The following is a 256325-nucleotide window of genomic DNA, read 5'->3' as shown; positions in this document are numbered from 1 at the left end:
GACAATTCAAAACTCGCATCTCGCTCCAGCAGGTATTAGTCACCAGACAATGGTGAACCACAACTGAATTCAAGTGGTACAGCTATTATTGTTGATTGAAAACTACTGGATATACAATGAACTTTGCAGTGCGAGCCCCCCCCCCCTTCAGCCTCCCAGGGAAACACCCGATGCCCGGTCCGGCTAGTCCGGCCTTACTACCACCCTCCAATGGAGCCCCTCATCTTTACATAGACCGTCTCTCATGTGTATTTAATTTCTCTTAAAGTACTACTCATCCCAAGTATGTAGGCCAGGGTGTCGGAATGCATTACATCACATACACATCATCTAGAGACAATAACCCATATAAACATGAAAGTCAATGCATAGGAAATGTTACTTAAGATAATGGGTGATACAAGATGTAATTATTCTTTTATCCATCATTCAGTCTTTCACTATTCATCCTGTCCTCCCATCTGTGTGTCCATATATATTCAATTATTCAACTATTTGAAAACCTATTCACCATGTATCCTTCCATCCATCATTTCACTCATCCATCCCTCCATCCACCCTTTCACTCATCCATCCATTAATTACTCATCCATCCACCCCTTCTCTCCATCCATCCGTACACTCATCCATCCACTCTTACACCCATCTAGCTATTCACTCATCCATCCAGCAATTTACCCTTTCACCCATAAAAAATCCTTTCACTTACTCATCCATCCACTCAGTCACATATCCTTCCACCCATTCACCCTTTGTCATTCATCCTCCATTTCTCTCTACATCGCCCTTTCACTTATCCATCCATCCTTCCACCCACCTACCCATTTACTCATCCATTCCTGAATCCATCCATTGACCCTATTACTCATCCATCCATCCGTTCTCTCATCCATGCACCCTTTCACTTCTTCACTTATCTATCCTTTTGTCCATCTCCCCCCTTTCACTCACTCATCAATCCTTACATCCACCCTTTCACTCACTCATCCATTCACCCTTTCACTTCAATTCATCAATCCATCATTTTACTCATCCATCCACCAATTCACGCGCCCATCATCTACCCTTTCACTCATCCATCCTTTCACTCACGCATCCACCCTTTTACCTTTCTCTTCCCTTCCACCCATACATCCATCGATTTTCCTTTTCTCTCATCCATCCTTCCACTCACTCACCCATCCTTTCATTAGCTATCCATTTACCTGTTCATTCACCCATTCAGTCTTTCACTAATCCATCCAGCCATTCACACATTCCTTCACTTATTTACTCATCCACCTTTTCACAGAATGAGCTGAGCCTTTGTCTGCAGAGTTGCAGACAGAAGAGGCCCATCAAGAACTTCACCTCCCTTTAGTTCCTAAAGCAAGGGGTGGGGGAGGGTTCACTAAGACCCTGCACATAGGCAATATGAAAACGTAGAATTCATGAGTCATGCATGATACACAGTGCCAGGGCGTGAGGCAACTGTGACATGGTGTTGTTTCCAGGGACTTAAGTGGGGTAAAAAAACAGAGGGGGTTCTTCAAAGGGGGTTGTTCGATGTAATTTGGGGCATGACTTAAAACACCTAGGCTAAAAATCTGTACTTAGAATAATGTTAATTCCGACTGGTATTATGTTGTTTCTGTCATTGCATCCAGATATATAATACAGAAAGTATCATTACACCAACAACAAGCCAGGACTATTGGCTTTGTCAATGGTTGTAAGTTGTTTAAAATAAAAACGCATCAATCATGGCTTTGTTGAATATAATATTGAAAATGCATCAGTTCTAAAATGATGACAGCGAAAGAACTATAACACGTTCTTTTTTAATTGTTTCACAGGCATCTTTATCTAAACTGTATTCTCATGTTTCAGCATGGGCGCTGTACTTTTTATCCATCTGACAGAATGCCCTGCTGTACATTGAGGCAGGAGGAGGCCACCACATGCTTTGCGGCCCAGATTGCCCCATTGTCATTCTGTATGTGGCAATCAGCAGCAGACAGAATGACAATGTGCAGGGTGGGGCTGCCATGGGCTCAGAGGAGTGAGTGGTGACCTCCTCAGGGGGCTGAGGCTTCTCTCAGAGGAGCAGCGCCGCTCCCTGCAGTGGCCATAATTACGGACAAAAGGCATCCGTAAAAAGGATCCTCATGGACAACGGACTTGAGGTCCAAATTATAGACCGTCCGTGAACTTTACCGTCCGTGAAATTTACGGACGGTTGGTCACCCAAAAAAGGGAGCTCTTTCACCTGCCACGGTGAACAATAAGATATCTTAACATTGGTCACACGGGAGAGCCTCGTAGTTTGAAAATATATATTTTTATATATTTGAATAAATATCAAAGGGAGTACAAGCAAATAAAAATCAATCAGCATATAGTCATGGAAGGAAGTAAAATCAAATTAACCTAGCAATACATGACTGAACAATTATTCCAATAAAATCATAAGCAACAAATCTCATAATGAGAATACGTATTGCTCCAGAGTAACAACATTTCTTTAGGAATAGAGGATAAGGTCGACGTTTCGGTCTTTTCGGCTGTAGTCCATCAGACCATCTTCAGGACGGAAAATTGTAGCTGACAAAAAAGACTCCTATACAAACATAATACAATATGTTACCTTAGAATTGTAAACAAATTGCATTGCAAAGAAAAACATCAAAAAACCACGAAAACCATGTGAAATGCAAAAAAGTGATTAAGTCACAAAATGCAAATATCCAATTTGTGCACAACCCGAATTAAAACAAAGTCAAATGATGTCACCAGCATCACCTATTTGTGCTGACATAGGAGGATAAACAGCTTACTTATAAAAAAGTAGCAAAAACAGCCTGGTACCATGTGCTCAATCTATGGTCACTTCTGTGATTGGAATACTGTCAAAAAGAGAGCACATGATGAGCATAAATGCGTTGTTAATATATTTTTATGCTAGTTCTCATTATGACGTATAAATATGCTCAAAGGAGGCATACCTGTAATATAAGAAAATTAATTTCTTGTACTTGATTTTATAGAAGAAAAAGCTTTTATGAATACAGGAAAATGTCTTCCAGATGCTGTATACACATGCACAATCTGTAAAGATAGGCCATGAATACTTTGAATTATAACAGGGTATAATGGAGAAGATAGAGCATTCCTCGTCATACCCTAAGGTGAATTTGTGTTGATGTGACATGCATGAGCATCTGGATTAGCGTACTGTAGAGCACAGTAATGAGGCAATTGCTAGTAATGCATGGCCTCTAAGTATCGATTGCTGTAAAATCTGCATAACATGCTAATAAGAAAGAACAAGCATCGGAAATGCAATAAATCTCGCATTAGAAAAGTTGGAGCTATTGGGTCTTGTAAATGACAAATATTTTATTTATTTGTTGGTTTTCAAAATAGCTAAATTGATAGCTTTGTCATTTACAATGCCTATAGTTATAACTTTCGCGAATGTGACACCTATAGCATTTGGAATGCAACATGTTTTGTATTTACGTGACTTAGATGGCAGCTCTGGTCATTAGGCCACATCTCTAGAGAGCAGGAGAGTGCAGCAGGGGAGAGAAGCACAGCAATGCAATAGGTCTCGCATTAGGAAAGTTTTAGCTATTGGTATTGTAAAGGACACATTTTTTATTTATGTGCTTGTTTTGAAAATAGCGAAATTAATAGCTTTGTTATTTACAATGCCAATAGTTATAACTTTCGCGAATGTGACACCTATAGCATTTGGAATGCAACATGTTTTGTATTTACGCGACTTAGATGGCAGCTCTGGTCGTTAGGCCACATCTATAGAGAGCAGGAGAGTGCAGCAGGGGAGAGAAGCACAGCAATGCAATAGGTCTCGCATTAGGAAAGTTTTAGCTATTGGTATTGTAAAGGACACATTTTTTATTCATGTGCTTGTTTTTAAAATAGCGAAATTAATAGCTTTGTTATTTACAATGCCAATAGTTTTATCTTTCGTAAATGTGACACCTATTGTAACACAATATGTGTTGTAGCACTGAGTGTGGTGAGGGGGGTGAGGGGTGTGGGGGTGAGGGGTGTGGGGGTGAGGTGTGTGGGGGGGTGAGGGTGAGTGGGTGTGTGAGTGTGAGTGAGAGGGGGTGAGGGTGAGGGTGTGAGGCTGAGGGTGGGTGAGGGTTTGTGAGGGTGAGAGGATGTGAGGGTGTGTGATGGTGAGGAAGTGTGAGTGTGAGGGTGACTGAGGGTGTGTGAGGGTGAGGGGGTAAGGGTGTGTGAGGGTGAGTGGGTGTGTGAGGGGGTGTGAAGGTGTGTGAGGGTGGGTGAGGGGTGTGAGGGTGAGTGAAGGGTGTGAGGGTGAGTGAGGGGTGAGGGAGGGTGAGGGTGTGAGGGTGACAGGGTGTGTCAGGGTGAGGGGGTGAGGGTAAGGGTGTGTGAGGGTGAGGGGGTGAGGGTAAGGGTGTGTGAGGGTGAGGGGGTGAGGGAGTGTGAGGGTGAGTGAGGGTGTGTGAGGATGAGTGGGTGAGGGGGTGAAATGGCCTTGGTACTGTGTGAAGCAACATCTAGGTCCCTTTGGCTGTATGCCTGTATGAAAAAAAATAACACCTCAAATGGCTGGGATCCGCGGTTGCAATGGACTATGCTTACGACACAATTCAACAAGCACTGGCAAAGGCAGAAGCTAAACGGCTGAGAGAGGGGCCACATCCTGCACAACAGGAAGTAAACTTTTTTTTTTTTTAATTCTTTTTATTGAAGTTGTGTTCAGGTTTTATGCAGCATAGATCAAGGAATACTGACAATCGCAACAAAATAAATATTTACATTTGATTCCAACTTAACAAAACGTCACACCAATTTACTCAAAATAACATCCCCAGATTGGATCGAATTTTCTAATGCCCCCAACTCTTTGAGCATATAACAGTTCGCTTTTCCTAACCCTTTTCATTTTTTCCAGCCATTCCTGTAGCGTCGGGATATAGGTTGAGAGCCAATTCTGCAATAATAAAGATCTAGCCACAGCCATTATAATATATATCAATTTTGCCAGGTGACTTGAAAATGTACAATCAGGATGATAACCAAATAATAACATTGTTGCATTGCATGGGACTGATAACATACAACAAGATTTTAAAAAACCAATAATTTCTTCCCAGAAATGCTTAATTTTGGGACAAAATACTATAATATGTGACCAATTGGCTTGTTAGCAATTACATTGTCTGAAACAGGATGCAGATGCATTATCATACATTTTAGCAATTATTACTGGTGTACGATATAGTAGCCACTTGCTAAAATATAGCATCCGGCGCCAATTGGCACCACGTAGTACACAGAAATTAAACTGATTAATAGTTTTCCATATTTCCGGTGACAGAATAAAATTTTCCTGAGTGTACCATTTACGGATTGCCTTAGCAGTCAACTCTACCTCCCGACTTTGAATTAGACACTGTTTCCATGCTCCGGGTTTCTTCTCCGAGTTATTAACAAACAGATCTAAAACAAGAGTAGAAGTATCAGGAAGAAAACTAACAGAAACAAGTCAGGCGGCACAACAGGGGCTGAAAAAAAGGGGAGGCTGAAAAAATAAAGGGAGACACGGCCTTGCGGCCGTGAAATTGCAGGGAGAGAGAGGTGAGGTGCTGGCGGCTGGGGAGGGGGAGGAGAAATGCGAGCAAGGCTGTGTGCGGGGAGAGAGAGGGGAGGTGCTGGCAGCACCAAGCTGGCTGGGGAGGGGGAGGAGGCAGAGGTTTCCCCAAACATTTTCCTTTTACATTGTTTCAGAGACTGGAAGAATTCGTAACTGTGGTTTCAATTCGATGTTCCTGTTGCAGGCAGTCCTCAAGACGACAGAAATGACTTGATTTGGTCTAGGGTATACAACGTTTCTGACTGATGCTAAATCACTGGAGGGAAGGCATTCTGAAAGAAAATACGGATTCAAAGGAAACCTCTGCGACTGTATGTAATTATTAAGCTTGTAAAGCGCCAGGCTACATTGAAGTAGACACAACTCATGCCAAATAGTCAGAACTAACCCAAACGAGGAAGGCTTCTCTCTCAAGAATTTTAACAAAGCAAATGTCTCTGAGGGCAGCGCAATCATCAAAAGGGTGGGGGCTCTCTAAATTGGGATGGGCAAACCTCTTTTCAAAACGGTAAAGGTTTCTTGAACAAATGCTAATTACATAGGGGTGGGACTTTTGCGTGTAAGGGGTTGACTATCCAATGGAGATGGGATTCACTTCAAAGAAGGGCACTCCCCTAGAGGGCTCGATGTTCCCAGCCCTAGAATGGGCATTAGTGTCCTACGGGGATCCCGCTTGTCTATGTCCTCGTTCTGCCCTCATAGGGTACATTTTTCAACCATCCAAGCAGCCGCCTGCCTTACTGAGCTGGTTTTCATCAGGGAGGGGGAAGATTTAAAAGCAGGGTTCGCAAGAACACTGACCCGAAGCATTACACAAGACAAACCATTGCGGCCAGGGACTTGAAGTGGGCCCAGGATTGGGGTTGGGGGGAGGGAGAGAGAGGACATGCAAGTGCACGTTATTAGGATGGAGGGTGAGTAGGTAGTGTGAGACGCACGGGAGAACGAAGTACGCATGAGGATGAGATACATGGGAGTGGATGGAGGTAGACTAAGAATACAATCAATATGGAGGAATGGTGTGAGGTGAGGTTAGTTCACAGATCCGGGCTATGAAATGGAGGAAAGGGGACAAGTAATGGAACAACGGATAGAGGCAGAAAAGAAAATGTTAAATTGCACACGAACATTTTAAACAGAGAAAGGAATGTAGCGGAGTACATGGTTAAGGAGTAGATGGGAGAAAAGATGTGTAAGAGTGAACAAATCAGATGAAGTACCATTATTTTTTTCTGCAGGGAGAGAGAGGGGAGGTGCTGGCGGCTGGGGAGCGCGGGGTCTGTGGCAGTTCAAAACAAAAAAACACAGTGAACAGCCAGAGAGACAAGAATATTGAGAAAATAAAACGAGACACGGCCTGCCGGCCGTGAAAGTGAAAGTACGGCCGGCCGTGAATAATTAGGGGAGGAGCAGCCAGGAGAGAGCAGGAGCGGAGGCGCCAAGCTGGGGAACAGATGGCTGGCGATGTGATGCTGTGCACGTGCATTTTAGCTCGATGCGCTTGCGCATTGACCTAAAAGCGCACGGGCACAGCACCAAATCGCCAGTCTAGGTAAAGTCTGCTTAAGCCCCTATAGTCTTGCAAGCTCAATCCGCATGCGCATTGATAGGCGAGACCTAAAAACGTCAGGGGAAAAGCAGCTCTACTTGGAGCGGCATAATAACTAGCTTCACATTAGAATAATGGACCACAGTGCTAGTGTTGTCGGTGTAGTATAAACGTGACATTCTAAAACGGTCAACTATGATCTGGAGTGTCACGTAAATGAACTAAAAACTGGCTGTTGAAATATAAATAGATTTTAACAAAACTAGTGCAACACAGATGAGGTAATATGATGACTCGTGTGATGAAAACAACAAATCTAAAAGCATTGATATAGGCAAAAAACTCATTGATGCAATTGCTCGTGCGATGGAAACAAAAGTCTGAAAAAGTTATTTCGGCAAAAGCTCGTCGGCACCAAGCCGCGAGTCTTCAAAGAGTTAACCCAAATTAAAAAGACTTGAGTGGTTACCGTATAAACACTGCTTAAATTACAAAATTACAGTGCAGTGCCATCTTTGAAGAACTAATGGTGGCTTCAGAGGAAAAGGGTACCAGCTTAAAGTCTAAACCTGCCATTGAAAAAAACGAACAGTCTAACAGACATACCTGGTTCGGACAAAGGGCGTAACCTGGAAACCGGCGTTTCAACAGGAAAAAAACAGCACGTGAAAAGCTACAGATTGAAGTGGCTTTTTAAAGCGCTGGACCCGGAAGTAATTGATCGGGAAACTTGCATTGGTGTTGGCAATGGAAATAGAGAAAGGGGCCAAGTCGATCTTATATAACGGCCATCTTGGAGTGCCTAAATATTGACAAAAGCTGAAAAATCAACCTACAGCTGAGGCTAGAAAATAAATTTAGATTTAAAAGAATGATTTGTGGTGGCAATAGTTGTTTTCATATGAAATGCGCACAAACTGGAATATTAAGCAACAGATTACAATGAATAATAAACATTAACATCACAGTGGTATTATGCTGATATCAAATGTTACAAACGGGACTACTTGTTAATAACAGAGTTCGTATAGCTGCGTTATATGATGGATGTACTTAGGGCTCAACAAATTGCATTGTGAAAATTCACTTAACAATTGACGAACAATTTACATACATATATTTTGATTGTACATCTGTACATCTGTACAATCTTATTGTTTGATGTTATATAATAGCATTTGTTCTGTAAGGACTAACTCCTTGATTAATTTTTGATTAACAAAAGATCGTCGCAATCAAATCCCTTGTAGGCTTTTTTTACCTTTCATTATACTGCCCAAGTGTAGAAAAGATACCAGGAAGCAAGAAGGCGTTTCCTTGAAGGTTTATTGTATTTTCATGTCCTCTTCAATTCCCGGTCATCATCATAATGCCAGCATACCATTCTAATCAACATTACATTACACAACACCACGAGACAGACACAAGACCATAACTTACTGTCTCGTGTCATCTCGTGTCCGTGTAATAACATGCCCCTAATGTAACACATCTTTCCCCTTAGTAAAAAAAACCAAAAAAACAATGTATATATAAATGTAATGAATAAAATGAAAATTGGAAAATACAATCTATATAAAAAATACATTTTGTTATAATTCAAATCATGAAAAAACCTTTGTTCCTTACAGGATGGTTATATTGTTATTGTAATTCAATTCATGACAAAATCTTTGTACCTTACAGGAAGGCGATGGACTCTGGCACTTTTTTTAAAAAAAACAGGAGGAACAGTAGGTGCAAGATTTTTTCCATTGTCTAATTTAACATCTAAAAACACATTGCTATCACCATCAGATCCAAAAACGTCTTTTCCTCTAAATATAGAGACTCTATTCAAGTTCCATACGCTTCCCCCTTCAATCCTAACAGCATGTTTAAAAACTTCTATAACTTTCTTAGGATGTGACCAAATTGGAGCTCCTTTCAAACCCCCTTTTTTTTATGCGAACAAGATCACCAATGGAAATTACTTGCTTACTTACAGACCCTTGCTTGTTCTCCATTTTTCTTTTCATCTCTCCCTTATATGCACTTACTCGACTACGAACCAAATCATAATCCTACTTGGAGAAATTACAACTATCATTGAGATTTTCTTTTAACCACCATGGGGTAAGTCTAGTACTGGGCTTCCGACCTCTTTAAAGTTCAAATGGACTGACTAAAGTGACAGAATTTGGTGAAGTTCTATAAGATAACAACATAGACTGCAGTGCATTACACCAATTCAAATTACCCTTGTCAGAAAGTTGAAAAGCTTCCTTAATCACTTTGTTAAATCGTTCAACTTGCCCATTGGCCTCTGAGTGGAAAACAGCAATTTTCTTATGTATAATGCCACACTTCGTAATAAAACACTCAAATTCCTTACTAATAAATTGTGGCCCATTATCAATTACTACTTCTTCTGGAATTCCTTCTCTGCAAAATACCTCATCCAAAAATTCTAGTACATGTTTGGACGTGATGTCCCTTAACATTTTAACTTCAGGCCATTTAAAAAATAGTCTATTAAGACAATCTCGAATCTTTCTTGCTCAGGTAAAACACCAAATGGTCCAATGATATCAAGACCTAGTTTCCGCCATGGACCAGAAGGATATTCAACAGGACAAGGTTCAGATCGCAAAGCTACAGCAGATTAATCGCTGTTAGCACAATTTGAGCAACTCTGAACAAAATGTTCCACACATCTATCGACTTTAGGCCACCAAAAAAAATCCCTTATCCGAATTCTGGTAAAAGAAATCCCTAAATGCCCTTCATGAGCAATGCTGATGGTGTTTCTCAATGAATGGGGAGGAATAAACTTGTCACCCCTCATAAGCAAACCGTTCTCAACAGCTAATTCATCTTGCACCTTGGCATAGCTCATCATATCATCTGAGGATTTCCTTTGTTCAGGCCAACCTTGCAAAATATAATTCTTAACATTTGACAATTCCACATCTTTTTGCATTACTTTTGACCAAGACTCTTCGCTTAAATCAAATTTTCCCCCATAAATTAACATCACATCTTGAGAGGTAAACGCAACTTCACATTCATAATCATCTATGGAATCTCCAAGAGAAGAATGCAACCTAGACATACAATCTGCATGAATATTAACTTTCCCTTTTACATACACCATCTGATACTGAAAAGATTGTAGACTGGATGCCAGCCTAGCGAGACGAGCAGACATTGTTCGTCCCCCACCCGGTGCATCATATAGATAAGGGGTTTATGATCAGTTTTTATTGTGAACTTAGTGCCCCCATAAGAATGTTTTGAGATGTTCCGCCCCCCAAACAGATGCTAATAGTTCCCTTCCGATAACTGAATAATGCTTCTCAGTATCTCTTAATGCCCTTGAAGCATATGCAATTATCCATTCCTTTCCACAGTCACTTTGCATGAGAACAGCACCTAAACCTGTGTTGCTTGCATCAACCATAACAGTACATTTTTTTCCAACGACAAAGGGTTTCAAACATGGTGCATTCACAATAAACGTTTTGAGATTTTGAAATGCTTTCACACGATCATAGAAACTTTGCATTTTTTTAAAAAAGACAACTAAAAGGATCTATCTTTGATGAAAAATTAGGTTACATTTTGCATAGAATTCTATCAATCCTAAGAATGCAACCAATTGTTCCTTGGAGGTTGGTACGGGTGCTTTCAACATGATTCTGCTTGGGTTTAATTGCAGCACAACTGATGGTATGCCCTAAGTATTCCACTTCCTTTGCTCAAATTTTACATTTGTCAAGACGTAAAGTGAGTCCCTTCACAGATAATGCTGCAATTACTTTTTTAAAATTTTCATCATGCTCTTCAACATGTTTTCCATACACAAGTATATCATCCTGAAAGGTGATTGCACCCGTTAGACCCTAAAGCGTCTCCTTCATCAGCCTTTGAAAAACTGAAGCGGCACTTGCCAACCCAAAAGGCAAACGTTTGTATCTAAAAAGACCTTCATGCGTAATAAAAGCGGTAAAAATCTTAGATTCATCATCCAAAACCACTTGATGATACACATTAGCCAAATCAATACACGAGAATACCTCTGCACCACCCAACGTTGATACCATCTCCTGAAGATTTGGCAAAGGATGTGCATCAACCCAAATGGAATTGTTGAGACTGTGAAGATCTACACATAGCCTCAGTTCCCCATTGGATTTAACCAAAATTACAATCGGAGAAACCCAAGGTGACGACTCTATGGGCTCAATAATGTCTTTGTCACATAAATCATTGAGTAAAATTTTGAGTTTTTCTCTATATGTGAGGGGAACATTTCTTACCCTGTGCCGAACGGGAACAACACCATCATTTAGCTTAATTGCATGTTTGAAACCTTGATATTTACCAAGTTTCCCGCTAAAAATATCAGGAAAATTTAACTTTAATTGATTTAACATGCAATCTTGATCAGAAAGATTAATGTACTCGATAGCATACACAGGGGGGGTCGGCTCTTGGGTCAAGCTTAATACCCAGTTGTTCATGGTGAGGCCATCCCAGGAGGGACTGACCTGATTTTGCCACATAGATTTTCCCTAAAGTCGACTGGTTTGCAAATGTTACATCCCCCCAGAAGAAACCCACCAAGTCAATTTTATGTCCTGTGTAACCCCCTGGAGAAATGTCAGGTTTGAGTAAAACCTTACTTGGACAATTTTTCTTTACTACATCAAACCCGATTATGGTGTACCATGCGCATGAATCAACCAAAACATTTACTATCATGTTGTCAATAATTACATCACAAGATGGAAACTTACTCACACCCTCACTGCCACAAATGTTAATTACAGTGTTGACATCATTTTCATATGGAAAATCATAATCATCAGAATCTTGAACAATATTTACTTGCTTAGCAGTGGATTTGCAAAATTTGCTGAAATGCCCTTTTTAGGTCTCGCACTGCGAACCGGATCGCGAAAGCGATCCGTCGCTGCGAGACTTATTGTGATCATTTCAATTTTCAAGGACTCAAGGGGAACAGACAAGAGACAAGAGATGTGAACGCGCAGATCTTGGACTTGGATTAGGTCGCGCGCATCAACTGTGAAGAGCATGTCAGTTTCAGTTTACACGAGCAGTTCTACATTTGTTACTTTGTTGCAGTTTTAAAGGCTGGTTTGTGAAGAACATGTCAGTTTCAGTTTTCCCTTGCCAACTGTGTGCAAACAGCTTCTGCATACATTTTTTTTAATGGTTTTTTTTAATATAATGTGCGTGTTTTAATACAAGTGTTGAAAAGTGGGTGTTTTCGATAATTAGTCCGTAAAAAAGTGTTTGTGTTTAACTACAATAATAATGTGTGTGTTTTCAATACAATGAGCATGTTAGGAAGTGTTTGTGCTGTGCAGTGGAGTGCTGCGTTGTAGAGTGCAGCGCTGTATAGTGGGGTGGTGTGTTGTAGAGTGGACTAGTGTGCTTTGTGGAGTAGTGCATTGTAGAGTGGAGCGCTGCGCTGTAGAGTGGAGCGCTGCGCTGTAGAGTGGAGCGCTGCGCTGTAGAGTGGAGCGCTGCGCTGTAGAGTGAATCCGGCGCTGTAGAGTAGAGTGGAGCGCTGCGATGTAGAGTAGAGTGGAGCGCTGCGCTGTAGAGCAGAATGCTGCGTTGTGTAGTGTTGCGCTGTAGAGTGGAGCGCTGCGCTGTAGAGGGGAGTGTTGCGCTGTAGAGGGGAGTGTTGTGCTGTAGAGTGGCGCGCTGCGCTGTAGAGGGGAGTGTTGCGCTGTAGAGTGGCGCGCTGCGCTGTAGAGTGGCGCGCTGCGCTGCAGACTGGACCGCTGCGCTGTAGAGTGAGTGCTGCTTTGTAGAGTGGAATGCTGCGCTGTACAGTGGTGTGCTAAATTGGGAAGGTCTGCGCTGTAAAGTGGAGTGTTGTGTTGTGCTGCGCTGTAGAGTGGAGCGCTGCGCTGTAGAGTGGAGCGCTGCGCTGTAGAGTGGAGCGCTGCGCTGTAGAGTGGAGCGCTGCGCTGTAGAGTGGAGCGCTGCCCTGTAGAGCGGAGCGCTGCGCTGTAGAGCGGAGCGCTGCGCTGTAGAGCGGAGCGCTGCGCTGTAGAGCGGAGCGCTGCGCTGTAAATCAGAATGCTGCGTTGTGTAGTGTTGCGCTGTAGAGTGGAGCGCTGCGCTGTAGAGTGGAGCGCTGCGCTGTAGAGTGGAGCGCTGCGCTGTAGAGTGGAGCGCTGCGCTGTAGAGTGGAGCGCTGCGCTGTAGAGTGGAGCGCTGCGCTGTAGAGTGGAGCGCTGTAGAGTGGAGCGCTGTAGAGTGGAGCGCTGCAGAGTGGAGCGCTGCAGAGTGGAGCGCTGCAGAGTGGAGCGCTGCAGAGTGGAGCGCTGCAGAGTGGAGCGCTGCGCTGTACAGCGGAATGCTGCGTTGTCTAGTGTTGCGCTGTAGAGTGGAGCACTGCGCTGTACAGCAGAATGCTGCGCTGTAGAGTGGAGCGCTGCACTGTAGAGGGGAGCGCTGCGCTGTAGAGTGGAGCGCTGCGCTGTAGAGTGGAGCGCTGTAGAGTGGAGCGCTGTAGAGTGGAGCGCTGTAGAGTGGAGCGCTGAGCTGCGCTGTACAGCAGAATGCTGCGTTGTCTAGTGTTGCGCTGTAGAGTGGAGCACTGCGCTGTACAGCAGAATGCTGCGTTGTAGAGTGGAGCGCTGCGCTGTAGAGTGGAGCGCTGCACTGTAGAGTGGAGCGCTGCGCTGTAGAGTGGAGCGCTGCGCTGTAGAGTGGAGCGCTGCGCTGTAGAGTGGAGCGCTATACTGGGAAGTTCTGTGCTGTGGAGTGCTGCGTTGTGTAGTGCTGCACTGTAGAGTGGAGCGCTGCGCTGTAGAGTGGAGCGCTGTAGAGTGGAGCGCTGTAGAGTGGAGCGCTGCGCTGCGCTGTACAGCAGAATGCTGCGTTGTCTAGTGTTGCGCTGTAGAGTGGAGCACTGCGCTGTACAGCAGAATGCTGCGTTGTAGAGTGGAGCGCTGCGCTGTAGAGTGGAGCGCTGCGCTGTAGAGTGGAGCGCTGCGCTGTAGAGTGGAGCGCTGCGCTGTAGAGTGGAGCGCTGCGCTGTAGAGTGGAGCGCTGCGCTGTAGAGTGGAGTGCTGCGCTGTAGAGTGGAGTGCTATACTGGGAAGTTCTGTGCTGTAGAGTGGAGTGTTGCGTTGTAGAGTGGAGTGTTGCGTTGTAGAGTGGAGTGTTGCGCTGTAGAGTGGAGTGTTGCGCTGTAGAGTGGAGCGCTATACTGGGAAGTTCTGTGCTGTGGAGTGCTGCATTGTGTAGTGCTGCACTGTAGAGTGGAGCGCTGCGCTGTAGAGTGGAGCGCTGTAGAGTGGAGCGCTGCGCTGTACAGCAGAATGCTGCGTTGTCTAGTGTTGCGCTGTAGAGTGGAGCACTGCGCTGTACAGCAGAATGCTGCGTTGTAGAGTGGAGCGCTGCGCTGTAGAGTGGAGCGCTGCGCTGTAGAGTGGAGCGCTGCGCTGTAGAGTGGAGCGCTGCGCTGTAGAGTGGAGCGCTGCGCTGTAGAGTGGAGCGCTGCGCTGTAGAGTGGAGCGCTGCGCTGTAGAGTGGAGCGCTATACTGGGAAGTTCTGTGCTGTAGAGTGGAGTGTTGCGCTGTAGAGTGGAGTGTTGCGCTGTAGAGTGGAGTGTTGCGCTGTAGAGTGGAATGTTGCGCTGTAGAGTGGAGTGTTGCGCTGTAGAGTGGAGTGTTGCGCTGTAGAGTGGAGTGTTGCGCTGTAGAGTGGAGTGTTGTGTTGTGTAGTGCTGCGCTGTAGAGGGGAGTGTTGCGCTGTAGAGGGGAGTGTTGCGCTGTAGAGTGGCGGGCTGCGCTGTAGAGGGGAGTGTTGCGCTGTAGAGTGGCGCGCTGCGCTGTAGAGTGGCGCGCTGCGCTGCAGACTGGACCGCTGCGCTGTAGAGTGAGTGCTGCTTTGTAGAGTGGAATGCTGCGCTGTACAGTGGTGTGCTAAATTGGGAAGGTCTGCGCTGTAAAGTGGAGTGTTGTGTTGTGCTGCGCTGTAGAGTGGAGCGCTGCGCTGTAGAGTGGAGCGCTGCGCTGTAGAGTGGAGCGCTGCGCTGTAGAGTGGAGCGCTGCGCTGTAGAGCGGAGCGCTGCGCTGTAGAGTACATGTCGTTTTACAGCGCACGCTCCTCTTCAACGCATGCTTCTTTACAGCGCATGCCCCTTGACAGCGCACGCCTAATTACAGCACATGCCCGTTTACAAAACATGCCCTTCTACAGCACACATTGTTTTGCAGTGCATACTACTATACAGTACATACAATTCAATAGCACATACTGCTCTACAGTATGCAACACTACAGTGCAAAACATTCTACAGTGTGCAACATTTTACGCACATATCAATCTACAAAGCACTACTCTACAACGTACACCGCTCCACAGCACATTCTACTGTACAGCATACATCACTCTATAATACACATCACTCTATAACATACAGTACTTTACAGTACATATTACTGTACAATGCACCACAGCTCATGGTACAATAGTGTACAGCACATATTATTTTACTTTGCACACCAATTTACAGCATGCAACATTTTTAAGCACATAACAGTGTACAACGAACATTATTATACAGCATCTACCAATCTACAACGCCCACCACTTACCAATGTACACCACTATACAACCCACACCACTCTATAACACTCTACAGCACAGACTACTCTACAGCACCCTCTACTCTATAGCGTATAGCATTTTACAACACATACTATCACTCTACAGCACAAACCACTGTACAATGCACATTACTCTGGGACGCAAAACATTATACAACGCATACCACTGCTCTGCAATGCACACCACTTTACAGCACATACCACTCTGTGGCGGGCACCAGTGTACAGCGCATACTAATTTACAGTGCACACTAGTCTACAGCGCACATTAGTCTAGAGCAGTGTTTCCCACCCAAACTGTGGTCCGCGGACCCCCAGGGGTCCGTGACACTTTCTCAGGGGGTCCGCAGGCAACCGTTTTAAAAGCACAGAAAAATTTCTTGTATAGTTAGCAGCTTTCCAGCAGCAATAAAAGTGTCAAGATAAAGCCAGTGATCAATGTACCTGCTGGAGCATGAGGAGAGTTTTGTTTAGTGGCAGCTTTGACTTAACTAATGTAGTACAGAGGGTTAATGTGCCTACTGCAAAGAACGTGTAACATGCATTTTAAAAAGCATCATTTTATGTGCATAGGTTTGTGGTTACTGCTTTTGTCACAGATTCTTTTGTTACTGTGCACTTCATAAGTGACAATCCTAATGTAGCAGAGGGACCTATAAACTGTCATCAAAGAGCTGCTTGCAAACTGCATGGTACCAGTTAGTAACTTTTGTTTTTTCCCAGTTATTCATTATCCTGATGCTGCTAAAAAGATTTATTTGGGTGGAAATACATTTTTAATGTTAAAGTCAGTGCTAGCCAGCTGAGTTTGTGCTTTTCCAGACCAAGCACTCTTTAAACATTTTATATACACACTGATTTACATGTACGATTCAATGTTTCTATGTGTGTGATGTAAAGTGCTCTGACATCCTACAATGGTATGAGAGATGCTATATAACAAATGAAATACATGTGACAGAGGGGCTATTACTTCAATATAAAATATTAAGGGCCAGATGTACGATCCGTTTTTATATGCGTGAACGGGTTCGTGAACCCCCTTTCACATGCAAAAATGTATTGGGCCATGTACATTGCCTATTTCGCGTGTCGCAATTTGTGTGCGACTCGCTAAATAGGTTTTGCAACTTGCTATTTGGAAGGGGCATTCCCTTCCAAATAGCGAGTCTTAAAACCATGTACAAATGTTTTGCGGTCCCAAAACACTCGCAATTACCACTTACTTCAAGTAGATGGTAATGCATTTGCAAACGGGAAGGGGTCCACAAGGGACCCCTCCCCCTTTGCAAATGCATGCAAATTAATTTTTTAAGGGCAGGCAGTGGTCCCAGGGACCTCTGCCTGCCCTTAGAAAATGAAACGAAAACCTTTCATTTTTTTTTTTTTTTAAATGCATGGTAAATGGGCTGCATTTTTTTTAAACTGCTTTATTTAAAAGCAGTCCCAGACATGGTGGCCTGCAGAGCCCAGCAGGCACCATACCTAGGAGGGCTGGCATTCCCAATGGGCTCGCAAATTGCGAGAGGCTCATTAATATTAATAAACCTGGCAATTTGCGACCCCATTGGGAATCCGAAACAGTGTTAAACACACTGTTGTACATTTCATTTAGCGACTCGCAACTTGCCACTCGATATGTGTCGCCAATTGCAAGGCGCTAAATGAAATGGTCGTACAGCTGGCCCCAAAATCCTTAGGGGCAGATTTACAAGCCCCTTGCGCCTCTTTTATGCCACCGTTGCATCACTTTCGTGATGCAGTGGCGACGCAAAAGATGCGCCATGCTGCAGGGTGTTTACAACATGACGCATCTGGGAGATGCGCCACGTTGTAAAGCCCTGCGCCAGAAGGAGGCGTTCCAGCGCAGGAACGCCTCCTAAAAGTGGCTAAGTGAAATCTACAAGATTTCACTCAGCGTCACTTTGGGGCCCATGGAGTATTTCTCGTCGTGATTTAATACAATGTCTAGTATAAAAATATTTTAGTTAATATTTCAGTATTAGCCCTTAATTAGTGTTAAAAGCATGCACAGCCTATAATGCATACATGTTAACATTTCAGAAGAGCAAACTAAAAGATTGCAAAAAAGAATAAGGAGAATGGGGCTTTGAATACAGTTACTTTATTGGCTTTGAAAGTGTGTTGCTATAGGATTGGACATTTAAAACGCAAATGCACATATTTCTCTTACCTTTTAAAAGCATTAAGCATAATAGCAGGCAGCGAGGCTAATGCAACTGTTAGGCACTGGCCTAGCAAGTTTGAAGCAATACACATACTCTGTCCCCCTGTATGACAGCCCTTGCTAAAACATCGTTGCAACTCTCTTACCTTTTAAAAGCATGGAGGGTAATAGCATGCAGAAAAGCTAATGCAACTGTTAGGCACTGGCCTAGCAAGTTTTAAGCAGTGAGCATACCCAGTGCTTAATTTGTTTAAAAAAAAAAGGTGCCGGTGCTCAAACCTCAGTTCAGATTCCAGAGGCTGGTGCAATTAAATGTCGGCACGCCAAACTCCAAGGCTGGTGGTCTTTAATACACCTCATGTCTTTTTAATTCACTATCAGCCACTCCCTGCCCCTTTATCTCATTCTTAAAGGCCCCTGCTTTCTCTGTTTGTGAATGTTTTCCTGTCTTTCTCTTCCTCCGTCATCTTTCTCTTCCTTAGTCTTTCAAAGCTGTGTTTTTTCCCCTCTTGTGGTCGGTAAATAACCTGATAGGAAAAAAATAAGAGCAGCTACCCACTAATAAAGGGCTGGTAATCCCCACACGGAGCCACTGGCTCAAATTAAATACTGCCCTTGCACCATCGGCCGTGGTAACGCACATGATTTACAGTTTTTATACCTCAGTGAAGTAAGTGACGATAACTATCGTTGGCTAGTGTTTTATCCCTTAGATTGAGCACAGTAAGGCCACCAGTGGACAGAGTATCTTAAAAGTGTCCAAAAGGTCCCAGTTACAAGTGACTGCTAAGCGTTGCATCTGCCTTTGTGTACTCTATGCAGTAGCCTAACAAGAACGCTTTCCTGCCCCTGCCACAGCTCCCTGTTAAGTAGTAAAAAGCAGCTATTTAATTGTGATCATAGGTGCCTCATACTCCTGGGTCCTGGTGCCAATACACCTGCTGCATCATTGGAAGTTACCACCCTTACTCTACTACATGTTGAGCTCATTCTTGTTGCCTACCGCTCCAGCTGCACCAGCGCGCAGACCTCAAAACTAATTACTCTTCACTTACTGTGAGGCGCTAGTAAATAGGAATGTGATTGCACTCTCTCGTGGCGGCTGATGAGATGCACTAACCAAGGGTTGCAGATATTACATGTCCAAAACCTGGAAACGCAATTGGGAAACATCTCCATACCAAACTTAACAATGGCAACACGTTTTTTTACACTTTACAGCATTAATGCTGTAAAGTGTTAGCTGCTACCTATTTTCACATACCTAATGCAGATGACCCGTCTCCCATGAGACAGTCAATTCAGTCAATGTCGACGTGCTGTCTGGGGCTGCAGCCTGGCTCCAATCAACAAAGACGCACCTCAGTTCCAAAGGAGTGGGCATTTGGCAGCACTAGCAGTAGTGTAATCTATCCTGTAACTTGAGGCAACAGTATTGATAGAGCAATGCACACCATGCCGATATTCAAACAAAATAATCTGGACTGCCCCTCCTCCAGCCCGTTACTTCTCTCACGTGCAAGGCGCCAACTGCCAGCCTAATACACTGTGGGCCCCTCCTCCAGCCCCTGCTCTTTGAAGCATCCCAGGCCAGCATGGGGTGGGGGAGGGATTAACATGTTTACTGCAAACCAACCCTGCCTCTCGTCTCCTCCGGACTGAGGCCGAGGCTACTAAAGATTGTTTCCCTTCTGTGTTTTTTTTTTACAGAAGGCATACTCTTAAAACAGGAAGGCGAGATGGTGAGAAAAGGAAACCTTACCTATCTGGGCCCACACAACGCCATATTCAGGGTCGGATTGGGATCACAATTCGGCCCAGGCACTGATGAAAAAAGTGGCCCACATTCAAGAGGCGTGGCCCATATATAAGGGGCGTGGCCCACATTCTAGGGGCGTGCCCTTTCATGAAACACCATTTGCACAGACAAGGAATGAAAGTGGGAGGATACTGTTCTTGCACAGGACACAGGGCCAAGGTGCCAATGGCCTACATGCTGAGCAACTAAAAAAAATAGCAAGGCCCCTTTTTGTCACAAAATTATTCCAGCCCTCCAGCACAGGAGCACCTGAAAAGCAGCAAGCCCCTGCTATTACTAACCTACTTAGCCCTCCCCAGACCTTCAGCTCAGGAGCAGGTGAACAGAGGTAAGGCCCCTGCAATTAGTAAATTAATCAACCCTCCAGGCCTTGGGGAAATGTCCTGGCAGGGGAGCACAAAACACAGCTTTCTGGGTCATCCAAGGTAGCCAGGTAGCCCGGGGGGGGGAGGCTGAGGTGAAGCTGGTGCATGGGAAGTGCCTTCCCAGTGTGTTCTGGCAGTTTGAATATTCACCATTTACTGTAGTAGTACCCTTGTACCTGTGTATGGTACCCTTTTGTAACTTGCACACGTCACTTTTCTCTTGAAACACACTGTATGCTACCTCTCATTTTTGTTTGCTTTAGATACTTGCACAAGTGCCACCATTGCCTACGTAACGTTTGTTCTTGTGCTGGAGTGTCTGCCATTAATTGCAGTATTATACCTCTACTTGTATTTTGTACGCTTTTGTAACCTGAACACATATCACTTTTTCCTCCTGTAATGTATCGTTTGCTCCTCTTGTATTTTGGTTGCTCACTATTGTCACTTTTGATTCATGTAACTTAACGTTTGCTTTTGTAATTTGTCCACTTATAATTTTCTCCTCATGTATTATTGCTGTTCCTAGTGTGAAGCGCTCTGACACCTTCGGGTAAAGTCCGCGCTATATAAAATCGCATAAATAAATAAATAAAACAAAAAAATTCCAAACATCACCAGGCCCCCACAGCAAGACCCATTCTTCCTCGCCCACTATGCCCTGAATGTGAAGGGCTGTGGGCGAGGTGTTAAAACTAACACCGTTTCTGGGCTGCATGGGCGCCAGGGGGCCGAGGTGCAAATGGCTCAAAGGCCTGAGAAACACCTGGCCCCCAGGGAGGCCGATTATTGCAAACAATCACCCCTGCCCAGCCTCAGCTTGATTGCTTGGCAGGGCAGGGGTGACGGAGAGGCCACAGCTGACAATCGCTGTCTGGCCGCACTGCGAGGCTGCTTTCATTTTTTATTACACTTAGTACATATTTTTTCAATAGCGGGACACAATTTAGAATTAGCCAAATGATTGGGACTCCCACATCTGAAACAAGTCCATTGAATATTCTTCTTTTCATTTTTAACATATTTAGACTTCTAATCATTTTTATTAGAATTTTTGTTCTTTTGTATAGCAATTTTCTTAAGCTTATCTCCGTCCTTTGAAATGCTAAAAACATCTCCTTTATCGTTTCCTCTTATTTCTTTTACAAACTTTTATGAATGTTCAATAGCTCTCGCAATCTCAAAGCATTTAAAGACATCTGATGTTGTCCATAGTCTTTCCTGTACTTTATTTGTTCTCATTAGGATTTGATCCCTTAACACTTTTTTTTGGGAGTTCAACACTGCTTTATTGTGCAAGATGAATCGTAATACACAGCTTTTCGCGCCTACAACCCGGAGGCCGGCAGCATAATAAGGTAACCATAACACAGCCCCGTGGCCGGCATCCCGGAGGCACAGCATATATGTGAGGGAGGATATTAACCCAGCCGGTGTTGTGGGGCAGTGAAGGATGAGCAGCAGCAGAACATTGTTTTTGAATTTTTTGTTCATGTTCATAACAGCTAACGAAACACCCCAACGGCAGAGTAACTAAGATGCAATTCATGTTCGCACAGAAGGTTAATAGGTAGTGAGCCGGTGTGGCAGCCTAGGCAGGCAGAGGTGGGCACAGTACTATAGCCGCAGCACAACTGTTCCAACATTCAAACCATCAGTACCACAAAAATTGATGTGTGTGGTGTCCCGGAGTGTTGCCTAACAGGGGGTGCACTAGCATGTGTCGAATATGGCGTAGGGAGTCCCTGTATGATAGAGGGGGAACGATAGGCTACATAAGGAGGGAGGTCCATGATGTCAGGTACTGCGAGGGGCCCGAAGAGTAGGTAAGATCACTACAGCCAGAGGGCAAGAAACCCCAGTGAGGACAGTCCAAAAAGGAAGTGTGGATACGTGGGCGGGGTCCATGGTCAGGTCTAGAGTTCAAGCCAGGACGCTAAACTGTAACAGGGTGGTCTCCCGGCGGATCTGCGTCTTTGGAGAGTGCGAGGAGATAGCTCACCAGAGGATGCCAGATGTCACTGGGACGGCTCGAGATGGGCAATAACTCAGCGAATGTGGTATGTTGTTCTTGACAGTAGGTCAAGTCCGCCAGCCAGTCCTTAAATTTGGGTGCCCTGCCTCGGTCCCATCGACATGCCACACGCCTTTTGGCCAAGAGTAATGCGGTATCAACGAATTTCCAGCAAGCCCTAGGGAGCTGCAAAGTATACCCAAGGAGTGCCACCAATGGATCCATAGGCACCGCCTCCCCCGTCATCTCCGCGAGAGCACCTGTCACCTGCTGCCAGTAGCACGTCACCTGGGGGCACTCCCATGCCAGATGCAAAAAATCGGAATGTTCGGCGCGACAGCGCTCGCAACGATCATCATCCGCCTGGCCGAATCTGTGTTTCCTCGCCGGCGTGTAGTACACCCATTGTAGGAATTTATAATGGATGATTTTCAATCTGCTACTAGCCGAGATGCGGGAGGTGAGCGCACAGCAATGGTGCCATTGCTCGTCGGTAATATCAGTGGCAAGCTCGGTAGACCAGCGCGTCTGAGCACTAGATTCCGGCATCGGAGCATCGCCCCTGAGCTGGCGGTAAAGGCCAGAGACCAAGTGGGCCCAGTCTTGCGAGCACAACAGGAAATGAAGCGGAGGCAAAACCTCAGGCTCATCGGGAAAGTCGGGCAGGATGTCTCTCATCCCTGCTCGCAGTCGTATATAATAAAAAAGCTCAAGGGGGGTGTGGCTATGTGTCGCAAAAAAGAGTTCCGCCGATTTAAAACGACCGTCGGAGAACAGGTCACCCCAATAAGTAATGTGAATCCTAGCACAGAGGTTGTGGAAACCTTGTTCCCACAAGAGGGTGAGATTAGGATGATAAGTAAGCGGCAATCTGGGTGAGTAGAGTAGTTGACAGGACAAGCTCTTGACTATATGGCGCCATACGTCCAGTGTGCATGAGACCGAAGTATTCGACGTGGTTATGGATGATTCAGGGCAGTGAAGCAACCCATTGAGTGGAAGAGGATGCACTAACCAGTCCTCCACCGCTATGTGCGGCATGAAAGGGGTGGGAGCCATCCAGTGGTAGGCGAAGTGTGTCTGCGCGCACTGGTAGTGTGCCTCAAAATCTGGGACATCAAAACCTCCCTTATCGTAGGGGAGGGTCAGCGTGGACCATTTGAGCCGGGGGCTCCTGCCTCCCCAGAAGAGTCCGCGCAGCTCCATCTTCAGGGTTTTGAAGAAGAAAGCACCGGGGAAATAAGGAATGTTAAGGAAGAGATAGAGAAAGCCGGGAAGGATTACAATTTTTATGAGGGATGCCCTTCCAGCCATGGAGAGCGGCAGGGTGATCCAGCGATCCACAGAAGCGGTCAGCTTGGTTATTGCCACTCCGTAATGTCTCATCCCGGTCCCGGGAGATGCGAATCCCCAGGTACCGGAGGTCAGACTGACACAAGTCCAGTGGATAGTCAAGAGGAAAATCAGTCATTGCTTCCGTTAAGGGGAAGAACTGCGACTTGGACCAGTTGATGTGCACACCTGACATACTGCCGAACGTAACAAATTCCCTGAGTAAGGGATTGAGGTGTGTCTCAGGGTGCTTAACATATAGCGTGATGTCATCTGCATATAGAGACACATCTATTTGACGCTGTAAGCATTGCACCGCCCCGCCCCGGTGTAGGTGACGCAAGCGACAGGCAAGAGGCTCAACTGCTATGGCAAATAACAGGGGGAGAGTGGGCAACCCTGACGTGTGCCTCTGGTGATTGCAATAGGCTGCAATAGGCGACCATTAATCAATACTCTCTCTGTGGGGCCAGTGTAGAGTAGGCGGGCCCAAGATATAAACAATTTTGGGAACCCCATGCTGGCTAGAACCGAGAATAGGTAAGGCCACTCGACTGAGTCGAAAGCCTTGGATGCATCAAGGAAGACGGCTGCAACAGGTATATCAGGATGAACTGTGCGGAGCAAAGAGAACAAAGTACGGAGGTTGTGGGAAGTGGACCGGCCCGCCACAAAACCAGACTGATCAGGCAGCACAAGTCTAGTCATCAGCAGCGACAGTCGGGTGGCCAGTACATTAGCGAATATTTTAACATCACAGTTTAAGAGGGAGAGTGGGCGGTAAGAATTGCAAGATTTAGGATCTTTATCTGGCTTTAGGAGAGAGGTGATCACCACTTTGCGCATAGAGCAGGGAAAAGCACCGTCACTGAGCGACCCCGAATAGACCTCACGAAGAACAGGGGCCATGATATCGATGTATGCTTTATAAAACTCGGCAGGTATGCCGTCGAGTCCCGGGGCCTTGCCGTTCTTGAGGGACATAATAGCCTCGCGGACCTCATTCAATTCGAAAGGCGCCGCCAGGAACGCCCTGTACCCATCGCTGAGCCAGCACAGCGCTACATCATTGAGGTATTCAGCATAGGACGTGCCAGAACCCGTGGTGGAAGTGTAGAGCGAGTGGTAGTGCGTCGTGAATGTATTGAGTATCTCATCCGAGTCCTTAACGGTAGCACCGGTAGTGTCTGTGAGTTCAAGTATAATATTATGTGCTCGTGGAGATTGTGTGAGAGTGGCGAGTACTTTTCCAGGCCTATCTCCCTCGCAATATTTACGGGCTTGCCAATGTTTGCCACGGAACTTAGCTTCCCTGGCAGCCTCCTCCTCGTACCTCGACAGTGCCTCTCTGAAGGCAGCATGTGGTTCGGGTCCAGCCTCAGACACCATGCGGAGTTCCAGAGCTCGCAACTCCTTCTCCAACGTGCTGATCGAATGAAGGATATCGCGCAGAACACCATGGCTCTTGGAGATGCAATATCCCCTAATAGTCACCTTAAATGCCTCCCATATGTGTTCGACCGAGTCCACTGATCCCTTATTTCTGGGAAAGAAGGCTGCTATCTCCTCCCCCAGTTCAGTACGAAACAGGTTAGCTAACAGTATGTCAGGGCGGAGTCTCCAGTGTGGCCGCGGGCTGTCTCATCCAGGTGTACGGAAGTGTAGCAAGACGGGACTGTGATCAGAGTATGTTCTTGGCAGGTGCACTACTCCCACCAATTCCGCAGCTATGCCTCTGGTGACCAAGAAATAATCTAAGCGTGCCCAAGTCCCTGTGTGTGAGGTGAAATGTGTTCCCTCCCTCCCATGTGGATGTGAGTGTCTCCAGGCGTCCAGCAGTCCACCCTCCGTGATCACTCCCTCCAGCACCTCTCGTGCTCTAGGCTTATAGGAGCAGACTCCGTTTGCCCTATCCAGCTTGGTTACCAGCGCCAAGTTGAAATCTCCACCCCAAACAACGTGCCGTGACCCAGCAGTCATGATCTTGCCCCACAGACTAGTGAAGAATGCAGGTGTATCGACATTTGGTGCATACGTGACAACAAATGTGTATGTGTCGCGACCCAGTCTGCCCCACAACAATGCAAAGCGTCCCTCCCTATCAACCAGTTCTCCAAATTTCTGAAACGGTACAATGCGGGCGACAAGAATGGCGACCCCCCTCGCATAGGTGGAATATGAGGAGAAAGTGCGGTCCCCGGCCCATCTGCTCGCAAAGGTGGTTCTACCCTGTGGCGACAAATGAGTCTCCTGCAACATGGCAACCTGGACATGATGTCTATCAAGATAGGCAATGACATTACAACACTTTTTGGCATCATTCAAACCTCGGACATTCCAGGACAAGCAGGTCAATTGTGTGTTTGCATTCAGAGCAGCCATAGAAAGATCAACAATAAGCACAATAGCGCCAACCAAGGCAACAAAATAGGGCCCACCCCACCCCGCCAGCACAGGTGCGCACACCAGAATAGAGTCTGCGCACATAGTCCAGTCGATGAATGCCTCTTCATAGAACATCCCACCCCCCCTCCCACCCCAGCATCCCAATCATGCCAGCAGCCATGAAGCCCCCCCGCACCCCTTCCCCCACCCCTTCCCCCCCAACCTTAGCAACAGCAACAAAAACATCAGCAGTCCAAAGGGGATCACCCAGTAGGGGTATAACAGTACGCACAGCCACTCCCAGGTCCATAGCTCCAGTACTGTACCACCCTCGGTGGAGACTAGGGCCAGGAGAGTGGTCCTTGGTTTACATTACCACAGGAGTGTTGATTCTGTGCAGGTCAATCATTCGTAGGTATCCCAGTGCCTGCGCTCTGGGGAATAAGAAGAGTTCAAACCAGTGCAGATGATGCGCCAGTGCAGCAGGTGTCAGCAGTCAATCATCGTGCAGCGCCGGAGACAGGTCTGCGTCCTCTCGCTCCTCTGCGGCTTCGCGTCCCTCCCTGCGTGCCTTCCGGAGTGATTTCAGAAAGTCCTCTACTTTCTGCGGGTTGGTGAAAAAACGTTGCTTTCCCTGGTGTGTGACCCGCAGCTTTGCCAGGTATAGGAGTGCATAGTCCACTTGGACTTCTCACAACTTCTTCTTTACTGGGAGAAATTTGCGTCGTTCTTCCTGCACCATTGGTGTGAAATCCGGGTATATGGAGAAAATGATGCCATTGTACTGTAGCGACCTTTGAGACCGGGCCGCCCTCAGTGCAGTGTCGCGGTCCCGATAGTTTAATAGTTTAGCAATAATGGGCCGCGGTGGAAGTCCAGGCTTGGGCATTGGCGCCAAGGATCGGTGAGCTCTTTCCACGATGAATTGAGGAGAGAAGGCATCCTCCCCAATCGAGCCTATAAGCAGTTTTTCGACATACAATTCCATCCTACCCGTGTCTGTGGATTCTGGTACATTAGTGACTCGTATGTTGTTCCGGCGGCTGCAGGCTTCCAAGTCCTCATTTTTAGCCGCTATGACCCTGAGCAGATTGTCCATCCTAGTCAGTTGCGCCGTGTGAGTCGAGGTGGCATCCGAGTTGTCAGAAATGCGTTGTTCCGCAGACGTTATCCTCTCCTCGTGGCGATCAACCTTATGCACCAAGGCGACCAGCCGAGCAGTAACTCCATTGACTTTTTCGACGACGGTGGTGAACCCCTGTCTCATCTCCTGAAACAGGTTGTGCAGGTCAATGTCTTTAGCGGGAGATGTGGTAGCCGTCGGGGCTGGCGCGCTGGGCCCAAAATCCACCGGTGCCGATTTCGCGCCCCTTTTGGCGCCGTCGAAACTGAGCTTTGCTTGGCGGTTATCAGGCCGCACCATACTGGCAACAGGTCGCAACACCTGAGTGTCGTGCAGTGTATCAGCACTTTGGGCCCAGGGGTCAAGCAGGTGAGCACACAGGAAGTCTGTTTGCGCAGTCCACACAGGTAGGTTGCGACGCAACAGTCGCCGGACAAGGTAACGTTCTTGAGGATCAGTGGGCGCCCAGCAGGAGGGCACGGGCACCTGGCAACCCCCCGCACTCCTCGGGTGCTCCGGTGACGAGGGGCGACAATGCCCAGATGAAAGTGGCACCACAGCTCCCCCCAGCGGAGTTGGCAGGCCGCAGATGCAGTCACGCTATGCAGCGGCGATTTTAAAGACCTAGATCACTAGGCCCAGGAGAAGGCAGAGTTCTGGTTGAAGAAGGTGCCATTAGAAATCTCGCCGCGCTTAGGTACTGTCCAGGGTCCCTCCACGCATCACAGTATCAGGGGAAGGGCCAGATCAGCAGCTCGGGGGACACGGCCCCGCATTTAATGATCCCCAGGTGTGTAGAAGCAGGCAGGGGTGCCCTTGGCACCAAACGTAAGGGCGAATTACGTCAGAGGCACAGCCAGATGCAGCGGTCCCCTCTGCTGCGGGGCCCATGTGCGACCCCCACTCTCCAATCCGGGCACCTCTCAGTTCCGCGCCACCCCGCCGAGTGCACTTGCTGGATGGGGGCCTCTCTGGGCGCTCGGGGGTCGTCCCGCCCCACGGTGCGCCTCCAGGTGCAGGAATCAGCTCGCCTGCGGCCCCGGCGGCAAGGATCAACAGCAGCAGGGGGGGGGTCCACGCAGGGGAGGAGGCGACAACCACTCACCCCCGCTTCGAGCCTCCACGCAGCGCCTGCTCTGACTCCGGGCGGCCGCCCAGGCTTGCAGCCTACCTCCACGTGGCCGTCCCCGACGTTTCATAGGTGGCCGCAGCCGGCCCTCTCAGCTCGCCGGTCCCAGAGCAATCGCCGGTGGATTTTCAAAAGGCGATAACTCCAGCCCCGAACCTCGCAGCGACACCAGACTTGGGTCGAGTGTGAATAATAGCGTCCTGCAGCAGACTAGGGGAAAATCCGACAATTTAGCACCCTGTGGCGAAGGATATACAAAGGATAATTGACCAAGGAGCGGGAGCTACGCGCCTAGGCAGCTATTCCGCTTGTGCGCCCTCTAGCGCCCCCCTGATCCCTTAACACTTGTTCATAAGTGATATGCTCAAAATCACAAGTAACAGCAAGTGATCGGAGAGCTGATACAAAATCCTCAATAGACTCATCAGCATGCTGTTTACGAGAATAGAAAATAAACCTTTCCATTACTGTATTCTTTTTTCCAAATCTTATTTTCATTTGTTCAGAAGCATTGTAAAAAAAAAAAAAAAAAATTCACAGGGATTAATTAAAGCAGGTAAGGTAAAAAAACTCCTTTAATTAAATTCCTCCAAGACAATGTTTTAAAAGTGAAAGTTTCCTTTCTGGTTCACACTCTGCTCCTTCTAAAACCTCCACATAGGCTAAAAAAACAGGTTCCCAAACCTCCCAATCCATAGGTGGTTCACCCTTACTTGCCAAGAATTAAGGAGGAGGAGCAATTCCACTCATTTTTTTTTATATAGTTGATAACGTGGCAATAATTCTGTACATATAATAAAATGTGGTCAAAAAATAAATAACTTTGAAAATGCTTTTTTTTTTTTTTAAGTAGGAACAAAATGTTATTTGATGTGTGGTTAAATAAATGAAACAACCTTCCAAAATAGTATAGTAACTGGTACCTTATTTCATTTGTCCAGTATGAAGAGCTGCCAGAATAGAACAAACGATAAATTTCTACGTGGATTAAATATCTCAGTTGCAAGTGACTGCGAAGTAAATACCAATAATTTACTTCGTAGAGTAACTGAAAACTCAAAATGGCCGCTGCTACGTGGTTTTTACGTCTTTCGAGGAAATAGATCTTGGACGTCTGACATTATTGTTTTTACAGGAGATCGAGCTGGAAACTGTTACTAGCTCAAAATCACAATATACGTCAGAACAAACTTGCGCTGATAAACGTTCACGACGGTCTCGTGCAGAAAATATCCTTCGTCCAGAAAGTGCTCAATCTCTCGGTAAGAAAATATATATAAATTACGATACCTTCAGAGATCTTCAGCATAGACAACACAATGAAAAATTAGATAAACCGCCGCCGTTTAGTACAAGAGTAGCCCACGAAGAATACATTAAATTCAAAATATCATAACCAACTTCCAATAATTGGTTAAAATAGTTACGTTGTTCGTTTCCTAATCGTCGCCAGTGTAGAAAAGATACCAGGAAGCATGAAGGCATTTCCTTGAAGGTTTATTGTATTTTAATGTCCTCTTCAATTCCCGGTCATCATCATAATGCCGGCATACCATTTTAATCAACACAACATCAATATTCAAAAGATGCACACTCTGGAACAATGCATAACATTACATCACATGACACCACGAGACAGACACGAGACCATAACTTACTGTCTCGTGTCATCTCGTGTCCGTGTAATAACATGCCCCTAATGTAACACCTCCAAGGCTACATTGGGTTTCCCAAACTATTGATTGCGGTGAAATTGGGGCAGAATATCCTGAAATCTACCATAGCAAGACAAAGTTTAAATAAATCCCAAACAAATGCAAAGGCAACATGGAAATAAACAACCCAGACAACAGTCTCTGTGGAATTCTCTCATCAAATGTATGTGAAGCGATGGCAAAATAATTTCCACAGCACTCATACTCGTCTACCCAGAAACCAGAGGCGCTCCTTGGCTCGGGGGGTGGTCCCGGAGGTGAGCCTTTGCTCAGGTGGGTGTCCCTGGCTCACCTCAAGTTTTAGCCCTGCAAGAAGGTTGCAGGAGAGCCAAGAGATACAGTTAGGCTGGATGAGAAAACATGTTTTGTGGTAGTAAACAACAAAAGGCAATACAAAAAGAAAATGCTACCTGAAGACATCACCAATAAAAAAGAATCCGCAACATAACGATAAACAACTATACAGTACATCAACAAGGCATACAACTCAATGCAACAAATCAATAACACAATAGCCACACATCATAACAAAATAGCAAAAAAAGAAACACAGCAACCGAACTCAATACCACAAAATTCCTATACCCAGGACCACTGGAAACATACTGCTGGGTTGACTAAATTGTGCAGCATGAAAAAGCAAATTATGCTGCCAATGAATCAGACCTGCAATAAGGACACTTTATTCAGTAGTCGGCAGGGAACAAGCCCTAAAAAAATAAGTGAGGGGGGACTAAATAAGTTAGGCAGTAAGCAAGTGATATCATGGTGCATGACATCACAGCGCATGATAATGCATGTGACATCACAGGAAGTGGCATCACAACCCTTCACAGGATTGGCAAGCAAAACAAAAAGATGGATTTAATCCAGTTCTGTGACTGGAGGTGAATGTTTGATTTGTTCAGTAATCCATCCATCATCTGCTCTTTTAGGTTTCACCTGCACAGCGGTTGCGCTTTGCTTGTGAAATCTATTGTATTTAATGTAAATCTTAAAAGGGGCTCCTTGTATTCCTTGCTTTTGAGTGGTCCCTGAGCCTGCCACTTACTTTTCCTCCATTTCTATTGGCTGTAGCATTTACCAATGCTTGTTCCTGTGTGCTTCTCTTATCAGTCTCATATTGCAGAAGTACTAATCCCATCCGCTTTTGACGCACTTAAAAAAAATATACATTTTGCCTACACAGCGTTTGTACTGTGCTTGTTTACCTAATCTCCTCTGCACAGCATGTGTACATAATCATTCTCACCCTGGCTGCACACATTTCAAGTGTGCATGCTTGCTCAGATTTTTTTTCTCCATTTATTATTATATGAGTCTTGGAACGCATCATGCCCTAAGCCTTGCTTTCAGCTGAGCCCTGCCCTCTGCAAAGCCTCAAATTAATTTGCTATCCCTGCTTGTTTACCTTCCTGTTTCTTTGCGGTGATTTACTGATCTTTCGGCACCCTATCATTGCCCCGTTTGAGATCTGCCCCTGATTTTCCCTGGGGACCAGGCTTTGTTCGCATGATGCTGACAGAGCTTTGGTGTCCTGTTGCCGGAGCTGCTGTCCCAGGAGACGAGCCTGTGAAAGTCGCTTTTTGGGGGTTTCAGGCCATGATGCTGCAGAAAGTCCAGGTCCCGGAGAAGGCAGTGGAGGCGGAACTCAAAGGGTGAGTGAAGCCAGGCCCAGACAATCTTCTGTTGCATTTTTCCCTGTCTCCCCCCATTCTGCCAGTCTTTCTTGCAATTCTCTTTTTAGGTCTCGCTGAGTCAGTGCACATGCGCTGCTTGGAGAGACATTTAGAAGCGGCTTTGGGAAGTGCTCCAAAAGCGGCTAAAACGCGCTGCTGCACGCGCGTCCCTTGCGTTGTATCCCTGCCATTCTCATTATGTGGGCTCGACTTGTTATCTAAACCTGCCACTCACTTTTGGATAACTATGCTGCCCTTTACAAACTTTGTAACACTGCTGTGCGCACGTCAGTGCCTTTGAACGTTAGCCGAGTCGCTAAGCGCACTTATGTTTAAATATGCGAGTTAAGATTGACTCAACTTGAAGGAAAGGCTAGTTCCTAGCATGTACTTGTTGCAAACACAGCGGCAGCCGGAAGAAGCACCGAAGCTGCCGTTTGGAGGCACGGGCAGTCTCAATTCATTAACATTGCCCAGCTCGCTCCTGGAAGATTAGGTTGAGATATCTGGGATTCAAAGGAATTGAACCGAATTCAGAGAGAACACGAACAACGTATATCTGTTAGGGCAAAAAAGTCAAAAACGAAATCCAATAAACAGAGTATGCAAGGATGCCTCTCAATAAGTCTTGTGTCTGTTTATTTGTTTTTATCTTTCTGCATCAGCACCACTCAAAACTCTTGAATCAAGAGAGCTCCAGACATCAGTGTCTGATTTAAATACGAATGCAAAAACCACAGTTGATGGACAGAATGCAGAACCATGTCATACATTCACCCAAGTACAGAGATCTGGGCCTAAATCCATCGTTTTTGTGCACTCCACACCACCCCAGTTCAGATATGGCTACATGCAAATCAGTCTGACCCTGTGCCTCATGGGAACAGTCCAGCCCGATCTCCCAAGCCATGCCTTCCCTGGACCGGAAACAAGCTTCCGAGGACCGGTTTCTGGCATTCCAGCCATCTTCAGCCCGGCTTGCTTGAATCCAGTGGTGTGGAGAGCATGGGACTCACGTCTGAGCATACCCATCCCACTCGGGGTGACAAATGCAAAAACCACAGTTGATGGACAGAATGCAGAACAATGTCCTACATTCACCCCAGTACAGAGATCCGGGCCATCATATCTCTTGAACGTGTGTTTACCGCCAGCGAGAGCTGGACAGCTCTGGGCCATACCACCTCAGCAGGCAACTTTGGTTTCGTTCAGTGCGCGAGGTATGACAATTCTTGGGGCTTTGGACAGAACGCAGTGGCAGCCCTCTGTTTCCACATTCTTGAAGTGACCCTGAGAAAGGACAGTGCCGACTGAGGGCCCAATTGGTCCCCACTCAGGAGGCGAGCCGCTCCTCCCGCCCCCACCATCCTGAGATTTATCGCTCCGTCTGTCATGGGGCAGCAGGTCTGCCATGGAGTGCTGCACTGGTTTATATAGCGCAAACTCGGGCCAAGGGCTTTGAAGCACTTTATATGAGCAGCAGTTACATTACAAAAGGTCCATTTTTTATTATGCGTGTTTTTCCCAATCTTGAGAGGCACTGCGAGTCATCAGCCAGCAGACTCAGTATTGTATTCCCAGGTGAGTGAACCCTGAGGCACGTGTAATCTGGCTGAGTATGTGCATTACTCGCCCCTTCCACACACACACACACATTTTGCGACTGCCCTTGCTATGTTGGGTGGTATCCCTGGGCTGCGCTGCTGATGTTCCTGCTCTGAATCAGAGGTTTTAGGGGCAGTAAGAGGGTGTCCGGTATAGTGTGTGTGGCCTGCAAGTAATTGTGTGGGTGTGAGTAGGATGAGCTTTTCATCTTCCTAGGCAGCATTTAGTAAAAGGAGGCTGGTTCATGCATAACAAATACTTAAACGGAAACGAAATAATGTACTTCTTTAAAATCAGCAACTTGCTGTTTCTAGGCCACTACTCTTGATTTTCAAATCTGTTTAGCAGATCTAAAGCACGGTTTAAGAGTTCTTAGAGACAGTTACTCTAATAAGCAAAAACTGCATGTTAGTACTGACAAGATGGAATCTAAAACATGGGTAATCAACCTGCTCTTTTCTTGACTGAGACACAGGCACCTCATGGAGAGAGGATGTTGTCAATCGGCTAGACTGCTGACTTTGGTGCTGGAAACCAGGGTTCGATCCTCGGGGTCACGTTTACATCATGTGATTCTGGGCAAATCACATAATCTCCCCAATCTCCTCATCTCAGTGAAGCCATTAGCGAAAACTTTAATTCACTTACCTGCTTTCACTGCAGCTGCAAGTTTAATTTGGGCCTCAATCACCACATACATGGCAGCTTTCCAATTTATTCACGGGCTATTCAAATTGACCGTACCGAAGAATTCCATGGAGACTTTGTGAAAATCCGACTTGGGACTGGCAATCAATAAGATTTGTTGGGCAACCCACAACTGACATAGATAGGTAAGAAGTTTATTTTATGAAGCTGATGAAATTCCAATAATTAGCTAGAACATCTCTAAGCAACATCAATACAATAACATAATACAACTAACTACCACATATAACACTTTTAGGTACAAATTTTTAACAAAAAACACATCAACCACAATACTCTACAACATAGCACAGACTTCTAAATAAAATACTTATGGTCCCAAAAGCGAGACCGATTGGCTATGCCGAACTCCACTGGACCGACCACCGCTGCATTCATTTGACCTTCAAGAAACCAACTACGCACCACTGCACCCAACAGCTGCCTCGCCGCTGTTGGAGCAAAATCACCGAAGACCAGCTGATCACCACCCTCGCCCAGAACCCAGCCACCGACCCACACCAGCCCAGATGCCGCAGCCCCCAACCTCAGACAGTGGATCGACGACTGCGCCAACACCCTCACCCCGCTCAAGAAACCCTCCAACAGCCAGGCCAGCAAGAGAGCCACCTGGTTCACTGACGAGCTCCAGACCTTCAAACGCGCATGCCAGAAACTGGAGAAAATATGGCTCCACAAACGCACACCGGACAACCACACAGCCCACAAGGACGCCACCCGCAGACATCACCACCTCATCAGATTAGCCAAGAGATCCTCCTTCAAAGACCGCCTGGACAACAATGCACACGACAGCAAAGAGCTCTTCAGCATCGTAAAGGAACTCTCCAACCCCAGCGTCAATGCCAACGACATACCGACCTCACAAGAACTGTGCGACTCTCTAGCCATCTTCTTCCACCGCAAGATGGCTGACATCCACGACAGCTTAAACACCACAACCAACCCAACTACGTCAGACTCCACCTCCCATGTGAACACCACCAGCGCCATCCGCCTGACCACCTGGTACAACGTCAACGACGACGAGACACACAAAGTCATGCACTCCATCTACTCAGGATCTCCGCCAGACCCGTGCCCACACCACATATTCAACAAAGCAGACGCAGCCATCGCTCCCCAACTACAGAAGGTCATCAACATCTCCTTCGAAACAGCGACATTCCCGGAAAGCTGGAAGCAAGCCGAAATCAACGCCCTCCTCAAGAAGCCCAAGGCTGGCCCCAAGGACCTCAAGAACTTCCGGCCCATCTCCCTGCTCCCGTTCCCGGCAAAGGTCAGCGAGAAAATCATCAACAAGCAATTGGCCCGCCACCTGGAAGAAAACAACATCTTGAACCCGTCCCCGTCCGGATTCAGACGAAACCACAGCACCGAGACAGCCCTCATCACCGCCCCAGATGACATCAGGCGCCAACTAGACAACGGCAAAACATCAGCCCTCATCCTCCTGGACCGGTTTGCCACCTTCGACACGGTCTGCCATCGCACTCTAAAGACACGCCTCCTAGAAGCCGGAATCAAAGAGAACGATTCAGAAAAGGGGGTGGTGATGAACAGAGTGTCTGAATTAAGCAGACCACTCTTACCCAGTCCAAAGATCAGGGCTTGATCCATCACCGTTATTTAGCTCACTGCACCATCCCAGCTCAGAACCTGGCTATATGCAAATCAGTCTGTCCCTGGCCCAGTGCATCATGGGAACAGGGCAGACTAAACTACCAAGCCAATTCTTCACCAGAAAGGAGACAAACTTCCGGGGACCGGTTTCTGGCATTTCAGCCGTCGTCGGCCCGGCTTGCTTGAATCCTGATGGTGCAGTGAGCAAGGGACTCATGTCCGAGTATACCCTGCCACACCTATAGTGGCCAAAAACGATTCAGAAAAGGGGGTGGTGATGAACAGAGTGTCTGAATTAAGCAGACCACTCTTACCCAGTCCAAAGATCAGAGCTTGATCCAAGAGATGGCCTTTGACTGGACCACATCCTTCCTCTCCGGCAGAACCCAGAGCGTTCGCCTCCCACCCTTCCGATTCGAAGCCACCGACATAATCTGCGGCGTCCCCCATGGCTCATCACTCAGCCCGACGCTGTTCAACATCTACACGGGCCCCCTCGAACAAGTGACCCGCCATCACTACCTCAACATTATCTCCTATGCCAACAACACCCAGTTCATCCTCTCCCTCACCAAGGAGCCACACACTGCAGAACCAACCTCCACAAGGGAATGAAGACAGTCGCCGACCGGATGAGGAGCAACCGTCTAAAGCTGAACTCTGACAAGACAAAGGTACTCATCCTCAGACCCCACCCCCTCAGCCTGGGACAACTCCTCGTAGCCGACCACACTGGGCACTGCCCCAACACCCACCGACCATTCACGCAACCTACGATTCATCCTAGACTCCTCCCTCTCCATGGCTAAGAAGGTCAGCGCTGTCTCCTCCTCCTGCTACAACACCCTCCATATGCTCCACAGGATCTACAAGTGGATCCCGACCGAAACAAGAAGAAGTGACATAGGCCTTCGTCAGCAGCAGACTGGACTACGGCAACGCACTCTACGCAGGAATCCCAGCGAAACACCTACGATGACTACAACGTATCCAAAACGCCTCCACCCTACTGATCGTCAACGTCCCCCGCCGCAGCCACATCAACCCCACCTGAGAGACCTACACTAGCTCCCCGTCAACAAGAGGATCACCTTCAAGCTCCTCACCCACAAAGGACTCCACAACGCCAGGCCAGCCTACCTTAACAGCAGACTCAGCGTCTACACCCCCACCCGCCAGCTCCGCTCCGTCAGCCTCTCCCTCGCCGCTGTCCCCTGCATCCAACGAACGACCTCCGGCGGCAGATCCTTCTCCTACCTCGCCGCCAAGACCTGGAACACCCTCCCCACCCACATACGGCAGACCCAAGACCTACTCACCTTCAGAAGACTCCCCAAGACCTGGCTCTTCGAGCAGTAGCAGCCTCCCCCCTCCCCCAACAGGGGGCAAAATTCAAATTTCCTTTGTCACTTTCCAGGGAAATAGCCTTTTCCAACAATCTCGGAAATTGCAATCTAGCGTTTCTCACAGTTAGTGCTTTGCTTTCTGAGCAGAGAAAACACGAGCATGAAGGGCAGACGGAGAGAAGCAAAAGAGGACCACAGATGGAAAACACATGGACTCTTACGGAGTGCTTCAGCTGAAACAAATAAGTAGTTCACTAAACACCCACAGGGAAAGGTATAAAAGCCACACATCCAGTGCAATGAAATCTCCAGGGCCGGTGTGTTAATCATCCTAGCTTGTCACAAGACTAACAGACTGCATCACAGAAGGCCATCGACTAAGAAGCAAGCAGATGAGCGTCCATAACGCCAATATTAAGCAACCGGCACGCTATTAACCCTGGTGAACTCGGTAATCCCACAATATGTCTTTTCCAACCAAGCAGCTACACTGTCTGGCAGCTTCGAGTACAAAAATAAAACATGAAATCATAACAGAGGCTACACGAAACTAAAAAAAGTAGAGCCGCTACTATTCCAAAACGAATTTGCACTGGAAATACTATGCTGTAAAAACCAAAGCACTTACTTTCGGAGATTTCGTCAGCCAGATTAGACATTTGGAATGTCTCTCTTGAAAGGGGAAACCATGCATTTGCCATATACCGTACGTCAGCCAAGCTGAGGAGCAGCAAAGAATAACGCTGCGAAGACGGTGGAAAACAGCGAAGGCACAAGCATACACTTATGCAATCTACACCATGGGGAAAATGCGGCCAGGGCCTTATCTGTGGACATTGTGCTATCCTTGGAATAAAGGTAAGAGTGATGAAACGTGAAACGTAGCAACAATACGACTTTATGACATAGAAATGACAAAGGTATACTTTTAGAAAAATCTGGCTGTTGGATTCGACTCAAACCACACATTTCCTTTTGGCAGAACCTAATAGTATTTCCTGTTAGGCATCATTAAGGAGGTAACCACATTACGGCCAGTCTGCAGTGAAGGACCCACTCACGGACGAGTTGACTTACTCTGGTAAAGAACGCATCGGCAGGTACCAATTCTCCCTCGGCTGCACACAGGCAGTGCACTCCATGAAAGGTTAGCCTAATGACAACGAATCAAGATATTACTTTGAACAGGCTTTATGTCAACCCTAATTAGCCGTCAAGGCCAGTTCTGTCCCAGCATGAAGCAGACTCCGTTAATTAAAGGGGTTGCAAGTTCGCACGTACCGACAGCATCTGAAGTTGGCCTCTTGCTTTAAACATTGTAAAATACACTCAGCCTTTTGCATGACAAGTTGTATCACTTAACCTTTAGAGTCCATTTCTTGTTGAGCCAGATTGTGTTTGTGTGGGTCTCTATTGGGTACCAGAGGGTGGGGGCTAAGAAAAAATTGCGGGGGGGGGGGGGTGGAGGCTGAAACTTTAAGCAATAGGCAGAGTGGAGCTGCAGGGGCTCTAAGAAGGGGTGAAACAACAAAGCTTCATTAACATGCAAATGGCCTTTTAAAGACCTGTGAAGTGCTCGGGTGCGGCTGTGTGTGCCCGGGAAGCTGTCTCATCCCGGACTACCACACACGACGTGGGGGTGGGGGGGGGGGATATGGGGTTGGCACTGAAGCCCTTTGAGTCCAATGGGTGTTGCGCGCTTGTTGGGTATACCCATCCAGGACTAAAACAAGCATTCTGTAGTAAATAGTCGGGTGCAAATGCTTTCAGTCGGGTAATGTGACAGGTCTGTTCGATTTCACCTGGGATTTTACATACCCACCCTGACAAAAATACACACACACTCTCTCCTATGTTTTGAAGGCCTTGAAAAATGTTGATTAGTTTGAACGCTAACAATCTGCCTCTTAAGCCCCATTGTGTCCCGTTTCTCATACAAACATGTCATAGTGTAATTGTTAGTAAATCTGAATCTCACCCCCCACCATACTGAGCAAGCCACACCCTTGACACCCATTAATGACGGAGTAGCAGTGCAAGGCATGCACTGCATACAAGCATTCATTATATAGACTGAAAATTCCCCTACTGCAATAGGAAAGATTTGCAGGATGATACTAGCCGTGGGGAACGATTCAAGAATCCACACAGGAGTGATGGGGTAGCCACTTTGTTACAGTATGTCACTATAGAGCATACTCAGAAAGGACAGAAGGGCGCCCGGATAACAGTCATGTTAAGGACCTATAATCCGTTAAAGGGTGTAACTATAACGATCTTTTAGAGTCTACCCAGGTCCAAGAGAGTAAAAATCCACTGGCAAACAAGAACTCAAGACAATACAACGGAATTAACAAATGTTATTGTATTTATTGAATGGCCATTAGATCTACTGATTTGTGGCCTAGCAAATATGCTTCACCACAAATTAGTAGATCTAATGGTCATACAATAACATTCACCACTATTTCATGTGGAATTTGAAGTTTCAAAGAGATTTAAGACATTGCTTGGTAAAGTTAATCTACAGTGGGAGTGGAATTGACATGGACTGCAACTGCTACTAAAGATTAGTAACAGGACAGCCCAACCAAATGCCTTGGTAGGAGGCAGCTAGAAAAAAATCATTTTTAGTGTCCAGGTAAAATCTATAGGCACAATCCATTTTGTCCACTGGTTACAAGTAGACTGGCAAAGTGGTCTACAGAGACAGTCCAGGAGCAAGCAATGTGGGAGATGAGCTACACCTGTTTGGAGGGAAGAGTCGACATACATTACCGCCTCTGAGCCCCTACACACAAGGGCGTAGCTTGCACAGTATGTTTGTGGGGAGTGAGCTTCAAATTTCCCAACAATCACACTGGGACATCTTGATAAAACATATTATATAAAAAGCAGGACATAAGGAGGGTTAAGGGGCAGATTGTTTGGGGTACTTAAAAAATAATATTTTTCGAACAAATCAACATTTTTAAGGTCTTCATAACATGAGAGAGAGAGAGTCTGTATTTTTCTCTGGGTGGGTATGTAAAAATCCCAGGTAAAATCCAACAGACACTTCACATTATCCAACTGAAAGCACTTGTACCAAACTATTACTACATAATGCATGTTTTAGGGGATGGAACACCCCAAACACACCCCCCTGGAGCTACGCCCCTGCCCACACAGCAGATGCCCCACACTCTTTACATCCAAGGCTCTTCTCTAACATGACAAGTACATTGTAGAACATCCAGGAACAGAAGCGTGAGATTAGCCCACCACATCCATTGGGTAGAGGTAACTGAAATAAATATATTGCAGAATTAATCAGGGAACACCCTTTGACAGGAGAGGGCTCTGTTGAGTGAGTGTCTTTATCGCTACAATTTAACTTGGATAAATAATGTGCTCTTACCAGGTATGCACTGTGGATGATGCAGTGTGTATTGAAGTTAGAACATCTTGCTGCCACGTACTAATGGAAGACCCGGAACACTGACTTGATCAGTTGCCATGTACGAAGGTTGGGATTGAGAAGTTGAGTTTCTGCAGCATTTTGGATCCTTGGCAGCTTGCCATGGCTAGCGTCAAAGTGGTCTGGTTGAGGATATGCCTTGGTGACTGCAGACTCGTCAGTTTTCACATTGTGTAAAAATGCGCTCCTTGGGACTTGGTTTGAGGGATCAGGTAAAGGTTCGAGTTCATAATCACACTGTGGTTTCTTAACTTATTTTGATTTCTATGGGAAGGAATGTAGAGGCATATCAAGGAAACGCACTAAATATCTAATTTCCCACTTTGTGCGATTCTGTTTAACGCCACTTATAGCCGGATTTAATTGCCGAGATATCGCATTATTATCACGGCATATCTCCACGGCGATTAAACCCTTCGATAGCGGCTTGAAACAGAATCTCGCTAAGCTCGAAATGCAAAATTTAGCGCGTTTCCTTGGTATGTCCCGTTGCCTCAGCCGTACAATCCATCTGCCATTAAAAGTATGGCTAATTTAGTTTCTGATCAAGCGTTACAAACCCACGATAACCACGGTTAGCATGGTTTATTTCTTCACATCGCAGGTTTGCTTGAGGCTTGATGATATTGCGCTGCCGTGTCAGTGTGGATTTCAAGGGAGAAATGTAAGGGAACGCCTACTTTGCATGTCATTAGCGATATTCATCGCTGACATGCAAAATAGAGTTTAAAGGCCTGCTCACTCAAGGAAACACGTGTTAGAGTGCCCTTGTTGATACTGCGATCGAATTATCACTGCTTTTCGGCCGAAAACGGCCGCTAAAGCGGCGAGAATTCTCTTGATAATATGCCCCCGAGTTCCTTGCGACTTGCAAAAATTCGGTCACACTAGCAGATCTTTCACCTTCGTAAGAGCAGTGGTCGAAGTGGGGAAAAAAAAGTAGGGGAACTGTGGGTGGAGAATCAGGGGGCGGGAACAACCGTAGATTGAATCAGTGGGCGGAGTCAGGGGTGTGGCTAGAAATAGCAAAACATACCAATTTTTAGTACGTTTAGCATTTCACTGACCAGTTACAGCTTATAACGTTATTTAATTAAAAGAATGGATATGTTTATTTGAGGTTTAATTCAGGAAAAAGCAAACACTCATAGGGAATACAGGTTTATGTAAAGCATGTGAAATATAAGCAGGAACAACATGTTACCTTAATGCTTTTACTCTCATTGTTCAGAAATCCATGATTATTTTTTGTCTCAAACATTGAGGTCATGAATGCAGGGCTCCTCCTATACACATGTGTTAAGCAGGGCTTAGAAGAGAAAGGGACTCTTCAGGAGAATCTAGACTCACGGAAACCCACAAAGGCTCCTTCATATTCATGTCAGCCAGCTAGCTACTCAATCATAATATAGTAAAAAGAACAACTGGTGGACAGAATGCAGAGCAATATCATACATTCACCCCAGTGCAGAGAGATGGGCCTAAATCCATTGTTTATTTGCTCACATGTGATTCCAGTTTGGACCCAGCCATATGCAAATCAGTCTTGATCCTGTGCCCAATGAGAACAGTGTAGCCCGAACTGCCAGGCCAGGTCCTCCCTGGACTGGAAACAAGCATCCTAGGACTGGTTTCGGGATTTCAGCCCTCATCAGCCAGGATAGCTTGATTCCATTGGCATGGAGAGCACAGGACTCATGTCTGAGCATACCTGTCCCACTCGGGGTGACAAATGCAAAAACAACAATTGATGGACAGAATGCAGAACAAGGTCATACATTCACCCCAGTTTAGAGATCGGGGCTTAAATCCATCGTTTTTTGCTCACCATGCCATTCCAGTTTGGACCCAGCCATATGCAAATCAGTCTTGATCCTGCGCCCAATGTGAACAGTCCAGCCCGAACTGCCAGGCCATATGTATTCAAGTGTCCTTTCATTGGGGAAGTGAACACAAATCAGTACCCACTGAACTATACACATAACATATTGCTCTTTGATATGCATGGTACATGTTCTTTGCAGCAGGCATATTACCCCTCTGCACTACCTTAGATGAGTACAATAGCCACTAGACAAAACATGCTCCCATCTCCCTCCAGCAGGTACATTGATCACCAAAGTTATCTTGGCACTTGTATTGTTGACCGAAACCTTCTGAATATACAAATAACTTTGCAGTGTTTTTAAAACTCCAGCACTTGTACAAAACCGGTCCCCCCCAAACTAAACTGGCCCCCTACCCTTCCAGTCACCCTGGGAAACGCCTACTCCTGCCCTTTCACTGCTCCTGTCCAGTCAGTACTCCTGCTCATGCTCGATCAACACTCCTGCTTCGTCAATTCCCCCAACCCCTCCCTTCTCCTGGCCCGTCACTTCTCCTGCCCTGTTCACCGCTCCTGCCCCGTTCACCGCTCCTGCCCCGTTCACCGCTCCTGCCCCGTTCACCGCTCCTGCCCCGCTCACGGCTCCTGCCCCGCTCACGGCTCCTGCCCCGCTCACCGCTCCTGCCCCGCTCACCGCTCCTGCCCCGCTCACCGCTCCTGCCCCGCTCACCGCTCCTGCCCCGTTCACCGCTCCTGTCCCGTTCACTGCTCCTGTCCCGTTCACTGCTCCTGCCCCGTCACCTCTCCTGCCCCGTCACCTCTCCTGCCCCGTCACCTCACCTGCCCCGTCACGTCACCTGCCTGTCATGTCACCTGCCTGTCACTTCTTGTGCCCGGTCACCTCTCCTGCCCAGTCTCCTCTCCTGCCCTGTCGCCTCTCCTGCCCCATCACTGCTCCTGCCCCGTTCACTGCTCCTGCCCCGTTCACTGCTCCTGCCCCGTTCACTGCTCCTGCCCCGTTCACTGCTCCTGCCCCGTTCACTGCTCCTGCCCCGTTCACCGCTCCTGCCCCGTTCACCGCTCCTGCCCCGCTCACCGCTCCTGCCCCGTTCACCGCTCCTGTCCACCGCTCCTGTCCCGTTCACCGCTCCTGTCACGTCACCTCTCCTGCCCCGTCACGTCATCTGCCTGTCACCTCTCCTGCCCCGTCACCTCTCCTCCCCGTCACCTCTCCTGCCCCGTCACCTCTCCTGCCCCGTCACGTCACCTGCCTGTCATGTCACCTGCCTGTCACCTCTCCTGCCCCGTTGCCTCTCCTTCCACGTCTCCTCTCCTGCCCTGTCGCCTCTCCTGCCCCATCACTGCTCCTGCCCCGTTCGCACCTCCAGCCCCGTTCACTGCTCCTGCCCCGTTCGCTGCTCCTGCCCCGTTCGCTGCTCCTGCCCCGTTCGCTGCTCCTGCCCCGTTCGCACCTCCTGCCCCGTCACTGCTCCTGTCCTTTCACTGCTCCTGTCCTTTCACTGCTCCTGTCCTTTTCACCGCTCACACCCGGTTACTGCTCTAGCTCATGCCCCGTCACCTCTCCTGCCCCGCCACCTCTCCTGCCCAGTCACCTCACCTGCCCATTCCATCACCTGCCTGTCATGTCACCTGCCCGTCACTTCTTGTGCCCGGTCACATCTCCTGCCCTGTTGCCTCTCCTGCCCTGTTGCCTCTCCTGCCCTGTCGCCTCTCCTGCCCTGTCGCTTCTCCTGCCCTGTCGCTTCTCCTGCCCTGTCGCTTCTCCTCCCCGTTCACTGCTCCTGCCCATTCACTGCTCCTGCCCCGTTCACTGCTCCTGCCCCGTTCACTGCTCCTGCCCCGTTCACTGCTCCTGCCCCGTTCACTGCTCCTGCCCCGTTCCTTTCTGCTGCCCCGTTCCTTTCTGCTGCCCCGTTCACTGCTCCAGCCCCGTTCACTGCTCCTGCCCCGTTCACTGCTCCTGCCCCGTTCACTGCTCCTGCCCCGTTCCTTTCTGCTGCCCCGTTCCTTTCTGCTGCCCCGTTCACTGCTCCAGCCCCGTTCACTGCTCCAGCCCCGTTCACTGCTCCTGCCCCGTTCACTGCTCCTGTCCTTTCACCGCTGCTGTCCTTTCACCGCTGCTGTCCTTTCACCGCTCACACTCGGTTACTGCTCTAGCTCATGCCCAGTCACCTCTCCTGCCCTGTTCACCGCTCCTGCCCGCTCACTGCTCCTGCCCCGTTCACTGCTCCTGCCCCGTTCACTGCTCCTGTCCCGTTCACTGCTCCTGCCCAGTCACCTCTCCTGCCCAGTGACCTCTCCTGCCCCGTCACCTCTCCTGCCCCGTCACCTCTCCTGCCCCGTCACCTCTCCTGCCCCGTCACCTCTCCTGCCCAGTCACCTCTCCTGCCCCGTCACCTCTCCTGCCCCGTCACCTCTCCTGTCCCGTCACCTCTCCTGCTCAGTCACCTCACCTGCCCATCACCTCACCTGCCCATTCCATCACCTGCCTGTCATGTCACCTGCCCGTCACTTCTTGTGCCCGGTCACCTCTCCTGCCCTGTTGCCTCTCCTTCCACGTCTCCTCTCCTGCCCTGTCACTTCTCCTGCCCTGTCACTTCTCCTGCCCTGTCACTTCTCCTGCCCTGTCGCTTCTCCTGCCCCGTTCACTGCTCCTGCCCCGTTCACTGCTCCTGCCCCGTTCACTGCTCCTGCCCCGTTCACTGCTCCTGCTCCGTTTACTGCTGCTGCCCCATTCATTTCTGCTGCCCCGTTCATTTATTTATTTATTTATTTATTTTTAACACTTATAAAGCGCTACTTATACCCTTGGGCGTCAAGGCGCTAAAACCATTATTGAAGAAAGTGAGGAATGAGAGAATAAACAGGTTTGACGGTTGAGAATGGGTTACTGAGAGAAAAGCCAGGTTTTCAGGAGTTTGCGGAACTGGAACAGCGTAGCACTTCGTCTGATGTTAAGAGGCAAGGTGTTCCAGAGTCTGGGGGCCGCCACCAAAAAGCAACGGTCACCCCAGGACACTGTTTTGGTGCGTGGGACAAGCAGTTGGTTAAGGGTGGCTGAACGTAAAGCTCTTGTAGGTTTGTAGAGTTGAAGTTTGTCTCTTAAAAAATGTGGTCCTTGATTATTGACTGATTTGAAGACTATACAGAGGGCTTTGAAGTGGATTCTTTTTTGTACAGTCAGCCAATGGAGGTCTTTTATGTTTTTGGCAATGGGTTCGAACTTTGTTTTGCCGGTAATGAGACGGGCTGCTGCATTTTGTATAGTTTGAAGTTTTGTAGTAACTCGGGTTTGCGCATTGAGAAATAAACCATTACAATAATCCAAGGATGAGAGGACAAGAGCAGAAACCAGTGTCTTAATCGCAGATTCGGGAAGAAAAGGACGTATTTTGCAAATCATTTTTAGTTTTAGGTGCGCTGTGGATGCTGTCTTGTTGGCGTGATCCATGAAGTTCAGTCCATCATCGAAGATAACCCCCAAATTCCTGACCTTCGAGGTCGGTGTGGGAGGAGTACCGAAGGTCTCTGGCCACCAACTGGTGGACCAGGCTGGGGATAATGGACCGAAAATGAGTACCTCAGTTTTTTCTGAGTTTAGCTTTAAGCAGTTTGTCGCCATCCAATCTCCTATATCTAGGAGCCCTTTCTTGAATTTTTCAGCTACTTGCTCTCCGTCACCTTTGATCGCCAACACTAGTTGGGTGTCGTCGGCGTACGAGGTAAGGCTCATCCCATGTGCTTTGATGGTCTTAGCTAGGTCCGACACATAGATGTTAAAGAGTGTCGGACTAAGGGATGAGCCTTGAGGAACACCACAGGGGGCGGAGAGTTGTGCTGATTGAAAGGGTCCTAGGATGACCGCCTGCGTTCTATTGGCGAGGAAAGAGGCTATTAGGTTTTTGGCCGTATGACAGATGCCAAATCCTTGGACACGGTCGACCAAGATGTTGTGGTCGACCGTGTCGAAAGCCGCTGATAGGTCTAGCAGAACCAGTATGGCAGTGCCACCTTGGTCCCTAATAACACTGATATCATCAGCGGCTTTGATCAGGGCTGTCTCGGTCCCGTGATATTTTCGGAACCCAAACTGCGTGTTGTCAAGGAGCTGGTGTACTTCAATAAACTCAGAGATCTGGGTGTTCATGATCTTTTCGATTGTCTTTGCAATGAAAGGTAGACTGGCAATTGGTCGGTAGTTTTTTAGCTCATTTTTGTCGAGCGAGGGTTTTTTTAACAGAGGCTTTAGCAGAGTGTTTTTGAGCGGATTAGGGTAGTGGCCTGACCGCAATATCAAATTGCAGACCTGTGTGAGTGCCGGTATGATAACGTCTAAGACTGGTCTGAGGACAGATAGAGGGCAGGGGTCTAGGGGTGAGCCTGATTTGATGGTCAGAAGTGTGTTTTTTATTTGCTCCTGGGTGACTGGTTGAAAGCATGGGAAGGCATTAGCTGAGGAGGAAGTGACGGATGATATGGAGGCCGGAAGTGATTTGGAGGAAAATGCTTGATAAATGTCATCTACTTTAGTGTAGAAAAGATGCAAGAGAGTCACACAGAGATTGTGACGGGGGGTCGTGAGATCCGGGGAGTTACCTGATAAAGCTTTGGTAATGGAGAATAGTTGTTTACTGGAGTTCCTGGCCTGCTCGATTTGGTCAGTGTAGTATTCTCTTTTAGCTTGTGCTATCATATTTTTATATAGGGCTACGGCTTCCCTATAGGCAGACTTACTACCGGCATCATAGTCTTTTCTCCAGGTTCTCTCCTTGCTGCGGTTTATCTGTTTTTGTGTCCTAAGTTTATCGTTATACCAAGGAGCGGTGGGTTTAGCTCTGTTACTGGAGTGTTCCTTGGAAGGGGCTGATTGGTGAGATGCCTGGCCAATCCAGTCACATAATTGCTGGAGAGCTAAATTGGGGTCTGCAGCGAACTCTGGGCAGGTTTGTATGAGTGTGAGCTGCCCCGTTCACTGCTCCTGCCCCGTTCACTGCTCCTGCCCCGTTCACTGCTCCTGTCCTTTCACCGCTGCTGTCCTTTCACCGCTCACACCCGGTTACTGCTCTAGCTCATGCCCAGTCACCTCTCCTGCCCTGTTCACCGCTCCTGCCCCGTTCACCGCTCCTGCCCCGCTCACCGCTCCTGCCCCGCTCACCGCTCCTGCCCCTCTCACCGCTCCTGCCCCGCTCACCGCTCCTGCCCCGCTCACCGCTCCTGCCCCGTTCACCGCTCCTGCCCCGTTCACTGCTCCTGCCCCGTTCACTGCTCCTGTCCCGTCACTTCTCCTGCCCCGTCACCTCTCCTGCCCCGTCACCTCTCCTGCCCCGTCACCTCACCTGCCCCGTCACCTCACCTGCCCGTCGTCACATGCCCATCACTTCTTGTGCACGGTCACCTCTCCTGCCCTGTTGCCTCTCCTTCCACGTCTCCTCTCCTGCCCGGTCGCTTCTCCTGCCCTGTCGCTGCTCCTGCCCTATCATCACTGCTCCTGCCCTATCACTGCTCCTGCCCTATCACTGCTCCTGCCCCGTTTACTGCTCTTGCCCCGTTCACTGCTCCTGCCCGTTCATTTCTGCTGCCCCGTTCACTGCTCCATCCCCGTTCACTGCTCCTGCCACATTCACTGCTCCTGCCCAGTTCAGTGCTCCTGCCCCGTTCAGTGCTCCTGTCCTTTCACAGCTGCTGTCCTTTCACAGCTCACACCCGGTTACTGCTCTAGCTCAAGCCCAGTCACCTCTCCTGCCCAGTCACCTCTCCTGCCCCGTCACCTCTCCTGCCCCGTCACCTCACCTGCCCGTCACATCACCTGCCCGTCACATCACCTGCCCGTCACTTCTTGTGCCCGGTCACCTCTCCTGCCCTATTGCCTCTCCTTTCACATCTCCTCTCCTGCCCTGTCGCCTCTCCTGCCCCATCACTGCTCCTGCCCTTAATCATCCCCATAAGGTCACCAATCAGACTTCAGAACATTGGAATATTTTCTTAAATCACTAACAGACTCCTAAATACTGGGGTCAAACGCCGGGGCGGTCATTGCTTGAGTTGGAAAAGATTTGTCTGCACAGATGGCGTCATTATCAATGGGGCTTTGCAGGGGGGCGAATCTGTTAGTACATGCAATTATTAAATCTGCCAAATCATGTGCACATGGGTCAGGAGGTGGTGTAAATACTGCTTCCAAATATGAGCTTACTCGTTTGGTTATGGGTGCAAAACCACTCTTGCCCTTGGGTCTCTCAAACATCTTTGGAATGGTGTGTGTTACACCGGGGCCTGTATGTCAACAGAACTAGTGGCGTGAGAACGGCCCCGGTGCACCTCCGGGCCGAGATTGCCGGGAAACAGTCTGGTAGGCATTGATGAACGTTGCTTCTGCAGGTAAACACTGTGAATATTACTGCCACAAAACCCAACTAATAGCAGCTTTAAATTGGCATGTAAATTTGCTGGCAGCGTCCTCACAAATGAGGTGTGATCACGGGCTCACAGCAGCCGCAGGGCCATCAGAGTAGCCGTTTTCGCACTATGCTACACTGATGGCCCTTTCAGTCTCACTTTGCAGGCCCATTAGACCCAGCGGGAAGGGGAGGAGGCCGGGCGCAGTGCAGAGGCCTTCTGAATATTCACGTTGCACCACTCATGCGTGAAAAAAAGGTGTACTTTTAAAGTATGGCAATTTTACAGTCCCCGGTACGCTCTTTCAAAACTAAGAAGTAGGGGAACGGACTAACATAATTTTAAGAAGTAGGGGCACGCCGTGCCCTTCCGTCCCCGCCCACTTCTAACGCTGCGTAAGAGCACCTGACAAGTCTATAATTTCATCAATACTACTTCTTTGAAACAGAAAGTTCGATTTATGTTCACAGAATGCTCTTTCCGCACACATATGCATAGTATGAGTGTGCAAAGCACAGTGAATCGATCTTGAATACTAGGAGTACAAAGGAAATGGCATCTGCGAGTTCACTACCTATGATTACTAACTGAAGAAGCACATCGCCAGAAAGGGGACAGCTGGAGACTGTCAACATTTGTACAGCTCCTTCCATCCCTGGGTGATGTACAGAAGCTCTGGGTATTGGACTTAGAAAAACGTAAAAGGAATTTAGAAGAGCTGGTCCAAGTTAAAAATACAGACATTGCAAAAAATAATGAGTCCCGTTTTTTTTTTTTAATGAGTTTCATCATGTAGACAGGTGAATTTTAATGGATACTCCTACCTGAAGGTTCTCAAACTCTTGAACCTCCTCCAGGCACCAGACTGGATCTGGAGAGGTCACACTAGCTCTCTTGTGCAGATAGGAGGCACTCGAACCTGCAGCAGTACCAGGTATCACAATTGTGATGGGGCTCTGGGCTTGTTGGCTACCTCGTTCAACTTGCTACATAGACTTTTTGTGCTTGCACGTACGATTGGTTGATATATGCATGCACAAAACTGTACTTCCTCATGTTTTATCTGTTGGTTTGTGTGAAAAAACAATAAAAGATATATTTACAACAAAAAAAAATACACAGCAGGTATCAACCTATACATGACATTATTGGAGCCATGTAAGCACCACTCCAGTGCACCAATGCCAGTTTCTTTTTTTACTGTACCCTTCGACGAGGATCCGAAGGGCTCCTCTTGAAATGTTTCACTCTCTAAATTCTTAAAGTGTCAGCAGAATGTTACTCCTGCATACCATCCTCCCTGTTAATACCTGGCCACCAGAGTGTGTCTGTGGCGCTGGCCCATGATGACTTACTGGGGCTTAGTGTTCTAAATCCAGGCCCTATTCTGGATCTAACTGCTCTCCTTCCATCACAAGTCCTACAACACCTTGAGGGTCAAGGCCAAGAAAAACCACAAGACAAGGTGCAGGTTTGAGTTGAGACAGTGCTCCGATTCCTGCTCCAGCAGTTGGACTTTAGGTTACATGCATGTTTCTCCAGCAGCTACATCTTCAGAGCCCAGTGCAGACTCCAGCTTTTGTTGATCCTCCCACTTACTCAAAGTTTCCAGTCCTTGGAGCCGACCTCGAGCAATTTGCAGCAAAGTTGGTTTCTTCCATCGGGCTTCATTGGTGTGCCCTCAAAATCCATGGAGTCGTCTGGTTCCCAACTAGGCGCGCTCGGTAGGGCGTTCCCTCAGCATCATCAACCTCTCGCAGCCACTCTAGCCCCATTTTGCCACTGGCTGATGCTATTCCTTCACCAAGGGCTTTGGAATTCGCTAGCTATTGCATGGCGTAGTGATGTTTCCCAATACTACGACTATCAAAATGCATTCTAGGCACTAGGCACAGAGACGTCTCAATATAGACAATAGACAAATATTTTGACATAATGCATGCTTTAGTGTGATCAGTCTCAAATGCCATACAGTATCATGGCGTTGTTCAACATGATAGTGAGTACAGCTGTGAAGCAGATAACCTCTTTGAACATAGACGCTGGAGTTATCTTGCTCTACAATATGCCAACTGGCTGGATACTTCTCCTGAGGTTGACTTTGTGTACCCTTGTGGACCACAATTGGAGGAAGTGGCGTCATTCATAGTCATTTTGAAGTAGTAAGTTGCAGTTTTAGAGCTGTCCTTGCCCATTGAGGAAAACAAGGGAAATGTTCTGAGATATTGGAGACACCATCTTCGGCTAAGTGCCCTTGCTTTGTTTACTGAGGGCCTTAGGGATCCCATCTTAGTTGCCAGGCGCAAGCCATCTTCTGGCCCAGTGGTGAACCATCAGATCGCCTGTCACAATTGTACTGCACCTGGAAACCCAAAATGTATGACTGCCCATCATTGCTCAGAGTTTCTGATAGGGCAGGCATCTTCCTGCCCAAATCAGACCCCTGGGTCAATCCCCTACTGCTCCTCCAGATTGAGAGAATAAAAAGATTGAGGCTATCGGAAGGAATGTTTTTTCCTCAGGGATCCTCTTCTTTTGTTCTACAATTGAGACCTGCCCTCCGTTGTTGCCACACCCTGATCTAGATGCGTGTGACATATCTTCGATACCAATTGCGAGACCACTTTGTAGAGATCATATGCAATGGGCAGGATACGGTTAAGCAAATCCTCAGGTCAGGATCAGACTCTGGCACACTCAATGGAGTCTTATGTTGCCATTTTGCATCACACCTGGTTGAATTCCATTGGCTTTTCACAGATGTTGAGGCTAACCTAGACATCTCATGTCTGCATGGCAAGAAGGCTGATTCAGCCTTTGAGAGGTTCAAGCAGGACAAGCTCAAGCAGCCAGTAGAGCAGCCAAACCAATTCCTGTGTCAGTATAGAGGGTTTGATGGATCAAGGAGTTGCCACAGCCAGTAGCAACCTCCTTCCTCTCCCGGTTCACCAACATAACTGCTATAGCTCACTCCCAGGAGAGAATATACAGCCTGTGAATTGGAGGGTGTTTAACCATCTGTTGCACCGGTGGGCCATCACAACGGATTGCTAGGTCTTGTATATAGAACATGGCTATGCTGTTCCTTTGCAGGAATTTTCCCCATCAAACCCTCTTGTTCCCTCTGCCACTTTAGTGGATCATGCCCATATTTTGCAGTAGCTAGTCTAAATTATGTTAAGCAAAGGAGCGGTGGAACTGGTTCCAGTGCACATGATCAGGTACAAATGCTACTTCCGTTACTTTCTGCTCCCCAAGCAGAATGCCGGTATTCAGATCTTTAAAGCCTTCCTCCAGAAGGAAAAGTTCTAGATGCAGTGCCTTGAACAGATTATGTTGGTTCTGGAGCTGGGAGAGTGTATGGTGTCCAACAACTTGCAGCAGCATATTTTCATCTACCATTCCTGAAGTTGCACACAAGGCACCAATATGTTGTGATAGGCTGCAACCCCTACCAATTCGTAGTCCTATTTGTGTTAATATTGACACATCCATGTTTTTACAAGGGTGACAGCAGTGATTACAGCACTTTTTCGAAGGGTGGGGAGGATATACATATTTCTGTATTTCAGTGACTTGCTGCAGAAAGCAGACATGCCGCTCCTAGTGTCAGACCACCCTAATTTAATGGTATCACTGCTATTTGACTTGGGGTTTTCCATTACTGACCAAGTTATACCTGGAGCCCTTCACCTCCTCTTCACTGGGGCAGTGATAGACATCATCTCTCGGGCCTTTCCACCTCCCCAAAGGATAAGTGAAATGCAGTATATAATTCCGATGTTTCAGTGGTGAGGTTGGAGCTCTTCTTCCAGCCATAACAGTCTTTCGCCTGTTCAGTCATCTTACTTCTTGCATCCTTGATGTTGGCACACGGGTGCCCTTCAGTTGTGCCTCTGCTTTCATTGGGTCCAGCACTAAGGCAGGATGTCGAACAACAATTTCTCTAGAGGCAACATGAAAAGCTCTAGTGGTGGTCAGAGATGGGGAACTATAGTGATGTGAGAACTTCTGCCCTCCATCAGGGCAAGAAAAGGTGGTGACTGATGACGCCACCCTTGGGTGGAGCCCCTGTCTGGAGGCCTTAGCAAGCAGAAAACTTTGGTTTCGAGCAAAGGAGAGCTGGCGATAACACGCACTACCTCTGTTGCATGTCCTCCAATTTCTGTTGCAGGGCGCTCCAGTCGACATGTTTCAGCTGATGTGTGACTTTCCACTCCACTGCATATTTCTTCCTGCTCTCCTTCTGGTTGAGCAAACAGCGTAAGGACATGGTGTACACTATCTTTGTCACACTGAGTTTGCTGTAGAGGGTATGGTCCAGAGATCCAATTGTTTTTCCCCCCCCAAGTCCTTGTCTTCCACTCAGAGAGGACCTCTTCTCGTAGTAAGAGGGGCAGGTATTGCACTGCAACCTCCTGGTCCTACATCGTCATGTCTGGAAATTTAGTCGGGCAACCACAGTTCTTTTGATTTACCATTAGAGATGGAAGTGTCATCACATCAGTATGTCACCCTTCAACCACATCAGTTTATTTTAGACGTTGAACTTGGTTTGTGTTCTAGTACGCTATGTAGGAGACTGAATCTGTAAGCACTTAGTGTTTTCTTTAGCCCAGCAAAGCCTTGTAGTTAAAGGTCATCTTTTGACCCAGTCAGTCTTTCTTTGCTTACCAACCATCACTGTTTAAGTCCTCAATTGTCATGGGGTTTCTTAAAGGAAACGTAAGTGTTCATAACGCCCCCGGGGTGGGCGTTAACTTAGTGATCACTTTCTTGATCGGCTCGCCATTCGAGTCAACATATAGATGCCTGTTTCGGCAGCTGAATATTAGGACTTTATTTCTTATTGCTATCACCTAGACTTGGCGAGGCAGTACACTGCATGCTTTGCATGTTCATACTCCCTTTACTTCTTTCTCTCTGGATAAGCTGGCTCTCAGAAAAAAGGATTTGTTTCTGCCCAAGGATGTCTACCAGTTTCATGTGGGGCAGTTGATCAGCATGCCAACTTTCTGTGTACCTCCTCAACACATCAAGGAGAAGAGCTTGCTCAAAGGGCTCTCATCATTTATGTGGAACAGAGCTAGGACTCAAACCACATCTTCAGTGCTGTACAGTCTTGGACATCTGTCAGGCTGTGATGTGGTATTCGGTCCGCATCTTCACCACAATATTGGTTTGGATTGAGGACTTTTTGATTCGACTATCTCCTCAGACCCACCAACATGGAGATACTGCTTTGGTACCGACGCAAGAGGTGAGCAATCTGCAGGTAAAAATATGCATCAGACCAAGTTACTTATCTTCTGTAACCAACATTTTGGTAGCTATTCTACCGGCAGTTACCTGATCAATCCCACTCACCACCTGTAAAAAACAGGATTATTAATTGGAGTGTATAATTACCCACCTGAAGGAAGAAACCTAATTAATCAGGGTGAACCCTTAAAGTTACTAAATTAACCTGAGCTCAACCACTTGATAGCTAAGCCACAGATTAGACAAGCTTAACTCATAGCAATATGTAAAGAGTGTATGCAATACCAAAACAGTACTAAAGTAAAAACCTCAATCAATAAATACCTCAAACAATTTGAAAAATAGAGTACATTTTAATTAATTCAATGACATCAACATGATAAAAAATATGATAAGGGAAACCAGAGATATGAATTTTAAAGTGTAAAGTAAACATGGCATAAAAAAAGCTATAAGCCCCAATGCAGGATATCTGGTCACAGTAGGCCAATACCTAGGTGTGATTTCAGGCTGACAGTGGTAGGACGCAGGTCTGAAACATCAACTAGATTTGGGGTTTTATTGTGGGACTTCAGTTCAAAAATTGAAGTCAAAACCCATCAGCTGGGCAAGGCAGCAGTCGGTGTCTGAGAAGGGCACTACAACACCAGCAAGACATTGGATGAGGTCCAGGTGAAGTCACTGGTCCATTTGAATTTTGTACCTGGGATGTTATCATGTTGGTTGGATACTTTTGGCACCTTAGTCCAGTCAAAATGTCTTCTTTTAGAGTGAACCTCTTTTTCAAAGTTCAGAATCATCTGGTGGGGCACGCCAAGGGCTCTATCCAATAAGGGCTCTATCCAATGAGGGTTCCTCAGGCCACATCCCTTCGCGCTAAGTTCCAGCTGAATTGGATTTGCTGTGGCGAAGCTCATAGGGGGAGAAACCTGTTGCTTCGACCCGGCAGCAAAACCCCTTCAGTAGATCCGCTTGCTAGGTTGGTCCCAGTCCTCTGGAGGTCTGTAACTCCAAAAAGCTCATCAGTGCCAGATTTTCAGTGATGATAAAAGTACTGCAATACATAGCCAAAGGTTCCAAGACCTTAGAAATAGTACTTGAGGGCCATGACTGCTGGTCGACTGGGAGTTTCAGGAGACGGCCTCACCTGCCTTTTATTTCTCCTGAAGTAGCCTAACAGGAGGCCAGCCAACTGAGCTTTGGAGTAGACTTTTGTACTGGGTAAAAGAGGGAGCATCTCTAGTCCTTCAGAACTCCTCTCAGTTCTTAGACAGCAAGTCCAGTACTCTTGTGTTCTTCCTCAGGCCCAGCAGTATTCTGAGGAGGGTGCAGGAGGGCACCATATATATGCCTGGCATTAACTTGTGGTTGAGTGTGGACTTCTCACCCCCCCAAACAATGTGAGAAAAGATCTAAGGGATAGCCAAGCCCAGTTTTGCAGGAGTTCCTATCCACCCTACTGCATCCCACAGTGCCCCTCATTCCTAAAATTCATAAGGTTGAAAAGACAGAGGTGCGGCCGGGTTAATGAGCAGCGCCTCCTCTGTGGTCACTCCAACCAAATTCGGGGAACAGCTCACCCCACTGTGCTTTAAGCCTGCACAACTGGGAGGACAAAAGAAGGGGCCTGTCCAGGTGTCATCTTACATTTGCTTATGACGAGAGGTCCCTGTGAAGTAAATTAAGTTCCTGAGCCCAGCCCAAAAGTTCTTCCAGACAACCCAGGCCTTTCGTCTCTGCACTGGGAGCAGTTTTCACACCCAATCACCATATGGGTGACAGTTGGAAGACTTGTGTAATTTAGCCTGCACAAGTTTCAGGCACAAAAAAGGTAATTTCTAAAAGTTACTTTTCCTTAACAATTATTAAAAATAGAACTTAACCCTTAAGTTGGGCTTTTAAAAAATAGTTGCTTAATCATTTCCCTAGCTGGTTGCTGGCCTGAGGTAACAGACCTAATATTTAATGTTGCTTCCAATGTCTCTCTACGGCCGAGTCATACTTCCTTCAGTGAAAATAGCTTTTGGGTGCTAGTCACTGCAAGGACATGCTAACTTTAAAATGGGACACATTCTACTTTTAAATACTATACACCATACCTTGGAGGCTACAAGAGCTACTACACATGTGTGACTTAGTATTTAAAAGGAAGGTTTTAAGCTATGAAAAAGGGTTTATACTGACAGGTCACAGTGCTTGCGTTTTACTGTTACAGTCAGGCTATAGTGGTAACCCTGATGGCATGTTTGCATTGTCGCTATAGTGGACGGCACAATAAGTGCTGTATACCACTAGTGGCATTTAATTTCCAGGCCATGGGTTGCTTTTGTACCATATACTAGGGACTTATAGGAAAGCTGAAAATACCAATTAGGAGTATGCCAATCAGACCTTGTTTAAAGGGGGAACATAGGTACCTTAATACTGCTTCGCAGGAGTAAAGGGCACAGAGTTCTAAAGGAAGTAAAACAGATGGTGGAAAAATCTGAGGGGGACATCATGCAAAATATGGTCATTTCCTACACCTCCCTGTTCTCTGAAATGGTCACTATCACTTTAATAGGGTTCCCCTTTAGTCATGCTACACTGCAAAGAACTGTCAATTTTGTCAAACTGGACTTCACTTCTAAACACATGGGGGGATGGGGGGGGGGGGTGTGGGGGGGGGGGGGGTATGACCAGATCAGGATCTAATGTCAGTGTACATGGATGGCTCTTATATGGCTCAGATTATGTAGTCCAAGGTAATTCTTGGTGTTGATGTGGAGTCGATCACCTTCTAATGGCGCATTAGCGCTATGATGACTTTTCTATATCCAGTCAGGCACCTGATGGAGATTTAAGAAGTGGGGAAACTGCAACCAGATAAGAGACTCCTCCAGAGAGATTATTAATGAAGGTAAGTAACTTGTCCTTTAGATAATAAAACCAGATACCATTGATGAGCTTGTTCCTCGAAATTTTCAACGAAATATCGAGTTTCTAAAACTAGTAATGACATGGCAAACATGCTATTCAAGGTAAAAATGTAAAAAGTAAATTTTGATTTTGCAACCTTGTCATTATTGGAAATGACGTGAATGACTAAGTCCTATAATATTGAACTTTGAACGGCTGCAACACATTCCATGTTTGTGCTCAGGAAAATAGGACAGAATAACTTCATGGTATTAAAAATACATTAGTGGACATGAAACCAACATAAACTAAACCACACAAATGGTAGCAGTCCTCAAATGGCATATTGTTTCCTTCAGACAACAGATGGGACTTGCCACAAAACCAAGTACAGATATATTTCTTATTAAACATTAAAAGATATAGCTTGTGCAAGCATTTTCTTCAGTATTCATAAACATTTTAAGTAATACATCATAGTAAATTTAAAAATCACCTGGACAACAAACCACCAACGTTATGGCAAATGTAAACTTTAACACCTTTAAGTGAGTTGCTATATACAGCTAATGAATTAGTTTCCCCTCCACCTGAAAGCTTTTATATTGGTTTAATAAAAAAAAAACAATCGTTAACATTTTGTGTACTTCAACTCGGAAAGGTCTTTGTTGGATGGTATGAACAAGTAAGGTGTTCCTACACAACCAGCAAGCTATTACAAAGATCAACATTACAAGTATGCTTTAAACCTCTTAAACGTCACACTCTGATCCCATCACCCTCATATTTATCCATAAGAGAAATGTCAAATACAGACGGCCAGAATCCATTACATCTTCAAGAACACACAATTAACAGGATTCGGTACCACAGAAGGGAGGGGGTGGTGCAAAACGCTCTCATGACAAACTTGGCACCGCGACTGCAACTGGAAGATATGGCAACAATGTAACTTCTTAGTAACATACGTTTCTTGGGTCACTGCCATCAAGATGCCCAATGGATAAACCCATTTTACAATACAAAATCAACAATTTGTAAAATATCCAGCAGGGAGTTTCCAGAAATTCACTGCAAACGCCATTTTGTTTATGTGCTTCTTCAATCACTCATAGTCAACCACCTTTGGAAAACATCTCTTCTGTGGCATGCAGCAAAGAGGTGACTAGTTTTGGCATTAATCACAGTGATCCAACCAAAAGTAGGGTTTGTACAAAGCTTAATTCGCCATCAAATGTGCTCTCTGTAATATTGTGCATATCCCATCTAGAGTTCAGCGGTCTGCTGTGAAATAAGGAAAAGAACAGTATTAGCACATCAGAACACCATAGACTTATGAAGGGAAAAATATGGCAATTTCTAATTAAATCAGAATATTTCAAGTTCTTTAAATTTTTGAACTGTAAGTTTATTATATAACCAGCTTCATTTATTGTTTCCTGATTTATGCATATTTATTGATAATTATTTATTCTCTAAGAATTCAAACACAAAAAACACATTTTCAATGACGGAAAAGAAAGCCTCAAGAAGAGTAATGCTGAAGGAAGGTGCCTTGACGAATGGTACTAATATTTGAAATATACCAAGGTATTAAAATGGATGGTTCTGAGTTTTGCCATCAAACTCTAAAGCAATTCCAACACGCAAATACCAAAGGTAAATGGCTAAAAATAAATACAAAACCTGTAAAACCCAGAAAGCAACGTAAAAAGTATTAGTTACCAAAAGAGGTTTTGCAGTTTGTCACTCAACTTGAACAAGCACCCACAAAGCTAATAGTTCTTGCCTATGAGAGATCTATGGACTTTGTCACTGTTTTAGTGATGTTGTATAGTATGTCATAGGCTACCATTGTACGGTACGGAACAGTATAGTATGTCATTGCAAAGTACTGTATGATTGTAGCCTGTCATTGTATGGTATGATCTGTCACTTACAATAAGGTAATGCCAGTCAATGTGTAGTAGGGTATGATCTGTCATTTGATAGTACAGTGATAACCATATGTGACACCGAAGTGGTGTATACTCGCTGTATCGCACTAGTGTGATTGTCAGTGTAGTAATGGGTGTTTGACACTGAAGTGAGTTTGTTGTGGGGTACCTTTGTGACATGTGACCGATTCAACTACGCTTGGAAAGTGTCATAAAATGTATAGTCTGCCTAATTTCCCGTGTGTATACCGTGTGTAGTCTCAAAATATTGAGACATTGAGATGTCTCAATATTTTGAATCGTTTAGCTTTAGCATTCTTCCTTGGTTATCAACAGACTCATCACACAGCGTTGTTCACTCCTAACTACAGGCAATTCTCCGTCTCCAGATGATTCAGAGGGTTGGGGACCTACTCCATAAATGTATGTCACCCGCAAGTCAAAGAACCCCATCCATCTACACAAGGTTCAGGTTTATGAAGTCAGTTAAATGTGTAACATTGGCTTTTGCAGTGACATCTACAGATAAAGCACTGATAAGTGTTAGTTTATGGTGTGCGCATGCGCAAAAGCAATAATGGTACAGTTATTCATCGTAACTACAATTCTACCCGTTTCCCACACCAGAACCAGTGATATCAATTAAAAGTATTTAAAAATGTAGTTACTGTCCTGTAAAAACGGATAATCTAGTGCACAGGTGTTGTACTTCGTACATGTAATACAATAATTATATTCCAGTACTCAAGCACTCCTTTGCAGGGTGTGTGGCATTCTGGCTGGAAGAAAAGTACACTTAAGGTAACAAGCTTGAAATAAAATAGTTTTACATGTTTCCAAGTCAATTCGTTCCCTCGACCTCGAATGGATAAAGAACCGTGCAGGCCCTGCTTCGAGCTGTCAATCGAACAAACATCTAAGCGACGAGCCCTTCAGACGAGTCACCAGAATATGACATAGCAAAGGGAATGTTTGTTATCCAAGAAGAACTTTAAAAAATATTTTCAACTATACATATATATTATCAGGATGTTAATATAACACTTCCGGTCCTTGTACTGTTTGTTAAACATACAACTATGTGTTTCACTGTGCTTATTACTTCCCCTCAGCCCACCTGGACAATTCCTCCTCCGCCCGCCCCGCTTCCCCCCAAAATCGTTTTACATTGTTTTCTGCTGCACGTTCATAAACAAATATGTCTGTATACAATTAGAGGATGGTAGGATGCAACATTTATTATAATGACACTTTCAAAAATGATTTAGTGTAGTTAAACTTTTTAAAATCTAACTGGCAACTGGTTTATTTTTATATCTCCTTGTAGACTGCGAAGCAATTCGGGAAATGCCAAAAAACAAAAATGCATTCTAAGTGACCCTCAATGGCATCATAAGCAGTAGGTACAACGTAAAGAAAGCCCACTCCTATATTTTAACATATTAAGTTTAAGTGAGGCATTACAAAGTACGCTGTGGAGCACCTCGTAAAAAGATTGATTTTCTCGATTAATAAACTGGTTACTTACAAACAAACCTCATTACTCCGAATACCATTTCTCACACTAACCCTTACTGTAAGATCTGTGTCCCATCTCCCTTACAGATGACACATGGAAGCTTTAACCGCACACCCTTATGTCTATTCATCAGTCCAACATCGGTATGAGTTGATTCAAAAACACAGATCTAATGTACCTATTAGTACACATACTTCGGAAAAGGTCAATTCACTCAATGTTCCTAATATCCAATAGAGTCCAATCCAAGTCAAACCAGTTCGTAGATTCTTGTCTTTATTGACTTTAAAAGAATTCCCAGCACGCGATCTAGCCGACCCGTGTTACGTCTGTACTCAGAATTTTTCAAAGGCTCGATATCTATTAGCCACTGTTAGAGTACAGATCGCGTTTAAGTCATGGATATCCAGATAGGCCCATAAAATACTGCACCAGTAGAAATCTATTAATATTGGTAAGCATTTGATTAGAGCATAATAAGCGGTCCGGCAAAAGTCAAATGAGTTCACGTGAGTGTCAGCAATATCGGTACAGATCCATGATAAGAATGTACCTGAACTCTGGCAATTATCCAAAGTGGCTATTCGCACGGCTGGCCGTCGGCAAAGTAGAGACTGTTAAAGCTTATATGGGTTTTGAATATATGCACGTTATTGATTTATTGTGCTAATGACATCTTTGGGCTGTAGATGTTGATAGCTGTTCTAGCACCGAGACTCTACTGGTAGAATATTACGTTGCACGCTAATAACTTTTAGATATATACATATTGTGATAATCTGATGTGCGCTTTTCCTTCTTAAGGAACACTACTACCGGTCTTATGTTTTGAGGTCACACATGGCCTGAGGCAACCAAAACTAACAGCAAACCCTACACCCCTCCGTCTTCCCTTCATTGCTGCTCATATTAACCAATCAATAAACCCTAAAGCTAAAAATGGAATCAAGGCTGTGAACGGATTAGGCAGGAATGGTCGTAAGTAGTGGTACGAGAAAGGGTGTGTGGAGTAATAATGATTACCTTTCAGTAATTGATTCATTGTCCCGGTTTGGGTACGGGGATTGGGATTGGGCGCCGCCATAGTAATGCATATTAAGTGGATGAAATTATCCAGATCTGTGAGCCCCCCCTCATGACGTAGTGCCTGTCTGTATTGTAGGTTGTTGAAAAGGTAAACAAATCGAGATATTGAAAAATATTTTTAAAAGTAATTGATGCATGACCTCCACTACCCGTTTTTTATAACACTGCTTCTATATGAGGATATACCCGAGCAATAGGTAAGAACTCAATTCAAAGAACGCCCAAATTGATATACAATCTATTTCAATGAAAACCTTTGCACAAACAGTACAGAGTAATTTATCGTTTAGGACAGAGGGGGAGATTGATTTCTTTTTTCTTATTTCTTTGAAAGAGGACAACACTGAAGAACAGAATCCAGGTCTCAATTTAAGGTCCAACTTGTTTGAAAAGATCCTAAAATAAGGAAGTCCAACAGAAAGAGTACCCGATCTTATGGCAACCATAAAAAAAACCTTCAGATAAATGTTTCAGGTCCTCGTCAGAAAGAGGTTCAAATGGATGCGACTAAAGAGCATTAAGTACTAAGGGGAGATTCCCGTGAAGAAGCTATTGTATTAATTAAGTGTCTACGTATTAAAAACACTTTAGAAGTCTAATGCCTAAACAATCCATTCAGGAACAACTCGATAGGCTCAAACAGCTTTTATAGCTGCACACTGCACCTTCAGAGAAGCAGCAGCTAAACTCTTGTCAAACAAATGTTAAAGAAATCTAAGCACCCATGTTAATTTATATCTCTAAGGGTTCAATGCCTTTTCAGTACCCCATTTTGAAAATGTAGATCATTGGTTCTCATAAAACTTTTTTGTGGACAAACGCCTAGACATCTCTACTTATAATTGTACAGATGAAAGATTTAACATTGTAAAACCCCTCTCAACAGTCATGCGATCAACCTCGATCTTAAGCACGCTCCTAGAGAAAGACTGGGAGACTGAAATGGATCCTGTTTTAAATGGAAAACCCACTCTGGCACCCTAGACTTCCTCCTTATTGACAGAAAGCAAACTATTCTAGGCCCCCCCCAAAAAAGCGGGATTCCAGTATCAAATCGACCTCCTCCCTCCGAAGGCATTCTAACAGCCTGGTGATGAACAGAAAAGAGGCCAAGGACACGTTAGTGCATCTACTGCCCCAAAACCCTTCTCTAGACACCTGCAAAAGGAAATTGGACAGTAGGATATGCTCTGCAAAGATGTCCAATTGTGGAATACCAAATTCTGAACAGATTTCTTTGAAAATGTGAACAGTCAGACAAAAATTGTGAGAACGATATAAAACTTATTCTATCTGCCAAACTGTTTCCCTGGAGTGTGATGAAAGGGGGGCAGAGTGTTTCATGGACTAAGAAGGCCGCTCTGCAGGTGTGCGCTGCAATTGGGACCCCGCACAAAACTTCGCAACTGCAAGTCCGGCAGTCATTGAGCTGGACTTTCCAGGGGGCCAACGCTGTGAGACCCCCCCTAGTGCAAAGCATATGCCTAGGATAGCTGAATTTCAAGGTGCAGTCTCAGTCTCCAAGCTCGGGCCGAATGAAGAACCATCTAGACAGCATCAGCCGTGTCTATAATGGACATCTGTAGTAGCTGATAAGTAGATCCTCGCTGCGACACCGGATTCTGGTGGTGCAGATGGCCACAGAAATGCTGAGAAGTTGTTTAAGCCTGAACCCCCATGAGATACGTTCCCCATGAGGAGGCAGAGCATGAGCTGGGCCCTGCAGCCTGCACACATCGAAGTGGCCCTGCTGGAGAGGAGAAACCATTGCCAGGGGCAGTCCTTGCCCCAGGTAATATGTGGCCGAGCAGAGAACATGGAATTTAAAGACACTAATGAAAGGTTGACTGAACCTGGGGCGGCTGTCATATTAAGGCAGGATCCCTGGGAAAAGCAATTAGTAAGAGACTCTCCACCCCTCTCCCCCACTTGGAGAGTGCATGGCATTACTAACCAATCACTCTGAAATCTTGATTGGGGAAAACTGGGCAGCTAGGCAACAAGACTCAGACATTGAGTTAGAGGTTAGAGCAGCCCCTACCCACAGCTTGAAAACCCCAGGCCCCCCACTTCCCCTTGCAGGACCCAATAGGTGCTAGCAAAACAGAGTGGCTTTCTCAATGTCGGTGGCTGACTGAGTTAGCACCATCTCGAAGTGGGGACATTTAACTCCTCCAAACACTGTGATCGTTACTGGCTGCATTCCCCCAATGTACCTGGCCATCCATCACCAGGTGCATAGCCCTGTCACTGTCAAGGTTCGCAGCATCGGTGGCGTGGGGCCATCGGCAAACACGGGCATTCCGTACTTCAGACTACATTTCCCGGCATGCTGTGCATACGTCACGTAACGACGTGGGATGCGCGCGCATACCGGGAAATAAAGGGATGCTGAGAGCGGCGGGGAAACGCCGATAATTTCGTTTTGGTCTGAAGGAAGCCGCGGTAGGATTTATGACTTGTTTTCCCAAGTCCTACAAACTTGTGAGTACAGTGTTTGTTTTGGGTGTGCGAGGCGTTGGTACTATCGATCCCAACAGCGCACCCCACTTGCTGGTCTGTCTTGGTGTTTTTTCTCGGCTGAGAGGGACACATTCACCAGACATCTTGTTGAGTTTACCAGAGGGTTGTTGGGCCATTTTCGGCCACAAGGATAGAGACCCTTGTGATTGCGGCCACCCCCGGTGATAACTACTTTTACCCTAAAGAACTATTCATTTATTTCCTGTGTGAAACAGAGGAGAAGAGTGGTGCGATAGGACTCACATGTGGGATAGTAACACTGAGCCTCGCAGTCCATCAAAAACTCAGCACATGTGCATATAGAACTATTGTGTGTTCATGTGTTATATAGGAAAGTAAACCTTTGTGTGAAGCTATAACACGAAGGAAATTACACGCCAGTATTCTCCTTGTGGCCTCGTATTTTATGCAGGGTTCATTATTCTTTCCTTATTTCATTTCTTCAGGAGACATGAGGGGTATTGCAGTATTGGAACAGAAAAGTACCCATATTAAAGAGAATTGTTGCATAGTAAATGGTATGTGTCATATGCTTTCATTTAAGTATCTGGACTTGTGGTTACTTAGCAGAGAACCTTGAATGTGTTTTGTTTTATGTTCACAGTTGGGTATAAGTTCCTGATACCTCCTCAAACAACTGTCTCCATTGGATTTGGCCTGTTGTATTTCTTTACAGGTATAGCCTAAGCACCTTGGGGGGTTATCTTATAGAGAACATAAGGAAGGTGACATTTGTAGATAGAGGGAGGTAGGGTGTTCTAATTCCTTGTTCTTTGTCATTTCAGATCTCCCTCCCCGCTGTCCTTCCTTTCCTGCGATGTCTGCATTGTCTCAGTTGTCTGTATTCGGACTCTGGGGCGGTTCATAGGGGGCGGGAATTGGACTCTCAGCACTGCCCCGAGGAAGACGGAAAGCGGAGCCTGATAGTCTATGCCTTCCAAAAAAACTCATCTAGAAAAATGTCACAGGATTCTTTGAAAACACAAAAGCGAACATGAGAGAGAGAAGAAGCAAAATATAAACAATGAGGAAACACATTGCAGGGGGAGCATCACTGACTTCACAGAAACCAAGCACACTATGCCAATTGCTTAGCCACCCCACAGCAAGCCAACTCCGGATGCGAAGAACTGTTATGTTCCCCCTCCATAATACCAGTGCACATTAAATCCACTGAGACAGGGGAGGGGATCCTGTCCAAAAGTAGAGGACCCACTTTGTACAGTGAGAATTCTTTACTTTCTGTTTGTTTATTAGATGTTGTGTTTTGATGTTTAGATTTTTAGGGAGGGAATGGAAGACCACAAGATTTCCTAACAGATAACCAATCAAGACAGGACGAACACTACTTTCTTATATTTTAGAAACTGCTACACCTACTGCGGAATGGTGGGATGGGTCGCTCACGGGCATGCATACCTCATCCACCCACCATTGTCAAAATCAAAACCCTAATTGCTAAGAAGCTTAATGCTGCTAACAAGCAACATAAAATCTGGCAATATATGAAACTCGGGGGACCGAGACGTCATTGCCATACAATAGACACGCCTGAAATTCTCAGAAAAAACGAAATTACAACCTAAGCTATATCCGTTTGCCTATTACTTTTGAGGAAATAGCAAACATAACTGAGTGGCCCCCTTCTTTCACCAATCTTCTACTTTCACAGCTCCCAGAGTAAAATAAATAAATAAAAATAAAAAAATAAAAGAAGGTAGGTAGCTCTACGTTAGGGGAAGAAGCAGAGGGGCACCCATTACTACTGCAGTGGTTTGTGCTTCTAATACGGGTCAAGACTTATGTGCATCACTTGACTGCCTAGCAGAGTTTGCAAAGGGAACGTTATATTCCTGAGTAATTTCAGCTCAGTTAACCCCTTCGGTGCTCATGACGAGCTCAGCTCGTCATGAGGCACAGTGCTCGTGTGCTCATGACGAGCTGAGCTCGTCATGACCACACCCATTTCTATTAAGGCCCAGCACAGGAGAGGAATATCTCAAGCAGCCAAGGTGTTAAGAAACCCCAAGGTAGACACAGACTCCGACAACCCAAATTCCGGGGGTTTCTCACAGAAACTTAATATAAATATGGGAGTCCGCTTCTGTGATGTTTGGCGAAAACAGCATGATTAAGAGAGGGATTACACCTTCTTCTCACATGTCCAAACGCCGTACTTGAGAATAGACTATATACTTCTGAATTCTCCACTCCTCTCCCAAGCCTTACAATATAAATGTTTCAGGCCATGTCCCTATCAGTGTAGAAATAGAATGGAGGTGTCTCTCCAAGAAAAGATCTAGAGGGACATTCTATTCTTCCTTAAAGCGAGGCTCAATCCTCAGGGACGAATCTAAAACATACATCTAAGACTACTTTCAAAATAATGACACCCAAGACTTTTCTGAGGCACATGTATGGGATGCATTCAAGGTAGTCCGTAAAGGGGTATGCATCAGAAAAGTTGCATACCTTAAAAAGCTTAGACACCAATACAGGAATAAGCTGGAATTAGAACTAAAACTCTAATAAATGTAATATAGGTAGGGCATGGCCCACATACCAAAGTCTTAAAATTCTTACTTCACCAAGAGGACAATTAAGAGCAATAGACACCAACAAGGCACAACCAACGCTCCTTAAGTTTAAGTACACTCACTACGCCCAATTTAACAAGTGTGGTCCCCACTTAGCTCGGTTATTTCACATAAAACAAGACTGCCAATATGTCAGAGACTAGTCTAGATGATGGTACGAAGCTCACGGATGAGTAAGAAAAGAATGGCTTTCAACATCTACTATTCGCAGCTACATGCTGCAAAACAACCCATTGAATCCCTGCAGAGCATCTATCTGAACTCTTGTCAACGTCCCAAAATTAACCCAGAGCAACACACTGTAATATAAGCTCCCACACTGGAAGAGGAGGGTAAATCAGCCATTAAATCTCTTAAAGTCAATAAAGCACCAGGCCCGATGACTATACGGGTAACTTCTATAAAAATGTTTGGGTCATTATTTACCCCCTTCTTGACAAAGCAACACAACTCATTCTCAGTAACTAAAAGGGTATCATCATGAATGAATGAATCTACCGTTACTTTGATTCACAAACAAGTGAAGAAACCTGTAAAATGCACATCATATTGTCCCATCGCACTGCTAAATATAGAAGTAAAGATTTTCATAAAAACCTTATCGACTCACCAAGAAATCATTTTACCAGGACCTATTCACTGTGGCCAGCCAGGATTTTTAAAAAACCGTCAAACACATGATTACCCCAGAAGATTAGTCCCCTGGTCAAGAAAATCAAGAAAAAGTTATTACCAGCAATCTTGGTTACAGTAGATACAGAAAATGTTTTTGTCGGCAAGGACTGGAGGTTCTTGAGTAACACTAGAAAGGGCCAGATTCTGCCCCACTTTTTCAGCGAAAGCAGGATATAAATCCTCCTTCTTAAGAATCCTACTGAATGGCGAAATCTCACCATCACTCCAGCTAGGACGAATAACTTTGGTATTTGCTTTACATATCAAACCCATTGCGGCAGACCGGAGGGAAGGACAAGGAATTGACAGATTAGTGTCTTGGAAAAGAGGAAGATAAGGTCATGCTATTTGCAGACAATGTCCTACTAACTGGCAAAATCAGAAAAAGCTCTCCCAAAGCTACATGCGCTTTTCAACAGCTGTCAGTTTTAAAATGAATAAAATAAATTGGAAATATTAAACCAGACACTCCCAGAAGTGAGTACATACCCTCCAGCAGCATAACTCTTTGAGATAGGCAACAAGCCACATTATGTATTTGGGGATAAAATCTCAGCACACATACCAGATCTTTATAAGAACAACATCCTGAACTTATTAGCTGCAATCCAACAGGATCTTTACAAAAGTAGAGACCTCCTGGTGTCTTGGATGGGTCCGATCCGTGAACTCAAAATGTATATTATGACAAGACTTTTCTATATGTTTCAGGCTTCACCCATAATGATACCGACATTCTACCTCCACTCGCTTAAAAGTCGGTTTCTAAAATACATTGGGGGTGAGGGGGGTCAGGTGGGCACAAGTGGGCTACAAGGTTTTATGTAGAACGAAGGGAGATCTAGCCCACCCAGACATCTTCACTTATTATGCAGACTCCCAACTATGTATCCTGACAGGCTGGAGCTCATGGGAATCTTAAAAAGTCTGTCCATATGGATAGAGCTGTTGCATGCCCGTCGCTATAGGACCTAGTGTGAAAACCCAAGGGTAATAGACCCACCCCCCCCATGTACACTCCAGGATCCCATACAAATACCACCCTGACAGAGTGGGTCACAGAAACTGAGCCTGACTTCATATCCCTACCCTTACACAACTATTCACTTCAACCACTCTTTCCCACTCACAATTGGACCATTTGATGAATGGCAAAGGGAGGGGATATTTGATGGTCAGAGACATGTACATTGGGAACAAAGGAGGTAAGATAGTGTATTTGATCACATTTTTGGCTTCAACCACAACCCCAGATGTCTCAATATTTTGTTTGTTACCAGTACCAACACTTCCGGGTTCTGCTAAGCCAATGGACCCAGATGAAGACAAGTCCAAAGTATCACGAAAACACACAATGCTTATCATAGGAAACACAAGAAAAGAGCACAAAGGAACTTGCCGAATCTCTAAAATATGCTCCTGCTCTCTAATGTTCCCCAATAAACAGCACTTATGCGGCATTGGATTTATAGCTATTTCCTTGACGGAAAATGCTTTCTATTTTCTCAGGTTGTACAGCAAACTTCTTCTGGAATCGGTTCAGCTTTCTTGGACTGATCAAACTGAAATTTGCAGGCGCTTTCTGTACCAGAAAGATGCTTGAAGAGAAGCCTCATCCTTCACTGGAGCTTGGGATAGACAGAGCACTTTTTATTTTATCAAAAGATTAAACATTTCTTTAATGAAGGCTAAATGCTGTAAGGAATCCTGCACATAAACTAGATGTACTGGTCCTGAATCTGAAGGGATCTCTTCGAACTCCAGGGCGTGAACCTGCTCTATTATCAGTGGAACCCGAGCATCTGAATTCTTTTTGGCATGCTTGGTGAAATAACGAAATGTGACCTATCAGAGCCCTGGCATAATAAGGAACATTCCTTAGGTTTTGGTGAGGGCAGGGGAAAAACATCAGGCATTCTGCCCTTTAAATGGAAGGATTGGTTAAACATACTCATTCCAGCTTAAAATTAAAAGCCTCATTGGTGCCCCTTTTAAATCAGTCCATGAGGATGATCTGGTTTGCTTTGAGTCTTGATCTGCTGACCATGCTTTTGATTCTTAAAGTTCCTATGAGAAATCCTCAAGTTGATCGTCAAACAACTTACTCCCTGAAAAAGGTATATGAAGATGACCAGCTTTCTGGTAACCCTTTGCTTTCCAATCTCCGAGATAAATGCAACATTGAGCAGATATGTTTGATACCGCAGAAAAAGCTGTAAACTTTGAACTGTCATAAGAAATATCGGATTGGAATGTTGCATGCATATTCATAGTTGAAAAAAAATATGGGCAGTTCAGCTCTTTTGTATGACTGCTGTTATGGCCTGAAAGTCCTTAGCAAGAGACTGGGACACGTACACTGTATAAATAGCGGCCTTCACTGCACGATTCAATCCAAAAAAGCCTTTTTACAATAAAGCTTCCACTTTGGTCTGTTAATGGCACATCTTCTAAATGAACATATGAATGCTCAGCGAGACTGTCTAACATTGCATCAATCTTTAGGCAGATGGTAGTTCCATATCCACTTCATTAAGGAGATAAAGACACAATTTAAAAAATGGAAGATCTGCCTTTTCTCGATTCCCCATTACCTCTGGAGCAGATCTTAAATCGCTTTTATAATCAGTAGGCAGGCAAGGGATGAAACATCCGTTGATGGAACAATCCCAAATTTGTACTTGGCAAGTCATCTTCCATACGTATCTGCAGAATTGGTCCCAAATAACTGAAAAGAGTAACAAGTTCTGATTTCTCAAAAAATTTTCCTTTCAGAGAAGATTCATGAACTTATAACTCTTCCTCGTCGTATTCTGGATAAGGCCATGAAGGAGAAAATTAAAGATGTACAGAAGGAGAATAACAGTATCCGTTGATTTTGACTTCAGATAAGGTAGAGATCAAACACTGCATCTGCTTTTCAGAAAACCTAAACTCAGAAGGAGGAACAGCCTTTCCCTCCGACGCTTATTTTTTCACCCTCATGACCAGTACAATGGTGTTTCTCAGCAGTGTTTCCTGTGAACCATGTTGGTAAGCAATGCCATTCCAAATAATGGGCCCTTATATACCTGCAAGAAGAACCCCAGTTCTCTAAAACCTGCTTTTTTACAAAACATTTTTTAAGTTACAGGTATGAGCTCCCAACATGCGCGCGTCTCTCACTCTCTCGTTCTAGTTAGAAACTAGTTTCCATTAGAAGAGCATATTTTGTTTTGCCAATAACTGTCCCACTTTGACAAGTCTTCATGAAAGTTTTAAAACGTATACTTCAGTTGTTTCAACTCCTGTGTTGAGAGTTTCGGGGCGATCCGTCAAGCAGGGGCCCCAAAACAAAAGGGAGATCCCAAAATGCATTTTCCCCATAAGGATTTTGAAGAGGACTACAGCTTAAACAGCTGAACGGAATTGCGCCAGATTTGGCAGAAATCTAGATGTTGGTTTAGAAAGTGTGCGTTTTGCGATTTTATGTAAATATATTCAGTAGCCTGAGAGACATTCAAGGCTAAAAAGATAGATATCCAAGGACGTGGATCCTTGCAGTGCACTCATGGTTCCCAGTCCCCGTGCGGAAATTTGATTGGCTGCAAGACTTCAATTAGAAAGTGTTGGTTGCCATCTTAGGAATCGTAGGAATACCCTGACCCCCCAGATATAGTGAGGGGGGCAGATATGGTGAAAGGGGGCAGATATAGTGGGGGGCCACAGTGACGCCGTCTGGCAGTAAAAAGTGATTTTTATGTGCGCAATTTTACCGTGAATGAACGGTGGATCATTGAAATAAAAAAAAAAAGAATTTCTCAATTTTTCCAAGCAGAGAATCTGGTGCACAAATGCCCACTCCAGGAAGGAGAGATGCACACTGGCGAACAAATCAAATAGCTGGGAAGAAGCTCACAACATACAACAGTAAAAGAGAAGAGTTAAAAAAAAGCCATAGAGCTCTCCTCACTCTCCAAGACCGCATGTAGACTTAACACTTATCGGACTGCAAAATCAAAACCGAAAACCCTAATGTCAAATAACTAAGAAAATAACTTGTTTTCGTGGGTAAAAGAGCACAACCCGCAAAGCAAAAAAGATTACAAAATGGCACATCACACCATCAGAAGGGCCAACAATTGAGTACCGTTCACAATGAAAGCAAACAACTCTCCATAAAAAATAAATAGCACTGTCAGAAGTAGCAATGGAGCACCATGCTACAAATGGGCCAAATAACAGCGCTCTCTAAATGGGTCAATACCAAATGGAACATAGCCCCTCCAATATGACCCAAAGACAGGAGTGTTGCAATTCTTAAACCCCAACAGTTTGCTCAGCACACTGGTGTTAGTGAAAAATGCCTGGAACCTACCCCACAGGGAGTCAGTCACTCAAAAGCTTACCATTAGGTTGCACAGGATCTTCAACAGCCTGAAACACAGGCTTTCCATTATTTATTATTTACTTAAGAATAAGTGTGTTTAACACAGCAACAAAATGTTTGTTCAGTACTGAAAGCAAAAATACATAACCTAAAATATTCTCTATGAAGACAAAAGTATTTACCATGGGTGCACGTTCTCAAGAGAGCCTTTGGCAACCTCATTGTATAATGCAAACACACCAGCAGCTCTATCAGAAATCAAAGCCCTACAAGCACTGAGAAATAAAACAAAAAACAAAAGTGTACATACCTAACATTATATACTAACCGTACAACATGGTGGATGCGCATTAGGCAAGCTCAGTCAGCCACATACATTTTCCTTCACAATCGTTTCCTCCAGTGGCCTTCCTACGGCCTGGGGGATCCATTGTGCACACATCTATGCGAGTAGGAAGAGAGGGGGGGAGCGGAGCCGCATTCACCGTGGAGTCCTGGCGGGAGTCAGTGGCTAGATCGGGCCATGCGTAGAATTGCTGAGTCAGCTGCCAGGCAGGCACCTAGAGATCTGGGCCGGAGCTATTTTCCCAGTTGCGGGTGGTGGCCTGGTGCCCGCAGAGCGGCCGGGCAAGTCTATAGTCTGGGCTGGAGTCTGATAGCCTGAGAGGGTTTCACAGCCCAGGGGCCTGGCAGCCGTAGCCTTTGCCACAGCCCTTGGCGGAGCAGCATCAGCCTGTGTGGCCAGCTGGGGTCAGTGGACAACAAGAGCCCAGCTGTGAAAGTGAGCAATGGAGCAGAAGCCCTGAGAAGTCCCAGTGCCCAAAGAGCGCTGCTAATGAGCGGACCTCGAAGACCTCAACCGCAGGGACAACAGCGGTCACCACTGAAAGCATCAATAGCGGCTCCGGTGCTCGCTGGGTATACCTACCACCAGGTGAGGTGGAGGCCACTAGGGGTGGCATAACCCCCCCCCCTCCCACGCAAAGGCAGTCAGGCCAGGTGCTGGTGCGGCTTGCAGGCGAAGTGGCCCCCTGGTCCACACCTCACTTGACGGCCTGAGCAAGAGGGGCTTTATTCTCTCTCCCCTCATTTCATCCCCGAGACTAGCGGGGGCCACGCCTGGCGGCCTTTGCGGAGCTGGGGACCAGCTGTAATTTCCGGTCGCAGAAATATATTGAGTGCATTCCTGTTGATTTGCAACCTGTGTAATAACAAAATATAAATTATCTGTGTCGTACAGTACAGAATACAATGGACCACTTCATTGGTACTGGTGTGTTTGCTCCAGATAAAGGAGGCTCCCCAGGAAGGAAAATGGGACCATTTTGGCAGCCATAAATCAGGCCAGGGACATGCTGGACACCAAGATTGGGGCAGTGGGGTCAGACATTGCGCTGCTGCATCAGGACCTGCGCAACACGGTAGAGCGCATTACAGAAGCAGAGACCCAGGTCTCTGGTATTAAGGATGTGGTTGCTACCTTGCAAAAGAAAGTCAACTCCCTTGAGAACCTCACCAAGGGGCTGGCGACACAAGTGAAGGACTCGGAGGTACATGCTCGAAGAAATAACCTATGCTTTGTGGGCTTTCTGGAAGGTGGTGAGAGAGACAACATGGGCACGTTTCTTGCTACCTGGCTCAGTACGTGGATACCCCCCCCCCCCCCCCCCCCCCATGTCCTCTCTGCCTGTTTTGTCATCGAACGGGCTCACAGGGCCTTGATGGAAAATCCCCCCCCGGTGCCTAACCTGTCAGTGCAAGTATCCAAATTTTCACTACCAAGATACCATCCTCAACCTGGCAAGAGTACAAGAAAAACTCTTATTGGAATCTCATCATACCATGATGCGCCTAGATTCCGACTCATCCTTCAGTGACCGCCACCAAATGCAGCCAAAGCTTAAAGAGAAATGTCGCCATCGGTCCAGCTCTTCGTGACGTTCTCGGGCCCGAGATGTGAAACAGACAGATGTTTCCAACCACTAGAAACAGATCATCGGATATATCGTGATGTGTCCCCCCACGGGTTGGTGGGAGGACTGCTTAACAAATATAGCCTGTACGTCAATGATGGCAAAGTTCTATGGCTGCATCACTGGATAGTTGCACCTCGAACCGTCAAGAAAGACTGCGTGTTGAAGTCACGGCGGGGATCCATTGGACTGGCCTGGTTCACAGCCTCCGTTGAGGTTTGTGTCTGAGCTCCTTCCGCGATAGATACTTCTACTGTTTTGAGGTATTCGGGTGGAGGGAGGGGAGTGGGGAGAAGTTATACAGTTGAGATTTGTTTCCTATATTTCATGCGAGATTCTGGTGCTCCCCGTGCAACAGTCCTGCCCATGGTCTGACATTAGAGAATATGGAGCCCAGACTGAACACAGACACACAGGCTCAGCCCGAGACCCTACACATAAGTTGGAATGTTGTGGAGTTCTAGACAAGGTAAAATGAGGCACAGTGCACAGACAGGCTGAACAACTACAGGAGGTTATTGTTCTCCTGCAGAAGACGCATCTTCTGGGGTCTAAGGCCCCCAGCCTGGCCCCCTTTGGCTTTGTGAAAACCTTCCATTCAGGTTTGGTTAGAGGCTCTTAAGGAGTGGCGGTTCTTATTCACCAGAGAATTCCCTTTCAGCCATTGCCGACATGGGTAGACACACAAGGGAGGTATGTATTTGTGACAGTGACCATTCATTGGGAATCCATAGTGTTAGGTTGCGAGTTTGCCTCTCCCCTCTGAGTCAGTCCTTCACCCACTGAATGGTGATTACATGGGAATCATTGCCAGATGGGGTGGCAGTTATCGGGGTGACTGGAACGTCGCCATGAGGTTAGACTGCGACAGGTAGAGCACATTTGGGGCTGCCGGGGACTCATGAGAATCCCGCCTTGGAACTTTGGCAGAAGTAGTAGGATGAATCACTATGGAGGACGCACCACCCGACTGAGTCAGGCTATACATTTTAAACTGCAGTATACAGGTCAGTCTTCTGTTTAGGTTATATATTTGTGCTGTCTGACCACGTTCACAGGGTCCGGAAAGTTGATATCCTACCAGGGGGCTATCAGATCGCTCCCCGGTTGCATTGACACTTCGGATGCCCCCCCGTCCTGCGTTCCAATGGCACCACTATCAATGGTACTTGAAAAACCCAGCATACAGAGTGCAACTGCACTGTTCGGTTTAATGGGGCGATGGCGCCCTCTGCTGGAATTCTGTGGGAGGCAATGAAACCCACGGTACGAAGCGTCGACATAAGTTTCTGTGCGTCATAACATTGAAATGTGCGTCATAACATTGGAAACAGCTAGCTGAGCTATCGCAAATTGAGGCCCAACTTGTAACTCTGGAGAGGTTTGGTAGGGAGGGAGTTGAGCTTTGTCCTTCAACAGTACCAGTGGTTGCTACTAGAGGAGGCCAGGAGTGCATGGATGGCCTCTCAGAGTAGGATATACCAATAGGGGGACGAATCTGGGAAAATGTTACACAGACCGCCAGTGTGCCCTGACACCGGCTCACATCTGTGCAGTCCGCGATGAACATGGAACCTTACTTACTGATCCAAGCGAAATTGCAAACCGCTCTGCCAAATACTACTAGGTTCTTTATGCTAACAATGACACTGACAGCAGCACAAATTGAGAAATTCTTAGACAACCTCGCACTGCTGACCAAGGCCAGGACATCACTGGAAGCACTGCTTACGGTTGTGGAACTGGCTTCTGCCCTATCAGGACGACGGCCAGGCTGCGCTCCACGCCTGAACGGATTCCCAAATGATTTTTTTAGACCATATATGCCGTTGCTGGGCAAATACTACCTAGACATGGTTCAAGACGCGCGTAATGAAGCACATTTACCCCCAGATTGGAGACAGGCTGAAATAGTGGTGTTCCCTAAGCCGGGGCAGCCCTCTGAACACCATTTGTCTTATCGCCCAATATGTCTCTTGAATACAGAGGCTAAGCTGTTGGTGAAAGCCCTGGCCAACAGGCTGATGGCAGACGTGGTCCACCCAAACCTGGCCTGATTCATGCCCCATTGGGCTACATGCCACAATATTTGTAAGGCCCACAACGCAACAGTAGATTGATTGGAACGACCGGCTGTCTTACTCTTAGCAGAATATATATATATATATATATATATATATATATATATATATATATATATATATATATATATATATATATATATATAAATAAAACGCCATTCACATCCAAAGTCGAGTAAAATGACGAGAGTGAGCCCAGATTCAGTACTGAATTTTTCGGTGATTTATTTAAGTATTCCACCAGCCATCCGCCATAACGCGTTTCACCTCCAAGAGAGGCTTGATCACATGATCAATATATATATATATATATATATATATAGCTTTTGATTTAGTCAGCTGGATTTTCTATTCACACTTATGCGGCTTCTGATCTTCGGACCCTGGTTCCTCTTCTAAATACAGCTGTTGTACACCGACCTAATGGCCTCCGTACAGTTTGCAGGATCGGTATCCTAACCCTTCCAGCATCAAGCGCAGCATTAGGCAGGATTGCTCCCATGTCCCCTTCATTTGCCCTGGCCATTAGGCAATCAATTAATGCCTTAGTTTGGGGCTTTGAATGGTCTATGGAAGTCTCACACAGTATCACTTTGTACGCTGACGACATCTTTTCCTTCCTCACTGACCCACAAACCTCCGGCCCACGGATCCTGCAGATAATGCAAGTGTTTGAGGAGACGTCAGGACTTTTTATGAATGTTGGAAAATCGGGGCTCTGGCCGCTACAGAGATCACTAGGGGGCTGCCGGACTGACCTTGGCGATGGATGGCTTATATTACCTGGGCGTTTTCTTATCGGCCAGCTAACCGAGCCCTTGGGATCGTAATGGGGGCCCATTTTTGAACCGCGTCAAAGCAGAGGTTAGGGTGTGGTCTTCTTTGCCTCTGTCCCTTTATGGACTATCCACTATCTTTAAGAAGGTGTCCCTGACTCGCCTCTATCGACTACAAAATCGCCTGTGCCCAATTCCACCTGCTTGGATTAAAGCAATACTGAGCCAGTTCTTATGGGGTGGGAGTGGGCCCTTCGGGTGGCCCCACGAACTTGTTTTCAATCTAGGTACTGCAGAGTATAGCGGCCACCGATATCCAATCCTATCATGCAGTCTCCCATCTACTGGTGCTTAACTTTACTTTATACGTTTTATATAGCGCGGACATGACCACCGAGGGTATCTGAGCGCTTTACAGATCATGCAATAAATGGGTAACGAAAAAACAGATTATGCATCATAGTGTATGAACATACAAAACAGAATAACCAAAGTGAGAAAACAACAGTCTAAGATTGTCCACCCTCTCATGAGTGCAAGGAGAGGACATCAGACAAATCACAGACTAGAAATGTCCGACCTAATCTTGAACCAGTTGTATGAGCCTGAGTCAACAGGTACGGGCCTAGAAACCGATGCAGGTGCCAGGCTAAGGCAGAAATTTCTTCATCAGGAGCCCTTTGACCTCTTTCTTGAAGACCGTAGAAGGATTCACCCTGACTTCGGGGGAAAGGGAGTTCCAGATCCTCTGAGCCATTCCCGAAGGTTCGGTTATAGGTCTTTTTTTTTTAATTTCTGAGGTTTAAGCAAAAGGGTACTGGTGCCTCTGGAAGCTCTAGACCCACAAGAGAGTTCCAGTTTCTGTGCTAGATACAACGGGGTCTTGAAGTGGATAGCTCTGTGAGCCATGCATGCAATTTTTAACTGAATCAGAGCTTCATATGGAAGCCAATTCAGTTCCCGCAAGTTCGGAGAGATGTGGTGGTATCTGTTTGTACCTGTTAAAGCCTAGCAGCAGAATTAAGGGTAGCCCTAAGAGGAGCCGTCCTCACTCTAGGCAGACCACAAAGTGTTGCACTACCATAGTCCAGCTTTGCAATCACTAATGCTTGTACTGCAACCTTGAGGTCATGAGCAGGGTGGAAGGGTTTAAGTTTAAGTAAGCCGAGTTGGAAGTTCGCTCCTTTAGTGAGGGAGCTGATGTGCTTCTGCATGTTCAGGCTTTTGTCTAGAATGATACCCAGAGATGATGCTGAATCTACGAGGTGTGGCTTGCAGTTAAGAGCGGTCAACTGATTCAGCCATTGTTCCATGACGGGGGATTGGTTGTGGGGTGAGATCAGTAGGAATTCTGTTTTAAGAGCATTAAGCTTCAGGTGATTGCGTGTCAGACAAGTTTGTGTTTCTAGCAGGACTGAGTTGAGTGACTGGATATCTTCAGGGGAGGTGCCAGGTCATATGAGAGTAGGAGAGGGTGAATATCACTGTCCTACAAAGAGGCTCCACATCTTGAGGATCGGGAGGGGTCATTACGCAGAAGAGTGGAAGGTCAACTATGGCGTGTGGAGTTGGAAGAGGATCGCCTAGGCTGGGGGAAGAGAGGGCGCCGGGAACAGCCACAGACTGTGAGCGAGTGAAGATGGACATTGGTCATAATGGAGCAGCTTAGCATGGAGTTAACTGATAGATCCTCAGTGATGTGCGAGAGGCTACGCACATCTGCCTTAACTTGTTATAGGTAGAGAGCAATCTCATTAAGGCGGGGTTCCACTTAACTGTAGGACTTGGCCCTTTTTGGCTGAAGTCCCTAAACCTTTTGCTTTCCCCCTAGACCTTTTTTCTGACATGGTATTGCCAACTTAGATGCTTTGGACACTTTGCCACTGCTAAACAGTATGAAAGTGCAAGTGCTCCCTGTATAAAGTGTAATGGTAATTGGTTGTCCATGATTGGAATGTTTGCCTTACTAGTAAAGTCCCTAGTAAAGTGCACTATGTGTGTCAGGGCTGGTAATGCAAATGCTACTAGTAGGCCTGCAGCACTAATTTTGCCACCCACACAAGTAGCCGTAAAAAGGGAACTCAGGCCTCACATTGCAGTGCATTGTTCTGACAAATGCACCCACTTGCCAGACCTTACCCTTCACTTTCTATGCACATCAGACACTCCTATGGTAGGTCCGGGGTATCCCCTGGGCAGGGTGCAGTGCATGTGAAAAAAGTAGGACATGTACTAAGGTGTGTACCATGTCCTGACAGTGAAATAATTTCCATTTAATTTTTCACAGTTGAAAGGCCATCTTGGCCGTAGGATAGAATGGGAAGGCTGTGTAATATGTTTTCCAGCCAATCATCACAAAGGCTTAAGATGGAGAGGTGAAGTTTAGTATGCCTGAACTCACAATGTAACACATCTTTCTATGAAGGTGGTTTTAGCATTGTGTATTTAGAAGCCTCTCTTTTAGAAGTGGCTGGGTTTTTGTGCTCTAACATTTCTGTGTGTCTCTGCCTGGTTGTGGATTGACTTTCTGGATTTGAAAGCAATTGGATCTGGGGAATGTTTGGACCCAGGGGAGCAGGTGAGACAGCAACAGGCTGACCTGCATCTGGAATGTAGGGGAGAGAAGTAGCCCCTAGAGGCAAAGAGGCCTGGGTTGCTGCTATAAAACAATAGTCCATCACCTGCTGAGTGATTGAGAATCCAGAACCCCACTAATCAAAGGAAGGTGTCGTCTCTGACAGGGAGGCACCCAGAACTGGTTTGAACAGGGGGCAGTGCCCCCTGCACACAAAGTCTTCAAAGCCATGGAGGGGTATAACTATGAGAGCTGAAGCCTCTGAACTTGAGAATGGCTTGAACAAGACTGGAGCTACTTTGTGGTCAAGAGGAACCTTTGCCAAGGAAGAAACAACTGGAGAGACTGAAGGAAAGGACCGATCCTTGCTGTGTGTTCTGGGGCTGGCCTGCAGTTGGCTGTTTTAACCATGAAAGGTTAAAGGGACTTTGCTGTGTGCTGTGTCCCCCTGCTTGAAAGGACTTTGCTGTGCTGTGTCCTGAAGTAACTTATCCCCAAGGTCTCGAAGTGAGCTGGCTCCCTGTTGCGGAAACTGAGGAGCGCAAAAGTTTCCAGGAGAGACTCCGCAGCGCTGTGTGCGTGCGTGCTTGTTGCAGCCGGAGTCCTTCGTATGGTGTGCCCTGTGATCGTGGGCACCTGGAGTCCAAGCAAGGATCAGTGATGCGGTGTGCGAGTGCTTTTTGCAGCCTGAACCCCTTTGTGAGGGCTGTCCAGTTATTGTGTGCACCGGAATCAAAGTGAGTCTCTTCGGCGCTGTGTGCGTGTGCTTTGTGCAGCGTCAGACCTTCGTGAGGATTTGCCTAGTTATATGTACCGGAATCCAAGTGAGTCTCATTTGCGCTGTGTGCATGTGGTGTGTGCACCGTGAGACCTTTGTGAGGATTTGCCTTGTTATCATTCCATGAACTTCAAGCGGACTTCTCTATGCCCCTGCACCAATTCTATAAGTACCTCCAGCGTGCACCCAGAGTTAAAGTGAGTCTCAGCGACGCTGTGCACGTGATCTTCATGCAGCCTGAGACCTTTGTGTTTAGTGCCCAGTGATCGTGCACCCGAAGCGCAAGGAAGTCCCAGCGACGCTGTGTGCATGTGCCCTGTGGCAGCCTGAGATCTTAGTAACAGTAGTGGCCCAGACCGGCAGCTCCAGAGGAGCTGAGCCGCCGGCCCTCGCCGTTGCCCATTCACAAAGATTGCATTGGAGGCCCAGCCGTTGGATGAGGAGAGGAGAGTGAGTTTGCCCTCCCCCCCCCCCCCCAGGTAACTAGTGTCGACTCCTTGGGTGGGGTGTGGGCTCGGAGGGAGACGCTCTCGGCCTTGCTCTCATTTCGGCAACGCGAGCCTCTGCTTCAGCTCATATCGCCGCCCGTATTGCCAAGGGGCCGGAGTGCAGAGCTGCACTTTTTGATTACACCATACCCATGTTGGGGGCAACTGTTGGGAGGCTGACTGCAAGTCAGAAGGAGTGGCAGAGAGACCGCCTAAGGCACCGTGATCAGTGCCTGAGTATTGCGCATTATTCAATTTCTGCACAACAGAGTACCTGACTGTCGTATTACACATTGCATCATTTCTGCATAACGGAGTACCTGACTGTCGTGTTACACATTGCATTATTCCTGCATAGTAAACTACTGGATTGTCGTATGACGCATTGCATTTTTTCTGCATAACAAACAACCTGATTAGCGTATTACGCATTGCCTTATTTCTGCATAACGACGTACCTGGTGGTTGTATTACGCATTGCATTGTTCTTACCTTGCAAAAGTGTCTGATTCTAGCATTACGAACTGTGTAACAGGATATTAGGGTTACAGGAGAATGTTTAGAAGTGCTCATTAGTATAGCCAGAACTTAAAAGGGCTGGCTGGCCTAACAACCGGCCAGGAGAAATAGTACACAAACTCATATGTTGGTTTTATATCATGTGGTCTTATCGTATATCTTTTTATATAAAATGTATACTTGCTTTTATAAAACTCTTGTGAAGTCTATTTGTGGTGCCATCATTTGGTTGCTAAGAGTGTGGTTGCAAATACTTTACACATTTGCATTGAGGATAAGCTTGGCTGCTTGTGCCAAGCTACCAAGGGGGTGAGCAGGGCTATCTCAGAAGGTGACCTTCCTTTCCCGGATATGGAACCGCGGGTCCCTATTTGGCCTAAGGTACATACCTCAGCCAACCAGCGATCCAGGGTCTAACATTAACGAATTGTGGTATAGCCCCAGTCATGACCCAGCATACGCGGTTGAGCGCTGGGTGATGGGGGATGGCTCTGTCCAAGAATATCTATATAGCCAGAGGGTCGTGTCTTCCCTGCTTAAAGGGTAGTGGTTATGGCATGGAGGCAGTCCCTATGTAAGATGGGATGGTGGGCTCTCCTTACGGTAGAGACCCCATTGTGGCAAAATAGGTTGCTTTCCCGGGAGGCAGGTCTGTGGGGGTTGGGATAGCATTGGCATCTCTACCCTTGGGGACGTAATGCAAGGGGTGGTTCTCAAATCATTCCATGAACTTCAAGCAGATTTCTCTATGGCCTGGCACCAATTCTATAAGTACCTCCAGCGCCGGCATGCCTTATCCCCATACATTAGGGTTCGGTCAGACCTCCCGGACTTCAATCCACTCGAGTGTGAGCTCCTTATGGGGGACCTAGGTAGCCACAAAATAGCCAAAATCCACTGAACCCTAATCACAAATAGCGCTAATATATGAGGCACCCTTAGAGAGGCATGGCAGAGACCTTGAGGATATTGGTAATGACGAATGGATGGAGGCGCTAGAGTCCCCATGAGGGGCAGCAATATCCTCCCGCTTGAGGTGGAGTCAAATTAAATATATCCACCAAGCAACCTATACTAGGCACAAGCTGTGGCAAATGGGTCTTATTGATTCTCCCACTTGCCTCCGGTGTGGCACAGAGAAGTGCACATTTTTACATACAGTGTGTGATTGTGGAGCCCTTGCTCAATTCTGGAGAGGGGTAGCGACATGCCTGATTGAGGTCCTAGCATGGGACCTCCCTAGGTCTCTGAAATTACTACTGTGCAGCATAGCTGACATAGGAGGCAATCGGTATGAACACCATCAACTATTCCTTGGCCTCACTCTTGCTAAACGCAATATTGCCCGACAATAGAAGGCTGCCACTCCACCCTTATTAGGGGTATGAAAAAAAGGTATGGATTTCTGCATGGGTTTGGAAATACCAGTGTTTCAAGCACGGGGCTGTCTCCATAACCTCCTTATTCTCTTCATTTTCAGCCTACATCCTTCATTTTCGGCCTTTTCTCCTCTTGGGGCAGTGCTTTTCTCGGGCGCCATTTTTGTGAGCACTCTAAGTGAGCAACTGACCTGGGTCTCTTCCCTATTTATGGCCAACACTTCGCGTTCGCGCCAAAGGCAAGCCCATCTGCGCCCGTCCGCATCCGGAATGCGGTTAGCGCCAGCCATGCTGCTCTTAACAGCCCGGTGTAATAACTACTTAAAACTATCAAGCAGCTAAGGGATCTGAATGTGATGCACTGTACCAATCCCATTTGCCCTGACTACCGTTTGCCAAACGGGGATCAGGTCTACCAATGTATGTCCTGCTCCTATGTGTTTGGAGGACTGGAGATATTGCAGGGGGCAGAAGTATCTGGTGCCAATTCACCTGTTCTTGGTATGGGTGATGAGAAGCCTCCTATTAAACGATGCCTGGTAAATTGCAGATCACTCCCAAAACATTGAGGACATTTGGCTCTCCCTTGAGTCCAATCACTGGGACCTTATGTCTTTAACAGAAACCTGGCTAACAGAGTCCTCTTCCCCGGACATTTTGCTTGCGATACCCGCAGGCTTTAAGATCTCCATGGTCAACCGTGCGGATAATAGGCGGGAGGAGGATTAGCGATTATCTTGAAAGACGGTGGAAAATCTCATGTAAAAAAACGTGGGGTCAATTGAGGCCATGTCTTTTTACATTCAAATCTTACCAGAGTACACTCTTGCGGGCACTTTGGTCCATCGACCTCCGGACTCTGCAGTTGCCCACCTCTCAAAATTGGGTGGCATTATAGCCGATCTCTCGCTAACACATGTTAACCTTCTGGTTCTGGGCGATTTTAATGTCCATATGGATGTTGTGAACTGTGCTCTAGCAATCCCAGGTGACTGAGATGCTGGGGGGACTAAATTTGACTCAGCTGGTCATGGCCTCCACACATCGGGCGGGTCACCTGTTGGACCTTATTTTCTCAAACGATCCCACAATCAGAATGGAGGCTTTTCTGCCAATAAAGTGGTTAGACCATTGGCTGGTTCCGTTCAGCCTGTTAAGAAGTGGTGGGAAACAAAGCTTGAGACCAGAGTTTGTGAAGGAGAAATTAGAAGAGGGTTTCCCCCCCCGAGTCCTTAGGTCCCATCTTGCATAATACCCCACTTCTGCTGACAGGTGATCCCAGCATGGATGCAACCACCTTCAATGAGTGGGTTGCATCCTTCCTAGATGTCATTGCTCCCATGAAAATGGTAAAACTGGCTTGGAAAAAGCCTTCCAACCCCTGGTTTTCCTCAGAGTTTCGCTTAGAGAAAAGCCCCTGTAAAAAGTTGGAGCGCAACTGGTGAAAAACGTATAATCTGGAGGTGAAGAGCATATATAAAAGTGCACTAAAAAAATTCCATGCCCACAAACGTCTGGCTATTAGGAATTTCCTAGCTAAGCAAATTAAAGAGTCAGGCAATTAATCTAAGGAAGTATTTAAGATAGAGCAAGATTTCATGAAACCTCAAGCCACCATGAGCAGGATTACGCCATCAGCTGATTTATGTAGAGATCTGGCTAACTTCTTCCAGGAGAAGGTTTAATCTATATATTCTTCCTTCCCAGTGTCAGAGGATTGTTCAACCACCTTTCTGGCTCTGGTTTTCCCGTGTCACTGGTCTGAATTCTGACCTTTTTGTCTGACCTTGTCCCTGCTAGACCTAGTTAAAACTAAGTCAGGCTCGCCTCTTGAACCTTGTAATGCCAGATTTTTTAACCTGCTGGCCCCCTTTTTTAATCTCTATCTAAATGCTATCTGGAATGCATCTCTGATGTCAGGTAGATACCCCTCTAGAAAAAAGCATCTGTTTTGCCTATTCTTAAAAAGGAAGACGCAGATCCTGGCATAATCAAGAACCTTAGGCCCATTTCCCTTCTGCCTGCTCCTGCAAAAATACTGGAGAAGGAAGTTCAGAGACAGCTGTCCAATTATCTGGAATCTAATAACCTCCTTCATGATTCCCAGTCGAGCTTTAGGACGGGCTATAGTACTGAGACTGCTCTGCTGGAGTTAGTGGAAACCATCCGAGAATCCCTAGACCAGGGTAGCTGTGCCATGCTTGTGCTGTTGGACTTGTCCGCAGCCTTTGATACGGTCTTGCATTAGATTCTTATAGACCGACTGGCACAGCTGGGTATCTCGAGAACCATCAAACTGGTTCCGCTCATTTCTGGATGAGCGGTCTCAGCAGGTTTTTCTGCACCCTCATTTCTCCTCCTCCTGTTCCATGGTATGCGGAGTACCTCAGGGCTCGGCACTTAGCCCCACCCTGTTTAATGTCTATCTTGCTCCTTTGGAATCGGTTGTGGAACACTGTGGAGAGAGAATAATATCATACGCCGATGATACGCAGCTTATGTTTTTCTTTAAAGACACTGCAAAGGCTGCGTTTGACAGCTTCAGGCATTGTCTAACTAAGATCGCCTCCTGGATTACGAACAATTGCCTGAAATTAAATGCTGACAAAACAGAAGATGATGTCTTTTAATCAACCTTCACCCCCACCGGCTGATCTCTGGTGGCAATGCAGCAGAATCCCCCTCCTACCCCTGTCACCTCAGTCAGAAATTTAGGTTTCAAATTAGACTCCAAATTATCGGCCAAGGCCCAGATTGGCCTAGTTTCCAGAGCATGTTTCTGGAAACTCAAAACCTTGAAGATTTCTCCATCTGTTGGCAATGGACTGTCGGGCCACCATAGTCCATGCCCTTATTACATCTCAGCTGGACTTCGCTAACAGCTTCGCTAACAGCTAACAGCTTATTTTACCTATAGGCTGCAGACAGTCCAGAACGCCACAGCAAGGTTCATCAGAAATGTGCCCCTCTGACACCACATTTCCCCTCATCTGCGTAGACTTCACTGGTTCCCAGTGAAAAGGAGAAATGAATTTAAGGCACGGACTCTTGCTTTTAGAGCCACAAGAGATAGAGGTCTAGGATACCTGAAACCGAGACTTCAGAAATACCATCAGTCCAGGACCCTGAATTCTAACTCTCAGATGCTTCTCCACATCCCACGCTTTTCTAAAGCCAGGATCGCTGGGCGAGCCTCTGCAGTAAGAACAGCCGCTCTCTGGAATGCAATGCCTAACCACCTGCGCAAAGCAGAAACAGAACCCACTTTTAGGAAGGCATTGAAAACCTGGCTCTTTGACTTGTCCTAGCGCTGTGATGGTATGGTAAGGTAATATAGTTCGGGCATACATGAATCTTCCTAAGTTAATTGTGCAATGCAGGACGGTCTGGGGGTGCGGGGGCACTGGCGAGTTTATGCACAAATTGTTCATATGTTACAGGGTTTAATCCTTCTCTTCAAAGAGCTATTATATATATGGGGCTATAGACAAGGGGACGTATTACGCATTATCAGTTTGTACTGGGTACAAACAATGACAATGCGCCATATTATGATATGTGCGATGCTCCCAGGGTAGCCCTGAACTCGCGCCGCCCCAGGGCAGCACATTCATGTGAAATCACTGAGCAGCTGCTTACAGCCGCCCCATGTTTTCACAGTGCAGGCAGAAAACCGCCTGCGCTTTTAACCCCTTGGGCGCAGCTGCGATTCTGCGCCTGTGCAGCAGTTTTGAAGAGTGGGCGGGTTCATGACGGCCCCCAGCCGTCATCAGCACACGAGCACCGTGATGCATGACGGCTGGGGGCCGTCATCAGCATGGAAGGGGTTAAAGGTGATTAGAGATCCCCTTGCAGACAAGTGCAGTTAGTGACTGCACCTTCCTGCAAGGGGATATCTGGGGGGTTCATAAGACCCCCTATCTCCCCTCAAGAGGGCTGCTCTCAGGGGGCGCACTCACAGTGAGTGCACCCGCTGAGAGCTTTTATGCGCCTGCGTCTGTAATATGGTACAGAGGCCAAGGAATTCACTAATTTGCATAGGGCACGCCCATATGCAAATGAAGACACACCTTCTTGAGATTGCGCTGACGCTACATGTGCGCCAGCGCTATCTGCATTACGGAAGGGGCCTCACGAGCGGCTGCACCCCCTTCTGTAATACAGAAGATGCCTGTGGCGAACAAAGAGGGCGCAAAAGCCTGTTGCACCCCAAGGGCACTTATTGCATTACATCCCCAGGTGTCTTGTTATTGAACACTAGATTGCATTGTGTTTATTTGTGGTCTAATCGGGCCTGGTCTTGGTAAAAATCTAATAACATTTGTAGAGGGGGAAAAAAAGTGCTACTGGAATTTTGTGCGTCATTTGCAAGTAGGAAAACATAGATCTGCTACATTGCTAATCGCAGAAACATTTCCACTTGCAAGCATTCCAGCGAATCTGTGATAGAGGGAGGTTTCCAAAGTTCCTCTGGAATTCTTCCTGAATTGTTGCAAAGACCGAAAATTCCACTAATCCTAGGAGTAAGACTAGGAATTAAAATGCTGCCATTCCAGGCAGGACGCCTCTAAAGGGTGCTGCAAAGCACAGAATCCTGTTAATGGAGGCATGCAACCAAGTATACTTCGACACTTAAAGGCTGAGAAAGTCACGGATACGTTGCTGTTTTAATCGACATGAAAGAATGAAAACCGCACAGGGACATCGAGCTCATTTTCAGTCGGTTTGTTTCCGATCTAGTAGCACACAGACCCCCTGTCAACTTCAATACGTAAAATAAGCCTTGCCATACTTCAACCAATATGTACACCGCTGATCATTATTGTTAGCGAGGTAAAGTCAATCCACAAAATATGAAAAAAGAGAGCTAAACAAAAATAAAAGAAACAATCACCTTTGTAGTAGGCCTGGGTTTCAGTCCTAGGAACGAAAACACGGTGTTGCTCTCCTTGGACTCGAAAAAAGATTCATAATCCTAAAAAAAAAAACAAGAAAAAAACATAACATGAGTCAGTTTACCACCATCACAGAGCTTAGTTTTTTTTTAATTTCCAAGGCCTTGTCAAGGAGAAAATAAATACAGAATCTGCTCATCATTTCTTTGACATTTCCGCAAGAGCAGATTTGATCTGAAACTAATCTAAAAAGGAACAAAGCTCAATTATTGGCACCATGCTTGGCTTCTGTATTACATTACAAGATCTAATTTCTGGTATGTATATGCTGGAAATTGGACAAGTACACTAATGAAAACCATCTGATGACAATATTACTGACAGCACCGGAAAGCCTGGTTTAATCATAAGAAATGCTTTAAACCCCTTACACGAAGTCAAAGCTAAAACACCTAAGAAGGGGCTGGAAGGGTTACTGTACATACACTGCAATCCATGCTTAGTACAGGGAGAGCAACGGCGCAGGCAAGGCAGGTCGCAAACTGTTATTTGGATGTTCACTTAGCCTAGGCAATTATTGCCTGAATCACAGGTCTCTTAATCCGCAACATGGCACCAGTCTCCGGCTGCACAGCAGGAGCAAGAGGTTCATGTGCTCCTGGAACCGGATGGGTTTATGGATTTACTTCTGCATGGGTTGACCTATAAGAGGGGATGGTCCAAGCCGAACCCTCATTGAATTTTAGATTATTCATGCTACGAGTCAAGCGCAAGATTACTCATCTGTGTTTATGGATAAACGTGGGTTCCAGTGTGCTGAGCAAGGGGGCATACAATCGCTCTGCGCAATGTTCGGCGTAGAGCATGGTTGAACCCAGTCTAGAATGCCCTCAGTGCTGCTGAAAGAAAACTATGGGAAAGAATGGTCCCCATGGTAACAATACAAAAGAAGAGGAGGTTTTCCTTGATTTAAATATTCCTTTGTATTAATTTTGTATTGATGTTTGATGATTTATGATGTGATTAAGAGAAAAAAAATCGATGAGGTACAATAACTGCACCCCAACTTCAGTGTTACAATTATAAGTAGTATCATCACTTGTAGACACTGCCCATGCACTTCATTTAAATTACCATGGGTCTTGTGCCATTTGTCAATTGACTTGTATTATATTTATGAAATGGATGTCTGTCAGACAAGGTTTATTTGACAATACCGTACTGAGATGTGTATTGCATGCCTGCACGGATAGGAGTAGTACGGATTGTAAAGGGAACTTTCAGCCGGCCATAAGATTGTACATTTTGAGTTGTGTGTGTGTGACTGGATGAAAACTCGTATGCAAATATACATTATTTTAAATGTGTAGTTTAACACACAGCCTCCAACACTGATTACTTCTTTCTTTGAGCAAAGATTACTTTCCTCTCATACCGTCAGCATGCTCATTAATAATCTTCATTGGATCCCTAAAGATAACGCACTGAGTTGTGATGAAAAAAGCCTTAAACAACGACCGTCCTGGATTTCTTTGAACCTTCTAGGTCATACAATCTCACATAACCAATCAGAGATTAGGGGGGGGGGGGGGGGGGGAGTAGGGCAAAACTATAATCACCATCGTCCAAGTTTTGATTCCAGACAATCTTTCCTCTTTAGGTTCGGACTCTGGTTGGCTGTTTAAAGTCAAAACGTGTTAAAGACTACCAATCAAATGGCAACCAACCTCCACCCTTGTTTGACTGTCTGAATCTGCCAATAATTCTGACCATTTTTTAGAGATCCTTAACCCTATGCCTAGTAATTACCAACCACAAGCCACTGACCAATGTATAGCCTTCTTAGGATGTACCTCTCATACCCAGTCCACTTCTACAATAATAGATGACAGTGCAAATGATGGACGCACCCTCAATGCCCAGAATTAACAGCCACGGAGGCATCCAACTCGATTTTATCTAAAGCCTTGATTAATCAGTTTTGATAAAAGACAAACAATTTTACTCAAGGACATTTCGGGAGGACTAAAAGTAATTTCAGAAAATTGAACCAAAGCGACCCCAATCATCAACTATTTATAACTTTCACATTCAATATCACTGACCTGCTTAAACTACTTTCTTCTAAAATTGTATATCACTCTGGAGTCACAAAAAAGCTTGTAATATACCACAACCCGATCACCATCCGCATTCAAACCCTTTCCAGTCCTATCCTTTGAACAGGCAGACAGTAACCGATTAACGCAAACAGCTACTTCACAATCACTAAATTCCAATTAAGTACAAAGAGAATAACTTCCAACAAGCCGAGCCACTTATCAGTCCTATTCTAATATGAGCTCTTCCTCCATTTACACTAGGGAAGGTTTCTTCAAATTCATACCACAGGGATACTAAATTGGTTCCGCTACCTGATAAAACAGAGGATGGGTTTCAACATCATTAGTAAAAGGAGCCAAAAATAATAAAGAAATTAAACAAAAAACTCAACTTGTGGAAAAAGGTAGGGCTAGGACCTTTCTCAAGATTTGCCCGGCGCTAACCGCCTTTGTACCATTCAAGTTTACCAAGCAATGAGGCAGGCGCCGGAGACCAGAAGGCAGGAAACAGAAGTTTTATTCCGACGGAGCAGAACACATCAGATCAGACAACAAGGTATCGTCTCGAGGTGCTCTAACAGCCTCTCGGAGGCCTGGCCTCTTATACACTGGTTTATGGCATGTGACCTTTCTTTATTACAATCAGAACTTTGTAAAGCAAGGAAAAGACATCCCCGTAATCCTTGTGTCAATCCCACCCCCATATACCTTCACAATAGAGGTCCTCAACCTGCTGATAAGAGGAGGGGGTCATCACGCAGCTGAGTGTTCTGTCGAGTCTTGGGATGTGTGCGCCTGATCATATCACAGGGGGTGGGGAGGCCTGGATCAATAGAGGGTCCTTTGAGGGAGAGCGACCGCATACAATAAGGGGCAGTAAATGATATCTCCCGGCTTAGGCGATGGCCTCGGACCTGTGTGGACAGTCGGACACGGGGTGAGGGGCCATCAATGGAGTGGTATTCATGCTGCGTGGACAATCCAGTGCAGAGGGAAGGTTTATCAACAGAGGGGCATTCATGGGAGGAGAGGAGGTGTTGGTCAGGCGCTGGCGTGACTCCCAAGGACAGGGTCATGCAGAAGGGTCATGCTCATGAGGGGGAGGGAGGGGGAGCCAGGGTGCGCGGAGGATGCTTGCTGGGTCAGAGGGGCACGCTGGTGATCGATCGTGGACAGGGAGACCATGATATCTAAAATGGCTGCCGTACACGTAGTACATAGGTGACCTAAAATGGCTGCCGTGCACGTAGTACATAGGTGACAAGCTGGCGCAGACGATGTTCAGATCGCAAACTAAAATTCCACAGTCCTCCCTTTTAACATGTCTCGCCAACTTGTCAGTTTGGATTTATCCCCATAAGACCACGTATTTCTACTTCATAGAGGGGGCTCATGTGCTCCTTTCGGAAGTCCAAAGTCTTTGGGCACATACAGTTAGAAACAAGGCCGCACAAAGGTGGCAGACATTGGATACCTAAGCAACACCCACATAATATCACAACAGGTATCAGCACGAAGGAAAACAATTTCCAACCCCAATTCTTCAAAGTGTCCCAAAACCAGCTCCCGAGCGACCATCCTTCTTGTTCTTGGTGAACCTCCGAGGAAAGTCTGTGGAGGTGCTCAATGGCTTTGTAGACTGAAGGCGAGTTATCTGGCACGTAGGTGCAGCAGCTAGATCCGATGATGCGGCATGCTCCTCCTCGGTCGGCTAGGACCACATCCAGGGCAAGACGATTTTGAAGGGTCACAAGGCGGACCGCCTGAAGTTCCGCAGTGTTGTTGGCGAGGATGCCAGCCGTGATGTTGATCGTTGTTTCTACTGCCTGGGTCAGGTGTCGGATAGCGCGGCTGTTTGCCATTGGGCCCCACAGGGGAACAAGTCCCTTTGCTGCATCAAGGAACTGTGCTCCGGTGGAGTCGGCTTGTCCAATGTCATCTGCACGCCTCTGCCGGTGGTGGTTGGCAGGGGCTACATATGTGGGTGGAAGAACGAAGGCAATGTAACAGGCGCCTTTCCAACCTCTCGGGAGCCAGGTGTAAGCTTTGGTGCCGCACACAAAGTACATATTCGGAGAAGCAACAAAGGAAGGGGGGTCAGCTGAGTCCAATGTTCTGGTGATTCGGCAGGCACTGTGACCCACCAGCTGCGTTCCATGGCCTTCGAGACACACGAGACCTGTGACATTGACAACAGACAGGGCCACAGTCAGAGTAGCGGTAGTTTGTTTTTGCAGATGAGAGAAGGTGGTCCTGGCTGGATTGTGGAGCACCTGTACTTCGACTCGTTCTTTGGCAGGAATGTCTTTAAGGAAGGTGGCGCCTGCGAGCGCAGGACACAGGGCAGCAGGGGTCTTTCCGGTTCTGTTCAGCCAGAACCCAGAGTAGAAGTGCGACACTGTCCGGCTGGAGGTGGCGTTGTCCTTGTGGCTCTCTTGCATGAGGATCAACCAGGCGAGGCAGGAGCCGTGAACTGAGAAAGGAGAAGGGATGAAGGGGATGGAGTGTCCTGTGGCATGCGGGAGCAACCCGCAGATCCAGCAGTTCGTAGCATTTGCAGCAAGGTTGTGTTGGTGCAACAGTTGCACGAAGGAATTGTTCCAGAATTCCCTGCGCCTTTCTCGGAGCTGAGGCGACAGAGAGATTAGGTGATGCTCTTTCAGGGGTGTTGGTTGTGCAGTAGGTAGCAATGCCTCATGAGCCGGTGTGCTTTCCTCCAGAATCCAGAAGGAGGTCATGAGGAGGAGGCAGATCTGGAAGACAATGAAGAGTGCGATTGTCTTTGATTTGTGCAAGTTGTCAGTCTTTGGATTTCTATACTGGGTATTTCCTGTTGCTTCCATCATCTTCTTATCTGGCGCTTCCATCACCTTCTTATCTGGCGCTTCCATCACCTTCAAGGGGCTCGGTAGTGGGCAGAACCACAGACTTCGTTTAGCTTCTCTCCCGGTAACCCTTGATTGTGTTTAGGTCACCGTTATGAGATTCAACTTAGTCCGTGGCCTACTTAGCCGAAACTCCCTCCTTTCGACGCAGGAAATACCCTTCTCTGGATGGCACAGTGGGATCAGAGAATTTTGCAAGTTCGAGTGCCTCAGTATCGGGATAACAGTCCAGTATCGGTCGGTCTTTGCTCAGGAGCTCTTCTTGGGTGCTGACGTTTTCTGTCGTGGCCAGGTTTGCAGAGACCTTCCGGCAATGATGTGCGTGCAGCCAGTGCTTCTTCCCCTCCACTCGAAGTGCCGTTCGGGTGGTAATCAGCACTTGCCAGGGGCCCGTCCACCGCGGTTCCAGACTCTTGGTCCGCTGGAAATTTCGTATCAACACGAAATCTCCCGGTTGGATGTCATGGCCGGGGCCCCTGGAAGCATCGGGGATGGCCTGCTGCACCTGTTGATGAATGACAGACAACGTTTTAGTTAACTTGCACAAATAATCAGATAGTAGGACGTCTGGGACGTCATGAATGGAGGTCGGTTTGGGAGCAGTCCAGAGATTCATTGGTCGCCCAAACACGACCTCGTAGGGGGTCAAATGGTGCTTGGTGGGAGTGGAGCGCATCGATAACAAGGCCAGTGGGAGGGCATCCGGCCAGTTAAGTCCAGTGGTGGCCACTATTTTTGACAATTTCAGCTTCAGTGTGGCATTATGGCGTTCCACTAGACCGGCGGATTGGGGGTGGAAGACCGCATGAAACCTTTGCTTCACCCCCAACCCCTTTAGGATTAGTTGGATAACCTCAGCTATGAAGTGGGGGCCATTGTCGCTCCATAAAATTCGACAAAGGCCATAGCGAGGGAAGAATTCCTTCAGTAGTACTTTGGCAGTAGTCATGGCAGTGTTGTCACGGGTTGGATAGGCCTCTACCCATTTGCTGAAGGCACATACAATGACTAGTACATACTTCAGGTTTTGGCATCTCTCTAGTTGGATGTAGTCCATCTGAAGGACCTCAAAGGGGTGATTGGGGGTCCCAAACCCTCCCCGGGGTACCACAGTTCCTTTCCCGGGGTTGTGTTGCAGACAGATGAGGCACTGCTGAACTAGGCGTCTGGCGGAGTCAGGGATTTTGTCGTTGTGCCAGACTTTGGAAATGAGTTCGATCATGGGTGCAGATCCTATGTGTGCGGGGGAATGTGCCATAGTCAGTATGGGGATCAGATATGAGTCGGGCAGCAACCATTTGTTTGCATCCTTCGTTCGCCAGCAGCCCTCCTCATCCTTTAAACCCACCCTTGCCCACTTAGTCAGCTCGTGAGGGGTGCTGGCCGACTGTATGTCTCTGATCATTACCCTTGTGTCACTCCATTTTTCTGCTTGTGACCTGGTCACATACATGCGTGTTACCGTCCTATTCTCAGCTGTGGTTCGTGCAGTGATGTCGGCCAATGCATTCCCTTGTCCGACTAAGTCTGTCACCCTTTTGTGTGCCTGACATTTGATCACCGCTAATCGTTTGGGGAGGAGAACTGCTTCAATCAGAGCGGAGACTAGATCTCCGTGGAGGATCGGGGTGCCGTGGGACGTCAGGAATCCCCTCTCCCTCCACAGGAGTCCAAAATGGTGGACCACTCCGAAGGCATACTGGCTGTCCGTATATACGTTCGCGGTGGTCCCTGCGGCTATGATGCATGCTCGGGTGAGGGCTATCAGCTCTGCTGCCTGGGCAGATCGTTGTGTGATGCAGGCTGTCTCAACTACTGTTCGGGCTGTCGTTACTGCATAGGCAGCTGAAGTGGTGCCATCTGGGAGTTTGATGCATGAGCCGTCTACCCATAGCTCTCCATCGGGGTCAGGAAAAGCAGTGTCTCGGAGGTCAACCCTACTCCTAGTTTGTTCGTCCGTGAGGGTCACACAGTCGTGGATGGGAGGAATGTCGGGGTCATTTTCAGGCAGGGGTAACAATGTGGCAGGATTCAAAGTCGTGCATCTCTTTAGTGTGATGTGGGGTGCAAGCAGAGTCAACTCGTACCCTGTCAGTCGTGCGCTAGTCAGGTGTTGGGTCTTTGTCTGGTTCAAAAGGGTGTCGACTGCATGGGGTACTAATACTGTGAGGGAGTTGGAAAGCACGATTCCCTCGCTCTGACGGATAGAGACAGCAGCGGCAGCTACTGCTCGAAGGCAGGCAGGCAAAGCTCTGGCTACAGGATCAAGAGTGGCGGAGAAGTAGGCACAAGGGCGCTGCTTAGGACCAATTGATTGAGTTAGGACAGACAATGCACATCCCTCCCTTTCGTGGGTGAAGAGGGAGAAGGGTTTGGAGTAATCCGGCGTTCCGAGGACGGGTGCTGAGCAGAGTGCATCCCGTAATTCCTTAAAGGAGGCTTGACACTCAGTGGTCCAAGGAAGCGGGGAGGGGACATCTTTGGTCAGCAGGGCAAGTAATGGTTTCACAATGAGGCTGTAATTAGGCAACCACTGTCTGCAAAAAGAGGTTAGGCCAACCAAAGAGCGGACCTGTTTTTGTGTTTTTGGGATGGGGGTGTCTAGGATGGTTTGGATTCGGTCGGGTGTAAGTTTCCTCCCTTCTTTGGACAGAAGATGGCCTAGGTAAGTCACTTGTGGCTGGCAGAACTGTAACTTCTTTTTGGAGACTATGTTATGTTATGTTAGTTACATTTTAATACGCACAGCTGCTCCAGCGAAGGAGCGTCCTGGCGCAGGGAAAGGTAAACACAACACAACACTAGGTCCAATAACAAAAGGCAAACAGTAAAAGCTAGAAAACAATTAAAACAGGAAGGTTTTCAGGGCCCTACGAAAAGACATTAGGTCATTCAAAAGGCGGATTTCCAAGGGGAGCGCATTCCAGAGGGTTGCGGCTTTCACGCGGAAAGAGCGACCCCCCATCCGACTAAGTCTGAAGCGGGGGACGACCACCAAGGACTGTCCAAGGGAACGTAGTGAGCGGGTAGGGACATAGGGAAAGATCAGTGTATTCAGTATTCCGGGTGCCAACTCTCTCAGAATTTTAAAAACCAGGCAGAGAGCCTTAAATTGGATACGCTTGCATATCGGTAGCCAGTGCAAGGACCGCAGGGTGTTAGAGGTAGGGCAGGTTCGAGGCAGACCAACCACCGCCCTAGCCGCCGCGTTCTGGACTCGTTGTAAACGGAGAATCTCGGCTTGGTTCGCTCCTAAAAGGAGAGAACTGGAGTAATCCAACCGCGAGATGATCATTGCTTGAACGACCAGCTGTCTAGTAGGAGCATCGAAGAATCGCAGCAGGGGTCTTAGCCCGCGAAGTACTCCAAAACAGCAGGCCGCCACTCTCTTTGTATGAGTCACAAAGCTTAGCGTGTGGTCAAGCCATACTCCGAGATTCCTGAGTTCCAGGACGGGGGCCGGCGCTGATCCCAGCTCTGGAGGCCACCATTCGTCCCCCCAGTGGTCCGCTTCCCTTCCAACGATCATCACCTCTGTTTTTGACGCGTTCAGCTGGAGACAGTTGTTGTTCATCCAGCTGGCCACCTCTCTCAGTCCACTTCGGAACCTGAGGGCATCCTGCTTGGCATCCCCGCTGATAGTAATTATGGCCATTTTCTGCAAGAAAGTGTAGGAGTTGGACGGTGGCTGTTGTTGCGAGCGGGGTGGTGTCGGCCGCCAAAAGGATATCATCGACATATTGGATCAACACCACTCCCTCTGGTAGCTGGAAGGCATCTAGCTGTCTTTTGAGGGCCTGGCTGTAAATGCTGGGGCTTTCAGTGTACCCCTGGGGAGCTCTACAAAATCGGTACGAGCGGGATTTTAAAGTGAAGCCGAAGAGATAACGGCTGTCTGGATGGATGGGGATAGAGAAAAACGCGTTCTTAAGGTCGATAACAGTGAAGGTGGTGGCGGTGGACGGGATGAGGGTCAGAATGGTGGTGATATCGGAGACTACAGGATATTGGGGTACAACCACTTTGTTAATCTCTCGCAAGTCGATGATGAAGCGGTACGCTTTCTCATCTCCTTCACCTTGCTTCTTAACAATAGGTAGGATTGGACTGTTGCAGACGTTGCTAACCACCTCTTCAACCACTCCTGCATCCACCAGAGATTGAATGATCGCTACCAATGCCTTCTCACCCTCTGGCGATATCCGATATTGCGGGAGTTTTGGGAGCATAGCGTCCTGTCGTACAGTTATTTGAATAGGATCAATCATCATTCGCCCCACATCAGAGTCATTTTTGGCCCACAGGTACAGAGGCAGGGTGTCAAGCAGGGACATGTCAGCGTCAGTTATGGGGCACATGTGTCGTGGGGGACGGGATCTGGGCATGTCTGGGTTGTCGTACAGGATGACTCGTATTCCATCTTGGGAACACCTAATGGTAGCTCGAAAATGTTTCAGTAAGTCAATGCCCATAATGGCGTCAGGGGAGTTGGAGGAGAGTAGAAATGTTGCGTCAGTGGTGTTGTTTTCTAGGTCAAAGGTAATAGGTACGGACAGGGGGTTAGTGGAGGGCGTTCCATCGAAACCTATCGACGTTATGTGTGAGCCAGACAAGGGTGCCCTTGGAATCAGTCGTTTTGATAACACACTACGTGTCGCCCCAGTGTCTACCAAGAATGGAGACTCTGTACCCAGGACCTTAGCGGTGACATAAGGACCTTGCTGGTCAACACAGAGCTCGACTGGATCCCTCCCTTGCCCCTGGCAGTCCTATGCAAAGTCGGGGGCATTTTCACCTTCGGACAGCTGATATTGGTTCTGTCGGGGACGGTCAAATGTGTTCAGTCTCCCTGATCTGTCATTGTTGGTGTCGTTGGGGTTCCCTCGTCCCTGCACTCTATTCCTCGGACCACCTGCCACATCCCTGGAATCCCTATTTCTATTCATTTCTAGCAGAACCGGACACTGGGATTTCCAATGGCCGAACCCTTTGCAGAAGGCGCATTGGTCATTGCTAATGTCTCTACGTCCAGTGTGAGGTGTTGGGGTGTGATCTTTAGAAGGTAGATCTCTGGGGGTGGTTGATTGGTAGTTCCCCCTTTGGTGTTCCCGTCCTACCGCTATACCCTGTATCTGGGCTATCATTACCCTTTCCTTTAAATCTTTCTTCTTTTTCTCGGACGCCCTATCATTCTCATTCTTTTGGTGTTCGTAATACTGAGCCATCTGAAGGATAGCTGCGGGTTTGGAGGCCCCCCAACTACTCTCACTCGTCTGCAGTTTTTGGGAGACTTCTTGTGTTAGGCCCTTTACATAATTTTGTACAAACAGGTGCTGTCCGGTTGCGGTGGTCATGTCTTGGCCACTGTAGTCGGAGAACACTGTCTCAAATCGGGAGAAGTATTCTGACACATCTTCCTGGGGTTTCTGTCGACAGGCCGTGACTATCGACCAGTCTACCTTTCTTTCCGGGACCAGTGTTTTTAACTTCTGAACTAATTTGTCTGGGAGTTCCAGTATGTCTTTTACTGGTTTCCTTCCAGGCTCTCTTTGTCCATCTAGTTTACCGAGTTGGTCCCAGGTATGTCCAAACAGATCCGTGTGGTCAGCCTTCCGGATTTGCTTCCACACGTCAGCTGGCAGGCATAACCCAAAGAACAAGTCAATGTCCGCTAAAGTCATTATTGTCGAACCCAAGGCTGTGCCTAATTCGGTATAAAATGCCGTCGGGTTCTTTCTTAAATCGGGCAGGGTTTGTTTGAAGGTTAGGATATCTTGTCGGTCCCATGGTTGGTAAACCCAATTGTACACAACCCTCCCTTTTGCATTTTCATTATTGACATCATCGCTTGTTCCCTGGCCCCGTGGCGGGATCCAGTAAGGGGCCGCTTCTCTGATAGGCATCATAGTATTGGCTACTTCTACCGAGGTTGCTTCAGGGACTGTAACCTTGGCTTCTGGTTTCTGTTCCGTAAGGTGGCGGAAGACCTCAAGCATCTGCATGAAGAGCTCCGTCGCCTCACGTTCGGTCCCATCTCCAACATCAATTTTCCTATACAGTGTTGTTAGTTTAGCAGGACCCTTACTTTGATACCTATCTTCATATGCGTTCAGGGTGTAGTAGCTGAATCGCAAGATGAAATGCCGTCTGTGGCTGTCGGCATGTGAATTATATACGCTCATTGCATAATCTTCGCTCTCCCTTCGTTCTACTAATGTCTTTGCTATTTTGTCGATCCCATCCCTTTCATCTTTGCTCAACCTATTTAGTCTGGCTGGTGATTGTTTGCTAGCCTCGGGATCGTCGGACGAAGTTGCTAATGTGGCTGGTGCGGAGGCCGTGAGGGCTGGCGCACTAGCGCTAGGGTCACTTTCACTCACACTCGGGGCTTGCAGGCTTTGTTGGCTGGGAGCATATGGAGGGGGCATGTAGATGATTGGGGGACCTAGTAGTAACTCATCGTTCGCCCGTTGTTTGGAGGGCAATTCAGGGTAGAGCGCAGAGGGGGTCCTAACAGGACATTGGCCTGTCGACCCTGATTCTTGGTTTTGCGTAGCTTCCTTTCTTTCTTTTATTTCCTCTTCTAGTTGTTTTGCGGCTAGGTGAGCTGCCTTTCGTAATTCTTTCCCTATTTTTACTTCTTCTCTTTTCTTTTGTTGTTCCGTTTCTTTGCGCCACATGCCGATACTGTCGAGCATAGTGGGCGTAGTTTTATTTTTCTGGAGCGCTATTTCTAATGTTTTTATTTTATTTTCATTAAAGGAACCTATCAGTGGCCACTGACTTTCAGGGTTCTTCTTTGTATATTTATGCCATAGCTTAGTGTAAGCTATAGCGACTAGTCCATACTTAGTGAACATGTCCTTATTAGGGGTGCCCTCCAGTGGAGCTGGATGGTTCATCTCTAATAAGCGGTCCGGGCTAAACAGGCTACCAACCAGTGGGGAGAAGATAGGCATGACGGATTACAACGGGGACAAAAGTCTGCACTACCTATCTTATCACGGCAGGCAAAGACTAGACAGAATATTTCTATTCTCCGTTGTTTGCCGGCGGTGAATACCTCAAACGAACCAATACCGAACAATCGGTCAATCAAAACAATTCAGTGGGGAGAATAAGTGGGCACGAAAAGTTATCGTTACCCACTCTTTCTCTACCTGCAAAGAGAGACCGTGTTCTTCCCTGTTTGCAGACAAAGAATCTCCAGACAATAATCCACGAACGACAGTTCGGGAAACAGTGGGGGAGGAAGATAGGCACGACGGATTACAACGGGGACAAAAGTCTGCGTTACCTATCCTTCACTGTTTGCAAAGAGAGAGCCTGTTGTTTTCTCCGTTTGCAGACAGCGAATCTCCAGAGGTTTCAACAAAGCGTAATACTAGTATTATCCAAACAAAACAATCTTTTCTCAATTCGTCGTGTTTACACGACCTTACCCGGACCGCATGGACGGTTTCCTGTCCTCTGGATCCAGCGCCCGATCGTCCTCTCTCCTTCGTGATGCCCGTGGCACTCCTGATGGTTCCCAGTCAGGACCGTAGATCACTCGAGAGAGGTCTGTTCAGAACTAGTGAAGGTCGGATGATCGGCTGTCAGACGAGGGTCTATCGGACACGAGCTCTTCCCGATCGTTGCAGTCGTTCACTCTGTCGTCGGGACCTCTCCCACTGGATCCACGTGTCGCTGATGGGCCCCACGCTTTGGGACGCCAATTGTGGAAAAAGGTAGGGCTAGGACCTTTCTCAAGATTTGCCCGGCGCTAACCGCCCTTGTACCATTCAAGTTTACCAAGCAATGAGGCAGGCGCCGGAGACCAGAAGGCAGGAAACAGAAGTTTTATTCCGACGGAGCAGAACACATCAGATCAGACAACAAGGTATTGTCTCGAGGTGCTCTAACAGCCTCTCGGAGGCCTGGCCTCTTATACACTGGTTTATGGCATGTGACCTTTCTTTATTACAATCAGAACTTTGTAAAGCAAGGAAAAGACATCCCCGTAATCCTTGTGTCAATCCCACCCCCATATACCTTCACAATAGAGGTCCTCAACCTGCTGATAAGAGGAGGGGGTCATCACGCAGCTGAGTGTTCTGTCAAGTCTTGGGATGTGTGCGCCTGATCATATCACAGGGGGTGGGGAGGCCTGGATCAATAGAGGGTCCTTTGAGGGAGAGCGACCGCATACAATAAGGGGCAGTAAATGATATCTCCCGGCTTAGGCGATGGCCTCGGACCTGTGTGGACAGTCGGACACGGGGTGAGGGGCCATCAATGGAGTGGTATTCATGCTGCGTGGACAATCCAGTGCAGAGGGAAGGTTTATCAACAGAGGGGCATTCATGGGAGGAGAGGAGGTGTTGGTCAGGCGCTGGCGTGACTCCCAAGGACAGGGTCATGCAGAAGGGTCATGCTCATGAGGGGGAGGGAGGGGGAGCCAGGGTGCACGGAGGATGCTTGCTGGGTCAGAGGGGCACGCTGGTGATCGATCGTGGACAGGGAGACCATGATATCTAAAATGGCTGCCGTGCACGTAGTACATAGGTGACCTAAAATGGCTGCCGTGCACGTAGTACATAGGTGACAAGCTGGCGCAGACGATGTTCAGATCGCAAACTAAAATTCCACAAACTGCGATACAAACATCACATCTGTCAGTACAGGAGATACAGATTCTCAGCAATTAAATCCAAGATTTCTGTAAACAAACGGTGCACTAAAGCGTCAACTCCCAAGTACAGTTACAGTTAAAGCACATAACCCCAAAATAGTGGACTCTGATAACAGCAGAAGAGCAGGACTGTACATCTCAAGACTTCTCCTGCAGTCTTTCTGCTTTACCTACCATAGTGTCTGCAAAATCTGCTCAAGAAATAATTCTTATTTCATTAAGGGAGATCTTGCAGAATATATTAAAGGAAGGATTTGCAGAGGATATGTCAAAAGCGCTCAAAAAACCAATACAAGCTTCCCAGACAGCTTTGATATTAAATAAAGACCGCACTAAACCCAATTTGTATCAAAGTTTCCATATATGCACATCACATTGCCAGCTAAACTGCTACCACATAATACGTAACTGGTGTATGCTCAGAGATTCAAATATTATCTGTGCCTTTAGATAAATATTCGTGGAATGGGACCCATTGACTTTTGGTCGTAAGGATTCTGGTAAAAAGACCATTATGCAGCTCAGTTTCTTCACTTCAATAAGTAAGTTTGCGTAGCCAATGTTCGTTGGTAGAGGCTCAGCCAAGTTCCCAGTACTGTGCGACCAACAGTGCTGAACCAACAGAGTTAGGGCTATAAATTTACAATCAGAATAAGGGATTTTTTGCACCCAACCCAACAGTGCAATGAGCAAGCAATATGGATTGAGAACACAATCATTTCTTTCAAGAAGCACATGAATCGTATCCAAAACTTCTGAATTTTATCACAGTGCCATGCCAGATGAATGAAATCTAATTTCGCATTTTTAATCATCTTTCAGTCTCCACTTCAAGCAGCATAAAGGGGGTATATTATAATTGCTGAATACACTTGTAGTGTATTGGGCATAGTCTACTGCTGTGCAGAAGCTCACCTGTCTGTGCACAACAAAATGTCTACCTCTGATCTGATAATGGAAGTTCCAGATCTTTACCCCAAGTGCTTCCAGCTGGGCAGGTGCGCTCAGGGTTAGAGCCCTGTATAACTATGCAGTGAAGATATGAGCTTTCCTGTGCTTCGGGCTGTGACCAGCGTTTCCAGTGAGCTGGATCTATCAGATTCTTGAGGAAAGTTAGGTATGAGTCCCCTGCTGGTCAGCTTTGTTCTGTGGATCAGGTAGTGATCTAGTGGCGTTACCAGGGTCTGTGTTGCAACAGTATCTCAGGTAATAAACCGATTTTCCTTATAAACGTCTCCACATTTAATTATATTTAATGTGGGTAGTTGAGGGTATGCATTTTCCTAGTCCATCATGCTGAATAATGGGTGGGATCGTAAGAGTATTGCTGGTGCGTTTAGTAAGTTTAGGTTTGTTTTTTCTCCGATTTGATCCCATGATTGCACTGTGCAGTGCGTGATGCTCATTTTGGATTCGTGTCCAACTTGTTTAGACAGTAAGGCCACCCCCCAACTGCAGCGAATGTTCGATGCCACTCTAGTGCTAAGTGAGCAGAGAAATGGGGGGAGAATTAATGTGGGAAGTGTCCCTGGGGCGGAAAATTGGCCTAAGTGGTAAAGAGTGTTAATATATCCCATTAGTCTCGGTTTTCCTGCCCACGTTAATTGGAGTAGAGTGTTCAATGTTTTGAAGGAGCATTTATTCAGTGGACTGGGTATATTGATGAAATACAAACATGTGGGCAACACAACCATCTTTATTAGGCTGATGCATTCTGCCATGGAAAGAGGCAGCTTCAACTAGTGGGTTATTTGGTCTTCAAGTTTGAATATAGCTTAATTCAGATTAAATACCTCAGTGATGTCAGAGTTGATCCACACCACTATATACTGTATCAGGGAGTCAGTTCGGGCCAACGAGTATTCAGGATCAAAATGGGTATCAGTGGGATTAGTACTGATTTGCCCAAGTAAACGGTGAGACCTGAAAGTTCCCCAAATGTTATATACTCTCTTATGGGTTGAAGTCCTTCCCTCGGGTTTCTAATATATAATGTAATATCTGCATACAGTTTAGTTAAAAGCGGCCTGCTGCAGAATTTCATTGAGTATCGATTATATCGCTGTCTAAGAAGGCGACAAGGGGTTCCAACACTATTGCAAAGAGTGTGTGAGACAATGGACACCCTTGTGTGGTGCCTCTATTGAGATGGATGAGGAAAGGCTGCCTTTTAAATGCAGGTGTGCCAAGGTTTCATGTATAGTAGACAAATCAATACCAAAGTGGCGGGCATGGAGAGTCTCTACAGTACCACCAAAAGGTAGGGCCATTTTAGGGAGTCAAATTCTTGTGTAGCATCTAGAAAGACTGCTGTCACCTCAGTCTCTGACATTACCTGATGAAGAATTGCGAACAGCGTGTGTAGAATGTGAGCAATGGATTTCCCTGGTGCAAACCCCAATTGGTCGAGCAACACAAGCATTGGCAGCGTGGGTAAGAGTCAGTCAGCCATTACTTTAGCTGGTATCTTAAAATCGCAATTTATCAGCAACATGGTTTATATGAGTCACAAAGTTTGGCTGACATGTTGGGGTCTAGCAGGGTAATTAAATAGCTCCTCGTATAGAAGCAGGGAGCCCTCCTGTCTTTAGTGCCTCTGTATAGAATGCTTGTAATTGGGGTGTCAACAGGTTTAAGAAAGTTTCACAGATTTAAGCTGGAAATTATTAGACCCTGGGACATTATTGTTTGGTAGTTCCTGTAGTGTCCTGGCTACATAGGATACAGACTCTGGTTCAGGATTGACGGAGTACCTTTATTCACGTCTTACTCGCTTTAATATCCCCTACAACTGCCCTTCCCCGGGCATGGCTCCTCCTCTTCCCTCGTCCCCCCCTCATCCCGCCTCCTCTGCCGAGGTCATAGTGCCCAATATTTAAGGCATCATTACATCTCCCCCTGTCTTAACAAAATGAAGTAGTTCAATATTCTTTGAACATAGAAGTAGAAAAATGTCACATAGTTACAATTCTTCAATCCGACGACTCGGTCTCTTAATGGTTCAGCGGGGACGGATATGGACATCCAGACAGTCAGGTTCTTCTCAATCAGGGATCACTCTCGCTGGCGGGTTACTGGTTTCAGTCTCACTAGGTCTTGTTTCTCCATTGACAGGACCAGTCAGCAGTTCTTTAACTTTTGGACTGCACTTCTGAAAGTGCGCCACGTTCCGGGTGATTCTCTTCACATCCGATTCAGCAGTGATCATGGTTCCCTTTTGTTTGGTGACTCTAGTGGAGTTTCAGGATAGCGACAATCTGTTTTCTTTTGCTGTTCTTGTTTTACTAGTACCCAATCACCTTCTTGAATCAAGGATGGTGCAGCTCTCCGACGGCGATCCGCATAAGTCTTAATTTTTTCCTTTTTGAGTTGGTCAGTGGGCGCTATGTCATCTTGTTCAGAGTCTTGTGATACTGCTCCATCATTTCAGTCAATCATGGGTATTCTGGTGCGCACCAGCCGGCCCAGCATTAGGGTCACGGGGCACTTGCCGGTGGTGGATGAGGCGTGTTTCTATAAGCTAGCAAGACTTCATTCAGAACCATTTGAGTGTTTTTCCGCGACAATTCAGCTTGTTGAATGGCTTTCTTTAATGTGTACATAAATCTTTCAACCATTCCATTGGCCACAAAGGTGTAATCTTGCGATGCTTGAAGTTAAGATGCTTGGCAAAATTTGTGAAATCTTGACTGTTGAACGGAGGCCCATTATCTGTTTTTACTATTTTAGGAATGCCCCAGGCGGCGAACACTTCATCCAAGACAGGTATTGTGCTGGACGCTTTTGTTGACGCAATGAGTTGTGCGATAGGAAAACGTGAATACTCATCCATGATAACCAGAATATATTATCCAAGATTTAAGTGACCCAAAAAAAGTATCGCAACATGCTGCCACAAACCCTCCGGCAATTGGGACATCTGCAGGGGTGCGGGAGGATCAGGTTGACTGACTAGTTGACATTGTGGACAGTCCTTCAGTGTGAGCTCTACCATTTGGTCTAGCACTGGGAACCAGACCCGTTCCCTCAGTGCTCTTTTGGTGGCTACTATGCCTCTGTGGCCTTCATGTGCCCGATTAATAATGCCTTTCCGTAAGTGTCTTGGGATAACTATTCGATTGTCACGTAGGAGCAGCCATTAGTGGCTACCGACAGTTCCTCCTTCACGTGCTTGAAAGCGGCAAGTTCCTATCTTTCAATTGGACTGTTAGGAGGGTTGACATCTAGGTGCCTCCAGTCATTGTTGCGTACGCAACGCTTTACGTCTTGCAAAGTGATATCTTCAAGAGTGGCATCCAGGATGGCTTCTAGCAGGACAGCTGGTGGCCGGGCCTGATCTACCACAAAACATACATATTCCTCTGCCACAGATGGTCGACACTTGGTTGTCTCCTTGGGGTGTCTGGACATGTAATCAGCAAGGTTTTCTGCTTTTCCAAGCTTGTGCACAATTGTGTAAGTGTATTCTTGTAGGCGAAGACCCGAGCGTTCTATTCTGGGTGGCATCTTCGCTCTAGGGTTGCCAAAAATAGTGAGGAGGGCCTGATGATCGGTGATCAGTGTGAAATGTTTTCCATCTATGAATATGTGGAAATGTTCAAAGGCCCACACAACAGCCAGGCTTTCTTTCTCGGGCTGAGAATATGCTTTCTCCGTCTGTCAGGCTTCTACTGGCATAGGCAATTATGTACAGTTGGTCATTTTTAGAGTCATATTAAGCTAGGATGGTTACTAGTCCCACGGGACTGGCGTCAACGGTGATCTCAGTCTTCTTCTTCGGATCAAAGTAAGCCATGTTGTCAGCTGACTCCACGGCCGCTTTTATTTCGTTGAATGCCTGCTCACAGCCTGCCGACCATTGGAACGGGTGACCTTGCTTTGTGAGTTGTCTCAGGGGATAGCTGATGGTTGCATAATCCTGGATATACCGGGCACAATAACTGGCCATCCCTAAAAACGAGCGAACATCTGCTGCATCACGCGGACTGGGAGTATCATTCAGAGCAGCCACTTGTCTGGATCCGGTCTCATCCCCGCCGGTGAGAAGATATGGCCAAAGAACTTCAGCGTGGACTTGTGGAACTCACACTTTGCTTTTTTTAACGTAAGGTTGGCTTCCATTAACGCATGACAGACTCGTTCAAGGGCAGTGTCATGTTCTTGTGTCGTGGACCCATAAACCAGGATGTCAACACTGTAATTCAGGGCATTAGTGATGTGATGAATAATTTTTCGAATGACTTGTTGAAAAATTTCAGCGGCCGAAGACACTCCAAAACCGAGTCTCTTGTACCTGAAAAGACCGATATGCGTTGAGAAAGTTGTAATGTACTGCGATTGTTCGTGTAACTCCAGTTGGTGGTAACCTTTAAGATCCAGTTTGGAGAATATCTTTGCCCCATTGAGTGATGCGATCATGTCACTGATATGTGGCCCGGGGTGTCTTTCCCTTTCAATGGCAGTGTTGGGCGCCCTCATATCAACACACAGACTGACTTTGTTAGGTTATCCCTTCTTCGGCACGACTACTACAGGCGAGACCCATCCGTCCTTTCAGTTCCTGTTCGACTGCTTGTTGGAGATGAAAAGGGATCAGTCTATGGTGTTGGGCTACTGGAGTTATTTGTTAATTGATGTGTAATCGAATCGGACAATGAGCCTTCTTTCCCAGGCCAGCAAAAAGCTTCGGAAATTTCTGAACCACGTCAAGTTCGCATCCACCTTGTACAAAATGTCTACTAGCCTCAGCCGCTCAGCAGTCGGAAGACTCAGAAGGCAGTAAGCCTCTGGCCCTTTGATGACATGAATGTAAGCAGGAATGGTGCGATCTGCATACCTGAGATGCGTTGAAAATTTTCCCAAACAGGGGAGTGGCTTCTTGGACATCCAGGTGTAGACTCTCACATGAGCAGGGCTTAGCTGCGGTGGCGACTTCATCCTCTGATATTCCGCCACCGGTATGTAGTTGAGGAAGGCTCCACTGTCCATCACAAACTTTGTCCAGTGCGTGCCAATTTGAATGCTGAGCCGCAGATATTTATTTAGTCGGTCAGGGTCAGCAACCATACATATATATTCATCACTGTCCTACGAGATGGGAGACAGTGACCTTGATTCTTGAGAGGAGGGGCGTCTGGATCGATAACTCCGGCGAGACTGGCAGCTGGAGTGAGATGATCCCGTTGCGAGTCTCTGTGGTCACGTACTGCTTTGGCATGGCGACGCGTGCTCGATGGTCGAGAAGACCTTTCGTGATCTTTCGGTTTATCCTTCCTGTAGGTTCCACATACGTTCTCAAAGTGGTTCTCCCCACCACACTTCCTGCATTTTTGACCCATGGCGGGGCATCCGTCTGGGTGGGGGAAGTCATAGCCACAGCGGTAGCATTTGAGATGGCGCTCACGCCGTCTGTTGTTTCGACTGGAGCTGCAAAGTCGTCGGTTCGTAGGTTGCTGTTGCATTCTGGACCTAGATGACCTTGGTTTTGCCAGCGAAAATCTGCGGGTGTTGCGGGACTGAAGCCTGAAAGCTTGTTCACGCTTTTCCTTTCTTCCGGCTTCCATCTTTTTGGCATGTTCTTCAGCCTGATCAGGCACTTGTGTCATCTCCTTGATTTCATCCAGCTAGTAGCTTTTCTTTAGCAGTTTCCGTTGCAGTGATTCAGACTGACAGCCTTCGATGACTCTCAGACGAAGGGCATCCTCAGTCGAGAAGGAATCAAATTCGCAATACCGTGCCAACCGTCTGAGACATGTGATGAAGGCGCACATGGGCTCTTTTTCTTGAGCAGCCAAGTTAAATGTGTATCTCTCATAGTCAATGTTCCGTTTGTGCAAGAATTTCCGATTCAACGCGTCACACACAGCAGTATAAGATGCTACATCAGCTGCAGGTAGTCCCGTTATGATTTGGCAGACATCTTTTCCTATTAAGTTCCGTAGTGCTATCATCTGTTGACCGGCTTCAGTCACGTGCGAGCCCTTCATGAAGTCTTCAAAATCTTCAAGCCACTCCTTACAGCGAAGACCCATACCTCCTCCTATTTCGAGGACTAAGGGTTCAGGTGGATGCAGAAACGACACTCCAAACACCCCCATCTGTCTGGCATTGACTTGCGCGGGACCCTCCTGACGACGTGGTGAGTTAGACATGGTGATGAAACGGCCTTTTATCAAGTCTGTCCGCCAGCTGAGACGACAGCTCCTTTTGCTGCTTCGGACAAAACACACTCCAAATACTCACTAGACGTACCTGACTTGAGCTTGTGAGGGCTTGATTCAACTAATACACAGGAGAGCACACTCCAGCCACATTTCAAACTTCGATTGACGTTCACCAATGCTTGATGATTTTACAGCTTTTTGGTTGATTTTATCAATGCTTGATGGATTTCAGGGTTTTTCTTCAGTTGAATTTGCTAATGCTTGATGGATTGAAGGCCTTTCCGTTGCATTTACCAATGCTTGATGCTTTGTTTAGGCACTCCGCCTGACTCCAAAATGGCCACCGGGACTTCCTCTAAAGGGATTGGTGCAGGCGCCTGACTTAAAGATGGCCGCCACGAACTCTCGTGCCCCACGAGATTTGCCCTTTTCGACACTGGCAGCAGCACCTCCAGCAATCTGACCTCCCCAGCAGCCAACAAATGAAGAGAGGACACTCACCCCCAGGTATTTGGCTCACGAGGACGCGAGTGAGGTGGGCTCCAAGATTGCTCCTCCACATGCAGCAATGCAGGACCTCCGCAATGCTTTGGCGTCGGGGGTCTTGCAGGTGCCCCACACACTTCTCGCGCCACTCCAACGCCCGAGGGGCTCTCACTACCCTTACTCCTCGGCGAACCAGATGCGACCGGGGTAGGCACCCGGATAGCGATGCACTGACAAGAACACGGTCGGGGGAGGCTCCCGAACCGCGCCGGGTTACTCCTGTCCAGGCGCTCCACGCACTCATGCAGCCTTTTCTGGCAGCACCCACAGGGCAGGCACCCACGACGCATGGGTTGCAGCTACCCTCATCGCCAGTTGTAGTGTCCTGGCTACATAGGACACAGACTCTGGTTCAGGATTGACGGAGTACCTTTATTCACATCTTACTCTCTTTAATATCCCCTACAACTGCCCTTCCTGTGAGTGTTTGATTAGTTCAGATGCTCCGTCCATCACCACCCCCTTTTGTTCCGCTTTGTTCGCCATAAGTTGGCATGGTATGCTCAGACGTGAGTCCCTTTGCTCACTTTGCCACTGGATTCAAGCAAGCCGGGCTGAAGACGGCTGAAATGCCAGAAACCGGTCCTCGGAAGCTTGTTTCCGATCCAGGGAACGCATGGCTTGGCAGTTCGGGCTGAACTGTTCCCATGAGGCACAGGGTCAGACTGATTTGCATATGGCCATGTCTGAACTGGGGTGGCAGAGTGGGCTAAAGAACGGTGATGGATTAAACCCAGATCTGTTGACTGGGTGTGAGTGTTTGATTGGTTCAGATACTCAGTCCATCACCACCCCCTTTTGTACCACTGTGTATTTCATGTCAGCAAAGTTAGATTTTATTTAATGCGATTTTTTATAGCGCGAACATTATCCGAAGGTGTCAGAGTGCTTTACATAAGAACCAGTTGCGATACATAAGGACTTCGGATTACATGCGTTACATAAAAGATATAAGCAGAAATAAATTGCAAATGTACAAGCAGTAAAGTCACTCAAGGAAGGGATACGAATGGATAAACTAAGAGTCACATAGGAATGGTAGAGAGTACAAAGGTCTACTGCATATACTTGTGATTAGAGTTCTCTAAATACATATATATACAAATAGTGAATTTTCTCAGGTCAAGACCCAAAAAACCAGGAGAGTTGAGTTCCATCAAGTGGGGTCGGAGGGAGGACGCAGTCACAGCATCAAGGGAGGGTGGGAGGGAGGGATACAAGGGTATGGAGAAAAGGCAAATCAGAAAAAGGAAGAAACACTTAAGGATCGTCAAGGGGGAGACGAGGGAAAAGGTTAAAGGACGAGGGAATGGACAAGATGGCGGGTCAGGGTCCAGAGAATAGCAGCCGAGACCAGCAGCAAAATGGCGGCCAGGACAAAATAAAAGAAAAACAAATGTAAAGAAGTCCATGAGAGTGACCCAGTAAGCATGAACCAGAGTGCCAGGAGAAGTCTGGGGGGGTAAATAGTTCAAAAATCAGAGTCAGGAGGGGAGAGGTGATGTGTAGGCTCGGGTCCACTGGAGCAACGTCAAAGACAATCAGCCGGTCGTGGCCCTAGGAAAATTTCACTGGTTCCTCGCTCCTGCCCAGCTGCAGCAGCACTTTGCTTGACTGCAACAGAAGTTGTTGGAGTGGGGGGCACACGGGGGTTGAAGGGCTGAAAGAAGGTCGGGCTCACCTGTCCTCGCGCCTCCAGTCCCGGAAGCGGTGGCTGCGTGCTTAGACTCCTGGGTGGGGGCACCTCCGCGAGAACGTCTGCGCCCCCCGATCCGTGGCGGGACAGGCCGCTCCGATGAGGAGTGCTCTCTGAAGGGCCTGGTGGGGGCCTCCATATGCTGCCCAGTACACCCCCATTATGCCAACGACAGGAGTCTCCTCAGGTGATGCTCAGGTGCCGAGAAGCGGCCAGCGAGTGTTGACCCGGTACCTGCAGAGTTTCTGCAAGACTGCTGGGAATCCAGGGGCACTGAATCAGAGAAGAAATGGTGAGTGATCGGATAAAGTGCACACAAGGGGGGTGACCTCCAAAGACATGTGCTGACAACACCTTTGGTGGAGAGCCAGAAATCTAGTCTGGACCACATATAATGTGTACCCAAATAAAATGCCCCTAGTCCTAGGGAAGGGTTTCTTTGTCTCCAGATGTCTACCAACTGCCCATCTGCTATTAGGTTATTAAGCTTGTTGCTTCTGACAAGGGAGTGCGATCTATCTAGTTGCGGGTCTATGATGGTGTTCTAGTCTCCTCCCCAATACAAAGTTCCAGTAGGGTCTGCACAGATGTGTCCTTATATTTTATTGCAAAAGTCCAGATCAGTATTCAAGCCGTACAAGTTTACAAAGATGATAGGCTGAAGTCCCAGTATTCCACACAGGTTAACAAACCTCCTCTGGAGACCTGTTTCTCTAATTCAAAAGGCGGAACGAAGTTTCATGTCTGATCAGTATAGTAACTCCTCTAGCACTGAATTAGTAAGAAGGTGTAGCTAAAGCTCGTCCATTTATCAGTAAGATGCTTCTCCTTGGCAGGCGTTAGATGAGTTTCCTTTAGAAATGCGGTGTCTATGTAATGCCTCTCTGTACGTATGATAAAATGTTGGGGTTATTTAGTCCAGGTACGTTCCAAGTAAGCAGGGGGTGTGATTCGGGTTTAGTCTAACCTGCCATGAAACGCTGTCATCCAATGAGCTGTGTCACGTAGTGGCGCGTTTTAGATGTGTTCTCCCCTCAAGCACCTGCCCCCGAACTTCACTGGTGAACTTAAAACCTCTCCCTTAACTTCATCTTCTGCATAGTAAAAATAACCCATAATTCATAACTTGATATGTGGTTTAGAGCGAAAGGAAATAAATCCTACGGAGTTTACCAGTAGGTCGAAGCTGGGGCCTGGGATGCACGGCTGCCTGCTGCAATCTTTGTCGAACTCTTATGTGAGTCTCTTGTGGGAGTCATAGAATGTCAGGCAACTTGGTCCGATCCATGTTCTATGCAGCCAAAAATCACCATGTCAATAATGGAGGCAGGAATTGCATTTCAGTGTCAAAGGCATGGACTTACAGGTCCTGGGTGTCCCTATGTGGATTTATCACTCATCGGTTTCAAAAAGATGGTCACGCGTTAGAGATCCGAAGATTCTCGAAGTGCCCCCTGGGGGCTATCCGCAATCTGGCTAGATACAGCATGGCCTAGTGTTGATCTAGCTCCTGGAGTTTCTTTCTTACTACGAAGGGAAGCACATCGAGCTTCCTGAACAGGCAAGGTGGAATCTGGGTACAGGGATATGCAGTCTCTTCTATAATTTAGGTTCCTTGTGCTCTCGTGCCAGGCGAAGGGCTGTAGCTCTATCAAGATAGTTCAATAGCCTGGCAAGGATTGGGTTTGCAGGCGTTCCCAGGGGCTGGGGGAGTGAGAAATGGGGTGGTGCCAGGGATTAGTGCGCTATTCCCACAGCACTTGACCAAATTTAAATACAATTAAAACTTGAACAGTTTAAACTTCGAGAAATGACCCTCAATTAGCTGGAATTGCTTAAAACGGCCAATGAATCATCTAATACAAACTTTTCAAAATCAAAAACATCACCAACATTATACCTGAACCTGTTGCTGCATGGATCCGGAAAGATCCAATAATACCTGGCCTACGCTGGTCTGTGGGTTTGGAGGACAAGATCTCACTCTACACTGATGATATCCTGCTATATGTGGCATCCCCCCAGAACTCCATAGCAGGAATATTAAATATTTTTGCAATGTTCTGTAGATACTCAGGATATATCCTCAACTGGGCCAAGTCTGATCTTTGTCCTTAGTGGACAGAGACCAAAGTTACCATTGGACTGTGATGCATGGGTAACCACAGAGGGATTCCGGTATATTTATATCAGCAGACCAAGCAAATTTCCAGGTCCGAAATCTACAACCTACCCCCGACACCTAAAAAGATATGTCCACCACTGGTGAGCCCTCCCTCTTTCGCTCCTCGGCAGAGCGGTGTTGTTAAAGATGATGGCCCTGCCTATATTTTTATACTTATTACAAAACACGCCCTTCCCGGTCCCAGTCTCACATTTTAATTCAATAGATAGCGCGCTATGCTCCCTTCTCTGGAACGGAGACTTTCCCAGGGTTGCACTCGGTAAGCTGACCCATAGCTGGTATGATGGATGGACCGCGCTGCAGAATGTCCGAAACTATTATAGGGCTGCGCAACTGGTAACGGTAAACTAATGGGCCCATCAGCAACCAACAGAGCCGGCGTACCAAATGGACAGGCTGGCACTGCAACCAAAAGGCTATCTTCATGCGCTTTACACTTGTCGGCTCCGCTCTCTTCAAACGCCGGCATGTAAAGGCATGCCACACTGGGCACAAAGGTGCTACCCATGGAAGTGCCCTGGGTCTGATGGTAAAGTTGCTTGTTGTATTTGAAGAAATTTCCAGTAAGGGCCAATGTGGCGCACTCTAGAATAAAGCTCAGGGTGGTGGGTGAGTGCCAGTCAATGTTATCCAGGGCATCTTCTATTATGTCCAGGGTGGCACGTTGTGGATATTCGTATACAGGGCCTCAACATCCAGGGTAACCAGTAGATTTATTTCCTCTGGATGTTGGGCATCCTCAATGAGTCGAAGAACATCAGTGGTGTCTAGAAGAAAGGACGGTGTCTTTCTAACTAGTGGTTGTAAAACGTGATCGTAGAACCTTGAGAGGGGTTCGAGACATGAGCCAATCCCTGAGAGGATAGGTCTACCCGGGACAGGGGTGGCGCCCTTGGGGAAGATGTAAAAATAAGGTACCCTGTGGTCCTTGGTAATAAGGAAATCTGCTTCCTTCTCACTGATCGACCCCTCTGCAGCCAACCTATTATCCCTTCCTCTCAGTAGTAACTGCATACTTATTTTGTTGGATTACTTTTGGGCATTTATGCTGGACCTGTATAAAAGCCCACAGTCCCCGCTCTTTGGTTACATAGTCAACATTAGCTCCCTCCCTACCCGGAGAAACTCTCACCCACTCCCTTTCCCCCACCCATAAGGGACTCAATGACTCACTGGTCATACAGCACACACACGGTTCAGTAAACCTTGAGGGATTGTACCAAATAGCCTCCCAGACTAAGACTATGCTATGGTTGACTCCATATTTTGATCCAGAGTCATGCAGGGATAGGGCTGTGTCCAGGATTGTTTGCTCTGTAGACCGTGGCAAAGAGATACTCTGCTACTAGGTCTCCACCTGCATGGTTTCATCCCCAGCCACCGGGATTCTCTGCTGACTTTGCAGGTCATTGTCTGCAGAACGGTTCCTGCGGAGTCTGCCTTGGGTAACCCAAGGTGTCCTAGCTCCCCACTCCCTTCAACTTTCCTTCTGCTCCCATGGAGGAGGGGCGGCGGGAGGAGGGGGAGCATTCCCCCTGTTCTCCAACCACTCCCAGACCTCGTCTGGGGTTTCAAAGAGGTGTGCCTTCCCCTGCGTCAACACTCTCGGTTTAGCTGGGTAGAGTAGCGTGTACTGTAGGTGCAGTTCCCCGAGCTTCTGCTGGACTCCTAGGAAAGTTTTTCGTTGCTCCTGGACCGGTCTAGTGTGGCCGGGGTAAATGGATACTCCGCTGTTTTCGTAAAGTAGGTCTGGGGCCTCGCTTGCTGCCCGCAGGATGCAGTCTCCGTCTTGATAGTTCAGGATTTTTTAAATTATTGCCCTGGGGGGTGGGGAGCCCCCGGTGGCGGGTGGAAACCAAAGCCTGATGCACCCTCTCCACAACTAACATGTTTGAGAGGCCGCTGTGACAGGGCTTAGCACGTATCCAATGTTCCAGAAAGGACTCTGCCTTACCCTCTTCAGCCCTTTCCCGTAGTCCCAGGACTCGGTTGTCACTACAGCAGTGCGGCACTGCGCCTCCGCAGCCTTGCGCTCTAACTCTCCTGTAGAGTTGGTGAGCTGTGTCACCTGCTGCTTTAGCGAGGCCAATTCTCCTTTTAGCTGCACAATATCCCTCAGCCATTGACACTTAGCGTAGATCTGCTCTCAGCAGGTTCACGTCGATCGAGACCATTTTGATTGGCTTCTTCAGAGCCGTTAGGGACCCCTGTATGGCCACCAGAAGCTCTGCCCGAGAAGGCTCGCCAGCAGTCCCTTTTACCCTCAGGACCCTTCTGTCTGGTGATGCGCTGGTTAGGGAGGCCTGGGTAGTATACTGGGCCCCAGGTTGCCGGTCAGCCCAGTCCTATGTCGGCGTTCGCTCCCACTCAGGCCAGGAATCGGCCCCACTGCGCAAGATATGCCTCACTCAGAGCAGGTGAGCATGCAGCAGTCCCTGCCGTAGGACCCACAATCAGCTCCCCGGCAGCCCTCACACTCCAGGGCTTGAATTCTGACAAGGATTGCTAGTGCGCAGCTCCCAGCAGCCGGGGTCACAAGCAGCTGCGAGCCGAGGTCTTCTGGCCTCACCAGGACTCTCCGATCATGTCCCGGCACGGTTGCCTCTCGTCAACCGGATGTCATTCGGCCTCCTCCGGACTGGGCACTGCCACCAGTCTCGCTCCCGGGCCGCTCCAGTCAGTGTCCCTCCCCGGCGTCTTGGCCTCTAGCCAGGTGTATGAGACACGGGGCTCCTCTTGTTTTTCCACCCCAGATCAGTCGAGCAGCAGACGCCACCAGGTAACTTTTCAAGGGCTCCAGTTATCTTGGCTTACCAGGTAGCTCAGGGCAGCACCCGCAGGGTGGATGGGGCCACCACAGGATCCAGGCCCTCTGGCCAACGAAAGCAGTGACCAGGCGCCGGGCGAGTCAGTCAGTCAGTCAAATTAACTTTATTCGATTCAATTAAAATCATACAAAGGACATAAAAACAAGATTATTTACAATTAAAAATTATTAAACAATTTCTTTGCACTCGAATTAATTTGACATGATAGTTAAAAAGAATAAAAATTATGCATACTGGTTTGACTAGTTCATACATTTTCTTGTTCTGTACGCTGCCACTAGGAAATTAGCCATGGCGAATGTGATGCGTATGTTTCCCAGGGATTTTAAATAAAGCATGGCTGGTCTCACCTGTAGGAAACCAGCTTCCCTTAAAACAGGTAACAAGTGTTTTTTTCTTACTACAGAAAAGAAATCACAAACATAACAAAGTGCATCGTGTCCTGAACTGAAAAATTGTCACATGTGCAGGGAGGTGCTAACTCTGGTTTCATCCAGGAATTAAATTTACCCAAATAAAAATGTATAAGATTAAACCTAAATTTAGTTAACAAAAATCTATGAAGGGGGTTTGTGACAAAACATAAATAGGGCTCAATTGCAGGGGAATAGAGTGAGAGATAATGCAGTCGTACTGTAGACTTTTGCAATTCTGCTTCTTCTCGGAGCAAGCGTTCCCTTGTCATAAACTGTTTTTTAATTATGTCCACGTCCTGCTTAGTTATACCAGAGGGAACAGTAAATAAATCTGGGCGACCCAGATCATTGAAGGATTTTTTTATATAGACCAACCATGGGCACTTAAAACAATTCTCCAGACTCAACACATCCCTCATGATCATATGATTTAACGTTAATTCTGGGTTTAACCAAGTCTTAAGCCAATATAGCAAGGGTGCCAGTCTCACTTTATCCTGGACGTAATCCAGGCCAAGTTCCATATGAATGGAGAAAGTCGGGGAAGATTGGGGGAGGGACAGGAGAGAACGTAAAAACCTATTCTCCGCTAGTTGGATTTTATCTATGCATGCATAGCCCCATAATGGTGCGCCATATAAGGCCACGGGAAGGGATTTACTATTATACACCTTTATAATTGCTTTCATTGGTCTATGTCCCAACCTTTTGGCAAAACCTAGGGTAGCCATAGATGTTCTTGCAACCGCTAAACTTTTAGCTCGTATCTGAGGACTCCAGGTCCCCCTACTATCAAAAAACACTCCCAGATATGGGAAGACATGGACTCTCGACACTACCTCACCTCTACAGCAAAATGTTTTTGCTTTGGCCCTTTTCCCCTGGTGGCCTAAGACCATAGTGTGAGATTTTGTGGCGTTAACCCTCAGGTCGAGCCGGTCCATAAAGGACCCAAATGCGTCTAAAAGCTTTTGGAGGCACACCCCTGTACGTGCTATGAGTACAGCATCGTCCGCGTATAGGAGAGCAGGGATCTTAGCTTCTCCTACACGCGGGACGTCTGTAGCTGCCCCTTCTAGGTGCTTTCCTAAGTCATTTATGTAAATTGTAAATAGCAGGGGGGCTAATATGCAGCCCTGCCTGACTCCCCGCTTCGAATGGAAACGGGTAGTACATCTTCCCTCTTTTGTTACCCTAACTGCGGCGAAGAGGTCCCGGTGTAAGGACGCTATAAACGCCACCAAGTCTTCCTCAATGCCCATCTTTAGTAAGATTTCCCATAACTTGGACCTGTTGACCAAGTCGAAGGCCGAGGAGAGGTCCATGAACGCTAAGTACAAGGACCCCTCCTTGACCACCGTATACTTGGCGGCCAACAGATGCAAGTTTGAGCACTGTTCTATTGTGCCTCTCCTTTCCCTAAAGCCGTACTGAATGTCAGCTAAACCCCCACATCCTTCCAGACTGTCCCTCAGCCTTCCCAGAAGGACTCTGCCCAAGATTTTTATTGCAGAGTCCAAGAGGGATATAGGGCGATAGCACCCAGGGTCGTCCCTTTGGCCCTTTTTAAATATGGGGACTATTGTGGAAGTCACCCATGTACTTGGAGGGGGTGATCGATTTACAGCTGTAAACACCTTTGCCAGGATTCCAGCCCAAAGTTTGGGGGAGTGAATATAAAAGTCGGCTGGAACCCCGTCTGGGCCTGGTGCTTTATTCTTTGTAGTGGCACGAATTGCCTTTTCCACCTCCTCACTGTTGAAATGTAGGGGTATGGCCACCGGACCCGGAGTGTTTTGTGAATCGGTGCAATCGCCCCTATCGCCATACACGGTACTGAAATGAGCCAACCATCTCTCCTCTGGTATCACACAATCAATATCTGTGTTGGATGAATCTGAGAAATATGTGTGGTTGACCACTGCCCAGAACTGCCTACTATCCCGCAATATGTCAGTGGAGGTAAGTTTTTCCCACGCCTCTTGTTTAATACTGTCCTGTCTGTTTTTAGTAGCCTTCCTGTAATCTTTTCTTAGGTTTGCGACCAAGGCTCTATCCCTAGGAATTGTTTTAAGGGCAGATTTCAAAGCTTTAAGGGCCTTGGTGCAAGCTGAGTCAAACCACCTGTGGGGCTTTGGCTCTCCCCTGCCACTGTGGGCCGTAAGGTTAGAGGACACTGTATTACATATTGCCTGAAAGGCATCCACGATGTCCTGACCTTGAGAGGTCTGATCTAAGCAGACCATGATGTGATCATTTATCTGTGGGCCGATGTCCAAGTAAAAATCGCCTGGTACCACGTTACCCCATTTTAGCCGTCTACCCTGATCTATAGGGCGTAGGGTAGGTCCGGGGCTGGTCTGTCCTGGCATAGGTCCCATAAGGTCCCCCCAGCAGATAGTCAAGAGGATAGGATTGTGGTCACTAAAGGGGGATGGCACAGTGCGATAAGAAATAATGTAATTAAAAATACCAGTTGTCACAAAAATATAGTCAATAACAGTCCCCGGGGATGTCCCCTTAAACGTTGGTATTATGGGTTCCTCCTCCCGTGCTGTAGATTCGAGGAGGTTGAGATTGGCCAAAAGATCCTCAAGTACCTCGCCAGCCCTAGTATGTTCAAAATGCGGCGCCTCCTGATCCCCTGTCTCAGACCCTCCAATTGTAGTACAACCGAAGTAGCAGGGGTGGATGTTAAAATCGCCCATTAATACAATTTCATAACTTGTTAGGGTGTTTTGGCAAAATGAGTTTAGAAAGGCATCCAATTTTGAGATATTATCGCCCCCAAACTCCAAGTTAACAGAATTGTAGAAATTAATAAACAGGATGCTCTTTGCCGTACCGATTTGCCTTTCCACAATTAAACAGTTTGGGGATTCATAATTGATCTGTTTCAGGGATCCACTAAGGTCAAGGGAAAAAAGAGTCAAGAGACCACCCCTCGCTCTACCCGAGTTACTGGGAGAAGCTGCGACTGAAAAGCCTGAGTAGCCATCCAGCCAAAAACTTGAAGACATGTCCCACGTTTCCTGCAGAGCAATGACATTATGGTCTGAAACAAATGAGACCCAATCAATGTCACTCATTTTTGAGGTGATTCCCGCAATGTTCCAGCTAAGTATTTTGCAGCCTACTTCCTTCGTAGCTAGCTTGTTGGTCCTTGAGGTCTCCGGGGGCGTAATAGGCTCATCCCTTGTTAGTCAGTCCATCTCATCCAAGCCAGATAGGGGGGAAAACTGGTTGCTTATGCTCACGCTTATCCCCTCCTCCATGGGTACTACCTGTGGAGCGTGGTGTGGCGTAGTGGAGGGGGCCGGGCAAGATGTTACTGGTTGCAGTTGAGTGAGTTCTTTTGGGCTTCTTCTTGCCGCTGCTAACCTTCTGTCCTGCCATCTTGCTTGGTAAGTTATGTAAGGTTTGTGGCTGGATGGTGGTTGATAGAAAAAGCCCAAAGGCACGGGTCTTATGCGATCCCCATATGATATTACTGAGCCATCCCAAAACAACTTGTTCGCCACATCAGCCTTACCAAAATTTACAACCACGCAGTCACCATAAGTTGTTTTTGGTTGTTTGCCAATCCATCCCACCCTCCTTGCGTGTATGATCAAGTCTGCTACGTTTCCTCCGCAACATTTCTCACCAGCCCACCACTTTGCTTTGGCCAGTAATTCCCTTGCTGATTCCCGTTCCCCCTCACCCAGAGGGTCAACCCCAACGAATACTGCTACCAAAGGGGCCGCATCCGGTGGAAGATGCAGCTTGTAAGTACTTGGTAAAGCCCTTCTCTTAAGTGATTGGGGCTTTTCAGGCAGCACAATTGGATCAGGTACTATGCTGCGATTACTTGTTGTGGGTTGCTGTGAGGGTGGGCAGGAGTCCTGAGGCCTAAGTGGTCTTGGCAGAGTTCCTCCTATGGGATTAGTCGTATCCATAACCCCCTCGACTCTCTTGTCTCTGCACATCTCCACCAAGTTGCCATCGCTCGCTTGTATATTGTTAGGGGGAAGCGAGTGGAAAATTCTATCTATAAGGGAGCATTTTTTTAGTAATCCTTCTAGGCATGTATTTAGGGTGTCCACGATGTCTTTGGCAATACCCACCAACAATGGTTCAATCCTTGCCACAAAGAGTTCCTCCAGCTTTTCCTCCAGGATAGCTGGTGTGTCTCCAGTCACTGGTAAACTATTGGGTTTTTTCCCTCTCTTGCGAGTGCTAGTTTTAGTGGCCGGCTGCAATTGTTCTCTGGCCGGAGGTTCCGGTGCTTGGTCATGTACTAGTTGGCCATGAGGTGGAGGGTTAACAATGGACACTATGGGTTCCAGGGGGACACTAACCAAAGTACTTGGGGGGGTGGTTCCAGCCTCCACAGTAGGTAATGCAACTGCTGTTAAACTTGGGGATGTCATTGCGATGCCAAGCTCTTGCTCGGCGTTTGCTATCTCCTTCGTTAAAGCCCCCACAGCCGAAGAGAGGTAAGACATGATGGAGTTAGAGTGCCTGGCCATTTTTGGATTTTTTCCCTCCTCCTCCACATTTGCATGTTTCTTTCTCTTACCCATCTTTGTTTTTTGATGTTAGCGGGTTGGCCCAGCCCAGCCTCCTCCGGCCCCGGACGGCCACAGACGGCCCGCCCTCTGCCCGGGCTCTAGCCCGGCGCCGCCCGCGCGCGTCCCGCGGGGCGGGAGGCTCTGTGCTTTTGTGGCGCCTCCGGGCGCGTGGAGATGTGACACGCCCTCTCCGGGGCTGCTGGGATCGGGAGTCCGCTGGTGGACAGCCAGGTGAGTCTGCCTGGAGCCGTTTCCCTCACGGCGGCGTCAGGCTGTGTGAATGTCCCCCAGGAGCGCTCGGCGCTCAGTGCTTTTGTGGCGCCTCCGGGCGCGTGGAGATGTGACACGCCCTCTCCGGGGCTGCTGGGATCGGGAGTCCGCTGGTGGACAGCCAGGTGAGTCTGCCTGGAGCCGTTTCCCTCACGGCGGCGTCAGGCTGTGTGAATGTCCCCCAGGAGCGCTCGGCGCTCAGTGCTTTTGTGGCGCCTCCGGGCGCGTGGAGATGTGACACGCCCTCTCCGGGGCTGCTGGGATCGGGAGTCCGCTGGTGGACAGCCAGGTGAGTCTGCCTGGAGCCGTTTCCCTCACGGCGGCGTCAGGCTGTGTGAATGTCCCTCGCCCCGACTGTGTCCAGTCTGCCCAGCGTGTTCAGGATCCTCCTGTTTTGCTGAAACTGCCCAGGGGGGAACCCAGGTGAGCAGGAGCACAGGAGAGAGGCGGATGGCACCTAAGGGCACCTCAGAACATGATACCTGCATGATTGTTTGGCAGGCTGGCCGTCAGCCTACAAAGCGCACATCCTGTCAGCCATGTTGATTTGCCACACCCCCCTTATACAAACTGACATAATCTAGTTAGGGCAGCGTATCACAAACTGGTTAACATCAACCAGGAAGGACCAGTCACCAAGGGCTTTTCAAGCTTAACGACACGAGGATGAAGACCTACTTCTCGATTGACGGCTCATGTAGTTTAGACAGTTCCGGTGCCTGGATTATGTATGCCCAGGGCTTTAAGTGGGATGAAAATATGGGGGAGGAGGGGGGTCCCTTAAAGGGGCATGGCTGATGTAATTAAGGACGTGGCTTGAAAACACCAAAGCTAAAAAAAGACTGCCTTAGCATAGTGTGCTGCCCGGCTAGTACTTTGCTGCTTCCATCATTGCATCCAAATATTTAATCCAGCACGTAACTTAACTACAACAACCCAGGACTGTTGGCTTTGCCAATGGTTGTTCGTTGCATAAAATTAAATTAGCAACAACTCTGGCTTAATTGTATATAGTATTGTAAATGCTTCCATTCTGAAATGATTAAACTGTAAAATAACTATAACGAGTCTCTTTGAAGTTACATCACAGGCAGTGAAGGGTGGTACTGCCGCAGAGTTCAAATTATTTTTTTCGCCCTTAGAGTGAGGGCAAAAATGGAAAGTCCGATAGGGACCGATCTCGGCACCTGCTTTACAGAACTTGCCAGTGCTGAGCGCCGGCAGGACCCGGTACTTTGTACGCCTTATAATGCACACGTCACAACCACCTACACACGCCGTACTCCATTTCTGCATCGAAGGAGCACTGGGCTATGTTAGCATGTGATAGCAATGGAATCTTTTTGTGCCTGTCAACCTCCAATACCCCATGATGGGTTTTCCATGTGAATTTTGCCAAGCCAGACTTCTGATAACTGAAATAATCATTGTACCCACCTCCCCCCTCTACTAACCACATAAAGGTGGATTATATTTGCAGAATAAACTTCCTTCGCCTTGTTTTTAACAGACTGCAGTGACACCACACCCTTACTGATGAACTTCGGGGTGGCTTCCCTGCCTTTCATTTCATCATCTTATCTGCATGCAACACTCGCAGTTACGCAGATGTCTAAACTTGCTCAGAGAGAAGCAAAAAAGATATACTTGCCCAGCCTCTGCTTTCAAGAGCATGACGCACCCACTTTACAGTTCCAAGTGCAAACATATTTTGCGAGATTTTTTGCTTACTGTACACAGTGCCAAGCGTGGGCAGCAGGATGGGGTTTTTATCCGGTCAGCGATTTCATTGCTTTTATTTGACTTGAATAATAACCTCGCAGGACGTCTATTTTGCACAGGCGGTGGTCAAAAACAGCTGCGGTGTATTCTGAAAAAAGTGGCGTTCCCCAGATACATGGGTAGCATTGGCATGCCTCCAATGCCACTATTCTGGTCAGTCAAATCGCGAAGGGAATGCCTTGCAAGAAGCTTTTTCCCTTTTCTACCCCTCACCAACCATTCTCAATCCAAATAACAGACTAACATATCCACCACTCAAATTACCTTCATGTTTCGCCATACTAATTCAACAGTAATCCTTAAGGGTTCCAGAGTAGCGTGCTACTCGCCAATAAAGCGCTTCAAAACCCCATCAAGGAGTATCAAACGCTATATAAATACAAACCTCTTTCCCTGTTCTATCCCACAATCTACCCTTCTTTATCCAAATAACTGAATAACATATCCACCACTCAAAGTACTTTCATATTTCACCATACTAATTCAGCACTAATCCTTTATGGGTTTCCAGAGTACCGTGGCTCAACACCCGATCAGGGGTAACAAGCGCTATATAAATACAAACCTTTCTTTTCCCTCTTCTATCCTTCTGAATCCAAATAATTGACTAACCTATCCGCCACTTAAAATGTACTTGCATTTTTCACTATAATAATTTAACACTAATCCTCTATGGGTACCAGAGTAGCGTGCTACACGCCGAAAAAGCGCTTCGACGCCTCGTCAGTTGTAGTAAGCGCTATATAAATGCAATTACAATACAATAGTCTAAGGCAACAGAATTGGTTAACACGGTCTTCAGTGCGCTTCATTACGAATCCGCGTTTAACAAGAGGCTTCTCACAAGCGAGCACACTGCATCTTAGCCAAATACATTTACAGAAACGTAGGTACTGCCTCTCAGAGTACCTGTCTGTCTCTGCGAAGTGTCGGTACTCGACCATTAAAGGTACTGCATTCCGGCGGAGAAGCGGTGATGCCATCCCTTTCAAATTCGGGAACTGCAGATACAACAGTTTTTAAGCTAGCCTAGGGTCTGACTAGCGGCGGACACACTTGAGTAGCCTTGCGCTCTACAAGTACCGTATAACATAACCCAGTACTTGACCCTTTAAAGTGATGGCAGGAACAGTAATGTCTCACTGAGTGGCCAAAGGCGTAAAAGAAAGCATGGCTTTAATGTTATGATACCAAATTTTGCATAGCGCCTTCATCCAACAGTACCACACAGGAGGGCTGATTATCTACTATTAGTTAGAGGCGCCTTGCACATCATGGACTATGACAAACGCTCTTCTACCTGATCCAGTCACATATCAGTCCAGCCTTCCGACCTCCTTTTTAGGTCGAGCCTAGGCCGCACATGCACTGCTTGGCGAGGCATGCTCTCTTCAGTATGTGGGCTTTAATTCTACCCCTGGTTGGTGATTCGTTCAAATGTGTGTCGTTTGTAAAAGCGTGCTTCTGTTTGGTTTATGGCCTTTATTTGTCCCACATTTTCAGGTCTTGCTCCTCCCCTGGGAATTGGCCTATTACGTGTATTCTTTTTTTAAAGGCTTTTTGCTTTTGTGTTTGCGCACTATTTTATTTTTCTGCAGGCTGCAGTATTTTGTATAGAATGTTCCTTTATGGTCTCGTTAGTTACATAACCCAAAGTGCGATGTGCGGGACGTATTGTACGCTAATGCCACGGTTTTGACTAACCTAGTATAGTGTGCACTTTTTTAGATTAACATTATTTGTTAACTTCACATTTGGAAACGTGGGCGCCGTTTCGTTGCAGACTATATTTTTACTCATGTTCTTTATTTTTTTGTTTGTTTAACGTGTATTAAATACTTTTACAAGATTTTACTTGGTTTAATTAGGAGCAGGGTTTATTTATATTTTTGCTATTGGTTTGTGCACTCATATTTATGAGCAGGCTTGACTAATTTTGCACAGGACTCCTCAGAATGAGCTCCATTCTATATTCATGCTGTATAATGTCATAAAAACACTGGTGTTTGCTCATATTGGGGTAGGGATTGGTCTATTACATGAATCAGGCATTCTAAGTCCTCTAGACAGTGCTGCTAGCAGCTTCTCTAGTCCCAGTGGTAATTCCCCATTCTAGTCATCTAGGCAGTGCCGCAGCTGTTCTCTAGTCCCAATGATAATTCCTCAGTCTTAGTCCTCTAGGCAGTGCTGCAGCTGCTTCGCAGTTTCTCTGCTCCTAGTGGTAATTTCTCATTATAAGTCTTCTAGACAGTCCTTCTGCTGCTTCTCGGGTCCCAGTGGTAATTCCTCAGTCTCAGTCCTCTAGGCAGTGCGGCTAGCTGCTCCTCTGGTGCTGTAGGTAATTTATCATTCTAAAACCTCTAGGCATTTCTGCTAGCTGCTGCTCTGCTCCTAGTGGTAAGTACTCCTGCATAGTCCTATAGGCAGTGCTGCTAGCTGGATTTCGGTCCCAGTGGTAATTCCTCACTCACTCCTCCAGACAATGCTGCAGCTGATTCTCTGGTCCAAGTGGACATTTCTCATTCTTAGTCCTCTAGGCAGTGCTGCAACTACTTCTCTAGTCCTGTCCGTAATTCCCACATTTTAAGTCCTCTAGACCAAAGAAGCAGCTGCTGCACTGCCCAGTCAGTAATTGTAATTTCTAGAGCGCATTATCTCCAGGTCTCTAAGCGCTGTGAGCCCTACCGTGGCACGAGTGCCAGAAAGTGAGAGTATGGTGGGTTAGGTTGTTCCCCAGGCTTCCGCAAAGGAGGGAGTTTTTAGCTTCTTCCGAAATAGGAGGAGGGCGGGTTCTTCCGAAGATTTGCGGGCAGCTTGTTCCACAGTTGTGAGATTAAGGTTGAAAAGGTTCTGCCTCCTTTGGAGGAGGTGCTAAAGCGAGGGCAGGCCAGCAGGCCTGCATCCGAAGAGTGGAGGGACCTGCTGGGCGTGTAGTGCACCAGACTATCTTTGATGGCTTTTTGCGCAATGCATAGGCCCTTGAACCTGGTTCCCTGCCTGACCGGGAGCCAGTGCAGTGGTCGTAGAAGGGGAGTCGCGTCGGCCTTCCTTGGAAGTCTGAAAATCAGTCTGGCGACATCGTTCATAATCACCTGCAATTTGGCAAGCAGCTTTTCTGGGAGGCCGATGTACAGGGAGTTACCGTAATCCAGTCGTGACACTATAATGGCAGATCCGCCATTCTAAGTGTAGTGGAGGAGGGGGAGGGGCAGTTTCTGTAGCTGCCTTAGCAGGCCTACACAAGTTCCTACTACGACAGATACCTGGTGGGACATGGAGAGCTTGGCATCAATTTTGATGCCCATGATTTTTACAGCCTGGGCAGTCTTAGGGTTTGTGCTAAGCTCCGGAGGCCAAAAGAGGTCGCTCCAGGGATTGGTGTCCGTGGTGATGGCTAGTACCTCGGTCTTGTCAGGATTAATTTTTAGGGAGTTGGCGGTGTGAGAAGTTGGCCTGATATATAGTGCTCACTATTCTAGTGATCACTGTGTATCATTCCAAACGACCCTTATTGATGATTGGTTGTAAGTCAACCTTATAGACCAGCTATCCTAGTAGCGTGGACAAAAGCAGTCTTTAGGCTAAACTCTAGAGGGCGTGTTAAGCCAGCTGTTTTACCATCACATATACCCCTTGAACACCAAGTGAAAGGACACCACAGAAGTGGTTATAAAAATAAAGGATATTTATTAATAACAAGTCTACCCCGAACTCTTTATGAGTCAGGGAGCTAAGCACAATACAAAACTCTTACGAAAATACTTCAAGGTGCACAATTTACACAAATGCCCGAGGGGCACGAAAAACCATATGCGGGACAAAGTCTATGGATGCTAGTAATTCTAAAGTTACTGTTTCTGGACGAATCCGACTAGGTAGACTAAAAACGAAAAAGGATCTGGACACCTGGATAGTGAACCTGCGTTGGAGCACCGAAATGCTCGGGTTACCTAGCCCAGGGGCTGCGGCTTCATAGGGTTCAAATGACGTAGGGAATCCTCGTTATAGTCTATGGAGCCTGAAAGAAGATGTTGCTGGCAGGCGACCAGTGAAGATGTTCGGTGTGATCCAAGCCTGGATCGGTGATGAAGACGACTTGAAAGCAGAGGGGACTCAGTTCTCAATCACTAGCCAGTGATTGTGTGGGCACCAGGATGGCACCGGATGAAGTCACCACGATCAGGTGAGTGGGTGACGCTGGACTCTGCAGGCACACGGGCCAGGAGGCGTTGTCGGCGACCAGGCTGGAGGTGCGAGCTGTCCCACGATGGTGTCTGCTGTCGGCGATGCTGGATCCAAGATTGGAGCAACAAGCCTTGGCAAAGGCAAGCCCACGCGGTGGAGTCAAGATGGCGTCTGGAGTGGACCAGGAGGGTCCAGGGCACTCCTTGTTGAACAAGGAACAAGGGCCAGTCTAGGGGACCTAGACCAGCGGTGAAAACGTCGTGGTACGTCATCAGGAGGGCCACTAGCCAGCAGGCAAGTGACCTGACAACGTGGCAAGCAGCAAAGAAGCAGAAGGGCTCCATGCAGATCTCGTGGACGCTGGGGGGCTGGACTTCGGTGCTGGAGCTGCTCAGGGTTGGGGCTTCTCAAACCCCAGTACACTCACTCGAGGATCCCTCGGCGGTCGTGCTGGTTAAGCGTCGTGCAGGTCTTGAAGATAGCCGGTCCCTCAGGTCTCGTCGCACCCACGAATCTCAGCTGGGCTGATGAGGCAGGTAGAGGTCAGAGATGGCAGGGAATCCGGGTCTCGTCGAGCTGGGCAGTCTTGATCCGGAGGATGGACGTGCAGCAAACCGCAAGCGCTTAGGTGGTGCCTGCTGGTGCAGGGTGGCTACTCCTTAGCCACAAGGGAGAGTCTTCAGAGAATGTCAAGAGTTCCTTTCGTGGAAAGTAGTTCAAGATTCAAGATTGTCTCTTTTGGGAAGGGGGCCCGCTCCTACCTTTATCCTAAGAAAAGGGCCTGGCACGCGACTAGGTCCTGCCCATGGGTGGGACCAGAAGGGGGGTGGTTACACCCCTCTCCTTTGTCCGGTGTCTCCCCAGCTCAGGGGCTGGGGTGCCCCTGGAACTGGTTTGAGCCGGCATATGCACAGTGAGCACCGGGGTGCCACTTGCAGTCACCTTCCTCTCAGCCCTGCCAACCTGGGATACACAAAATCCTGTCTGGGATGGTGCTAGCACCGCCCCTGACAGGAAACCCTTGGTCCGAGCTCTCCTCGCTGGAAGGACTCCCTGCAGCAGGAGGTCAGACTTGTGTCTGTGGTGGCAGCATCCATTTTGTGGAGCTGAGGCTGTGTTAAGCTTTAACTGGGGTTCACAGTTACATACATGTCGTGTCCCTCTAGAAGGGTGGAATGCTAACCCCGTCGCCAGAATTGGCGAGGGGTTAGTATTCCAATTCGTATGACACCTTACTCGACATGTTTTGATAAAGCGATACCAAAGTTGGCAAATAACTGCGAGGATTATAATGCACTTAAGAGTATATGGTACGCGTTATCATGGAACAGCTATTAGGACTTGGTTCCGCAAGCTGCAAACGGGCTCAGCTCATACCAGAGCACCATCTCACATAATTCCAAGCACTCTGCCTTCAGGATTGATAAGGCCTGCCATAGGAGTGACTGATAGGAATACATGTGTCCATTTTAGGGTTAGATATAGGGATACTATATCTAAAGCAAAGGGTGATTACACCACATTGCCCCAGCTGTCGTGCAGCCAGTTGTGTCAGATTTGGATGGCCAGCCAGGGGTGGCATAATACATGCTGCAGCCCCTGGTAGGCCCTGGGTACACCTATACCCTGGATACCTAAGGTATGCTGTACAGGGACTGATAAGGTGGCTCAGTATCCAATTAGATATGTACCCAAGGTACATGGAATCCATTTTACAGAGAGAGCAGTGGGCCTGGGGTCCTGAATAGCAGGGCCCCAGGTCAACTAAGTCGAAAAACCAGCAAAACACCAGGCAAAAAGTTGGGGGCAACCATAGTCAGATATCCACCTTCCTACAGGCGGTCATCCAGTTTACTGTGTATTTTAAAATGTTTTGCAATTGTGTATGGGCAGAGGGGGAGTTGTCTATCTGGATGATGATTTGGGTGTAGTCCGCATAGTTGTAGACCTGGCACTCCATGTGAGTAGACCTGGCACTCCATGTGAGTCAATGCGGCCACCAGGGGCTGGAGGTAGGCATTGAACAAGAGGGGGGACAACGTCGAGCTCTGTGGAATTACACGCAAGTTTGCCGGAGACAGACACCTGGTCGGCCAACTGTATGCTCTGTGATCGGTCTGTTAGGAAGGACGTGAGCCTTTTGAGAGCCGGTCCCTGGAAGCCCATCTCCAAGATCCGCAACGAGTTGGTCATGGTTGACAGTGTCAAATGCAGAGGACAGGTCCAACAGGACCGGGGCGCTTGGCTTTTTGTTGTCGGCCATGAGCCAAAGTTCATCCATCACGCCAGCATTACCCTCTCTGTACCGTAGTGGGAAATAAAGCCTGCCTGATTGGTTTGCAGTAGCTGATTGACTTCTATGTAATGTGACAGGGTTTTCAGCATGTGCTGTTTAAGCTCCTCTGCCAAAAAAGGGAGCTGGGAAATTGGCATAAAATGTACGGTTCTTTGCGTCCGCCTCAGTTTCTTTCAGAAGGAGAATGATTTGTGCTTCCTTAAAGTCGGTCGGGACGTGGCCAGATTCAAGAGACCGATTTAGTAGACCAAGGACCTCGCTTTTAAACCCCGGGATTGCTATACGGAATACACTGGGTGGGCAGGGGTCAGCTGGTGACCCTGATTTGACCCGACCCATAAGGAGGGTCAATGAGTCATGGTTAAGCTTGGGGAAGACAATGGGGGTTTGTCGTAAGCGTGTGATAGGGGGGCCGATACTAGAGGGCAATGGACAGTGGGGGTAAGGTGGATGTCTGTCAAGAGGTCCTTGACTTTTTTTTTTTTTTAAGAAGGACTGGAACATGTTACAGTCTTCGAGGCCAGTAGGGTGTATCTGTTTTTTTTTTTTAGTTTGCCTCAGCTCTTTTATAATCCGGAAGGTCTCCCTTTGTGTATTGTCGGCGGTCAGGATCCTAGCTTCATAATATTCTGCCTTCCTTGCGATAATTGCTTTTTTATAGGCTGCAAACATTATTTTATATTTAGACAGAGCCTCTGGGACATAGGCTTCACGTCAGGCTCTCTCCCACTGGCGTAGGGTTCGTTTCATGTTTCTGAAAGTCTTGTTAAACCAGGGTGCCCCTTTGCCTTTGTTCCTCATTTTTACCTTCCGTGTGGGAGCTACTATATCAATGGCATTCTTAAGCCTTGTTTTTAAGTATTCCAGACAGTGCTGCTAGCTGCTACTCTGGTCCAGTCTGTAATTCCACATTCCGAGTGCTCTAGACAATGTTGCAAGCTGCTTCCCTGGTCCCATTGGTAATTCCTCATTCTGAGTCCTCTAGACAGTTCTGCAGCTGCTTCTCTGGTCCAATCGATAATTCCTTACAAGTCCGCTAGACAGTGCTGCTAGCTGCTGCTTTGGTCTGGTCAGTAATTTCCTATTCTAACTCCTCTAGATGGTACTTCTGGTAGGTTCTCTGGTCCCAGTGATAATTCCTCATTCCAAGTCCTCCAGACAGTGTTGCAGCTGTGTCTCTGGTCACAGTGGTAATTGCTCATTTTAAGTCCTCTAGAAGGTGCGGCTAGCTGCTTCTCTGGCCCCAGAGGTAATTTCGCTTTCTTGGTCCTCTAAGCAGTGCAGCAGCTGCTTCTTTGCTCCAGTCAGAAATTCTTCCTTCTAAGTATTTCAGACTGTGCAGTTAGCTGCTACTCTGGACCAGTCTGCAATTCCACATTCTAAGTCCCCTAGACAATGCTGCTAGCGGCTTCTCTGGTCTCATCGGTAATTCCTCATTCTAAGTACTCTAGGCAGTGTTGCTGGCTGCTTCTCTGGTCCTCCGTGTAACTCCCCCATTCTAAATTCTCTAGGCAGTGCTGCAGCTGTGTCTCTGATCAGAGTAGTCATTTCTCATTCTTAGTCCTCTAGGCAGTGCTGCAGCTGAGTCTCTGGTCACAGTGGTTCTTCCTTATTCGTATTCCTCTAGGCAGTGCTGCTAGCTGCTTCACTGGTCCTATCAGTAACTCTCCCATTCTAAATCATCTAGGCAGTGCTTCAGCTGCTTCTCTGGTCTCATCAGTAATTCCTCATTCCAAGTTCTCTAGACAATGTTGCAGCTGTGTCTCTGGTCCCAGTGGTAATTCCTCATTCTAAGTCTGCTGCAGCTGCTTCTCTAGTCCCGTAAGTAATTCCCACATTTAAGACCTGTAGGCAGTGCTGCAGCTGCTTCTTTCGTCTTGTCAGTAATTCCATATTCGAACTCCTCTAGATGGTACTGCGAGTTGCTACTCTGGTCCCAGTGGTAATTCCTCATTCCAAGTCCTCTAGACAGTGCTAAAGCTAGGTCTCTGATCACCGTGGTAATTCCTCATTCTTAGTCCTCTAGATTGGGCAGCTAATTGCCTTCGCTTGTCTTGTTGGTATTCCTCATTCTAAGTCCTTTAGACAGTGCTGCAGCTGCTACCCTGGTTCAGTCTGTAATTCTCACATTTCAAGACCTATAGGCAGTGCTGAGAGTGCTTCTTTGGTCCCGTTGGTTATTCCTCCTTTTTAGTCCTCTACTCTAGACAGTGCTGCTAACCGCTTCCCTGGTCTCAGTTGTAATTCCTCATTCTAAGTCATCTAGACAGTGCTGCAGCAGCTTCTGTAGTCCCAGTGGTAATTCCTCATTCTAAGTCCTCCAGGCAGTGCTGCAGCGGTCTCTCTTCCCAGTGTTAATTTCTCATTCTTAGTCCTCTAGACTCCTCTAGTAAAAAACAGTATCATTTACAACACCAATAGCTCTAACTTTACCTATTGGGAGACCGAATGCATTGCAAATGCTTGTTTACAACATTGATAAAATGTGCACTGGTGTGGAGGAAGGAAGCGATCTTTGCAAGCCTTCAATTATTAATCAATCAATCAATAAGGGGCATTGTAAGCGCACTACTCACCCCTGAGGGTCTCAAGGCGCGGGAGAGTTTTAGCAGCCCTGTTCAGTCGACGGGGACAGGTCTCGAGTGTCTTCCTGAAGATGTTCAGGGAGGGGGCGCTTCTGAGGTCGATCCGTTCGTTCCAGGTCTTGGCTGCGATGCAGGTGAAAGCTCTTCCCTCTGTTTTGGCTATGTGGATCCGCAGGATTACAGCAAGGACGGCGAATCAGAGGTTTCGCTTGGGTGCATGGAAGGAGATTCTTTTGTTGAGGTATTTGGTCCGGTGTTGGCGGTATTTGTGGGCGTGGGTGAGTATCTTGAAGGCGATTCTCTTTTCAGCGAGCCAGCGGAGGTTCTGCAGGTGCTGGGTGATGCACTTGTGTCGAGGAATGCCGAGGACAATTTTGGCTGTGGTGTTCTGAATGGTCTGGAGTTTGCAGAGCAGGGACTTGTTGATCACAGCGTAGTGTTTCCGTAATCTAGTCTGCTGGTTATGAGTGTGTGGGCGACAGTCTTCCTTGATTCGGGGTGGGGGTCCATTTGAAGGTCTTTTGGGGGATGCGGAGGGTGTTGAAGCAGCTGGAGGCGATAGCGTTGAGTCGTGTCATTGAAAGGGAGGAGTAGAGTACGATGCAGAGGTTACGGGCGTGGTCCGTAGGGGTGGGAGGGCTGCTGAGGGCGGTGGGCAGCCAGGTGTTGTCCCATGAGGACGGGTGGGTCCGAGCACAAGATCCTCTGTCTGGTCAGAGTGGAGTTTCAGGCAGCTGCTGCTCATCCAGGATGTGACGCCCTGCATTCTTTCCTGGAATAGGAGCCTGGTGGTGGTGGTGGGGTCCTTGGTGAGGGAGAGGATGAGTTGGGTGTCGTCAGCATAGGATACTATGCAGAGTCTGTGTGGTCGGATAATGGCGGCGAGGAGGTCATGTAGATGTTGAAGAGTGTGGGGCTGAGCGACGATCCTTGGGGTACTCTGCAGTTGATTTCTGTGAATTTGTATGGGATGCATTTAAAGCCATGTGTGTAACCTGCAACTGTTTATGGCAGAATGCCTTACTGTCTGTAAAAAACAAGCGGTTCCATTACCTGACTCCATGGTACACGTTTTATCCACGTGACGTTGGCACATTGTGTTATCACCTGAGGCCGGCATGTTCAACAGACACCCTGGCAGTAAAGGGTTACCACGCGAGTTACTGTGTCCTTCGACGGGCCGCGGAGCGCTTCTCGTCGCTGCAGGGACACTGTGCGAGACAAACATGTCTAAATCATCTCTGAGGGGTGACAGCATCACTTCTGATAAGCACTGAAGCAGAAATCTGGACACGATCACCGGCGAATCTGTATGGGAAAATGCATGAAGGAACATGGCTGGAAGCAAGAAGGCCTGAATTTACAGAGAGAAATATCTACAGCCAAGACGGACTGTCACCCGACATTGGCCTTGAATTTGATTCTGGTTCAGAGTGCTGCGTTTTTCACCAATGCATTTCCTGGAATGAATATCATTTAAGTCTCTGTTCGACTGTGTGGAACTCGTTTCCACACACTGCGTGTCATTCTCATGATCACTGGAGCGTGTGGGTGTTAATGTAAAGACCTGCTGCTCTCTGGAGAAGAAAAGAGGAACAATCACACAGTAGATGGGTCTGCAGCATGACCGCCCTGGTTACTAACAGAAGCTATGTTATAGAATGGAAAAATGACAAGTTAGAAAACTAAAAATTCAAAGTAATGCATGCACAATGCGTCTTTTATATGCCCATGGGGCGCAGCCTTTATACGACCTTTGACCCCCCCTCCCCCCCTCCCTTCGTTTCTACCTGGACAACCCCTCTGCATTCTGCTGTATTAATACACTGAAACGCTCAAAAGAAGTGGTATGTCTTTGAAATAAGTGTAGACATTGCGATATTGAGGCTTCCACTAGTAAGTGTGCCGAGGACCCTTTTGGCTACACTGAACCCACCGATATCGAGGGACTGAATTACTGGTCGGCTTTAAAATGATTAAATAGGATTTGGTGGGCAGACAGCCAGGTGACACTCACACAAGGGAAAGCCGAAGGGGAGTCGTAAGGCGCTATATAGCACCAAACTAGGACGTAGGAAAATACAGGGTAGGACTAATCTATAGGGGCAATCCAGCAATTAGCGATGGGCTGGTCTACAAGGCCGATGTGTGGGCCGGTTTTTTTCGTCTGTTGGGCATGCATTTACTGTTGACGTCTCGGATATTAAAAAAAAAAAAATTTCTTGCAGCAAGCTCAAATCCAAACGGGATTCTAATACCTTGCAAAACACTTACACAGCTACTTACAAACATGGGACACATTTTGGCCCATCTAATTCACTAATGGACGGGTGGGGGGGCATTTTTGTTTTGCTACCCGGGCCTCTTTTCTGTCCCTTCACGACCTTTGGCGTATCCATCAAGACCTTGCGGTCATTTCAGTGCTCTCCTCGATGCCAGAGGAAGATGAAGGGCCAGGAATTACGAACGAAGGTCGTTAGTATAGCCCTGGAGACAAGATCCTGGCAGAAGAATGTCAGGGCATGAGCGACGGCCCAGAGGAAATTGTATTAGCTAAGTGAGGGGTACAGAGGAAATGAAAACATATGTGCCAGGGTGAAAACTGATGTGCTGTGGGATTCAGATGACAAACCTCTTGCCACATTCTACAACGAGGGCCATGAAAACAGTGAAGCAGCTCAAGTTAACAAAATGAATGCAGCACAGCATAACTCTTTTGCTAAATATGCCAACGTCACACAGCAAGCGAAAAGCAAATGACATTAAAGTAGATTAGCATAGCGCAGTCCTTTGTATACCCACTTGGCCCATCGTGTACTCGGAATAATAGGGATTTGCTTAACAGATCGACGGGAATAATCAAACCACATTCTTTCTTATATAAACAGCCTTTTATTATAAACTCTTGGCAACACCCGTTTCACAACGCATTCAAACTGCATCTAACGGGCCACTAATCAATGCACTCAAACAGTATTAACACTGTCAAGAATAAAATCAATATTTCTAATTGATAAGGTACAAAACAAGTTCAACACACAATAATAACATTTGTTAGATAATGCTTAGTTAATACTTAAACAGTGGCGGCCGGCACAGCTCGCAGAGCATGGCGCGGTGGACGGAGGGGTTTGGGAGAGGGGGGTCCCGAGGGTCAGAATAAAAAACAAAAAAAAAAAAACACTTACCTTCCTGCCGGGTCCCGCATCTTTGCTCCTGCACTCATTTTCTAGGAACAGGAAGCACCCGGCACACAGTATACCCTGACCAATCACAACGCTGCACAGCATCGTTGTGATTGGTCTGGGTCAGGCAAGGGCTGTAGGGGTGGGCATGTTCTCTACAGGGATAGAGCCCATGACTGTTTTGGGAGGCCCAAGAGGGCTGACCAAACACTCATTGCGCACTTAGGAGGGTTTTACCCTCCCACCAGCTCTTGAGCCGTGCATGCCTGCCCCGCAAGCTGCTGCAGCAAGAGGACATAATCAAATGATAAAATTACTTTATCACTTAATTTTTTCTTTCTTTTCCTGCTAGAAGGCAGGGGGGCGACGCTCCTCTGCCTTGGCGGAGGAGCCGCCACTGTTCTTAAAGCATTTTCTTTTCCAACAAATCATCATCTCCACAATCCATACGGTCTAAAAAAAATCAATGCGCTGCACAAACAAAATAACCCAATCACTTATTAATTCATAACAAAAATCCTACAATCGTTTAAAAAAATGGAGAGAGCTTCTTGATACAGATAAAAAAAAGCTGCCCTCAAAACCTGGCAAATGTAAGAAATCATGAATGGATGTCGTAAATTGGAGGTTGTGCACTGTGTAAAATGGCGACCCGCACCGAGGTGGGTGCAGTGCCTGGCCTAAGTGCACATGGCCAGAGGTCTGAACTCAAACTGTAAGTTGAGAGGGCTTGAGTAGAATACCACACTGGTTCACGCAATGGATGGAAATCTCTAGGTGGAAGGGGAGGAGAAGGCTAAAATGAAATCTAAGGCATTGCTGCAAAGGATGCGAATGTCATAAAAGGCACAATACTGCCAACGAAAATATTCACAAACCTGCCAGTATTGGAAAATACCTAGTCTCAAGCCAAAAATGCATGAAAATGTGGGTAGATTACAAACATAATACCTGTCTAACATTGTGGACTCCAGGTTTTATGCACTAATCCCCTCTAAATTTAGCTAAACAATTCTTCTTGTTATCGCACCCTAAAGTGTTATGTAAGCAACATGTATTGCCATTTCAAACTTTGAGTTTCAGACTCCAATTTTGCATAGACTATCTCAGGTCTTCAGCATCGGAGCAGAGTAAAACTAACATTGGCAAAGCCAACAGGTCCCTCCTTTGAGACCTATTGGCTTTGCCAGTGCTGTTTTGTGATGCTTTATAGCTTCAGCAAAAGCATTTCTTGTTGATGCCGCGCAGAATGACAGGCCATGATGAGGTAGATACCAGACGCATGCATCCGTCATGAAGCAAAGGCGCACATGAGTCCTGACGTACGAGTACGGCTATCTCCCTCAGGGGGCGCTGCGTGACAGTGTTCCGTGAGGAAGTTCACATGGAGATAATCACTTACTTCATGCGTAATGAGGGCTCAGTGAGCCCTCCGTTCTCACTGTGGGAGGCATTCAAGGTGGCGATACGTGACATGTGCATCGCTAAACAGTCTAGCATCCTGATGGCCATACATGGCCACCTGGCCAGATTTGAAACCGACATACGGAGTTTGGAGGCAGAGTATTTCTAGACTAATGCCACTACCAACACTGGCCATGATCTGGGAAAAAAATATCTGCATATGCCAAGGAGACAGACTGTGAAATCAATTACCTGGGCCTCAACGCGTGGGCCCAATTATATGGGGAGAGGAACTGCCCGGTAAATCCTGGCATGCCTGCGTCACCAGCCAGATGCCTTTACATTTGTGGTAGAACTGATGGATGCCAACTCTGTCCTTCAGGACACTCCCAAAAGCTTTCTGCATACAATGTCTTCCTTCTACTCCCAGTTTTATTCAGTTACTCTGGTACACGGCTTGACCAAACTCAGACTACTTTGACCCCTTGCATCTGTTGTGGCTGGACAGGGCTCTCAAAGAAGATCTCGATTCCCCCATCACCACAGAAGAAATAGTGCAGACAATTAACTCTCTCCGAGGTGACAAAGCACCTGGTCTTGATGGCCTGACTATGGCCTTCTACAAAGAATTTGCTTCCTTGCTAGCCCCCTCCCCCCCCCCCAATCTCCTGGCTATGCTTGAGGATTAAGTATACACACAAAAGAGGGTCCTGAGGCGTGGGCATACTCCCCAGTACAAGGCTCAAATACACAAACAGCCCTCAGGTCCAAAGTAACAGGACTTATGTCAAATAAGGGAACAGACTGACTTGTGGGGAAAGTGGGGGGGGGGATTTCACTTTTAAGGACGGTTTCCCTCACACACCAATGGTGTCATGCTTCATCATGGGGAATCCTCTTCACATCATGAAGCCTAGACATGATGCGGGCTACAACCTCCTCTCTGCGAGGGGGGAGCTAAGCGATGTTTTCAAGTATGAGGGGTATTCCTAAAACCCTAGAATGAGCAGATGGAGTGATGGGAAAGGGTGCAGTGCTGGTAAGTTAAAGGATTAAACTAACTACAGGGTTAGCTTGATGATCTTTATTCTTGCTATCTTGTGCTAGGGTTAAAAACAGAAAACGGAGAGTACGGCTGCAAACATTAGATTTAGTCGTACTGTGTAGTGATCAACATGTTTCAGCCCAGGACCTAGGAAGTTTTGTAGCTTTTATCAGGTTCTCTATTTCAGCTACTGATGTATAACACTGAGGTAAATATCAAGAAAAGTAACGAGTCTATGATACCAGATACTAAACCAGTGATCCAGCCAGTTCAACGGATTCACCGGTAAGACCTGCGGGTGAAAAATAAACCAGCCATGCAGTTAAGTTAGTAAAAAAGATGTACTGTACATTTGTCCTATACATCATTTGCGGAACTGGGATGCACACCATGATTGTTCTTCTTTTCAAACTTGTCATGTAAATTCTTTAATTAGTGTGCAAACCGGTACGGTGCCAGCCCATATGACACCCAATCGAAGACAACATCATGGAGAGGGCTGTAAATTTACCCCAACCTGTTGCACAACTCTACTGCGCCGTGTTGGCTTTCGTTATACCTTCACTTTCAACAATCTCTTCCTTGTATTCCATTTCTTTTGTTTCTCATTTTCACATCCTTTTAATTTTTATTCATCCACTCGTGGACTTGTATTGCAATTTTCCAAATTTCTAATGTTCACAATGTGTCCATCCGGATCTCTTTACATGAACACGACTGAGGCAAAGTTTGTCAAAGGCAGTGTTTATTCCCAAAAAAACCAATGCATTTCGGGAGAGTCACAAGAGAGCCAATGAGAAAAAAGCTGGTGACCCCGGACGTAGGGCGATTTTAGACCGAAATGCATTTGTTTTTTTGTGAATAAACACTGCCTTCGACGAACTTTGCTTCAGTCGTGTTCATGTAAAGAGGTCCGGATGGAAACATTGTGAACATTATAAATTTGTAAGATTGCAATACAAGTCCACATGTCCATCATCTTGTGTTTGGCTAAGAGGTGGAGCATTGGTCTGAGCAATTACCCTATTTTTGGGACCTGATACCACCTCGGTCCAGACACAAAGACATCTGGGAACCCCTATTGGCCTACCACCGCACCAATGACACACCAGCACAATCCCCTCCTGTGGCTGCGTCCCCTGGGCCTCTGCGCCCCTTGCTCACTAACACATTTCTACTTAGTGGCCATGCTAGATCCGTACACCCCTTCACCCCCATACCTCTGATTGGTTTATGCTACATGGCAGTTCAGGGGCAATCCCGAGGCTTGATGTCTGTTGTAAACTGTACTTTTAACTCGCCTGTTAGTGTTGTATTGTATTGTGTCTCTAGGTCACACCACCTCCTGCTACTGTTTGATGAATCTATTGCCGGCCCCTGTTTTTACCCTCCTGATCCCCTTTTCCCAGCTTCCCTGCATTTCTTGATGACTGGTTATTTTGCATTTTCCCCATGCACGACTTTGGCTGTTTTTAAGGGAATGGCTATTAACTGTTCGGTTTAAGAAATGTCAATGAAAACAAATTCCCTGCTTGCCCCACCCTCATTAACCCTCCTGTCCCAACTTGTCTGATGCTATAAATCAGCTTGTGAGAGTGGTGCAAGAGTTTCGAAACAGAAGTATAGTTTACAGTTTTTAATAGCAGAGGTTTTTAATATTTGCTTTTTTTGACGTGCAGTAGGAGGAAAGATCGCACAAGTGAATTATTCAAGGTCTTATCCCTTTGAAGGCCACCAGCAACTTTTTCAAATACTTTTCTCAGAAACTATTGACCAAGCTAAAGAAATCTCACTTTCTGGGTAAAATTTTACATTCATGCCAAATTCAGTGTACATCCAGTCAGCGATATTCCTATGGGAGCTTAAATTGAAAAATACTTTTTTTCCGGTCGGTGCCAACCTCCACGGAACCCCTCCTTTCAGCCCCGGCTCTGTCGTGTTCTTCGCCATTCAGCATTATTCCCCCAGATCTGGTAGCATTTACCTACTTTGCGTACACAATATGATGGGCCTATCCCTCCATAAAACCCGCTTGCTAGAACGGTTTCCAAGAAGACAGGGTGCCGCAGAAAACAGCCTGCCTGCTGAAAGTATACTGCCCTGGAATCCAGCCTAGAAGAGCTACTACATGCGTGCAGCGTCAGGAGAGTCTGTGGCCATCAGTGTCACTACTAACGCGAGTCTGGTCGTTTTGGAATAATCCCTTTAGGCTCATGAAACGTGCAGAGGATTCTGCATCTAATCCGTAAGGATTCTCGTTTTGGAGGCACAGATAAATTCGCGTCTACCCAGCGTTCACGCCGCGTCCGCTGATCCCGCAGTGTGCATCAGCGTGTAGAGATCTCTGCACCCAGTTCAAGATTTCAATACAACTTTGCCTGGAGCCCAAAGGACTTCAAGGCGCCAGCACCCACGGTTGACTGTGTCTCGACCGCCCACTCGTAACAGTTTGATGTGCTGTTCGGCACTGCTTCGCCAGAGTCTCAATGACTCGACAACAAATCACCCTTCTGACATGTGCTAAGTATCTTGAAACCCCACCTCTGAAACGTTGAGCCAGTTCGTGGTTAACGGAGTGCCGGTGGAACAGGTAAGACAGGGTACTTCAACCTGCTCATTTCAATTCAGACTACTTCAAACCGACCTTCAATTTTTCCCGAGTGTGACTTGTCTTGTTTTACTACATTCATACCTTTTACACGCTTCAGACTTTTGTTTTGTTTTATATTTTACCTGCTACTCGAGCCAAGCTGCCAGGGGTGATGAATGACTCCTAAGAGAACCAGATTTTCTTTCGGTGTCAATTATTTAGGCCTACTAGCAATTCAGCAACAGCTCTCCCCCCCACCCCCATAGTCTAGTATTCCCTAATATAACCCCACAAAACGCCTGTCACTCATTAAAGAAAAGGTTACATTTGGGAACACAAATCGTAGGACACAATATCTGGAGTCTAAAAGAAACATGAATGGCTCAATGACCAAATATTTCTGATGAAGTAATCGGTGCGCAACACTTAGTCCTTAAACTAGGATCCAAGCAGGGCCTTTCCAGTCTTTCATGCTTCTGGGGCATACACAATGAGTATCTCTAAACAAAATGAATAGGACATGCCTGCAGTTCCGCATAGCAGAGTGTGTCAGCGGGTGCTTTATTAAAACAAGTGTAGCATTGTTCAAGATGATCCTGTCGTACCAATGACACTGAATTTCCCTTGGATAGATGGCAGAACACAACAGTGCAGTCTATTTACTACGCTTCAAGCCTACATGTGTAAGAAATTAACTCTTTTGAAAGTTGCTCATAATAAAGTTCCTATTCTTTTGAAAAGTGGACGCTTGCTGCCATGGTCTTTTTAATTATTATTATTAGGTTACCCTGTATCCTGCAGTTTGGGCTATCTTAGCACTTAAATCAGCAGCTTTGGTGTTGTTCTTTTATCCAATGGCCTGCAGCACAGCAAACTCCGACACCAGACGTGTACCATGGATACAATTTAAAAGCAAATTCCTTAGAGCGTGTTTGCCTTTGTGCGCACATCTGTAAATGGTGCAAAAATATTCCCTAGTCATAGTGGCTAGACCCCCGTGTAAATGATGAAACACTTCCCATGCTATTTCACCAGCATGCGTTTTGCACCAGCGAAATTATTATGGCAGAACGGATGGGAAAGTATCTGCAGTCTCTTCTGTAAAACCAAAATGCCTCGGTGGCATTAAAAACATGGATGCAAGTGCACACCGAGTCCCCTGAGACACTTTGTGTATTACAAGTCCTTGTATGCAATACATTTGCATACAAGGTACGTGCAGGACATTTGTTTCTCTTTTCAGTCTCGTACGGAGTAGGCACTCTACAGTCAGCATATGTGTTTTGAGTAAAGTAGTGTTTAGTGCAATGGTGTAGAGGGAAGTGGCATAGAGTGGCGCAGCGTAGAGTGGCGCAGCGTAGAGCGGCGCAGCGTAGAGCGGCGCAGCGTAGAGTTCAGTGGTAGAAAGTGTACTGTTGCAGAGTAGACTGTCGTAGCATGCAGTGGTGTATAGTAGAGTGGCTTAGAGAGTAGTGGCAATGCGTAAAGTGGTGCAGAGAAGAACAGAGTGGCATAGAGTGTAGTTTTGTAGAGTAACATGGTGTAGAGAGCCGTGGCGTGAAGTGTTACAGAGTAGTGGTGCAGAGTGCACTGGAGCAGAACAGATTGACAGAGTGCAGTGGCATAGAATGCACTGGTTTGGAGTAGACTGGCATAGTGAAGTGGTTTAGAGTTCATTGGTTTTGAGTAACTTGGCAGTGTGCAGTGGTGTGGAGAGCATTGGTTTTGAGTAGATTGGCGCAGAGCAGAGTGGCGCGGAGCGTAATGATGCCGAGTGCAGTGACGCTGAGCAGAGTAGATGGAGTGTTACATGATAGAGCACAGTGGGGTAGAGTAAAGTGGCATGGAATGCAGAGTAGATCAGAGCGGTGTAGATTAGAATGGCAGAGTGCACTGAAGTGGAGTGGTACAGAGTAGAGTGCAATGCTGCAGAGTGAAGTGTAGTAAAGAAGAGTGGGGCAAAGAGGAATGGCGTGGAGAGGTGCAGAGTGGAGTGGCAAAGAGTAAAGAGCAGAGGCAAAGAGGGCAGTGGCAAAGAGCACAGTGGTGCATAGTAGAGTGGCGGGGGTAGAGTGCATTGGCAGAGTGGTGTAGAGTGAAAAGGATTGGAGTGGTGCAGGGTAGAGCGCAGCGCCGCAGAGTGGAGCGGTGCAGAGTGAAGTTGCGCACTGCCATTACAGACAACACATCTTCAATTTACATTATCATTACATTTGCACAGACATTGTGTTATATGCTTTTATCAGCAAAACTATTTGTGGAAATGTCATCACCTAGTGTATTGATTTGATTGTATTAAAATATTTGTTTCCACCACACTTCAGAATTACCCAAAAATGTGCTTCATGATGATATATTCTGATACATTCTAAAATATCTGCACAGTCCATTACAGACATTTAAATTGTGTGTGCTAGGGAAAAAATAGGGTCATTAAAAAAACATGACAAATCTACTCGAGCAATTGTCCAAAAGATGATGTCAAAGAGTGGCACTTCTATTCCTTTCGTGGACACACCTCGATTAGACATGACCTGGGAGAAAAGGTTCTTTGAAGTCTAATGCATACTACTCACCCCACAATAGCGATCGTCATTAAAGATCTGCGGAGGCAGAGGGTTTCCTTGTGCGGGTCTAAATTCTTGAGGAATATTTCTGTACATCCATTGCCTCTGATCTTCGGACATGGTGATATCTACCTCCTCGTACTCGATCTTGTTACCTTCCAGAAACCGCCCCAATTCCTGCTGCCTCTTCTTGATCTAGTGAACCAAAACAAAGCAATGAGTACAACCCTACATCACAGAGGTCATCTCTAGGCATCACTTCTCTTTCACGGAAACTCAAAAATAGAGCCCGTTATACTGTTTATTTAATGTACAAGCTCACAAGTTAGATGGAACCCATTCCACCCTGCTCACACTGCACCTTTTCTGAAAAGCAAAGCAAAAAGGGAGCAACCTAGCAGGAATAAACAAACTTGCAAGGGAAATTTATTTAGCAGCGGTGTAGAGTAAACCAAAACGGCGAGAACAAAAATAAACTTGTATGAGAGTCTGATGTGCGAAGGAGTGTGAAAGAAGGAACACAGTAGTATAGCCCACGCTACCAGGCCTGGACCAGTCGTCTTTGAGACTGTACAGCCTGAGTCAGAAACACCATTTATGGGAGATCAGTGCACTAGAGGAGACAAGTCCTCAATGCGATATATTTCTTTTAGACCTCTGAACAATGTACCTCAGCACCCAAGTAGACATGGAGTTAATACAGTACATAAATATTTCACTGAAAAAATGTTCTGTCCTGTGTGCATATAGTTTTCACAACTTGATTAAAGCAGGAGTGTTCACTTATTTCGTGAGATATATTCATATGATCAACATTATACCAATCATTATTACCAACTTGTATTCGAGTCAACATCTATTCAAAAGCATCCTAAACGAGTCAACGCGTTGTACTATAAACAGCAAGTGTGTGAATGGATCTAATGTGCTTGAGTGGGTTAAGAAAACGTCAACTAGACTTACTGTAAAGTAACATTTTGGCCTTCTATAATCTTTTGAAACTTACTGTTTATGGCCATATGGCTAGTAAATGAAGCATCTGATGGTTGTGGATGAGCAGGCTGCTTGAGGCACTACGGGTGAATAAAAAAGGAAGGCAAGTCTTGAGACTTGGAAGCATGTATGCTCTCATAATACGCTACATTGATCCTAGTCTTCCCTCATTACCACAAGAATCAAAGAATTCTGCAAGTAAAAGATAATTTCTCAGTTCCGTACAGTTCTCCAAAAGACCTTGAGTTGGGTTGGATTTCTTTCGCCTCAACTATTCAACAGAAGAGTGCTTCCGGGCAGGGATGGACCGAATACCAGGTCATAGCCTTCTTAATTAAGTGTGCAGGAGCAGTGTCGAGATCACTTCAATCCAGTTTCAAACTTTGTACTTAAAAGCTGAATGGTACGGATCAGACACCATGCAAGACTTTTCTCTCACTCCTGATCTATAGTATGCAAGTATACAAGGTGGTACAATGGAGTAAGTCAAGAAAGTTTTGCAGTCATATCTCTAGCTTCAACCATCACTGGCATCAATACGTACCATTTAAATATCCCCCACCTTATAACACTCTGAAAAAATGTAGTAGGTCATTGAAAAGATATAACGCACATAGTACTGTGTACTACAGTGAAATATAATTTATAAACTAACTACAGATCCCTTTTGATTTTGACAGAAATCCATGGCAGCGATACGGCAAAGGTGGAGATGGCGGCTTCACAAGTTATATGATCTACTCTCACCTTAGCTCTACGTTCACCCATTCCACTTTCCCATCTCTGTGTTTTCCAGATCTCCACGCACACAGACTGCTTGTCTGCGGCTGCCCACCACCGTTGCAGCAACTCACTCCTTTGCGTTTTATCACCAATCTATGGCCCAGTACCACCATCATACCGCAAAAACATCTCAGCAATTGCAGTGGTCTCAGAAGCCTCTGCACTCCATGCCTCAAAAATCTGCTGACCCTCTGGGCTGCACCACAGCAAGGGTTAAGTGATAAATGAGGAGAGCAATACATTACATGATAGGGGGTGGCAGAGAGCAGTCATCAGCAATAACATTAAAACAAACATTAATAAAGACGACAAAGGAGGAGGGCACAGAAGGAAAGCAGGAAGAAGCGCCACACTTAAACGGAAGATATCAATGACCAATGGTTGTAATATCACCATACAACACTACATGCTGTATGCCACATGTTAACTGCTGAAATAACCCAACAGCAATTTATCCATCTTTCTCCAGTAAATCTACCCTATTGCCACACTTGCTGTCACTGCCATGGTTACCTCCGCCACCCCGCTGGTACTGCTGTCATTAAATATAGAACAAGCAGGAAGAGCAGGGAGGGTGTGTCATATGCCAAAATGAACTAAGAGTGCAAGATACAGTGGCCAAGATTGCAACGTACAAAAGGACGACAGGCCTGGGGCTGGCAGAGCCCGCTAAGCCTATCCTAAACAACTGTCCCAACTGAGGAATTGATTAACTGAACATCTGAATAGATGACCCAGCACCCCCCTTTCTAGTGAGATCAGATGTCATAGCACCAAAATGCCCTCTGATTATCACAGATAGCTAACAAGTTACACTCTAGCTCTGGACTGAGCAGGATGTGCTGGAGCAATGAGGCCAAGCACAGCAAACCGCTAACAGAGAGAGTAAACAAAGAAGATAGAAAAAGTGATGGAATCGTTTCCCTTCCCTAGGGATGGCTGCCTGCCTCCTCATGAGCACATGCAGCAACACAAGACTTAGATTCACAAGCCCTTCCCTCCAGACCAAGGGATTCTGTCTGATACACCCATGGACGTCTTACCACCACCGAGATGTTCTTAGATCACAGCAAGACAAATGGAACACGCTGAACTAGAGTCAAAGGACAGGGATCAAATGCACATAAGAATTCCAGTATGTCCCAGAAAGGGGAGCACAAAAGCAAGTCAGCAAGCAAATGCTCAATAAAGCCCTGAACCCATTCAGTCAACAGCAGGAAACACCCATGAACGTTCCTAAAAAAAAAAATAGGTGGGACCACCCACCACAGGAGACCGGGATCCCACAGATAGAAGAGCACTCTATTTAGAGGCAATGCAGCACCAGATGATACCAGCCAGACCAAATCGCCCAGCCCATTGACAATAGGGAGCACTGACAACTAGCACTGCTCAAGACATAGCAGTCTACTATCAGCCAGCAAGATCAGACATTGGCAGGGCAGGAAGATGAAGAACGGCACAGGAAAACAAAACCGTTGATGTGATGCTGAATTAAGTACTGGGCACAAGCGAGAGAGACAAGCTATGGATGAAAAATACTGTAGTCATGACAATGGCACACTCAATCGCAGACTAATATATTATAACAGCGAAAGCCTCTGCCTCTGTACCAGTCCAAGCATGCCTAGATAAAAGACGGCAAGGGGTGTCGATCTTAAATCTGGAGAACCAGGTTTGAGTCGTGGCAATGACGGTCAACATACGGTGATTCTGGGCAAATCACTTAATCTGCCTGTGCCTAACAAAAAGGAATGTGTCCTTGTGCAACACAACTGGTGCTCATGTAAAGGGCTCTGAAGCCGGATACCTTCGGGTCAGGTCTGCACTACATAAAACTACGGGGGAAAAAAACAGGTAGGTCCTCAGATCAAAAGGTAGATATCCAATTCCAACGTAGCAGACATATCCAAAGCCACCGTAGCAGACAGCAGTGCTCATAGAACCAACCCTCCCTCTAGCAACAATTAGCTAAGGTCTCGTTTGAATAGCTCCATGAGGAGAAAAAAGAATTGAGGCTAACAAGCTTGTAGCATCAAATTAAGTAAGGCCAACCCTTCACAAGACTTTCCTTTCCCAGAGGAACATCCTCTACGACACCTACATCAACCAGGTGATTAAACAACGAAATAGACTCAAATGAAATGAGAAAGCCCAGGCAACAAACTTATAAGGAGTGCGCATATTGGTCCTGAGGAGCAAGAGCAAGAACGCCAGAAGAGAAAGATCACTGCAGGAGGAGCAAGCGGAGTAACAAGGAGCTCAAAAAAAGCAGCATAAAAATCGGACAGGTGAAACCAATGGGATCGGAATGCATACCTCAAATAGGTATAGATGCAGACCTATAAACAATAGGGAACTTTGGAAATCCCAGGAATCACTCAGAACAGAGCCCACCAAAGACAATGACTTCACAGAAGAAATTGGTGTCTATAATTCTGCAATTAAGTCTCCTTTATCTTCAACACCGATCACCAACATTACAAACATGCAGCCTCACATCACCGCAGCAAAAGTAGCCATCAAAATCCAGCCAGACATGGCACTCGTAAGTATCAGAACTTCAGCAGTGAGCATGAACAGTAGGATTGGTTTCCAATAGAAGAATCTTTCAAAACCATGTCTTAGCACCTCAGAGAAAGTCATACAATCACAAAACAATAGCCCTAGACACCAATGGCCACATACTATCACAAATCCCAACCACCTACATAAAAATATAGCAATCTGGCCTTGGGAGATAAAAAGTAGTATTTGACATGAGGTGATCCCTATACAACATACGGTCTTCAATACCTACTTCCCATCGCTAAGAGAGTAAGCAAACTTCAAGCAGTTGCAAAACTCAACAGAACAGTGGGTCTACTGTCTTCTTTGGACCCCCACTGAATCGTTACTGGATGCCGGGGGCTCCCACCTAAGCAATTTAGATTATTTAAATCTCAAATCAATAAACAAAAACACAGAAACCAGTGTATATCAAGCACTCAAATTACGAAATATTTTATTGAATTCACAAGTTAAAACATATGCAAAAATCAAAATTATACTTGGAAGGTTGGTGCATTTCAAAATGCGTTTATAAAAAGACGAATTGATGTGCTGAATGCTAGCATATCATTTGTTTTGCTCCAAATATATGCTTTTTGTTGGCGTATACCAGCGCTTCAAATGTAGCCACCAACCATCCATACTAGATTCCTTTTGCTATCCTTGCACTGCTCCCATGAATCATGATAAAGATACCAACTTAATTTTTAGCGTCTTATTTAAAATGACTTCACAGTTACTGAACGTTTTAACAGGTTCAATCTTGCCTATGATGGAGCAAGAATTTGCACAGTTCGCGACTTGCTTGTATTCATGAACCTCGAATAACCTTAACGTCATAACCAACATGTTAGTCTTAATAATATTGCACTTTTACACTACACGCGGGTGTCCCAGTGACGCTTGCCTATGTGTTTACTAATCCTAACTACGCTTGCATATTAAATGGTCGCTGCTTTGCGGGATTCTAGTCTGCGCATGCGTCGGTCATACCCATGTGATGTGACGCACTCGCAGTTTTGGAGGGAACTTGTCGCTCATGAACAGTACAGCTAAAATGGCCGCTTTGTTTCTCACATGCTCTTGGCTTGCACTGCTGCTTTAGCCCAGCTAGTCTGTTCTGCTTAACCCCTAACGCTATAGTTATTATAAAGTAAGGGGTGTAGTATAGCCAATCATGGAATACAGTGTATTCAATTTTTCTATGTTTCTAAATTGTTTTCGCTTACTTTTCATGTAACATTCTTCGGGGGCCTGGGAGAGAGGTGCTACTCCATCTAGGAAGCCCGTACAGTACCAATCACGTGATGGGGTAAAAGAGTCATACAGCAGTGGAACCCAGCCAGCTGGCAGTAAAAGCAAAGATGCTCCTGGGAAACTGACCTGCGCCCCAGCGCGAAGATGCAAACTTGTACCTGCATTTGGTACATTGTAATGTTGTACTGTGTACTCTATTGTTTTCTTAAACTCACATGCCATGGGAACTGGAATGTAAGGGGTGGGTTCAAATATTGAAGATTAATCCTGAGAAAGTCTTAAAATCAGGCGGTACAATGACCTAACCACCTCCCGTGTCCAATCAGAATTTAGGGAACCATACACTTGCAACATTGGTGGGTGGTACACTGACCTGAAAACAGTATAACTAGCCTAGGTTTAGCTAGAGACATTGTCCGACTTGTCCGAATAGCTGACCTGTCACTGACCCAACGAACTCTATAGGTGATTAATACAGAGCTGCGGAGCACTCTGTCCGAAATTTCCACAAACTCAGCCGGAGTTTGGAAACCTTAAGTGCTGGCGAAGCACTTTGCCAATAACCCCGATTGGGTTCTCGAATCTCCCAGCAGATTCCTTGCAGAGAGGGAGTAGCGCAGGCGTTGCATCCGAAGCTGCAGGTGTTGGTCGTACCCTTTGGTGAGCCCAGTCCTGATCCAAATCCGGGGGTTATCCTGTCCTGACTGTCCATGAGCTGTACCTGCTCGCCTACTGGCATCCTAAGTCCTTGAGGGCCCTTTCCCGCCTTTCCCAACTGACCCGTGGCCAGGGTTAGTCTCCAACCTGTTCTAGGTAAATATATTCCGTATGGGTGTTTGTCTATCTAAATCTTTTCTCTCTCCCGTCTTAAATAAAGCAAACTTGCCTATGTCAATTTCCCTGTCTTTATATAAATTTTGACTTTCATGCAGTGTTTACTAGCATGTTCCATATTTACTCCCTACCTTTAGTCAAACACTGAACTGTTTACATATATAGTATGTTCCATTCTTACCCTCCCTCTAGAAAATAAGCACTTGTTGATATAGAAACTTTCATGAGTTTCGTTTTCTTCTTAACCGTTAGAATATTTGAAAGCTTACTTTGATTAGTATGTTCCCTTTCTCTATCCGCCTTTAGTGACGTTGTGAAAGTCTGATAGACTAAATAGCGTGTTCCTTATTTTTCCCCTCCCTTTATTCTTCGATTTATAGAGGATTCTCACTATGATTCATAGCTACACTATATTCCTAATCTTAGTCATTGATAGTTTGATCTGTGTAAATTTCATTCTCATGGCATACGATGACGAAAATTAATTAGATAAAGGTGTTAAAAACTTCTTGCGTTTGTGGTTATTACAAAAGTATAAACATTGTCAAATGTACAAAGTATCAATTTCCCTTCCCCAAGCGCCTTGAGACCCTCTGGGTGAGTAGTGCGCTATACAAATCCCTGAACTTGACCTATCCACTGATAGCTCCTGATCCATTGTGATCTTAGGTACCCGTTTCCGAGGATTGGTAAGTCAGGTACCAGGGAATAAATAGAAAGGAACAAGGATTACTGATGGGGGTGTGTTGGTTACCTGATTCATGAAAAATAGTGATAAATACGTTATGGGCCCAAGTGTGCATATTGGATAAATAAGAGTCGGGTGACCTGCGCGCTAAGTATATATATACACACACACACACACACACACACACACACACACCCCAAAAAAAAAGGAAACCGACACAGTAATGAGGTAGTCTAGAGCATCCCTTTCTGATGTAACAACGTGGATAGCGACCATTTTGTAGATAGAAATCCAGGATTCTGAAAGCATACTAAATTCCTGTTTTCCTGCAGAAAATATGCTAAAAATAACTGTTTGAAGAAGCTGTGAAGAGACTAAGCATAATGAAACCTCTCAGGCCTTTGGGATGGTGTGTGGCAGTAATTGCATAAGAACAGGCTAAATTACGTTCGGCGTTTCTCAATTAAATTATATTAAATATATTTCTTAGGGCACAAATCGGTTAGGAGCAGTGACATTTTAAATAGGAAACGGACAAAAAAAGCCAGTCAGATTAAGCGCATAAGGATGATTGTATGAAATGGGACACATCCAGGCATATTAAATTAGCCTATTTTCGTAAAATATAAAGAGAAAGAGGTGGGTGCATTGACAGCGGTCTTAAATTAAACTCTGATAAAACAGATTATTTTTTTGGCCACTAACCATCATCCTGGCCCCTAAACTGGTGGCCCTCGGAGTTCAGCTCCACTCCACCTGCAGGGGCAGTAAGAAAACTTGGGAGTCAAATCAGACACCAATTTATCCTTGTGCCTCAGAGCAGGACAGTGTCTGCCAGCTGTTTTCATACGTTGAAGGCGTTTAGGAAATGATTCACCTGATCCTGATGGAAAGTTGTAAATCTGTCATCCATGCTTATGGTAACATCAAAACTAGGCTATGCGAACAGCCTGTACTTAGAGTTACCATCCTATTTTCTTTACCCAATGTAGATTATTCAGAATGTGGCAGTATGGCTGATCTTTAAGTTACTGTCACGGTTTCCTTGCGCAGACTTCATTGGCTGCATATTGCTAGCCGGATCAAATTTAAAGCCCCAATACTCGCCTACAGAGTATGACCAAGAGATACACAAACAGAAAGGATTGTTCCTCAGTCAGATGACCACAAACTACATAAACATCGTGTACTCCTTAAATAAATATGTCCACACACTAAATTAACTGCAAATGTTTGCATGTGTTGTTACTGCCAACATTCGTTTAACTCCACGTGTGCTACAACTTATCAAAGGTGGAACTGATTGGAAAGAATTATGGCATTAACAAAACAGAATGCATAAACACACAAACTCATTCTATTCAGAACAAGGTACGGAAAATGGATGCCTCAGACTTCAAAATGAACAAACGTGACTTAAAACACCTTCGTAGGGCACCAAAAGGTAGAATAGGACAGAAAATCCAAGACTAACTGCCTGCTCCACCAAGTTGATCTGGCCCTCCTATCCTGCCAAAAAGAACAAGGACTATAACGCTGCCTTAACTCATTACACAACTGCCACAGCCTTTTCAGCCTGAGACCAAATAAAACACGATCCAGAATCAGCATCATCCCGAAAGGGCACAAAACTTACCATGATTCTATTCTAAGTGCATGGCTACCCAATGGGCCACCAAGTGCTCTAGGTGTTGTCAGGCTCAACACTATACATGTTAAATGAACAGAAATGTCTTGAACCGTTTCCTGAATCTCAGTTCATCCTTGTTCTTCCTGAACGCTTCTGGCAAGGTGTTCCATAATTTAGAGGCCAGATAAGCAAATGTGTCCTTCACACCTAGCTTTGTAAATATTGGGAAACAAGAGTCATCTCTGAATTGAAGAACATAATAGTTGGATAGGACAACAGGGACGTATAAGATGTCGCAAAATATTTGGTTACTTTCCGGTTCATCGCCTGATGTGCTACGCATTGTGCATTAAACTGTATCCTTTTAAGTATCGGTAACCAATTTAAAGTCGCGAGAGAGGTGGAGACAGTGATATTTCCGTAGTCCCAGAAGAGTCTGGCCGCTGCATTTTAGATCTGAAGCTTTTTTTTTGTTGTTTTTTTTTTTTTAGTCACAGATTGTGGGCTTCCCAGATATAAAGAACTCCTGTAGGATAGGCGAGATAGAATCAGACCTTGTAGTACCACTCTTCGTGTAGAAGATGGTAACCATCCTAGCGCCGATGAGCTTAAGATAAGTGTAGAAACCATTCATCACACTACTGACTACACCTAATTGGCAATAATGTGCTGTCCATCTGTAAAATTCAGCATGACACAAAACACTTCTAAGAAAAAGCTGCTTGCCTCTGTTGCTATAGAAAAAAACTAGAGACCCTGACAAAACTCTGGGCACGTTAGCTTTTTCACGAATAATTCCAACCACTTCTCATCTATGGTAGCAAAGTCTACAGCCTTGCCTACTTGCTCAGCAGAAGACAAGCCTGTCTTATTATCTGAACAAATACTAAATATCCAAAGGAGTGCTCCTAGTAACGCCCCCCAAAATACCTGCAACATCATTCATTAATTTGCAACACAGAAACATGACAAGCAGAAATCCAGGCGTCTCCAGAAAAGAAAATGATGTCAGTTGAAAACGCAGCAAACTGGGCAACATATTACAAGACTCGCTGCAGCTAGAGAAGATCACCTCACACCAAAAAGTGAGATGAACAGTTTTTCCAGGAAGTAAAGAGAACAAATACTTGGAAAGCTAGCAAGCATTCAGGATGCACCCAGTCATGTCTCTAGCACAAAGTGGCATGCGCTAAGCCTTCTTTAGTGTAGGGCCTGTAATATTTAGTATCTCATTTTCAAAGCTTTCCAATTAAAAGTCTGGCACAATCCCACCTCCAACTTCATCCCTCAGAGCCTCATAAATCTGGATAGAGGATGAATCGAGAATGAAGCAACAAGTATTATTTACCCCTAAAAAAAAAAAAAAAGACCCTTGGTAAAGCATAGCTTGGGAATGGAGTCCTGATGAAACCTCTTCCAAAAGCCATGCTTACTCTACCTATCGCCACAGATTAACTAATGGCCGCAATCTCCATTTTTGGGCAGATTAACAGAGACACCCAAGACAACTTGGCAAACTGACTGGTTTTAAAAATCTCAGGCATCACTGTGAACACTTTAGAGATGCTTGCAAGCCAAATAGATGAACAAAATCACACCATCAGGGGTTGCTTGGACTCAACATATACCTGGACTCTTGATTCAGACAGACAAAGAGACTGCCAGGGCACTGAAATTGCCAAATAGGTACCCTTGAAGAATATTTATTAACCAGTGTCCCTGCTTTCTGGAGGTGATTTGAGTAGGAAAGTGTACCTTTTTGACATGGCCACTCCCACTTGTTGCCTGGGACATGATATGACTTTGACTGGAAGTGCACTGGGTCCAGCTAACCAGGACCCCAGTGCCAAATCTTTCCCCAAAACTGTACAATTGTGCACCGAATTTGCCAATACCTTTAGGAATCTCTGTAAGTGGTAACCCTGGTACCTAGGTCCAGAGAGTCTCAAAGGGCTGCAGCACGAATTGTGCCACCCTAGGGGATCCCTTACCAAACACATGCAGGGCTGCCATTGCAGGTTACGTGTTTTGGTTCAGACTAATGTGAAAACACGACATGACACATCCCAGTGTGCCAGGTCTTCTAACACTGCATGTAATATCTATAAGTCAACTCTGCAGTAGGCCTTACGGTGCCTTATATTATTTGTGAGGAAATATTTGCATGAGCAAATATGCCCTTGTGCTAGTCAGTTCCATTGCTGCCAGTACAAGTGATCAGAGAAGCAATTTTAACCCATGTGCTGGACACTGGTGAAAACAAGTTCCCCAGCTATATGATGGCTTTCAAACATCTCTTATTCACAAACCCACCTTGATTCCAGTAATGGATATGTGAGTACATGTACACGGAGGGCACCTTAGAGGTGCCCCAGAAAACCTATCAGACTCTGGTGTGTTGGCTGCCTGGTCTCTGCCAGCCTGCCATCCAAGACATATTTCTGACCTCAGAAGGGGAGGGCTTCTATTCTCAGGACTTTAGAAACATAACCTGCAAAGGAAGAGGGTGCAAACACCCCCTCCCTCAGATAGATCTGCTGATTAGCATTCCAAGAAAGGGGAGCTTAAAAAGAAGCCATCGCCTTTGAATTGTGAATCTGGGTCCCCTCACAGGACAGGAAGCACACTTTGTTCCAGGGCCCTTTGGCACCTGGACAGGCAGGAAAAGTAGTCAGGTAGGTGGGTCCACCCCTCATGCTAGTGCCACTCTTAAGGTGGGCTAACTGAAGTGAACACTACTTTTCAGAGTTGGCCATCTTTGTGATGGCAAACTTAGGAATTCTGGGACACGGTTATGCCCACTTCCCACAGGAAGTGGTCATATAGGGGGTGTAGTGAACCCAAGGATCAGTAGCCCATTAGCTACTACCCTACAATATCCCCAACACCCCTAAATTCAGTATTTAGTGGAGTCTCTGGCATCAGAAAGACAGTTCCTGCCAACCTGAAAGAAAACAGATGTGAAAAGTTGCAAAGAGCAAGTACTGAAGCCCCAGCAACTGACTTGGCGCCTACCATGCCTGCCTGCCTGCCTGCTTGCCTGCCTGCTGCCTTTGACGATACGCCAAAAGACTTGTCCTGCAGCTGCTTAGTCCACAAGTTCGGGAGACTTGCCAGCACTTCACCGAGGAACCAAGACCTCCAGAGAAGTAGCGGACCTGCTTCCCTGCAGGCACCCAAAGACTCCTGAGAAGACTTTGTGACCACAGAAAGCAAACACCTGAAAACATAACTTCACCTGTTGCTCCAAGCCAGAGTTGAAGTGGGTCAACAGTGTCATTGTGGTCCCCAGCCCTTCAGAGACAGAATCTACAGTGGTTTCACCGCCAGTGAACTCTAGGTTGCCAGCAGTTTCTCCATGTAGGCCTCCTCTACTGCAATTTCTCCCAGTAAGAAAAACCTGACATCTAAAGACACCTCTGCAACTGTCACCCTTGGGCCCTGGAGAAGAAGACAAATGGTGTCCCTACATCCCCAAGCATCGCGAGGCCCCGAGCCCCCTGTTGGTTTAGTCCAACTGGCCTTCCAGTCAAGGCCTGCAGCCTCTTTACGCAAAGACTAATCCCCCTAGAGTAATATTTGGAACCCAACTGTTTTGCACCCCTGCACCTGGCAGCCCTAGTGCCGCTAGAGGTGCTCTGCTGGAGCAGTCTTGGATCTTGCCCTCCAATCACCTTAACTCCTGGAGATGGGTCCCATAAGTCGCTGTACTGTACCTGAATGCCGCACTTGCTTTTCCTCCCGTAGGATAACATTGCAGCTTCTGAAAATTGCACTAAATCCTCCCAAAGGATAACATTGCAGCTTCTGTAAATTGTACTAAGTGTTAACTTTTTAAATTCAAAGTATTTCCATTGAAAAACGTAATTATCGGAACCAATTGCTCTGGTGCATTATATATATGTGTGTGTTATTTTTTATAAATTGGTATGGATGTCCTTATTGAGTCATGTGTCTCACTTATCAACTATTGTGGGTTTTTGTGAAGGTCTTAAACTCCCTTTTGATAAGCCTAAGGCTTCTTGACCACACTACCCCCCTAGAAGACCCCCTTGGGATTGCTACAGCAAGCCCCTGTCCATTTTAATGGAACCCCTGGATTCTTTGCACGATAAAACTCATTTTGATACACCATAAAGAGCCAGTTTCCTATAATTTGCATGACTTTGCATACAATCTTAGCAAAGTGCATGGACATGTAGTTTCCCATCTGTACTTGTAGCACTCCATTGAGGTTATGTTATGTTATGTTAATTATTTCTTCTATAGCGCTCGGCTACTCCAAGGAGCATCCCGGCGCTTTGGCGAAGAATATCTGCAGGTAGAAGGGCAACATAACAGCTGAAAAGGAGACTAAAAGAGGAAAAAAAACAAAGAAAAACTATTTAGTAAAAAGCCACGTTTTCAAGCCCTTCCTAAAAGCAAGAAGGCTGGTAGCCTGTCTCAGGGACAGTGGTAGTTCGTTCCAAGCCCGCGGGGCCAGGTAGCGGAACGACCAGCCTCCCATTCTAGCACACCTAATGGCAGGAACCGTCATTTTGGTCAGACAAATTGACCACAGGGCCCTGCTGGGTTGGTAAAAAGAAAGGCGTTTCCCAATATACTTGGGGCCTACACCATGTAGAGCTTTGAAAGCCAGTGTCAGGCTTTTGAAGAGGATCCTCTTAGGAGTAGGTAGCCAATGCAGGGTGTTAAGTAATACAGTGGCACCTGCTCTTCTCGGGAGTCCATAGATGGCTCGGGCTGCCGAGTTCTGTACTACTTGCAAACGGGTCAGAAGATACTTCGGTAGACCCAAAAAAAGAGCATTTGCGTAGTCCAGTCGTGATCCAATCCAGAAGCGGAAACTTCACAACCCAGAAGCGGAAACTTCTATACAGATTTCTGAAAAGCAAATAAGCAGTAATGTTTCAGAAGATTGTAAACAAGGCAGCTTCAAGTTTCTAGATGTTTTGGGGGAAAACAGAATACACAATGAGGGGACTAGATAGGCTTCATGTGCCAAACTTAGTATGGCTTTTTCACTAAAATATCTGTATCTTCACTTTGCAGGAAAAGAAAGTAGAGAAAATAAAATGTATCCTATTGCAAGGTCCCAACTGTACCAAATGACATTCAACACAAATGCATTTCATTCCCAGTTTCCAGACTCCACCCGTTTGTTACTGTGCTGGGGGCCGCCAGGTGAAACACAAGCCCCAAAAAACATCGCACCAGAAGGCGCCATCTGTTGCCGCTGTAGCGCTCATAAGCGCCATCGCCCTCCAGCTGCATGGGACGCTCGCAAGTCACTCCCAAGGATGTGCCCGGGCCAAGAGCGGGCCTGCCTTTGGCCGTCATTGACCGTAGGAGGCAGCGCTAGACCACCCCATTTTAGCCTAATACAAAATAAGATTGATACTTTTTTCTGGGTTTGTCCAAGGATGTATTTTTCTTTTAATATGGGAAAACGTAAGCCTCTGCTGCTCTCTCGTTAGCCACACCAGGTTTTACCTTGAATGGTTTTTTTGCAGGGGGCAGTGGGAATGATTAGTATGGAGAGGAGTTGGGGAGAGGGGTTGGCCTAACGGCTGGGGCGGTCTACCTCGAATCTGGGGAACTGAGATAGAGTCTCGGCAAGGACGCTGAACATCCAGTGATTCTGGGCAAATCACTTAATCTCTCCGTGCCTAACAAAAATGAATGTGTCCTCATGTGCAACGGGTGCTATGCAAAGCGCTCCAATACCCAATACTTTCGGGTCAAGTTCGCGCGATGTAAAACTCCATAAAAAAAGAAAATGGAGACTGAACTGCCCAAACATCATTGTTCCCGCTCTTTGCCCCTTGATTAGCATACTTTGACGGAGGTAATCCGGGTTAATGAGGACCCAGATTCAAGTACATCAGGGCTGGGCCAGGTGCCCCAAACATCTTACTTGGCCTTGATAATACCCCTGTTACAGTGCCTGTTCGGCATTAGAGGAGACCATTCCAACCCCAAATTCATCCCACTGGTACTAAAAGGGGTCAAGCAGGAAAGAGGGAGAGATGAGAGGGGGACAAATTTAAAAGACAGTGCCCTGGCCCTTCAACTCTACTACAAAGCCCGGGCCGCAATGTAATGAGGAAGGACGGAGAAGGAGCCCCAAGGTTAATGGAGGATCCTTTTAATAGAGTCCTGGCATCTCTGATGGGCGCTCTGAGCCGGATTTGGCCCTCAGAGAAAACACAGACTAATCTGAACTTTACCCTTGCAGTGTATCCACCTACTGCAGTGCCTCCTGATGAGCCCCAAATGGCCCGTCACCCAATTCATTGCCTGCTCTAGCAGAGCTCACCACTTCATCCAAAGGGTCATCGAATCAGGGCGGGCAGTAAGGGCACGGAGAGGGATCCAATCCCATGGTAGACCAGAAGGGAGAGAATAGACTTCAGAGCAAGCTAATGGGCCTTTCGATTCCCTTAGTCAAAGGTAGCTTACCTCCCAGGAGCTTCCTATAATACAATGTTCCCCACAGGCCACACCCCTTTGTTCTGGTCCTTACAGTTGATAGACCTATTCTAATCTGACCATGAAACCTCAACTTGGGGCTGTGATCTCCTCATGCTTTTTACAACTCAGGAAAATCAGAAAGATCTGCAAACTTCTATCCTTTGAGGCTTTACGCAGGTTGTCATTGCACTGGTCGCTCCTAGGCTAGATGATGATAATTCCCGGTATCTGGATCTGCTTAAACCGCATATTTCAATTAGCTTCAAAGTCAAGTAGATAGGCTGCTGCCCCATCAACTTCGTATTTGTCACATCAACCCCTTACTAAAGAATCAGCACTGACTGCACGTAGAACAGCGCTCAAGCTTTAAGGCAGGGTGCATTATTTTTAAGTCACTCCAGTCTGGTTTACCCGCTTTTGTTTCTGCCCACAAAGCGAAAATATAACCCCTATGCCTAACCGGAGGTCTTCGCAGGCAAATCTTAACATCCCTACCTTTAAATTATTATTATTATTATTATTATTATTTTTTAAATGGGACACTGTTGCTCCAGGTTTGCGGTACAGTCTCCCCGCTTCTGGAATGCTCATCCTTCAGAAATCAGGTTCACTTTCAGTTATACTGAATTTAGGAAACGCCTAAAGAGTGGCTCTTTAGGCTGGCATATGAGTAACAACAATCTGTCACATGCTAGGTTTCAGTTACCTTAGTGCCATGAAACCAATCGGTGAACGTGAGCTCTAGAAACATTTTTTACTTAACACTTGCGAATTATGAACAACTGCTAAATAATGTGGTGCAGTGAATAAATGGCAGGCTGAGAGGCTCTGGGCAACTCCATAGTCAGATCAATTTTATTCGGAAAGTCTCATGTATAAGGAAACCATCCCAAACCCCAAAGCAATGACTATCATTTTTTATTTTTGTTTAAATTTAATTTATTGATTTTGCAATAATTAGAAACGGACAAGCCATTGTGCTCTAGAGTCATCAGGATGCAACCCAGCAATTCCACTGATGTGTCCGACAGTCAAACAACTAAAGAAGAAAGAAACAACTCTCCCCCTCCCTGAAAAGGAATACACCCAAGTATTTTATTTTTTGAGAGTTTTATATAGCACTGGCTAGACCCAGGAGGTATCAGAGCGCTTTACATGAGAAGCTAATATGAGGCAAACAATGGCATACACAAAGATAAAAAGAAAGTGATACAACCTGTAACCTAAAACAAATCACGAATACATAGATGTGGAAAAAGCTATACACCACCAATAATTCGGAAGATGTTGGAAGAAGGACAAATAGTTACCAAACAAAAACAACATGATGATTTGGAGACACAGGTGCATGCCACAGGTAAGGACCCTCAATATTAAGTTGGCCAAACATGTTATACAAGTAGATAAAAGAATAGTGAAACAATCTGTGAGATATACACATATAGAATAATAGGTGCAGGAGCTGTACTAATTAAATAGTTTGTAGAAGGATGTACAGGAAAAGGATAAATATTACTGACAATTAAAAAAGGTGAGATTGGAAATTAAGTGCAGTTCAAGTTATGATCCCCAGTAATAATTCAGGAGGGGAATTTTTGGGTCGTTTTTGAAGCTGAAATAGGAGGGGTCACAGCGCAGGCTTTTTAGGAGGGCATTCCAGATGATAGGGGCATTACCGGAGAAGGAGCGTGATTGTGTGGATTTCTTTTTATGCAGTGGTGGGATAAGAAGGAGGGTGTTGGTGCTTCTCAGAGGTCGTGTGGAGCCTGCTAGGAGTAGTTTCTTGGAGAGGTACTCTGGAGTGTTTTGGTGGAGGACTTCATGAGTGATGCAAGCAGTTTTGTAGGCTGATTTACCTTCAATAGGGAGCCATTTAAGAGATTTGAGAGCTGGGGAGATATGGGCGAAACGTTCGCAGTCAGTGATGAGCCTGGCTGCAAGGTTGAGCACAGCTTTGATTGAAGCAAGGTGGACCTTGGGGATTCCATTGAGGATGGCAATACCATAATCTATTCGTGAAAGGACAAGTGATTGAACTACAAGTTTAAAGTCATCGGTAGGGTTAAAAAGTTTGATTTTTTTTGAGGTGCCGGAGAGTGCAGAGGGCTCCTTTAGTTGAGTTTTTGATGTGGACGTTAAGGGTTAGTGTGTTGTTGATAGAAATACCAAGAGATTTGACTGAGTTGGACAGGGTGAGTGAGCAGTTGAGTGCGTCGAGGTCAGATATCTAGGACTGAACGGGAAGTGCGTTATTTTTAGGGGAGAAGAGAATGATTTCGGTTTCGTTAGGGTTAAGTTTTAGATGATTGGAATGGAACCAAGTTTGGATTTTGGTGAGGGTGTTGTTCAGGTGAAGGATGTCAGCGTGATTTGTAATCTTGTAAAAAAAATGTGGGTGTCATCGGCGTAGAGGTGGTAGTTAATGCCTGCTAGTTTAAGAATGACAGTGAGGGGTTCCATAAAGAGGTTAAAGAGGGAGGGAGATAAAATAGATCCTTAGGGGACTCCAAGGGAGACAGGAGTGGGGTTGGAGAGACAGTTTTGGATTTTGATTTGCCGAGTTCGATGTTGTAGGTAGGAGACAAACCATTTGTAGGCAGTGCCATTAAGGCCGAAGCAGGTCTTAAGCACTTTAAGTAAGGCGGAATGGTTGACTGTATCGAACGCAGCAGAGAGATCCAGAAGGATGAGAAGACCGGTCTCGCCATTATCAAGTGTGTGGTGGATGTCATCAATGACATTGAGCATTGCTGTTTCGGTGCTGCAGCCTTTCCTGAAACCTGATTGAAAGGGGTCAAGTAGGTTGACATTTTCAATATGTTTATCTAGTTTTCGTAGGATGCATTTTTCCAGGACCTTTGAGAGAAGGGGAGGTTAGTGAGGAGGTGGAGGTTGTTTAGGTCGTTGGGGTCAGCTTTGGGGTTCTTGATTATGGGAGAGATTTGTCCAAGTTGAAGGGAGGTGGGGACACAGCCAGTGGAGAGAGATGTGTTGATGATTGTAGTCCATTATGGGGCGATATGTTTAAGGGCAGGGACAAGGTTAGATGCTAAGGCGTCTTTTGTGTGGAAGGACGGTTTAAGATTACCAATTATTTTAAGGACTTCTAGCTCAGTCATGGGGAGGAAGTTGGACAAGGAGGCATTGTTCTTTAATTGTGAGTTAAGGGAGTTTGATTCCGGAGATGTGGTAGGGGATAGGTGTAGGGAGTGGTTAGTGGGTGCTGAGTGTGTAGTCAGATGAGGAGAGTCACTGGGGAGCGGTAGAATGGTGGGCAAACGAGAGAAAGGGTCAACTGGTCGAGGGAAGGTGGAGAAGGCATTAGAGGTGAGGGCAGGGTTGCATTGGGAATTAAAGGGGAGCTTCTTGGGAAGGAAGGATAGATCAATTTTGGCTAACTTTTCCGAGAAGAAGAGGGACATTTCTTCACATCTGGCTGAGGAGGCGATCAGAGTTGGAGGTGCGGGGGAAGTTTGGTTTCGAATGATTTTGAAGAGTTCCCTCGGTCTATTTTTGGCACGATCAATGAGTGCGGAAAAAGGATGCCTTTTCATTGAAGATGTGTTTTTTGTACTTGGATCTAGCACGTCTGAGGAGTGTAAGATGGAAGGGAGAAGGATGGTGTCTCCAGGTTCTTTCCGACAATCTAAGTGACCTTCTCTCGTTATTAAGTTCGGTATTAAACCAAGAGTTGGAGGGGGTGTTTCTTTGGTATTTGAGTTTAGGCGGGGTCAGTTGGTCAAGGATATCTAGGACAGTATTGTTAGTGTTCAGTGAGCTCATTGGCATTTTGTGGGGGGGGGGGAATGAGAAGTTGAGCTTGGAGTTTAGACTCAAGAACACCCAGGGGGGATAAGTTTCAGATTTCTGGTCAATTTATTAGGTCTATTAAGTTTGGAGGTGGGGAGATTCGCAGTGGTAGCAATGGTGAACAGTATAAGGTGATGGTCAGCCCAGTCAATGGGGACGATGTTGGTCACGGAGGCCAGATCTTTGTTAGAGAGAATAGCGCCAAGGATGGCTCCTTTAGTGTGTGTTGGTGACAGGCATAGTTGTTTGAGGTCATTAATCTCAAGAAGATTAGTGAGGAGGGAGATGGTGGGGTCATCAGTATCATTCCAATGGAGGTTCAGATCCCCAAGAAAGATGATTTGAGTTGGATAGAGAGGATTGTGTCAGGGGCTCAAATAAGTCCTCTCTGAAGAGCTGGGGGGCTCCAGGGGATGATAAATATTGTGTAGATGGATTGGCTGGGAATTTTGAATTGTCAGTTCAGCTTCCAGGTATTCGCAAAAGGAGTAGCCAGAGTTGTTTACAAGGGATAACTGCAGTTCATTTTTAAAAATAATGGCTATGCCACCACCAGTTCTGCCAGGTCTATCTATTCTCAGAAAAGAGTATCCCGGGGGAGAGAGTAGGTCAAGTATGCTCGTGAAGTGGTCATTAAGCCAGGTTTCTGTGAGGAATGCAATGTCAATTGATTCGCTCAGAATAGTTTCTGAAATTTCTGTGGCATGCTGGACTGCGAAACAACAGTTGACAAGCATACATGTAAGAAGTGAGGGGTTGAATATGGTCGGTGTGCAAGAGTGGATGGATGTCAGTTGGGGCGGTGGTCTGGGGGAAGTGGGGAGGGAGGGGATTCTATTCATCCCAAGGATAACAAGGATGTGTGAGTAGGGGGGTGGAGGATTTGTGGTTGGTAAGCTTGGAAGGTAAGAGTGGCATAGATCGGAGAGGTCGGATGGGGAGAGATGGTTCGAGACGCGGTGAGGTTTATGTAGACGGCAGCGGAGAGGAGTTGATCTCCAATGATTTTGTTTGGTGTTCGGGATTTGTTTTGGGGGTGGAGGGGGGTTTATGGTGAGGGAGGGCTCTGGTGAGGGAGGGCTCTGGCATTGAGGTAGATCAAATCTTTCTTGAATTGTGAAAGTTCTGTAGTTAACTTAGATAGAACTAGTTCAATATTGTGTAGTCTCTGTACAATTATGGTGAGGGGAGGTACTGTGGGTGTACTGTTGGGATTAGTTGCGGAGGGTAAACTGACGTGTGTGGTGGGAGATAGGGTAGTGGGTGTTGAGTGAGGAGGGGCAGGGCTATGAGGTGTAAGGGGTTTGTTAATCAAGTTGGAAAGTTCAAGTTCAGTGTTGTGTAGGTTCGTGGTAATTGGGATGAAGGGGGAAGTGAAGGGACATGGGTGGGAGGTGGGGGTTGGGACATGGTCTGAGTTGGTTTTTGAGGTTGGACTGATGTGTGAGGGGGAAAAGGGTAGTCGGAGTGGATTGAGAGGTGATGTGGTTGTTAGGTGAGAGGGGTTCAGTAATCAAGATGAATAGGTTGATACGGGAGGATGAACTGGGAGGTACTGGGTCTGTGTTGGTTGCAGTGGGTGGCCTAATGTGTGAGGGGGGATATAGGGTAGAGGGAGTGGAGTGCAGGATGTCAGAGCTGTTAGGTGTGAGGGGTTGGGCTAGTTTAGACGGTAGGTTAGAAACTTCAGGAGAAGTAATAGCTGGGGGTAGGGAAAGGTCTGCGTTAGTTTCAGTGGGTGGAGTAATGTGTGAGGGGGAGATAGGGTAGAGGGAGTGGAGTTCGGGATGTCAGGGCTGTTAGGTGTGAGGGGTTGGGCGAGTTTAGACAGGGGGTTAAGAACTTCATGAGAAGAGGTCAGAGCGGAAAAAAGACCACAGACCGAGTGGAGAGCAGATATGTTGGGGTGGAGGGGTTGAGTAATTATCAGGGGTTGGGATAAGGGGTTAGGAGGTGGAGTTTGGAGGGTATGGAGGGGCAGGATAGAGGGGAGGAGGAGAGTGTGTTCAGGATGTGGAAGAGGAGGGCGGTGAGGAGTTGTGATAGTGGGTTGAAGGGAAGGGGCGGTGGAGTATGTGGGTGTTTGGGAAGGGGGAGAAAGATTAGGGGGTCAGGAAGAAGAGGTATCGTGGGGGGGAATGATAGATGGAGGGCAGGGATAGAGGGCTACCGTTTTTATTGGAGGAGTCCGAGAGGCGCGAGTTCTGGGTGTTAGGGGGAGAGAGGGAATTAGAGAGGGGATGAGACATAGGTGAAGGTGATTGGGAGAGTCATTTATTGTAGAAAGGTCCAGGGAGTGTAATGATGGAGTTGTTTGCTGGAGGATAGTGTTTGTTGGATGGTTTAGAGTGGATGTGGAGCTGCGTGGATGTGGGCCCAGGTGGAGGGGGGAGGGAGGGGTTGAGGGGAGTATTCAGTTGGGGAGGAGTGCTGTTAGGCATAGAGTGGTCAAGGAGGAGGGACAAAGTGCTGAAGTGGTGTTCCAAGATGGAAAGGTGAGAAACCGTTGCTTGAATGAGAATATTCCCAGTTTTGAAGATGGAGATCTCAATATCACCCTGAAAGGCTGGGGAGGGAGTGGTGGATAATTTGAGTCCATATGGTATTATAGTTGACTTAGAGATTGGGAGGTGCTGTAGGAAGATGCTTTTCCATTTGGAAGGGCGTTTGGAGTAAAAGATGTAGTTGGTTATAATGGGGGAGGTGAGGCTGAGGTAGTTATCAAAAATTCGTTTTTCAGGGTTTCGGATAAGGAGTTTGTTTGAAATTTTTCTTAGCATGTTTGGAGAGGGTGGGGGTAGAGAATGGTCCATGAGTTGGGGCCATATTTGGAGAGAGTAGGGCCCAGAGGATGATGGTCACTGCTGTGGGGGGGGGGGGGGGGGGGGGGGGCATGTTGGGAGTGGAGAGGGTGGCGGGAGGGAGGTAAGGAGAAATGGGGAGACAAGCAGGAGAAAGTAGGTAACAGATAAACAAATTACATCAACAATATTGAGCAAATCAATTAGATAAATCTGTAAAAATGGAGATCGGTATCATAGCAGAAAGACTTGCAATCCAGTAGATTAACAATCGGTAAGACAACAATAAAGCTTGCGATGGGGTGGAATAGATAAGTTAGAGATATCAAAAGAAGGGATGGGATATTGGAGGAGAGAGTAATAGAGTAAAAAACATAGAAAGAGTTGGAGGGACATTTAGTGATTAGAGAAACATTTGAGAAGGAATACCGGAAGAGACTGTCATACAAGAGCATAACTTGCGAGGGTGAGGAAAGTCAGAATTGGAAAAGGGGAATGCAATAATGCGTAATAGAAGGAAGAAGATTATTATAGAAAGGGAGAAGAGAAACGCATGTATAAAATAAGTTTAGCAATGGGGTCAAATAAGATTTATAACATGACCAATGTAGATACATCAGATACATTGGCGTACAGCTGAGGGAATTCACTCCGGATTTCGGTCGTAGTCAGTCTCTGTAAGGAAGTACCAACAAGAGGATAAGAAAAACAGCACCTCCCAAGTTCCTTGCAGATCGGTGGAAAGCGATTTTGCGAAGTGCGCTCAATTAAGTTTGCACAACCGGGACAGGTTGACCAAAAAGTCACTTACAGCGACATCATCAACAGCGTCACACTGACCAAAAAGTCGCTTACAGCAGCATCACCAACAGCGTCACTTACCCCAGAATCTAATGGCCCAAGACAAAAGCATTCAGTCGGAGAACTGCTATGGTCTCGAGTGCAATCTTGAGGCCCAGTAGCGCAGGCTGTGGACCTAGTCGGACCAATACACGCTCGCAAAGGAAGAAGAGAGCGACTGATGCAGGAGTACCATGGAATCCACACAACTACGCTGGGACTCACTGATCATTTGGCGCTCAGACTGAAAAATAGCACAGTGTTTACCATCATGGGGGCAGTGGAGTTTCTGTGGAAACCCCGGAGTCAGTTGGGATGGAGAGTGTGTTCAGCTGGTGGCCTTGATAGAGATAAGCGCAGGTAGTCGGCGAGGACGAAGCGTGCCATAGGAATCAGGCCTGTTAGGGTAGAGATCAGCTAGGAAGCAACGCCGACTCTGGGGTCATGGACCAGAAGGAGGGCAATGCGATCCTGCAAATCACATCAGGAGTATCACCGCTCATCTAAGGATCAGGCCGCCGGAAGCACCAGTAAAAACTTTGACTTCTAGACGGGAGCGCCAATAAACTTTCTGCCTCACATGGACAGTAATACCATAGCCTGGCGAGTAGCATCCGGAATGCCAAAAATTCGGAGAGGCACTCACCGGCTCCTGATCAGCGTCTCGGTCTCAAAAGGGGCCACCATCTTAGAATCAGGCCGCCATAAACACCAGCAGACCTGCCTCTCGTGGACGGCACCAAAGACAGCCTGGTGAGCAGCATCCGGACATCGGAGAAGGCCCCCACCGATCGGACACCAGAAGGGAGTCGGGGGGAGGGCATCGGATCACTGGAAAAGCGCGCAGGACCGGCTGGGTCCAAGCCGTGCCTCTAGTTCACAGGTTGAGGCCTCGGTGATCCCGCTTTCGGCAGCAAGAACGTGGTCGGATGAACCACAGGACGGCATTGGCAGTCGTGACCTGAGTGAGGAGCTGCGAGGCAACGAGGGCCAAACTCCAGAGCTCTTGGCGCCGAAGGACAGCTGGTGTGATCCCAGAAACGAGCAGCAAGGAGGGCACGGACGGTGCTTTCAGATGCTGCCAGATTTTAGCACCGGTGGGCCCACTCCTTGCACCAGGGTAAATCAGATTTCCGTCGGAGAACTCGGGCAACCCCGGCGCAAGGGGACAGCTGGCGGGATCCAAGAGCCAAGCAGCGAGGAGGGCACAGCGCGGGCCAGTCGGGTACCTGGAGAGTCGGAAAAGTAGAGAGGTACACCACTTGAAAAGTATTTTCTAGTAATTTTCATCAGTCAGTAGTTGAAGATGATAACACAGGGGTCGGATGGATGGATAAACCAATGGATAAATACAGATTAGGTATCCCCATAACCCAGGAGCTCGTTGGGAGAGCTCCTATTAGGCAGCCAGTAGGATAAAGGATCGGACAGCATTCTGGGGAGGAACCTCCCAGAACATACTAAGTGGTGGACGTGGTGGGGGCAGACGGTGAAGGAGGGTCTGCGAGTCTCAAAAGTCTGAGGTATTTGGGGCAGGTGAGCTCTGTCAATTCAGATGTAAGTAGCATGAGGAATGGCGCCCACAGATCGTGAAAGGAAGCCCCCGGATTAGTCAAGTAAAGAGAAATCTTCTCCATCCCCAAGATGGTCCACAACTTATGAAGTCATCCTAGTAGTGTAGGGACTGTCTTGGTATCCCAGTGAGTCAGGACATTTTGGACTGCTGCACCTAAAGCTAATGCCACCTGCTTACCCCTTCTGGATGTAAGGGGGAAGGTGATGTCGTTGGGAAGGCCCAGAAGGACATAGACCGGGAATCTTGGTATCAAAGTGGGAGTCCACGTCGTTGAGGATTTGTTGCCAATATGTCCCCAGAGAGGGGCACGCTCACAGCAAGTGGGTGAGGGAGACTAGTGAACCACAGGTTCGCCAGCATTGCGGGCTAGGAGGAGGATTACCCCTGTGAAGCCTTACCGGAGTTTAGTACCAATAGGTGGCCATTTTAGTGGCAGTCTCAATAGAAGTGACATTGAGTGCTGTGCGGCGGGCCCTGTAATCAATATCTTTCCATAACTTCTGTGTGAGTGCCCAACCAAACTACCCTTCCCGGCGTAGTTGTCCGGGGGATTTCCCAGTGTCTGAAGTGCATCAAGTAAATTTATATAAGTCAGATGTTAGTCGCGCGTCGCTGTGCCGTGTGAGTAACAACTTCTTAAACGAGGTGAGAGGTCTCTCTGCACCTTCTCACATCCCTTTGGAGCACCCAGCGTCTGATCTGTATGTATCAATACCGTTCTGTTTCAGGGATGCCCTTATCGATAAGAAAAACAAAGAAAGGACGTAGTCCCGAAAGATCAAAGAAGTGGCCTATGAAGCGGCAAATCTCTTGTGCAGTGGTGGAATTCCCCAGGGTCGAGGCCTGGGGTGAAGTCAGGATTCTGTGCTATAGGCATGATAGGGGATGGGAATGTTGTGAGCCCCCTAGAAGCCGTGGTCTTATCCCATGCTAACAGTGAGGGAAGAGTCACCGCCGAAAGATACAGGTTGCGAGGGCACCCTACGCATGAGAGAAAGGGAACCCCCCCATAAAGGCTGGCCAGCAAGGGACCTATCCATAAACAACCAGTGCTTCTCAGATTCAGGGCATGACCACTCCACTAGCGCCCTCATCTGAGCCGCCAGCCAGTAAGCCAGGAGGTCAGAGATACCCAATCCCCCTTCCACCAGATCTCTGTAGGTAAGTTCCAGATGTAGCCCAGAGCCCTCTCATCTCGCCAGACAAAGCGCTCAATGTCAAGCTGCAATGCCCGTATGGCCAAAGTTGGCCGCGTCAGCGGAGGTGTGTGGAACAGGTAGAGAATATGGGGAAGTAGCATCATTTTCACCGCAGCTATACAGCCCTGCTATGAGAGAGAGTGTGGTCTCCATTTCCGGAGGGAGTCACGGACACGCCTCAGGATCGTCGTATAATTCGACTGTCTGGCAGCTGTGATAGTAGCAGATACCTGCAGCCCCAAGTAGAAAATAGAATCGTGAGCCCATCATTTTTAATTTCAAGAATAGAGCAGTTAACAAGGACATTCTGACAAGGCTGAGGCACTCCCTGGGGGCTTTTTCTACAGACCAACTGGAAGAATGCTCCCAATGTCCACTAAATTTCCCTCATCCTACAACTGTCACAAATAGATATATGCATATCTCACAACTAGACCAGCTGGATTTACTTTTTTAATCAGGCCACTGCCCCCAGCCAGCCAAGTTGCTCAAACATCACCTGTAGGACTGATAGCTTCTGAACTATTCCACCAAACATAACTACTTCCATTGAGAGAGGCATCCATGGAAATAGTCTTGCGAATGGTGTAGACATAATCATAATGCTAGCTTCAAGAAATGTGGATGTCTAGCAAGCAAGCTGACAAATCTAGATAGGCTAAACATAATTAAACATTATGCAGTACTTCGCTTGCAGGAAACCTGGCTGACCGACATTGTGTCCATTGATGGTTTTGTTACCTATTCTACATCTGCCACACAAGGATTCATAGAAAACAGAACAAGATGGATGGAGTGCTGAAACTTTTCAATCATGCCACCCCAGTTTGGACCCTGTCATATGCAAATCAGTCTCTATACTGCTCCTCATGGGAACAGTCCAACCCGAACTGCCAAGCCAGGTCCTCCCTGGACCGGAAGTAAGCATCCTGGGACCATTTTTGGAGTATCACCCTTTAGCAACCAGGCTAGCCGGTGAGATTTCTCAAAACATTCTCTAATGCCCTTTGAAATACTGAGGCCGCTGAGACAAGGCCAAAAGGAAGCCTAGCAAAATGGAATGTATCAAAAGAGGTAACAAAAGCGGTTAGGTATTTTGAGGTGTCATCCAATTTAATCTGGTGATATGCGGACTTCAGGTCTAGAGTTCTGAAAACTTTGGCACCCTTCAGTAGCATGATCATGTCATTTATTTTGGGAAGGGGATACATATCCACCACAACATTTTTATTCAACTCCCGAAGGTCTACACATAGACTAAGAGAGCCGTCCACTTTTTTGGTTGCGACTACCGGAGCGACCCATTGAGTAGCCTCAACATCTTCAATAATACCTTCTTTCTTTAGTCGCTCGAACTCATTTTTTACTTGTTCCCCAACAGCCACAGGTACATTACGGACCTTTCTACATACAGGTTTAGCATTGCTAATCAAACTACCATGATGTAGATAACCCTTAAGACATCCTAGTCTATCGGAGAAGACATTCGGGAACTTCTTAAATTTTTTGAAAAATCAATGCTACCTTCAAGCCTTATGACATTGCTGTCGTAAATGATGAAGTCCTTTTTTTTTTTTTTTTTTTTTTTAAAGAGGCTAGTAGGTGAGGAATTCGGATCTAACATCCCACCTAGGTCCTTTTGGTGGAACCAGCTCAATATGTGGTCACCTTTCTGTGAAATGTAAATGTTGGCACTTATCAATCTTTGTTTGTAGTCAATTATACCCCAAAAATAACCGAACAATTTAATTGGCTCACCTCCATAAGCAAAAGGTCTTATATCGGGTTGTAATACCTTGACTTTACCTTGTACTTCTTTTAGGTAAAATTCTTTGGATATAATGGTTATTTTGGTACCAGAGTCAAAAAGAACTCTGGTGGGTTTCCCCTCTACTAAAATTTCATCTAACGGACAAGGTTTTCGTTCCCCGTTTTGAACAACATGTACTTGAATTTGCCCACAATCAACATCGTGACATTCATAAGTATCTTCCACATCATAGAACACTTCATTTATTTTCCCTCTGTAATTTTTTCCTTTGCACATGACAGTGAAATGTCCCTTCCTTTTACATTTACCACAAATTGCTTTCCGACCAGGACAATCCCGGTCATTAGCAAAATGACCCATCTTGCCACAACGGAAACATTTGACTCTTGTGAAATCAAACTTCTTAGGAACCTGCTTAGGTACACTATTTTTAACAATTTCCTTACTATTAGAGTTAACAGGTGGAAACTTTTTGATGATATGAGCAGAGTTTCTCTTTACTTTCGCCATTTTTCTTTATCACATCTACGCACTTGAGGGAATGTTCAATTCTTTTCGCAATAACAATTACATCCTCCAAATTAGGCTCATCCTTTTGACTAAGTTCTTCTCTGACACGTTCAATACTGCAACCAAGCATAAATTGGTCACGTATTCTTTCATCTACAGTGGCTCCAAATTCGCAGGAAGAAGCCAATTTTCTGAGGGATGTAACAATTTTCTACACTCCTCTTCCAATTAAACCCTCCGCCCAAAGGGATACCTTTCAAGGACTTACTTTTGGTAGGTAATGTTCATCTAGTTTGGCTATGCAGGTTTCATATTCATTGAGGCTAGAATCATCACAGTCGGGCAGATGGTCAAAAACTTCTTGACCTTCTGATCCCAGACAATGAAGAAGCAAAGCTGTTTTCCTTTCTGCACTCAATGAAGAACCGCACACACGTGCGTACCTTTCAAATACCTTACGCCATTTCTGCCACTTAATTGGAGAGTCTCCAGGTGATGACAAAAAAAAAAACGAAGGTGCAGTAACATTTTGCATGTTCGCTGTTTTGAGATAAAAGTTAGTGACAATGAATAAAATAAAGATCCAATTATAAATGAGAATGTTTACAATATCACACAAATCACAAATGCTAGAAATATGATAAGCAGAAGTAGTATCTGAACAGACACAATAATGGTGAAAATGTTGTCACAAAAGCGTGTGGTTGTGTAAAACCTGATGAATAAATGATGACACTACAGTTGCGAAAATCTCCTCACAATAGCGTGTCGCTGTATAGATCTAAATAAATAATGACTAACAGTTTAAAAATAGGCTGAAAGTTTCAAGTTTCAAGTTTGTACAGCGTGTGGGTCGCTGTGATGGCACACGTAAGAGTTTTTTCCTTGTTGTGCCTGTCAACGTCACCAATAATGAAAATAAATCCCAAGAAAAAAAAATGAAAATACAAATAGAGAAGTATTTCTCAAAGCGCAGAAAAACCTTTGAACTTAAGTCGAGGCGCAGAAATACTTTCATTTCTTTCCACGTATTTAAATTACATATTTCATTGTGCCGGTAGATCTAGTAAAGATCTCGCCGAGAACCCTGCATTGAAGTCACTTGTTAAACGTTGCTAGATAATGGCTAGATGGCCGTCACGTTGACGTGAGGACATCACGCGTTACCCAGAATGCCTCACGCTTTTCCCAGGATGCAATGGGGCTGAAGGAGAATCGCTTCGTCAAATCCTGAAAAGCCGGTAGACTTGTGACGTCTGCTCGACCTCGAGGGAGAGAGCTTGCTAGAGTCGGTGGACGAATGTAAACAGCTCCAGGTAGGCGTTAATGGAAATTTAAAAGATGCGTGTGAAGAGCCGTTCAATCCTTCGGCCACATGAAGAGTTATTAGGCACAAAACATACCATGAGCCATACGCTACACGCTCATCCAAGATCGAAGAGACAGAAAGCAATTGCAGCTCAAATCTTGCTTGTGGAATAGTTTATAGATGCGCAAGAGGCAGTACAGGGCAGGAAAGCGTAAAAAGCAAACAAAGTGTATGACGATCACGGCAATCCATCAACACACCAAAAAGAAATTAAATGCAAGGGCTATTTGAGGTTTCCTTGAAAAGTAGAGGTATCCTTTTGGAATTGAATAGGACTACCTTGTACAGTACCTTGTAGGAGACGTTGAGAAAAATATGTAGGAAATCCAATTGAGGGGATGTTGAGATCCTTAAAGGGTTGAGACCATCCTCTGTCACCTAAATTGTAGTAATGCAGTCAGAGAACAAATTATGTAGAAAATTCAGAAGTAGTTTATTCACAAATAGGATCCCATCCATAAAAGCCCTCTTGCCAGGAGCAGGAGCAAGCTTCAACTGCTCACATACAATTCCAAACTTGAATCCACATCTAAACATTCTATGGCACTTAGAAACAGGAGATCATAAGATGCCACAGATAGCTTATACACTTTTTTGTACTACTTCTCTGGTTCGTCATGAAACTTTGGAAAATTAGTGGTAAAAGCTTAAATATAAGCCTGTGTCCCTCACATATGCACTAGATTTCCTCCATGCACTTCCCTTAAAGGAATTTACAAAATTGTTTTCTGGTCTGCTTTTAACCCCGTTCACTTTCTTCTTACTTACTATCCCTTGCCTCCACTTTTCTCTGTCCTTCTTCACATATCTCCATTCTCTGTTTTTTCTATTACATCTTTAATATGAGCTCTCAGAGTGATTCAACACATTTATTTTATTTTAATAAGTCTTCATTTTATAATTTGGTTTCACATTTATTAAAAGTTGTTTTTATTGAGAATTCAGTGCTGTACATTGTTTAGCCAGGCTAGCTTGAATCCAGTGGTAAAGTGAGCAAGGGACCCACATCTGGACATACCCTGCCAACTGAGGACAAACAATCTTTTAGTTTGCCCTAAGTTGGCAGGGTATGTCCAGATGTGGGTCCCTTGCTCACTTTGCCACTGGTTTCAAGCTAGCCTGGCTGATGAGGGGGGTTACCCCGAAACCAGTCCCAGGATGCTAGTTTCCAGTCCAGGAATATTTGGCTTGGTAGTTCGGGCTGGATTTTTCCCATGAGCCACAGGGTCAAGCCTGACTTTCATATGGCTGGGTCTGAACTGGGGTGGCAAATTGAACTAAAGATCAATGATGGATTCAACCCCAATCTGTGCCCGGGGTGGGTATCTGAAACGTTTAAGGGCCCCGCCCATCATCTCTAAGTGTATACAATTTAGAAAAGCCATTCAGTGAACCTGTGCTAATTCCAACACCACAATAGCAGGCAAAAAAATACAGGGGAGTAAAAACCCATGGCAGTTGGGAAACAATTATGAAAAAAAGAATAGGATTTGGGTCCTCAAATCCACAAGAGACATCAACTACCACCCCCAGAATGGGAGCATTTGGGGGAGAGGAAATGAGGGGACACTGGTGTTCAGGAGTCGTAGAGCCCAACTTGCATGTAGATGGCCACCCCTTCATCTAAAACAAAGTAGTCCCAGCCACCCCAGGGATCCAGTCGAACCCAGGTGAGCCCCCTTAGACACCCTAGGGACGTCTAGCTGTTCCCATCTGTATAGCCTTTGTGGCTAACCCCCCCCCCCCCCATACACATCCTACATTTGCAGACTCTGCTATTTAACATTCAAACATTTGAGGAATCGACTTTCAGTGGTGTCAGGGGAACGGAAGATCCCACAATCTGAGAGTGAACAGATGGCACAACCCCTGGCTCTTCATCTGTAATCAATCTTTTCAACAGGTCCCCCAGATCTCAAAGTCACGTTCCGCATTCTCATCAGTATGGACCAGGCGGAGTGGTCGTGCCTCGGCTACTTCCCAATCGCTCAAGTCAGCCCTCCATTTATCCATTCGGGAGAGTGTTGGGTACGTTCAGAGTATAGCAATGCAGCGCTTAGCCAACACAAACCCCAAAAGGGCAAATATATGGTGCATTCGGGACCCAGGTTTTGTGGGTCGGAATATGCCAAATAGACAGTGGTTAACTGAGGGCTCAATATGGACCCTCGTAACATTCTGCAATGTCCGCAATACCTCAGATCAATAATTCTTCAACCTCATGCAAGACCATGTCATATGAAGGAATGTTGCCAGTTCATGACCACACAGAGGGAATGCCGTAGATGTGTCATACTGAAAAGAGATAGTCGCTGGGTTGTCAGATTGGTGTGATGTAAATAGTGGAACTGCGTTAGCTTAAATCGGGCATTGCTAGCAACCTCTTGAACCTGCGTAAACGCTCACCAACGTTCTCCCTCTCTAAGGGGTTGTTTCACATTTTTCACCGTACGGATATCCACTTCACATTCATCCACCAACTCTAATTTATCATGTGCCTCATTTGCACATCTGGCTGCTACTTTGATCAAATATCTCATTTTATCATCTCATTTTATCTACATTGTATATCAATGTCTGCTTAAACCAATGTTTCCCTTTAACATTTCACCAAATTACTTTAAAAAGACAATGTTAACTGCTCTAGGAGCCACTTCAACCACCACTGTCTTGATCTGTGAATCAACTTGAATCAGAGTAAGACTGTGTATCCCTAATTGTACTGGGCAAAGCAGGCATTGCTGTCTCAATCAGTGCACTCAGTACTACAGTGCAAGCTCTTACAGCAATGGTACTATTTCCTCTAACACCCAATTAAACCTTCAACCGGAACAATTTGACCCTGTTGCTTTAGCAGTAGATGGAGGTTGAAGTGTAGAATTCAATCATTACTGAAATGATCCTCCTCATCAGAATTATTTTGTGGCTTCTCTTCATTGATTAAGCACAAAAGTGTAGGGTTTCCCTCATCGACCATAGTACTTCAATCAAGACATTCTTCCAAATCAATTTCTAAAGTACACTTGTGACAGACAAAAGCGCAATACATAATGCTTTTTATTTTCTCAGAACATTTCTTTTTATTTCATTTTTATAAAAAATACTTATCTTTATATTTATTTCATTCATTATCTGTATTAAAGGGTATTTCTTTTCTTATTTTACCACATTCCATCATAAATATATGTACATATGTCACAGAAATTTGCTATCAGAAATACATGACTCCAATTGAATATACAATGAAAAACAATGGCAATCTACAAAAAACACATCACCCCTGGATTCACAACAGTCACTCAGCAAACATACCATACACCCATACTTTCATCAGATACATTCACTCTATATCTGTAAATGGACGAGTTTCATGTGACAAAGAAGAATCTCTGCCCAAAACTAAATCTCAATGATAAGAGATTCCGCACTAGGTCGACGCACGTTTCGGTGGCAATAAACCACCTTCCTCAGGACCTTTTCAGATATAAGCTTGCACTTTCCAGGGGACCTGTAAATGTATAAAATGTGTCACAAGGATAGTACTTTCATGAACAAAAGACTAAGTATAACTAACTACCCTAACCCAACACAGACCTTCAAGTGTGACTGAACAATATGCATACATCTTCCAAGCATGAGCATTATAGAAGTATACTAGACAAAGCAGGTTTAAGTATTTCATCCCAAAAGGTGAAAAGGAAAAAAACAAAAGTCAAAAAGAAGATGGTGCTAAACAAAAAAGGTTTAAGATAAAATTCAAGATAAGAAACACCTTCGCCAAGCACTCACAGAAACCCATTAGCCACCTTGTGTTTCAAAAGATCTACATCTAGTCTACCTATTATCCTCTCCTATTGTACTCAATGAACCGGGTTTTCAATTCTCAAGGGGCAAAATTATGCGCGATAAAGTCAGTTTGTCAAAGAGAATCCTTTACAAGAAACCTGTAACCAAAAGATACAACAAATGACCAAAGCTTTGAAACAATCTACGGGTACAGCCTGGAAGACAGGTAAGCCAAATAGTCTTACCAGCTGTTATTGAAATCATTTCATGTCCTCTTGTCTCCGAGGGGTTTGGCGAGCTTGAGAATACTTCCAATCAAACTAAAAAGAAGAAGCCCAGCTATCGCTTAACTTAATCTCAGATGTATAAAGGGGGTCTAGATATTGTGGTAGGTATACTAACCTTTGTTTTAAACTTTATATTAAGGTCATCATCTTCACATAATTGGTCACCATCTTCTGCAGACACGACTTGATACCTTCAAACCGTGCCTGTCAGACAAATAGTAAAGAACATAGTTGACGGAACTCAATGCCTCCATCCCGATTCTCGATTGTTAACGAACACCATATTTATTTTAAGGTGGAGATGAAATGGTAGCGCAAAAACCATCCCTAGATATGTTAAGTAGACATGTCCTAGAACTTAAAAGGACAATAAAAAGAAGAATAACCGAGGCAAGCAATGCTCCACTAAGTTTGATACTCGTAACACATCGCGTTCAGCGATCCTCTAAATGCCATGCTACATAGGTCAATGAAATAGCATGCCGCTTGCTTGATAGTGCGCCAGCTATAATTAAGCCATGCAATGGCAGATGTTACTACTGCGTTATATAAAAAATGGCAACAATAAACCTACAACCGGATGGGGCAAATATTACTATACAAATGTAGCATGCTAAAATAGCTCTTTAGATAGGTTTGACAGCTAAAAGGCCCACCACATATTACAATGGCCATGTTACGCCAGTATGCAATGCATAAATCACGAAAATTTACTTGCAAAAAAAGTTAGTCGGTATAAAAATCTCGGGTGAGACACCCAGCCGAAGTAAACCTAACAGCACGATTACTCCTGTAGTAGAAAACAGCATGTCACCCCGGTACTTACTGGTATCTGTCATTCTCCTAGCTGTCATGTCGGCCGCCCTCAGGACACGCATCAAAAGTAAGCCAGATACTCCTCGTGATTAAATAGTGGTACGCTACGGTACAAAACACGCGATACTTGCACGAACACGCGATAAACAGTAATCCCCTTGCGAACGGAAGGAGAAAGAGGACTAATGTTGGGCGCCATTTATGAGTGATGTTCGGCGAGAAGACTAGTGCTATGTGAAAAGAAGGGCAAATTTCCAATACGGCATGAAAACAAAAAACCGACTGGATTATGGGCGCCATTTTGAGTAGGACAATCGCCCTTATGTATACCTCGAGAATGTAACTCACCTCGAACCAAGAGATAGGCAGAATATGGTCTACAGTATACTTATATAGATTATAGAGGATCTCATGGGTGTATTCTCATGTAAACGATCGACCATACCAATTCGGACAGATTTAATAAGGTGTCTAATCCGCCCGACTTTAACATTGGTTCCACAATTATATGAGATCAAGGTTATAAAAGGGTTCTAGTATACAGACACAAAACCAATAATCATCTAGTCACATACCAGGCAATCTCTTCATTAAGGCCTTTGCGGACGGTATCCAGATGAAAGACCCAGAAAGTTTCCAGTTTTTACGAGTTCTCAGTCGGTTGGCCCAATTTCAGTTGTACTTTCTCGAATATTGACCAAGTCAGGTCAGTCTCTCTATCATTTAACTCCAAGAAATGTTGTACTAAGGGAGCAACAAACCTCTTTGTTCTGATAGCTGATTTGTGTTCACTGAAACGCAGACGAAACTCACGTCCCGTTTCCCCCACATGCGCAAGACCACAGGGGCAGAAGAGAATGTAAACATTGTTACTTCTACAGTTCGTCAGATGTCGCAATTTAATTTCAATAGTTATAATTCAATTTATCTGACACCAGGGCCGCCCCGCAAGAATGACACGCGCCGCATCTAGGATTACCTAAAATAAATCGGTAAACCAGTTATTGACTTTTGAGTATCGGAATTTGTTATTTTATCAGAGTATAAACCAACAGGTCCCTGAGGTTCTTGTTTCTCCGATAAGCCACTAGAGGAAGTGGTATCGGTGGTCTATCATCATCAGTATCCAGTATCCTCTAGTTTTTCGTGATCACATTTTTGATTTTATGATTAAGGGTGGAGTGATTGATCACACAAGTTATGCGATTCTGTGGTGTACGTTCAGATCATTGCAATAGAGCATCTCGATTATAATACTCTGCTCTCTTATACGCATGGCGTACGAGCCGGTGTGGATAGCCTCTACCGCGTAGCCTTTCTTTCAAGGCATCACCATGCTCATGAAAGGACTTAATATCTGTGCACTTATGCCGAATGCGTAAAAATTCCCCAAAGGAGATGGTCTCTCGTTGACAACTGGGATGATAACTACCAAAATTGTAAGATGATATTTTTAGCCGTTCGCTTTCTATATAGGCTCACTTTAAGATACCATTGATGGTACTGATGGTTAATATCAAAAAAATCGACCCTTTGGTGGCTCCAGTTGGCTGTAAATTTCAGATTGGTATTACTCGCATTTAGCCACAAGATAAACTAATGTAGCATTTCTGTGTCACCTCTCCAAACAAAAAAAATATCGTCAATAAAACGTCTTCAAAGATTTACATTTTCAAAAAAGGTGCAGTTTCATTATAGATATTTTGCAGTTCCCATTCCCCCATATAAGTGTTTGCCACACTGGGGGCACAAGATGCACCCATCAATGTCCCTTTTATTTGTTTAAATAAGGAGCTGTTGAATTAAAAAAAATTGAAAAGAACAACCTCCAGACATTGGAGAATAAAGTTGTCTGGTCTGTTGTCCGGGAAAAGTGTACTTTAGAAATTGATTTGGAAGAATTTCTTTATTGAAGTACTATGGTTGATGAGGGAAACCCTATACTTTTGTGCTTATTCATTCCCCTCTTTTCCCTGACCAACATTATTTCTTGAGGGGGTCCCTTCAATATTGCTAGTTCTCTTCATTGTTAACCTTGTCTTTATCATTTGTTTCTTTAACCATTGCAGGATAAGCTCTTTCCATTATATCCTCCTTCCAACACTTCTCTTGTCGATCCAACCTGCTTTCTAGCACAGTCTAACCCAGCCCTTCACTTACTTAGACACCCTCTTTCTCACTTGCCATTCAGTCCCATTCATTTAATGACTCAAACTAAGTAGGTTTGTTATCTGCTTCATGTCATTCGTAATTTGTGTTAATAATAATAAAACGTTCTAAAGTTGAAAGTACCCTTAAATTGAAACTGCTCATTTTTGTCAGATGTGGTATATTCATGCTATTCAGAAATTCAAGTACATGTAGACAACCCACCAACGATTATTACATATGCAGGCTGTCTCTCAGCAGGTAGTTTCCGACTCTGCAGGCATAACAGTAACTATAGGCTTTTTCAATTCACTACCCATTATTATCTCAAAATTGTAACAAACTAACTAGTGAACAGCCAATCCCAACATGGCTTTGTGGTCAACCTTTCACAACACAGCTCTGTCATTAACCATCCAATGAAATCACAGCCTTTGAGGTGATGTCTCACCAATCCTAGGCGGCTCTCTGGCTAACTAAACAATTGCAGCAAGACCTTTTCGTAAACAGAAAAAACAATTTCAGAAATGTTCTAACTCAATTTAAACTAAATAAACCCTGTCTGCTCATCCTCTTAACAGAATTCCGTACGTTAAGGAAAGGCACAACTCTTAAATGTTAGAAAACCATGATAATAAACACCCTTCATTGTGAAGTATAAGGGCTCAATTCACTCCGAGTAGACCCTTGTCTAGCAACAATCCACCATAGCTAATGCACTTACTCCCCCACACTGTACAGTTTAAGGTCTCAAATCACTCTGAGAAGACCCTTGTCTAACAATCCACCCTAGCGAATACACTTACTCCTGCGCATTTGGGAATAAAGTACACCAACCTAGATTAGACAATACTGGAAAGGAAAACTTGCGAGTTCAAATACCGCTCTCAGAGTAAATGTGGTTTGTCACATTACTTACACAGACAAAAAAAACACAATATCTTAAGATCTTGGATTTCGATGAATCCGATAACCAAACCCACCAAAATAATGCAATTACAAATATGAATAGCACATCAAAAATACAGTACTCAATCCACCAATTGAACCCATGATCAGCATTACACATCAAAACAGCTCACAAAGAATATTGCAATCCATTCCTCAAACTCCTATTTCAACACACCTCAAAAATAGATTACACAACTCACTAATCAATTCCTACTTACAGTCCAGATTGTTCAGGACGGCACTGCAAGTCAGAACTCTGGCACCGAATCCACTGGGGGAGTTTCGCTCGGACTGGGCCTTCGGGATCAGGGAAACCTTTTGGAGACTGCTTTAAAATGAGATGGTGCTCTTTAATGTACAACCATCTTCTGCTACCAATTTGAGGGAGTAGAACCATACCGCAGTATTCAGGACATCCTAAAATAGAGATCACCCAAAGTTTTACCTCTGACCTTTTTCCCCCCGGTTTGATAGCACGAAAATGTACCCTTCTTGAAATCGATTTAGTTGTAGATAAGAGAAAAGTTAAAGGATTTGATTACCTCAAAATCAAGGGGTAATAATAAATGCCATGAAGGTTCAAATATAGTGTTATACAGAGTGGTTAAAATCAGAAAATCATTGTGGATCCCAATGAGCAGTACAATTAGAAAAGTATTGTATTGCATCCCTAATAAAAAAGGAATGTCTTCTTGCTCACCTAAAAAACCAAGGGGTTCTTACACACAATTCTTGCATGCAAAATTAGTCAAACAGTAAAATAATCATGGCATGATCACAAATAATGTTTTTAGCAAATCAGAATAAAACACACCAGTACATGAATATTTAAGCACTATCCCATTTAAAAAAAATCATACTTCATCTTCCATGGCCCCTACTTTCGGAGCTGTTCAAAATAATATAAAACATTTCAACATTGACGCTTCACACAAATGAATAAACTATGCCCAGCAACAGAACAGCAGCAAAAGGGCCTTGAAAACTGCAACAGTTGGGAGGACTAGAAAGTTTTTTATGTTCAGAATAATTTTATTACATTTTCAGAATAAATGACATAAATAGACAATACAAAAAAATGATAGTATGGTCAATAATACCTACACAATTGATAAATGTGATTAATAGCAAAAACAGAATAGGCCATTATATTCTAAGAAAATATAGTTAATAAAAGGAGAAAAAAAAAGTAGTAGAAAGGGAAGGAAAAAGGGCAAGGGAAGGAAGTTAACATATATCTTCTTACATAGAGTAGCATTACTAATACATATAAACAGTGCAAATACAGAAATTGCAATATTAAACTAAATAAATAGTGGAAAATACTATCATAGTAACACATATGAATCAATAGGTGACCAAAAGGACTGATAAAAATGAATTCGGATTAATTCCATGTAGGGATAATTGTGCACCTCTTCTTGTAAAAATGATCCAGGACCACCAAGCGTGAACAGATAAAGATGAAGCATATTTCCAACAAAAAGTGATTGATTTTAAAGCAGCTGAAATTAAGAAATTAAACAAATTTTCTTCCGAGTCATTGAATGATGTTCAAGAGCAATCGATTTACAAATTAACAATTTGTATGAACGAACATCTTGAATAGGTAATATTTTTTGCATAATATCCCAAACTTCAGACCAAAAGTTTGAAATTAAGGGGCATTCAAATAACATATGTTGCAAGGACCCAGGGTGAAATTTACAATGCCAACAAGTATCAGATGGGAGTAATTTAGCAGGGAAAATACGTAATAGGGCCCACAAAGAATTGAACAGGATATATGCATTTGTCTGATAGAGAGACACAGGTAGCCAACCAGAAATACTATTAAGCCAAAGAACTTTCCAGGAGTCAGTAGATAGAGAAAGGGAAAGTTCATTATTCCAAAAAATTGAAATTGCATTAAGATTGGTACCTATTGAAGTAGCTAATTTTTTGTATAAAATGGATACTGCACCTGAAGATGCAGATATAGCTTGAATATAAATTACCAAATCTGTTGCAACAGTAGATGGGATACCATGCGGGAATGAGTCTAAAATTGAGTTACATAAAGATTGATATTTAACAAAATCAACATTAGGTAACTGAAACTTGGATTGTAAAATATCAAAAGGAATAAAGGCATTGTCACAAAATAAATCTTTAAGATAAAATATACCAGCCTTAATCCATGAATTCCCAAAAGTTACATTTCTATTTAATTTAATAACAGAACTATTCCATAGTGATAAATCAGCAGTAGCATTCATAGGGAGAGCAAAATGTGAGTCTACATCATTAAATATTAATTTTGAAGATTTGATAATAACAGAACGGTGTATAACTGTAGACTTATGAGACATAGTAAGCAAGGTGGTTAATGGGAAAGGATGAACAATTGATTTTTTATATTAAACCAAACAGGAGGTCTAAGTAAGGAGGAAGAAGTAAACCACAGAGAACTTTGTTTCAATATAAATGCTTCATGATATAAAAGAAAGTCAGGTAGGCCGAAACATGCATGAGATTTTGGCATTTTTAGTTTTTTGTAACAAATTCGAGGTGGTTTATTATTCCAGAGAAATTTAGATAAATTTTATAAAGATGTTGATAAAATGTTAAGTGGAAACTGAGTAGGGATCATAGCAAGGGAATACATTTTTTTAGGGGCAATAGTCATTTTAATAGACTCAATTCTCCCCCACCAAGTGAGGTTAAGGGAAGACCATTTAGATGTTTTATTCTTAATATAATCAATAATAAAATTACTGTTTAATTTTAATGTTGTTGAGATGGACGTCGAAAATAAAATACCAAGATATTTTAATTTATTTTTTTGCCAAATAATATCTGCCATTGGCAACATGTCAGGGGTGCAAAAGACATTTAAGGGGAAAAATTCTGTTTTATTAACATTAAGTTTGTAGCCCGATATTGTGGAATATTTGGTAATAATTTCCAATAAAGATGGGATTGAGGAATTTGGATAACTAATAAATAACAGATCATCAGCATAATCTAAAGTTTTAAGAGTAACATCCTTTATCGCAATACCTTTTATAGCATCACAATTTCTTATATGATTAAGGAAAGGATTAATTCCCAGGAGAAATAAAAGTGGGGAAAGGGGACAATCTTGCAGTGTTCCTCTAAAAAGGGAAAATTGAGTGGATATTTGACCACTGATAAATAATCAAGCATTGGGAGCAAAATACAAGGCAGAAATCATAAGAATAAACGAGGGACCAAAATTAAAGGATAATAAAGTCTGGAATAAAAATTGCCAATGGAGTTTATCAAAGGTTTTTTCTGCATCTAAAGTCATAATTCCAGAGGGAGCAAGTAAAGTAGGACTTTGTTCAATTATATGTAATAAGGTTCTCGTATTGTTAGCAGAATATCTATTCTTCATAAATCCTGACTGATCTGGGTGGACAATAGAGTGAAGTACAGGGGCCAACCTGGAGGCAAGAATTTTAGCATATAATTTACAGTCTTGATTAATTAAGGATATAGGACGATAATTTGAGACAAGGGTAGGATCTTTATCAGGCTTAGGAAGTACAATAATTAAAGCATCAGCAAAAGAACCTGAAACAGTTCCTGAAGAACCGAAAAAAGTATAACGTTAAAATAAATATGGCAAAAGATGAGACTGGAATTCCTTATAAAATTCAGCTGGAATGCCATCAGGACCTGGAGACTTATTTTTGAAGCGATTTTATGGCAGTTAAAATTTCATCATTAGTAATGGGTAAATCTAATCCAAGTATATCCGATTGTGAAATTTTGGGCAAATCACAAGAATTTAAAAAATCATCAATTAATGAACTATCATGAAAATCTGGCTTGTTATATAGATTGGAGTAAAAATCCAGAAATTCTTTAACAATATCATTATGGGATATAGCAATCTTGCCTTGAGGACCAATAATAGAGGTAATCTGTGTTTTATCTCTTTTGATACGTAGATAATTTGCAAGGAGTTTCCCAGACCTATTGACATTGAAACAAAATCTAGCATTAGATTTAGAGAGTTGGACACCAGCTCTTTTACTGAGGATAGAATTAAATTCATGACGAAGCTTTTGTAGTTTACCCTCGGTATTGAGGATTATTGGATGTAATAAATAATCGTTCACATTTCGCTATTTGTTGCTCCAGGTATTTGATATGGTTATTAAAAGATTTGTTCTCATAGGCCATAATAGAAATTGTAGCACCTCTAATATAAGCTTTAAATGCATCCCATCTATTGACCACAGAAGTCGAGTCTTCCGGATTAAACAAAAAATAATCTTGAAAGGCTTGTAATAGTTTGTTTATTATGCTCATTAAGATCAATACCGGTATTCATACGCCATCTGGTTTGCTTAGTAAAAGAGGAAGATCTGTTTAAAACAAAAGAAATCAAAGCATGATCAGATATGTCAATATTACCAATGACGGGGTTAGTTGCAGATTGAATAAGTGGCATAGAAAGTAAAAAATAATCAATTCTAGAATGCGAATTATGGGGATTGGAAAAAAAGGTAAAACATTTATCAGTAGAGAAGTGCAGTCGCCAAATGTCAGCTAACTTGGTGGGATGAATAAAGGATTTAAAAGCATGAAAAACCTTAGGAGGACAAAATTTAAAACTAGACAACCTATCTAATAATGGGTCAGCAATAACATTAAAATCACCCCAACAATCAATGAAACTTTACCCAACTTTTAAACTTCTGTAGTAATAGTAGACCAAAAAGTAGTGTCATCAGCAGTAGGACCATAAATATTAAGCAGAAATAATGTTGAATCATGAATTTTAATTTTGACTATTACATATCGACCCTCTGAATCTGAAATTTTACTTAAAACTTGACAGTGTAATTTTTTCGCAAAAAAAGATAGCAACACCATTTTTCTTGTCATTAGTAGGAGATGATACAATAGTATCGACCCATTTCTTTTTCATATAATGTAATATTTTGTCTTCAAAGGGAGTCTCTTGAACAAAACAAATGTCTGCTTTACAACTTCCTAAATAATCTAAAATTTTGGTACATTTAACAGGGTGCCTCAAACCTTTCACATTTAGAGAAACAACTTTAATATTATGAACACTAGCCATTATTAAGAAAAGAGTAAAGGAAGAAAACAGTAGAACAAGAAAAGGTGAAAAAAGCAAAGCTGAGAAATAGAAGAAAAAGAACATAAGTTACTTACCTGTAAACTGTGGTTCTCCAGTATTGGTGTCTTTCATAGATTCACTTGCTTGAATATTCCCAGTCATCTAAGTGGGAGTCCCACGGTACATAGAATAGCAGTAATATATGCATATATACATGAAAATTACCATAATTACATATATACATACATATAATGCAGTAAAATATCTAAAGTTTAAAAGTACCATAGAACAGAATAGGCCCATAGAAAGCCTAAGGGAGAACTCACTTTAGTAACATATCAGTGTCATTATGTATTGGTCCACATTCTAGCCAATCAGGCTGTAGCTCCCTTTAGAATCTTCTCCTCAGAAGCCCAAGTCCTCAGATTTTCGTAGCACAAAGTAACCAAAAGTGCCTGAGGAGAAGGGAGCCTCTGAGGGGAGGAAGGGAGAGTCGCATGTGAATCTATGAAAGACACCAATACTGGAGAACCACAGTTACAGGTAAGTAACTTATGTTCTTCTCCAGTATTAGGGGTGTCTTTCATAGATTTACATGCTTGAATAAGAGTAGAAAGCAGTAATTCATCATATAAGTCATAAAGGTAACATTACATTTCAAGCATATAAGAACATATCATAAATAGGTAATCTATCAATATTCAAGAGAATAACCTTTATGACTGGAGGCGTGTAGCAATAGAGGCTCCCCTTTATTGGAAAAAATTCCGCAGCACCGCTTGTCCCACTGCCGCATCTGCGGCGTCTGTTGATTGCAGACAATAGTGCTTCGTAAAAGTATGGCTGCTCGACCACGTAGCAGCTCTGCAAATGTGCCGTAGAGGTACCCCCGCAAAGAGGGCAGTAGAAGTTGACACAGCTCTAGTTGAATGAGCTCCTACTGGAGCAGGAAGGGGCTTGCCAGCCCGTTGATGACAAAAAGTAATGGTAGAAGAAATCCACCTAGTAATAGTCTGTTTTGTAACAGGTTGTCCTTTGCAGATCGGGCCGTAGGCCACGAATAGTTGGTCTGATTTCCTGAATGGTGTAGTACGCTGAATGTAAGACTTGAGACAGCCTTTCACATCCAATGAATGCAATGAACGTTCAGCAGGAGTTTGTGGATCAGGAAAGAAAGACTTTAGAATGACAGGTTCATTGAGATGGAAATCATTTGGAACTTTTGGGATAAATCTTGGATTAGTACATAGCGTAACAGCCTCATTGGAGAACTGGAGAAAAGGAAGCTGAATTGTGAATGCCTGGATGTCACTAACAAGCCTAGATGATGTCAAGGCGAGCAGCAGAGCAACCTTCCACGTGAGGAATTTTAAGCCTGCTGAGTGGATGGGCTCGAAAGGAGGTAGGAGGAGTTGAGACAAAACCAGATTTAGGCGCCAAGCAGGTGGAGGGCGACGAATGGGTGGAAACATCCAGAAGAGGCCTTTGAAAAACTTTTGGATGATTCGAGAGGAATACAGTGATGTGGAACCATCATGACGGAAGCGGGAAAAAGCTGCCAGAAACACCTTAAGAGTTGAGCGAGAAAGTCCTGACTTTGCAAGGGATAGGAAAAAAGGCAGGATCTGTTCCGGTTTGGCGGTCATTGGATCCAAGGCTTTGGTGTGGCACCAGACACAGAAACGCTTCCACTTCAGCTGATAGGTTTTAATGGTGGATGGAGCGCGAGCGTGCGCCAACACTTCTCTGCAATCTGCGTCGATGGTTAGACGTGCACATTCATTGTGTTCAGGTTCCAGGCATGGAGCTGGAGATATGCCGGATCTGGGTGGCAAATCTGCCCTTGCTTCATCGTGAGGAGGTGAGGCAGAGGATGAAGAGATATTGGCTCGTTCTGGGAAAACAAAAGAAGGTCCTAGAACCATGGGCGTCGCGGCCACTTGGGTACGATCAGGATGACATGACAGGGTTGAAGCCTCATCCTGTGCAACAGGCGCGGAATCGGAGGAAGCGGAGGGAAAGCGTAGATTAATTCGTTCGACCAGTTGATCGAAAATGCATTTCCGCTCGACTCTGTGGGGATGACGACTTGCAAAGCGTTGGCATTTCTTGTTGGTGGCACTCGCAAAGAGATCCATTTGCGGCTGGCCCCACTGATGGAAAATGAACTCGAGAGTTGGTTGGTTGAGTTCCCACTCGTGATTGTCCGAGAGAGATCTGCTGAGTGAGTCCACCAGAACATTGGAAACACCTGGCACATGGATGGCTGTAAGATGAACTTGATGATGAATCGCCCAGTCCCATATCTCCTGCGCTTGTCGGGAAAGCAGAAGAGACCTTGTGCCGCCCTGCTTGTTTAGGTAGTGCATGCTGGTGGTGTTGTCTGTTCTCATCAGCAGAGATTGGCCCTGCACTATCCTCTGGAAAGATTTCAGGGCAAGGAAGATCGCAAGAAGCTCTAGGCAGTTTATATGCCAAGTACGCTGGATTGCAGTCCACTTCCCTTTTACCGACATTCCTTCGAGGTGCGCTCCCCAACCCTCCAGGGAAGCATCGGTTGTGAGCGTCAGAGTCGGAGTTGCGTCTTGAAAAGACGGACCCATGGATATGTTCGGAGGGTGAGACCACCACTCCAGTGCCACCTGAATGCGGGGCGTGAGAAGGATCCGGTCGTTGTACGACCCTGAAATCGGCTTCCACTGCTCGTCTAGTTCCTCTTGAACGACTCTCATATGTAGCCTGCAGTAGGGGATCAACTGTATGCACGAGGAAGCCATGCCCAGGAATGATTTCAACATCCGGACTGAAACGTACAGCTTTGACTGCAGGAATCGTACCATCTTGAGCATGCGGTCCGGTCTTTCCTGGGAGACGAAAACCTTTGCCAGCCGAGAATCTAGTGAGGCTCCTAGAAAATCTTGTCGCTGAGACGGGCAAAAGTGTGACTTCTGGCAATTGATGGAAAGGCCCAAGTTTTGAAAAAGAGATGCAAACCTGAGTGTGCTGATTTGCCAGCTGGAGGTTCGGGGCCTTTATAAGACAGTCGTCCAGGTATGGATAAAATTGAATGCTTTGCAGGCGCAGAAAAGCAGCTACCGGGCCCATGATCTTTGTAAAGACCCTTGGTGCCGAGTGTAGGCCAAACGGCAGAACTCTGAATTGAAAGTGTAGGTGTCCAACTGTAAAACGGAGATACTTTCTGTGCCTGGGGTGAATCGGCACGTGAAAGTATGCGTCCTGGAGGTCGATTGTGGAAAAGAACTCTCCGGGATTGAGATAATTTAAAATTTGAAGCAAGGTCAACATTTGAAATGTTTTTGACGTGATGAATTTGTTCAGGGCCTGTAAGTCCAAAATGGGGCGCCACTCTCCCGACTTCTTCTCGGCTAAAAAGAAGCGGGAGTAAAACCCCTTGCCTTGCTGGCCTTGCGGTACCACCTCGATAGCACCTTTTCTGATCATTAATTTGACTTAAGCCAATAGTTCTTCGAAATGGGGAGGGGGTGGACCAGTAGGAGGGCGATTGGGAGGAAATTTTGTAAATTCCAGGGTATGGCCTTTTGAAATCACATCTAGGACCCATTGATCGGAGGTGATATTGGACCAATTCAAGATGTAGTTGGAGATTCTCCCTCCAATTTTTACAGTCGGTGGAAGGTTGACGCTGGAACGGTCGCTGTTTCTTTGCATTTGAACCACCTCTGTATGTGGTTTTCCTCTGGTATGGTCTGGAGGAGGTCTGTCTATTTTGGGACTGGTAAGTATTCCTTTGACGGTTTTCATTTTAAGAGCGATATTGGTTTGATCCACGAAAAGTGGAAGAATTGCCGCATCTACCACGTGTTCCTCGAAATGGCCGTTTTCTATATTGGAGGGTTGCTAAAGCCTTGGCCGTATCTGTATCCTTTTTTATTGATTCGAGGACATCGTCGACATGTTTGCCGAAGAGCGAATCACCGTCATATGGTAGATCGAGTACTCTAGCCTGAACCCCCGGGCGAAATGCTGTCGATTTTAACCAGCCTTGACGCCTCAAAACAGCAGCCCCAGCCAATTGCCTGAACCCCGTAGAGGAGATGTCAAGGGCGCAGTCAATGATCTCTGAAGAGATCTTTTCTCCCTCCTGAATGATGGCTAGTGCTTCTGCACGGATGGCATCCGGTAATTGTGGAATTAATGCTGCAATTTCGGACCACATTTGGCGGTCATACCGCCAAAGAATAGCCAAGGAATTAGACGTCCTTACAGTCGTGGCTGCCATGGTTGTAAACTTTTTCCCCCTGGAGTCCAGCTTGCGGCCTTCCTGATCAGGGGGAGATGTGAGAGGTGTGGCAGTATTGCGGGACCTTTTTTGAGCTGCCTGAGTAATGACGGAATCCGCCTTAGGCTGTGACACTAGGCATGCCGGAGAATCTGCTGGCGCTTTATACTTTTTATCAAGCCTTGGTAAGACAGCCGGGATCGAATTTGGTCGCTCCATCAATTTGAGACCTTCCTACCAGATATGGTCGATTATCGGAATAGTGTGAGCTTGCCTTTGAGGTAAGTCTTTGAAATCGTACAGAAAACAAATCAGTCTGTTGGACTTCTAAAGTGTGGTGAAACCTCCTAGCAGCGCGGACCATTAAGTTATGAAAACTGCCAATGTCCACAGGAGGCGAAGCTAATGGCGATGTTGGTGGGGTTGAAGGGGTTTGAGCCCTGTAATCGTCCCACTCTTAGATCAGAATGATGATGATGATGATGATAACGGCCTCTGTGTTGTGAGGGTCTTGATCCTCATTATCCGTATCCTGCTGGGTACGCGCTGGTGACCTGGGTGGAACTGGTGCAGGAATTTGAGGCTGTGGAGGAGGTTGCGGCACTGGAGAAACAGGCCTAGACGGTGGGAATCTGCGATTATAATCGTCCAGCATGTGCTGCAGATTCATTACCAAAGACAGTGGTATCTGTGTCGTCTGTTCCGCCATAGGTGCCTTTGAATTGTCTACAGGAAATAGATCTGCTCCATCTTCGACGTTCTCTTCCTCCTCTTCATCATCATAATCTTGGCACTTGATGTGTAGCTCGGATGGGCTAGACGCTTGTCTAAAGACATTCTCCACCTCTGAACCATCATTGGAGTCTTCCTCCGCAGACTGAAACAATTGGTCAGGAAGAGTAGAACCACTCTTTATAGGACTCATCTGTATAAGAGGCACCCTTTTAAGCGTGGAAGCAGTGACCACTGTGAAGTTGGTAGCCTTGGCTAAAGGATGGTGCAACGTCGACGAGCCAGTCGACGTGGTGGTGGAAGATCCAAAAGCAGGTTGAGGCGTCTGCGCCGTGTCCACGGACAAAGAATCCGTAACTGTAGACTGATGTGATTTAGCCTTCGTCGACGAAGATTTTTTCGCCGTCGACGAGGGTAGAGCCTCTCTCGTCGACGAAGATGGTCCTGTCGACGAAGGTTGGGCCGTCGACGGGGTGGCAACAGTCGATGAAGTCGTCGACGGTGAGGCAGTCGTTGACAAAGTTGTCGTTGACGATGAGGGTCCCGTCGACGGACGGCGGTCCATCGACGATGCTGTAATCTTGGTCGACGACGAGGAGCGCGTCGACGAATGACGCGTCGACGGTGGCTTCTTCGTCTACGGTGTTGATTTGACAGTCGTCGACAAGATCTTTAAGATAGAGGTAATTGGTCTCACCTCGAGGGTCGTCGTCGACGAGGTGGACGTAGTCGACGTAGTTCTCGAAGACATTGAACATGTCGTCGTCGACAAGGAGACAGCATCCACGGATTTCGTCGTCGATGTAGTCGACGAGCCAGTGACCTTTTTCGAAGATGATGGCATGGCTTTGGACAGTGATGCCAGAGAGCCAGGTCCCGTAGGCGTAATTGGAGGTAAATCCTGTGGGGAGACATCCATAGAGATTTCCACAAGTCTACTTTTCTTGAGAAAAGGAGAAGGCATCTCAGTCTCCAACCCACGCTTCTGAGAGGTCTTTGACTGGAAAGAAGAGACTCTCAGAAGGAGACGGGCCTCTCTGTCCCTTAAAGTTTTAGGTGGAAAAGTACGGCAGTACTTCCAGTTCTTCACTTCATGGTCCAGGTAGAGACAGTAAATACATTTATTGTGTGGATCTTCATGAAAGACGCAATTTTCCACATGATGGACATGGTTTGAACAAAGATTTCCTTGAGGAAGACATCTGAGAAGAAAACAGCTATGTAAGAAGAAAAAAAACTGAGCAGAGCTCAGGGAGACTCCCTTCACACGACGTGCGGTAGAAAATCTGAGGACTTGGGCTTCTGAGGAGAAGGTTCTAGAGGGAGCTACAGCCTGATTGGCTAGAATGTGGACCAATACATAATGACACATATATGTTACTAAAGTGAGTTCTCCCTTAGGCTTTCTATGGGCCTATTCTGTTCTATGGTACTTTTAAAGTTTAGATATTTTACTGCATTATATGTATGTATATATGTAATTATGGTAATTTTCATGTATATATGCATATATTACTGCTATTCTATGTACCGTGGGACTCCCACTTCTACGACGGGAAATGTTCAAGCTTGTGAATCTATGAAAGAAACCCCTAATACTGGAGAACAGTAACTCTAGATTTTAAATAATAGGAAGAAAAGAAAACAGGGAGAAAAAAAAAACAAACAGGGTACATGAATATCAAGACTCTCTACAAGGATGACCGAAACCGTTGGAGCCCAATGAGTAACGACACATTAACTTTGTCAGGATACAATGAAATAGTTAAATTCAAGTATTTGCATCATGAGTATCCATGGAAAGGTGGGATTGCTGATCTAGGAAATGAATTAAGTCATCAGGACGTTGAAAAGTTTTAGAGAAGCTGTCTTTCCATATGTGCACAGTTGAAGGGTCAAAAAGACCATATTTGAACCCAAGACTTCTCAATTGGGGACGCAGAGCAGAAAATTATTTGCTAATAGCAACAGTCTCCTTTGCAAAGTCTTGGTGTATAAACATGTTATTTCCATTGACCATCAAGGAGGGGGATCTCCCTTGTAGCTTTGCGTATTAAAACTAAATGGTGGTGACGCAGAACTTAAAAAATCATTTGACGAGGCTTAGAAAGCTTAGGATTGCGATGTGAAGGAATCCTATGGGCTTTGTCAATCTCAAATTTTTTCCGAAAATTTGATTTGTAAAAGACCTGGAATCAAATTTTCTAAATACAGTCTGCAGTTATCACCTTCTACCTCTTCAGGCAAATTGAAAATGCGTAGATTGTATTGCCTATTACGGTTTTTTATGTCAAGAAGTTGTTTAGACAATGGAGATATTTTGGCAACCAGTGGATGAATAGAGTCAAGTTTGGTCTTATTATCTTGAATTTTAATGTTATTATCAGAAATTTTCATTGATAAACTTGCCATATCTTTTCTAAACTTTTTAATTTCTAAGGCAATGGAGTCTGTATTACTAAGAGCTTGAATTTCTTCCAAAGTCAAAGATAATGAGGGTTCAGTTGAATAAATCGCCTTAGATTTAATTGAAGGAGGGACTTGTTGCTTCCTTTTAGAAGGCATAGAATTTTTATTTTCCATTTCAATAATGCGATGAAACTCAAAGAATTCAATGAGAAAATGGGTAATATGCTTAAAGAAATAAAGCAGCAAAAGGAAATCTTCAATGAAGCAGGTGCAGCAGCTAAAATGAGCTATGGGTGTGGTTAGGCCCTTTCCTGAAGGTTGCTCCTCCCCTCTGACCGACTGACCTGGCTGTTCCTGGAAGAAGGATCGAGGAAAAATGATGCACCACCGATGGAAATCGCTAAAAAGCACCAAACCTGACAGGTACAATCTTTAAATCATGATGAAATTTATTTGCCGTGTTTTTGATGAAAAATCGGCGTAAAGAATGTAAAAATCGGGTCAGATTTGCCAGAGCTCTTTAGGCGGCTATCTTGGTTAGCGCGATCGTGCGTCTCCCCGGACTAGGAATGAGAAACAGTAAAAATCAATCACAACAGCTGGTCTATGCTCTGCAAACCTTTGAGAGGAAAGAAGATACACAAGGGGACAGGATGGGAGGGGTAAATAAAAGAAAATGAAAAATGTTAGTATAGCATCCATTGTGGGATACACTTATACTGCTCTACGAGAAGAACAGATTTGGTGGCCCTGACTTTCAACTATATTACTTTGCGGTGCAGTGCCAATTTGCATCGCACTATTTCCACCCAGATGCCAAATTGCCTTACTCCATTCCAAAGCATGACCAAGTGACCAAGCAGAAGATAACCCCTTATCATCGATCCTGCCTAAAGGAATTAAACTTGGCCCCGCTGATATGCGAACTCAGTCCACCACAAGCTGGTCATGGCGGAAACTCAACCACCATCTGTTCACAGGTCCCTTGTACTCTCCTCTACTTCCACTAGTTAATAACCCCTGGATCCCACCGACACAGGAACGAATGTAAAACATGCACTTCTTACATTTGACTTGTACACAATGAGAGATGCCGTTCCTAATGGTTATGTTTTCTAATATACCGATGACAAAATGTTCACATGCTACTCAAATGGACCTTTTCATCTTGCGTCACCTGCATGACGCTCTTTATGCCTGTGTTGCTTCTTATCCCATGGCTTCGGATAAATGTTTCCCTCTGATTTGGCGGGGGGAGGGGGGGAGGGGATGGGGGATCTGGGTCGAGCACTATCCAACAAAGAATAACTTTACTGCTGTGAGCAACTTCCTCCTACCCTTTTTTCTGACATGTTGGTGGTTCTAAACACTCTGGGCACTTTAGCACTGCTGTCCAGTGTAAAGTGCGTGTGCTCTCTGTGGTAAATATGGTACGATTGGCCTACACCTGTTTGGCATATTTAATTTACACATCAGTCCCTTGTAAAGTGGTACCTCATATACCCGGGGCTGGTAAATTAAATGCTACTGGTGGGCTTGCAGTGCTGATTGCACCACCCATCAAAGTAGCCTTTCTAAGCTGCCTCAGGCCTCTGCTATTCCAGGACCTGTGCTCGCAGTGTTACTGCAGCTGTGATGTGGCACCTAAAGTGTGTGCCACGTCTGTGAGCCGCCTTTTACTGCATGTCAGTCACCCCTAAGGTAGGCCCTAGCTAGGCCTATGGGCAGGGTGCATTGTAGATAAAAGGTAGGACATGTACCTTAAGTGCATGACATGTCCTGGTAGTGACAAACAGCCATTTTGGTTTCTCACTGCTGTGAGGCTGCCATCTCTTAGGAATGCATTGGGGTTTCCCTGATAAGTGTTTCAGTGGTAGTTCCCGATATGAGAGGAGCAGCGTGGTCAAGTTAGGTATGTTTGGAATAGTAATAAATGCTGCGCAATGGTGTGCGCAGATTTATCACCACTATTTTAGAAATGCCACTTTTAGAAGTTGGCATTTCTGTGTGCTTTATGTCTGCCTGCCTGATATGTATTGCATGTCTGGCTCTGGAGTGACAGGGCTGGTGAGGAGTGTGTGGCTCCAGGGAGGGCAGGGCGAGTCAGAGCGAGGTTGAATAGGGTATCTGCATTTGGGAGTAGTGGAAGGAGTACTCCCCTGACTCTGAATAGCTCTGTGCCTGCCTGAGTGAATGCTGGCTTCAGAACCCTGAGGTGGTTTGAGGAGCGAGCCCCCATCTGACAAAGGAGGGTGTGAGCACTGTACACACGGTGCTTCACCACCCCACAGAACCAGTTGAGACTGGTTCCAAGCCCTGTGCCAGGGCAGAACAAAGGGAAAATGCACTATAAGTATTGGGGCTGTGACCCCAGGTCTGTGTGCTGGTGGAGGGCTTACTTGGACTGCTGGGCCCCAGGAGGAACCGCCCCTCGGCTGATGGGCCCTGTGATCTGGCCTGCCTGGGCCCAGCACTGCCCCTCTAGACCCTAGGGCAGTGGTCTTCAAACTGATGCCGGGGACCCCCCCCCCCCACCCCCCCCCCCAAATCAAAATATTTTAGGCATAAAGACCCTCTTGACAAAAATTTCTAGAACCTAGTATTCCTTATCATTGACAACCATACATGTTCTCCAGAGAAACGGTCAATCTGTGTTTGCACCTCATTAGTACCAGTTTAACACCAAAATATAGCAATAAGCAACAAAAAGGTTCCCGGTACAGCTTCACAAAGGGCCTTCTACAGAGCGGCAACACCTGCTGCTGCTTTTTAGTAACTTTTGAACCTTTCGAGTACATAATTTTTTTGTTAAAATTAGCAGAATAAGCTGCAGATGATGGATTAAGTGGCAAATTCGGCAAATCTAGAATTATGCTAAAATCGCTGTGGCCCCACAATCACATAATTCCAGTGGACCTTGGTATAATAGCTATAATGCATTGGCTGCAACTTTATTGCACGACATTAGAGGAAAACCATTCTATATTTAATGGGATGCTGATCGCTTGGGATTTACAGCTGCATGTAACTGGAGGTAGCTGAACATCATTCATCATAATTAAAACATACGTACGTTTGCAGGTCTCTCACTGTTAGGTAGATATATATATATATATATATATATATATAAAATATCGGGCTGCTTTAGTGAATAACAAATACATGCACTATAATAAATTATAAAACCTGCATGCAAAAGTCTGTGTGAAACCAGAGAACCACAGAATAAATTGGTGGTTGGTGCAGTGGAGAATAGCGACTGGTGTATTTGTAGTGCTATGAAGCAACTGCCTGTGACAGAAAGCACTGTGAATGTGCAAGTCTTTATTTTATCCTTGCATTACACATAGTATAAGATAGACCCCTACAAAATGAGCAAAATGTTTTATGATAAAATGCTGCTTCCAAAATATAGGGGCTCATTTATAACCCCCTTGCGCTGCCGGTGTGTAATTTTTTATGATGCTCTGGTGCAGACTCATATCTACGAGGCCACGCAAAGTCACTTTGCGTGGCTTTTCAAGGCCTCCTAGATATGGTGTAAAGCAACGCAGCGCAAGGTCGATGCGTTGCCCTACACTGTGTAAGGGAGGGGGGGGGGGTTTCCATGGGTTTTGACACATTCTCAGATTTACAACAAATCTGTAAACCTGAGGATGCGCCAAAACTGTATGCTGCCCCAGGGGATGCGTAACAAGTAGAAATATCTTTATTTCTCCTTAATTGTTTTCAAAAGCCTCCATGGGTTGTTTATGTGCAGGAAGGCATGCCTTCTTGCAAAAAAAAAAAAAAAAAACAAGCATTGGAAATGCAATAGGTCTCGCATTAGAAAAGTTGGAGCTATTGGTCTTGTAAATGACAATTATTTTATTTATGTGTTGTTTTTTAAAATAGCTAAATTGATAGCTTTGTCATTTACAATGCCAATAGTTATAACTTTCGTGAATGTGACACCTACGAATGGGCAGTCTGCTCGCTCTTTGTGGGGCCCAAAGTGTATCAAGCCAGCCGCAGCGATGCCTTCCTCCACGGGCAGGACAGAGTTACATATAAAACATTTATGATGAAAGTACAATACTGCTGAATAAAAAAAACGGTCCCTATTGGGACGTCTGAGCAGAGAAGTTTTAAACCATGAGCAATTGCATGGACCCCCACTTCCAAGCCCTCCAATAAAACGTATGATAGTCAAAATTCCTGGTTTAACAATGTAGCCCATAGAAAACGGATTATTTTTCTAATTTGACAGACCAGCATGCCTAATAGAAGTTTAATGCCATGGGTTTTAACCAAGGCGATTTCCTGCAGTAACATGGGCATTTCCTTTCCAGTGCAAAAGTTATTTTGTGTTGGATAAGTGTTTTTTTCTCAGCGAAAATACCACTGTGCGCGGTATCACTTCACAGAGTGTTTTACTAGGGTGTAGTTTGGTCTGTATAGTGGTAGGCCAGGTTGAAACTACGCCAGCATATTTCGTTCATTTACAAGATGGTTTATGGAAAATTCCCGAAATCACGTCTCTTCGCGAGATGTGGCATTCGCTGTAAAAATGTATTGTGAATGCATGCATACTATACATAAGCGTCTGTTTACAATGCTTTGTTTAAATACATCCACATAGCAAAAATGTATGCGAGGACGCATTGTTTTTTTTAACATAACTTTACTAAAACTAATTATAGCAATAACGTCTGTAGTGGAGGACCACATCTGTGAATGCAAATATTTGGGAACTAAAGTTTTAATTGCAAGCGCTCTGCCCCGGCGGACACGAAGTAACTTGAACATTCGGCTGTTACTGTGGTGCCCCATTTCTGAATCATTACAATAATTCAGCACTGATTAGTAGCATAAGGGCCTGAACGAGCAGATACGGAGAAATAAATATAAAAATTAACAAAAACACGCAGGGGGCCCTAAATATATATACTGCCCGTGTCCCACCAAATATTAAAATGTCACTAAGTCAGAGAGTATATCTGAAGCTGCCAAACACATTTCGTAGGTCTAGCACCTCACAAGTAACACGCAATATAAGCTTTTGGGATACGGATTGCCATGCAAAATAAACGGGTACCATCGACTCGTGGAGCTTCCTCGTACAGGCAAAAGGAGCCGTGGGATAACATTCTAACACCACTACCAACCGCAAGCAGGAACTCCAGATTTTTTTTGGCAAATATTTTACTGTTTTAAAAGTAATTATACGTTCTATAAAACGGAGCAACAACTGCGATTACTTAGCAAAGTCAAACGCTGGGGTATAAACCTTTACCTTAATAGAGTTCAAGCGCACGCATATAGACAACCGGAAGAGAGATCTCAGTTTAAAAGCGAAGACACGACGGCCACGCGCCGAACACTGGACATAGCGACAGCACTACAAGGCACGGCCCACGCGCCCTGCCACGGAGATCGGGGTGCACGGGCGGGAATAAAGAGATGGGACAACGGGCGGGCGGGAGTAAAGAGATAGCAGACAAGGGGTGCACGGGCGGGAGTAAAGAGATGGGAAAACGGGCGGGAGTAAAGAGATAAAGAGATGGGGACAAGGGGTGCACAGGCGGGAGTGAAGAGATAGCGGACAAAGTTGTATGGAAAACAAGCGGAAGGGATAGCAGGCTTGTTCCCCTGGTTAGGTGTTGTCGCAACAGGCCTGCATTGCTGTGGGGAGGGGGGAGGAGAAATGCGACGCGGCAGGCAGGGGAGGGGGCGGAGCGGGGGAGCGGGAGGAGGCAGCGAGTCAAAACTGAGGGCATTGCTGTGGGGAGGGGAGAGGTGCGACACGGCAGGCAGGGGAGGAGAGTAGGAGGAGGAGAGGGGGGGGGAGGAGAGTAGGGGAGGCACGGCCTAGCGGCCGTGCAATCAAGAAGTGAGGGGGCGTAGCTGGGGGAGGCAGTGAGAGAGAGAGTAGGCAAGGCAGGCGGCTGGGGGCATGTGCACGCGCTTTTAAGCTCAATGCGCATGCGCATTGAGCTTAAATTTCTCGTGCACTGCAAGGAATCGCCACGATTCCTTGCAAGTTGGTTCAAGAGTGTATAAGCCCCCATAGTCTCGCAAGCTCGATGCGCATGCGCATCGACAGGCGAGACCTAAAAAACATCCTACCAATAATGCAGACACCCTTGCACCATGGTGCAAGGGTGTCTGCGTTGGTGCTAGGCACTGAGTTGTGTGTCAGTAGAAAGGACAGGAGTGCACAGTACTTATAAATACATCTATTCCTGCTCTTTCAAATTGGCGTAGGGCAGTGCAGCAAAAAATACTTGTGGAGCTGCCCTACACCATTTCATTGTAAATGAGGCCCATAGATTTTAATAATATTCAGAACCTATGTAATGTATTTTTTTACACAACTGTCACTCCAACACATTCTTAAGGATAGTAAGTGCTATAGAAATACGACAATCACTTAATCTTCCTGTGCCCAACAATTAAAAAAAAAATGTTCGGGGGGGGGGGTTGGGCGGGGGCTACGCGCAAATCAAAGATGGAGGCGTGAGCACAGGGCTCCAGAGACCCTTTCCGCCTCCCGCATCTATCCTGCTAAATATCCTGATTTGGCCGACGGGTTATAGTAGCCGATGCCCTGCTGACATACTGTCGCTTTTCAGAAATTGATTTGGACGCTGGGAACCGGACTCTGCGCGCCTTCGAACTTTGTGGCCTACACCGACGGACCTCCGCAGCCTTGAGTCCCTGAAGTACCCAGGTGGCAATTGAACAACAGCGGCTGCTGGCATCCATCTGTCGCCCCTGTGGTACTTTCGGTTTCACTTTGGACTCATCATCCACTGGGATTCACCGTCTGCTGCGACTGTTGACCTCGCTCTGCGGCTGGCCCTATGTCTCTTTGGCCCTCATCCCTGCCTTTGTTGGTTGGTGTCTTGGGGAGCCATTCTCACCAGATCTCGAACGGCCCGGCTGGGCTCGCTCATTGGTATGACTGGCAGGCCGGATAGTGAGAAGAGAGCCACCAGGGGCACATTCCGAGGAGGTGCAGCCCAGTCTAACACTATCGACCGTTTTGCCCGCCCGAAGGGATTCCCAGGTGGGGTGGGCAAGGTTTCGGATGAGACTGGAGATGGCTCTCCTGGAATGGAAGACCTGACACTGCGGGATGTCATGGGCGCCATTGCCGGCGTTAAGACTTCAACGAGCAAGCAATATGAGACCCTGGTTTCAAAAATAGACACGGTTGCGATTGAAGTCAACCTTATTAGAACGGACCTTGCGAAAATCAACGAGCGGGTCAAGTCGCTGGACATTAAAACTGCAAGCCTCACGACGGATGTGTCGGATCTACAAGCGGAGGTTCGTACTCTCCGATCATCAAATGACTTGTTTGTTCGCCGGCTGGCCGATTTTGAAAGCCGTGCCAGGCGTAACTACGTTTGTATCATTGGTGTTCCGGAAAGTTCCTCAGAGCTCTCTATGGACCTTTTGGTGGAGGATCTTGTGTTGAACCATCTCGCGCCGAAGGGACTTAGCAATTTTTTCACTGTGGAGCGTGCTCACAGAGTCCCGGGTGGTAGCCCTAAACTGGGCGCCGCGCCGAGGCCTATTATTGCCAGGATTTTCAATTTTCGTGATAGAGATGCTATCCTGCAAGCATCGCGTATCAACGGACCTACGAAATTTGATAGTGCATCGATCAACTTCTACCCAGATTTCATGCAGGCGGTGCAGAAACAGCGTATGAGCTTCACTGGTGTTAAAAGGCGCCTCAGGGACATGGGACTAAAACATGCCATGCTCTTCCCAGCTCGCTTGAGGATCCAGTACGAGGAGCGTGTGCTCTTCTTTGACCGCCCTGAGGTTGCAAGTGACTAGCTGGACACTTTGCCCACACATCATGATGGACAAGATCGGTCGACTGGAGCCGAAAGCGGCCTAGAGGAACGGGCGGAGTGAGCCCTTACCGGCGGGCCATCTATCAAGACTTTCAGCGGGGGTTTGATTATTATTTTCGTATGACCTGTTGATTACTAGGGGGCGGGAGGGCTCGGGATTCTTCCTCCTCTGAGGGGTCTTTTCTCTCTTTCCGTAGATTAGTTTAATGGGGAGACAGGCACACTGCAAGTTGGGGTGGCTTTCGGGTCTAACGCAGGGGTGCAGGGTGGGGGGGGTGTGTTTTGCGGGTTTCCCGGGGGGGGGGTGGAGGGGGGCATTTTTTTCTATTTGTTTATCCAGAGGGTCTGTTTTGCTGCATATTTCGATCACTGTGTCTGTTTCCTTTGGGGGGGGGGGGCATTGCTCATGCTCTGGGAATGGGGGGTAGGGGGCTACGGGTGTTAAGTTGGAATGTTAACGGTCTGGGTGACAGGATTAAGCGGGGGATCGTTTTACAGTATCTGAAACGTCTTTCACCTGATGTAGTACTATTGCAGGAGACACATCTTATAGGAAATGCTTGCCAGGCAATGAACAGAAGGGGATACCGCTTGGTGGCGCATTCAGGATTCACTACTGGATCGAGGGGGGCGGGTGTTATGGTTCGGAGTTCCCTCCCCCTGGAGATAGACGATACTGTGTTAGATGAAAGAGGCCGGTACGCTGCCATTACAGGTCGCTGGGAAGGGAAGACTATCTCTATTCTTTCTGTACATGTCCCACCGGGTTTACAGTCTGTTACATTTGCTGATCTGGGTAGGGTGGTGTTGAATTTCCCATTAGGTATGATGGTGGTTGGTGGGGATTTCAACTCGGTTGTTTGTGGTAGCGAAGATAGTCACCCACCCCAGACTCTTTTGAGGTCGCAGTTATGGATGAGCGATTTCCTGAATGCATTCGGTTTGGTAGATTGCTGGAGGCACTTACACCCTGGGCAGGCACAATATACTTTCTACTCGGGGGCACACGGAAGTCTCTCTAGGCTCGATTATATCCTATTACCAGCGGCGCAGATGGTCTCTGTGAGGGAAATTCGCCATCTTGCTCGGGGGATCTCGGATTACTCGCCTCTCTGGCTTACGATAGATGTACAATTGGAAGCCGGAGGCCGGGTTGCCCCAATTAACCCCTGGCACCTACATCATCCGAAAACAAGGGCTGAGGTAGTTAAGTGTGTAGACCATTACTTTGCGGAGAATGCTGGGTCGGTGTCCTCTTCGGTGTCCCTGTGGGAGGCCTTTGATTGCTAGCGCGAGAAAGTGCAAAAATGAGGAGATGGTGAGATTGGAGACTGAAATTGCATCGTTGGAAGAGGAGTTGGGATCTGAAGTCACACCCGAGGGTTTGCATGTTTTGGCCCTTAAACAGGCCGATTACAAGGCGCTGGTGACAGATGCGGCGAGGATGATGAGTCGTGAGCAACAGGGGCGTTTGTACGACGTCGGAGATAAGGCTGGGAAGTTGATTGCGTGGCTGGATAAGAGAGAAAGGCTGAATCGTGTGGTGCCTGTTGTGGTGAATGAGGACGGTGAACGAATCGTGGACCCGGAGAGTATAGTCGCAGTGTTTGCTCAGCACTTTCAGAAGGTTTACTCGCCGGTTTCCGACAGGCCTGAGGAGGATTCACACTTGCTACTTAGATATCGCGTTGCCTAGCCTCTTGGAGTCTGATAGAGAGCTTATGGAGGTAGGTTTTTCTACTGACAAAATAGCACTCGCTATTCGCTCCCTTCGTTCAGGGAAGGCCTCTGGTCCGAATGGTCTCCCGATAGAGCTGTTTAAATTGTGTCCGGATAAAATGGCACCATACCATCGCCAAATGTTTTTGGAATCGCGCGATCTTGGGCTTTTTCCCCCGAGATCAGCGATTGGCTTCTATTGTTGCTATTCATAAGGATGGGAAGCCTCGTGATCAATGTTCTTCATACCGGACGATTTCACTCCTGAACGTCGAACCCAAGATTCTGGCAAAACTCCTGTCGAATCGTTTGATCACAGTTATTGGCGATCTGATACACCCAGATCAATCCGGGTTTATTACTCACCGAAATACGGCTCTCAATTTACGCCGCCTCCATGGTGTGCTTGCAAGGGCGGGGTCGCTTCACGAGTCGGCCATTTTGGTTTCGTTGGATGCCTCGATGGCCTTCAACACGATTGAATGGCCGTATCTGTGGGCGGCACTTGCTAAATTCGGTTTCGGGCCTCATTTTATCGGCTGGGTTAAACTCCTTTACGAACAGCCAATGGCCCAAGTGGTCGTAAACGGCAGGGCTTCGGAGCCTTTCGTTCTTGGCAGAGGCACGCGACAGGGATGTCCATTATCACCGCTCCTTTTCGCGCTTGCTCTTGAGCCCCTGGCAGCGTGGCTTAGGTGGGAACCGTCGCTAAAGGGCATTAGGTGGTCCCCTGATTTTGAGGACCGTATATCCCTATACGCGGATGACATCCTGTTATATCTTACTTCCCTTCGTAAGTCCCTGGGAGTGCTGTTCGACGTATTGCGCTCCTTTGGAAGAAATTCGGGTTTAGCCATCAATTGGTCTAAATCCTGTATCTACCCGCTCACTGCGGAGATACCACTGTTGCCCCGTTACTGTCCGATACCAGTATCGTATGACGGCTTTAAATACTTAGGGATCTATACCTCCCTGGACTCAGCCGTACGATATGAGAAGAATCTGCTCCCGCCGCTCCGCCGGCTCCGATCTGACGTAGTGGCATGGTGCGGATTGCCGATGTCCCCGGTTGGGAGAGCGGCCTTGTTTAAAATGATGTCCCTCCCTCGCTTTTTGTATGCTCTTCAGAACACGCTTGACCTGGTGCCTGCAAGTTACTTCCGGGAGATCGAGGGCCTCCAGAGGAAACTGATATGGGGCAGGCAACCTCGCATTGCGCTGGCGTAACTGACCCTACTCTGGTACGACGGTGGTATTGGGCTGCCTGACATTAAGAGGTATTACTGGGCGTCGCAACTTAGTGTCATCAACCATATAATGTATGGCCCGGTCCCTAACCCGGCATTTGAGATGGATAGATGGCAGCTCCCGGGAGGAGATTATAACAGGGCGTTGTACTCTAGGTCGGCGGGAAAGTCTTTAACGGGACCCACCAGGGTTGCGGTACGAGTGTGTGGCGCGGCGACGGCTGCCACGGGGTGGGCAGATCGGCTGACCAGAGCTACTCCGCTTTATGCGGCTGAGCGACTGGGATGTCTTTGGAGAACGAAGGGGCTTGACAAGTGGGATCTCATAGGGATTAGCAAGGTGGGGGACATCTGGGTCAAGGAGAGGATTAAATCTTTTATGGAACTCCAACAAGAATATAGACTGAGCGATAGGGAGCACTTCCGCTACTTGCAGGTTCGCCACGCACTCGTATCAGTCTTCCCTGTCGGTACTGATGTCCCGGAGTCCTCTTCCCTTGGAAGACAGGGTGCTTGACGGGCATGTCCCGGATAGCAACATCTCCCTTATTTATAAAAAGCTGATTAATAAATCGCTCAGATCTTCTGGTGCGGCTTCGTGAGGCCTGGACCGGTGATGGGCTGGAGCTGGACGATGAAGATTGGCAGGCTGCGATATCCTCTCCTAGGGAGGTGGCGATTCCGGCGCATCTCCGACTGGTGCAATTGAAGATTCTACACCGCGTGTATGTCACGGGTCCACGTTTGCTGCGTATGGGTTATTCTCTGGATGGATTGTGTAGGCGTGGCTGTGGTATGCTTGCTACTTTTCTTCACATTCTGTGGGAATGTCCGGAAGTGGTGGAATATTGGAAACAAGTGCATGAGGTTATGGATGAAGTCACAGGTGTTTCGCTTTTGCCAGAGGCCTGGAGATGTCTGTTGAATGTGTGGGAGCCGAATAACTATAGCATAGCGCAGACTCGATGGGCCTTGCCTCGGCAACATGATTGCGAAGAGAGACATTGCCCAGCTGTGGGGGTCTCCACGTGCGCCTCTGGTTTCCACTTGGGAGGACAACATGGATTGGTGCAAGTTCCGAGAGAAAACTGTGCACATCGCCCGTGGACGACTTAAGAAATGGGGAAGGATATGGGGTCAATGGAACTCTTATCGTGGAGAAATCTGTACCCCCCTCTTTGTAGAAACGAATGTCATCCCTCAGTCCCCGTGACCAACCATTCCATACGTCTGTCCTGCTGTTTTTCACCTGATTGTCCGACCCTGACCCCTTCATTCCCCCACTTCTGTTTTCATATCCTTTTATAGTTGTCATCTTGAGTCGCTCCCCCTGCTATCTGGAACAGTCACACACCTTACACACCACCTCGGGATTAGGTTGTTTTGTTTTTAAAAAATAAAAAATGTGAAACCTTTCAATTATCCTCTTTCCACTTCAAGGAGATCGTCTGGGTGTATTTTATTTCTGCTGGACCCCCGGGTTGCCGGCTGATGAGCTGTGTATTACTGATGGAATTTGATGCTCGCTGTTACTGACCGGCCCCTGTGGTTGTAGGTCTGTATTTGTATTGCTCTATCAAAATAAAGGTTTTCCAAAAAAAATGATGAGTGTCCTCATGTAATGCAACTGGTGCTATGAAAAGTGCGCTGATACCCAATTTGGGTCAAGTTCGCACTATGTAAAACTCTGCAAAATAAATAAAAATTAAAAGCAAGCACTTCACAGCTCATTTAACTCTGTACACTACCACTCAAAAACGTCAAGTGATTTGATCAATTGAATGTAATCGCACTCTCCTGAGCAATCAAAACCAGGCAGAAATCTGAACAAACCTTTCTGACAGTGTGCCGCTGGCCTGAAAGAAATGCAAATACTTTACATTGGCACATTAACTCATTGCACACATTGCATTTATTTCACAGGCCAGCAACACACTGGTAGAAAGGTGTCTTCAGCTGACTAAGATTCCCCAGCACATGAGATTCCCGAAATTAACCGTCTGGGATGTTTTCTTTTATCAAATGAAGAGCGCGAGACCCCCTTCCCATGCCTTCACGGCCCCCTGGGGGTAGCGCCCCACAGATTGAAGACCACTGCCCTAGGGGGGTCATCTGCAACCAGTGTGTGGTGAGCGCTTTGTTTCATGACCCTTTGAGTCCTAGGAGTGGGACTCCCAATTTGCCTGGTGCCATGGGCTTTTCCAGCCCCCATTGAGAAGAGCGTTCACCTGGCTCTATACCCCCCTGGTCCTGTGAGGAACCCGGTGCCTGGACACCCATTGCCCTCTGGGGCGCTGGTGTCGCTGATCCACGGTGGATTTTGTGAGGCCAGCACAGTCTCTTGCAGCGAGACCGGCGTGAGGAGAGAGGCCTTCGAGGGAGACGCTCCAGCTGCGAGCCGTAAGTCAGGCACAGCTTACCAGATTGTAGGCAGGCCCAGCTGAAGGAAACTAGGCCAGAGCGGAAGGCAGGCAACTCCGTACCCGATTCGAGGCGGGGCTCACCGTGAGAGAATGGAGAGCCCCTGCTTCTGCTTTGAGGCTGTTGTGGGCGCTTTTCCATTTTTCTTCTAGAACCCGAGAAGGGGGCTCCAACTACGAACTACTGCCATCACAGGAAGTCAGGCGTATGGCCTGGGTGTGGCTCTTGCTGGGCACGACGCACCAGCATCAGAAGAGGAGGAAGTCAGGCGGTGACTGCCTGGACGTGGGCAGGGCCCACAAACGTAGGGGAACTCTGAGTCGGAGCCTCGTGGGCTCCGTGTTGCAGACATCCCAACTTGCTCCCACAGGAGTATAGTCTCCCGCTGAGGAGACCGAAGAGTCCCGGTGAGTGTGGCTCAATATTGAAGCAATGTTGGCGCTCCCGGAGGCACCTGGATGCCTGGGCCGATTTCTCTTGGGGAAAGTCTTGTTAGAGTCCCGGAGTCTGGGTCAATAGGCACCGTGGTGCCAAGCCTAATTCTCCAGTTGCACCGCAAGAGAGAGCGGGCAACTGCGGCATTGGAGAGCAATTTTTAGATCCTTAGCTCCAGAGCAAGGGCTTTAAAAAGGCACGGTTAGTGCCCGTGCTTGGTTTTATTTCCCAGCTGCACCGCGAGAGCACGGGCAGCTGCAACGTGGTGGGCCAAGTTTGTTGTATAAGCCCCAGAGTGAGGCTCTCCAGGCACAGTGGTGCCAAAACCCATTTCCTACAGTTGCCCCGCCAGACAGAAGGCAGCTGCAACAAAGGGGGCATTTTGGTTTTTATGATGAGGATGGGTTGAGTTACACTCCCCCCGCCCCCAGCGCATTGCACACCTTGGTTGCCCTGACATTTGGGACAAAGGGCCTATGGGCCCCAGTGAAAGGTCAGTTTGCCTGGGGTCATTTTTATGGTGAGGCCCAATGAGATGGTATCATGTGTTTATGCCTAATATGAGGATTGCATAATATGTTTATGCTAATGTGATGTCTATTGCAAATGTCATGCTGTGATGTTTAGGCCCAATGAGATGGTATAACGTGCTTATGCCTAATATGATGATTGCATAATGTGTTTAATTGGATGCCTAATGCAAATGTCATGCTGTGATGTTTAGGCCTAATGAGATATTATGTGTTTATGCTTATGATGTTTTATGCCTATGATGTTTTATGCCTAAGGTGATGATGCTAAGTACAGTATTTCGCCAGTAGGTACTGGTAGTGTTTTATTTTTCCTTCTTTTGCTTTGTGATGGTTCTGACAGTGGTCTGATTGGCCCGGTCATGTATATAATCCCCTGTGAATAATGCCTAGTGCCAGTTGGCACAGTGTATATGTGGGATTATGATTCTAATGTGTTTTGGTAATACAAAGGCTATTTTTTTATATAACCTTGGGTGGAGTTTCTTTTGTGGTGTACCTAGTGTGTTGCGCAAATGCTTTACACATTGCCTCTGGAATAAGCCAGACTGCTCGTGCCAAGCTACCAAGGAGGTGAGCATGGGTTATCTTCGGTGTGTAACTCCCTTGCCCTGACTAGAGTGATGGTTTCTGCCTGGCATAGGCGTTGCCTAGCCAACCAGAAATCCCATTTCTAACAATGGCGTTTTTCATATAAATGTGGCACAACTAAGTTGCATTAATAAACACTTCTACATATAATATTAAACTTGTTTGAACTAAAATTATGTTAGTTCATTTGCGTACTGGATCCATCATAAAAATCACTAATCATTATTAATCACAAAAATAAAACCCCAGAAAACCTCTGCCACATGTTTATTGGAAATAATAGGTCAGCTGCACTGTCGAGGCAGATCTAATAAATAAAAATAATATTATTAATTGAATGCAACAAAAATAAATAAACACAAACAAACATACGTGCCAAGGAATCCCGTTCCCCATAAAACGAAAAACTCATGAAATACATTCACTGATAGCAGAAGGAAAATAAAAGGTTTGGGTATGATGCTCACATATTTAAAAAGACGTTAGTGTGTCACAAATGTAGGAAACCTACATTTTTACTTTAAGATTATCATTATGTTTCAGATCCTGAAATAATGAGCATAGCGGTTCAGAGAACACACAAACCCAGCCTAAAAACTCTTATAATGGAAGGAATACGTACAAATGGCATTTTGATATTATTGTGTGTTTATAATTTCTCTCTCGCGGAACCATTAACAAATGTGATTTTAAAAGGCTCGGTCTTGAACTTGGCTAAATTTACCATAAACCATCTCTCTTGCCGCCAGATTGAACCCGTTGAAACAAAACAGCTGAACTACATAACCTACACATTATGTATTTATTTGTCTGTCATGCAGAAGTAATCGGAGATGAAAACAATGTACAGAATTAACTTACAGTAAATGTATTTAGGCACTAACCAAAAAAGCTGGTATCAAGCAAGTTGCTTACTGACCAAAATAGTGTGCGTTTCAAATGCAATTGTGGGCTTGGCTTTAACTCCTCCAACAGTGGCTATACAAAGAGCAACAACCTACCTGGAAAACCACACCTACATAAAACTATCCTATATAAAGAAAAGTGCTGTCGGACTCACTTAGTTGCATTGATGGCATGGGTGAACAAATGGGAAAATGTGGGTGAAAGCGAGCTCAACACAAGTGGTCAACTGAGGTGCAGTTTGCCCCCTCAGCCTGCTCCATCTCATCAACATCCCTCCCAAGCTCGACACAAGAGGAAAACCCACAAAATCCTAGTACCTCAAAGAGGCTCAGGTTTTCTACTGTAAGCCCCCATCCCTCTGCCACCCCCCCCCCCCCAAATAAATCTGCTACTATATTGAAACATTAGCTGGGCGCCCAACATTCTAAATGCCTCATATCAGAAAATTCATGCTCCAACCTGCACATAACCTCCGCAATATATACAGGATAAAGTATCCTTTGTCATAAATTAGAAAGGTACTTCAAGTCAACGACCATGGCCATATAAAGGAACAAGGCCAAAGGCAGAGTTCCTTTCTAAAGTTGTGGAACTCCTCTGGGTACTTTGTGTCTTATAATACATGGTCACACCATCATTTTTCCGTCAAACGACTTAAATCCTTGGTGCGTACTTCATACATAGGAAAAAAAATGAAAAATAAATATAGAATTACTAGTGCAAAATTAAGCACATCAAAAAAGCGGTTAGATATTTTTTTTTTGCTAAAATATATTAGAATCAGTTTAGTACAAATCAGTTTTTTTTTTTTAACCGCATCGCTGCGGCGGCTTTTCCCGCTGTGTGCGGCAATTTACGAAAAGCCACGTTACGTGACGAGCTCAGCTCGTCATCCGCACACGACTACCGTGGCTGATGACGAACTGAGCTCGTCATCAGCCATTTTGAGAAATTACTGTTGGCGTACAAGGCACAAGCTTTTACTCTTCCTCAATTATTGTTGTCGGGGTAAGAAGTGTATAGTACCTTATTAGTCACATGCGTTGCTCTGGCTGCGGATGGTTACGGTAGTGTTGGGTAGAGCATTTTTGGGACCTACCAGTGTTGTGTACATTAGCTAAATTGGTGAATGCAAATGATTTGCTTGGGGCGTGTATGAGACCATTGGAGACCTGTACCACAATGAGAAATGTATTCGTTTTGGAGGTGGCCAGGAGGCCTTTGGATTAGGAAATAGGCAATTATTAATGCACTCTAGCATAGCTGTCATAGCTCAGGAAATATGGACCAAGTTCCCTGCTACTCTGCCAACATTACTTCGGTTCCAAAGGTGGTTAGAGCTAGGAGGTAGGGGGGGCGTCACTTGGTTTCGCATTTCTATAAAGCCATGATGGAGCCAAAACTCCATTTCCATCCAGGGCTGCTTGGGAGGAGGAGTTGGAGCACCCTTGGAGGATTTGCAGAGGGGTAGGTCCTGTACCCAGGTCCAGCCGTTTTCCCATAATGCCGGATTTAAATTAGTTCACTTCAAATTCTTGCACTGAACGTATGTAACAAGTGCTGCTCAACAGAATAGACCCAGTGGTTGCATCAGTACCAGGCTCCGGTGGTAACTTTTCTACATCTTGCATGGTGCTGCTCACTTGTGCACTCATTCTGGACATCTGTTGTGGCCAGAGTGGCTACTGTAGTTAGTGCGCCAATAGTAATGGATCCGATTGCTTGTTTGCCGGGGGATATTTGGCAGTGTAAGGATAAAAAGAGATGGAGTTTAAATTCCTGCATCTGCGATTGTTACGGTCTAAGACACGAGTGACAATTACCTGGATGGGGCAAGTTGGGCCTAGTATGGAAGGTTGGGTGAGGGAAGTAAATGAGTGGGCAGTTGCACACGAAGGTCATCTGAAAAAGTGTTGCGATGATGAAAAGATGGAAGAGGACTTGCAGGTTTGGAGGGAGAAGCTGAATATATGTTTGTAAAGCCAGGAGGTTACATTACAATGCTTAAGTATTAATGTGGGGCGTGAACTGCGATACCCTACTGCTCCATATCAACTGCTTGGGGATGGCTGATGTTTCTTGTTGCTTTCTTTTTCTGTGTATTATTGCTTTGCATTGAAAAAATAAAAAGGTCTATAAAACAAAATACAAGGATTCAGGGATGGGTGGAGTTTAGATGTAGAAAGGGGGTTTTAGACTTCAGCAATAAGTACTTCAGGGTGATGAGGAGTTCTTAAGGGTCAAAGATGGCTGGTGCTTAAGGGTGATGAGGGGGTTTTAGGGTTCATGGATGGGTGGAGATTGGCTGTGCTGAGGTGTTTTAAGGGTCTGATGGAGTGAGGTTTAGGCATACAGGAGTTTTCTAGGGATCAGGAATGGGTGGAATTAGGGGTAGCGAGTAATTTTATGGTTCAGGGATGGTGGATTTTTGGGGTAGGAAGGGCTTTTAGGTTTCAAGGAAGAGTGTAGTTTAGGTGTATTGAGGGATTTTAGCGGGCAGGGATTGATGTGTTTTGGGGTAGTGAGGGGTCAGCAATGGGTGGTGCTGGATCAGCAAATTAAAAGCATCTGAAGTAATCGTTTGACAATGTAGAAGATAAATATGAAATCATGTCCCCTGAAGTAAAGCACTGACATATCTCTAAAAAAAAACTGTTTTTGAAAGTAAGACTTGCAACTATTGTATTTACACTTAAAAAATAAACATGCAAAAGTTAATTTTGACCAAAAAAAACATTCTATGAATTGGTTTCTACGAAAAGACAAATGGCATTCATTCTGAAAACTATCATTACAGAGTTTAGATTAAATGGCCCGGCCAGCACTGCTTTATTTGCCGTTGTTATCTTAAGTTTAAGTCTGTTTTTATGAAACATGGTTTTCAAAAGGAGTTTCTCATTCTGAAAAGGGCTATCTGGACTTACATTTTTATGGGCGTTTTTATCAAGGAATTTCATGTTATGTACTTCTATGATTTACTGTACCTAAATCAAATAACTAATTTTGAATGAATGACTGAGTATTGTAGCGGACGTTACACATTTTTTGCTACCTCAAAATGTTAAATAATGCACAAAAAAAGTACCATAATCACTCTTGGGCATTCTGGTACCACCGAAATATAATCAAATCTGCGGAGATGTTTTGGTACTGCCCCATTTATTTATCCAACTGTGGTGGGAAGTTACAACAAGGGCAGTTTTACTGCACAGCAACCACACAATGAGGAATTGTAACACTACACACATATATTTTTTAACATCCCTTTCGAAGAGTAACAGTGTTGTACTATTCAAATGATAGCTGCATTCCAAAGAGTGGATAGTAACGCCATACTCAAAGAACATCAGGACTGGTTAAATAGTCGGAAACTGTCCCATTAAAACATGGGATTCCTACTGGAAAAATTTAGACCTTTCCCACTGAAATAAAGGGATACTCCTATGAAGTACAGTTATTATCCCATTAAATGGATGGCTGTCCAGCTGAGAAGTATTCATGCAGCTGAACTTAAAACAAATCAGCCCTGCTAAGACATGCCAACACTGTCCCAATTACAATATGACAGCACTTGTGAGGGACAACTAATGTTCATGAATCCTGCTGAAAAGTGCGGTCTCTGTCCGATTCAAAGTAAGGCATCCCTCCTTGAAATGGCCATACAGCCAACTTCTCGCATCCCCGGAGAAGCGTGCCGCATCTGAAAGATCTTCACGTCTTTATTTCTTTGCACCTGAACTTTGCCACATTTCCCTCTGTGACATTGCTTGTTGTGGAAGCGCAACGCAACCTAAGGTACATTTACGCAAAGTATTGCATCTAAGAACTGAACTAAGCTTAATCTACCATCTTAAAGTAACAGTATTGTGTATTATTGTTGTTTATGGTCTTGTGGTAAATCTATATAAAGTATACTTATTTTTATATAAAACCTTGTGTGGTGTCCATCTGTAGTGTTGTCACTGGGTTACTGTATGTTGTCACAAATGCTTAACACACTGCCTCTGAGATAAGCCTGTCTGCTTGTGCCAAGCTACCAAGGGGGTGAGCATGGGTTACTTTAGGAGTGTAATCCTCTTATCCGGACTAGAGGCAAGGGTCCCTATTCGTCACAAGTACCTACCTGTGCCAACCAGAGGCCCCCAAATCTAACATGCCCTCTTTCAAAGGGTGGGATTTTCAGAATTGTAACTTTAAATCTGCCTTTACCATTAAAGAGGATTTTAAATTAAAATTCATTTGAGGCTGAAGAGCAAAGCTTTATCAGCTCCCAATCCAAACTCTGCACTTAATACATTTAATAAGGTAACCGAGGGCTAGTCAACAGGAGGGATAGGCCTCACAGAGAAAAAAGACTTTAGGAGTTTTTCACTGACTGACTTATAAATCACCCTTAAGGTAGACCCAAAAGGCTCAGATGGTGGGGTGCATTGTATTTAATAAGTAGGACATGTGCGTTTACGTTTCATAAGTGTCAAAATGAAAGGGTTAGGTCTGGTAAAAGGTTAATTTTACCAGGTCGAAATGGCAATGTAAAACTGCACACACATAGCAGTGGCTGGCCTGTAGACATGTTTTACAGTGATACTCCTCAGCCTGGGACGACTCCTGGTGGCCGGCCACGCTGGGAGATGCAGACACCCACCAACCTGGGGTTCATCCTGGACTCACTCAATGACCCAGCAAGTCAACACAGTCTCCCCCTCCTGCTTCAACACCCTCCGCATGCTGCACAAGATCTACACCGGAACCAGAAGAACGGTCACCCAAGCCCTTGTCAGCAGCAGGCTGGACTACGGCAACGCCATCTACGCAGGAACCACGGCCAAGCTCCAGAGAAGACTTCAACGCATACAGAACGCCTCCACTCGCCTCATCCTCGACATACCTCGGCACAGCCACATAACAGCCCGCATGAGACCTGCACTTGCTCCCCATCAACAAGAGGATCACTTTCAAGCTCCTAACCCACGCTCACAAAGCACTCCAGAACACCGGACCAACATACCTCAAACTACTCAGCTTCTACACCCCGAACCGCCAGCATCGCTCCGCTGACCTCGCCACAGTTCCACGAATCCACCGGACAACCACCGGCAGCAGATCATTCTCTCACCTCGCTGCCAAGACCTGGAACACCCTCCTCATCCACCTGCGACAGACCCAGGACCTGATGACCTTCAGGAGACTTCTCAAGACCTGGCTGTTCGAGCAGTACCTGCACCCCCCATCACCCCCTCAGCACCAGGAGACAGTCACAGTCGAGTAGTGCGCTCTACAAATGTTTGATTGATTGGTACTTCAGTGGGTGACATAATGAGTGCTGCTATCCACCAGTAGCAGTTAATTTACAGGCCCCTCAGTACATGTAGTATAATTTACTGGGGGGGATTCACAAGTAAATTAAATGTACCAATCAGGTAGGAATTTGATAATTTTAATCATGTTTTTAGGGGGCGAGCACAAGCACTTTTCCCATTCGTTGGTAGGGAAAAACTGCACAGAGTCCTAATACCACCAAAATGGGATCAGCAGCAGAAGGCTAAAGGCTGGGGTGACCCTGCAAAGACAGGCAGGTCCTAAAGAACCATTGCCATATTCTTGCATATTGTTTCCCTCACTACTTGTGGTTGTGCCAAGACGGTCTGCAGAATAAAATACATAATTTGCCTGTGTGTTTGCTGTGGAGAGGGCAAGAAGAAACTGGGTTTTAAAAAGTTAACATTTGGCACTTAGAGACTAAAATGCTGTTTTGTGCTGCCCCTCCCTCCCTCCCTCCCACCCCACCACCCAAGGCTATTTCTAAACACGTCACTTCTAGTGCCATTCAACTCTTAAGTAATTCCCAACAGTAAATATTTTGGAACCAGAAAGCTTGATTACATAAGCATTATGACCCTCTCCTGAGTGCTTTACTAGAGGTCAAAGTTTTCTGCCGAGAGATTTAACATGTTTACTAAGCAAATCCTATCCATCAAGTAATGCATTCAGTAGACGAGAACGAACAAAAAGTATAAATAAAGGCAAAATAAATAATCATTTTAATTCATTTTACTTCAATTCCACATTGAAATTTAGAAACGTGCTGTAAGTGGGTTTGAACGTGCATTAGGAAGTCTCCGCTGTGCCAACTGCAATTAATTTTATACAAACGATGAAACAAAAAAAATAGCATCTATACGAACATCTGCCTCCCTTGTAAATAAACAGGACAGTCCCCCCTAATGGGTGTGGGAATGTTTATGATGCTGTATAAAGACTCTTCGGCGTCTGGGTGGTTCTGTGAGTACACACTGCCGCCCACGGCATTGGATAATTAGGGCTTAGTGGCGGCTTGCATGCAAACACGCAAGTTTGGCAGGGGTTTACGACAAGCCGTATAAGCGAGAACGCTGGCCAGACTGTTCATGAACTGGAAAAGAGCAGACCCGCAGTGAATAACGGACACACAAAGCTCGGCAGATCTAATCGTTCCCACCACGCACAGTCTACCCCCTGCGAACACGAGTACAAAAGGCACTCTAGCACACAATGAACTATTCTTGTGAGAAAGGAGAGCATGCATAAGGTTACAACGCCGATATTTTTATACATCGTCATGCGGTAGCGTAACATATATATTTAGATATATAGATTAGTATGCGAACGCAACAAAAGGGGGAGTTATAAACTAATAAAACTAAGACAATATGCCACAATATCTAATATCTAATCAGGCTGCCAACCACAGCTACTCGGACATAAAACATCTCAGACCAGGAGGTTAAATACACTAAACGAAATGAACAAATGAACTTCTAAAGTCATTTTTCATCATCAGAAAAAAGCAAGCCCAAGAACTGCCTATGCAATGAATACTTCACCTTTTATAAAAATTGCCAACGGGAGACAGATCGACTATAATATCTAAACGTACCCCCTCCCCCCCCCCAAAATCGTTAGGGAGGTTGTTTTAACGTGCAATTAATTGTCTTGAGCTCAGACAGTGCTCATTTGTCCAAACAGCGGAATGCTTGTCCACAACGGCACTTTCTAGCTTCCAGATGCACATATACACCGCTCCATACTCTATGAATAAAATATGTAGCTAAAAAAGGCCAGATATTCAAGAGCTCAGCCGTTTTTAGTATCAAAACAGCAGTGTTGACAAGCACTAGAAAAGACTGATAAAGACCCAATATGTATTTACATCTTTAGGGAGTGGGTTGGAACACAGCGCTCAGCTACTCCTAGTGCTCGTGCTAGTGATCAGACTTTTCCGACATCAAGGGCTTGAACGGCAGGGTATGAGGGACTATTTTACACATAAAAAGTGAATACAACCATCACGCTTTTTGTCACATTCCTTCTTTAACTAGGGACATGGAGCCTCAGGCAACGCACATCTGGGTACACAACCCTAAAATGCACACATATACTAAGCCTGATGTGACTAAAAGTCTCAGGCAACACATCTCGGGGTACACAACCCTAAAACGAACTCACCTGACGGGACCTGAAGTCTCAGACAATGCATTTCAGGGTGTACAACCCTATGCCGTAGTACATTACTCTGCAATCATTCAGTACAACAAAACACTACGCCCCCGCACAAGCGTATCATAATGCACTTGATCAAGAAATTAACAGAATCAACAAAGCATCTTAATAAAAATAGTGACGCACTCCGACACGTGTACAAACAAAACAGTGGCAGCAAATGAAGCATGGCACACAACAGCATACAAATGGGCAGCAAATTAATTATGACCAAAAAGAAACACAATGGCAGCAAATAAGTCTCTGGTGAGCGATCTCTCACCCGAAGTTCTTTATCAAATACTGGATGCTGCAGACAAGCTCCCTGTTTCAGAGCATCTCCTTGCCACTTCATTTCCGGAAGGTCAATGGGCTTTTAAAGGTATATTGTTGTTACACTGTGAATACACTATACATATTACTGTTCCGAGATGTCAACTCGCTGGGGAGATACATTTTGTACATTTTTTGCAAGGGTATGTGAGCCACATTTTAGTGGCATTTTTCTTACTTTTCTTATTTTAATTTATCTTTCAAATGCTTAAGTTTTATTGTGGATAAGTGAATGCAAGTAGGGGCCAGTGGATGTATTAATCGATACATAAGTGCAAAAATAAATGAGTGCATGAGGAGTGAGTGCCTAAGTGCACCGGTAACCGAAGAAACACTGCCATGCTTTTTAATGCTTTTGTCATCACTCAAGGAAGAGTCTGATCCTAACAAGGCCCTCTAGAGGATTTTAGTTTATAGTACCACCAATGCCATTCAACCATCAGTAAATAGCACACCACCATCAATGCCCACCTACACAAATGCCAGTACTACCATTATCATCACAAGCAATTCCTATACCATTACTACTACTATCACCAGCACAATCGTTGCCAAGCACTTGCAAAGGAAAGGGTCCGATAAAACGTGCTACTGCAAGGGAACATAATTTCCGCATGTCTGTGTTTGCATATGTTGCCACAATAAACGCAGATGTATCGGCTTTGCCAATGTTTGTTCTTGCTAATCTTGTTCACTCTGAGCAGGAATAAGATTCAAAATAAGGACCATGACTTTCAATTCAGGATCCCCCACAATTAGAGCCGTAAATACGAAAACAAAAAGCAATTTTCTTCACTAGATAAAAGTTCCAAAAAGTTTCACACCAAGTCTAACAACTACTAGAATAGCATTACAAATACTACTGTTGTGTGAAGCACAGGAAACAATCTTTTATTCCCGGGGGCCCTAGGTGGCAGACACGCAAGATGGCCACACAAATGTGAGGCTCCTGCAGCCTAGCGTGGTTATCCTCTCATTTATCCTGCTTTAAGACCCCACAGCGGAGTTATACTACGGTCTGTTGGTGAACTAGACCCACTGAAGAATCGCTGTGAAAATTAGCAAGATTAAGTTTACCCTGCTCCTGCAGTGGATGCATGAAGATCCGGGCGAGGGTGGAGCGACGTGACTCCCCAGCACGGCCACCAGAACTACGCGAGACCACATCTCCATACGAGGAAGTTAGGCCCTGAGGCGCATATCGGGTGGAGGCAGCGGCCCGACTGCCTAATCAGCGCTTGCAGTTGTTATCTCACCGGAGACGCTGCCTACCTGCTGCCTGAGACGGTCTGAGCTGCAGCGCCGACGCGGAGGGTGGTAGGTGTGAGACGACGTGAGATCAGCACTGAGGACGCACTGTGCTCTCTTGCGGTGCGGCATGTATCGCCATTGATATCCTGAGTGGGGCTCTGGCGCCAGAGGACGGCCTGAAGCAATAGTGCTACTACTACTGACCTTTGAACTGGCGTACTGGCACTGGGCTGCTCGCGCATCGTTAAACTCTGTACCTGTGGGGCTCTGGGCACTGGAGGCCTCCTGCGGACGCTGCGCTGCCCTCACTGAACTGCGGGTGCACTTTCGGGAGCGAAGCTCGGCCTCAATTGTCACTGCTGCTAGGATGCGAGAGGTACCCGCTTCTTTGGAGACACAGCTCGCAGACATGACCCTTTCTCCCAGACGAGGCCCCCATTGGTGGTAGCTGGGGTCGAGGCAAGTGGACTCGACCCACCCGAGGTCGAGCGGAGCGGCCATATATCATTGCCCTCCTGTTGACTGTGTATAGGCGCCTGGGTTTCCTGGCGGGCGGCAGCTTGAGCCAGGTGCTGCTGGCCGCCATTTTGCGCAGTAGAAAACTGGAAGCGCAGTACATACCCTGATTCTTGCTGACCTGGGGAGCTCTTGTTGGATGTGGTGGCGCATAAGGAGGTGAGGCAGGCGACGGGACGGCTTCCGAGGGTGCCCGTTGATCTCCCCTCAGACTATGCTGGCTGAAGAGGTGGGACCTGCTTGGACGATATCCTGAGTATGACTGTATGCGGGTGATTGGAGGTGCGTCTGTAGTGTAGCCCACTGTCCTCTCTCGACTCATCGGACTGGCTTGAGTCCACTCGTGGCAGTGTAAGCGCCTGGGACGGAGAGACCTGACTACTCTAAACAGCTCACTGCTGGTTATCTGAAGAGGCTGAACTCTATCTAAGCTTGGGCGCACAGGGGACGTGCACTGTGATATATCCTATGTGCCGCTGTCTCTGCTACATTTGGGCCTCGGCAGCCATTGTGCGCCTAATATCCTTTCCCTGTGGAGTGCACGCGGGAACAGCACAGTAAGACAAGCAGTCCGTAAATACAGGACGCCATGGGCAAGCCAGAAACCAGTCAACCTAAATTTAACTTTGAGGCGGCAAAAAGGAGAACCCGTAACCTGCAAGACGACCAGGCTCTGGACGGGAGAGATTAAACACAGGCAGGGGTGACCACGCAGAACACTGATGTACAAAGTATACTTGAGGAGATGCGACAAGGATTAGCCACCATAGTGGACAAAGCAGACAGAATGTTGTCGCACACAAGCTGGAGGGACATGAGGACTGCATCAAGAAGGCGGAAGCGCGCAGTCGGAGCAATAATATTCACATCCTAGGTATTCGAGTCAACAAAGATGGAGAAATATGTTGAAAAACTGTTACTGTCATCAATTGGAGCTGAATCATTCTCCAAGCAGTTTATCATAGAGCGTGTGCATGGGTCTCTGGGGCCGACTCCGCCTCCGGGCAGCACACCAGGTCCCATCATTACAAGACTTTTGAATTACAGGGATCGGGACGTTGCACTTCTAGTGGCGAGAAGCAAACAAGCATTGAATTATTATGGCAATACATTCTCTATTTATCCGGACTTTACTCCCACAGTCCAAGAGGAAAGGCGTAAATTCATAGATGTAAAAACAAGCTACGATTGGCGCAGGTGGTTTATGCGCTACTGTACCCTGCACACCTCAGAGTCACTCACCAAGGCAAATAACGCGTTTTCACTAAGCCACAACAGGTAGAAGAGTTCCTCAAGCACTTGAAACGTGTGAATCGCACTAATGGGACACCAACGTCGTCGCTGCAGTCTTCTTCGCTGGGAGCGGAAGATGAATGAACTTTTGCATTGATTTGCACGGTCTACTGAGAGGCGGAGTGAGATGAAATAATAGTCTGTAGGAACCACTCTGTGGGTCAAAAATCCCTGTTCAGCTGTTGGGCCAATCTAAGATCTTCCTAACGCATGCTGGGCACCTTCTACCCCCAGAACCTACCTGTTCCATCTGAGGTGGACTTTTCGGGCGAGGTGCACCTGTGCTGCCACCTAGAGGGATCCCCCACGGGTATTCCCCTACTGATGGTCACTGCAGAACTCTAGCGGTGACTGTTTGGGTTATGACGTTTTTGTTGGGGACGGGGAGGGTGGGTGGGCGATCATTTCTGGAAAGTTGGGGCTGCTTCAGTGGGGGGGGGGTTTATGTGCAGATTGGTTTAGTTTGCGCATTACTTTTGTTGAGCAAGATGGCTTTATTTGCAAATGCATGTGGATGGCAAGATAAGTGTGTTTTGTACATGTGGCATTCAGTGTAGTGCTTCCATACATACACACATTTGCACTGGGCTGTGGCTCGGTTCAGAAGCAACAACCTCCGAATTACAGGTATTCCAGAGACCACAGCTATCTCAAAAATTGAAGTATTTGTGCCGGATCTCCTTCATGAGCCGTTTGACCCGCACCTGTCCCTAGTATTCGTGGTTGAAAGGGCTCATAGATCTCTATGCCCGAGGACCCCTGTCGGCAGAACGCCACAACCAATACTGGCCACACTTCTCAACTACCAGGACAGAGACCTTATCCTGCGTTTGGCAAGGGAAAAAGGAAAAATTAATCACAAAGGAAACAGCTTATCCTTCTACCAGGATTTTACTCCGGCAGTGCAGGCAGAACACAGAGAATTTCTCATAGCTCAGCGTATTCTCCTGCAGGCGCAGGTCCCTTACTCCCTGCTCTACCCGGCTAAACTAAAAGTCTTACACAATGGTACTGACCATTATTTCACAGGTGCTAAATCTGCGCTGAAATTCGCTAAACATGTCGGCAGTAAAAAGTCCAAAGATGCCTAAGTTGGAGAGGGACGCTCAGATGGCCGACTAAGTGACAATGATTGATATGCTGCCAGTCTGCTGCCTAGCCTAATTGTAGCATTTTAAAATGTGTTTTGGTGGTTATCATTTTCTGGCAAAAGAAGGTCAATCACGCGTGGTTCATTGTAAGTAAGTAGCTGCTTATTGAGAGGCGCGGGTTCCCAGCAGCCCAGGGGCGCTTAATATAAATGATACTTCCTTTTTCACCGGACTCCGCAAACTGCCTACCTGCATTACTCCCGGCCACCCTGTGAAAACAGGGGAGTCTGCCGGCTTTAACTCGCCTCCATGGGAAATATCCCTATATTCTGTTTGCAAGTTTTCAAAGTTGGTGCTGGGTAGGGTATGCTACAACCTGATTGGGGGGGTTGGAGTGGGTGGAGGGTGGAGGTTGAGGTTTGTTTGGTTTTATGCCAGTATGCTAATGTCGGTCGCTTTGGAGTTGCACACTGGAATGTCAATCAGATGCGGTGGTCGGGCATAAGATTTGGTGGTGAACATATCTTGTGGGAACACACACCAACGCATTGAACGTTCTTACGTGGAACGTTAGGGGGTTGAACGATTGGAGGAACGCCAGACTAGTGCATGCCTATCTAACAAGACACAACATTGACATCTGCTTTATGCAGGAAACATCTCAATGTGAAGCCGTCGAATTGGCTACGCCACAGCAGATGGGGACACACACATTCAGCTATTTATTCCAACTACGCACGTGGAGTGGCAATACTTATTCGAAAGGGGGTTGACTGGCAGGGAGACACTGCATTTATTGATCCTGAAGGGAGATGTGTGATTCTGAATGGGAGGTTGGGCGGTAGATCTATAATACTGGCAGCTGTTTATGGCCCAAATATCGATTTCCCCGACTTTTTTGGTGACATTTGGTCATGGGTAAGAGCACATGGCTGCCACACAATAATATGGGGAGGCGACTTCCAACGCCATACTTAATGAGGATATTGACAGACATGGCTCGGCTCGTCCCCTACATCCTCAGGCTGGTATGGCTTTACAAGATCATGTCTGACGGGGATCTGTTAGATGTCTGGAGGATCTGCCACCCTGGGCTCAAGGAGGGGACATGTATTTCTTGTGAGCACGCGGTCTGGTCCCGTTTAGATTTTTGGTCGGTGTCGCTGGATGTTGCCACCTGGACACTTGAAGTGAGCCATCTGGCGCGCTCGCTTTCGGACCATGCCCCGTTTGCTTAAATTGCCAGGCAGCCCACCGCGCGCTTTCACCTGGTGACTACCCCCACATGCACTACTGGACGAGGACTTCAAAGGAGGCGATCAGATCTGATGTTACAGAATATTTTGCTCTTAATTCTGGATCGGTGGACACGGAAGCCTCGCTAACGGAGGCATTTAAGGTCGTGATAAGAGGACAGTTTATAGCTCCGCAAGCTGGTGTGCTTAAAGCTATCAGGGGTACTATTGCAGAATTGGAAGGACAGATAAGGGAACTTGAAGGGCAATTTTACTCCAAGACAGACCCCGCCACGGCTGCACTACTGAAGGCGAAACTGTTGGAGTTTGCGGAGGAATCGCAGAGGGAGGTCAAATTTTGGGGTAAATATGCCGAGGCCAGGCGATATGGCAAAGGAGACCGGCTGGCCGCAAGATGGTGGGTATGATCAGTCTGTCCAGATCCACTACCTTTGTACGCGAGATAAATAGGGCTAATGGAGACACCATTAGGGGCCCGTCGGAGGTTCTCAACAAGTTCTAAACGTTCTATTCTTCCCTATACACAGCCACCCAGACTTCAAATCCAGACGGTATGCAGGAGTTTTTAGACTTTATTGAACTGGTTTGGTTTAACAATACACAGAGTCTATATGGACCTCCCCATTACAGTGGAGGACGTAACAGGTCATAAAAAGTTTGCCACTTAGCAAAGCCCTGGGACCCGATGGCCTGACGACCGCCTTTTATAAAGCGTACGCGGAGGAACTGGCCCCCAGATTGCTAGCATGTATGAAGAGGCATTGGAGGCGGAGATTCTTCCACAATCCATGAGGGAAGCAGTGATCAGGACGTTGCTGAAGCCTGACAAGGCAGAAACGGAGGTTGACTCGTACAGGCTTCTCTCCTTGATCAATGTAGGCATAAAGATATATGCTAAATTGCTTGCAATAGACTTCAACCACTACTTCCGATGATTGCTCCCCCTGATCAGTCGGGGTTTATCCCTGGAAGGTCGACCTCACACAACTTGCGTACACTGTTCTCAGTGCTGCACTATCTCCACCCGAGTGTTCATGCCGCTGCTGTTTTTTTAGACGAGACTAAAGCGTTTGACACTCTTGAGTGGCCATATCTGTTTACTATATATTGGCACGTATGGGATTGAGTCCTCAATTTAGAAATCGAATCCGGCAGCTGTATACAATGCCGCTAGCCCGGATCAGAGTCAATGGTTTATTATCTAACCCATTCCAGATATCGAGGGGCACGAGACAGGGTTGCCCTCTATCACCCCTACTCTTTGCTATTGCTATAGAGCCCTTGACTGCCAGAATCCGACAGCATCATACATCAAGGGGAATAGGTTTTAGCACACGTAGCTTACTGATCTCGCTTTATGCGGACAATGTAACCCTGTATATTTTAAACCCCAAAGAAAATTTGGATCGGATTCAAGAGTTCATCAGATTTGGAGGGCTGGCTGGCGTCTCCATTAACTGGGCTAAGTCAGTAATTTTTCCATTGACCGATGGTACCCCAGTGGTGGCATCTGAGTTTCCGCTGAGGTGGGAGGCAGAGGCGGTCAAATATTTAGGGGTGTGGCTGAGCCGTAGTCTGCAGGATATCTGGAACTTGAACTTTGGTAAGGCATATACATGGCTGGAGGGGAAGGTTGCAATTTGGTCTAAACTGCCCCTACCCATTGCCGGAAAAGTGGGGCTGACAAAAATGATTACTTTGCCGAAATTCTTATACCCGTTTTTCAACGTGCCGATCCCCCTCACACAGCACCTTCTCACGTTTACGATCTCAATTGTTAGCCCTGGTGTGGGTGTGTGGACAGGCCAGGGTTTCGTGGGACCTACTGACACTTCCATTATGACAGGGTGGATTGGGAGCCCCGGACATGCAGCTATACCATATGTGTCCAGGCCCAGTTTCTACATTTTTGGGTGCACCAGACGCCATATCATCCTCATGTGGCGGTGGAAATTTGCCCGGTGGCACCAGTGCCACTAGAGGTGGCGCTATATCAAAAGGGCACCACGTCCAAGGGGGAATGTAGACACGGCAGGTACCCTGCGATGGGTGTGGCAAGCGCTTCAAAAGAAAGGCCACATTGCGGTGCTATATGCGCCATCTATACCCTTAGCATGAAATCCCATGCTGCCCTGCATAGAGGGGGGGTGAGTAAAACCCTGGTTAAAAACATGCCACTACACACTTTTGCTGACTTATATCCAGATGGTGAGTTTAGGCCGCCCCGTGCTAGGACTGAGGATCATGAAGTGTCATTTGCAGAGCTGTTTCTATATCACAAATTGAAAACTGCATGTCTTTCACTCTGGAAGGGTTTTCCTGATGCTCCCCCAGTATTGCCAGCTTTAGAGAATGTCCTGAAAATGCCTTCCTCACGTAAGCTAGTCACACGCCTATATACCAACATGCAAAACACAGCTCCGGTAGTTCAGGAAAAGTCCCTACATCAGTGGAATAGTGAACTTGATCCTCCAATGACAGAAGAGCAGTGGGATTTCTGCTGTAGGCAGCTGACCGAGCTCTCCCCAAATTATAGACTCTGCCTCATTAATTTTAAATTTTTGCATAGATATTACAGGATACCAATCAGCCTCTGCCGCATGCGGCTAAGGGAGGATGACAGGTGTTGGTGCTGTGGATACACACCAGCATCCTTCTTGCATATAGCATGGGATTGCCAGAGGTTGAGTGAGTTTTGGCAGGAGATATTTACGGCGGTAAACCAGATAGTTGGCAGGACAGATGCCCCATCCCCGATGTTGGGCCTGCTTGGCTACATTAAGGACACACCACCTAAACAGCGCAAACTGCATGCACTCCTTTTACTGTACCCAAGACAACAGGTAGCTCTTCGCTGGGGGAGAAACAGGGTACAGAGGTTCCAGGACTGGTTGTCTGAGGTGACATACGGCCACACACAGCTTGGAATATTCTGGGATCTGGGGCCCCCATCTTCAAGACCACGTGATATTTGGGAGCCCTTCTTGAGCTGGGCGCGCGCAAGAGCTGAATCCCCTGAATCCAGCCCAGGTGCAGTTACTTAATACTATGTTTCATTGATGCACAGGTCTAGTTTGCTCTGTGGCTGTAAGATGGTCGTCAGGCATGCTTCTGTACGGACAAGTGTAGATAATTTATGCTCTATTGTTCGCCTCTGATGTTTCATGTAATATATGGGTTTACCCACGGGATGGTTAACAATTGCATTAAGGTATATGTGGATATAATGCTACCTGATCTCCAAATGCTGCTTTTTTGATGTATCATTCCTTTTGTGTACGTCAAATAATTTGAAATATAACATTTTGTACATTGCGGAACGACAAACTGGCTGGTTTGCGGTTGGAACGTCTATTCCTTTTGTTTGTACTTGGATTTTGTATAAACTTCAATAAAAATAAATAAAATAATTAAGTGACTTCTATAGACCACTGTCTCTCCTTAATTGCGATGCAAAAATATTGGCCAAGCTCATAGCTACCCGGCTTAGTTTATTGATGGAAAATGTGATTCTCCCCGACCAATCTGACTTTATACCCGGAAGGGCCACCTCCCATAATTTGAGAACCCTTTTCAGCATTTTGAATAATGTCTACCCTGAATTGCCTTTGGGGGCTGTATTTTTAGATGCAACAAAGGCTTTTGATTCAATTGAATGGGACTATATCTTCGGGGCGGATGAGTGGATGGACTCGCTGGGTCTGGCAGACAACGACCGAACGCAGGTCGGCGTCTCTGTTCCTGCCAGAAGTGGGAGGTGGCGGAACTGGCGAGGGGGAGAGAGAGTTCAGCACCCAGGAGGACATAATCCAGGGGAGGGGGGGAGGGGGGGCGCGGGGATGTATCACGGTGGGACCGGATGGCACCCTCAGGCGGAACTGGAGGCGATCCCGACCCAGAACCAGTTCTCCCCATTATGTTTGGTACAGGAAACACAGTCTGAGTCAGGAGGTGCCCCCAGCCCGGCCGTGAAGAACTCAACAGGCAATTGACTGGTGGTCCCGGTGGTAAGAGCCAGAATAGTGGGGTCATGGACACCGAGTATCTCGATTTCTTTTTGGCCCGCGGGAGAACTATCCAGGCCCGAGAGACTTGCATAAGGGGCCATTTGCCCAGAGACTTGGGGGACAGAGATGGGAGGGGGCTTGAAACCTGCTTTCTAACAGTGGTTACACTATTGCGCCAACTATTGACTCAACTGGCCGGCAATGCATCGAGTACCAGGGATCCAATATTTGGCCCGATACTGGTCTGATCACTCACCGCTCCTGCTCACATATTCGTTAGACAGTCCGCAGCCTAAGATCCCAATGTGGAGGCTCAACACAGAGGCTCTGGGCGACCCGACCTACAAAGAGGCTATCCAACGAGGGCTTGAGGCGTATCTGGAGGTTAACTGGGGGTTCGGCTGGCACCGGGCAACTGAATGGGACTCAATGAAGGTGGTAATCCGAGGGATCGGTCTCTCCACGGAGGTGGGGGTAAAAAAGGTGTCGGAACGAGATCTCTGCCGGTATGAGGATCGCCTTGCGGCGCTCGAAAAAGACTTCCCCACGGAGAAGGAGAGGCAGCCAGACTTAACAGCCACACGTCAGCAGCTGGGGGATACATGGGCCGCACTTGGTAAATTTAATAGAACTGCCAGCAGGCGGAGATGGTACACGGAGGGCGACAAGGCTGGGCGATTGCTGGCACGTTTGATTCGGGCGGAAACTCGACCCCACCCGATTCTGGCACTGCAGAACGATGGGCCAGTTGTTATATACCAAACATGAGATCAATACAGTCTTCCGGACCCATCTCTGCAAAATATATTCTGAGTCTCGACCCCTTAAGGGTCCTGAGGGAGGGGACGTGTACCTTGAGGGGTTGCAACTGCCCTGCGTGGACGCGGATAGTCAGGAGGACCTAGGAGGCCCCCTTCTGGAGGAAGAAATACGAGCAGCGATTGCTCACCTGAAGACAGCCAAGACCCCCGGGATGAACGGATTAGCCGCCTGAATTTTATAACGAGTATCAGGGGGTCCTGATCCCGAAGCTCCTCGAAATCATGGTAGAAGCCTACGAAGGAGGCTTACTCCCGGATTCCATGCGGGCAGGTACAATAGTTAATGATCCCCTTCTTCCCGGCTCATATAGGCCTATATCCATGCTGAATATGGATCTGAAAATTATCAGTTCGGTACTGGCAAGTCGGCTCCTCCCTCATTTCAAACGGCTGGTCCAGGATGAGCAGTCAGGATTTATTCCGGGTTGGAATACGCTGCGGAATATTAGTCGCCTGGCCCATGTAATGCAAGCTCTGGAGGGACAAGCTCAGCAGAACACCCTAGCATTTCTCCACAGCGAACAAGCGTTCAATTCGATCCGTTGGGCTTATCTGTGGAAGGTACTCTTGAAAATGGGATTAGGGGAAGGGTTTGTACAGTGGCTACAACTGCTTTATGCACAGCCAGTAGCCAGGGTCCACACGGGAAAATGCATGTCTGACATAATACTCATAACGAGGGGGACGCGCCCGGGGTGCCCGCTCTCCCCACTACTCTTAGTCTTGGCGATGAAACCGCTGGCGTGTCATCTCCGCACGGTGCTGAAGGGACTGGGCATACGGGTGGGGGACATGGAGCATGTGGTGTCACTGTACGCTGATTATGCGTAGATCTACTTGCACCGGCCGTCGCAGTCGCTGCCGACACGGATAGCTGCACTGTCACAGTTTACGGCTGCTTCGGGCTTGCATTTAATAAAACAAAATCACAGCTTTTCACAATTGGGGACCAGAACGACTGGGAGGGGGTCAACCGCCCAGAGATGGGACTTACGTGGGTAGAGCACAGGCTTCGCTATTTGGGGGTATGGATAGGACGTAACAAGACTGTCTTTTTACAACATAACATGGGGAGGATAATCCGGGGGCTGAAAGGAAGTATCGCCTTTTGGAACACCCTTAAGCTATCACTGATGGGAAAGATTGCCCTGATAAAAATGGGGGTCCTCCCGCGCTGTCTATACACAATGCAGGGTTCTTTCTATGAACTGCCAAACTGGGACTTCAGGGAATTGGATTCCTTATTGATCCTATTACTGTGGAATGGGAAGCACTGCAGGGTGAGTCTAGAGGTTCTGAAACGCAGGTGGGGCACAGTGGATTAGAAGTCCCGGATCTAGAACTATTATTTTGTGTCATAACTGCAACATGCGATAGCTTGGCTAGATACGGACCCATTTCGGGAGAGGTCCTTAATGGTAGGTACATACGGGAACGATCAGTTAGGAGCACTGATGTGGCGTATAGGGGGAGACGGGACAACGGTCTTCCGCTGGTACGGCTGGAGGTAACGATCTGGAATAGAGTGGTACGCCACCTAATCCGAGACAGGTCTTTCGCCCCCGAGATGGATCTCTGGTTGATGCTGCCCTTTGCCCGAATAGAACAGCCTATGTCGACGGACAAATGGAAAGAGGGGGGCTGCCTGATGCTTTCCAACCTTTATCTGGACAACAAATTCATTACCTATCAGGAGGCGGTGAAAGCCTTCGAGCTGGGACCGGGTCAATTTCTGCAATATGCCAAAATAGCGGCGACGGCACGGCAATTATGGCCCTTGTTTCCGGAGGCCCCGGTGCACACCCGTACTCTGGTTACCATGATAGCGATGGCAGGGGGATGTAAATTTGTGACGCATCTCTACAGGGCTCTGAGGGAGGATAAAAAGTTGGGTCCCCTGGCGATAGAACACAAATGGCAGCAGGTGTGTCCGAAGGAGATTACCCCACGAGAGTAAGAAAAAATACACGAGTGTGCGCGGAAGGTCTCCGTGAGTAATCGCTTCAAACAAATTCAATATAACAATATACACGACTTCTCTTTCACCCGCAAGACTCCAGGCCACTGATAGTACTAGGGACGCATGCTACCCGAGATGCCGTAGTCCACAGGCGGATTTCATACATATGGTGGGGGCGTGCCCTAAACTCCAATCATATTGGGGGGCGGTCCTGGCGGAACTGATGAGGGTGACGGGTCGATGGTGGAGATGGACCCGAAGGCGTGTCTCCTGGGCCTGATCCCTCAGGATCCTAAGCGGAAAGTAAGCAGGCGATGTTTTGTGTTGGGGCTGGTCGTAGCCCGGCGACGCATCGCGATCCACTGGTTGACCCAACAAGGCCTGTCACTCACGAAATGGAAGGCAGACCTGCGGGAATGGGCTCTGGCGGAGGAAGGGCACAAGCGGAAAATTAGGAGGTAGGGCAAACTACCTGAGGTCCTACTGGCGTGGGGGGCAATGCTACAGGAGATGGCGGGACAAGACTCCCAGTTGACACAGACCAGTTCCGGGACATTTCCCTCGTTACAGGAGGAGGCCCCAGAGCATGTGGGAACCTCACAAGGTGACCCAACTCAGGGATAAGGCAACTTAGACTTCATCACTACGGACCCGGCAGTTGGGGGGTGAGTTTTTTCTTTTTCTTCGTTCATTGCCTTTATAAGTTGTGGTGCGCTTGAACGACACTGCAGCTGCAAACTTAGTTGCCAATGGAAGCACCGCAATTTTACCTATGGCTATATGACTGATTAGGCATTGTGGCTCCACTACGACCCACCTCAGCGTAGGCGGTCCAAATGTATGGCTGTACCTTGATTGTTTTCATGATTCGGCGATACAAAATTAATAAAGAAATAAAAAAAAACTACTGAGTAGGCAGGTGCCTTTGACGAAGAACACCTGGCAAAGAGCTAGAGACAATGACTTCCTCAGAAGTGACACTAAAAATGAGGACAACAGTACAAAATATCTTTGCTGCAGCAGAAGCATACTCAAATTTTCTGCCCGTTTTCCGCAACTATGACTTTAGGTGGAGTTACAAGACCTTGTACAATATGTAGCATGACAAAATAATGTATCCGTAATATTGACTACCACTGTTTCTTCCAGGTAATTCTATATTTACCTATACATACCAACCTTGACTACATTGTGGAATGTGATGTTAGGGATGCAAGTTTTATAGGTCGTCAGTCGTTATGGTCTACCTTATGTTTCATAGAACCATAATTTATAGGGCTCTGACTCAATTATACAAACATTTTTAGAGATGGAAAACTGTTCCCAGCTATAGTTGATCATTTTTGAAAACGTGGTTAGAGCATTAATGGACGCAAGTGATAGAAGTCTATCTATAAGTGTTACAATAGCACTAAACTTGAGGGAAGCACTGGCCACCTGGCAATCTGTGAAAACAGTCCATTTTTGCAGCACTCGCCTTAAATCTATGCAAAACAGTAAACAATGTGAAATTTCAATACTATGAAATAGGGTAAACAAGCATTTTCTTGGCAGGGACTATTCTGGAAAAACATACTTTTAGAGTTAAATGCAAATCAACTCCGGGTGTTGCAGAATAAAGGGCGTAGGAAAGACTAATTCTGTACACGTCAACATAATTTGAACAGTAATTAATGAAGTTGCTTAAAATTAGAAGCCGATCCAGGAAAATACTAAAATGCCTTTAATTGTTTTTCTAGATGTGTTGTAAATGGAAAAACTGCGCTGTCGACGCAGTGCCTAGCATTTATGGATTACACATTCCTAAAGAAATCCCTTGAAACTACGTATCAAAACGTGCTGGCACCAAGAGCTGAACATTTGGTCATCGACAGCCAATCGAAATACTTGATTTTTCAGAAAGAACTACTGTGGCTTTGCTTTTCAGCAAACATCTTCGACATGGCGGACGTTTTTCCGTGTTGTAGGTTGGCGTAGAGCAGTGTGCTCTGATATACTGCAGAGGGGCGGATTTACTGCACCACGACTACAAGAAGGTAGACTAAACTGGGTTTAACAGGAGTAGCAGAATCCCTGAGCAGGATTCACCCAGCAGGGGTTACGAAGGAGCGAGCAGCAAAGCCAAGGATTGAACAGCGGTTGTTTTGTTAACCATCTGCCTCTGCTGGGTTTAGAGTAGAGAAGACACAGGCAGACATATCACAGCCACAGACAACTTCAGCTTCACCCAGTAGATGCTGGAACTTTCCAGGAGAGATTGAGGGGACAGCTTTTCGAGATCTACACGAAAAAAAAACCCAAAAGGGAGCGGGCAGTGGGCTAAATCTACTCTGAATCACTCAGCAAAACGAGGACTGGGCAAGGGTTAGGTTTTTCATGGCAGAGAAAATAGTTGAGCGAATAAACTCTCAGATGATATGGGGGTAGCAGAAGCCTTGTTGCTCTCAGATGCCCTGCTGAAGGGTCCTTGTTGCTCAGAACCATACGCCCAGAGCAGGAATGACACCCTGAACAGAGGTCATAAAGATTAATTAGGAGCATGGAATGAGTTTAATTTTAAATGTTACTCAACAAACTATCATAAATTGCTCTACATAATGCATGGCCCCGGGTTTGAAATAAGACGTCAGACAGTGAGAGCCAGGCTGCGATTATAGCCAGTACAAGCACGTACCCGTGCTTCAGCGGGATTGTGCCGTTTTTTCTCCATACGCCTTGCAACACTTCATGTAAACTTGTACTCTGCCATTTCTTACTTTTGATCACCAAGATTGCAGTTACCCTTCTGGATTGGAATTATCACCAGAATTGGGCCTACCTAACTTTGGATTCAGCCACTGACCCCTGAAGAGTTGTAGAACACTGTTTTTCTACAATAAAACACGTGTCAGCTGGCTGTGTAATCTATGTCTGATGACCAATTAAAAAGAAAAAGATTCAAGAATAGACTCAGACGTTGGATTGGTTCTTTGACTTCAGAACATTCATTTACATATTGTGTTATTCTGCTATGAGTGCGCAGGACTGTTAATTTGTGATCGTGTGGCTTGTTCCACATGGATTGAGGAGTTTGAGGGTCTCCCCTTCCCGACAGCACCATTCCTATGTTTTGTACTTAATACTGAATGAACGTTAATAGTGCTAGAGCACCATTACTTCCTGTTCACTAAAACTCGTTTCTTTCTTTAACATTAAGCATGGAGTCTCTATTCAATTTGAAATGAGGAGAAAAGCAAGTAGAAAAAAAGATGGAAACTAAGTTAACTTTCAGCTGTTAAATTTTGAAAATGTCACAGACGCTACAATGGGAAAAATAAAGGACTGGATGATTCTGGAACTTTGCACTGTGGACCATCCAATAAGCCACCTCAAACAATATAAAAATAAACCCCTTACAATGGAACGTTCTTTAAATTCGGCTACAACATAGAGGCTGAGAGCATGTTCCTCACCCTTACACACAAGCGTGTACAAATAACAAAGGATTCACATCTGGATAAGTCTGGATGGCTTTAACAGCAGACTGTGGGTAGCTGAACGCAGAATTGATCTCACTGATGAAAAGTAACGTATGTGACCCCCTTAAAAAAAATTCAGAAGTATAGTGAGATATTTAAACTGGATTATCGCACTGCCAGGTATCCCAATACTTTTTGACATTCATGAATGTAAGTTTCTGTTTATTCAGAGGGCTAAGGCCTTGGCGATCCCCATAATTTGTAGATTTTTTGGAGGTGGTGAATTCCAACCTGAAATCACAATGATTTCAATCAGGGTGGTGGACTGTGCAGAAGAAATACAGTTAATAATCTCTTATAAACAAAGCAACAACTGGATAAGTTTTCATCCAGGTACATGTCAGGGTTTCCACCTCTGTTTTCGGGTCATTGGTTAATTAAAAATGGAAGGCAGTGTAAAACACTGGTACAACTGTGCAGCTAAGCTGCAGAACCTAGCATAATATCAGTTTTGTCACCAGGGAGCTAAAACTAAATTAGCTTCATCCAATGTTTTTGGAGTGACCACTGCGCCTACCTTCAGGCGAGGTCGCCCCCACTCTCCGCTGCTCCTGCCGACCCCCGCCTCGATTTTGCCGCTTGCCTCGCTGCCTTCCTTGGACGCCCCAGCCGCCACTGGGCCGCCACTTTTCCCGCCGCTGACTCAGGCGGACACGCCCCCCCAGCTGACCCGCCCTCCCGGCTCCTCTCTTATGATGCCCACTCCCACGAGCAGCGGGCGCGCCGATTGTGCGCCGAAGGCGCGCCAAAGGTAAGCCCGTCTGCGCCCGTCCGCGCCTGGACCGCGCCCAGTGCCAGGACCCCTGGCCCCGCCGATGCAAGACGCCCCGACAGACCTACGACGCCGCCGCCCTCAACGCACTCAACACCGGCCGGATCCCTGGATGCTACCGAGCCACCCCGAGACGCACACACGGACCCTTCAGCTGCTACTCCTGCAAGTACTCCTGCATCTGGACCTGCGCGGCACTCGCACCCGCCAACCCGAAAACCAGCAGCAACCACCTCAAGTGCACCCTACTCAACACCCGCTCCGTCTACAGACACGCCGTGGAACTCTGGAACCTGCTCGACACAACATCACCAGACATCGCCTTCCTCACGGAAACATGGATGAACGCCTCCTCAGCACCCGACATCGCCATCGCCATCCCAGATGGATACAAGATCACCCGGAGGGACCGCGTCAATCAGACCGGAGGAGGCATCGCCATCATCCACAGGAACACCATCCGTGTCACGACCATCATTGACGACACCTTCAGAGCCGCCAAACACCTGCACTTCCAGATCCACACCGACCCCAAGACCACCCTCAGAGGCACCTTCATCTACAGACCCCTGGGAACACGTACACAATTCAGCGAAGACATCGCCGACTTAATCAGCCCGCACGCCCTTCCCTCCGTTGACTACATCCTCCTCGGGGACCTCAACTTCCACCTGGAGAACAACAACGACCACAACACCACCACCTTACTGGACAACCTCGGTCACAAGCAGCTGGTGACCACCCCCACCCACTACGCCGGACACACGCTCGACCCCGTCTTCTCCTCCAGCAAGGACATCGCCTTCACCCACGCCACCGGACTCCACTGGACGGACCACAGCTGCGTCCACTTCAGCTTCAAAAAGAACACGATCCAGCTTCAAAAAGAACACGATCCACCACCACCAGCAACAGGTTGCACGCAGAAGCTGGAACAAGATCACAGCCGACCAGCTTGTCGCATCCCTGAGCCAGGACCCCCCTGCCAGCTCAGCAAACCCCAGCCAGGCCGCCAACAACCTCACGAGGTGGATCAGCAACTGCGCAGACGACCTCGCCCCACTGAGGATCCCACCCAGCAGACCCGGCAGTAAGAAAGCACCATGGTTCACCGACGAACTCAAGAGCTCTAAGAAGAACTGCCGAGCCCTCGAGAAAGCCTGGCGCCGAGAGCCAACACCAGACAACATGACCACCCTCAAGCTCGCCACCCGAAAACACCACCAACTGATCAACCCCACCAAGAAAACCGCATTTAAGGAACGACTAGACAACAACGCACACAACAGCAAAAAACTCTTCAAAATCGTCAGAGAGCTCGCCAACCCCAGCGCCGGAAACAACGACATCACCCCATCGCAAGACCTCTGCAACTCCCTCGCCTCCTACTTCCACAACAAGATCGTAGATATACACAACAGCTTCAGCACACAGTCAACGCTCCCCACGACCGCACCTGCTCCCTCCCACCACCACCCTCCGCGCCTGGACCCCGATCAACACCGAAGAAACCCTACGCACGATGAACTCCATCCACTCCGGATCTCCAACCGACCACTGCCCTCACCACATCGTCAACAAGGCCGACTCCATCATCGCACCCCACCTACGGGACATCATCAACACCTCCACCACCGCAACCTTCCCAGAGAGCTGGAAGCACGCCGAACTCAGCGCTCTACTGAAGAAACCATCAACGGACCCCACCGAACTCAAAAACTACCGCCCCATCTCGCTTCTCCCGTTTCCGGCCAAAGTCATCGAGAAGACCGTCAACAAGCAGCTGGCCGCCTTCCTCGAGACGAAAGGATCCTCGACCCCTCGCAGTCTGGCTTCCGGGCAAACCACAGCACCGAGACCGCCCTCATTGCCGCCACTGACGACATCCGAGCCCTGCTCGACAACGGGGAAACAGCGGCCCTCATCCTCCTGGAACTCTCCGCAGCATTCGACACTGTCTGCCACCGCACCCTAGCACAGCGCCTCAGCAATGTCTGAATCAAAGAGAAGGCACTAGAATTGATCACCTCCTTCCTCGCAGGAAGGACACAGAGTCCGCCTCCCCCCGTTCAAATCAGAGGCCACCGAAGTCATCTGCGGAGTCCCCCAGGGTTCATCGCTCAGCCCCACCCTCTTCAATATCTACATGAGCCCCCTTGCGGCCATCGCACGCCAGCACAACCTCAACATCATCTCTTACGCCGACGACACCCAGCTGATCCTCTCCCTCACCAACGACCCAGACACCGCCAGAGCCAACCTACACGAAGGGATGAAAGACGTAGCCGAATGGATGATGAACAGCCGCCTGAAACTGAACTCAGACAAGACGGAAGTCCTTATCCTGGGATCTTCGCCCGCCGCCTGGGACGACTCCAGTTGGCCCCCTGCCCTGGGCAGCGCACCCAAACCAATGGACCACGTACGAAACCTGGGCTTCATCCTGGACTCCTCCCTCTCCATGACCAGACAAGTCAACGCCGTCTCCTCGTCATGCTTCAACACCCTGCGCATGCTACGAAAGATCTACCGGTGGATCCCCACCGAGACTAGGAAGACGGTCACCCAGGCCCTCGTCACCAGCTGACTGGACTACGGCAACTCCCTCTACGCCGGAACCACTGCCAAACTCCAGAAGAGACTTCAGCGGATCCAGAACGCCTCAGCAAGACTCATCCTGGACATCCCCCGACACAGCCACATCTCCGAAAACCTGAGAGACCTGCACTTGCTCCCGATCAACAAGAGAATCACGTTCCGACTCCTCACCCACGCACACAAAGCCCTGCACAACCAAGGCCCAGGATACCTCAACAACCGACTCAAATTCTACACTCCAACCCGCCAGCTTCGATCGACCAGCCACGCCCTTGCCGCCGTCCCCGGCATCCGAAGAGCCACCACAGGAGGAAGGTCCTTCTCCTACCTGGCCGCCAAGACATGGAACTCCCTCCTCACCCACCTTCGCCTCACCCAGGACCACCTCTCCTTCAGGAAGCAGCTCAAGACCTGGCTGTTCGAGCAGTAGCTTCTGGGCCAAGTCAGGGTCGAAATACTGGTTGGTGTCACATTAGAGTTGCACCATTGTATTAGCAACTGCCTGGTGAATGCCAACTTGAGGTTCTTAATGACAGTTGGGAGGCCCCGGAAAGGTTGATAGCTGCGTGAATAGAGAACAGCCTACTTCTAAGCTGCCTGCACTACTCTTTCACTCAAAATATGGGCTTGTGTTGATAATCTCTGGGTGAGCAAAAACAGTGGAATTGAGTTAATACGTAGACAGAGCCAGAGTTATTAATTCTGTCAATCAGCCACTCTATTTAGGAGAGGATGAATTTTGACTGCAAGCCTTAAATTTGCCCGGTTATTAGTTCTGCCAGAGACTACCTTACTGCCAACCGCTTGGACGTGCTGGCATCTTTTTGCTTGCAGACAAATATTGCAGAGAGCGGGAGTGCGGCCACAGTGATTTAAAAAGCTGCAGAGAGGCCATCGGAGGCCGCCTCATTGTAATTTGCTGAGACTGCGAGTGCGGCAACTGACAGCAACTGCTGAGAGTGGCCCCCGGAGACTTACATAGGCATCCCAGTTAGCACAGGTGCCGGCTGTGGGCTACCGGGGGGGGGGGGGGGGTGGCCCACTCGCTAATCATCCTTTATATACTAGTGCTGTTGAGAGACCGCATTCCTGCTACAGATACAGACACTGGAACTATTACCATTTGCCATCTGCTGCAGTTGTTCGTTATATCCACGGCATTAAACTCCTAGTCAGGGGGAAGACCTGGCAAATCAGGAGACGACATTGGGAGCAAAATTTCAATACTGAGAAAGGGTGGACTGGTCTATCTCCCCCCCCCCCCCCTCCCCCCGCCATTCCCCTGCTCTTCAATGGCATACAAGAAATAGGACCAGAACTATTCACATGAAGGATTGGGCACAGAAGAGCCCTTGACTACGAACTAATGCAAAGCCCTTCAAACAGAAGCTGTAACTGGAACCACTGGGATATCGAATCTTCAAGCCTATCAAAATGAAGAACCCCAATGGCAGGAGCCTAACAAGGGAAAATTCAGAGAAAACAGTCCGTATTGGAAAACGAATCCTTAATATTAATAAATGATAGGGCTTCAGTAGAGGAAAAAGCCCCAACAAGCATGTGAAAGGAGATCAATAATCAGACCTGCAGAAACGAAAGGCAGAGGAGATACCGCTCACAATGTCAGTAAATGATTTTACCGTACTAGATATAAATCCTAATTTACAATGCCTTTAGAATCAACAAAGGAGACCCTGTTGATACTAAAGCCACACTCCTGACCAAAAAGAAAACCTGTCTGTCACCAGATTTTCCGCTGTTCCAACTCGCTGCACTCACTTAACAGACAAGATACAACATCTAGAGCACTGTTTACTATTCAGTTTTTTTTAGAATCTATAATGGCTCTAATGGAAAACTATATGGAAAACTCTGATCAGATACTGGAAACCCAAACAGGTATTCTTCAATACCTAGTAAATAAAAAGCGGGAAAAACAACTTGTATACAAAAAACAAGCTTCACCAATGAAACTAGAAAACACAGACAAGAAAGCACTACAAAGAATGGCACCTTTTCTGCCAACTAAATCATACCCTCCAGTAAAGATTCAAATAGCTACGTAGACCACAAGAGCTGCTGGCAACAAAGACATAACTAAAGTGCCCCTCAATGATTATGTATTCACTCCGGAAATTATTTAAGGAGTCTTCAAGATTCCAATCTTTGACCAGAAAATAAGCAAAACAATGACAAGTCAACACCTGGTAATGAGGCAACAGACACTTCTGAATCTTCGATGGTATCAGAGACCGGAATGCAGCCAACACAAAAAGGGAAAGAAGTGTAAAAACTATCCTAAAGACAAAGGGCGCAAGAAGAGACAAAAACGAAGGCTCTCTCTGCAATCGGCAAGGAAAATAAAATTCCCTCCCCTCACATCCCCAGAAAGGGAAACGGAGGATAAGTCTCAACTCACTAAAACCTAGAGATCGCCTTAACAAAAGATCAACCATTAAGTGTGCTTAATTTAAATACTCCTGCGTCCCAATTAAATTCTCTTGCGAAAAATCTCTACTACAGGCATTCCATCTGACACCTTTCTGGTGAACAAACTCAGGTAACAAAGACTATTCATCCCCAGGAAATTCAAACGAAAACTCGATAGCTCCCTGAACTTTAGAAATAACTGATCTGTTTCCTGTAGGAAATACACCTTTTAACCATGGGAGAATACTAAACTTGCTGCAGAAAATGGACCTGCTCTGCCTAACACCTTCGGAAATAAAATTGGTCTCAGCCCCATAATCTTTCTTGGTCTTAGGTATTTACAACTCTGAATAGCCATATGCCGGGTAAGAAAAACAAGATTCACTTTTAGCCATCTTTAAGTGTTGCATCAAGGAATATAGCGGGGAAAGACCCTGGAAAACTAAAACTGATCTTAGAAAACTCATCAATTGCGACTTTGCAAGAAACATGAGTATTAGCATCCTTTGACCAAATAGATTACATTATTTATGATCTCCCAGCAGAGGCAATGAGAAGGGGCCACGCAAAAGGAGGCCTTGCAATTTTACTGAAGGAAGACATATTTTGGGATCAGGAAGTAGTTAATATGTGTCTGCCAAATATCCAATGCATAAAGATTTAAGTATAAGAAAAAGACTGCTGACTCTATGCACGATCTCCTTATCTTTAATGTTTATAGCGCCCCTGGGGCCTGCGAATGACCATCTAATGATCAAAGTTTTTTCCAAAATTGATTCTGTTGTAGATTCCAAAGGATTTCCTTCGGTACTAATAACAGGGGACTTCAATGGAAACATTTCTAATACTTTGCCTGAATGGAGCACTTAAGCATATGAGGATATGTTGTCAATTCCATTGCTGTTATTCCATTCAGAGATCAAGGCTGACAAAAGAGGAAAAATGCTAGTCGCCTCGGTGACGGCCTCAAATGGGCTTATACTAAACAGAAGGATGGAAGAAGACATTCCTGCGGCTTATACCAGAAAGGGACTTTCTAGTACATCCATTTTTTACTATGCTATCAGCAGTCTGCATCCCTTTGGGATGATGCTAACCATGACCGTTAAAACTACAAAAGTAAGCGACCATGCAATTCTGTTATTGACAACTGAGATCCCGTTACAACCCTTTGATACATGGTCCCTGACACAACAAAACGCAACCTTAGAAATCCACTCCAAGAAGGGGCAAATAAAGTGGAACTCTAAATCAATTTAAAAAATAAATTCTGCTATCATTTCTTCAATACTGATTAATAGAAGCACTTTCGCCGACCCGATAGAAGCTTATGAGAACACAATTGCCGAGATAGTGGTCCCATTGACCATCCGCACAGTTAGGTGCTGGATGCGTAAGGGTCAATTAGCTCCAAACTACCCAGACAGCGGTACCTCAAAGTTAAACAAATTGACTAGACTGCAATATTTAAAATATTCTGGAGCCAGACAGAAAGAGGTTGTAAAGTTGAAAGAAGATAGTCAATGGCAGAAGGAGAAAACTAGACATGCACAAATTGACAGAAATTGGGTGGACATTCAAATAGCAGTGAACCAAAAACACAGGAGTACTAGAGGATTGTAGCAGAAGCAACAGGCACACAGAAAGTTAGTAACTTATCCCTAGTTCCACCATCTGAGTAGGAAAATTATCTCCTCGAGCCCTCTAAGCCAAATCTTTATGGCCTGGCAAATTCAATACAACCTGGGTTCAGAAAAGAGAAAACATTTCCTGATAGGATAGCACTATACATAAAGGCAGCAAGATAAACTGCAGCAATAGGCCCAGATAAAATCCCTACTGAAGTTCTTCAAAGCAACCCTGAAGACTGGAGCAAGTTTTTGGCTCCAGTATTCTCCCACCGTGTTTCCACCTGGAGAATTCCAAAATCATGGCAAGGAAGCATCGTGGTGCCCATCTTGAAAAAAGGATCCAGACTACTCCCCAATAACTATCGACAGATAGCCCTCCTGGATGCTATAGGGAACATCTTTGCTAAATGCGTGCTGGAACATTGAAATATTCGGCACTTTCTACAGCAGCGAACCAACGACTCAGGCTCGCTTTCGACCAAAGCACTCTGTGACAGATAACATCGCAGTGTTGCAAACAGTCTCAGACAAATATGTAGTAATGAAGAAGCAAACTGTTTGTGTCTTTGTTGATTTTACCACTGTCTTTGACCGTGTAGACAGGCCAACTCTATGGACTAAGCTAGGGAAGCTTGGAATACCAAACAACCTGCTCACCATAATCATGGCATTACATTCTGCAAAGTTCATCTGGGGGGTGAAAAAGGGCTGACAGGGCCTATTGCTACGAGGAACGGCCTTAAGCAAGGCTCCGTCTTAGCCCCCATTTTATTTTCCTTGGACATAATTGACCTCCCAGAGTGTTTATAAACAATGTCCTACCAAAAATAGGCTCCTGCAATATGCACATTTTAATGTACACCGACGATGTAGTAATAATGAATCTCACACCAGTAGGTTTGCAAAGAAATCTTAATGCTCTAGATAAATATGCTCAAAACAATTATCTTACACCAAATACCTCTAAAACTAAAGTCGTCTCCTTTAAGAGGTAGAAAGCACTACTGTTACTATAACTGGACATTAGATAGGAAACCTCTAGAGGTTGTTAAAGAATATGTTTACCTGTGGAGAATTTTCACCCAGACTTTACAAAATTCGCCCCACCTTGGACATATCAGCCTAAAGGGTAAAGCCCACGTTGCGGACTACTCATATTTTACTCCTCCTCAGGCAGCAGACATTTTGCTCCTATGGTTGAGGTCTACCGTTTAAAGATACCACCAATTTTACTATATGCTCTGGAATATATCCCGATTAAGGCATGGCACCGACTAAATGTAAAAGAGACTACTGCATAAATTGCTAAGAGTCTACCATTCAGTCCCCGCCAAGCAATTCGCCTTGAGCTATCCATAGACCGTGTGTATGCAAAAGCTATAATAAATATACTCTGCTAGGCCTATAACCTTTTACATGCAGACCACAGTACCATAAGCCATGTCCTGAGTTTGGAGACTTTTAAAGACTATGCATCTTACCATACTTTTAATAAGAACATAAACATTGCACTAACCTAGTCTGGCTGCACGGTTGCACTATTGAAATCTATGACCCCCTCAAATCTGAAGCTCTATCTAAAGAACCGGACCTCAAGATTAAGCTACGAGTTAGATTTAGACCACTGCTCTCGGCTGAAACATTATGCACACTTTGCAGACAAACAATATAAAACTCTACAACGGTACATACGTTTTTCATTAGAGCACATGGTCAGGTGTACCATAATTTAAATGAGGCTAGGGATCCTACCTTTAAAGACAGTGACTTTTAAATGGGACAAATCGGATAATTCCACAAAAATCTGTGATTTATGTAATGGAGGACAGCAGGGTTTCGTACATGTGTTATTAATCTGTCCAAACTCTATTTTGGTAGAGGTCCGGCGCCGGCATATAAAGCCCATATGTTTTAGACAATCTTAGATCTGTAAAAAGTTTAATTGAGTTTTGTAAATCTCCACCTGATGAATTTACTTGTTATAATTTATATACGTTTTTTAAAGTTTTTTTTTAAAACTGTTTTAATATTGAATAAGACAACTGCTTTATTATTTTCTAATCATGTATTTGTGGACCTCAGTTGAGGTCTAAATCAAAATCAAATTCAATACAAATTCTGAAGTGTTCACCACAGCAAATACACTCAGATAAAAATCTGACTGAGAGGGATCATGCAATGCTGAACAAAAGAGTTCAAAATCCCTGTGAGATTGCGGGGAGGAGATCCTAAATTTTGTCAACACATTAGAAGAGCCAGTGGATTAGGAGGGACCTTAATGGTACCCCTCATTAGATATATATTTTAAATAGATATTAAATTGCAGACTTATGTGAACTAATGGTAGGGTATACAAATGATTTAGAATTTGGCAGGGTCTTTGCAGTGTTAATGAGTTCACAGTCCTGAGCTCAAGTTTAGTGTTATACCCCCACCTCAACATTAGACACTAAGGGGCACTTGCATCAACATTTCATTTTGCAATTCCTTATTTGCGAAGAAATCGCAATTGAGGAATCGCAAAATGCAATGCATCAATTAAAATCGCTATTTTTTGTGAATCTGTAAAAATCGCAATTTCTACAGATTCGCATGGATTTTGAGAATCTATTTGCGAATTCGCATTTTGCGAATTCGCAAACTGCGAATTTTTATGCATGCACTTTTTTTTAACAAAAATGTGCGAATCCTTAACTTTGGTAAAATTTTAAGGAATCGCAAAACGAATTGCGAATCCTTAAATTGCGAAATCAAACAAATGATGCATCCCAAAAATTGAAATTGCATTCGCAAACTGACGATTTTTGCGATTCGCACCATTTGCGAATGCAATTTACAATGATGCATGTGCCCCTATGCAACTTAGCTAAAACGCGATACATTTTTGTTCCTTTTTTTGTTTTACTCCATTGGACAAAAAAAGGTTGGGAGCTGTAATATTATCCATATCATCACCCTAGGTACGGACCAGATTACAAGATTAAATATATTTAACTTGGAAGCAATACTTATTTGGATGGCCACAGTACATTAGGGGCAAGGCAGCCAGTCCGGTCAGGGTAGTTAATGGTAAAAATGGAAAGTCAAGCGATTTAACTAAGAGGGTTTATCAAGTTGTTTTATTGATTAATTATGCAAAAAGCACACATGCAGGCAAAGACACTGCGCGGAGAGCTGGCACAACTTTGAGAGTAGATATTCAGTGATAAGCATGTTGTTTCCCATCTTCATTCAGTAGTCCCAGATGCGCTATATCGAACGTCCTAACTTGATAAATATTTTAGGGGCAAGCTAAAACAGAACACATGCTGGACCTACTGATGCCTCGTTTGTCCCCCGCAGAATGTAAATCTGGAGGATGAGGTTACCTGGGACAAGCTGCGTGCAGCCCTATAGCGGCCTCTGGCAGTTAAGGTGCCGGGACCTATCGATTTCCCAGCAGAGTTTTTGCACCTGGTGTGGCCTCAGACCGGTCCATTGATGCTGGAAACCTTTAAGAAGGCTTTACTGAGAGGAGAGTTGCCAACAAATCTACGAACAGCTGCCCTGGTCGTAGAGCCCTGCTTTTAATTGGCTTTAGGAAGGCCTTTGTCTCTGTAGATTGGGAATATTTATTTGCCTCTCTGCCTCGTTTGGAGTTCGGGCCGAAGTTTGTTGGCTATGTGAGCCTGCCTTATACCAATCTTAAGGCCAAGTTGCCCGTTGGGAGAGTGACCACAGATTGGTTCCAGATAGAAAGAGGCATCTGTCAGGGTGGCTCTTTATCCCCTTTGTTGCTCGCTAGTGATTGAGCCCCTGGCGACATGGGTATGAGTGGATGTGTTTATCCGGGGTTTCCAATGGTCCAGAGAGTAGTGATGGAATCTTGTAATATGCTGGTGATGTCCTGCTGCTATTGGAGGATCCAGAGTCATTAGGACCCAGAGATTCTCCAAACCCTGCAGATCCTCTGATCATATTCTGGTCTAAAAGTGAACAAGAGTGGATCTTGGGGTCTGGAATGCAACTATGAAATCCATGGGATGGGCAGGAAGGCTGGTGCTGGAGACTCCACAGTGGCGGGGCAACAGGCTCCCACAAGTAGCAGCCCTTTGTGGTTTCTCTGCCTGGGACACCACAGGCATTTCCACATTGGGGGGACATGATGCACGGCGGGCCATTTAAGTCCTTACAAAACCTACAGGCAGAATATGACATGCACCGGATACAATTTTTCTGTTGCCTCAAGCTCCGCCATGCACTCATACTGATCATACAGTCAGGGGAGGCCATCCCCGAATACTCCCCCCCCCCTAGAAGCAATAATGATTCTTACGAACATTAAAGATCATAAATTGGCTAAGATTTATCAAATTTTTTAAGCAACTTGCCGGATCCGAAGCTGGGTGAGAGAAGGGAGGGGGTGCTGGGACTGATGGATTGTGTGGATTGGAGAGAAGCATGGAAGCCCCTAGAGAGGTGGTAATATTAATCCAATTTAGGATTGATACAGCTTAAGTTACTTCATCGAGTTTACCACACCAAAGAAAGGTTGCACCTTATGGGCCTGATAGCCACAGGGAAGTGTCTGAAGTGCGACGATCCACAAGCAGACATACCCCATACATTCTGGCACTGCCCCTCACTTTCAAACTTCTGGAACAGGATCCTGGGTCAGTTGGAGGGTGTGTTGGGCTGGAACATCCCCAGTGATCCCAAAACATATCATTTTGCAAATCACAGACGACTTAGAGGGCAACATATCAAAGGGCATTGCTCTGGCTGGGCTCAATCTTTGCTAAACGAGATACTGTGCAGACCAGGAAAGACATGGTGGCTCCTCCCATACAGACAAGAGTTAAGGGTATATACTTCTGTATGGGATTGCAACGCCAGATTTATTTGGCGAGGGGGGTAACCTTAGAAACACTATAAAGTTTGGAAGGAATGCGCCAGATACAGGTGTATACTGAAGGAATCTTCAACAACCAGACCATGGTCCATTTTTGGGGATACGTTCTTATGCAGCCTTAAAACACACTGTTTTCACATGGAATGAGAGGCCCAGAATTTGCTATTTAGCCCAGGGCTGTTGTGCCATGTTTTCCTGTGCTATTGCTTTGTTGCTCAGGTGTCACGTCATAAATGATGATGTACCTGATGTCTTGTTGCCGCATGTTATGTTCTACTACCGAGAACGGTTTTTAAAACCAAGAAAAATGTTTTTAAAAGGTTTTGGAAAAAAAAAAAAAAGATAAAAGCAGGAATGCTACACTTTGCCATCAGAGGATAACTCATCCAAAAATGAGGATTAGGCCTAGCAGGTTGTATGGGTATTTAAAGCGTCATCAATAAACTACCACAAGCCTCTAAAATACTGTGATAGATCGCAGATGAAGGGACACCTGAACCAAAAACATTTATTTAACTAAAGTTTTATATTTTAGCAGTTGCAGCATGGATAAACCCGCATTTACAAAGCGAACAGCAATGTACGGTCCTTTCAAAATAACTGCTGGTTCACAACGAATAGCATACTACCCTATATATTAAGAGGTGACAAAAAGAGAGATATACGTCACTAGAATACAGTATAGTATTCAGCCAAAATTCGGGCAGGGGGATGTGGTCAAATTAGTGTTAGGCCAGAGAATGTCAGGTGAAGACATGAATGCACAAGGTCCGCATACAGCTAAGGATTATATACAAAGGTTGTATTGGACATTTGTTGATGGCTACAACATATAACATTGACAATTTCTTAATGAGGCACCCGATTCTTAATAAATGATATGGTTAGCTGTTAATATCACACGAAAAGGTCTAATTATAATGTTATGATACTAATATGTAAAATAAAACTAGAGTTCTTATTGTGTACAAATACAGCCAACTTTTAGCCCTATAAAAAAATGGGCAGAAGTTTAATTAACACAAGTCACAAGACTAATATGTAAACAAAAATCCTAACAAGCCACAAGTCTAAATGGAAGACCAAGATGATCAGGTCCTTAGGGTGTCTTCCCCCAACGGTGCTTCGGGCAAGTAGTGCAGTCCAGTGGGCATGGTGAAAGGAAAGGTTAGTTGAATCGGAGGAGGGGTTTGGCTTGGGTGACAGTCTAGGTAGAAAGTATTGGTAGCACTTAATGTTAGGGTGTAGTCCTGCAGGGGTGTGTTTTATCTGCCCATGACTGCTTCACCGTTTGAGTTTGTATTAGGGTTGGAAGACAGTACAGCAATAAGGAGGCACTAGGTTTTCTTTGGGCTACAGATAGGTAAGACTTAATAAAACCATGGGTGCTCGGCCATGCCTGGGTGGGCCAGGCCAGATCCAGGAAGAAGGAGGCTGGTGGCATTGCAGGAAATGTTTTGGTGTACTTGCTGTTTCGTGGGAGAGCTAGACTTCTGCAAGTTAGTGGGGAAAAACGCAATTTTCGCTGGTGCACCTTTCTGGCACGAAGTGAAACAAAACAATGTACCTCAAGTTAAGAAGGTATCAAGAGTAGCGGCAGGGAGGAACGGGCAGTGGTGTAGGTTGTTAAGTGGAGTTTGTGCCCCCGCAGTGACCGCATCTAAAGGGCCCATTACCTGATGAGCAGCCACAAAGGATGCTGTTACATTGGACAGGGGAGGGGCAGAGGAGGAGAAAGGGCGGGCCATATTAGTCCTGTGCTGCGAGCTCACAGTGCTACAGGCGGCGCTACATTAATGTGTTAGCAATACTAAGGGATTTGTCGATGAGTTTTAAAGTGCAGGAGGGAGGAAACATGTTCTCCCTCAATTTGCAAACAAATATAAGGTGGCCACAATAGATCAGCAAATGGTTAAGAAGGAGTCATCTCAAGGGACGCAATGGGCAAAAAACACATAACAAAAGGTGTGAGTGGCAGTAAAAATGAGTCAGTAGAAGACTATACACAGATTAAATGGCAAGAAAGCCTGGAGGGTGAGGAGGCTTTTGAAGATCTAGGTCCATTTACTGACGATTTAGGAGAGGAGGTAGAGCCTCAAAAAGTCCAACACAGAGGTGAGTGGATAGGGATCCTTCAGATGGGAGTCGAACTAGTGAGCTGAGAGACTGGACAGGGCCAGAACACCCCCAGGTTGGAGTGACAAGAGGGACCTTAAGAGGAATGATTCTGGCAAGTAATGCTAGTGATTGTTGGCAATTAAAATCACCCATCCCCACAATCGAGGTGTTCTTGGTTAAGTCTACACCCAGAAAGGATGTAAATTTCTTGAATTTCTCTAAAGCGAAATCCAAGTTAGATTTACATCTGAGTGGTAGGTATGGCCATTGAGATTACAGATAATAAAATTGTAGATTTATCTGAAAAAGTAAGTAGGACCGCCCCTACATTTGGACAGTCGGTCTCCACCTCGTCAATAAAACAATTTAATGCTAATGAAATTATGATGCACAGGCCTTGGCTCCTCCCGAAGGGGATGATATCACTGGTCAACAAAAGTGAGCAAAACCTTCTAAGAAGGGGCGGTCTTAAGAGACCAGGTTTACAGAAAGGCCAACATTTGGAAATATTTGAGCAAATCTAGCCGTTAGGTCCTTAGACTGGGCTTCAAGCCTTGAAAAAACCCAAACTAATCACTGGTATCAGGCCCGGTGAGGTGACCCACAGCCTCCTCTCCCATCTTTATCACATTATCCCCAGACTTAGAGGGAGATAGTCAATCTACCCATTCAAGAGAATCAAGGACCTCAAACCTATTAGAAGAGGTAAAAGGGCCGTTCTGCACCCTAGTAGGCTTAATGCATGTCACTTGAGGATCCTGAAATGACTTGGGAAAATGAGAACCAGGGGTACTATACAATCACCATTAAACATCTTGGGGCCACGCCCAACCCACCCTGTGTCGCACCAGGTTTGTGTATAAATGCGGACATCAGTAAATCACTTTATTCTTAAGCCGTGGGAACCCCTCATGGGCATTTGGTTTAAGTGTGTGGGGGGGGGCGTCCACTAAGATCACCACATTATAGTGTGCAATTGGGCTGAAGATCTAAATAATCACCCCTAGGGTAAGAACTCCCAGAGTTCATCCCAGACACGTGCTCAGTATGAGCTGTATTTGAGTAGACAGGATGATGTCATGTCTTGATACCAGAGAGTGAAACAGGGCAGCTCTATTAGAAGTGCCATGATTTGATGTATCATGACAGATATTAGCCAATTGAGTGCTCCCTTGTTTGGTATATGGAAAAGTGGGTACAGAGCATATAGGGATTGTCTGGGTGGGCATGGAGGCTGTGTAGTGGGGTGGGGGGGGACAACTCCTATTGGCGTGAACATCTGTGATGAACCCCCGGAGCTAGGTGAACTGGCCGTACAAATAGACCAAACGTTACACAGATATGGTTATTACAGGATTGTCTAACCAAGAGGTTTTCAATTTAGCTATTATTTGTGGCAATAAGGTCCATCACCCTTAAATTTAAAGAGAGGACAACAACTTTAACAGTCTTGAATTCAGTTCCAAGGATTACAACGATGCTCTTAATATCATCCAGACAGCCAATATCGGCGGGATCAGTGACCGAATCAACTTTTGTTTGCACCGTAGATCCATTCGGATCAGTAGGAACAATGTCACAAATAACTAAGGGTGACGAGATGGCACAGGAATCATAAACAGGTGGTACCACTACTGCTAAATAGCCATCAGTGAGAATAAGAAACAGGCGCAACAACAATGTCCAAAGCCCTTGACTCCCTCTCCAAAATTGTGTCAGCACTACATCTTTATAGTTTGGGCGGTCACTCATATGTTTTCCCTTCCCTTGACATAACTGATGGATCTTATTTTTGGCTCTTCTGGGTGCAGGCATAACCGGGATAGATCTCCCGCTATCAAGCATATCCTCAACCTCAACGATCAGTTAATCTATTACTTGTAGGACACAGTTTTCTGCTGGATGATGCCTTGCTGATTAGAGTTCCTTCTCCACACCCAAGGAGTTGTCTATAGCTTTCCGTTTGCCCACGACACATTAAAGTAGTAAGGGCAATAAGAGAGACCAGTCTTGTCACGCAACAGCAAGCAGTAAATTAGTTAAGCCAGAAACATGAAACCCCCAGACAGGCAAAAGCCCCACAAAAATAGGTTTACCAGTCAATGTCCAGCCTATACAGTGTAGAGAGCCAAGGGGGTGGCCCTGCCTCTTTCTGAGGGTGCAGGACTGGCCTTCCCTTGACCCGAGCTTCGCCCGGGCACGGCCTGTTAACTTCCTGTGCTGCTGGAGCAATGTCAACGCTGATAAGTACTATGGCTCCTCCCCCTGCTCCTCGCGGAAAGCGCCTCCTAGTGCTGCAGGTTTATGGGGTATGGAGTCCCCGGTGAGGCTGACAAACAGTCCTGCTATCCAACAAGATCATTGTGGGCTACTTACTATACATGGACTGAAGTATGTAACGACCGGATTCTCAGGACAGGCAGCTCACCAACCGTGGCTAACCCAATCGTCACGTAACGACACTCTTCTCAGGCCACTATTTACAAGATATCTAGAATACTCACCTGAGAAAGTGAAAAGAAGCTATTTACAAGCATATGTAGTTAAACATACTACTAACATCTAAGGAATTCCATATCTTATCCTATAATCACCTCACTTTATATTCTTTAACGTCACCCGACGATGTCTTAATAGTCTCACGACTGTCTATGCTATGTGGGGTAGCTCTATCAACAAATTGGGCATTCCTGCTTAGGAGATTGCATCCATCCCCGATCCTGAGTAGTGTACCTAGTTATCAACAGTTACCTGCAAGTGGGGGTGTCTCCCAGCCCTCTATACATCAGCATCTGGTCAAAAGGGAACTCTTTACTCTCTCTCAGAGACAATAAACAAACAGGATTGCAAACTGGGGTCTCTTTATTACAATGACAAAATGACAAGGATCTAAATGACTAATGCTCTATATAGCGCAATGATTGAATCCAAACATCAACACATACATTTATATAAAGAACTGAAAAGTAAAGATGGTTAATCATGGCATACAAATAGATAGCTGAAAGAAAAGTGATTAGTTGTGAACAGATATAATAAACATTTTAAGAACACCTCACCCTATTAAGAAGGGTCCAACTCTCTGACCCTCTCTGGTGGAATTAGGACTCTCTCCATCACCATGGCACCACCACCAACGGACCAACGTCTGCTGTCTGTTCCTCTCTCTCTGGTGGAATCAGGACTCTCTCTCCTGCACCATCACCAACGTGCTTACTTCTCGCCACTGGTTCAACTGCTCCAAAAGCTCCAACTGGCAGCTCCAACTCTTCTATCTGACTGGCAACTGCTTCAATACATTCTGACAAACTGGCAGCTCCAGCTGACAGTTTCAACTCCAAAGATCATCTCTGACTGCTTCAACTCCAAAGACCAACTGACTGCTCTCTTCAGTTCCAAAAACCATCTGACCACTCTCTTCAGTTCCAAAAACCATCTGACAACTCTGCTCTTCTGTTCTATGATAATATGGGAGGCTTTCTGCTCATGAAAATTTCCAGCAAGCACCCGGCCTCCCACCGAATTCCTGTGCCAAGCCCCGCGATCTCTTCGCTCCCACAGTGGCCGGCTGTGGTTGCGTCTAAAGCCCGAGGAAAAACACATTCCTTCGATAAGGGCCGGTCCTCACCGGTTCCAAACTAGTGAAATAACAACTCAACTCTAAATATCACTTCTGACCTACAAACGCCTCAGACAACTGAGGCAGGAAGACAAGATGGCTGCTCTCTAGTTTAGGCCCTTAGGCCCAAAAAGAGGCAAAATAGGCATAGAATCATGCCAAAGCCAATAGGCAAACCCTACAAATAGGCTGAAATAAAGGATTCATAGCAATATACTGAGATGGCAGTGGACTACTAGTCATCACTAATCCAAATAGGGCAAATTATCCAGTCGTTACAAGTAACTACATTCTTTTGTTACATGAGTATGTACAGAACTAATGACATCTGCATTAAGTGGTGAACTTATATTGGCATTTCAGTTCTTAAGAAATATATTTTGCAGTTGTACAGTAACTTAAATGTGGTTAGGATAGAAGACAGATACTCATAGTAATAGAGGTTGTGGTTATGATATTTAACATACAAATAGTGCTGTGTTTACAGTTGAGGAAAGAAGGAAGATAAAAAAAATAGGGGTTTAGTATTCTCACTTTGAAAGAGAGGCAAGAGAACAAGGGTCTACCAGCTATTTCAAAGATTAAGTACTCATTAAGGGAAGCACAAAGAATCCAGGGATGCACTAATCTGGCAGCAGTTAGTTCTTAACTTCCTGTGTCAAGCCTTACTTCACCGATGGTGGGGGGGGGGGGTTGTTCTTAATACAGACTGATAAGGGCTCTATAGTTCTTTCTATTTGATATAGTAATTTAGCTGTAGGGTAAAACATTTCTCCATGATTTTGGCAAGGAAAGGAAGACTGTTAATCAAGGAAGAAAGAAAAATAAAATCCTCCACACCTCACTTTAAACCATATCCCAAATTGTACTGAGTGACGAATGAGGCGTGCGAGCCGGGCACTTGTTCAGTTGCTTTCCTGAGGGAATTCTGAAAACAATTTGGTCAAATTGCATCTTTTCCTCCTCAACAAAGTTGTTCATAATTGTGGCCAGACTTCTTTCCTTCCTCCTTGTCATTCATCCCCATCCATCCTACTCTCGGATGCCATGGTTGGACTTGGTTCAACTGGTTAAGGATGTAGCTGTGTCATGCATATTAGTGTCTGTAGGTTCAGTCATAGATGTTGTGGATTCAACTGAGTCACACGTAATGACTACATTGCTAGGCAGAGAGATTGACCTGGTCATATACGAGTGAGCAAAATGCAGAAACTGGCCTCGGTTGAGTGTTTCATGACTTACTTCATCATAAATGGTGATGTGGACGTGACTATTTGTGATCTTCTTATACTGGGATATACTGCTTATGACAATGTGAAATGGCATTGTCTTTGATGCCGTTGAATAAAGTCATAGTAGCAGCTCTCCAAGTGATTATTTGTATTCCCACAAAGAAACGGTGGTCTATTTTAATTGCAGGTTCGGGAAGTAATCTTAGTTATGCCTATTAGATAAACTATCTCAATTGTATAACAGCCAGCACATTTTAATTAAATAGGTACAACTCAGGATCCAAAACCCTGAATACACATATGGATATGCATAAGGGGTGCATGTGCTGATGAACAGAAGGTTCCTACGGAGATCGAGAAGCGGTTAAGCATTAGTTATATTTAAGTAACCGCATATACGTGGGATTGTCAAAATTACTTCAAAATTCAACAAACAGATTAGATCTTCGAGCCCACACATTCCCTCACCACGGAGTACAATTGGTTTTAATGTACTCAAAGACCAAGCTGAATGTTTGGGCGTACAGACCATATGACCCAAAAGCAGACCGCGTGCTGCAACATACTCCAGAGACAACTCAATCCACAGCCTCAATTAAATTTACACAAGCGTTAGCTGCTTCATAAAAATAAAAAACAATACCAATAGGTTTGAGTTATATCAAAGAATGGAATGGCTGTATAACAGTTTAGCATTGATAACTTAAATATAATTTACTGGCAGTTAGTTACCTCTTTGCATTCATATCACAAACATCAACACGGGGCGCCATCAGTTGTCCTTGTGTGTTAAATTCTATGCAGCTAATAGCTGGGCAGTTAAACAGAAAACTATCCTCCTGACGTCTCTTAACCTTGCCCTGAAACTTAATGAGGAAGTTTACCGAAGAACATTCCACAGCAGGGACATGAAGAAAACTGTGAAAGGGCTGCTCAAGATGTAAACATTGTGTGCTCTCTGGAGCTGATATGACTGTCGGTGCAAGCTTTGCAGATAGCACGATAGAACCGGGAAACACTACGTGCTACGGGGTGCAGAGTTCAATTGCAACACACCAGGGAATGTGAGGGGAGTCTAAATGCCTGGGCTGCTATGTAGGGTGTGGCACACTACACTGGAGGCCTCTGCCTCATTACTTATTTGCTTGTCTTCAAAATACATCCACCACACTACAGAAGTAAACTGCCCTTAAAAATGGGGAGCAGCTTGCTTCCTTCATCATAGAAGCAAGACAACTGGAGAAAATACCAAATAGGATTTTATATTGTTGAGCTTGGACCCAACTTCCCTTCTATTTCACAACCCTAACGCTGCTGGACACATCTGTACCGCATATTTTACCCTACAGGGTTTCTATGCACGGATAAAACTGGTCTGATGGCTTAGTGCACCCACTGTGCGCCTGTGTTTGACTTCATAGTGACAGGTTCAAATTCCGGCGGGCCCACTCAGTCTTTCATCCTTCTGAGGTCGATACAATGAGTACCGTTTAGTTTGTTAACAATAAGCATCCTATATTCAGCGCCAAGATACCCTTCTGAGTGGACGTGCCCTTTACAAATACACATGTTATGTTACTGTCACATGTAGGGGAGATGTTATTCAAGGTTTTCTTGAAGGCTGCCTGATAAACTGAGTTGTTCTCACGCTCTGGCAGCCTGGATCGAAACAGGCTTACAGCCGTGGGACTTAAGTCTCATTCACCTTATAATTGGTGTAGGTTACAAGAACTCAAAACTTAAAACCAACTAATTAAGAAAAGGGGAAGAATGTTCACTCACGTCAGCTGCAAATAAGAGTCAAACAACACAGGACAAAACCAATATAGAAACTGCAAGACAGCCTGCTCTATCATAGAATAGTCACTTTCTTTCATCAAGTCTATATGGGCATTTTTAGGTTGAATTTACCAAACAACGCAAGCAGTCTTTGAGCAAGACATTGTGGGCTTATAAGGATCATACAAGTGTTTGTAGCCCAGCGATTGCTTACCAGTGGATGGCTTTACTGTCACTCTTATCTGACTGATTTCTATTTGACGATTTCCTTGTTTCAGCCTGTCCATCTTGTGTTAGTCCTGACCAGGGAACATATCCTCTTTACCATCGATGTGATCGGCTGGCTGCTATGCTTCCACTGCTCACTTTTAAGTAAAGGTGTTTTCAGCGGTCTCCCTCGTGTGCTTTTCTCCCTCCCACGTTGCTCTGTTGTACTTGTGCTTCTCTCCACCCACCTCCACTTGGGCTGCCTCTCACCTGTGCCCTTCTCCCCCACCCTCCATGTTGCGCTCTTTCACCTATTATTTTCACTTAAGCCCCTGTTTACTCCCTCGTGTTGCTTCTCCTCAGCCCACTGTGATGCTTTACCCCACCTGCTTATTTTTTTAAAGCACTTTCGCAAGATTTTTGTTATGTACTATCCTTCTCGGATGTTAATACCGTCTCTTTCACTACTCTTAAGAATGTGTTTCCTTCCTTTGTAATCATCAAGTCAGTTAAATTCTTACTTTTCCGTTTTTATTATTTTTTGTTAAGAGGAGGGAAGGGATGCAACGTTATATGTTATTGTAGTTCTAATTATTTGACTAAAGATATCGGCTTAGTTGTAAGTCCCGACAGTTTTTCAATATCGCTGGACACAGGGGTAGGTAGTTGGAATCGCCTCCAGGAGCGCTGGCAGCTATAGAATGATACTGGACCAGGTGGAGAATCAATGGTTTTATGTTGTCTGGTACACAGAGATCACCGAGCCTATATGTGGTGGGGAGGCGCCGTTATGTAATGTGGTAGGTAGACTCTACTAGAGAGCTACTACTGCCGTCTAACGGTTCAGGTGCTGTAGCAGTCGTCTGATGACGCCTACTAATGCCAAGACGCACTTCGCCATGTCAGTGTGCATCCTGCTCTCTTCTGCGGGAAAACTCTATTCAAACGCGCGGTGCCGCTTCCTGGAAAAGGCAATAGGAATGACAGCGCGTGAACGGGCCTAGAAATGGCTTCATATTTTGCACACGTGGTAGAATTACCCTGCGTTATCACCAACAGCAAGTACTTAAAACCCGTACAAAAACACAGGCCGCCCATTTTCCTCTACCACCAGCTAGCACAAGGGCTTAAAGTGATACTGAAGCTGCACTCTGTCAGAGGCTGTCCAATCACTGCCACAATAGGCAAATCAACATTTAGCAATCTTTGGGTGGCTACAAAACCTCTTTACAAGAATCATATTGCAGCTAGGTCAGAGTTTCCATTAAAATGTTTAGTTTCTCAACAATGTATTGGTTTCTCGTCTGCAAAAGTGGCAGATTAAGAGAACGACCTCATCGCGTGGCATAGCAGTTAAGACCAGAAGCCGACATGAGGTTAGACATCAGAACGGAGACAAAAGGATTGTCATATTATGATTGAACTGCCTACCTGTGCAGTCAGCAAACCTGGCCCACATTACAAGTGTGATACCCTGCAAGTTTTTTCTCTCTATCCCTCGTTTAATAACCTTAGCTGTCAAAAAATGGTCCAGTCTTTACAGAAACCTAATATTAAGCACAACTATAAGACCAAGATTTGATGTAACCTTGGAGTTCTGACAATGGTTTTCTCTTCAGAGTGAGAAGCATGCAAGGTCTTCATTCGCGTATTATTAACGTTAACATACCAAGTTTCACAATAAGGGTACATTTGACGAGTAAGCAGCTGTGCAATGTTGACATTTCTCACAACAACGCCCTTTTGAAGTCAGGAATCATTTTCGCTTTTACATAACTAGCAACCCCTGTAAAATGGGAGACTGCAACCAGGAGATTGAACAAGCCCTTGGTTCAACAATCTACAAGAATTCGTTATCAGCCAGTAGCCACTTGGTTGCAGACACTATTTTGTAGGTGAGGCGGGTCACAGCATTGTAAAGCACGTGGCAAATGACACACTCGTTGCTGCCCGGACAAGGAACAAGACTCCGCTCCCTCATAGCACCTGCCAAAGTAAACCAATTTTGAGGTAGATCTGTGCACAGTTAAAACGCGATGAAAAATACATTCAGTAATATGCAAAAGGCGGACCTGAAACTACATGCACTCAAACATATATACGGAACCTCGCGACCGAAATACCAAAGTAAACAACTCTATCGATCGATACACTAAAGCACATGAAGTGCGTGTGCGCAACACGCAGGTTTCCCGCAGGGACGGGACTTATTCAGCCTCACACGCCATAGGTCATTCAATTGGAACAGTTTAACTAGGCGAGGTCTGTGACACGTTCTGTATTTTGGGGCGCGTACTTCAAAGAAGGCACGCATTTTTAACATTAGGATCAATATAGGTATCCCCAAAATAAAGGCATGCCTTACGTATAAACACTGGAACTGGTGGAAATAACTGGAGCAGATAATACAGACACAACCATGAACCCGCGCATACCACCCGGCTCGAGGAGAGAGAGCCACACGCCGCAGAGGTGACTGTCACAGCCAACTGCCTTGATCCGGAGGCTCATCCCCGCCGCCGCAGGTGGCGGGAAGAGAGAACTCATGACCCCATTCGCTTAAGGACTCACCAGCACCGAGGATGACGAGGAGGCAACAAACACTCTGATCCCCATCCTGAACTCCTCCACCTAGCCTTCTCTCGGACCTTGCGAGAGACTCAGTCCCGTGCGACTCTCCGCTCTGCACAGCCTGTGCTACTGGAGGAAAGAGCATCGGAGGCGGGCGGATCAACGAAACTGCCCAGCAATTCCCCCCCCGCCCTGTTGGGATGGAGCCGCCCAGCCCCAGCGCGGACCGGCGGACTTGTGGGAGGTGTAGTTCCTGCTGCCTCATGACGTGAAAGTGAAAGAGAGCCGAAACTTTATTTCCCAAGCGTTTATTCTTGTGGGTCTGGTCATCGCCAGTAACGTCTTTACAAACAAGCATTGGTAAATGCATTAGGTTTCGTCTATGTGATTAATAATAAGCAGTTTTTTTGTTGTAAGTCTCATATTTCAATGACATCCGACTGGGTGCTGTGGAACTTCCTTGTCTAGAATTTAGAAGTATGTGATTGTTGATAGTTAGATAATATCCTTGTTTAGCCAGTGGATTTCTGTAAGAGTTGGGTATGTATGTATGTGCCTATGTGGTATTCCTACAACACACCACTACCCGAAAGGACAGGAGCACTGTGGGTTAAGCATTCAAGGAGAGTTAGCTACTCACCCTTCGATGTGAGGCTCACCATTATGAGGTCTGAATCTTGTAGAAGTATTGTCAACACACTTTGATGCCTGATGCTTTTGGGCATGGATCCTTGGCATTTGCTCTTTCATCTTAGTTATTCCCAGCCAATACCTATCTATTTTGATGCACTGGTAAACGACAATATACTGCTTGTTTTCTTATCCTAATTAGTGCACAGTACCCTCAAATGATCCTTTTTGCTTTAGTGGATTGACTTCACTTGTGTTAGGGTAGGTTTCTATTAAAAAGAAAGTGAAAACAGACCGTGTTCACTCATTTATATTGTGCAGGTATTTCTACACTGCAAACTTACATGTGAACTTGAATTTTAAGAACACACTCAATTGAAATACATACAGGATAACAGTTATAACCATCTCTAGTCCCTAAACTTATTCAAAACATGCTTACAATTACTTCCAACAATCTTAGTTTTCAGAATCGTACTATAATTTGTGTGCATCTAAATTCACAAAAACTGTAAAGAAGAGATTATGAGCTGCAGGATGCAAAATGTGTGCAACTACACCCCTATTGAAAGAACACTGAAGAGTCACTGAAGAGTTCTATGTAAAATGGTCCAAATAACCAGGGCTTGTGTTAACAACATCTGTGCTGTAACTGGGGTGTGGGCTCCTTAGTTCCCACAGCACTCTTGTTACCTGTGGCACCTTATTGCTGTATACAATTCATGTGGGATTTTAAGCATATGGTACAGATGCAGACATTTTCGAATAAAACACTGAAATGTAAACAGAACGGTGTGCTCTTGGCTTGCCTCACATTTGCTGTTCAGAAGTTTAATCTTCTGTGTTAGGAGTGAGTCATGTGAAAACAGGGCTCTACGGATGTCAAACCAAAACAAAACTCGTCAAGCTCAAGGGCATGGGTTCCTCATGACGCAAATTTAATGCAAACATGTCTCTCCACGCATAACAGTGATATGAAACAGGCAACAGTGGGAAAGAACAAGTACTGAAGGGGACGCCTGCTTGTGCCCCGGGAGAATGGTGGAGTGCACGTGATGTCACTAGATAGTGCATGCTTTGTTGGGAGCGCGGAGAAGGATTACCTCTACGTCCCTCGTCCTCGACCCAGTCATAACACATGAGGTATTCCACCCG

The 256325-nt window shown here is 46.0% G+C and overlaps 1 protein-coding gene across 2 annotated transcripts; it reads right to left on the bottom strand.

Annotated features, from left to right (window-relative positions):
• Positions 1-54158: 54158 nt before the first annotated feature.
• Positions 54159-254715, bottom strand: SH3BGRL2 (SH3 domain binding glutamate rich protein like 2). Of its 2 annotated transcripts, none has more exons than XM_086926542.1 (4): positions 254541-254715; positions 141860-142045; positions 86893-86973; positions 54159-58007 (listed from the first exon to the last, which is right to left on the bottom strand). In XM_086926542.1, the coding sequence occupies exons 1-4, from the start codon at positions 254583-254585 to the stop codon at positions 57990-57992; spliced, it is 330 nt and encodes a 109-aa protein (XP_086782668.1). In that variant the 5' UTR covers positions 254586-254715; the 3' UTR covers positions 54159-57989. The 2 variants fall into 2 exon arrangements, with proteins under 2 accessions (XP_086782668.1, XP_086782669.1); XM_086926543.1 differs by having other exon boundaries at positions 54159-58004; positions 254541-254693.
• Between the last annotated feature and the right edge of the window lie 1610 nt (positions 254716-256325).

The sequence above is a fragment of the Lissotriton vulgaris genome, chromosome 6, assembly GCF_964263255.1.
Source record: "Lissotriton vulgaris chromosome 6, aLisVul1.2, whole genome shotgun sequence".
Classification (NCBI taxonomy): Eukaryota; Metazoa; Chordata; class Amphibia; order Caudata; family Salamandridae; genus Lissotriton; species Lissotriton vulgaris.
This window is presented reverse-complemented; position numbering and strand designations above follow the sequence as displayed.

Excerpts from the sequence above, each read along its gene's own strand:
- SH3BGRL2 (XM_086926542.1), bottom strand. The coding sequence starts at position 254,585 with ATGGGGATCAGAGTGTTTGTTGCCTCCTCGTCATCCTCGGTGCTG. Across the intron at positions 142,046-254,540 it reads CCTCGTCATCCTCGGTGCTG|ATCAAGAAGAGGCAGCAGGA; the intron begins GTGAGTCCTTAA and ends TTGGTTCACTAG. Across the intron at positions 86,974-141,859 it reads ATGACGATCGCTATTGTGGG|GATTATGAATCTTTTTTCGA; the intron begins GTGAGTAGTATG and ends TTTTTTTTTTAG.